Source organism: Crinia signifera, chromosome 11 (genome assembly GCF_055691185.1).
Source record: "Crinia signifera chromosome 11, ASM5569118v1, whole genome shotgun sequence".
NCBI lineage: Eukaryota > Metazoa > Chordata > Amphibia > Anura > Myobatrachidae > Crinia > Crinia signifera.
Window position 1 is genome coordinate 38,222,562 of NC_139227.1, and position 288,358 is coordinate 38,510,919.

The 288,358-nt window shown below is 47.9% G+C and overlaps 4 protein-coding genes across 6 annotated transcripts; 2 read left to right on the forward strand and 2 right to left on the reverse strand.

The window, feature by feature from the left end:
- Window positions 1–42,477: 42,477 nt before the first annotated feature.
- On the forward strand, window positions 42,478–81,747 carry LOC146045453 (uncharacterized). 2 transcript variants are annotated; one of them, XM_083164282.1, is made up of 10 exons: window positions 42,478–43,536; window positions 45,803–45,981; window positions 47,952–48,170; window positions 51,685–51,822; window positions 53,353–53,597; window positions 56,080–56,236; window positions 61,836–61,983; window positions 63,721–63,840; window positions 66,453–66,523; window positions 81,586–81,747. In XM_083164282.1, the coding sequence occupies exons 1-10, from the start codon at window positions 42,488–42,490 to the stop codon at window positions 81,672–81,674; spliced, it is 2,415 nt and encodes an 804-aa protein (XP_083020408.1). In that variant the 5' UTR covers window positions 42,478–42,487; the 3' UTR covers window positions 81,675–81,747. The 2 variants fall into 2 exon arrangements, with proteins under 2 accessions (XP_083020408.1, XP_083020409.1); XM_083164283.1 differs by lacking the exon at window positions 66,453–66,523 and having other exon boundaries at window positions 81,586–81,740.
- A 12,022-nt stretch (window positions 81,748–93,769) lies between these two features.
- LOC146046316 (fatty acyl-CoA hydrolase precursor, medium chain-like) lies at window positions 93,770–141,343 on the forward strand. Its single transcript, XM_083165572.1, has 13 exons — window positions 93,770–93,919; window positions 102,693–102,897; window positions 114,788–114,926; window positions 115,905–116,038; window positions 116,369–116,522; window positions 118,013–118,126; window positions 122,117–122,212; window positions 123,865–124,005; window positions 135,296–135,373; window positions 135,999–136,146; window positions 137,541–137,690; window positions 139,312–139,384; window positions 140,736–141,343. Exons 1-13 carry the CDS (start codon window positions 93,856–93,858, stop codon window positions 140,920–140,922), a joined length of 1,683 nt encoding a protein of 560 aa, XP_083021698.1. The 5' UTR covers window positions 93,770–93,855; the 3' UTR covers window positions 140,923–141,343.
- A 2,604-nt stretch (window positions 141,344–143,947) lies between these two features.
- LOC146045953 (pyrethroid hydrolase Ces2e-like) lies at window positions 143,948–169,802 on the reverse strand. The gene is made up of 13 exons (XM_083165106.1): window positions 169,588–169,802; window positions 162,917–163,121; window positions 162,055–162,193; window positions 161,575–161,708; window positions 159,664–159,817; window positions 157,523–157,633; window positions 156,121–156,216; window positions 154,232–154,372; window positions 154,077–154,154; window positions 148,521–148,668; window positions 147,796–147,945; window positions 145,569–145,641; window positions 143,948–144,341 (listed from the first exon to the last, which is right to left on the reverse strand). Exons 1-13 carry the CDS (start codon window positions 169,649–169,651, stop codon window positions 144,167–144,169), a joined length of 1,668 nt encoding a protein of 555 aa, XP_083021232.1. The 5' UTR covers window positions 169,652–169,802; the 3' UTR covers window positions 143,948–144,166.
- A 1,444-nt stretch (window positions 169,803–171,246) lies between these two features.
- Window positions 171,247–235,720, reverse strand: PLEKHG4 (pleckstrin homology and RhoGEF domain containing G4). 2 transcript variants are annotated; one of them, XM_083164880.1, is made up of 24 exons: window positions 235,422–235,717; window positions 216,335–216,532; window positions 214,141–215,899; window positions 210,653–210,832; window positions 210,341–210,464; window positions 210,116–210,209; window positions 208,683–208,769; window positions 206,158–206,274; window positions 205,938–206,036; window positions 205,670–205,818; window positions 203,899–204,037; window positions 203,052–203,174; window positions 202,772–202,963; window positions 186,563–187,449; window positions 184,805–185,054; window positions 184,151–184,240; window positions 183,496–183,720; window positions 183,164–183,334; window positions 181,683–181,860; window positions 180,918–181,034; window positions 180,184–180,450; window positions 179,880–180,103; window positions 178,434–178,500; window positions 171,247–171,679 (listed from the first exon to the last, which is right to left on the reverse strand). In XM_083164880.1, exons 1-23 carry the CDS (start codon window positions 235,422–235,424, stop codon window positions 178,459–178,461), a joined length of 5,715 nt encoding a protein of 1,904 aa, XP_083021006.1. In that variant the 5' UTR covers window positions 235,425–235,717; the 3' UTR covers window positions 171,247–171,679; window positions 178,434–178,458. The 2 variants fall into 2 exon arrangements, with proteins under 2 accessions (XP_083021006.1, XP_083021007.1); XM_083164881.1 differs by lacking the exon at window positions 178,434–178,500 and having other exon boundaries at window positions 235,422–235,720.
- Window positions 235,721–288,358: the final 52,638 nt, after the last annotated feature.

A 288,358-nucleotide genomic window follows, 5' to 3' on the forward strand; every position in this document is an offset into this window, starting at 1 on the left:
GACGCCAGGAAGTGTATGGAAGTAATAAGAGAGTGAGACTTAATCCGGCTTTTACTAACAGCATCGAAGAAACTGAAAAAGTGAGACCACCTCCAAAAACCTGTAGAAGAAGATGCGTCATTCACTAAGGACGAAATAAACTGGGGGAACCTGATGCGGCAGTTATTAGCTGCAGCTCAACATCAAATCCCACGTGGCGTCATAGTATAGAACTGAGCAGAAGGAAAAACTGGGGATTAGGGCTACTGGCGACACCCCAAAAACAAAAACGACACACAGCAGCCACCTCATGGGTGTGTTGGAAGAGCTGCTAAGCTATTAGTTGTTTAAAAAATGTTGACAGTTACATCCAACTCATTCATAACTTAATAACATGAAGATTTAACCCAAATAACGGTAGGTACCGTACTTCAGCTAGTAGATAAATAATATAGATATATGTTTTATAAGACATCTTTTGAAAAATGTATATTACTGGAGAGCAATGTTCCCTCTAACTTTACGAAGGCTGTGTGCAGCAAAATATATTGTAAACCAAATGAATAGATTGTTCCTATGTGCCAAAGGATACGTCTGTACAATTCACTTTCTGTGTATCCTCCTGAGAAAGGGAATGGAGTGCCTGTGGTGACGTCAGTGTCCCTCCCCTTGCGTTATATGTCTGCCCAGCGTAGACCAACACAAACGTTACGGGTCCTGAGGTTTCCCGATCACTTTAAATAAGAAAATTTCAAGAGAACAGACAGTGCTTCACTATTGTGCATTTGTTTTTCTGTGTCTTTTGGGTATTACGTTCTCAGGAGGATACACAGAAAGTGAATTGTACAGACGTATCCTTTGGCACATAGCAACAATCTATTCAGTTGGTTTATGGTATTGTATGTAAGGTGATACATTTTTCTAGAAGTGTACCCAGGCTGCCTTGCGCACAAGTTCAGTCACCACTTTTCTTTTTGATTCTGGCGAAATATATTGGCTGTGCAACTTTGGAAGGAAATTAAAATTTTTGTGCGTCACATAATTTTATAAAGGTCTAGTAAACAAAATGGTTAATTTTTAATAATTACAATAATTGGTACTTATGTATTATATGGGCTCCAATGTTAAATGCACCCCATTTTTTCATACCCCTACTATCCAACTACGCACGGAGTTGTTATTATATAGTGTGGCGAGCGTGGCGAGCCACTGTGCCCGAAGCGTGGCGAGCGCAGCGAGCCCCGCGAGGGGACGCGGTCTCATAAGAAAAACGGGAGCCCAGATATTACATAAGTACCCAATAATTAACCAACACTGTATAATGCCAAATGGAATGAGTCAAAATTCACATAATGCCAAACGGATTGAACCAAAATTCACATAATGCCACATGGATTGAGCCAAAATTCACATAATGCCACACAGCGTCTGATGTCACAGCTGGGCAGGCTGTCATGCGTGTCCCGCTGGCAATCTTGGCACCAGCAGCAGGCAGCAGCAGTGCCAACACAATCTAGGGGTTTTTTAAGCACATTACCGTATTTTTCGCTCTATAAGACGCACCTGACCATAAGACGCACCTAGTGTTAGAGGACGAAAACAGGAAAAAAAATATTCTGAACCAAATAGTGTAATGCTCGCTTCCCCCCTCCCCTTGTATTTGTATGCCCGCTCCCCCCTTCCCCTGGTACTTGTATGCCCGCTCACCCCCCCCCCTTCCCTGATACTTGTTAGCAGCTCGCAGAGCTCCGGGCAGTGGGGATCATGCAGTGCAGGGCTGTAACTAGAACTCTGTGGGCCCCCTAGCAAAATTATTAAAGGGCCCCCTCCCTCCATTATCACTACAATGCTCCTTATGATCAGGGGAAAGAGAGAGAAGAGCGAGTGCTTCATGGAAAAGGAGGGAATGCTGACAGAAAGGTGGCATCCAGTAGCTTTCTATACAGGCCAATATTCCATCACTAGGTCATTTTTTTTTTAATCCAGTTATTCTTTATATATTCCCCCCCCCCCCCCCCCCCCATACCGTCCTACATATTAAATGGCCTTATGAATTGTTGAATGTGTTTATTACTGTATATATATATATATATATATATATAGGGTTTGCATATATATATATATATATATATAAATATATATAAAAGTTGTCTATTTACTATTTATATCTTTCACATTATCTTTTTCTGTTATATAATACATTTATTGCTATTAATGAATTTCTGAGTGGCTTGTAAAATCTGTTGCTCCTAGCGCTGCCCTGACTGTGTTTTGTTTGTCTTTGTTTTGAGAGTGAGGGCTTATTCAGGTTCATTCGTTCGGTTAGGCATTCACACGTATCCGAGTGAACGAACGGCGCACCCACGTGGTGAGCGAAGACACGCCTATAAGGCAACCGCATCCGTTCAGACAGCCTAACACACAAAATGGAGTGGCGTGGTAATGCACGTACACTTCCATGTGCAGACAGAATTCACAAAGTTCGTACAGTCTTCCTGCGTGCGGACGACCGGACAGCCGACCAAACGCCCTCTGCTGGTGTTTAACACGGCCCTGCACGATTCTGTACGGAACTCATTCTCTAACCCATTAACCAATTGTATGTTATTTATTGCATACGATTAACTAAGTGTTAAAGCAATACAAGCGATAGGAAGGCACACAGAGTAGTGTAAAAGGTTAAACTTGCAAAGTATGCTTCCCGTGTGGTTGCCATGTAGGTAGTTAATTGATAAATGAGAGAAGGGGCGTGTATTATGTGCAGGTGAACGATTTCTAGCCATTGTGCATGTTGATTGCCTGACGAATGCGGGCCCGATCATGCGATTGTCGATCGGCTGGTCAACGAAGCTTGAGACTGCTCGGAGACTCGTGCGAGGCGTACACCCAGCACTTATTTTCACCACCCACATGCACGCCCCAGTTAACACCCAGTTGTGCCCACTTTTGATGCCGCGCCCTGTGATTCACCCACATTACACCCACTCTGTCCTACCGTGCATGGCTAAGTTTTCTTTGGTCGCTGTGTTACGTCCGTGCACAGTGGTGGGCGGCCGCACATGCACATATCGAACGTGCACGGTGGGATGAAAAACGCGCTCCGTCCGAATTCTTATCTGTCCGACTCAATCAGAATAAGGGCCTGAGGGATCTCACCTCTGGGTAGCAGCTGGAGTGGTAGCAACTACCTTTAGCCAGAGCCGGCCCTAGCCAATTTGATGCCCTAGGCAAAATTTTGGCTGGAACTGCTGCTAGTTCCATCTCTGATCCAGCACCCCTCTCACAGCAAAGCTTCCATTACTCAGCAGCGCACAGCAGCCAGCAACAAAACCACCATCCACTGGCGTATCCATAATGGATGCAAGGTGTGCCACAAGCTGTACACCCTGCACCCATTTCATTCTACTCACCTCATCATCAGTACGGCAGAGCAGCGGTAAAGACCAATATTCACATTACACAGCACGCAGTGACCCATAGTGACATTACACAGCACATAGTGACCCATAGTGACATTACACAGCACGTAGTGACCCATATTCATATTACAGAGGGCGTAGTGACCCATAGTCATATTACACAGCATGTAGAGACCCATATTCTCATTACAAAGCACACAGTGACCCATAGGGCGGTATTCAATTAGCCTGATTCGCCATGTTTTTATGGCGAATTTGTGCTGTTTGGCGAATTTCTGACTAAAACGGTGAATCACCCTATTCAATGAGCAGATGGCGAATACATTTCAAGGTTTTTTTCACCATGATTCACCGAGTAGCAATCGCTATCTTTTTATGGTGAAGTGGAAGGTGAACTTTTAAAATAAAGTGTTTTGTTTTTTACTTTTGGTGTCAAAAAATCAGGAATTTTATTCTGAGGAGGGGCATGCTATTTTTATTCATGTGCTGTAAGCACATGAATATATATTTAATTTAAAAAAATATATATATATTTTTTTTATAGTGAATATACGGTCCCCTGCTGGCACCCCCGGGGGGCAGCCTGTGCTGCCTGGCACCCGGGGAGCCCACCTACCCCCCACAAAGTTCTGGGGCAGGCAGAGAGACTTCCATCTCTTTGCCTGCCACTGTCCTCAGGCTCCCTGCGGCAATCGCCGCAGGAGCTCATATTCGCCAGTCAGGGGCAGCGAGCCCCTGACACGTTGAATACCGGAGCCAGCAGGCTCCGGAACGTGGCGAATGTGCAGCGAATCCTAAAAAGGATTCGCTGCACCTCGCAGGTATTCTCATTGAATACCGCCCATAGTCACATTACACATCGCATAGTGACCCATATTCATATTACACAGCGCGTAGTGACGCATATTCACACGTAGTGACCCATATTCACATTACACAGTACATAGTGACCCATATTCACATTACACAGCGCATAGTGACGCATATTCACACGTAGTGACCCATACTCACATTACACAGTACATAGTGACCCATATTCACATTACACAGCGCGTAGTGACGCATATTCATACGTAGTGACCCATATTCACATTACACAGTACATAGTGACCCATATTCACATTACACAGCGCAAAATGACGCATATTCACACGTAGTGACCCATATTCACATTACACAGTACATAGTGACCCATATTCACATTACACAGCGCGTAGTGACTAATATTCACACGTAGTGACCCATATTCGTATTACACAGCGCGTAGTGACGCATATTCACACGTAGTGACCCATATTCACATTACATAGTACATAGTGACCCATATTCACATTACACAGTACATAGTGACCCATATTCACATTACACAGCGCAAAATGACGCATATTCACACGTAGTGACCCATATTCACATTACACAGTACATAGTGACCCATATTCACATTACACAGCGCGTAGTGACTAATATTCACACGTAGTGACCCATATTCACATTACACAGCGCAAAATGACGCATATTCACACGTAGTGACCCATATTCACATTACACAGTACATAGTGACCCATATTCACATTACACAGCGCGTAGTGACTAATATTCACACGTAGTGACCCATATTCGTATTACACAGCGCGTAGTGACGCATATTCACACGTAGTGACCCATATTCACATTACACAGTACATAGTGACCCATATTCAAATTACACAGCGCGTAGTGACCCATATTCACATTACACAGTACATAGTGACCCATATTCACATTACACAGTACATAGTGACCAATATTCATATTACACAGCGCGTAGTGACTAATATTCACACGTAGTGACCCATATTCGTATTACACAGCGCGTAGAGACGCATATTCACACGTAGTGACCCATATTCACATTACACAGTACATAGTGACCCATATTCACATTACACATTGCGTAGTGACTAATATTCACACGTAGTGACCCATATTCACATTACACAGTACATAGTGACCAATATTCATATTACACAGCGCGTAGTGACTAATTCTCACACGTAGTGACCCATATTCACATCACACAGCGCATAGTGACTAATATTCACACGTAGTAACCCATATTCACATTACACAGTACATAGTGACCAATATTCGTATTACACAGCGTATAGTGACTAATATTCACACGTAGTGACCCATATTCACATTACACAGTACATAGAGACCCATATTCGTATTAGACAGCGCGTAGTGATGCGTATTCACACGTAGTGACTCATGTTCACATTACACAGCGCATAGTGACTAATATTCACACGTAGTGACCCATATTCACATTACACAGTACATAGTGACCCATATTCGTATTACACAGCGCGTAGTGATGCATATTCACACGTAGTGACCCATATTCACATTACACAGTGACCAATATTCATATTACACAGTGCATAGTGACTAATATTCACACGTAGTGACCCATATTCACATTAAACAGCGAGTACTGACCGATTCACATCAAACAGTGCATACTGACCCATATTGACATTATGCAGGGGCTGGGTGTTCGGCGGGCTGCGCTCTGCTCGCTAAGTGGCAAATGAACGCTGCTTATAGAGCGATCCTGAATCAGGCCCGCTGTTTCCCTCACTTACTAAGCTCTCACACACAGCCAACTCCCTTACAATATATACCACACACACACTTTCTCACTGGTTCCCAGTGTGAGGGGACAGGCGGCGGGGGGCTGTGCTGGGGAGGGGATGGAGGAGGCTTACCTCCGTCTCCCTCCGGCTGGCTCCCCGTTGCGGCGTCGGCGGCGAGATTGCGGCCTGGAGGAACTTGAGTCCGGGAGGATTCAGGTTCCTCCAATCAACCGCAGGTATTTCGAATGGCGCGCCTCGCGCGAGCCAATAAGCGCTCGCGGCGAGGCGGCCAATCAGCGCGGGACGCGGCGGACCAATCCGGGCTCGCCGCGTCATAGCTCCGCCTCCTCCCAGCGTCTTATATTAGACGCGGGGGAGCGGCGGAGCGCAGTTCGTCGGCGGAGAGGGAGCGAGGAAGAGCTCCTGAAGGCAGAAGAGAGAAGCAGTGGCAGAGACGGCGGCGGAGACGGCGGCAGAGACGGCGGCAGATCCAGGAGCAGCCAGCACCGCAGCAGAGGCTACCGAAGAGCCCGAAGAACAGAAGCTGAGGACCGGAGAGTGCTGCAGCAGTGGGGAGACAAAAGAGCTAACGAAGTCCCCTGCTGCAGCCTCTCCCACCGGATCGGGTAAGTGGCCCTGGCCGGCCACCACCAGCACATAGCCACCCTAGACCACCACTGTCAGGCCTCCGGCCTGTGCCTCAGTGTCAGGCCTCCGGCCTGTGCCCTAATCCCAGGCCTCCGGCCTGTGCTCTAATCCCAGGCCTCCGGCCTGTGCCCTAATCCCAGGCCCCTAGCCTGTGCCCAATCCCAGGCCTCCGGCCTGTGCCTCTGTGTCAGGCCTCCAGCCTGTGCCCTAACCCCAGGCCTCCGGCCTGTGCCTCAGTATCAGGCCTCCAGCCTGTGCCCTAACCCCAGGCCTCCTGCCTGTACGTAATCACCAGGCCTCCGACCTGTGCTCATCCCCAGGCCTACTGCCTGTGTCTCATAGGCCTGCGGCATCCATCTTAGGCCTGTCGGCCATTTTGTATATTAGCTAACTGTATAGGAAGGGAAGGGTGATCCAGCCCTCCCACACCACAGGTTTTGAACTGGGATAGACGGCTGTCTACCCAGGTATCAGGGCCTGTTCTAGGGGGTGTATTGCAGTAAGCCGGGAGCACTTTATATCACAGAGGTTAGTACCTTTCACACACACCGGTTATAGTATGATCTGCTCACGTCATTGTTTGATTGTCTTTATGTCTGCCTTGACTGTTAGTTAGAGGATATTGCTTGTTATTTGCTAGTGTAAGTTCAGCCTAGTTACTCGTGTTACGTTAGGGACAGGTTAGTCCTAGTTAGATTAGAGAAGGGTTGTAGAGAGGCTGTTTTCGTTCTCGTTCCCCAGGTGCTGGGATCCTCAAGCAAGGTGACAAGGAATTACGTAGGTGAGTTTCATCCGTGTGTGTGTTTGTCCCTGAGCGCCGGTCTGTGGCTCTCCCGTGAGAGAGTCACACCTACCACCTACGTGCGAAAGTGCGAATAGGTGAAGTTAGGGTGGCTGAGGCCTTTGGCCGATGATGACCTTCGCCTAACCGGCGAAGCTTGCAGCCACCCGCGGGTGTCCATAAGTGACCCTGTCTTACTATACAGCCCGGCTGTGGTTACAAGTATCCTTTTCCCCTCTAGTGATATTCCGGTCCTCGTTGGATACCTGAGGCGGACTCTTCGCGGAACCTTTGAGGGTTGAGGAGCTCACCTAACCGTAAGTGAATATTCACATTTGGCGTAGTCGGCAGGATGTCGGAGACAGAGGAGACTTCTCCGAAGGGGGACCGAAAGTTTAACTTCGGCTCCGCCCTCTCCAGAGTGCCCCGGTACGATGGGCGGAATATGCCGCTGGGAGATTGGAAGAAGAGACTGGAAGGGATCATCCAGATGTACCAGGTGCCGGAAGAGCTCCAGCATCAACTTGCTGTTAATGCCTTAGATGGAGAGGCCTGGCGGTCCGTCATCCTTGTCGCCGAGGATGAGCGGGGTACTTTAGACAACGTGTTTGAGATACTCGACGGAATCTATGGCAATACTTCCTCCGCCGGAAACCTGCGACAGCGATTGTTTACGCGTGTGCAGAGGGAGGACGAATCTATCCCGCAGTTTGCCAATGCCCTCCAAGAAATGCTGGGGGAAATTTGTCGTCGCGACCCGGAGTGTTTGGGCAAGCTGACCAACCCCAGCATCGTACTACGAGATCAGTTCGCACTGGGATTACGGAGCGTTCCCCTGCGGCAGATTTTGTTGGACAAGATTTCTGACAACAAAACGCTTACGTTTCACCAGACCCAAGTTGAGGCCATCGCCCGAGACCGGGATGCCAACTTCGGCCCCTACGCTATGGCCCCACAGTGTCTGACGCCTGTCTCGGCCCCAGTCGTTCGGGAGGAACCCCACCCCCTTGAATCCTGTATCAAGGATTTGAAGGAGGCCTTCTCAAAAGTCACCTTAGAAATGAGAGAAGAGATCTCCCAGTTGCGGGAGGAAGTCCATCGACAGAGGGGTCATGGAAGCGTAGAAGACCGTGCTCCCCGGCGAGTGCAAGGGGGATCACGAGGGGCCAACCCCGGCGGGGCCCGTCCTAGAGAGAACAGGGGCCCACGATGTTACAGCTGTGGCCGCTTCGGACATTTCGCCCGGGAGTGCGGGGCCGACCGGGGCCCTCCTTTAAACTAGAGTCCCTCGCGGTCACGGGACCACCCGCGGGGGAGATGGGCGGAGAGGCAGCTATAGTGGATTCAGCTGACCTAGTGGGAGAGTGTCCTGTTGTTGTGGGATGTTTTGCGGACAAGGAACAGAAATGCCTGTTGGACACCGGCTCTCAGGTGACCACCATGTCGGAGGACTGTTTCCTGGAACATTATTCCCACCTGAAGGAGGCAGTGTTTGAAAGCTGGGTTACCCTTACGGCTGCTAACAACCTTCCTATCCCAGTCGTGGGGGTGGTCTGGATGGAGATAGAGATTTGTGGCCAGAAGGTGGGGAAGAAGGGGATCCTGGTAGTTAAAGGTAAGGGGCTCAGCCATGGGCCGGTGATCGTCGGTATGAATGTATTGAAGGATCTTGATCGGATTTTGTTCCAGGAGAGTGGCCCCCAATACTGGAAGAAGCTGGGTGTCCAGCGCCCGGTGCAACAGGCATTTCAACAAGTGGGACAAATTTGCGAAACCGGAAGGTCGGAGGAGTCTATGGGAATTATCAAAACTAGTCATAGACAACAGATAGAGCTGCCTCCCCGTCAAGAGATCGTTCTTCCCCTCGAGGTAAGGACCCACCGGCGGTTGGAGGGGTTTGAAGTGATGGTGGAACCCGACGGATATTTGGGAATTGGCTCCGGCCTCATCCTGGCCCGAACCCTGGCAGTGGTAAGGGACGGCAAAGTATTGGTTCGGCTGTGCAACCTTCTGGATGAGCCCAGGAAAATTCCAGCCGGCGCCACCATAGCTACCGTGACTACTGTCCCCAGGGATAATATATGTGGGGGGCGGCCAATTTTGCTACGACCAGAGGAAAAAGAGGCATGGTCGATGGCGGTGAGTTTGGGAGAGGAGGAGTGCCCCAGTACAGATTGGAATGGTCGAGTAATTCGGGAACAGATGGATGTTTCCCTAGATGAGTGCGATGCTGCGACAGTACAGAAGCTGGAGGACATGCTGTGGGAGAGGCGGAAGGTTTTTTCCCGGCATGAGGAGGATTTTGGGTATACTGAAGACTTGCAGCATGAGATCCGCACTGGAGATAGTCTTCCCGTTCGAGAGAGGTACCGGCCAATTCCTCCCAAACTTTACCAAGAGGTGAAAACAATGTTGCGGCAGATGCTGGAGAACAAGGTGATCCGTGAGAGTAAAAGTCCGTGGGCCGCCCCCATTGTTCTTGTGCGGAAGAAAGATGGTTCCATCCGATTCTGTGTGGATTACCGTCGGTTGAATAGCTGCACCGTCCGAGATGCGTACCCATTGCCACGAATCGAGGAATCCCTAGCTGCCCTCGGGGACGCTCGGTATTTTTCCACACTAGATCTGGCCAGTGGGTACTGGCAAGTCGCCGTAGCTACGCAGGACCAAGAAAAGACTGCCTTTACGACACCGATGGGGTTGTTTGAATTTCTTCGTATGCATTTTGGACTCACCAATGCGCCGGCAACATTCCAACGGATGATGGAGAGGTGTTTGGGGGACTTGAACTTTGAAGCGCTGTTGATTTACCTGGATGACATCATTGTCTTTGCTTCTACTCTGGATGAACACCTGGTGAGGTTGGACTTGGTGCTGCAGCGCCTGGAGAAGTACGGACTTAAGCTAAAGCCCCGCAAGTGCCATCTCCTTAAAGCCAGTCTCGAGTACCTGGGTCATGTGGTGTCCAGGGATGGAGTGTGCCCCACCCCGAGTAAGATTTCGGCTGTACAAGACTGGAAAACTCCTACCACCATTACAGAGTTACGAGCCTTCTTGGGATTGGTTGGCTACTACCGTCGGTTCATCAAGGACTTTGCCAAGGTGGCCGAGCCCCTGCAGGCCCTGCTGCGAGGTGTCGCCACTACCAACAAGAAACAGGCCGTGGCCTGGGGGGCTCCCCAGGAGATGGCGTTTGCCCACCTCAAGCGAATGCTCACGGAGGCGCCGGTACTGGGCTATGCCAACTTTGAAAAGCCTTTCATTCTTTATACGGACGGCAGCCTGCAGGGACTGGGGGCCGTACTATCCCAGGAACAGGACGGCCAGGAGCGAGTGATTGCCTATGGCAGTCGGAGTTTGCGAGAGACCGAGAGGAACCCGGACAATTACAGTGCCTTCAAGTTAGAGCTACTAGCAGTAGTCTGGGCCGTGACTGAGAAATTTGCGGAGTATCTGGCGGCAGCTCACGTGGAGATCTTCACCGACCACAATCCCCTGGCCTATTTGGACACTGCCAAGCTTGGAGCGTTGGAACAACAGTGGGTAGCGCGACTGGCGAAATACAGCCACAAGATCCGCTACCGGCCAGGAAAAAGTAACGGGAATGCTGATGCTTTATCTCGGTTTCCTCAACAGATACCCCTGGTCCCGGGGGACGAGGAACATGAAGCAGTAGAGATTCCCGACTTAACCAGGATCACCTCCTCTGGGGTACAGACGCAACCCCAGGTAGAGGTGGAGACACGTTTGTACCGAAACACAGAGCGGGATTGGGCCTCGTTACAACAGGATGATCCCGGGCTACATGCCATTCGCCAATGGAAGATCAGAGGGCACTGGCCCAATCGCGAGGAGCGGAATCGACTGACCCCCTACTGCCAGAAACTCCTTCGGAGCTGGGATCGTCTAAAGATCTGCGCTGGTACGTTACGCCGCCAGGTGTACTTGGAACAAGAATTTCGCATGGTGGACCAGGTTGTAGTGCCCGAAGCATTGATACTGACCTTGGTGGTTGAGGCTCATGAGAATGGAGCCCACCTGGGGGCAGCAAAAACTTACCAGTGGGTACAACGCCTGTTCTTTGCCCCCCAGTTGCTGGCGATTGTAGAAAGAGTGTGTCGGGAGTGTCGACAGTGCGGGGTAGTGAAGCCCTCGATGCAACATCCTCCTATACAGACCATCAAGACCAGTCGCACATTGGAACTGCTGATGATTGACTACGTCCTCATTGGAGAATCTGTCAGTGGTCATCAATATGCCCTAGTCATGACGGATCACTTTACAAAGTTCACTGTGGTGGTGCCGACCCGGGATCAGACGGCGGAGTCCGCGACCAAAGCTATTGTGGAGCATTTCATTCGGCAATATGGGTGTCCTGAACGGATCCATTCAGATCAGGGTGCCTGTTTTCAAGGGAAACTCATGGAACAGCTTTGCTTGCTATATGGAGTGCAGAAGTCCCGCACCACGCCGTATCATCCCCAGGGCAATGGCGCTTGCGAACGGTTCAACCGGACGTTGCTTCAGATGTTGCGAACCTTAGAAGCAACCAAGAGACGACGATGGCCCGAACATGTGCAAGAATTAGTGTGGATTTATAACAACAGGGTACACAGCACCACGGGATTCTCGCCATTTTTCTTGATGTTTGGGCGCCCCGGACGAGATGCCCAGGAATTACATCTGTCCGAATCGGGAGCAGGGGGGGACGCCTTGCCTGGGGATTGGATCACTGAACATCAACAGAGGTTGAAAGAGGCACACGACATAGCGAGGAGACGGATAGCGGATCATGCTCACCCCCCTGTTAGTGGTCGAGGGGCGGAGCCCCTGCAGGTGGGTCAACGAGTACTTGTCCGCATGGTCCGTCCGGGGAACAAGCTGTCAGAAAGCTGGGAGGTGGTGCCATATGTGGTCCGGAGACGGTTGTCTGAGCAAGGTCCGGTTTATGAGGTAGAAAGTACGGATGGGACAGGTCGGCTGAGGATCCTCAATCGAGACAAGCTGCGTCCCTGCCCGTTTCCAGAAGACATCGAGGAGGAAGGACCTCCGGACACGCGGCCTTTGCCACCACCAGTGCCCGGGGAAGATGATCTAAGCGAAGATGGGTGGGTGCCCATTGAACTGCCTAGAGACAGCGTGGCCCCTGATGATGGAACTCCTGGTCCTGGGATTGTTCCCCCAATGAGACGTTCACAGAGGACCAACCGTGGTGTTCCCGGTCCGCAATATGCTGACCCCAACTTTGTATGGTCCAGTCCTGTATTTGTCGGGACGACAAAGGAAAAAGGGGGGGGAAATGTGAGGGGACAGGCGGCGGGGGGCTGTGCTGGGGAGGGGATGGAGGAGGCTTACCTCCGTCTCCCTCCGGCTGGCTCCCCGTTGCGGCGTCGGCGGCGAGATTGCGGCCTGGAGGAACTTGAGTCCGGGAGGATTCAGGTTCCTCCAATCAACCGCAGGTATTTCGAATGGCGCGCCTCGCGCGAGCCAATAAGCGCTCGCGGCGAGGCGGCCAATCAGCGCGGGACGCGGCGGACCAATCCGGGCTCGCCGCGTCATAGCTCCGCCTCCTCCCAGCGTCTTATATTAGACGCGGGGGAGCGGCGGAGCGCAGTTCGTCGGCGGAGAGGGAGCGAGGAAGAGCTCCTGAAGGCAGAAGAGAGAAGCAGTGGCAGAGACGGCGGCGGAGACGGCGGCAGAGACGGCGGCAGATCCAGGAGCAGCCAGCACCGCAGCAGAGGCTACCGAAGAGCCCGAAGAACAGAAGCTGAGGACCGGAGAGTGCTGCAGCAGTGGGGAGACAAAAGAGCTAACGAAGTCCCCTGCTGCAGCCTCTCCCACCGGATCGGGTAAGTGGCCCTGGCCGGCCACCACCAGCACATAGCCACCCTAGACCACCACTGTCAGGCCTCCGGCCTGTGCCTCAGTGTCAGGCCTCCGGCCTGTGCCCTAATCCCAGGCCTCCGGCCTGTGCTCTAATCCCAGGCCTCCGGCCTGTGCCCTAATCCCAGGCCCCTAGCCTGTGCCCAATCCCAGGCCTCCGGCCTGTGCCTCTGTGTCAGGCCTCCAGCCTGTGCCCTAACCCCAGGCCTCCGGCCTGTGCCTCAGTATCAGGCCTCCAGCCTGTGCCCTAACCCCAGGCCTCCTGCCTGTACGTAATCACCAGGCCTCCGACCTGTGCTCATCCCCAGGCCTACTGCCTGTGTCTCATAGGCCTGCGGCATCCATCTTAGGCCTGTCGGCCATTTTGTATATTAGCTAACTGTATAGGAAGGGAAGGGTGATCCAGCCCTCCCACACCACAGGTTTTGAACTGGGATAGACGGCTGTCTACCCAGGTATCAGGGCCTGTTCTAGGGGGTGTATTGCAGTAAGCCGGGAGCACTTTATATCACAGAGGTTAGTACCTTTCACACACACCGGTTATAGTATGATCTGCTCACATCATTGTTTGATTGTCTTTATGTCTGCCTTGACTGTTAGTTAGAGGATATTGCTTGTTATTTGCTAGTGTAAGTTCAGCCTAGTTACTCGTGTTACGTTAGGGACAGGTTAGTCCTAGTTAGATTAGAGAAGGGTTGTAGAGAGGCTGTTTTCGTTCTCGTTCCCCAGGTGCTGGGATCCTCAAGCAAGGTGACAAGGAATTACGTAGGTGAGTTTCATCCGTGTGTGTGTTTGTCCCTGAGCGCCGGTCTGTGGCTCTCCCGTGAGAGAGTCACACCTACCACCTACGTGCGAAAGTGCGAATAGGTGAAGTTAGGGTGGCTGAGGCCTTTGGCCGATGATGACCTTCGCCTAACCGGCGAAGCTTGCAGCCACCCGCGGGTGTCCATAAGTGACCCTGTCTTACTATACAGCCCGGCTGTGGTTACAAGTATCCTTTTCCCCTCTAGTGATATTCCGGTCCTCGTTGGATACCTGAGGCGGACTCTTCGCGGAACCTTTGAGGGTTGAGGAGCTCACCTAACCGTAAGTGAATATTCACACCAGTCTGTGCACACATTACATTACCTTCAGCCAAGAGACAGCATGTCAAAGAAAGATCAGTAGACAGGGCTGCAGCTGCAATAGTCCACCGTGACCCGGGCACAGCACAGGCAAAGTCAGGGGCGTTGCCTAATCGCGGACCCCCGTGGCCACGCCCATTTTTAAAACTCGTGCTGAAGGAAACCATCCAGGCCAGCGCAGGTACTGCTAGCCGGCTGGGGGCACTGACGTTGCCGGCCATTAGGAGATGCTTCTATCGTGCAGGGGGTGCCAGTCGTTAGAAGGTGCCTGTGAACACCCGTGCGCACGCCTGTCGGTCTGCTCCTGGACTTTATTACATGCAGTGGGAGGAGTGTGGTGAGTCGGGACTCGGGTGACACGTGACACCGTCTCAATGCGGCGCCTGGAGATTGACTCCGCAAAGGACCATGGGAGGAGGGGCTGCTGCTGGACATGCGCAGCAGCCCTCCGTCTTGTGAAGCGGCCCTATTTCCTTAATTGCAGATTCTGATATACAGCGCGGCAGTCCTACCGACAGCTGCAGCGCCACAATTATAAGCCAGCACCCGCTCCGGCGCTGGTGGGCGGGCTCCGGACTCTCAGTTCAGCTAAGTGCCAGTGGTGGTAGGGCTGATAAAAGGATGCCCTACTGGTCACCAATATTAAAGGAGGCAGCTGCCCCTAGGCATAGGCCAATGCCCTAGGCAATTGCCTAGTTTGCTTATGCCTAGGGCCGGCTCTGCCTTTAGTGCTCAATTTGTTCCTTTTTTCAATCCTGACAGATCCTGGCAACCAAGGGTGGGCTTTCAGTAGGGTTGCCACATCTTCCGGATTTCTGGGAATCTCCCGTTTCTGGTGGCAACCTTCCCGGAGGCTTTTCCAGTCTCTCCCGGAATCCGGGTGTCTTAAAAAGCCTCCAGTCCTACTCCCAGTCCAGCCCGTTCGTCGCCGCTGCTGCGTAGATGCCCCGACGCGCTCGCAAGATGATGTCATCATCTCGCGAGTGTCTGCTCTGCACTCACTCAGCAGGCCCGCCGAGCCCCGCGCCCGCCCGCCACTGATGTCGCCCGCTGCCGCTGATGTCGCCCGCCGCTGGTGTGCCCAGCAGTGACAGTGTGTGTGAGCTAGGTAGCATACCCTGCCCAGCCAGCCAGCCTGGAGACTGCCCAGGTATATTTTTTAAACAGCAAGCTAAACATGTTTTTTTATATATATATGTATGTATATACATATGTATACCGGAAGTGTGCAGCCGCGATGTTATAGCGGCGCTGATCGCGAGTATGTACAGGCGATCAGTGGCGGTCAGTGTTGCACAAGTGTCATTGTCCAGCAGTGTCTGGACAGTGAGTATTGGGTGCGGTGGGGTGTTTGGCCTGCATCTCCATATAGGATATCGATGCAGGACGGTCACATGGTCACCCCGATCACTGCCATTCATTGGTCAGTGTGGGTCAATACATTTTCCCAGTTTTTTGTTGTAAAATTAGGCGCCTCGGCTTATATTCAGGTCGACTTATACTCGAGTATATACGGTGTATATATATATATATCTATATATATAGATATATATCTATATATGAATCCAAATGACTGGCAATCCAGTACTGTAGCAGCGATGCAGGTGCCCCTCCAAAGAAACTGTAAATATATGTCCAGGGAACGGATGGCACTCTGCTTCAATAATAACGTAGGCGACACAAGGTCTGTGGTCAACGTTTCAGTGATCTAGTCACTTTTATCAAGACATGTCTTGAAGCAGAGTGCCATCCGTTCCCTGGACATATATATATATCTATATAGATATATATATATATATATAATGTGTTTGTGTGTGTGTGTGTAATGGCCAAAAAGCTTCTTTTAGAGACCACGCCCAGGCATTAGAGACCACGACCATTTACATAACCATGCCCACTTTCTTTGGCGCGTGCATTATGGTTGCAGAGAGGGAAATCTCCAGGAACCGATAATGAGTAAGGTGGCAACCCTAGCTTACAGGCTGACTGACAGCCAGCCCAGCAGAGCCATATTGTTATACACAGTGTCCGGGGCAGCCGAAAATGCAAAAAATAGTAAAAGCAAAATTCCTAAACTAAAATTACTGTGCGCTCTGTTGTAATGTCTGTGCGCTCCCTCGGCGAGTTGTTTGCATGCGCACAGCTTAGAGGGAACACTGCTGGAGAGGTGGTCTTGTGTGTGTGTGTGTTTATGTGTATATACAGATGATTGACAGAAAGTAGGGGTCTGGGGATGGTAACCGGACGTTTAGTGGGAGTACCAAGAAAAACTGTGCCGCAAAAAACTGTGGGAGTGTCAGGGAAAACTCAGCAAGGCCATGCTGTGGACAGCACTTGATTGGATCCAATTTCCTCCTCCAATCAGAACAATGCCCCAAAGCAGAACTCCAACTTGTGGGAGGAGCTTCAGGAAGCGTGGGGTGAAATTTCTTCAGATTATCTCAACAAAATGAACAGCTAGCATGCCAAAGGTCTGCAATACTGTAATTGCTACAAAAGGAGCATTCTTTGACGAAAGCAAAGTTTGGAAGACAAAATTATTATTTCAAATATGAATCATTATTTCTAACCTTGACTGAATGTTAATTTATTTATGAACAGTTTCTTATATAGCGCACACATATTCCGCAGCGCTTTACAGAGAATATTTGAACATTCACATCAGTCCCTGCCCCAGTGTAGCTTACAGTCTATATTCCCTACCACATGTACACACACACACAGACATTCTAGGGTTAATTTTGTTGGGAGCCAATTAACCTACCTGTATATTTTTGGATTGTGGGAAGAAACCAGAGTACCTGGAGGAAACCCGCGCAAGCATGGGGAGAACATACAAACTCTGCACAGTTAGAGCCATGGTTGGAATCGAACCAATGACCTCAGGGCTGTGAGGCAGTAATGCTAACCATTATACCATCTGCACTGCCTGTTCTGTTCATTTTGCAACTCACTTGATAAATAAAAGTCAGTTTCCATGTAAGGCACAACATTGTCTGGGTGACCCCAAACTTTTGAACTATAGTATAGATATATATATATATATATATATATACACACACACAGTATAGTACAGTATATATATATATATATATATATATATATATAGTATATATTACCCTTCCTGCAAGTTGTTTACTAGACGTGCCATTCCCGTCTCTTGTCCCAGAAATACCAGCCTTTCTGTTATGTATCCATCCTATTAATAACATTGGCAATAAAGTCCCATATTTACCGTCCAAGCCAATAACATACTGTCCAAGTGGCAATTCCAGTTCCCATTCCTGGCACTGTTAACACATCAACTGGCAACATAGACCTAATGCCAGCAGGGGTGCCGAGGGGGGGGGGGGGAGCAGGTACAGTTTACTTGGGCCTGTCAGGGGGGCACTGGTCTGGACACACAGTTTTTTTTCTTTTTATTTGGTGGCGAGTACACCGGGTCTGAGAGCGCCAAAATCAGCTGTTCAGCAGCGGCATTGGGAGTGCGGATGTGGACCGGTGTGGGGGCAGCAGCATCACAGAGGTCCTTCTGAGTGTTGTTCCACTCTCCGACTCCAGGGGTAACTTGGGAGTTTACCGTGGCTCGGTGACAAAAGGGTATTTAGGGTAGGTAGCTCCTGGGTGCCGGGAGGAACTGGGTCAGAAAGTGGCCACCTCCCGCAGGAGTAACACCCACTCCAGCCTGCCCCGCTCCCCACATTCCCACCCCAACCGCCACCAGCAGGTGCCAGTGCCATATCTCCAGCCCAACAGTCCCAGACCCATGTCCAGGGCACTGTGGGCCTTATTCTAGTTCACTCTTTCTGACAAACTCACTGTTCTTAGATGGACAAAACCATGTGCACTGCAGGTGGGGCAGATGTTACTTGTGCAGAGATAATTAGATTTAAGTAGGGTTTTACTTCAAAGTGAGATCTATATTGCAGTGTAAAAATAAAGCAGCCAGTATTTACCCTGCACAGAAAAAAATAACTCACCCAAATCTAATTCTCTCAGCCCCCTGTGTTCCAAGTTGGGTGGTTGGTTGCTCTGTGTCTGCTGCCACCCTGCATGCTGCTGGGGCTGACACCCGACTGACCCTAACCCCTGGCAGAGCATGTACTGTAACTCCACGACAACAAACATGTTAACCCCTGGCAAAGCATGTAACCCATGTAGGAGCATGTAAATTCATGGCAACGAGCATGTTAACCCCTGGTAGAGCATGTAACTCCTGGCAGAGCAGGTTAATCCCATGGCAATGAGCATGTTAATCCACTAATTTGCAATGAGCATTACGGTGTGTGGAATAACATGTAATGGGCATTATGGCATGTGGAAAAATATGTAAAAGGTATTACTGTGTATGGCATAATGTGTACTTCCCACTACGATGTGTGGCATAATATGTAATGAGCATTATGGCATGTGGTATAATATGTAATGGGTGCAGTGGCGTAGCAGATTGTGTGGGGAGCTACGTCCATGGGGGCCCCAGGAAGTTGTTGTACCAGGGCCCAGGATTTCTCTTGGCGGCCCTGGGTGCCAGTCATGGGAGTCCACATATTTTAGTATTGAACACGGGACTCAATTCATATTATCTGTTCAATTCTATGGGCTAAACACTACAAACTGAATATTTAATGAAGCAGAGTAATTAGCAGGAGTAATTAGCATGCAAAGTTATTTATTATGACCCACGAGGATGGTAGGATGAGGATTGTAATACACAGGGTTCATGCAAATGGCTGGCAGTAGACCTGTCGATCTTTGGCTGTTGTGGAACTACAGCTCCCAGCATGATTTTTAATTCCACACAATGGAAGACTGCATCAGACCAACTTAGATTCTGCGTCAGTGTATAGGGTCGACAGTCAAAAAGTCGACATGCATTCGGTCGACACAAGCAATAGGTCAACATAAAAAAACATAATAAGTGCGCAGAGTTAAGTATAAGTTTATTTGGAAAAGAAAAATGAAAAACTCAACCTTTTTTATGTCCACCTATTGCATGTATCAACCTTTCGACCATGTCAACCTAATGTACGTCGACCTTTCTCACGTGTTGACCTTTTCACTGTCGACAAATAGTCGAGTTGCGCTCGCGAGGGAGTGGAAAGGCGTTACTATCCCTCCACGTGTCGGCTCTTAGGCAAGACGCCGTTTATATCATGTTTCCACAAATTGGGACAGTAGGTGTGCAGCAGCACTTCGCAACCTCAGAACGCACAAAGGGGGTGATTCTGGCTGTGGGTCATTTAAATGCTGCCCACCGCTCGCACAAACACCCCCCCCCCCCCCTGCACGCTGATTTTCGAGGGTGAAGTCATTCAATGGTCGCCGACCATTGAGTGGTTTCTACAGCGCTCGCACATCTAAAACACCTCTCTGGTGTCTTAGAACTGTGGCATCCCTGTGCGTTAAGCGGGCGGGCAGCTGACATCCGCTGACCTCAGCTACCTGCCCCCGGCACCCGCATGGGAATGTTTGCCTTTCCCATGGGCGCATCCCCTCGCCACGACCCACACACCCAGCCCGCACTGATAGGTGCAAACAGGCCAGCGAATAAGCAATTCGCCGTGCCCGCTCGCACCAAGCAGCTGCACATGCATGTGTATACGGTCCCAAACCATCGCTACCCAACGTGAACGCGCAGTGGAGCATATGGATTAGAATCAGGGCCAAAGATGATTGACAGGAAGTAGGCGTCTGGGGGTGGTAACCAGCCGTTTAGTGGGAGTGCCAAGAAAAACGTGCCAGAAAAAACTCTGGGAGCGTCAGGGAAAACACAGCAGTACCCAAAGGTTATAGGGGCGGGTGTGTGACATCAGCAATAGGCCGGATGTGTCTGTATATCGCAGCCGCGGAGTAAGTCTCTGGCTACTCTGAGCTTGTGATGACCGGTGCCCAGTGTAAAAGTCATTAGATGGTGAGAGGCTTACGTTGGACATCAATGGTTTATGGGCACCAACATGCAAAGGATCCACGGAGACATCTGCGGCAATCCAATCCCAACTCTAAGCAGATTGGGGCTGAATGTCCCCATCCCAGAACTGCGGCACAGTCCTCTGAAACCAGGACTGTCCCACCAAAACCTGGACGGTTGGAATGTATGATCTAATCCTTTAATAGCTATTTATATACAAATCGTTCTCAGATCTAGCATCATCATATATAAATATATATATGCCTCGTATGTTACATAGGCCCCTTGTTGCTATGATGAGTTTGTTATGAGGTCCAGGCTTGCACTGTGCCTGTAAGCCGCCCGATCGTTCTCATGAGGAGCAGATCCGTTTTTGGTTTCATGTAACCTGAGGTCTCCACAAACAATTATTACTAATAGATTCCGACTTAGAGGTAACATAATCCCACTGGTGCTTGTCTGACACTATGGTGACAAGTGGTGTCTGAGCTGGCCGTAATAAAAAAGACCCAACTAAAAATTAAAAATAAAAATACATTAAAAAAATATTTATTTCAGACCATTAACTTAAGGTCCAATTCAGACCTGCTTGTGAGCAGCGGATTCGGACCCTCCTCCGATGGTGGGGGAGTGCACATGCGTATAGTCGCTCATGTGCATGTACACACCCCTGGAGTCGCAGGGCATGATTGGCAGAGGTCAGGGGGCTGGGGTCTGCCCGGTATTTTATGGGCGTGGCCATGGAAATGCCGGACGGACACCTTTGAATGCAGGCATGGCCCTGCCTACTTGGCGGGAGGGGGGGGTGGCAGGTTACAAGGGTCAATTCGTACAAGAATGGCCCATCATAAAAGTAAGTCCGGGCTTACTTTTATGTGCGAAGAGAGGTGTGACCATCGAATGTTTTTCCTTTTCGCAGCCACATGCAAGCGAGTACACATCCACTCGCATTGTGGCACGGAGATATTCGGGAGGCTGTGGGCGTGCGTTCGGGGGGGGGGGTGGCGTTTACCTGTTTGCTAGGCAGCGAATATACGCAGCCTAGCGAGCCGGTCTGAATTACCCCATAAGGCCTAGCGAGCTGGTCTGAATAACCCCATAAGTCCTAGCGAGCCGGGCTGAATTACCCCATAAGGCCTAGTGAGCCGGGCTGAATTATCCCCGTAGTCCCATGTAGAGTGTTATAGGATGCAGTCACCGGCTGTAAATTACTGATCGCAATAAATAATATAAATCTCCGGGATGGGCGCTGAACAATGTATTTATCAAACTATCTGGCCCGATTCCGCACTGATTAGGTCATAAGGATAGTCAGAGAATGCAGATTCCAATGATGATAGTGAAGAGGAGGCCTCGATCCAGGGGCCGAAACATAGAGGTCAAACATTGGATAGATTTCTATTTATATGATAACATAAAATATTTTTTGACAGCGCCCAGTAATTTGCATAAGTGTTGCTAAGGGTTATGGCTTGGATGACCTGAAATTGAGGTACTTATGTATTATCTGGGCTCCCATGTTAAATGCACCCCATTTTTTCATACCCCTACTATCCAACTACGCATGGAGTTGATTTTATATAGTGTGGCGAGCGCAGCGAGCCACCGTGCCCGAAGCGTGGCGAGCGCAGCGAGCCCCGCGAGGGGACGCGGTCTCATAAGAAAAATGGGAGCCCAGATATTACATAAGTACCGAAATTGAATTAAAAGGAAGATTTTACTCAGACGTGTGTCACAATGGGGCCTTTTACCATATCCTTGATGACATGATTAAATCTGTCAGGCTCAGCTCTGTTGATCACTGAGAGCTATTCTTGCGGCACATTGTGAGAGTGGCACGCTGTCATATATACCAGGAATATCAAGGGACCAGTTATCTGAAAGACAGAAGCCTGCAGCACAGACACAGCCGGATGATGCAGCGGGATTTACCAAAACCTGAAGTTATTTGGGAATTGGGGGGGGGGGGGGGGATTTCTGTATACAACACATAATGGGCTATTGGGAGGAGAGATGAGCAGTTGTAATTTGATTCTGGATGTTCGGATCTGAAAATTAGGCAAAATGTCATCTATCTGCCACGGGACATCCAAGACTTTCGCAAAAGACGACATTTTGTCTCGTGTTAAGTTCCAAGCTATGAAAAGTTGTCACAGCCGAAGCGCTCATCTCTGATTTGGTGGAGGACGCAGCATTGGTTGCAAAATGATGGGGAGAAGTTGCTATATAAAACGCTACCAAAAATAGTATATTTTCTCTCATTTGCAGAGTTCAAGAAGCATTCCGGTTGACATAATACATCTGCTTTACGCCAGGCACATGTCACAGACATGTATGTTCCATGTGTGGTAAGTTATTTATGTGCAACATTGGACACTATAAGTTATTCTATAGTGAACTAAAGTCATATCATTCTATGCGGTGTATTCAATGCTTACTGCAAGCTCTGACAGCGAGCAAGGCTGCCTGCTCGCTGTCACAGCTCCCACGTCAGTATTCAACTGACACCCTTGAATACGTTGTTTCCCCATCTCTCCGTTTTTGCAGCGAGGGGGAAACGGCGTATGCGGCCGCAGAAACAGCAAAACTCCCGGCTAAATGCAGCGGGCTACCTTCATTAGCCACGGGTCTCGCTGTTTGGGGGAATCCTTACTGACCTGTGAGGATTCCCCTACCGCGTTGAATAGAGTGCGCATCCGGGGGGTTAAACAGCGAGGATCGCTTGTTTTCTGAAATCCCCGTCGTTTAACCACCTCGCCGGCCGCATTGAATACACCCCTATAGCGACCTTCAGATTATAAATTAAATAAAGCTAGTTTTTATAATTTTTCTCATTATTATCCAATATTTTATATGGTGCCACAAAGGGCCTGCAGCGCCATACAGAGAGGGGTTAATAAGCTGCTACAAGGGGTGATAGGGAGAGAGGATTAGGGTGCCCTGTCGGGATGACGGTTTCGGTCTTTTGACTGCTGGCATTCTCACTGCTGAGATATTGCATGTATCTCCTTTATACACATTGCTGCACAGCGGCCATGAGACTCAAATAACCATCATGGCGGCAGATCCAAGGGTTAGTTGCTGTTTTAGGGAGGGGAGAGGATATAACGGTATAAATGAGGGAAGCGAAAAGTAAGAGAGAAGAGGGCCTTGCTCATTAGAGCTTACATTCTAAAGATTGTATTTATTTTTGAAATACTAATACAAATTAAAGTGTTCCTGTCATGGAGGCAGCCATTTTGTAGACTTAAGCAAAAATGGGGATAATACAGCCGGCTGCTTCACAAGTAGCTGGTTACATCACCGTGGCATGAGGCATTTTCACTTTGTGCCTCCTGTGTCTGTGATGTCACTAGTGAACGGATAGTCTGGATATTGGGCCTGATTCGGACCTGTTGGCATGGCTGCGAATGCGCAGGCCTGGTAATTTGCAATAGACTGGTACTTTTTTTAATTGCACAAGGCTATTGACAGGAAACCGGCGTTTGGGGGTAGTAATCTGCCATTTTCTGGCAGTGTTATGGAAACTGCAGGCGTGCCCAGGTGTTTGAGGTGAAGGCGTGTGATGTCAGTGCCAGCCCTGATCCGACAGTTTCTATGGCAGCTGCCAAGTAAGTTCTGGACTACGCACAGACTGTACTCCCACTAGGAAAATCATTTGATGTTGAGCTCCAAAAATTAGCAGCCCAACGATCGTCTGCTTTAAGTCCATTGTTTCAGCTTCTGAGAAATGTAATGGCGCCTAAAGTCCCACTAGCCCCTGCTGGCGAATACAGTATATAATATATTCAACCCTGACAGGAAAACATCCGCTACATACTGCATCTCAGCAGTGTGAACACCAGGGTCATTTCTACCCTTCATTATATGCGTTTCACTGAGTTATAGAAGCTGCTGAGGTGATTTCCGGGAAATGTTCCACGTCTGACAGCCATTATTCAAGGCAACTTTTCCCTTTGCAGCATAAAATGACACTGTCAGGGTAAAGCTGGGCGCTTAATAACCTGACAGAACCCAGCGTCAGCCATAACCGGAGTCAAGAACAGCACTGATGACAAACCTGGTGCAGTCTGAGGTGTAATTGGGATCAGCAATTTTCAGGGCAAATCGTCACATTTCCATTTAAATGAGGTATAAGGTTAGCTGACGCTCACAGAGTACTGTCTGATTAATTGCCCATACAATACTGTCTTCTATAGAAAATTGAAACAAGAATAATTTTCTAGTCACAGGTGGATTGTCTCAGCCCCACTCACACATAACACTTAACTACATTCTGGCTGCCCTTTCCGGGAGAGGGCAGCCAGCTCAGGGGGAACGGGGCCGCCGGGAGTGAAAAGGGGTGGGGCGAAGCCACATGAGTGGCTTCTTGTTTGGAGCATGGCCAGAATGACCGCGATGTTTAAGCTACGCCGCCGGCGTGCAATGCCATTTTTAAGGGATTGCACTGCGGTGGGCAGGGCTAAAACGGATCAATTCGCATCATTCGAGCCACGGACCCCACCCCAGGAGGAGCCGGGCGGCTTTCTGGGAGGGTAGCCACCCTTTCTGGGGAGGAGGACCCGATGTCTGTAAAAGAGGAGACTGTAAAAGTCGGCAACCCTGCTATGAGTAAAGCAATTGTAGGGTTACAAAGGTATTGCACTGCATTAAATTACTTGAAGGCCGACCAATTAAATACATATAGCAGTAATAGGCTTTATAACAGTCACTTTATAACCAAACAGTGCTGCACATTTATTTAAAAAATAAGTGTAATGGCCCAAGTGCTGCCCCTAGTGGAACAAGCAGGTAAGTACAGGAAGCCCCATGGGGGAAAAGGTATTATTATAACTGTCTAATCTGTATATCCAGTCACAAAGAAACGGTTCCTTTCTATAATATATACGTGTCGTCATTGCCTTAGCTTTGCCATATAAGTACAGGATTCTCTGTATACAGGGAACCCCCTACTGCAAGAAAACCTCATCTAATAATACCGGCGTCTGTGGGCGGATGGTGTATATGCTAATCCCTGTCTATCTGAATGCATGTAAAGCAGTACTTCTACAATATAAGCATGATAATGAGTTTGAGCATTGAGAACGAACATGTCCATTATTGCAATAAATGGCACTGGCGCCACCTTGTGGTGTGTGAGTAACTAGCCATATACTATACTATCATTTACATTGCAAGTGTGAGAAGAAATGCAATATTATTATTTGAGCAATTTAAACAAATAAATACTAAATTGGTAAACTAAAAAAAAATCCTCTTTTATTTTTAATTACATAATGTTTTTGGAAGTTAATTCAAATTAATTCATAGAGTACAACGTATTGTATTTGTGTAGGTGGTAAGGAGACCATCAAGTACCTGTAGGAATGACAGAAGTTATTGATACCCCTTTCACATTGCACTTTTAAACCGGTATATTGCGTTTTTTTCCCATTTTAAAACGTTTAAGGCTGCAATGTGAAAGTGCCAAAGTTGATTTACCGGTTAAAGATAACCGGTATTTCAACACGGTTAAAAAGCAGAGTCCTACACGTTTTAAAGCCGTTTTTTAGGCAGTGTGAATGGCTCTATTTCAATGGCTTGAAACGTGTCCCTTGGGGGTTAAACGGGTTGAATTTTGAATGGTATTAAATGATTTTTAAAAGGGTTTTCACCTGCAATGTGAAAGGTCTCAAGGCTCAGACCCGTTTTAAAGTCCCATTTAAGAATACCGTGTCATTACCCATTTCTGCAATGTGAAAGCAGTATGAGGCTGAGGAAGTCCCGTGTATGAGGAGACCAGAGGTCTCAGGCGGAGGCAGCAGCCACATGGACACAGGGCCCATGGCTAAGAGGATGTATGACCTGCTCTTCAAGCTGCTGCTCATTGGGGACTCGGGGATGGGTAAGACCTGCATCCTCTTCACCGATGATGCATTCAACACCACCTTCATCTCCACCATCGGTAAGAGGGGAGGGGGGGGGGGGGCACCAGGGCCTGTGTGATAGAGCAGGGTTGCCTACTTTTGAAAAATCATTTCAGGGAGTAATATAAAATACAAGGGGTGGGCCTTTCGTCACTAGGGGGTGGGCCTTGCGTTGCTAGGGGCGGGCCTTGCGCCGCCAGGGGTTCCTAAAGTATTTTAATAAGCATGTAGCCAGATTGCTAGTGGGGACAGTGCTGGGAGACCATGCAGAGGGGAGTCAGTGAAGGAGTAGTGGGGGCAGTGCTGGGAGAACAGGCAGAGGGGGAGGGCAAGGAATGAGTAGTGTAGTGGGGACAGTGCTGGGAGACCAGGCAGAGGGGAGTCAGGGAAGGAGTAGTGGGGGCAGTGCTGGGAGAACAGGCAGAGGGGGAGGGCAAGGTATGAGTAGTGTAGTGGGGACAGTGCTGGGAGACCAGGCAGAGGGGAGTCATGGGGAGGAGTAGTGGGGGCAGTGCTGGGAGAACAGGCAGAGGGGGAGGGCAAGGTATGAGTAGTGTAGTGGGGACAGTGCCGGGAGACCAGGCTGAGGGGAGTCATGGGGAGGGTAAGGAATTAGTGGGGACAGTCTAGTGCTGGGAGATTAGGCAGAGGCATGGGCTTGCTAGTAACTTTCAGCGCAGGTGGCAGCACAAAGAATCAGAGCCCACCGCCACCATTAACCCCCCCCCAGCCCCCCCCACACACACACACACACAAACACACACCCCTATAATAATTTGTAAAAGCAATGTCCAAGGCTGTTCACCCTTTTCCTTGCACCACCGGTAGTTACCCTCTGGCTCTCCCCTTCTACCTGTTATAGCTGCAGGGGTCCAAAAAGCACAGCATCGAAAAGCAAAAGTATCATCGATGGTCGATGGCCATCCCTACTGCTGGCTGCTCTGCCTGCTCCTGTCACCGGCTGCCCTATGCTTCCCCCTCACCACACTGCCTGCTCCCACCACACACAGGGTCCCTGCACTTCCCTACAAGGATCAACTGCGTCAAGAAAGTTGGGAGGTATGCTATAGGAATCTCCTTGAAACTGGTTTTCAAAAGTAGGCAAGTATCAAATATTCTGTCCATCAATAAAAAAAAAAAAACAATCTCATTGTTCTGCTGGACTGAGACTGCTACTGTGTCCTATTCTGAAGCAGTTTCATATTTCCATATATCGTACCTGGGGGTACAGTGCATAAGCTGCATTCACAGGTGCTTATTAATCCCTGTACACAAATACTAATCCCAGTCAGGTAACTGTAGGTGGTTTTCCTTTGTACAGCTGCCAAAGCACATGAATGCTCAGAGCTAGGAGTTCTTAGGAGAATAGAGGAATAGTTGTAACATTGAACAAAGCTCTGTATCACCTAGAGACTCTCCCTACTATACGGCGCAGTCACTGGACATGCTATTCCTGCCTGTCAGCCTGATGCAGAGGCTCCGAGTTTGCAGCCACTACAGCGCCCATAAGAAAGAGCCCACCTACATACCACAGCTGCTCATTTTCGCAGCCCTGCGTCCAGGTATTTGCCAACCAGTTACAGTGAAATCCCGCCAGGTGCAGGCCCGCCATTAGCTGCAAATCCATTCGCAAGCCGCTCTCCATGGAATGATTCTCCCACTGTGTGCAGTCTGTGTGTAGCCCACGACTTACTCGGTGGCTGCGATAGAACCAGAAAACATCCAATTACCACCCCCAAGCGCCGGCTTCCTGTCAGTCATCTTGGGTACAGAAATACAACAGATATAGCTGTGCACTTATAGGCCCTTATTCTGGTTCACTTGCAAAGGCAAATTCCTTCTCAAATAGACAAAACCATGTGCACTGCAGGTGGGGCAGATGTAACCCCAGTGAGTCTAAGGGCCCTAGGCTGAAAGCTGATGGTCCCCTCTTTCCATGGGTACAAGAATTTTAAAAATCGGCCCTTGGGAACCGGAGATATCTGATTTCAAAGCAGTGATCCCCATCCAAGCCTGTTAATTGATATTTCCAGTCAGATATTTCATGTTCTGTCTGACATAGTTTTTCTGAGGATATATTCCAAAAGCTGGGACTCTCCCCTTTGTAGCTTGTCTCTACTGTTCCCAAAACCAGAGATATTGGCCTTCCAGCGGCTGGTTACTTCTCTAGCTCCACACACCTGGTATGTAGTTTTATATACTTGTTGGCATATTGCTCTGCCTCCTGAACTCTGATCCCCTAGTCCACAGTGTCATTTGGTAGGTGGGATCAGGGGCGGATTGGCCATTGCAGCCACCGGGAACTTTCCCGGGAGGCCGATGCTAGTGAGGCCGAATGCAGGCAGCGTACAACACTAATATACAGGCAGGCGGCAGCCTGCTGCGGGCCGCCTGGTGGTCCAGTGTGTATTGTCCTCTGCCTCCTTTAGGAACATGGCTGACAGACTCCTGCACTGTGGATATGTCGAGTGCAGGAGGCCGGTACAGAGGGCAGAGCTGTGGGCAGCATGTATGAGCAGGGCTAGCGCTAGCTGCGCCACCCGCTCAGCAAGGAATGCAAGTGCAGGGAAGCGCTCTCCCTGCCATCATACCCCGCTGTGCGCTACTGACTGCTGCCGGCTGCCACAGTCTGTGCCTGTCAGTGCAGTGCACTCTCTGACTGACAGGCAGCAGCGGCGCCGGCCCGGCAGCAGGAGCTTCTCTCTCTCCTGTCAGAGTTATCTTCCCCGCCCCTGCTTCAGCTGTCATGCTGAAAGACAGGCAGCAGCACTGCCCTCCCTCTTCCCTCTGCTCTCCCACGTCTCCCCAGTCCCCTCCTATCAGTTACGATTCGGAAGGGAATGCTCCTTCCTTCCCCTCTCTCTCTCAATGAAGTCACATGGTGCACACAGTGGAGGAGCCCAGCAGATGAGACAAGCTGAGCCTACAGCAGTGGCAGCCAGCCACACAAAAGGGCTGGGACTCTGGTAAATTCAGGTTGTTTGTTTTATAAAAGGGGGAGTGGGGGTTTCGTGGATCGTGGAAAGAAGATGCCACAGATAGTGTACTGAGGGGGAGTAGTTGTCACAGTCTATGCTGGGGGAGTGTCACGGTAATGTGCGCTGGAAAGGCATGTGGCATATAATTATGTGCGCTGGATGGGTGGTGTATAATTATGTGCAAAGGGAGTGGTGGGATGGTGTATTATTTGCGCTGGGAAGGTGGGGAATGGCGAATAATTATGTGCAGATGTGTATTATGTGTGCACGGAAAGGGGAATGGCATATAATTATGTGCGCTAGGAAATGAGGTGGCGTATAATTATGTGCGCTGGTACTATTGTGTATAACAGGGACCGGCAACTGGCAGACCGCGGTTCATCTCCGGACCGCAAGGGATATAAAAGCAGACCGCCAGTTGCCGGTCAGAAACTTAACCTGCCTGTGTCTCTTCTACCCGCCCGTGGCCCGGCCCAATTCTAGATGACTGACACTCCGCCGCGGCGCTGGGAGGGGAAGTGTCATCATGATGTTCCCTCCTCCTGCGCCGCGTGATGGGTGTCATCATGATGTTCCCTCCTCCTGCGCCGCGTGATGGCGTGCCTCAGTTTTGGTGCAGGGCGAGGAGAGGTCCCGGCCGGCAGCACAGCACAGCCTGCCCAGTGCACGCATCGCACCCAGGAGCAGCTCGACTGTGACTGGCCACTGTCACTGTCCAAAATGTGACTGTTCGGGGCTCTATTGAATCATAATTTAAAGTAATAAGTAATGTAGACTAGTAGTAATACAATAATAGTTAGCCAAGGAGAATATGTGGGCAGTGGGTGACATACATTATGTAATTAGGATTCATACGCAGAGCAATCCCCTGGTTCGGTTGTCTTATTGCTTTTTTAATATTTTCACCAACATTAACTCCTTGGCTAACTATAATTGTATTACTAGGTTAATATGTGTAGGCGCAGCACACAAGATGGCTGATGTTAATAAGGGGAATGAGAATGACTTCCTTCTGGTGAGGGCTCCTTTTTTTCAAATACATATATATATATATATATATATATAATTATTTTTTTTTGGACCTCGAGCAACATAATTATATATATATATGCGGACTCCGTTACAAATTACTTGCCTACCCCTAGTGTATAAGTATGTGTGCTGGGGGGATGGCGTATAATGCGCACTGGGAAGGGGGTTTGGCATAATATTGTGCGCTGGAGGGGAAAGAATAGCGTAATTAATGTGCTCTTGAAGGGGGGTGGCGTATTAATGTGAGCTGGGAAGGGGAATGGCATATTAATGTGTGCTGGAGAGGGATGCAGGGTGACAGCAGAGTGCAGCAGCTACAGTATATATATACAGAGAGGGGGGTATATTATAGCTGCAATAGTGTGGTGAGTGTGGAGATACGGTTGCAGGATAGCAACCACTTGCTGGTAGGTTGAGAGTAGGGTGGCCAATCCCGGGATCGGCGGGATCCCGGGATTTGGCCCCCAAAACGCCGGGATTTCAATCCCGGGATTGGAGTTTCCAATCCCGGGATTTCGGGATTAGACTGCGCATGCGCGCAGTCTAATGCCGGGCAGCGTCTGAGCATCGCTCAGACGCTGCCCGACTTCTCCCGGCAGCACTGTGTGCAGCGTGACCTCTCAGAGTGAGATCAGGGGTCACGCTGCGCAGGCAGAGGACGCGCCCGGCATTGTAATGCCGTGCCGGACAGCGCGCCCACCCACCCGCCCAGCCCAAGCACCCACCCAGCCAGCCAGCGCGCCCACTCGCCCAGCCCAAGCGCCCACAGCCAGCGCGAAGCCAGCACGCCAGCGGCATGGACGACCCGTCCCCCCACCCGGCAACCATCAAATGTAAGTTTGTGGGGCAGTCTTTTAATTAGGAAAGCCAATCCCGGGATCCCGGGAATCCCGGGATTGAGCATTTTTCAATCCCGAATCCCGGGATTGAAAAAATGCCCCGGGATTGGCTTCCCTAGTTGAGAGTGACCATATCTGTATTTGGAGAAGGGCGCAAAATTTATAGTTTGCAGGAGGGCGCCAGATATCCTAGCACCAGCCCTGTGTAGGAGGGACGGGTAGAGGCCAGAGCAGACACCAGTAAGCAGTGCAGCCTGTGCCAATCATCACAATCTACTTCTGGCCTATGCGTGCGTTCCACCTTACTTCCCACTAGTGCTGCAGCCTTGGTGTCCATCCGGCGTCGTCGTTGAGGTAATAGCATCTGTACAGCAGGAGAAGCTTGTGGTGGTGGTGGTTTTTATTATTATTATTATTATACAAGGGGAGCAGCCTGTGGTGTACTGTTATTATACAGGGGGAGCAGCTGGTCATGTCCTGGTATTATTAAACCCCATTACTGTTGCGCAGCAAAAAAACGTCTGAAGAATTTAAACGCCCAGGCCCAGCAGTTGGAATCGCAGTCGTCAGTTGTGGCTCCTGCTCCCGCGAGTCCTGCCCCGCTCACAGCAGCAGAACTTCAAGACTACTACCACTGCCAGTCCAGTGGCATCAATTCATTGGTAAGTGAGGCCGCTTCCAGAAATTTTCCAGGGCCACTTTTAGTTCCCAATCCGCCCCTGGGTGGGATTCTCTAGTTTTTAATTCCATTAAAATATAAGAAATCTATTTCCGGGAACTGGAGATATCTGCAGTCAAGCAAGCTGTCCTCCCACCAGAAAACTGTGAATATTAAGCCCATTCCACTATACACCCTCCTCTGCGTATTAAACATCCTCTACCACCCTGGAAGTTATGTATCAGGGCCCCTTCATTCAGCCCAATGCCCCCTTCTCCCACCCCATCTCCCACCCCATGCAGTAAAGGGGTATTTAGTTAATTTTAGTGGAAATTACTGATCCAGGCCCTACATGCTGAGTGCTTGATATAATACCCCCTACCACCCGCGGGACATCAAAGCTTTCCCCACCCCTACCACTGGAGGATCGGTAGGGGCCCCAATACATTGCTATGCCCAGGGGTCTACACTGCTGTTGACGCCCCTGTATGTATGTATATATATATATATATATATATGTATGTATATGTATGTGTATAATATATATGTGTGTGTGTGTATATATATATATGTATATAGTAATGTAGAGGGACGGCGGCACTCGCAGAATAAAGACCCAAGGCAGGCTAGTTAAACCAACGTTTCTTGGCTGGTGTCGCCACTTTATCAAGGTGCCAAAGAACTTTGGCACCTTGATAAAGTGGCGACACCAGCCACGAAACGTTGGTTTAACTAGCCTGCCTTGGGTCTTTATTCTGCGAGTGCCGCCGTCCCTCTACATTACTGCCATAGGCGAATCTAGAATTATGGTAATGGGTGGTCCCAGATCTAGACACAATAGTAGGGAGACCTTTGCGCGGCATAGCCACGCGGCAAAAAGGGGGCGTGGCCTCATGGGAAGGAGGCGTGGCATCACAAAAAGGGGTGTGGTATTACACTTTAGACCATACACAGTTTAGCAAACTCCGTAATACCCATTACACATAAAGCCACACGCTGTAATGCCAATTACACATAAGGCCACACACCATAATGCCCATTACACATTGTGCCACACATCATGATGCCCATTACATACTATATAACAAACCATAATGCCCATTACATATTTCCCACATAAGTGCCCACTCCCCTCCTGGTGTCCCCTCTAGCCGAGTGGACATTTGAAATATTGTGCGCGCTGTTGTTGTGCGTGACGTCGGGGGAGCACGCCGGGCGCCGGCACCACATGATTAAAGGGGGGGGGGCGGGCTGAGGTGAAAGCGGGGAGAAGAATTGGAGCGGAAGCTGCAGGGGAGACAGTCATTGACAGCTGGGCAGAGAGCAGGGGGCTGCCCGACTGTATTCAGAGTACTGCAGGTCACGGCTGTTTGAAATAATACCGCTTTCACAACAGAAAATGCAGGTATTTACCCAGGAATATGGTCCCAGGATCATGCAGGGACATTCCCAGGCTGACCCCTTATACACCAGCCTAGTCCCTGCATTTTCTGGTGTGAGGGGGAGAGACAACCACTCCCCTCTCCCTACTCCCCTTTAACCAACCAGCTATATCTTCGGAACCAACTGACCCATTTACATGAGACCAGTATCATATTGAAGAACTTTTGAGTTGGCTTCGAATGATTTTGGTCCGTGAAACTGGGCTGTTTGGTTCCAGAGAAATCTGCCCTCAAAGAACATAAACAGCCATGAAATTCCATTTAAGAAATGAAAAAAAAAACGTTTAACCTCCATATCCCTGGAAACAATTAACCCATATGGAGCCAGCCTGATATCAGATTGAAGGCCCAGCGATTTGGGTTCGACTGAGATCAACCTCGAGCTTCAGTGATGCCGAAGGGGGATCTGGCAGCCGTTGAACTGGGTGGGGGTCGGAATTAGCGGGTCCCATGTTATCCTATAGGGAAAACGTTCCAGCTTTGCCTGGCAGTATCTCCGGTTCCCAGTGGGCTAGACACACTGGGCTGGGCTCGTTGGAAAGCCCCATCCCTCAGCTACAAAATGGGCTAATGGGTGGTCCTGTGCACCCCCGGACCACCCCCTAGATTCGCCTATGATTACTGCATTTACCTGGCTCACTGTTGTGAGTAAAGGTCTGGAAGGCACCCCACTGCTTCATCTGCTACTTTTGAATACCATCACTGCTGGGACCTATTGCCCATAGAGTGCCGCCACAGCTACACTATATATATATATATATATATATATATGGACTGCGCGGCGGCACTCGGAAAAGAAACACAGGACAGCAGGCAAATGTGGTGCCGACGTTTCAAAGCCCGCAGGCTTTTTTATCAAGGTGCTGGTGATAAAAAAGCCTGCGGGCTTTAAAACATCGGCACCACATTTGCCTGCTGTCCTGTGTTTCTTTTCCAAGTGCCGCCGCGCAGTCCATACATTCAGAGGGGACATCGTTCGCCCTTGTTTAGGAAGGCACCGGATACTACATGGTTATTCACTTTCTTTAACTGGAATGCCATCCCCAGGATTTATATATATATATATATATATATATATATATATATATATATATATATATATATATATGTAATTATTATTATTATTTATATACATTTGGTCTATCTATAATACTTTAACTGACCCGGCATGTACTGAGTCACCTAAGTGTCTATCTCCGTGCTTTGCTCCGCCCCTCTGGAAACCCCCTTCTGAAAATCCTGCGTTTGCCCCTGATTTGGGTGGGGTTTTACGTCAAAGTGAGATCTATATTGCAGTGTAAAAATAAAGCAGTCAGTATTTTCCCTGCACAGAAACAAAATAACCCACCCCATCATGTGCACACATCCCCACAGCCCACACACAATATGCAGTGATGGGGAGGCACCGGCACAGCCACATACCTCCCAACTTCTTCAGTGTATGAAGCGGGACCCTCGCAGCGTAAAAGGGGCATGACCTATGCAAACGAAGGCGGGGTATATGCAAATTATGCCCCCCCCCCGCCCCGCCGGGTCATGCCCCCTTTTCGTTCGTCCTCTGCGTTGCTGAATAGACGCTCTGCGCATGTGCACAGCGTCTATTCCTCATGCTGGGGGGACTCCCAACTACCCCCCTCCCCGCACGCGCTGCTCACAGCCTCACCCCCCTTAAATCTTTACCTTAACTGGCACAGTGCCAGTATGTGTGTGCAGGCTGGCAGAGGGATTAAGAGAGTGTCTCTCCCTCCCCGCACACGTGTCTGCTCTCTACTGTGCCGACCCCTGAATGTATGACAGGAGTCAGGCCGGCCTGGCCTGATGAAAGGGAGCAGAAGAGGACACAAGCAGGGTGCCTGCCACTGGACCAGATGAAATGCGGGTCCCAGTGGCAGAAGGGTGAACAGAAGGGAGAAGCAGCCTGCAGTGAACCTGGAAGCAGAGGTCCCCATAGGATGCAATAGTTCATTGGTCCGGCGTGTCCCCCAAAAGCCGCCTCCTTTTAAGCCCAGGTTAGTAACCACACAAACACACCCTAACTCTACCTATACACCCCCTCCCCCCCGCAAGCCTAACTCTATTTATAAAGTACAGTACACCCCCGCAAGCCTAACTACAGTTTATACACATTCCCCTCCCCACAAGCCTAATTATCTTGCAGAACACCCACCCCTACCACTGTACAGTCACCCACCTGCAGCCACTCCACATACCCCACTTCCCCAACCGCACTCACCCTCACCCCCCCAACACCCAAACCTCCTAACCCCCTCTAAGACCCCCACAACACTCTACCTGCACATAACCCTACCGCATTACCAACGCGCCCATCCGTCCCACACCACCACCGCCTCCACACCAATAAGCACTCTCCCCCACCCACCACCCACACCAATACAATATGCACACAAAACCACTGCACCCGCCCCTCCACACCCACAGGAACCCTGCATCCACTTGCACAACCACCCCTCCCACACCTCCACTACACTCCCTCCATCTACCTTCGAAAACACTGCACCTGCCCCTCCTGGCACGAATACACCAACACATGCCACACCTCCACCCCAAATTCCTTAACTCAAAGTATCCATGCACCCACCCATGGCAACACCATACCCGCCCATTCCCCACCTAAACTGCCGACGCACCTATGCCTCACCCAAACACACTACCCTTGCTACTACACCCACAGCACCAACGCAAATGCACCGCACTAATACGGTGCTCCACCACACCTAACCAACCCACACCACCCACATGGCCAACCACCCCACATACACTCCACCACACACAATATCCCCCCACCCACACACCATCCATTTCACACCCATAGCACCCTTGCACCCAACCTTCACACACCCACCACACACCTACCTACAACAACATAGCCGGTGGAGCACATGCTCCAGGCGCAGAGATGTCACCTGGCGCCGGAGCCGTGCACTCTGCCACCGGCTCCCCTGCCCTGCTCGCCGGCTCCCGTGCCCAGACACTACCCCCGCTGTGCCCGACGCTGACCGCCTCTTCTGGGGGGCTTGTGCAACCTCATCTAGCTGCCGGCTGACCAATATGCCGCTGCTGGGTGCCTCACAGTTTTGACGCCGTGCGGGTGATGTCATATCACCATCGCTGCCTGCGCATCTGAGGTGGGATGAAGAGCCGCCGGGCAGAGATACAGGCAGGTAGCGTTCCGTCAGTTGTGTTTGGAGACGGAACGCCAGCCCACCTTCCCCGCTGTGCGTGACCAAGGACTCCCCGGGAGTGACCAGTCCACTGACAGGCAGCATTTGAAATGTGCGTCTGACACCTCTGCCACCCCCCTCCCTGCACTGCAAGTAAATCCAGGCTGTGCGGACCGGAGCAATAGGAGGCAGCAAAAGGAGGAGAATGAGGAAGGAGACTGCAACATCTAGGTGAGAGTAGGGGGAATTTCACAGCTGTAGCAAGTACCTGTTACAAAAGTGCTTTATACGGTATATCCGTTCTTATTCATTTTAATCTGTTTATATTCTATTCTTTTTTTTTATCTTGTTTTATATTATTTATCATATTTTTTGTGGTTTTTTTATTTGTTGCTGCTAACATTATACTCATATACTTATTAATTACATTTCACCAATACAATACTGCTTTCTTACGGCTATATTTTCTTTTAGGTGCCCCCCTGTCATTTTTTTCCTGGATCCGCCTCTGTGTATACAGTATATATATCTACATAACTATACGGATCACTGCACTACAATGTGGTGCTGATAGTCTAGAGTTTTGTGTATGTTTTTTTTTCATGTGGGGACCAATATGTATATTTTTTAACCTGTGATGCCAAAAGGGTGAGGGTGGGGGCCTCTTTCAAGAGGATTTATATGCCCAGAGGGGGAGGGGGGTTATATGCGCAAAAGCCTGCCTACTACAAATCAGGGGGGGGCAGCGCAAAACATGCCCTTGCTCCGGGCACCGTGGCACGTAGCTACACCACTGACCAACACCACAGACGCCCATCTTCTGTAAGCACTGTTCATACCAACAAAATAACCTACACCCTCTTCAAACTCAAATGCCCATTTCATCCTAAAAATTAAACCTCTAACTATAATACCAATACAGGTACTCCTCCATATAATACAAACCAGATTTCACACAATAAAGGCGTTCACATGTTAAGGGGGCAGAGCCCCTTGCGACGGTGTGAAGAGCGCCCGTAGGGCGCGATGAATCACCTAGTATATATATATATATATATAGAGAGAGAGAGAGAGAGAAAATCATTAGATTACTGTAGGTAGTAAGCCTACATAGTCTCCATCCCTAATTTTCCAGAGTGGTCCACTCAACATAGTAGTTCAGTACCCCTGATGTTTCCCAGTAGTGACTAGTTTTTTGACATGCTGGGATTTATAGTTCAACAGCAGCTTGGCTGCGTACCTGTGGAAAAAGTGTACTTTCCTGCTGTCATGGGAGCAATCTGCACATGCTGAGTTGCTAAGTGCCAGTAGTGTCATTAATCACAGCCCTGTGCACACAGGATCACAAGCAGCACAGCCCAGTAAGGAACGTCTAATGCTCAGGGCTGCCCAGGAGTCACAGAATGAGATCCTGTGACTCTCTTCTATAAGTAACAGCACCTTGCGGAGATAACAGCTACATGCAGGTAGGAACGTGCGCAGCTTACAATACTATTTTACTCTGATTCATTAAGTAAATCAGTGCGGTTATGACTTTGTGTTCCCTCCAGCTGGGGACAGGAGCAGATAATACTGTAGAAGGGATAAGGGAGCTGGCTGTGATCAGATGGGGATGTGGCTTGTCCATCGGACAGTGGCATCTGATTGATCAGGTTCAGTAACAGTAAGAACAGTAAGAAATATGGGTGAGGGTTAGGCATTAGTACGGATGGTGTAATGGTTAGCATTACTGCCTCACAGCACTGAGGTCATGGGTTCGATTCCCACCATGGCCCCAACTGTGCGGAGTTTGTATATTCTCCCCATGCTTGCGTGGGTTTCCTCCGGGTACTCCGGTTTCCTCCCACAATACAAAAATACTAATTGGCTCCTAACAAATTAACACTAGAATTTTTCTGTGTGTGTGTGTGCATGTGGTAGGGAATATAGATTGTAAGCTCCACTGGGGCAGGAACTGATGTGAATGTTCAACTATACTCTGTAAAGCGCTGCGGAATCTGTGTGCGCTTCTTCTAGGGAGAAGGCTAAGATAGCCGAAACGCGTTGGAGGGACACCTACTGAACCCAAATTAATTCCTGCAACAGAGAGCCACTGCCAAGGACCGACATCCGTGACCGTCACAGCATCCAGCAGCCGGCGGGCGCACACGCCACAACATCAAATAAGAAGCCGAAGCGATACAGACAACATCCTGGTGTAACGGCAGCGGTGAGTATACAGGAGAAGGACAACGGGCTGCTTAGTGAGGTCTTGTAAGTGAAAGGAGCGGTCACCGCAAAGGATTCGCATAGCGTCCTGACACGGTGAGCCGCGACCCTTCAGCCAGACGGGCAGTAACGTCTGTACACTCCGTGTCCCGGTCAGCAGTGCTCCGCACTTAGCTGCCGGTACCATACGGGGTACAGACGCAGCTTAACCCATCCGGGACCCCCAGCTCCCCAATCCACCTCCGCAAGTGCCACCGCTCCCGAACACGAAAGTCATAAGGTACCTGAACATTGTGCAGAACACTGCATTCCTAGGATTATAAATAGCGGGACGCCGCTGAACCCACCTACAATACTTAAGACAATTCATTTGCATATATCAGGACAATTTCTGAGCACTCGCTACCTGAGCGGGTACACACCATGCAATTTATCTAACCAACAATCGGCATCAAATTGGTTGCACGATTCCCATTTCCATATCATGTACTGTCGGTTCATTTAACATCATTTATGCAGTGGTATTTGTCAGAAATTTTTTCAGATCATTGATTATTTATGTATATACAATTTTGTTATTATTATTACTATTTTTCTTCATTTTTTTGCATTTTTTCCATTTCCTTATATCTGTTTTTGTGTAGCATACATTACCCTTGAAGGAATACACATGCTCCAGCACTACTGACTGGACACTGTATTGAAAAGAGTTTTTGTTCTACGCATTATTAAGATATATATATATTTTTTGAAAAATAAAAAATCATTTTGTTTTAAACCCATCATTGGTAGAATCTTAGTGACAGAGCGCAGCACTAAACCAATCTCCATATGCAGGAGAGGATAAAAAAGAAGTTGTGTTTGCAGACACAATAAATACATTTAAATTAAGGTTGGACAATCATTTATTGCATAAAACCATCCAGGGGAACAACCGATAAACATGATTTAGCCCAAAGTGGAATCGAAGTAAAATATTCAAACAGTGATTTAACATTAAGACCACATCCTCTAGGGGTCCTGTGAAAGGTTAAACATGATGTACGTAAGTCTTCTTTCAACCTAAACTACTAAGTCGCATAAGGGAGATGGGGGGGGGGGGTATTCGATGTATCTCTCACTGGTAGCCCCACAATGCCTCACCTATAAAAAGTCATTGTGCTGATATTTTTGGCTGGAGTTTATGTAAGGTTGCAAATATTTTTTACTTGGATAAAACTTTCTTCTGAATGCCCCAAGTTGCCGCATAGATTTTTCTAAGTCTTTAGAATCCGACATTGTGTATCAGTGTCACCATCTGCCGACGTAGTCATTTACAGACAAGTTCTGTTGTTACTGCAGAGAGCTTTGCAATGCACGTACACTGGAGAATACAGGTATTTATCTGTGGTCCCAGTTCAAGGATTCCTGCCTCGCTTAGTGGATTCCAGCCTCGCTTGGTACATAATAGGCACTCATCCGATACATGTGCCCACAGCACGTAATATTTATATGAATAGCGCTGATCAGGAATGCTGAATGTGTCTGTTCTGCAAGGACAGAATCATCACAGAACCCTGAGGGAATCAGCGCATGTAGGTGCGTCACTCTCCAGCTCCCCATCAAGGTGTTCAGAGTTTCTGTCCATAGTGGTGATGTAACAGTGGGGTGTCAGTAAGTCTTTCTGAGCCCTGATGCCTGGGGTGTAGGAGGCTAAAACTGCTTCGCCCATAGTTACCCCCAAATTGACGGATATATAAAGGGACACTGTTTGGGAACTGTGCTTACTCCCGTCTCCAAGACTTCTCTCGCGCTGCCCCCCTGCACTGGAACAACCTCCCGCCACCCATCAGGCTTTCTGATTCCCTTACCTCCTTCAAGCGCTCCCTCAAAACCCACTTCATCCGACTAGCCTATCCCTCCTCCTCCTAACCTCTTTCGCTCCTCCTATCCTGCCTACCCTACCCCTCCGTCAGTTCCCATCCGTTCCTACTTATCCTATTCTTTTCCGTTCGTCCGCCCACCTCCTTTTAGTCTGTTAACTCTTATGAGCAGGGCCCTCCTTCCTCACTTACTCACCCTGCCTCTTTACCTCACCTGTGCTCCTGCCCTGTTCTTCCCTTCCTCTACTTCATCTTCAGTCTCCTCGACAATTTTGACACCTACTTCAGAACTGATGCTGATTTTAGTTCTACCAGCTACTGTATACGTTACCTTGTAATTTTTGTTTGTTTGCTATGTACGGCGCTGCGGACACTTTGTGGCACCTTATAAATAAACTACTACGGTACTTATGTAGTAACTGGGCTGCCGATTTCTAAATCGGGTCGGATCGGGAGATCGCATCGCATCGCATGCGACCATGCGATTCGATGCGATGCGATGCGATGACCCGATTTTTCCATAGGAATCAATGTTAAAATGGACTGAGTCCATTTTAACATGGAATTCAATGGGAAAAATGGGTCATTTTCATACCCCTACTATCCAAGTGGGCATGGAGTTGGATATAAACCTGTGGCGAGCGTAGCGAGCCACCGAGCCCGAAGCGTGGCGAGCGAAGCGAGCCCCGCGAGGGGACGAATACCGTCCCCTCGCGGGGCTCGCTTCGCTCGCCACGCTTCGGGCTCGGTGGCTCGCTACGCTCGCCACAGGTTTATATCCAACTCCATGCCCACTTGGATAGTAGGGGTATGAAAAGGACCCATTTTTCCATAGGAATCATTTTAACATTGATTCCTATGGAAAAATCGGGTCATCGCATCCGATATCGGATGCGATATCGGATGCGATGCGATGCGATATCGCATCGCATCGCATCTGATTGTATGCCTTAACTTAAGGCATACAATCAAAAAATCGGCAGCCCAGTTACTACATAAGTACCACTACTACTACTAATGCTTTATGTTGCTTGGAATCCTGACAGTTACAATACCAATAGCGGGTTCCCGCTGGTAGGTACAAGGGGTTAGGATTAAACACTACAGGGGAGGTTGCGGGAATGGAAAAGGTAAGGGTTAGTCTGCAAAGGAGGAAGATCAGGGTTGGGCTGTGGGCAGGGGCACATCAAGAGATCTGGAGGCCTGTGTGCAGTCTTTGGACCCAAATCGGACCTGCTTGCTGTGTTGCAAATGTTCGGAGCCCAGCGAGCAGGTAGCCGCCCCCAGCACTTCCCTACTCCTGTGCACGGCTGTGATCGCATGCGCAGCCATGCACACAGGGGAAACTCATTCACCATTGAATTAATGTTCCCCCTGCTCCTCAGCGCTGCAAAGGCCGTGGGAGAAGAAGGCAGCTGATGACGTCATCAGCCCTCCCTCCTGTCAGCCGGGGAACGCCTGCGTTTTCCTTGGGAACACTCGCTGCCTGCTGCCAATCAAACAGCGAACGGCATGCGAGCCCTGACATTTGAACAAAGGGCTTGCGCGTCTGCTCTGATAGCCATGCATGCGAACAAACCTGAATCAGGCCTTTATGTCTGGGCCTCTCCTGAGTTTTTCAGGTTTTTTTTTTTAACCGGCTTGTTCTTAGCTCACCATCCATGTTGGCATAGAGGGAGAGTTTAATGGTGTGACAAGTGTAGTGTAGTATAGAGGCATCAAGCATGGCTAATGAAAACAGGGTACGTCTTACATTAATTGGTGGTTCATGTCGGCATAGACCCAAAAGACCTGTGAAAACTCATGTTGACCTTTCTTTGTGTCTATTGCTTTGATGTTGACCGTTTGACCCTGTCGACCTTTACCATGTCGACCGTTTGACCCTTTTGGGGTAGACCTATTGACTGTCTATGCACTATCTAATAATCCGCACCCTCCAGCTAGAAGGTGTATACTTGCACAGTGGATAACCTGTATTAACGCTGAGTATACTGTATTGCAGATAAGAACAAATGTCATGGAAGCAATCTCTGACAGAGGATGGGATCCAGTTCACCATGCAGCGTATAAAGACCATTTTTCTGCGCTGGAACATCTCATTGAGTCTTCAGGAAAGGAGAACCTTGAGGCCAAGACAGATGACTCTGTTCAAACCACACCATTGTTGCTGGCTGTCAGAAGTGGAAGCCTGCAGATGGTGCGTTTTTTGGTCACGCATGGTGCTGACCTTACATATGTGAACCGCCACAGACAGGGAGTGATAGAGATCTCTGCTCTTCATGGTCATCTTCATCTCCTCAAATACTTTACTAGTCTTGACCATCAGGACTTAAATGTATATAAGAAACTTGTCACCCTGCTGGACTCTGACATAGACGATGAGGTCCTTGGTGCTTGCTCGGCCATTTCCCAGTTGACCAGTCCATCAAATGATGGGTTATGTTGCTATTTGGACAACCTTGTAGACAATGGACTAGTGTCTAGGTTGGTTGAAGTCCTTCGCAAGAATGTTGCTGATGATTTGAAGATACCGGCGTTAAGTTTACTGAAGTGTATTTTGGGAACAGAAAAGGCCAAAAGAAAGATAAAAGAGAACAATCAGATGGAAGTATTTGTGTCGCTGGTCTTCACTGGATCTAGACTGCTGCTGTCAGACGTGATGGACTCAATATGCCAGCTGGCTAACGAGAAAGACATTGCCGAGGAATTCTCAGCCACCCTCATACCAGCCTTTAGGAAAGTGGTTTCCTACTTAGAACAAGAGGACCAAGAGGATATTGTAAAGCCAACTTTAAAAGCCTTGGGCCTACTGGCTGCTGGATCCTCGGTATTTAAGGACGCCATTGGGAAACAATCAGGTCTTCTTGCAATTGTGGTAAAACTCTTCCAGGTTTGTCAGTCCAAGTCCTTGCTTCTTGTTTGGAGTGATGCAGTGGGAAGGATTGCGGAGGAGAACGTAAATAACCAGAATATTTTCTTGGGTGAGAACATTGGCTCATGTCTTCTTCAGATGTTAAAGTCCAAAACCAAAGAGGTCCAGATGTCTGCAGTAAAAACTCTACACAGGTAATAATGCCTCTGTGCGTGTGTGTGTGTGTACCCGTTTTTGGTTTCTTAGTAAGTAAGCTATCTCTAAAGTTCAATTGGACTGTCTTACGTACGTGACCAACTTGTTTCCTTTAAAGACCAGTTAAGCCCTAAGGAGACGTGAATCTCGCCACGTTTCTGCCACATTAGAAGGCTGCATGACATGGGCGAGTGACTCCTGCCAGTGTGTTTAATCAAGTATTTAAACTTTATTCACATTGTCTTTCATCTGTCACAATACCAGGTGCTGAATTCAGTGCACATCCCTTCTTATAACTAATGTTGGTATTAGTCTAACTAACACTCCTACAAACAAAATGTATTTTATGAGAGCTTAGACCCTACCGCTCATATACAATATGAGCACAAAATGGGCTGGACTTGTTCCCTCAATACCGAGAGTCTCAAAACATTTGAGCTGGAAGAGGGGAGGAAGAGGTAGGGACATCCAATTAGGAGGGCCTACTTTATGTTTGTACACATTGGCCAGTGTTCACACAACAGATTATTGGCAAACTATGAATGCGCAATTTTGTTGCAGAGTGATTGACAGGAAGTGGCCGTTTAGAGATGTTTAAGGGAGCTGTTTGGTGAAAACACAGGTGTGTCCTTTCTGTTTTTGGGGCATGTACTTTCTGGTGGCTGATCGTACGTGCGTCTGATCAGCTACTGCCGTGTACATATGCATAGCCGTAGACCAACTTTCTCTATAATCTGCTAATGTGTACGAAATTGCGATCGAGTTTGCGATTGCTTTTTTATTATTATTATTATTATTATTATTGACATTGGGGTTTACCTGCGGCTATCTGACCACACCCCACAGGGAAAAAATATTCAAGTAAACTGTGCGGTAACGTCCTAACTCCACGGAAACTTTGGAATCAATGGATTTTCCTGTGCGTTAAATGCAAAATCTGGATTTTTTGAAGGCTGCGAGAAAAATATCCCGTCCCTGGCAATTCCCTGAAACCCAGCAGATAATTGAAAGTGCCCCATTTTGTTTTGCAGAATTTCTTATTTTAAAATAGATGTTCTTTTTAGTGTCAGTTATGCAATATCATTTTTTATTTTATTTATTTGGCAAGGTAATTATTCCAATTTTATAGAATACAGTATCTTCAAATGTTCTTTTAATGTGTGGAAGTCTTTACATGACTAATACAAGAAGTTATTTTTGCTTATTGGGCCTTAGCGAATATGGTATTGGTAGGTTTACAAAAAAACACAGGAGTGTCCCAGTATTTTTGGGGTGGGTCTCAGATGTCAGCAATGACCACTTCCAGCCCGCCTCAGTAACAGATTAGTGGAAGCTTTAGGCCCCTTTCACATGCTCCGGCTCCTGCCGGGCGGCGAAACCCCGCACGGCCAAGAAGCCGTGCCGCACTGAGAAGTTAACAATGGAGGGGATGGCCACAGCCTGGCAGCCGTCCTTTCCAGTGGTGGGATCCGGCTGCATCCGGCCGGCTGGGCCGTGGCCGTCCCGTGTGAATGGACACTATCGTGCAGGAGCCGGAGCGTATGAAATAGCCCTTAAGGTGTGTACACACGGAGCAATATGATTGCTGGCAATATATTGCTAACAATATATTGCTCAGCAATCATATTGCTCAGTGTCCCATCACTGATGAAAATGACACACTGCCGGGAGAAGAGGCAGGGGAAGTCACTGGTCGGAGGAGCATGCTCCTCTGACCAGCAACCATTAGGGGGCTGAAAATGGGAGCGCGCACCCGGCGATTTATCACCGGTGCACACTCCAATTGCTGGCAATATGGTTGCTCGGCGACCATATTGCCAGCGATTATAGCCCATGTGTACGCACCTTTAGACCTACTCACATTTGCTCAGGTGGAAAGTACCCTTTGATGTCCCAGGATTTGCATCCAAGCTTAATTAGACCCATCTGGGCCTGTTTCACCATGGGTTGCAAAAGCAAAATCTTTCTCTAATGGGCAAAACCATGCTGCACTGCAGGTGGGGCAGATGTAACATGTGCAGAGAGAGTTAGATTTGGGTGGGTTGTGTTCAAACTAAATTGCAGTGTAACACAAAGTCAGTATTTACCCTGCACAGAAACAAAATAACTCACCAAAATGTAAATCTCTCTGCACATGAAGGTTACATCTGCCCCACCTGCAGTGCTGAATCAGGCCAATATTCGTTTCTACTAACGAGACAATGAGATTCTTTTATTTACCAAGTTAGATGCTGACGATAAAGGACCCATCTGATTGTTTCCTAGACTTGTAGATGGGAATTCTGATGCGCAGAAGAGGATTATTGAGTCAAAAAGCTTCTCTCCGCTCGTACAGCTGCTCAGGAGGAGCAAATCGCAGCTGACGCAGGAGACCATCGGCACCACACTGTGGGCTCTGGCAGGATCGGACACAGAGACACGGAGAATGGTGGCGGCCAGAATAGGTCTGTATCGGGTGACAGATTTGTGTGTAGAACATTGCTGCGCGCCAAGGGTCTGGGTGTTACATTTCTGCTCCAAGAATGGGTCATTAAGTCCAGAATTGGATTAAGAATAACGTTTAGCTTCTCTGTGGTGTCACCTGTCACGTAGTTTAAGAATTACAAACACTTAATGCTTACAATAATTGCATTGACTTATAATGTTGGCGAATGTGCATAACAGAGGAGATATATTTAAATATACACATAGTTACCTCCCCTCCTGCATTCTGCTTGAGACTCCCTGACATGGCAGCAATCTCCCTCTCTCCCTCATGAGTCTAACCAGGGCTTAAAGTGCTCCTGGAGAGGTGGTGGAACTCCGCTCCCCTAACACCGCCCCCTACCCCCATTAGGCAGAGCCGAGAACAGTGCTAGGGAATTGTGCCTTACCACCCATAAAGGGATAATGGTCCCACCATACATGGTAGCACAATCGTATACACATTACACCACATGTAGTGCCCTTGATTCATATTAAGTCACACAGTAATTCCCCTTATACACATAATGCCCACAGTTGTTCATCTTAACTTTACATTATGTACGCCGTGACAGAAGAAGAAGCCGATGGGACAGGTTTTTCTGTTGGAATTACTGTTCAGGGCTATGGTGGAGGTGGAACTCAGTTCCCCCTACCATTAGAGGTGGTGGAACTCAGTTCCACCCAGTTCCCCCTCACTTTAACCCCTGAGTCTAACAATCTCCCTCATGTCACTTAGCCCACATTACACTGTTACATTTTTTGGGGGAAAAGGAATGAGAGACAGATACATTTACATTGAATCATCAGCACCATTTCCCAGCACTTTACCAAGTATAGTAGCTCTTACTAACTGCTTTGGGGATCATCTACATTTGGATATAAGTCATTCCTCTCAGATGTAGCAGTACACACCCACGCTTCTAGGGGCCACATTCACAATCTCTCCATATATGGAACTAGATATGCCCATTGGGTGGATCATGACACGCCCCCACAATGGGGCACTGTGCAAAATTCTATTACCAACTATAATCTCCCTGAAACTAGTTTTTAAAAGTAGGCAAGTATGGTGCATATACATTGTTCTCATTGTATCATATGAGTTTATGGACTACAGGGGGGAAATAAGCTGTTCTCCAATTTAGTGATAAGTATCGGTAGAAGCCCTGATCAGAGATAATCATCCTCTCCGATATAGCTAGTAGTATTTTTACCATTTGTCGACCTTCCCACCTGTGGACCCAACGGTGTCGACCTAATGACTGTCTATCTAAGTGATGTCGACAATTCGACCGTACACCGTCCAATTAGGGTTAGGCTGCAGGGAGGGGGAAGGGAGGATTAGGAGGAGCAGGGGGAGGGTAAGTATTCTTTCCAGACACCTGTCGGGATTTTCTCATAAGGATTCTAGTCGCTTGCATCTCATCCGTCGGTCGTCCGTATGTATTCTATTAAAATATTATTCATTGTTCTTTAGTCTACTTTATTGTTCTCTAAATTTCGGAGAAACCATTAACCAAAAATCCCAATGAAGTCTGATGGCTGTTTAAAAAATGTAAATCACAGTTCCTGAAGCCAAATAGGCGCGGACAATATTACAATATCTATTCTTTAAAATAATTTAAAATAAAAAATGACTTCTTTAGGTACATAAAATATATACTTAGTAAATGCCCAGTGATCTGTATATAACACTGCGGAGGCCCTTTCCTTCGTATCTCACCAGAACCTTCCTACCAGGCAGCAATAGGCCCCTATTGGCTTCACTTCGGCTGCTTATGAGCACAAGTCTGTGCTATGTATAGAGAAGGGGGTGATGGAGAACAGGCTGCCGGTAGAAGGAGTGGCAGGGATTGGGCACCCCATATGGGCTGGCATTTCCTACACTAACATACATCCAGCAACAGCTGGCGGTTACAAACAGAAAACCAACCTATGCATTTTGCAGGTATAACTTTGCTGGTTGAGTTCCTCTCGTCCCCGTCTGATGTGCTCAATCTGATTGGAGCCAGAGGTCTGATCGTTCTAGTGCAAGGACCCTACAACCTGAGGAACGCTGTGACGTCTGACGAAGGGGCGCGCCATCTTGTACGTCTCCTGAGATCCCACCGAGAGGATGTGGTGCTGGGGGCAATCCAAGCTCTGCAGCACATCTGCCTGGCAGTCGGTATGTGGACGCCATGTAATGACACGGATCGTGCACTTATCTGTGCTGTACTAAATGCACTGACTCACTGAGGGACATTTACTGACATAGGAGTTCTATGTCAGATGGGATGTTGCTGAGGGCAACCAATCAGATACTATCCATTATCTTCTAGTAGGTGCTATTCTGATTGGTTGCCCATAGTATATAGAACTCCCATCTTAGTAAATTTCCCCCATTGTCTGATATGCACCGTACTCATAAAGTCTAACGGCGGGCAGACACACTGACCTGGCTGGGCAGCTGTGATGACAAATAGCAGCGCTGCCGCTGCGGGACGGGACGGGACGCACAGTGGCGGCTATTAGATTTTTAAAATCCCTGTCAAATGACCGGCCGTTCTGTGATTGGCTGAGAGCTCTCTCAGCCAATCACAGAACGGCCGGTCATTTGACAGGAATTTTGAAAATCTAATAGCCGCCACTGTGCGTCCCGTCCCGCAGCGCTGCTATTTGTCATCACAGCTGCCCGGCCAGGTCAGCATCACTCGCCGCCGCCCGCCCCCACTACTGCCGCCGCCCGCCCCCACTGCTCCTCACCGCCCTGCAGCTCCCCATTTGTTTTACATGTGATAAATCGCAAGCGATTTATCACATGTAAAAACTGGCTCATCAAGTGCCAAATTGTATGTGAGCCTCCCGGGGAGCTGCCGGGCGGCTCACAGGAGAATTGGGTCCGACTTGTCCTAAGGACAAGTCGGCCTAATGTATGGGGGCCTTAAGAGGTAAATTTACTAAAACACCAAAATAGGAGGGGATGTTGCTCATAGCAACCAATCAGATGTTGTCATAATTTAGGATGCAATAGAGAAATGATAGACAGAATCTGATTGGTTGCTATGGGCAACATCACCTTTTTTTTTACCCACTGAGCATGTAACGTACCAAGGCTGTTCATCCCCGGAGTCTACATATGCGCTTTTGCATGCGCAGACCCCAAGCATCAGGAACGGGGAAGAATTCGCCCTGTTTCCGAATGACTCTGAATTAGGCCCTAAGTTCCCCCTACATCTGCTTATTCCCATGTGAGAGCTTCCACTCTTATGACATAATATTCTACGTTTCAGGAGTTGTGAATCAGTAACAATCTGTGATGATAGATTCCCATTAATAACGCTGAGCTTTTGTGAAGTGTAAACAGCATCAATCACACTCACAATGTAACACAGCGATGTGTATGCAAACAATAGGACTGTGCACAAATACAGGCTGATAGCCAACGGTGTATCACACACATAGCGGGTGAAAGTGTGCTGGAAACAGGCCTGGCAGCTCTTCCTCCGTCCTAGCTAGGGCCTTATTCTGAGCTGGATGCAAGGCCGGTGACGACCCCTTCCTGCGATTATCAGCAGGCTACACAGACGTACCACCAATCACACCAATCTGCCAGATGCCCCCATATCACACCTATCTGCCAGGCTCTCCACCAATTACACCTACAGTATCTGCCAGGCTCTCCACCAATCACTCCTATCTGCTAGGCTCTCCACCAATCACACCTACATCTGCCAGGCTCTGCACCAATCACTCCTATCTGCCATGCTCTCCACCAATCACATCTATCTGCCAGGCTCTCCACCAATCACACATATCTGCCAGGCTCTCCACCAATCACATCTATCTGCCAGGCTCTCCACCAATTACATCTATCTGCCAGGCTCTCCACCAATCACATCTATCTGCCAGGCTCTCCACCAATCACATCTATCTGCCAGGCTCTCCACCAATCACACCTATCTGCCAGGCTCTCCACCAATCACACCTATCTGCTAGGCTCTCCACCAATTACATCTATCTGCCAGGCTCTCCACCAATTACACCTACAGTATCTGCCAAGCTCTCCACCAATCACTCCTATCTGCTAGGCTCTCCACCAATCACACCTACATCTGCCAGGCTCTGCACCAATCACTCCTATCTGCCATGCTCTACACCAATCACATCTATCTGCCAGGCTCTCCACCAATCACACATATCTGCCAGGCTCTCCAGCAATCGCATCTATCTGCCAGGCTCTCCACCAATTACATCTATCTGCCAGGCTCTCCACCAATCACATCTATCTGCCAGGCTCTCCACCAATCACATCTATCTGCCAGGCTCTCCACCAATCACACCTACAGTATCTGCCAGGCTCTCCACCAATTACTCCTATCTGCCAGGCTTTCCACCAATCACATCTATCTGCCAGGCTCTGAATCAATCACATCTCTCTGCCAGGCTCTCCACCAATTACATCTATCTGCCAGGCTCTCTACCAATCACACCTATCTGCCAGGCTCTCCACCAATCACACCTACAGTATCTACCAGGCTCTCCACCAATCACTCCTATCTGCCAGGCTCTCTACCAATCACTCATATCTAACCTATATAACCTGCGCTGTCCATGTACAACAAGCAACAAGAGGCGTGAGCCATAGCCGTCATAGCCTGCACTATCCAATACAATCAGCAGCAACAGGCACAGAGGCGGCAGCCACAGCCATCATAGCCTGCACTGTCCATGTACAACCAGCAACAACAGGCACAGAGGCGGCAGCCACAACAACAGACACAGAGGTGGGAGCCACCACAGTCATAGCCTGCACTGTCTAATACAATCAGCAGCAACAGGCACAGAGGTGGCACCCACAGCCGTCATAGCCTGCTCTGTCCAGTACAATCAGCAGCAACAGGCACAGAGGCAGCAGCCACAGCCATCATAGCCTGCACTGTCCATGTAAAATCAGCAACAACAGGCACAGAGGCGGCAGCCACAGCCATCATAGCCTGCCCTGCACTGTCCATGTACAACCAGCAACAACAGGCACAGAGGTGGCAGCCACAGCCGTCATAGCCTGCTCTGTCCAATACAATCAGCAACAACAGGCACAGAGGCGGCAGCCACAGCCGTCATAGCCTGCACCAGTGGCGTAAGTTCTTCCCAGTTGCCCGGAGGCAAAATTAATATTGGTGCCCCCCCCCCCCCCCACACACACACACACAAACACAGCACCTTATATAAATATATATACAATGTATATATGCATGTGTGTATGCATGTATGTATATTATGTTTAAAATAAAGAGAGCGTGACATCCAAGGGGGGAGAGTCAGCCACAAAAGCATTATCGACAGCTTTCAATTAACTGATTTAAACTTGCAGAAGAGGAGAGGTGCCCCCTTGGGAGCAGGAGCCCGGTGGCAGATGACTCCATTGTCTCCCAAAGTTCTGCCTCTGGCCTGCACTGTCCATGTAAAATCAGCAACAACAGGCACAGAGGCGGCAGCCACAGCCATCATACCCTGCACTATCCCATACATTCAGCAACAGCCGGTTACAGAGGCAGCCACAGCCGTCATAGCCTGCACTGTCCATGTACAATCAGCAACAGCCGGTTACAGAGGCAGCAGCCTCAGCCGTCATAGCCTATACAATAGCCACCACACAGCCTTCAGTGCCACATCCTCATCAAATATCTGATTTGTTTTAGGTTTCATGCCACATGCCAGAAACCAAAGCGCCGTGACTAATTCTCAGGGGCTGAAGTTCCTGGTAGCGTTAATGAGACACGCCCAGTCTGAGCGCATCCAAGTAGAGGCAGCGCTGGCAATTGCGGCATCCATTCTAGGTAGGTGTAAAGGACACAACCTTCATTTCTTACAACATCTACAAAGTTTTGTTATCCTTTGTACAAGTAATGACCTGTACCACCCAGTGCTCAATTATTCAATATGTAGTCAATTATCATGTCATCATTCAGTGTCAACACATGTCGACATGATCTGAATGTGATACTTGCCTACTGTACAGGATCCTGCAGGATTTTTTGAAGATGGACATAATTTTGACATTGTGAAAGTCGAGGGGCACAGCGTTGGCAGCCATATTAGGGTTAGGCTGCAGTTACAGTGAAGGTTAGTGTTAGGCTTGATATACACTAAGAGGTACTTGTGTAATATCTGGGCGCCCGATTTTTTCATCGCATTGCATCACATGCAATATAGTGGCATACAATTCATGCGATGCGATTTTTCATTGTAAAGAATACAATGTATACATGTAAAGTAATCCGTGTCTCCTCGCGGGGCTCGCCAGGCTTCGGGCTCGGTATAAAATCAACTCCATGCGTAGTTGGATACTGGGGGTATGAAATCACCCATGGGTGACTATACAATTAAAAATCTGGTCTTTACAATGAAAAATCGAATCGCATCGCATGCCTTAAGGAGTGGCATGCAATGATAAAATCGGGCACCCAGATAATACACAAGTACCGACTAAGATGCTATGTTCACATGCTGTCTGTCAACGTTCCCAATGTTGGCATTATGTTAATGTCAGCCTTATGGGCATAATTCAGACCTGATTGCAGGGCGCATTTGGTTTGCAAATGGACAAAACCATCTGCAGAGAGAGTAAGATTTGGGTGGGGCGTGATCAAAATCTAAATTGCAGTGTAAGAATAAAGCAGCCAGTATTTACCCTGGACAGAAACAAACTAACTCCCCCAAATCTAACTCTCTCTGCACGTTACATCTGCCCCACCTGCAGTGCAGCATGGTTTTGTCCATTTGCAAACAAAATTTGATCATAATGGGGGGGTAAATTCAGCCCCATTCTGTTGGCGGGAGGTTTGCGCATGCGTATTTTTGTGCGTATGCAAACCCCGGCACCAAATGGCTTCGGTGATTTACATGTTTCCGCCCTCCCCGCCATTCGTTGCATCCCTGTGAAAGCGCTGGGTGTTCCCCTGGGGGCGCAGATGGGCTGATGCCTTCTGGGGGGGGGGGGAGGGGGGGGGCTGCTGACATCACAGGACGTCAGCGCCTGCCCCGTCTCCGGCAATTTGCAGAAAAAATAATAGTCAGTTCAGACTGACTTATTTCTGAAGGCAGGAGTAATGCGAATGATTTCTACTGCTAGCAGCCGCATGGGTGGGCATTCAGCTGCGAGGGTGGGGTATTTCTTGGGAAGCAAACCAGAGTGGGGGGGGGGGGGGTAGACCTTTACACTTGATCATGCCTGCAGAGGGAGGGGAGTACATATTGCCCCCATGTTAGTATTTGTACTTTTATATGTGTATCTGAGTCCTCCTGTTGCATTGTGCTCGTGCGAGTTGGTTGCTGTGTTCAAGTACCATCTTCTGCACATTGAACAGGGCATAGTGGAAACCAGGAGCTGATTGCCAGAAACTCAGAATTCAGTTACGGACACCTCCTCCTCCTGCTGCGATCGTCCAATGAGGAGGTCCGTCTGACCGCTGGATCCGCCCTGGCTACCTTCGCCTTCAACAGCACAAGCCAACAAATGAAAATTACCCAAAGTGGAGGAGTGACATGGAGTGACATTGGCCCATTCCTACAATCCACCAATCAGAATCACAGGGCTCTTGCGGCCTTTCAGGTACAAGAAATGAACCCATGAATATCACTGCTGTGTTTTGTCCCAGACTCCTGATTGAACGCTGATGTTTTCAGGACTGTGGAGCTTCTCTATCTTCCATCAGTACTGAATGCGGAATGAAGAGAGAGTCAGTAAATTATATAGATTAATATACATGATGAAAGAATGTGATTGGCTGATAGGGGCAACATCACTTATTTTAATTTGAACAAGCTTTAGTAAATGTACAGTATCGCTGTGATTATTCCCACACTGACCACACACACAGCTCTGGCGGAAGACGCAGATGGATTTGGGAATATTGGTCCAGCTTTAGTAAATCAAAAAAGCAAATAATATATGTCTTTAACATTTTATATTTCTGTGCAGGGTAAATACTGTCTGCATTTACATGGCACCCACAAATGTTAGGCGGCTTTATTTTTACACTGTAATTAAGATTTCAGTTTGAGCACACCCCACCCAAATTTAACTCTGCACCTGTTACATCTGCCGCACCTGCAGTGCAGCATGGTTTTGCCCATTGGCGTGCTTTTTTGCATAGCTAACGAAGCTGAATTGGTCCCACAGGAAGCAGTACCGCCCATATTCACACCGCAAGAGCTGGGCATGTCATGACAAACAGAGGTTTAATGTGTAAAGTGCTATATATATATATATGTCACATGTGTACTAGTAGATACACGATTAAACACACACCCGGCATTTATGGCTGAAGATATGAATGTGCGTGGCCCTTTCAGTATCCACATTCTGAAAACACCAGTCACCTCTCTTATGAAGCTTAGGCCCTTTACATAGTAACAAAGGATGTGTATCCCACTGACCTATGGAAACAAACACAATATTACCGCTATAACTATCTTAGGATCAACAGGCCAGCGAGCAAAGGAGAAGGAGATTGATGGTAAATGTCATGGTCTGTTTAGCACTTGATCCATTGAGTTCATAAAACGCACAAGCCCGTGAGATTGGTTCACTTTCTATAATACTTCCTTTTTATAGGACATTGGCCATAGGCAAATGCAGAGGGGGGGGGGGGTTCCGGTTGCTTGGAAACCCCCCTCCCTAGCTCACAACATGACTACAAAGGTAATATAACATGATTACTGTTAGGGGTGCATTACTAACAGTCCATGTATGGGGTTAATTATTAATACTATGGACAGTACTGGGTTTTCCTGCCTGTGTATGATGCACATTATAGCTGGTTAGGTGCTACAGTTGTGCTTATAAGTTTACATACCCTAGCAGAATTTGTGATTTTCTGGCCATTTGTCAGAGAATATGAATGATAACTCACAAACTTTTCTTTCACTCATGCTTAGTGCTTGGGTGAAGCCATTTATTGTCAAACAACTGTGTTTACTCTTTTTAAATCATAATGACAACAGAAACTACCCAAATGACCCTGATCAGAAGTTTACATACGTTGGAGATTCTGGCCTGATAACATGCACACAAGTTGACACAAACAGGTCTGAATGGCTACTAAAGGTAACCATCCTCACCTGTGATCTGTTTGCTTGTAATCAGTGTGTGTGTATAAAAGGTCAGTAAGTTTCTGGTCTCCTAAAAGACCCTTGCATCTTTCATCCATTGCTGCACTGACGTGTCTGGATTCTGATTGGGGAAAGCAAAAGAATTGTCAATGGATCTGCAGGAAAAGGTAATTGAACTGTAAAAAACAGGAAAGGGATATAAAAAGATATCCAAGCAATTGAGATTGCCAATCAGCAGTGTTCAAACTCTAATTAAGAAGTGGAAAATGAGGGATTCTATGGAAACCAAATCACGTTGAGATAGACCAACCAAAATTTCAGCCACAACTGCCAGGAAAATTGTTTGTGTGGACATTGTTTATTTGAGTGCCGCCATCCCCCAGGACCGTATGCGTAGCAGCCTTGGTGCTGCATATTGGAGGGCACCTGATCATTTTATTACATGCTAGCATTGGAGCTGTGAGAGCCGCGATTGAAGTGCCTCCCATGGAAATAGGGTTACCACCTAGTCCCTTTAATTCCGGACACATATTAATTACACAGGTTCTGTGGCTGGCTGACTTCAAGACTCCACTTCACCTGATTTTAAACTGCCACAGAACCTGTGTAATTAACATGTGTCCGGAATTAAAGGTCCTAGGTGGTAACCCTACATGGAAAGTATATATATATATATTGCTAATGCATGCATGTCCCAGATTAATAACAGCAATGCACTGTAGAAAATATACACATGCCCCAGAGTCCTCCTGTACAGTATAGTGTAATGATAATGTAACGTATGAATAATGTATAATGCTGGTTCACAGTCGGGAACTTGACCTCTAGAGTAGGAAGTGGTGGGCCCACAAGCACTGGGGTTTTCCCTGTATCTGTGTTGGGCAGTCTGACCCTGGCCATACCTGGATTTGCCACCAACCATAAAGCACGCGACCATACTGTCATTGCCTCAGCCAGTAACAAATATATTTTTCTTGCAGCTGGTGGTGTTAGCGCCTATCATCTCAGATAAGGATCCATCCTACACCTGCGCTATTGGTATTCAGACTCTGATTGGTTTGCTGGAAACCGCGCAGTCTAATGACACACTCGGACTGGTCGCGGATTGTATAGCCAGATTAACCCACGCCAGGACAGGTAGCCCTCATCCAGTCACTGTAATAATGCTGCATTATTCATGTCTTTGTGTATATCACAAACTGAACCACTGATTACAACCATCTTAGCTGCTGTGTTTGAGGAGTTCAGGTTCAGCAACAGGAGGACATCCTGCTGTTAGTGAATACTGGGGTGATTCAGGTTGGTTTGCAAAAGCAAACTCCTTTAATGGGCAAAACCATGCTGCACTGCAGGTGGGGAAGATGTAAAATGTGCAGAGAGAGAGTTAGATTTGAGTAAGTTATTTTGTTTCTGTGCAGGGTAAATACTGTCTGCTTTATTCTTACACTTCAATTTAGATTACCGTTTGAACACACCCCACCCAAAATGTAACTCTCTCTGCACGTGTTACATCTGCCCCATCTGCAGTGCAGCGTGGTTCTGTCCATTAAAGAAGGAGTTTGCTTTTGCAAAACAACCTGAATCATCCCCACTGTGTATTTCCTATAAAGTTTTTGTAAAGTGAATTGCTTATATGGAGGTTCTTAGAGAAGCTGGGGTCCACATAACAAACCTCACAGCAGCCCATCTGTTCCTCAGACTGCCAAGTCATTCTGTAGATGAATCAATATATCAGGACTGACATGTCAAACATATAGGTGCACAACAGATTTCTTCATAATATAACAGGGAGAAAAAAAAGACAACGACTCGTAAATTCTTCCACCTGGTGGAGGTTGGATTATAAAATCCATCAGTCTAAAGACAGAGATGCAATAACTGTTCATTTTTCAACATCATTTTAATATTTTTATTATTAACTTACTTATTACCTCCATGTGGTATGCAAATCTGTCCTAAGACCCTATTAAACCCCTTTCACACCGCACATTGCGCCGGGGGGCTAGGTGAAAGCACCAAAGCTTACAACCCGGGTCGTCCAACCCAGCAATTCGACCCGGGTTTTAAGAAGGGTGAAAGCCAGGTCACCCTCTGTATAATGGGCGACCCAGGTTTAATGTGAAAGGACCCCTGGCCAGGCTGACTGGTCGGTAGGGATGAATGCGTTGGACCTGGGGCTGGTTCTTAAAATACAGGGGACCCCTAGTCATTTTCCCCCCCCATATTGTGGGAACCAGCCCCAGCCCTGGAGCGGAACCCCTATCTGGTTGGTTTCTTGATTTTTTTAATAGCAGCCCCGGCACTTTCAGCCTGGTGCTGCCCACGCTTTTTAAAAAAAAAATATTTAAATTTTTTCTATTTTTTTACACACTGCAGCCTGCACGGATCTGACTGATCTGTGCAGACGTGGGGGGTTTTGGGAAGAATTCCCAAAAAACGATATTGCGCTAGTTATTTGAGCAGCCCTGTAATGGTGGGTAGTTACTGTTGGAGGTATTTGCTGCAAGGCAAAAATTACTGGGCGCTTGAAGGGAGGGGGAGGGGAGAGGGTAAGGGAAGGAATTAATAGACTGAGAGTTTGAGTGGAAATGAGAACAGAAGATCAATAATAAATAAAAATTAACTTAAAAATAATAAGAAAAAATAGAAAAAAATAAGAAATAATAAAAATAAATCAAATAAAATTAAATTGTGCGCTTATGTTAACACTCTTAAGTGGTTATTTTGTAGGAGGCACCAGTCCAGTATATATAGCTCACTGTGCTAGTCTAGCCCTAGCATCTAACCTGATAACAGGGGAAGGCAGCGGCGTATCGCCGGTCTGTGTCTTCCGTGTGCGGCGGGCGGCTTCCGGTGACGTCACTTTCGTACGGGACTTGCGGCGTATAGCTGGGGGTGAGAAGTGGGGCACATCCAACAGGATGCTTTTTCAAGGATGGTCTGTTTTAAAAACAATTTTTTTATTTATAGGGACTTTATTGATAAAAACGGAAGTTGTAACTGACAGGTGACTTCCGTTATGGCGGCAACCTCATGGTTTGAATAATCCATTGGAAATGGGGTATTTTTGTTATTCCCACTTTTGCGCATACAAATAAAAAATAAAATAAAAAATATTAAAATAAAGGTACTTGTGTACTTTCACGGCTCCCATTGCATGCCATATGTAGTGGCATGCGATGGGATGCGATTTTTGCAGTTTTTAAGCATTTTTTTTTCCAAAAATCATATTATTTTTATTTTACTTTTATTTTATTTTATTTTTATCCTTATATTTATTTTTAATTTTCTTTAGTTATTTTGGTACTTGTGTACAATCACGGCTCCCACGATGTCCATCGCATAGTAAAAAATCGCATGTGATCGCATCGCATGCGATGCGATCGCATGCGATCTTTAACAGAAATGCATCCAAATGCATTGAAATTTGTATCACACATGTTCAATGGCCCCCAAATGTCATTTTTGAGGCTGTACCACCTCCACTATAAACGCGAACCCGAAGCGTGGCGAGCACAGCGAGGGGCGGTGGTACGCGTGCTACGACCTTTTCATACCCCCACTATCCACGTCGGCGTGGAGTCGAGAATAGAAAGTGTGGCGAGCCCGAAGCGTGGCGAGCGCAGCGGACACCTGTGAAGCCCGCGAGGGGACGCGGATACCTGTGAAGGTATCCGTGTCCCCTCGCGGGGCTCGCTGCGCTCGCCACGCTTCGGGCTTGGTGGCTCGCTGCGCTCGCCACACTTTCTATTCTCAACTCCATGCCGACGTGGATAGTGGGGGTATGAAAAGGTCGTAGGACGCGTACCGCCACCCCTCGCGGGCTCGCTGTGCTCACCATGCTTCGGGTTCGCATTGATAGTGGGGGTGGTACAGCCTCAAAAATGACATTTGGGGGCCATTGAACATGTTTGATACTAATTTCAATGCATTTGGATGCTTTTCTGTTAAAAATCGCATGCGATCACATGCGATGCGATTTTTTACTATGCGATGGACATCGTGGGAGCCGTGATTGTACACAAGTACCAAAATAACTAAAGCAAATAAAAAATAAATATAAGGATAAAAATAAAATAAAAATAATAAAAATATAAGAATTGGAAAATATTAAAAGGCAGCGTTTCTTTGCTCAGAGTGGCAAGAGATTGCTGAGGAAGGTAGATGGGGAATAGGGAAGGGCGGCTGAGTGTTTTTTTGTTTACAGGAAGACTTTTAGTTCAATGTCTATATTGAGTCCTTTTGGCTCTAGGGTGTCCAATAGGAACATCCATTTTGTTTCTGATTTTTTTTTTAAATGTGACTAGGTCTTCTCCTCTCCAGTGTGGTTTGATATTTTGTATTCCCATGAAGATAAGGCCTTTTGATCTGTGCAGACTGCCTATATCAGGGGTCTTCAACCTTTAAGACAGCGTGGGCCACCTAAAAAATCCAGTGAAGCCCGAGGGCCACTGAAATCGCCTACGGAATTTCGGACAGCCCCATAGAATCACAGCTCCCCTATAACGTCAGCACAGTCCTTCATAGATAGTTGGCACAGCCGCCCATACTCAGCACAGAACCCCCCCCCACACACACACACACACACACACACACCCTAATAGTTATCAGCAGCCAATTTGGGTTCCAGTGCAAACAGTAAAATCTGTGCCCCCCCCATATATAATTTAATATTGAATAAATTGCATGCGCCATAGCCGCACTGCCAAAAATGGGTGTGACCTAATTATAAGGGGCGTGGTCTAATTATAACGAGTGTGAACTAGCAGGAAAACAATTACCTGACACCTCTTTTGCAACCTGCATGACCAGACATTGGTTACCGCAGGAATGGTCGTTGTCCTCACACGCTTAAGTTGACTGAAGGCTGCACAATGACATATAAACAATTAAGGCCCACACAGTGAAATAGTATGCCTCACAGATCAAACCCAAACAACGAAAGGCTACTTAAATCAATATACACTGTTTATCCGTAATTCCCATTACACATTGTGCATCACACCATAGTGTCCATTAGACATTATCCACACACCGTAATACCTATTGTACATTTTGTCATACACCATAATGCCCATTACACATTATGCCGCACCGTGATGCCCATTACACATTAATCCGCACAAAATTATGCCCATTGCATATTATGCCCCACACTGATGCCCATTATGCCACAGACCATAATGCCAGCAGTACTCCTGCTTATACATATGATGCTCCAGAAGTGCCCCTCACCTAATGCCCCAGCAGTGCCCCTCACACAATGCCCCAGCAGTGCCCCTCACACACAATGCCCCAGCAGTGCCCCTCACACAATGCCCCAGCAGTGCCCCTCACACACAATGCCCCAGCAGTGCCCCTCACCTAATGCCCCAGCAGTGCCCCTCACACAATGCCCCAGCAGTGCCCCTCACACACAATGCCCCAGCAGTGCCCCTCACACAATGCCCCAGCAGTGCCCCTCACACACAATGCCCCAGCAGTGCCCCTCACACACAATGCCCCAGCAGTGCCCCTCACACACAATGCCCCAGCAGTGCCCCTCACACACAATGCCCCAGCAGTGCCCCTTACACACAATGCCCCAGCAGTGCCCCTCACACACAATGCCCCCAGTAATGCCCCACACACAATGCCCCCAGTAATGCCTGCAGCTTTGCCAGGTCCCCTGCTCCCGCCAGATGTACCGCCTCATCCTGCAGCTTTGACGGGTAACCTGCTTCCACCATCCATGCCTCCTCCTGCAGTTTCGCCGGGTCCCCTCCGCCAGCTGTGCCTCCTCCTCCTGCAGTTCCAGTGCCGGGTCCCCTGCTCCCGCCAGCTGCGTCTCCTCCTCCCGCAGCTTCGCCGGGTCCCAACTCCCCAGCTCGTGACCAGACGTGCCTCCTCCTCCCTCAGCCGCGCTGGATCCACTCCTCTGCCCTGCCTGCAGCCAATGGAAATCGGGTAGGCGGCACCCAAGGGGACTCCATTACACTGCCTCCCTCGGCAGCATTTTCTTTTACTTTAAAAAAAAAAAAATCCTGTGCATGGTGGGCAGGGGGGCCACTGAGATCAGCTCCGCGGGCCACTCGTGGCCCGCGGGCCATGGGTTGAAGACCCCTGGCCTATATGAATTCGTATACATGCGAATGAATATGACGTCGGGGATTACAAAGCAGTCGTATTTGACTGCTTTGTAAATTCCCCTCCGGAACACAAATTTGCATATGGCTAATACAGCCGTATGCAGTCGTAGTCATACGTATTAAGAATACGAAAAATCGTATTCGTATTCTTAGTAAATTTCCCCCATTGTGTCCAATAGAGGTTTGTGTTTATGCCCATATACATAGGAAACCCAATCAGAATCTATTTATTATCTTCTAGAAGGTGCTAAATAAATAAGTAGAATTTGATTGGTTGCTATGGGCAACATCCTATCTTCCACAGAACTCCCATTTTAGTAAATAATCCCCAACAGCACAAACATCAGAGCTGTGTGTTCTGTTACTGTCCTCTGATGAATCAGGTCTCTGCGTAAGCCTCTTATTACAATAACTCACAACTTGCAGGACACCAGGACTGGCACAGGTGGTTTAGGGGAGGGGAATGGAGCTTGCGACAGTATTCTCGGTTTATACCAGCTACCTTTGGGGGCCATCTAGTGGCCATAGATGGGTGGAGCAGATGCTATTATATATTATTAATGATCTCTTGTAACCACTGGCTTACATCCTCCGTCTGTTCCTCCTAGGACTCTCCGCTGCTATGGTGTCCATAGATGTGGTGAACCTGTTATGTTCGCTCCTCTCCAGCCCATCAGAACAGGTGAAAGGATCGGCTGCTATTGTATTATCTTACCTAAGCTTCAATCACCTGGCAGAGCGACAGCTGCTACAGAGGTACCTGGTGTATCTGTATTGGGGGGCTGTGTGTATTGGGGGAGCTGTGTGTATTGGGGGGCTGTGTGTGTATTGGAAGACACACTGCAGAATCAGGGCCAATGAGGCAGCCACGGGAACAGGTTCCGTAGGGGGTGGGAGCTGCAGCCCCTCCAGTTAAAATCACAACACCAGAGACACAGACAGACAGCACCAGAACTCCGGTGCATCCCCCCGTGGGCACCCCCCTCAGGAGCTCTGGTGCTGGCTGTCTGTGTCTCTGACACACTGGTAACCTCCTCTCACCAGGTTTCATGAAGCAGCAGGGCAGACACAGCAACAGCCCAACCCTGTGTGGAGGAGGTCAGCATGTAGTAGATTCCTATTGGAAGCTGCTACTGCTCATCATACTGGGAGCTGGAAACTCCTCCCCCTCTTGGGCTGCCAGTACATGGAGCGATGACAGCAATAGCTTCCAACAGGAAGCCATTCTATGCAAATCGCCAGAGCTACAGTGCTTCCATGGGCTGCTGTCTGTGCAGCCCAGAAGCAATTCTCTACATTGAGCATGCCCAGACTTCAGTGAGTCACTCAGTGTGATGCAGCTGAAGGAAGGTATGCATTGCACCAGGGAGGTGCATGGAGGTTTATTTTATTTGAATAATATTTGTGTGTAGATCTTTATTACGAGTATCATTTTTTTGTACTTTATTTAATATTAAAGTTATTAAAAGTGTGTATTTTGCTCTGTACCTGTGTTTGTGTGCTTATGAGTACAGATGGGGCCGGGCTCATCTTTGCAGGGGATGGCGATGGCGACGCCATCGCCATTCCCTGCTCCGGCGCCATCTGTGTGTCGGAAGGGGACGCGCGCGCACGAGGTGCGCGCGCGTCCCCTTCCGACGGTGCTGCCGTCCCCTTCCGACGGTCGCCCGGTGCCCACACCGGGCGCCCGCACCCCCCCACAGCCTCCTCGGGTCCCCCCAGCCCCCCTCGAGCGGGAGGCGGACAGTATTGCGTCCGCCTCGCCGGCCGGCCGCCCGGATACTGAGACGCGCGTGCGTGGGGGACGCACGCGCGTCTCAGTCAGATGGCGCGCCGTGTTGCTGGCGGATCGCCAGCAGCATGCTGCTGGCGATTCGCCAGCAAGCATAAGGCCGGCGCCGTCTGTACATCATTTATTAACAGTTAATGCACACAAACACTGGTACAGCGCATATCAAACTAATAACCTGCAAATAATTAATGACTGCTTGCAATGAGCAGTACCCAGGAAATTGCAGCCCCCCCTTAAGTCTAAGGTTAGGTCTAAACTGTAGTGGGCTAAAGGACCTCAGGGAGGAGAGGGGGTGGAGAGAGGAGGAGCAAGGTCAGAAGAAGGGTCCCAAACGGACCTTCGCGGGCTCGCTTCGCTCGCCACGCTTCGGGCATGGTTGCTCGCTCTGCTTAGCTCGCCAGATGGTTACTAAAGGCAACCAGTGGTGGTGTGGATAGTGAAGGAGCAAGCCTCCCGGCCTTGCTCCTCCCCTCTGGGCGTGGAAGGTCCTTTAGCCCACTACAATTTAAAGGCAGGAGCCGCCACTGGGTGGGACCAAATACAGGACGCATGTCCACACATGAAATCCGCCCACCTTGTGGATAACTATTGTTCTCTGTTATCAGCCATGGGGTTGAGGAGGTATTCTAAATGTAGACATACATTGAAAGTAGTATGTTAGAACTGTACATATCTGTTGTTAATGGTCGGTTTGATAAAAGGTGCAGAAAAGATCCCGACTTCATGAAGGTTTTAATTTACTACAATAAGAAGAAGAGATTGTCGCAGAGTTTCCTGGAGCGATGGAAACATATGAGAGAGCTGACTCTGCCTCCAGTCAGGTAAATCTATATATTTAAAACAGTATATAGGGGGTTATTCAGATTGCTGCGCTGCTAATTTTCAGAGGCCTGCGATCGGGTATATGCCACCTAGTCAGACTGAAGTCCCATCCCATGCGAGTCTGCAAATTGCTTAGCAATGCGTGCCGCTCCCGTCTAATGATTTCCCAGTGTGTGCAGTCTGTGCGTAGCCCAGGATGCTAACCACTTTGCCATTTGCCTCAAACTGGGTATATATACTGTATATATATATAGCAAGGGAATAATCAGACTCCTGCACCACTCTCCCAGTCCCTAGAGAACTTCTCCCTTTCCTCTGATCCCTAAGTCTGCTGTCTGGGTGCCATCTTCCCTCTCTGTCCTTCCTAAGTCACACCCTCATCGTCTCTTGCCTAGATTACTGTAATGGTGCCCATACACTTATGCGGTTGGATGTGCTGGCGGCGGCAGGGCTCGTCAGTGGCGGCAGAATTTGAAGAAACTATTTAAAACACTGGGCAGCTCTCTGATTGGCTGAAAGAGCTCTCTCAGCCAATCAGTGGCCACACATTCACAATCAGTGTTTTAAATAGTTTTTTTTTTCAAATTCTGCCGCCACTGACAAGCCCTGCCGCCGTCAGCACATCCAACCGCACAAGTGTATGGGCACCATTACAGTAATCTAGGCAAGAAACAATGAGGGTGCGACTTAGGAAGGACAGAGAGGGAAGATGGCTCCCAGACAGCAGACCTAGGGCTGCTGAGCACCATGGCAGCCGGTCCCAGCTCCACCGTCACCCGCCACCAGTGCTCCGGTCCCCTGCTCCCTTAACCGCCACCAACCGCCAAACCACATGCGATCGCTCATGCAATTCGATAAATATGTGCAGCACATAATATTTTTTGATGCGACTGGTGGGCCCGCACATCGTGTTGGCCAACCCATTATTTATGCATGCAATCCTTCAGAAATTGTAGGATTGTATGCAATATCTCCCTAGTGCAGTAGTTGCCAAACTAAACTGAGAACTGTTCTGTTCGCTGCTGAGCCACAGGAGACACGGCGCCTCAACCCCCCACCCCCATGGCGGTGCTGGAGGAGGCAAATGGACATGATCCTCTCCAGGCTACTGCACATGGGCTCGCAGAAGTGGAGGGTGTGCAGTCTCACCAGAGCCGGGAGGTAGGAGAAGGAGCTTGGTACGGGAGGAGGAGGTGGCTGCGTGCACAGTGTCAGCAACGGTAACGATGACAGAGGGAAGGTATCTTCTATGGCACCAAATTCTGTAGTGTAGTTTTATGCCACACTGATACTAAATTTGCTGATGCAGCAATGTTTATGTATACTGTACTTGTCCTCCATTGTAACTGTATCTGTGGGGGCCCCAGAGATATCAGCCTACCAGGGCCCTACATTTCTGTTGCCGGCCCAGCTGTCAACTACTGCATTGTTGCATATTGTAAACTTGGCTTGGGGTTGAGAAGATCAGATGGAGTCAAAATCCTGGTGGTCGGAATCCCGGCGGTCGAAATACAGATGCCGGAATCCCAACCGCCACAATGCCGGCAATTTCTCACTCTATGGGTGTCCACGACACCCATAGAGGTAGAATAAAATAGTGTGCCGAGCGTAGCGAGACACCGGGCCCGCTGCGTGGCGAGCGCAGCGATCCACGGCCCCCCCTTGTCGGTATTTTGGCGGTTGGGATTCCGGCGTCTGTATTTTGACCGCCGGAATTCCAACCGCTGGGATTTCTTACTGAAGCCAAGAAGATAGGACCCCAATTATATTATTGCACCTGGGCTCACCACCCAGAAGTTCCACCACTGTACGGCAGTACGGAACCCTTTGTGTACAATGGCCCCAGCTGATTGAGTAATGCGTACAGTATGAAGCACTAATCTAATATATTCTCACATTAAAGCCCTGTACACACGCTTCGATTTGCTTTTGATTCAATGTTAAGGTGCGTACACACGTACAGATTTTTCTGTCTGATCTATCTGGTGGGAACAAAAACCTTGAAATGTATGGAAGCACATGACAATCAAACATTTCCACCCAAATGCAGGAAAACATAAAAAAATATATGCTTTGATAAATTTGTTATATCAGAATGAATTAAAAAATTTGTCTGACTGATCACTGTCTGTTTTCAAGCGTTTGGGAAAATTTTTTTGATTGTCATTTGCTCCCATACATTTCCAGGTTTTTGTTCCCACCAGATAGATCAGACAGAAAAATCTGTAAGTGTGTACACACCTTTAAATTCAATTTTCTATTAGATCTGGCATTAGATCTTCCCATTCGATTTGGCATTAGATCTGTACTTTTGCATTAGATATCGAATTTGATATACATTCAAGGTACATTGTACACATTCGATTTACTAGATCGAATTCGATATTTCCTTGGCTGTACAGTAGATTTTTCTGTTCGATTTTGTGAAAACGGGAGCGCGCATCGAATCGAATGCAGATCAAAAGTGACACAAAAACCATTCGATTTTGTTTAGGATTCGATTTGATTTTGCTTCTATAAGCAAAATCGAATCGAAAATTGGGAAAAATCGATGCATGTGTACAGGGCTTTAGATAGTAAGCCTATTATAATGTCATTTTTCATGTTTTAGGCGCCCATCAATATTAATGTCAGCTGCTGGCAGTCACACGAAGAACACATCCAAGTTCCAGAGTTCTGCAGGTATTGTAACGGCCGCTGCACCATTATCATCAGTGTAGTGATATTATCTCTCCAGCCAATAGCAGTCACTTACAGATGGGTCCGCAGTACAGTTACATGCTGCTAATTGCAGCGCTGTGATTGGCCTTACATGAGAAGCACACAGCATTGCAGCAGGGTGTGTGTGTGTGTGTGTGTGTGTGTGTGTGTGTGTGTGTGTGTGTGTGTGTGTGTGTAAGGAACGTGGGCTGGGGGCCACCATGTGCTGCAGTTACACATCTGTCTATCTGGGAGTCACAAATCAAGTCTGCTCCATTATATCTGGTTGGCTATATCTTTCTGTACGTTCTCCAGGCGGGTGCATAACTTTGTCATAGGTTTCAAGGCAGGGCCAGTCCTGATTTTACAGGAGGCGTGGCATTCATTTAAACTCTGTCTCCAGTGCCAGTGCCCCAGGCCTCTGCCCATCCTCTGCCTGTTCCTGTTACTCTGACCTCTGCTATGTCTGTGCCTGCGACCCTGACTTCTGCTCTGTCTGTGCCTGTGACCCTGACCTCTGCTATATCTGTGCCTGCGACCCTGACCTCTGCTATATCTGTGCCTGCGAACCTGACCGCTGCTATATCTGTGCCTGCGACCCTGACCTCTGCTATATCTGTGCATGCGACCCTGACCTCTGCTATAGCTGTGCCTGCGAACCTGACCGCTGCTATATCTGTGCCTGCGACCCTGACCTCTGCTATATCTGTGCCTGCGACCCTGACCTCTGCTATAGCTGTGCCTGTGACCCTGACCTCTGCTATATCTGTGACCCTGACCTCTGCTATATCTGTGCCTGCGACCCTGACCTCTGCTATATCTGTGCCTGTGACCCTGACCTCTGCTATATCTGTGACCCTGACCTCTGCTATATGTGTGCCTGCGACCCTGACCACTGCTAAATCTGTGCCTGCGACCCTGACCTCTGCTATATCTGTGTCTGCGACCCTGACCGCTGCTATATCTGTACCTGTGACCCTGACCTCTGCTATATCTGTGACCCTGACCTCTGCTATATCTGTGCCTGTGACCCTGACCTCTGCTATATCTGTGCCTGTGACCCTGACCTCTGCTATAAGTGTGCCTGCGACCCTGACCTCTGCTATATCTGTGTCTGCGACCCTGACCTCTGCTATATCTGTGCCTGTGACCCTGACCTCTGCTATATCTGTGCCTGTGACCCTGACCTCTGCTATATCTGTGACCCTGACCTCTGCTATATTTGTGCCTGCGACCCTGACCTCTGCTATATCTGTGTCTGCGACCCTGACCTCTGCTATATCTGTGCCTGCGACCCTGACCTCTGCTATATCTGTGTCTGCGACCCTGACCTCTGCTATATTTGTGCCTGTGACCCTGACCTCTGCTATATCTGTGTCTGCGACCCTGACCTCTGCTATATCTGTGCCTGTGACCATGACCTCTGCTATATTTGTGACCCTGACCTCTGCTATATGTGTGCCTGCGACCCTGACCACTGCTAAATCTGTGCCTGCGACCCTGACCTCTGCTATATCTGTGCCTGTGACCATGACCTCTGCTATATCTGTGCCTGCGACCCTGACCTCTGCTATATCTGTGCCTGCGACCCTGACCTCTGCTATATCTGTGCCTGCGACCCTGACCTCTGCTATATCTGTGCCTGTGACCCTGACCTCTGCTATATCTGTGACCCTGACCTCTGCTATATGTGTGCCTGCGACCCTGACCACTGCTAAATCTGTGCCTGCGACCCTGACCTCTGCTATATCTGTGCCTGCGACCCTGACCTCTGCTATATCTGTGTCTGCGACCCTTACCGCTGCTATATCTGTACCTGTGACCCTGACCTCTGCTATATCTGTGACCCTGACCTCTGCTATATTTGTGCCTGCGACCCTGACCTCTGCTATATCTGTGCCTGTGACCCTGACCTCTGCTATATGTGTGCCTGCGACCCTGACCTCTGCTCTATCTGTGGCTGCGACCCTTACCTCTGCTATATCTGTTCCTGTTACTCTGACCTCTGCTATATCTGTGACTGCGACCCTGACCTCTGCTATATCTGTGACCCTGACCTCTGCTATATCTGTACCTGCGACCCTGACCTCTGCTATATCTGTGACCCTGACCTCTGCTCTATCTGTACCTGCGACCCTGACCTCTGCTCTATCTGTGCCTGTGCCCCTGACCTCTGCTCTATCTGTGCCTGCGACTCTGACCTCTGCTATATCTGTGCCTGCGAACCTGACCTCTGCTATGTCTGTGCCTGCGACCCTGACCTCTGCTATGTCTGTGCCTGCGACCCTGACCTTTGCTCTCTCTGTGCCTGTGACCCTGACCCCTGCTATATTTGTGCCTGCGACCCTGACCTCTGCTATATTTGTGCCTGCGACCCTGACCTCTGCTATATCTGAGCCTGTGACCCTGGCCTCTGCTATATCTGTGCCTGTGACCCTGACCTCTTCTATATCTGTGCCTGTGACCCTGACCTCTGCTCTATCTGTGCCTGCGACCCTGACCTCTGCTATATCTGTTCCTGTTACTTTGACCTCTGCTATATCTGTGACTGCGACCCTGACCTCTGCTATATCTGTGACCCTGACCTCTGCTATATCTGTACCTGCGACCCTGACCTCTGCTATATCTGTGACCCTGACCTCTGCTCTATCTGTACCTGCGACCCTGACCTCTGCTCTATCTGTGCCCCTGACCTCTGCTATATCTGTGCCTGTGCCCCTGACCTTAGCTCTATCTGTGCCTGCGACTCTGACCTCTGCTATATTTGTGCCTGCGAACCTGACCTCTGCTATGTCTGTGCCTGCGACCCTGACCTCTGCTATATCTGTGCCTGTGACCCTGACCTCTGCTATATCTGTGCCTGCGACCCTGACCGCTGCTATATCTGTGCCTGCGACCCTGACCTCTGCTATATCTGTGCCTGCGACCCTGACCTCTGCTATATCTGTGCCTGCGACCCTGACCTCTGCTATATCTGTGCCTGTGACCCTGACCTCTGCTATATCTGTGACCCTGACCTCTGCTATATGTGTGCCTCTGACCCTGACCACTGCTAAATCTGTGCCTGCGACCCTGACCTCTGCTATATCTGTGCCTGCGACCCTGACCTCTGCTATATCTGTGCCTGTGACCCTGACCTCTGCTATATCTGTGACCCTGACCTCTGCTATATGTGTGCCTGTGACCCTGACCTCTGCTATATTTGTGCCTGCGACCCTGACCTCTGCTATATCTGTGCCTGTGACCCTGACCTCTGCTATATGTGTGCCTGCGACCCTGACCTCTGCTCTATCTGTGCCTGCGACCCTGACCTCTGCTATGTCTGTGCCTGCGACTCTGACCTTTGCTCTCTCTGTGCCTGTGACCCTGACCCCTGCTATATTTGTGCCTGCGACCCTGACCTCTGCTATATTTGTGCCTGCGACCCTGACCTCTGTTATATCTGTGCCTGCGACCCTGACCTCTGCGATATTTGTGCCTGCGACCCTGACCTCTGCTATATCTGTGCCTGTGAGACCTCTGCTATATTTGTGCCTGCTACCCTGACCTCTGCTATATCTGTGCCTGCGACCCTGACCTCTGCTATATCTGTGTCTGCGACCCTGACCGCTGCTATATCTGTGCCTGCGACCCTGACCTCTGCTATATCTGTGCCTGCGACCCTGACCTCTGCTATATCTGACTGTGCCTGCGACCCTGACCTCTGCTATATCTGTGCCTGCGACCCTGACCTCTGCTATATCTGTGCCTGTGACCCTGAACTCTGCTATATCTGTGACCCTGACCTCTGCTATATGTGTGCCTGCGACCCTGACCACTGCTAAATCTGTGCCTGCGACCCTGACCTCTGCTATATCTGTGCCTGTGACCCTGAACTCTGCTATATCTGTGTCTGCAACCCTGACCGCTGCTATATCTGTACCTGTGACCCTGACCTCTGCTATATCTGTGACCCGGACCTCTGCTATATCTGTGCCTGTGACCCTGACCTCTGCTATATCTGTGACTCTGACCTCTGCTATATCTGTGACTGCGACCCTGACCTCTGCTATATCTGAGCCTGTGACCCTGGCCTCTGCTATATCTGTGCCTGTGACCCTGGCCTCTTCTATATCTGTGCCTGTGACCCTGACCTCTGCTCTATCTGTGCCTGCGACCCTGACCTCTGCTATATCTGTTCCTGTTACTTTGACCTCTGCTATATCTGTGACTGCGACCCTGACCTCTGCTATATCTGTACCTGCGACCCTGACCTCTGCTATATCTGTGACCCTGACCTCTGCTCTATCTGTACCTGCGACCCTGACCTCTGCTCTATCTGTGCCTGTGCCCCTGACCTCTGCTGTATCTGTGCCTGTGCCCCTGACCTTAGCTCTATCTGTGCCTGCGACTCTGACCTCTGCTATATCTGTGCCTGCGAACCTGACCTCTGCTATGTCTGTGCCTGCGACCCTGACCTCTGCTATATCTGTGCCTGTGACCCTGACCTCTGCTATATCTGTGCCTGCGACCCTGACCGCTGCTATATCTGTGCCTGCGACCCTGACCTCTGCTATATCTGTGCCTGCGACCCTGACCTCTGCTATATCTGTGCCTGCGACCCTGACCTCTGCTATATCTGTGCCTGTGACCCTGACCTCTGCTATATCTGTGACCCTGACCTCTGCTATATGTGTGCCTGCGACCCTGACCACTGCTAAATCTGTGCCTGCGACCCTGACCTCTGCTATATCTGTGCCTGCGACCCTGACCTCTGCTATATCTGTGTCTGCGACCCTTACCGCTGCTATATCTGTACCTGTGACCCTGACCTCTGCTATATCTGTGACCCTGACCTCTGCTATATTTGTGCCTGCGACCCTGACCTCTGCTATATCTGTGCCTGTGACCCTGACCTCTGCTATATGTGTGCCTGCGACCCTGACCTCTGCTCTATCTGTGCCTGCGACCCTTACCTCTGCTATATCTGTTCCTGTTACTCTGACCTCTGCTATATCTGTGACTGCGACCCTGACCTCTGCTATATCTGTGACCCTGACCTCTGCTATATCTGTACCTGCGACCCTGACCTCTGCTATATCTGTGACCCTGACCTCTGCTCTATCTGTACCTGCGACCCTGACCTCTGCTCTATCTGTGCCTGTGCCCCTGACCTCTGCTCTATCTGTGCCTGCGACTCTGACCTCTGCTATATCTGTGCCTGCGAACCTGACCTCTGCTATGTCTGTGCCTGCGACCCTGACCTCTGCTATGTCTGTGCCTGCGACCCTGACCTTTGCTCTCTCTGTGCCTGTGACCCTGACCCCTGCTATATTTGTGCCTGCGACCCTGACCTCTGCTATATTTGTGCCTGCGACCCTGACCTCTGTTATATCTGTGCCTGCGACCCTGACCTCTGCGATATTTGTGCCTGCGACCCTGACCTCTGCTATATCTGTGCCTGTGAGACCTCTGCTATATTTGTGCCTGCTACCCTGACCTCTGCTATATCTGTGCCTGCGACCCTGACCTCTGCTATATCTGTGTCTGCGACCCTGACCGCTGCTATTTCTGTACCTGTGACCCTGACCTCTGCTATATCTGTGACCCTGACCCCTGCTATATGTGTGCCTGTGACCCTGACCTCTGCTCTATCTGTGCCCCTGACCTCTGCTATATTTGTGCCTGCGACCCTGACCTCTGCTATATCTGTGCCTGTGACCATGACCTCTGCTATATCTGTGTCTGCAACCCTGACCGCTGCTATATCTGTACCTGTGACCCTGACCTCTGCTATATCTGTGACCCGGACCTCTGCTATATCTGTGCCTGTGACCCTGACCTTTGCTATATCTGTGACTCTGACCTCTGCTATATCTGTGACTGCGACCCTGACCTCTGCTATATCTGTGCCGGCGACTCTGACCTCTGCTATATCTGTGCCTGCGAAGCTGACCTCTGCTATGTCTGTGCCTTCGACCCTGACCTCTGCTATATCTGTGCCTGTGACCCTGACCTCTGCTATATCTGTGCCTGCGACCCTGACCGCTGCTATATCTGTGCCTGCGACCCTGACCTCTGCTATATCTGTGCCTGCGACCCTGACCTCGCTATATCTGTGCCTGCGACCCTGACCTCTGCTATATCTGTGCCTACGACCCTGACCTCTGCTATATCTGTGCCTGTGACCCTGAACTCTGCTATATCTGTGACCCTGACCTCTGCTATATGTGTGCCTGCGACCCTGACCACTGCTAAAACTGTGCCTGCGACCCTGACCTCTGCTATATCTGTGCCTGCGACCCTGACCTCTGCTATATCTGTGTCTGCGACCCTGACCGCTGCTATATCTGTACCTGTGACCCTGACCTCTGCTATATCTGTGACCCTGACCTCTGCTATATTTGTGCCTGCGACCCTGACCTCTGCTATATCTGTGCCTGTGACCCTGACCTCTGCTATATGTGTGCCTGCGACCCTGACCTCTGCTATATCTGTGTCTTAGACCCTGACCTCTGCTATATCTGTGACCCTGACCTCTGCTATATCTGTGCCTGTGACCCTGACCTCTGCTATATCTGTGACTCTGACCTCTGCTATATCTGTGACTGCGACCCTGACCTCTGCTATATCTGAGCCTCTGACCCTGACCGCTGCTATATCTGTGCCTGCGACCCTGACCTCTGCTATATCTGTGCCTGCGACCCTGACCTCTGCTATATCTGACTGTGCCTGCGACCCTGACCTCTGCTATATCTGTGCCTGCGACCCTGACCTCTGCTATATCTGTGCCTGTGACCCTGAACTCTGCTATATCTGTGACCCTGACCTCTGCTATATGTGTGCCTGCGACCCTGACCACTGCTAAATCTGTGCCTGCGACCCTGACCTCTGCTATATCTGTGCCTGCGACCCTGACCTCTGCTATATCTGTGCCTGCGACCCTGACCTCTGCTATATCTGTGTCTGCGACCCTGACCGCTGCTATATCTGTACCTGTGACCCTGACCTCTGCTATATCTGTGACCCTGACCTCTGCTATATTTGTGCCAGCGACCCTGACCTCTGCTATATCTGTGCCTGTGACACTGACCTCTGCTTTATGTGTGCCTGCGACCCTGACCTCTGCTATATCTGTGTCTGAAACCCTGACCTCTGCTATATCTGTGCCTGTGACCATGAACTCTGCTATATCTGTGTCTGCACCCCTGACCGCTGCTATATCTGTACCTGTGACCCTGACCTCTGCTATATCTGTGCCTGCGACCCTGACCTCTGCTATATCTGTGTCTGCGACCCTGACCGCTGCTATATCTGTACCTGTGACCCTGACCTCTGCTATATCTGTGACCCTGACCTCTGCTATATCTGTGACTGACCTCTGCTATATCTGTGACTGCGACCCTGACCTCTGCTATATCTGAGCCTGTGACCCTGGCCTCTGCTATATCTGTGCCTGTGACCCTGACCTCTTCTATATCTGAGCCTGTGACACTGACCTCTGCTCTATCTGTGCCTGCGACCCTGACCTCTGCTATATGTGTGCCTGTGACCCTGACCTCTGCTCTATCTGTGCCCCTGACCTCTGCTATATCTGTACCTGCGACCCTGACCTCTGCTATATCTGCGACCCTGACCTCTGCTCTATCTGTACCTGCGACCCTGACCTCTGCTCTATCTGTGCCTGTGCCCCTCACCTCTGCTATATCTGTGCCTGTGCCCCTGACCTCTGCTCTATCTGTGCCTGCGACTCTGACCTCTGCTATATCTGTGCCTGCAAACCTGACCTCTGCTATGTCTGTGCCTGCGACCCTGACCTTTGCTCTCTCTGTGCCTGTGACCCTGACCTCTGCTATATTTGTGCCTGCCACCCTGACCTCTGCTATATTTGTGCCTGCGACCCTGACCTCTGTTATATCTGTGCCTGTGACCCCGACCTCTGCTATATTTGTGCCTGCGACCCTGACCTCTGCTATATCTGTGCCTGTGACCCTGACCTCTGCTATATTTGTGCCTGCTACCCTGACCTCTGCTATATCTGTGCCTGCGACCCTGACCTCTGCTATATCTGTGTCTGCGACCCTGACCGCTGCTATATCTGTACCTGTGACCCTGACCTCTGCTATATGTGTGCCTGTGACCCTGACCTCTGCTCTATCTGTGCCCCTGACCTCTGCTATATCTGTGCCTGCGACCCTGACCTCTGCTATATCTGTGCCTGTGACCCTGACCTCTGCTATATGTGTGCCTGCGACCCTGACCTCTGCTATATCTGTGTCTGCGACCCTGACCTCTGCTATATCTGTGCCTGTGACCCTGACCTCTGCTATATCTGTGCCTGCGACCCTGACCTCTGCTATATCTGTGCCTGCGACCCTGACCTCTGCTATATCTGTGCCTGTGACCCTGACCTCTGCTATATCTGTGACCCTGACCTCTGCTATATCTGTGACTGCGACCCTGACCTCTGCTATATCTGTGCCTGTGACCCTGACCTCTGCTATATCTGTCCTGGGACCCTGACCTCTGCTATATCTGTGTCTGCGACCCTGACCGCTGCTATATCTGTACCTGTGACCCTGACCTCAGCTATATCTGTGACCCTGACCTCTGCTATATCTGTGCCTGTGACCATGACCTCTGCTATATCTGTGACTCTGACCTCTGCTATATCTGTGACTGCGACCCTGACCTCTGCTATATCTGTGCCTGTGACCCTGGCCTCTGCTATATCTGTGCCTGCGACCCTGACCTCTGCTATATCTGTGCCTGCGACCCTGACCTCTGCTATATCTGTGCCTGCGACCCTGACCTCTGCTATATCTGTGTCTGCGACCCTGACCGCTGCTATATCTGTACCTGTGACCCTGACCTCTGCTATATCTGTGACCCTGACCTCTGCTATATTTGTGCCAGCGACCCTGACCTCTGCTATATCTGTGCCTGTGACACTGACCTCTGCTTTATGTGTGCCTGCGACCCTGACCTCTGCTATATCTGTGTCTGAAACCCTGACCTCTGCTATATCTGTGCCTGTGACCATGAACTCTGCTATATCTGTGTCTGCACCCCTGACCGCTGCTATATCTGTACCTGTGACCCTGACCTCTGCTATATCTGTGCCTGCGACCCTGACCTCTGCTATATCTGTGTCTGCGACCCTGACCGCTGCTATATCTGTACCTGTGACCCTGACCTCTGCTATATCTGTGACCCTGACCTCTGCTATATCTGTGACTGACCTCTGCTATATCTGTGACTGCGACCCTGACCTCTGCTATATCTGAGCCTGTGACCCTGGCCTCTGCTATATCTGTGCCTGTGACCCTGACCTCTTCTATATCTGAGCCTGTGACACTGACCTCTGCTCTATCTGTGCCTGCGACCCTGACCTCTGCTATATGTGTGCCTGTGACCCTGACCTCTGCTCTATCTGTGCCCCTGACCTCTGCTATATCTGTACCTGCGACCCTGACCTCTGCTATATCTGCGACCCTGACCTCTGCTCTATCTGTACCTGCGACCCTGACCTCTGCTCTATCTGTGCCTGTGCCCCTCACCTCTGCTATATCTGTGCCTGTGCCCCTGACCTCTGCTCTATCTGTGCCTGCGACTCTGACCTCTGCTATATCTGTGCCTGCAAACCTGACCTCTGCTATGTCTGTGCCTGCGACCCTGACCTTTGCTCTCTCTGTGCCTGTGACCCTGACCTCTGCTATATTTGTGCCTGCCACCCTGACCTCTGCTATATTTGTGCCTGCGACCCTGACCTCTGTTATATCTGTGCCTGTGACCCCGACCTCTGCTATATTTGTGCCTGCGACCCTGACCTCTGCTATATCTGTGCCTGTGACCCTGACCTCTGCTATATTTGTGCCTGCTACCCTGACCTCTGCTATATCTGTGCCTGCGACCCTGACCTCTGCTATATCTGTGTCTGCGACCCTGACCGCTGCTATATCTGTACCTGTGACCCTGACCTCTGCTATATGTGTGCCTGTGACCCTGACCTCTGCTCTATCTGTGCCCCTGACCTCTGCTATATCTGTGCCTGCGACCCTGACCTCTGCTATATCTGTGCCTGTGACCCTGACCTCTGCTATATGTGTGCCTGCGACCCTGACCTCTGCTATATCTGTGTCTGCGACCCTGACCTCTGCTATATCTGTGCCTGTGACCCTGACCTCTGCTATATCTGTGCCTGCGACCCTGACCTCTGCTATATCTGTGCCTGCGACCCTGACCTCTGCTATATCTGTGCCTGTGACCCTGACCTCTGCTATATCTGTGACCCTGACCTCTGCTATATCTGTGACTGCGACCCTGACCTCTGCTATATCTGTGCCTGTGACCCTGACCTCTGCTATATCTGTCCTGGGACCCTGACCTCTGCTATATCTGTGTCTGCGACCCTGACCGCTGCTATATCTGTACCTGTGACCCTGACCTCAGCTATATCTGTGACCCTGACCTCTACTATATCTGTGCCTGTGACCATGACCTCTGCTATATCTGTGACTCTGACCTCTGCTATATCTGTGACTGCGACCCTGACCTCTGCTATATCTGTGCCTGTGACCCTGGCCTCTGCTATATCTGTGCCTGTGACCCTGACCTCTGCTCTATCTGTGCCTGCGACTCTGACCTCTGCTATATCTGTGCCTGCAAACCTGACCTCTGCTATGTCTGTGCCTGCGACCCTGACCTTTGCTCTCTCTGTGCCTGTGACCCTGACCTCTGCTATATTTGTGCCTGCCACCCTGACCTCTGCTATATTTGTGCCTGCCACCCTGACCTCTGTTATATCTGTGCCTGTGACCCTGACCTCTGCTATATTTGTGCCTGCGACCCCCACCTCTGCTATATCTGTGCCTGTGACCCTGACCTCTGCTATATTTGTGCCTGCTACCCTGACCTCTGCTATATCTGTGCCTGCGACCCTGACCTCTGCTATATCTGTGTCTGCGACCCTGACCGCTGCTATATCTGTACCTGTGACCCTGACCTCTGCTATATGTGTGCCTGTGACCCTGACCTCTGCTCTATCTGTGCCCCTGACCTCTGCTATATCTGTGCCTGCGACCCTGACCTCTGCTATATCTGTGCCTGTGACCCTGACCTCTGCTATATGTGTGCCTGCGACCCTGACCTCTGCTATATCTGTGTCTGCGACCCTGACCTCTGCTATATCTGTGCCTGTGACCCTGACCTCTGCTATATCTGTGCCTGCGACCCTGACCTCTGCTATATCTGTGCCTGCGACCCTGACCTCTGCTATATCTGTGCCTGTGACCCTGACCTCTGCTATATCTGTGACCCTGACCTCTGCTATATCTGTGACTGCGACCCTGACCTCTGCTATATCTGTGCCTGTGACCCTGACCTCTGCTATATCTGTCCTGCGACCCTGACCTCTGCTATATCTGTGTCTGCGACCCTGACCGCTGCTATATCTGTACCTGTGACCCTGACCTCAGCTATATCTGTGACCCTGACCTCTGCTATATCTGTGCCTGTGACCATGACCTCTGCTATATCTGTGACTCTGATCTCTGCTATATCTGTGACTGCGACCCTGACCTCTGCTATATCTGTGCCTGTGACCCTGGCCTCTGCTATATCTGTGCCTGTGACCCTGACCTCTGCTATATCTGTGCCTGTGACCCTGACCTCTGCTATATCTGTGCCTGTGACCCTGACCTCTGCTATATCTGTGCCTGTGCCCCTGACCTCTGCTATATCTGTACCTGCGACCCTGACCTCTGCTATATCTGTTCCTGTTACTCTGACCTCTGCTATATCTGTACCTGCGACCCTGACCCCTGCTATATCTGTGACTGCGACCCTGACCTCTGCTATATCTGTGACCCTGACCTCTGCTATATCTGTATCTGTGACCCTGACCTCTGCTATATCTGTGACCCTGGCCTCTGCTCTATCTGTGCCTGCGCCCCTGACCTCTGCTCTATCTGTGCCTGCGCCCCTGACCTCTGCTCTATCTGTGCCTGCGCCCCTGACCTCTGCTATATCTGTGCCTGCGACCCTGACCTCTGCTATGTCTGTGCCTGCGACCCTGACCTCTGCTATGTCTTTGCCTGCGACCCTGACCTCTGCTATATTTGTGCCTGCGACCCTGACCTCTGCTATATCTGTGCCTGCGACCCTGACATCTGCTATATCTGTGCCTGCGACCCTGACCTCTGCTATATCTGTGCCTGTGACCCTGACCTCTGCTATATCTGTGCCTGTGACCCTGACCTCTGCTATATCTGTGCCTGCGACCCTGACCTCTGCTATATCTGTGCCTGCGACCCTGACCTCTGCTATATCTGTGCCTGCGACCCTGACCTCTGCTATATCTGTGCCTGTGACCCTGACCTCTGCTATATCTGTGCCTGTGACCCTGACCTCTGCTATATCTGTGCCTGCGACCCTGACCTCTGCTATATCTGTGCCTGCGACCCTGACCTCTGCTATATCTGTGCCTGCGACCCTGACCTCTGCTATATCTGTGCCTGTGACCCTGACCTCTGCTACAGGTATATCTGTGCCTGCGACCCTGACCTCTGCTATCTCTGTGCCTGCGACCCTGACCTCTGCTATGTCTGTACCTGCGACCCTGACCTTTGCTCTGTCTGTGCCTGCGACCCTGACCTCTGCTATATTTGTGCCTGTGACCCTGACCGCTGCTATATCTGTGCCTGTGACCCTGACCTCTTCTCTATCTGTACCTGCGACCCTGACCTCTGCTATATCTGTGCCTGTGACCCTGACCTCTGCTCTATCTGTACCTGCGACCCTGACCTCTGCTATGTCTGTGCCTGCGACCCTGACCTCTGCTATGTCTTTGCCTGCGACCCTGACCTCTGCTATATTTGTGCCTGCGACCCTGACCTCTGCTATATCTGTGCCTGCGACCCTGACATCTGCTATATCTGTGCCTGCGACCCTGACCTCTGCTATATCTGTGCCTGTGACCCGGACCTCTGCTATATCTGTGCCTGTGACCCTGACCTCTGCTATATCTGTGCCTGCGACCCTGACCTCTGCTATATCTGTGCCTGCGACCCTGACCTCTGCTATATCTGTGCCTGCGACCCTGACCTCTGCTATATCTGTGCCTGCGACCCTGACCTCTGCTATATCTGTGCCTGTGACCCTGACCTCTGCTATATCTGTGCCTGCGACCCTGACCTCTGCTATATCTGTGCCTGCGACCCTGACCTCTGCTATATCTGTGCCTGCGACCCTGACCTCTGCTATATCTGTGCCTGTGACCCTGACCTCTGCTATATCTGTGCCTGCGACCCTGACCTCTGCTATCTCTGTGCCTGCGACCCTGACCTCTGCTATGTCTGTACCTGCGACCCTGACCTTTGCTCTGTCTGTGCCTGCGACCCTGACCTCTGCTATATTTGTGCCTGTGACCCTGACCGCTGCTATATCTGTGCCTGTGACCCTGACCTCTTCTCTATCTGTACCTGCGACCCTGACCTCTGCTATATCTGTGCCTGTGACCCTGACCTCTGCTCTATCTGTACCTGCGACCCTGACCTCTGCTATATCTGTGCCTGCGACCCTGACCTCTGCTATATCTGTGCCTGCGACCCTGACATCTGCTATATCTGTGCCTGCGACCCTGACCTCTGCTATATCTGTGCCTGTGACCCTGACCTCTGCTATATCTGTGCCTGCGACCCTGACCTCTGCTATATTTGTGCCTGCGACCCTGACCTCTGCTATATCTGTGCCTGTGACCCTGACCTCTGCTATATCTGTGCCTGCGACCCTGACCTCTGCTATATTTGTGCCTGCGACCCTGACCTCTGCTATATCTGTGCCTGCGACCCTGACCTCTGCTATATCTGTGCCTGCGACCCTGACCTCTGCTATATCTGTGCCTGCGACCCTGACCTCTGCTATCTCTGTGCCTGCGACCCTGACCTCTGCTATATCTGTGCCTGTGACCCTGACCTCTGCTATATCTGTGCCTGCGACCCTGACCTCTGCTATGTCTGTACCTGCGACCCTGACCTTTGCTCTGTCTGTGCCTGCGACCCTGACCTCTGCTATATTTGTGCCTGTGACCCTGACCGCTGCTATATCTGTGCCTGTGACCCTGACCTTTTCTCTATCTGTACCTGCGACCCTGACCTTTGCTCTGTCTGTGCCTGTGACCCTGACCTCTGCTATATCTGTGCCTGCGACCCTGACCTCTGCTATGTCTGTACCTGCGACCCTGACCTCTGCTATATCTGTACCTGCAACCCTGACCTCTGCTATATCTGCACATGTGCTTGTGGCCTTGATCTCGTCCGATTTAGCACCTGTGTCTGTGACTCTGATCTCTGTTTGATCTGCACCAGTGACCCTGACCTTAATTACATCTGACCTGTCTGCTGTTTGTTTACAGTGTTTACTGTTTGGAGTCCTTCAGCCCTTATGGTGTGTACACACGGGTACAATCACTTTGCGATTCTGACTATATAGTCAGAATCGCACCGGTATCGCACGCAGATCGCATGCAGATCGCAAGGGTTTTAACTCTTGCGATCCCGATGCGCGCTCCCGTATCGCACGGCAGAAAGTCTTGGCTGCCTTGACTATATAGTGCAGATCTGCACTATATAGTCAAAATTGTATGCAGATCGCCTGCATGCCGTGCAATCCGATCGCATCAGGGATCGCATCGCACGCCACATCTCAGGTGTGTACACACCATTACACTGCTGATGTAAACTTGTACATCCCAACATGACCCTCTCCAGGAGGGACACATGCTCTGTTTCTGGACTTCACTCTTGATGTATGACTGCCATCACCTGTGTTGAAATACCTTTCTCGTCAATTAACCTGTTCAATACAGGTGATGGCAATCATACATTAAGAGGAAAGCCCAGGAACAGAGCATTGTGTCCCTCCTGGAGAGGGTCATGTTGGAAGGTATGCATATAAATGTATTGCAGGTATATTGATTCTCGTCCAGGTATTTGCATTCTGCCCCTGGTGTCTTTAGGTATGACTGTATCATTTGTCACTGTCACTGACCCTTCTTCTCCTTCTAGGACGCTGTGTTGTCATTCTTCCATCTGAAGACTTCTCCGGTTATCATCCAGGGGATGCAACAAAAAGAAACCACCTGTTATCACTGTAACATTGTCCTGGTTACTACACCAGGATTGCCTACCTGACCCTCTCCATGAGGGAGAAAATGCTCTGTTCCTGGACTTCCCTGGTAATGTATGATTGCCATCACCTGTGGGGAGCTAGGTAATTGATAAGAAAGGCGTTTCACCACAGGTGATGGCAATCATACATTACCAGGGAAGGCCAAGAACAGAGCATTTTCTCCCTGAAGGAGAGGGTCAGGTAGGCAATCCTGTGCAACACAGCTGTAATGATACAATACCAGTGATCACCGGCAGCAATCACATACCAGTAACCTGCAGCACTTATCCTATAACATACCAGTGATCGCCTGCAGCACTAATCCTATAACATACCAGTGATCCCCTGCAGCGCTAATCCTATCACATACCAGTGATCCCCTGCAGCGCTAATCCTATCACATACCAGTGATCCCCTGCAGCACTAATCCTATCACATACCAGTGATCACCTGCAGCGCTAATCCCATCACATACCAGTGGTCACCTGCAGCGCTAATCCTATCACATACCAGTGATCCCCTGCAGCTAATCCCATCGCATACCAGGGATCCCCTGCAGCTAATCCTATCACATACCAGTGATCACCTGCAGCGCTAATCCTATCACATACCAGGGATCCCCTGCAGCTAATCCTATCACATACCAGTGATCGCCTGCAGCACTAATCCTGTCACAATCCAGTGGACAATATCGAACACCCTTAGGTCCATCTGTGTTGAAAGCAAGAGCGGTTATCTTGTGGCGCCCTCCAGTGTTGGCGGCTGATGTCTTCCTTTGTACTAGCCAGCAAAACTAGATTGTAAGCTCCGGTGGCCTGGATATACTGTATGTGTCTGACAAATATTCAATATGATGGGATAGGGGCTGGGGAGATGGTGTTTAATAGGAATAGAAGGGATTCAGACCTTCTCGCTAGGCTATGTGTCTTTGGAACAAAGCAAGAAAGTTATCGCCGCCCCGCTGAACAATATCGTTATCGTGCATATTGTTTACTAATGTTACATAGTGTGCGCCCAGCTTTCCTTGGCGCTTGCTGCAGGTACCAGTCAGGCACTTTATAAAAGGATATACACAGGCCTCTGGACGGATCAGGCAGACTTACAGTAGGTTGGACTTGATTAGATTCTATCATTAGCTCTGCATGTTTGGACTTTGTCCTGTCCTAGAGAACGTATGCGATTGCTTAAAGGTGCCCGTACACGCGTTGATTTTGTGTGCTGAGCTTCAAGCTCCCATGCGATTTTGGCACTTGAAGTGGATGCGATGCGATGTACTGTAATTTGCGGGTGCGATGCGATGAGATGCAATTTTAGCCACTTTTTTTTTTTTTCAAGTTAATAGGTACTAATGGACATCGCATCGCATCGCATCGCATCACATCGCATGTACTTCTGTACTGATGTGATGCAATGAAGCACAAAAAGTACTGCCTGCAGATACTGTTTGTGCTTTACAATATTGTACCTGTCGGGACGCGCATCACATCGCATCCCCGCAGGTACACGGTGCGATTATTGCACATGCGATACGTTTTGTACTGTAAAAGTACAAAACGCATGCGATAATCGCAGCCTGTATGGGCACCTTTAGAGTAAGCACTTGGATATGACGCACAGGAAACAGAAAACCACTAAGAAGCTGAAGCCTTAAGGTGCGTACACACGGGGGAGATATATTGCTTGCAATATATTGCTGAGCAATATATTGCTCAGTGTCTCCTTTTCAATAAGCGACCAGAGATGGTCGCTGTTGAAAACGAACCTCTGCTGGGGGAGCCGCAGAGGTAATTATCTGGTCGCAGGAGCAAGCTCCTGCGACCAGCGATTACAATGGGGCAGAAAACGGGAGCGCGCACCCGGAGATTTATCGCCGGGGCACACTCCCAATCACTGGCAATATGGTCGCCTGCGACCATATTCCCAGCGATTATAGCACCTATCTCCCCCGTGTGTACACAGCATTACAATAATAAAAGATTGCTGATTAAATGCTAGTTATTTATTATATATTCCTCCAGGATGTGATTATTCACCAAAATATACGTTTTGTTTTACATTGTGGGATTGTAATTAGACGTATTATAGTAAATAAAGTATTTGTTTCATGTGCTGGTCATAATTGCCACTGCTTTTTAAGATTTATTTCTATATCTTTTTTCTTTATCTTTTTTCCTCCACTATACCCTGTTCTATAAAGGCAGGCATGCGCCAAGGAATACACACACCATACTTGCCTACTTTTTAAAACTAGTTTCAGGGAGATTATAGTCGGTAGTATAATTTTGCACAGCGCCCCATTGAAGGGGCGTGTCATGCTACACCCAAGGGGTGTGTCTAATTCCATATATGGAGAGATTGTGAAAAGAGATTGGGAACGTGGCACCTAGAAGTGTGGGTGTGTACTGCTACATCTTAGAGCAGGCATTCCCAACCACGGTCCTCAAGGCACACCAACAGTACAGGTGTCACAATCCTGCCAGAACTCAGTGTGTTTGTCCTGTCTTACCTGCCTGTCAGTCTTGTTTCTCAGCCTGCTGCAGCAAGATCTGAGTATTTGCTTGTAATGAGCACCTGGGTGATTCTGATTCAGCCATTAACTCTGTGGTTACCACTTGAAAGATACAAGTTCCCTGTTGGCCTCATCCAGAGACTGTTCCAGGTGTGGCCATTCCCAATCACCCGGATGGCCAATCAGTGCTGCTCTGAGGGGTTATCCTCCCAGCCCTGCATAGACGCTTTGCTTTTGCATTGTTGTCAATAACTTGGGAGGAAGCTTCAGCTTGTGTTCCTGCTTTAGCTCTGTGGTATTCCAGTTACCCAGCATTTGTATCCTGCTTCCAAGACCCTGCGCCAGCATTTCTACACCTGTGTGTCTCCAAGTACCTGCTCCAGCATTCCTACACCTGTGTGCTTCCAAGACCCTGCACCAGTGTTCCTGCACCTGTGTGCCTCCAACACCCTGCACCAGCGTTCCTACACCTGTGTGCCTCCAAAACCCTGCACCAGCGTTCCTACACCTGTGTGCCTTCAAGACCCTGCACCAGTGTTCACCTGTTCCTGCATTACAAGTACCTGCACCAGTGTTACCCTGTACCTGTATCCAGTACCTGCTTCCTGTCCCAGCACCTGTGTTCCCGAGTCGCCTGCACCTGTGTTCCCGAGTCGCCTGCACCTGTGTTCCTGAGTCGCCTGCACCTGTGTTCCCGAGTCGCCTGCACCTGTGCTTCCAAGTTATCTGCACCTGTGTTCATCTGTGCCAGTGTTCATCCATACCTGTGCTTCCGAGTTACCTGCACCTGTGCTTCCGAGTTACCTGCACCTGTGCTTCCGAGTTTCCTGCACCTGTGCTTCCGAGTTTCCTGCACCTGTGCTTCCGAGTTTCCTGCACCTGTGCTTCCGAGTTACCTGCACCTGTGCTTCCGAGTTACCTGCACCTGTGCTTCCGAGTTACCTGCACCTGTGCTTCCAAATTACCTGCACCTGTGCTTCCGAGTTACCTGCACCTGTGCTTCCGAGTTACCTGCACCTGTGACCACTTGCACCCGCACGCTCCAGCATCTGCACCTGTGTCCACCTGTCTCTGCGTGCCTCAGTACCTGCACCCGCAACCACCTTCACCACTGCCTACAGTGCTTCCGGCACCTGCTCTTCAGTGGCCCTACTCTGTGCTTTCCAGCTCCTGTGCTCCCGTGCCTCTACTACGTGCCTCCAAGTAACTTATCAGTTCCCAGCTTTCCAAAGACTTTTACAGACTTTCTAATGTCCCCTGTACCAGTTCATTCTATGCAATAAACATTACCCATTTGTATCCACTTGCCTCCGTCCTGTTTCCATTGGGTTGTCAGCTAGCCACCAAGGTCACTCCCGGGTCCCAAATCCCCAGTCGTGTCAGTATGCAAAAGCCCCTGGACTTGGCTAGTGACTTTAAAGTGGCTATGCAAAATCTGACAGCAATACCAATGGGAACCTACCACCACTCACTTATCCAGCTGCAAGAACTTTTGGCAAAATTTTTTCCCATAATAACTACGTTACTCAGTTACACTCCTGAGGTTGTGAAGCCCATCAGCTGCAGCTCCAAAGTGAAAGGAGTCTCAGTGACAGTGCCTGTGAAATCTGAAAGGCCTCCCAACCTTCAGAGCGAAATTTCTGTCCAGGGCAAGCGGAGGTCCCAGCTTTCAGAATCTGAACGCCAAAGACGCAGGTCTCTCCATTTATGTTTCTACTGTGGTAATCCAGACCACTTCATTGAGAATTGTTCACTCCGGAAGGCCAAGAACAAAGTGATTCTGACCACATCCAGTCTTCAGCCCCAAGAGGGGGTCCGCAGTCTTCAGCCCCAAGTGGGGGTCCGCAGTCTTCAGCCCCAAGTGGGGGTCCGCAGTCTTCAGCCCCAAGAGGGGGTCCGCAGTCTTCAGCCCCAAGAGGGGGTCCGCAGTCTTCAGCCCCAAGAGGGGGTCCGCAGTCTTCAGCCCCAAGAGGGGGTCCGCAGTCCTGTGTCCACTCCGGTTCCAGCCGGTTCAAGTACCTCCATTGATGATCCGGTTCCAGCCGTCAGTCAGGAGGCTCATTCGGTTCCAGCCGATTCCGACACCTCTGGACCTCATCCGGTCCCATCCGTCAGTCCAGAGTCCACTCCGGTCCCAGCCGGTTCAAGTACCTCCATTGATGATCCGGTTCCAGCCGTCAGTCAGGAGGCTCATTCGGTTCCAGACGATTCCGACACCTCTGGACCTCATCCGGTCCCATCCGTCAGTCCAGAGACCACTCCGGTCCCAGCCGGTTCAAGTACCTCCATTGATGATCCGGTTCCAGCCGTCAGTCAGGAGGCTCATTCGGTTCCAGCCGATTCCGACACCTCTGGTTCTCATCCGGTCTTAACCGTCAGTCCAGAGTCCATGCCGGTCCCAGCCGGTTCAAGTATATTCAGTGATCATCCGTTGCCATCCATCAATCCTGAGTCCATGCCGGTCCCAGCCGATTTAAGCATCTTCAGTGATCATCCGGTCCCATCCGTCAATCCAGAGTCCCTGCCGGTCCTAGCTGGGTCAAGTACAATCGGATGTCCTCCGGTTCCAGCTGGTCCAAGTTTGTCTACTTCCAAGTCTGTACTATCCTTCAGCCCAGAGACTCTTCCAAAATTACCTGATCCTGATAATTCCAGCCTGTCTTCTATCGACTCCCACTGTGTTGAAAAAACAGTTAGTACTCTAGAGACTCTATACTTTAACACAGATTTAGCTCAGTCCTCCAAGATGGAACTCCCTGAACAAGATCAAGCTCTTCTTGACCAATATATCAAAAATTTTCGGGCTGCCAGAAAACAGGCTGGTTCACAGTCGTCACCGAAGACTCAGTCCATAGATATGGAACTAGATTATATGGCTCTGTCTCCTTCCAAAGATTCCTTCGAGTTTTCTGCTGAATATCCCACATCTTCAAGGTCTGTACCCATGAGCTTAAGAGTTGGCTGTGTTTCTCTGTCTCATCCTCAAGTGGAACCTTCTACGGTACCTTGCCCCAACAAGTCTTCAGAAACCTCAGGTCAGAGCAAGGCAGTCTTAACTCTAGACATGGATTCTGATTCCAAATATGATGAGGATTATGACTCTACCCCTTTCCTTGAAAATCCTGTTTCACCTTGCCATGTCTTACCTCTGAGAAAATTTCAGTTAGATGCTAAAGATAGCTATCCGAAAGCCCCTGGATATCGAACAAGATTTAATTTGAGTCTTAGTGGTGCCTTAGCCTCAAGGGCCCGATCTTCTCGTCTCTCAGTTCCAGTCAAAAATACTTCAGTTATCCCTGATGAATTTGATTCTACGTCTTTCTCCAGTGGTCCTCTTCGTCCAAGTCAAGTATTCCTTCAGGACGGAAGTCATCCTCATTATCGTGTCCAATGGAACGGGAATTCCGTTTACATCGACGATGGATGGTCCACCTGTTCTGATGATGAGGCAGAATTGTGACTTTTCTTCAAAGTTCCTGAAGTGTCCGGTGGCCACCCGTAAAGGGGGGGTACTGTCACAATCCTGCCAGAACTCAGTGTGTTTGTCCTGTCTTACCTGCCTGTCAGTCTTGTTTCTCAGCCTGCTGCAGCAAGATCTGAGTATTTGCTTGTAATGAGCACCTGGGTGATTCTGATTCAGCCATTAACTCTGTGGTTACCACTTGAAAGATACAAGTTCCCTGTTGGCCTCATCCAGAGACTGTTCCAGGTGTGGCCATTCCCAATCACCCGGATGGCCAATTAGTGCTGCTCTGAGGGGTTATCCTCCCAGCCCTGCATAGACGCTTTGCTTTTGCATTGTTGTCAATAACTTGGGAGGAAGCTTCAGCTTGTGTTCCTGCTTTAGCTCTGTGGTATTCCAGTTACCCAGCATTTGTATCCTGCTTCCAAGACCCTGCGCCAGCATTTCTACACCTGTGTGTCTCCAAGTACCTGCTCCAGCATTCCTACACCTGTGTGCTTCCAAGACCCTGCACCAGTGTTCCTGCACCTGTGTGCCTCCAACACCCTGCACCAGCGTTCCTACACCTGTGTGCCTCCAAAACCCTGCACCAGCGTTCCTACACCTGTGTGCCTTCAAGACCCTGCACCAGTGTTCACCTGTTCCTGCATTACAAGTACCTGCACCAGTGTTACCCTGTACCTGTATCCAGTACCTGCTTCCTGTCCCAGCACCTGTGTTCCCGAGTCGCCTGCACCTGTGTTCCCGAGTCGCCTGCACCTGTGTTCCCGAGTCGCCTGCACCTGTGTTCCTGAGTCGCCTGCACCTGTGTTCCCGAGTCGCCTGCACCTGTGCTTCCAAGTTATCTGCACCTGTGTTCATCTGTGCCAGTGTTCATCCATACCTGTGCTTCCGAGTTACCTGCACCTGTGCTTCCGAGTTACCTGCACCTGTGCTTCCGAGTTACCTGCACCTGTGCTTCCGAGTTTCCTGCACCTGTGCTTCCGAGTTTCCTGCACCTGTGCTTCCGAGTTTCCTGCACCTGTGCTTCCGAGTTACCTGCACCTGTGCTTCCGAGTTACCTGCACCTGTGCTTCCGAGTTACCTGCACCTGTGCTTCCGAGTTACCTGCACCTGTGCTTCCAAATTACCTGCACCTGTGCTTCCGAGTTACCTGCACCTGTGACCACTTGCACCCGCACGCTCCAGCATCTGCACCTGTGTCCACCTGTCTCTGCGTGCCTCAGTACCTGCACCCGCAACCACCTTCACCACTGCCTACAGTGCTTCCGGCACCTGCTCTTCAGTGGCCCTACTCTGTGCTTTCCAGCTCCTGTGCTCCCGTGCCTCTACTACGTGCCTCCAAGTAACTTATCAGTTCCCAGCTTTCCAAAGACTTTTACAGACTTTCTAATGTCCCCTGTACCAGTTCATTCTATGCAATAAACATTACCCATTTGTATCCACTTGCCTCCGTCCTGTTTCCATTGGGTTGTCAGCTAGCCACCAAGGTCACTCCCGGGTCCCAAATCCCCAGTCGTGACAACAGGTTTTAGTGATATCCAGGCTTCAGCACAGATGACTTAATTAGTACCTGAGTGATTCTGATTAATCCATCTGTGCTGAAACCTGGACATCACTAAAACCTGCACTGCTGGTGTGCCTTGAGGACCGTGGTTGGGAATGCCTGTCTTAGAGGAATCTTTTAAAATGACTTATATTCAAATGTAGATGAGCCCCAAATCAATTATTAAGAGCTACTATACTTGGTAAAGTGCTGGGAAATTGTGCTGATGATTCAATGTAAATGTATCTGTCTCATTACTTTTTCCCAAAAAAATGTAACAGTGTAATGTGGGCTAGGTAACTTGAGGGAGATTGCTAGACTAATGAGGGAGATTGCTGCTCTTTCAGGGAGTCTCCTGCAGAATGCAGGAGGGGAGGTAACTATGATGTAACAGTGTAATGTGGGCTAGGTGACATAAGGGAGATGTTTAGACTAATGAGGGAGAGAGGGAGATTGCTGCTATTTCAGGGAGTCTCCTGCAGAATGCAGGAGGGGAGGTAACTATGACACACACTGATTGTAGATAGTGAGGCACAGGCAGAGAAGGATTTTACACCAAGCAACCTAGGTGTCTGCTTAGGGCCCAGCAGGTCCCAAGGGGCCCCATAAAGATATCCTAGCCATCCAAAACGTTCCCAGAGGAGCATTACTACGTGACTACCGCATGACGTCATGACATCACATGGACCTGCTCACACTCCCAAAGTCCCTTTGATGGTCTTTGATATTTGGACACACAAATACAGGTATTAGGCCTACTTCCAACAGCGCTAGAGCCTGATACAGGATTGTACGCAATGCTAATGGTCACACAGCTGAGCATTTATTGGTAGACTGCGCATGTGCAAACGTACTCTATCGCTGCCGCCTGTAATCAGCAGCAAAAATTAGAGATGTGCAGGTTCTGATTTACTCTGATTTCAAAGCATGATCTTATTGGCTATCCCAAATCACATGACAGTTGTTGACAACTATTCTATTCTCCCTCTATGGGGGTCGTGGACCCCCACGAGGGAAAATAGCCGACGGCCGTCGGGAACCCGGACGTCGGTGTTTTAACAGTCGGGATCCCGACGTCAGGTTAATGACTGTCGGGATCCCAACTATCGGTACCCTGTCCGGCACCCGAACAGACAGATGGTTCGAAACATGTTGATTTAAGACTAGTGAATTATCTTCCAAAGGAATTACAGCAAGAGCCAGGTGAGTGTATATGTGTCAGCTGCTGTCTGTGTTAGCATTTGTATGTCAGTGTCAGCATATGTCTACATGTCTGTATCAGCATCCATCTGTCAGCATCTGTCAGTGTGTCACATTGTATCATCTTTTCAGAATCTATGTCAGCACCTGTGTGTCCACGTGTAAGCGTTTATCTGTGTGTCAGCATGTCATTGTCTCTGTTTGTCAGCATCTCTCTGTATGTCAGCAATGTCCTTGTGTCAGCTATTGCCTGTTTCAGCGTTTGTGTCAGTGTCAGCATATGTCCACATGTCTGTGTCAGCGTCCTTCTGTTAGCATCTGTCAGTGTGGCAGAATCGGTGTGTGTTAGCATCTGTGTGTCAGCATATCAGCACCTGTCTGTTTGTTAGTATGTCTGTGTGTCAGCATGCAAATGTAATTTGTCATTGTGCCAGCACTTGTTTGTCAGTGGCTGTCTGTGTGTCATTGTCAGCAACTGTCTACATGTCCATGTGTTTGTGAGCCAGTGTGTCAGCATCTGTGTATCCGTGTGTTAGCGTCCATGTGTTAATATCAGTCTGTGTGTTAGACTGTCTATCTCTCCCATCACTCTGTTCTTGCATTGTGTCTTTCCAGTTCCCTGCCTTGCTCTCCCACCTTATGGGCACTACAATGTGTTGTAATGTGAATAATGGTTACTACTATGTGGTGAAATATAAAGCAGGGGCACTATGTGTGGTGAAATGTGAATTGGGGGTACTATTTTGTGGCTAACCCTTTTATTTTCAGACCACGGAGTGGCGATTTCTCCATGCCCCCATTTCGGGGCTGTTTCGTCAGTACTGGACTCCACAATTTCTGATGGTGGCCCTGTCATCCTATATCCCCTGTCTACCACTATTCCTCCTCTCTCCTAACCACCCACCCCAAAATTTTCTATCACCCATCTCACCATATTCATCCTCTGTCTCTCTCATTTTCCAGTATTCCACCTCTCGCTTCTCCTTTCTGTCTCCTGGTTATTCCTTCTGCTTATCTCCAGCATTGCCGTCCATTTTTCTCTTTCTTCTCTTGCTTCCTTCAATGCCCTATAGGGGGGCCCTGCCTATTTTGTCAGTCCCGGGCCCCACGATTTCTGGTGGCAGCCCTGATAGTCCCTATGGCTACATGTATGTCTTGTGGTCACTTATATGGAACTACATGTAAAACACAATAGATGAACAATGACTGACACGTATCAGTGACTCTTCTTTACTAACTGCTTTGGGGCTCATCTATGTTTGTATATACATCAGTTTAAAAGATTCCCCTCAGATGTATCTGTACACACCCACGCTTCTAGGTGTCACGTTTACAATCCCTTTTCACAATCTCTCCATATATGTAACTAGACACACCCTTTGGGTGGAGCATAACACACCCTCTAAATGGGGCGCTGCGCAAAATTCTACTACCAACTACAATCTCCCTGAAACTACAGATGGAGCCAGCCTCCCTCTTGCTGGCGAATCGCCAGATTGTCTCCGCTGGCGATCCTCCAGCGGCGAGACGCTCCATCTGACTGAGACGCGTGTGCGTCTCACACGCACGCACGTCTCAGTTTCCGGGCGGCAGGGAGATGGGAACCCTGTCCGTCTCCGCTTCAGGGAGACGGACAGGGTTAGGTGGGAGAGCGGGGAGGCTGTGGGGACCCCGGGTGACTGCCGGCGGGGACCCGGGGGAAGTGCCGTCGGAAGGGCCCGCGCGCACGAGATGTCCCCTTTCGCAGATCAGATGGCGGCTGGTGGGGGATGGCTGCTGGCGATTCTTCCGCCTTCCCCTGCAAAGCTGGGACCCTCTCCATCTGTAGTTTTCAAAAGTAGACAAGTAAGGTTGAAATGCCTTTCTTATCAAATACCTACAGTAGCTCCCCACAGGTGATGGTAATCATACATTACCAGGGAAGCCCAGGAACAGAGCATTTTCTTCTTGAAGGAGAGAGTAAGGTAGGCAGCCCTGCTTTAAACTGGCCCTGGTGTTCTGTTGCAATTAAATGTTTGCCATTTGCTCACTGCGTTCTTTTCCTCCCGGTCACAGAGGCCCCGGACACTCCCGGCAGCATGTGTGCCAGGGGAGTCTGGGGCTTGGGTAAGGCTGCACACCCCTCTCTTCCCATATGTTGGGGGGAAGCATGTAGCCAGCATATGCTTTATGCTATTTAATTATGTCATAATGCTATGTAACAATAGAATAAGGTAATAGTACAATAAACATAATGCTGCTGTGACAAAAAGCCAGCCAATGGCACCCAACACTCCCCTACCACAGAACAGACCTCAACAATCCACCGCACCCGCTCCTCCAGCACCCATACTACCCTCGCACACGCCCCTACCGCAACCCCACCACCAACAGCACCCCTGGACACCCTCCCGCACCCCTAGCACCACCTCACCCACCCCTAGCACACTCGCACACACCTCTCCCACCACACACACCCACCCTGCACCTAAGCCAAAGACACCTGCAGTACCCCTGCAACTACCCCTCACCCACCCACAACACCACCACACCCGCACCACACATAGGACCCCCTGCACCCACCCCCCCCCCATGCACCCAACCCCCTGCACCCCCCACAACACCACCCCCGTTACTAATGCACCCACCCATAGCAGCCCCGCAACTGCACCTCCTCAACCCAGTCAGACCAACACCACTAATGCCCATCACCCAACCCCACTACCCACGCACCCATAACTCTCCTACAACACCACCATCGATCCCACACCCACGGCACCCCACAACTGCGTCTCACTCAACCAGTGCACCCCACACCACCCACACCCCACCTGCAAAACCACCACCCGCAGTATCCCCGCACCTGCCACTCTACCACCAACCACACCCGCAATCAACCTCCCCACGTTCACCACACCCTCGCACCAGACCCTCACCCACCCACGCCACCTGCACACCCACCAGCCACACCACCGCACCCGCCACTCTACTCGCAGCATAGCCACATATAACAACACCATACCCGCCCCCCTGTACAAACCAAATTTCACGCAATAAAGGCCTTCACGGGCTAAGGGGTCGGAGCCCCTTACGCCGGTGTGAAGAGCGCCCGTAGGCCGCGATAAATCACCTAGTATATTGTGATTTTTATATTATAGTTTACCAGTTAGGTACAGAATCCTGCGTGCCATATTTAGGATAACATTTGTTATATGCTACCTCTTATCTGTTACTTTAGACTTGTAGTAGTAACATTGGGAGGCTGCAAGTCTCACAGGCACAGGGGTGTGACTGCAAACGTAGCTGACCAATCAGGAGTCTCAGATTCCTGCTGCAATAATAATAAAATGTTAAAGTGTGTGTGTGTGTGTGAGGTGTGTTTAATGACTGATCTCGGATTAGCTGAACCTGGCACATTCTCTTTGCAGTAAGGACACTGCACAACGCAAAAACTTTTTCTGCTTTCAGCCATGGGATTTGGCTGGATCCAGGTGTTTGTCCTTGGCCTGATTACTGGGGCAATCCTCGGGACAGGTGAGAGTAACGTAACTGAGTGCATAATCGCAGAGTGCAGGATGCGGGGGATTAGCACATACTTACCTACCTGACACTCTCCATGCGAGAGAAAATGCTCTGTTCAGTGGCGTAACTAGATACATGGGCCCCATAGCAAAAGTTTGTAAGGGCCCCTATTTATCTCCTAATGCTGAAAAAATGTTTACAGCACATGATACTTTGACAGGCAAAGTGGACCCCATAGCAGCTGCACCCCCTGCACCTATGGTAGTTCCGCCCTTGGCTCTGTTCCTGTGCTTCCCTGGTAACGTATGATTGCCATCACCTGTGGGGAGCTAGGTAAAGGTGTTTCACCACAGGTGATGGCAATCATACATTACCAGGGAAGCACAGGATCAGAGCATTTTCTCCCGTATGGAGAGCGTCAGGTAGGCAAGTATGGATAGCACAGTACAGTGCATTATCTCTGGGCAGCAGAGTACTGGATGGGGAGATTAGCAGAGCAAAGTACAGTGCATGATCTCTGGGCAGCAGAGTACAGGATGGGGGGGGATTAGCAGAGCACAGTGCCGTGCATGATCGCAGAGTACAGGATTGGGGGGATTAGTAGAGCACAGTACAGTGCATGATCTCTGGGCAGCAGAGTACAGGATGAGGGGGGGATTAGCAGAGCACAGTACAGTGCATGATCTCTGTGCAGCAGAGTACAGGATGGGGGGGGATTAGCAGAGCACAGTGCCGTGCATGATCGCAGAGTACAGGATTGGGGGGATTAGTAGAGCACAGTACAGTGCATGATCTCTGGGCAGCAGAGTACAGGATGAGGGGGGGATTAGCAGAGCACAGTACAGTGCATGATCTCTGTGCAGCAGAGTACAGGATGGGGGTATTAGTGAGCACAGTACAGTGCATGATCTATGGGCAGCAGAGTATGGGATAGGGCAGATTAGCAGAGCACAGTACAGTGCATGATCTCTGGGCAGCAGAGTACAGGATGGGGGGGGGTTAGTAGAGCACAGTACAGTGCATGATCTCTGGGCAGCAGAGTGAAGGATGGGGGGGGATTAGCAGAGCACAGTACAGTGCATGATCTCTGGGCAGCAGAGTACAGGATGGGGGGGGATTAGCAGAGCACAGTGCCGTGCATGATCGCAGAGTACAGGATTGGGGGGATTAGTAGAGCACAGTACAGTGCATGATCTCTGGGCAGCAGAGTACAGGATGAGGTGGGGATTAGCAAAGCACAGTACAGTGCATGATCTCTGTGCAGCAGAGTACAGGATGGGGGTATTAGTGAGCACAGTACAGTGCATGATCCATGGGCAGCAGAGTATGGGATAGGGCAGATTAGCAGAGCACAGTACAGTGCATGATCTCTGGGCAGCAGAGTACAGGATGGGGGGATAACCAGAGCACGGTACAGTGCATGATCTCTGGGCAGCAGAGTACAGGATGGGGGGGGTTAGTAGAGCACAGTACAGTGCATGATCTCTGGGCAGCAGAGTGAAGGATGGGGGGATTAGCAGAGCACAGTACAGTGCATGATCTCTGGACAGCAGAGTACAGGATGGGGGGGGGATTAGCAGAGCACGGTACAGTGCATGATCGCAGAGTACAAGATTGGGGGGATTAGCAGAGCACAGTACAGTGCATGATCCATGGGCAGCAGAGTATTGGATGGGGGGGGATTAGCAGAGCACAGTACAGTGCATGATCCATGAGCAGCAGAGTACTGGATGGGGGGGATTAGTAGAGCACAGTACAGTGCATGATCTCTGGGCAGCAGAGTACAGGATGGGGGGGGGATTAGCAGAGCACAGTACAGTGCATGATCTCTGGGCAGTAGAGTATCGGATGGGGGGGATTAGCAGAGCACAGTACAGTGCATGATCTCTGGACAGCAGAGTACAGGATGGGGGGGATTAGCAGAGCACGGTACAGTGCATGATCGCAGAGTACAAGATTGGGGGGATTAGCAGAGCACAGTACAGTGAATGATCTCTGGGCAGCAGAGTAAAGGATGGGGGGGATTAGTAGAGCACAGTACAGTGCATGATCTCTGGGCAGCAGAGTACAGGATGGGGGGGGGATTAGCAGAGCACAGTACAGTGCATGATCTCTGGGCAGCAGAGTATAGGATGGGGGGATTAGCAGAGCACAGTACAGTGCATGATCCATGGGCAGCAGAGTACAGGATGGGGGGGAAATAGCAGAGCACATTACAGTGCATGATCTCTGGACATCAGAGTATAGGATGGGGGGGATTAGCAGAGAACAGTACAGTGCATGATCTCTGGGCAGCAGAGTACAGGATGGGGGGGGGGGTAGCAGAGCACAGTACAGTGCATGATCTCTGGGCAGCAGAGTACATGATGGGGGGGGGGGTAGTAGAGTACAGTACAGTGCATGATCTCTGGGCAGCAGAGTACAGTGCCGTGCATGATCGCAGAGTATAGGATGGGGGGATTAGCAGAGCACAGTACAGTGCATGATCTCTAGACAGCAGAGTACAGGATGGGGGGGATTAGCAGAGCACGGTACAGTGCATGATCGCAGAGTACAGGATTGGGGGGATTAGCAGTGCACAGTACAGTGCATGATCCATGGGCAGCAGAGTACTGGATGGGGGGGATTAGTAGAGCACAGTACAGTGCATGATCTCTGGACATCAGAGTATAGGATGGGGGGGGGATTAGAGCACAGTACAGTGCATGATCTCTGGGCAGCAGAGTACAGGATGGGGGGGATTAGCAGAGCACAGTACAGTGCATGATCTCTGGGCAGCAGAGTACAGGATGGGGGGATTAGCAGAGCACAGTACAGTGCATGATCCATGGGCAGCAGAGTACAGGATGGGGGGGATTAGCAGAGCACAGTACAGTGCATGATCTCTGGACATCAGAGTATAGGATGGGGGGGGGATTAGCAGAGAACAGTACAGTGCATGATCTCTGGGCAGCAGAGTACAGGATGGGGGGGGGGGTAGCAGAGCACAGTACAGTGCATGATCTCTGGGCAGCAGAGTACAGGATGGGGGGGGGGGTAGTAGAGCACAGTACAGTGCATGATCTCTGGGCAGCAGAGTACAGGATGGGGGGGATTTGCAGAGCACAGTGCCGTGCATGATCGCAGAGTATAGGATGGAGGGGATTAGCAGAGCACAGTACAGTGCATGATCTCTAGACAGCAGAGTACAGGATGGGGGGGATTAGCAGAGCACGGTACAGTGCATGATCGCAGAGTACAAGATTGGGGGGATTAGCAGTGCACAGTACAGTGCATGATCCATGGGCAGCAGAGTACTGGATGGGGGGGATTAGTAGAGCACAGTACAGTGCATGATCTCTGGACATCAGAGTATAGGATGGGGGGGGGGATTAGAGCACAGTACAGTGCATGATCTCTGGGCAGCAGAGTACAGGATGGGGGGGATTAGCAGAGCGCAGTACAGTGCATGATCTCTGGGCAGCAGAGTACGGGATGGGGGGGATTAGCAGAGCACAGTACAGTGCATGATCTCTGGGCAGCAGAGTACAGGATGGGGGGGATTAGTAGAGCACAGTACAGTGCATGATCCATGGGCAGCAGAGTACTGGATGGGGGGGATTAGTAGAGCACAGTACAGTGCATGATCTCTGGACATCTGAGTATAGGATGGGGGGGGGGATTAGAGCACAGTACAGTGCATGATCTCTGGGCAGCAGAGTACAGGATGAGGGGGGGATTAGCAGAGCACAGTACAGTGCATGATCTCTGTGCAGCAGAGTACAGGATGGGGGTATTAGTGAGCACAGTACAGTGCATGATCCATGGGCAGCAGAGTATGGGATAGGGCGGATTAGCAGAGCACAGTACAGTGCATGATCTTTGGGCAGCAGAGTACAGGATTGGGGGGATTAGTAGAGCACAGTACTGTGCATGATCTATGGGCAGCAGAGTACAGGATGAGGGGGGGATTAGCAGAGCACAGTACAGTGCATGATCTCTGTGCAGCAGAGTACAGGATGGGGGGATTAGCGAGCACAGTACAGTGCATGATCCATGGGCAGCAGAGTATGGGATAGGGCGGATTAGCAGAGCACAGTACAGTGCATGATCTTTGGGCAGCAGAGTACAGGATGGGGGGGGGGGGGGATTAGCAGAGCACAGTACAGTGCATGATCTCTGGGCAGCAGAGTACAGGATGGGGGGATAACCAGAGCACGGTACAGTGCATGATCTCTGGGCAGCAGAGTACAGGATGGGGGGGGGGTTAGTAGAGCACAGTACAGTGCATGATCTCTGGGCAGCAGAGTAAAGGATGGGGGGGATTAGCAGAGCACAGTACAGTGCATGATCTCTGGACAGTAGAGTACAGGATGGGGGGGGGGATTAGCAGAGCACGGTACAGTGCATGATCGCAGAGTACAAGATTGGGGGGATTAGCAGAGCACAGTACAGTGCATGATCCATGGGCAGCAGAGTACTGGATGGGGGGGGATTAGCAGAGCACAGTACAGTGCATGATCCATGGGCAGCAGAGTACTGGATGGGGGGGATTAGTAGAGCACAGTACAGTGCATGATCTCTGGGCAGCAGAGTACAGGATGGGGGGGGGATTAGCAGAGCACAGTACAGTGCATGATCTCTGGGCAGCAGAGTATAGGATGGGGGGATTAGCAGAGCACAGTACAGTGCATGATCTCTGGGCAGCAGAGTATAGGATGGGGGGGATTAGCAGAGCACAGTACAGTGCATGATCTCTGGACAGCAGAGTACAGGATGGGGGGATTAGCAGAGCACGGTACAGTGCATGATCGCAGAGTACAAGATTGGGGGGATTAGCAGAGCACAGTACAGTGCATGATCTCTGGGCAGCAGAGTATAGGATGGGGGGGGATTAGTAGAGCACAGTACAGTGCATGATCTCTGGGCAGCAGAGTATAGGATGGGGGGATTAGCAGAGCCCAGTACAGTGCATCATCTCTGGACATCAGAGTATAGGATGGGGGGGATTAGCAGAGAACAGTACAGTGCATGATCTCTGAGCAGCAGAGTACAGGATGGGGGGGGGGGGGGGTAGCAGAGCACAGTACAGTGCATGATCTCTGGGCAGCAGAGTACAGGATGGGGGGGGGTAGTAGAGCACAGTACAGTGCATTATCTCTGGGCAGCAGAGTACAGGATGGGGGGGATTTGCAGAGCACAGTGCCATGCATGATCGCAGAGTATAGGATGGGGGGATTAGTAGAGCACAGTACAGTGCATGATCGCAGAGTACAAGATTGGGGGGATTAGCAGAGCACAGTACAGTGCATGATCCATGGGCAGCAGAGTACTGGATGGGGGGGATTAGTAGAGCACAGTACAGTGCATGATCTCTGGACATCAGAGTATAGGATGGGGGGGGGATTAGCAGAGCACAGTACAGTGCATAATCTCTGGGCAGCAGAGTATAGGATGGGGGGGGGGTTAGTAGAGCACAGTGCAGTGCTTGATCTCTGAGCAGCGCAGAGTACAGGATGGGGGGGGGGTTAGTAGAGCACAGTACAGTGCATGATCTCGTGGGCAGCAGAGTACGGGATGGGGGGGGATTAGCGAGCACAGTACAGTGCATGATCCTTGGGGAGCAGTGTATGGGATGGGGGGGGGATTAGCAGAGCACAGTACAGTGCATGATCCATGGGCAGCAGAGTACAGGATGGAGGGGGGGGGGATTAGCAGAGCACAGTACAGTGCATGATCTCTGGGCAGCAGAGTACGGGATGTGGGGATTAGCAGAGCACAGTACAGTGCATGATCTCTGGGCAGCAGAGTACAGGATGGGGAGATTAGCAGAGCACAGTACAGTGGGCAGCAGAGTGGGCGGCTGACGTCACAGGACGCTCGTAAATAAAAGTCAGTTTCAACTGACTTTTATTTGCGAAGGCAGGAGAAATCATTCGATGGTCAGCGTGGCGACGTCTCAGGCACTCAGTAAACGGTGATATTTGCAGCTTGTGGAGCCAACCTGCATGAGGGCCTTCATTGGGTTGTAGACACAGAAACAAGTGTCTCACAGTGTACTTAAGACACAGCCTGTCACATTAATGGGAGGAATTGGCATTACACATCTACAAAGGCGCAGATGAATTAAAACAGAACTGATGAGGAGAAGCCACATCCGCGAGTTTGGAGTCCTATGCACACAGACTCAGTGGCACACAGACTCAGTGATACACACTCAGTGGCACACAGACTCAATGGCACACAGAGGTCACCCAACCGGCTGATCAGGGAGAAATGCAGTTTTCTTGCTTTTCTGGATTTTTGTTTTGCAAATACGATTCATGTTTTAAGTGTGAAAGACTCTTGGCGTGACCGAGTTGCACGTGACCAGGCGCACCTGCACGGGCTATCGCATTTGGCAGGACTGAAACCACAGTAAGAATGGTCACAATGCAGATTACGAAATTGAGTTATGATTTTGTTGATTTATGATCAAATAGTTCTCATACAAACCTGGCCGGGCACTAATCCATGTTTAATCCACAAATATTTAATGCGTGCTCATATTCCACCCTGTGAGCTCAATTCCACACAAAGCAAATGGGTTTTACTTTAGTTATTTCACATAAGAATTATAATGATTTTATTTGTATTGCGCACTTTCTCCAACAGGACTCAATGCGCCTGATCCTGCCACGCCTGTACATGCACACGCTACTGCAACATGCATCATATACACATGTCAGAGTGCACATAAGGCATCATTGCACAGGGACACGCCTGATCCCGGCATGCCTGAACATGCACACGCTACTGCAACATGCGTCATATACACATGCCAGAGTGGACACAAGGCATCACTGCACAAGGACACGTCTGATCCCGGCATGCCTGTACATGCACACGCTACTGCAGCATGCATCATATACATATGTCAGAGTGCACATAAGGCATCACTGCACAGGGACATGTCTGATCCCGTCATACCTATACATGCACACGCTACTGCAACATGCATCATATACACACGTCAGAGTACACATAAGGTATCACTGCACAGGGACACGTCTGATCCCGTCATACCTATACATGCACATGCTACTGCAACATGCATCATATACACACGTCAGAGTACACATAAGTTATCACTGCACAGGGACACGTCTGATCCCATCATGCCTGTACAAGCACACGCTACTGCAACATGCGTCATATACACACGTCAGAGTGCACATAAGGCATCACTGCACAGGGACACGTCTGATCCCGGCATACCTGTACATGCACACGCTACTGCAACATGCATCATATACATATGTCAGAGTGCACATAAGGCATCACTGCACAGGGACACGTCTGATCCCGGCATGCCTGTACATGCACACGCTACTGCAACATGCGTCATATACACACACGTCAGAGTGCACATAAGGCATCACTGCACAGGGACACGTCTGATCCCAGCATGTCTGTACATGCACACGCTACTGCAACATGCATCATATACACACACGTCAGAGTGCACATAAGGCATCACTGTACAGGGACACGTCTGATCCCAGCATGCCTGTACATGCACACGCTACTGCAACATGCGTCATATACACACGTCAAAGTGCACATAAGGCATCACTGCACAGGGACACGTCTGATCCCGGCATACCTGTACATGCACATGCTACTGCAACATGCATGATATACATATGTCAGAGTGCACATAAGGCATCACTGCACAGGGACACGTCTGATCCCGGCATGCCTGTACATGCACACGCTACTGCAACATACGTCATATACACACGTCAGAGTGCACATAAGGCATCACTGCACAGGGACACGCCTGATCCCATCATACCTATACATGCACACGCTACTGCAACATGCATCATATACATATGTCAGAGTGCACATAAGGCATCACTGCACAGGGACACGCCTGATTCAGTCATGCCTGTACATGCACACGCTACTGCAACATGCATCATATACACGTCAGAGTGCACATAAGGCATCACTGCACAGGGACTCCGCCAGAAACGGCGCCATGGCGGGCTGGATGAGAGGGGCTCCATCTCTATGTCTAGGTTGTTGCAGATTTGCACACACAGGGCCCTTATTCAGGTTGACTCGCTCAGATGCGAATTCGCATCCTTGCGAGTCACTCTAACCCCTCCTTGGAAATGGTAAGCCGCCACTCATTTACACGTGGGGTGCGTTCGCAAGGTTTGCGATTGGCTGTTTTACATGAACATCCATTGGGAACCTCCTCCATCTTTCGATGGTCGCCGACCATCGAATGATGGTGAAAGCCACCCATACATCTGCGTGTAGAAGTACAGGTAATAGTGCGGGCAGTTGACATCTGGTTATTTCAGCTGTCCGCCCCCCCGCACGTGCGTCACGGACACATTAGCAAGTGTACACCCAGTGTTTTTATGGGAACGCCCGTGAAATGCTGGGCGTTCACATATGCTAATGGCCCAGGCCGGCACCCCACACTCCTCTCCACCCCCCACTCTAGATGAAATCAGTCTCTAATTGTAACACACAAGACAATCAGCTGTGTTTGAAAAATGACAGTTAGGAGTTGATTGGCTGGTGCATTATAACATTGCACTTTATCACTGCTTTACCGGGCTTAGCACATCTGCCCCTCAGATCAGATGCCCCATGACAGGGGGTCCCCATCTTTTGTGTATTTAGAGAATGCCCATTTATGGTACAGTGGCACCACAGCTACAGGAAAGCTCCCTCTGGGTATATACATCTGACTTTCCTCTCTCCGCTATGCCTGCCGGCTGTCTGTAATTGTCTCTGTTTTCAGCACCCGAGGATGAGAGGCCGCTGGTGGGCACGCAGTATGGAAAACTACGAGGGGTGACGCTGGCGGTAAAGGAAACATCTAAAACAGTGGATGCATTTTTTGGAATCCCCTTTGCAAAGCCACCACTTGGACCATTAAGATTTGCAAATCCGGAACCTCCAGTGCCCTGGGGCGCTACCAGAGAAGCCTCCGAATACCCCCCAATGTGAGTTTGGTGCATCGTTATTATAAACCATAATGGATGGAATTAAGTTCAGTGGGGTTATTCTAGTCCATTCTTTCTGACAAAATCCTTCTTAGATGGACAAAACCATGTGCACTGCAGGTGGGGCAGGTGTTACTTGTGCAGAGAGAATTAGATTTGGGTGGGGTTTTTCTTCAAAGTGAGATCTATATTGAAGTGTAAAATAAAGCAGTCAGTATTTTCCCTGCACAGAAACAAAATAACTCACCCAAATCTAATTCTCTCTGCACATGTTACATCTGCCCCCCTGCAGTGCACATGGTTTTGTCCATCTATGAAGGATTTTGTCAGAAAGAATGAACTAGAATAAACCCCTTTGTCCCCCAGAATGTTGGTGTCATGTCCTTGTAGTGAGTTAAGGCCCCCATACACTATGCGATTTTGGGAAGATTTCATCCGATTTCGGCACTTTGGGCCGATAACCGGGTGAAATCGGCCCAAAATCGCGGGTGTGTGATATCTGATCCGCTCCGCGGTCCCCTACGCATCGGACCGGATCAGGGAGGTCGGGCGGTCAGCATGTACGATCACGTCCGACTCCCTGTATGCATATGCCTGCCCACCTGACAGGCATATGCATGCAGACAACCGGGGGAGCAGTGGGGCGGGCAGCGGGTCCCTGAGCGCTTGGCTGGCGGCGCCGGCGAGTGCTGACCTGGCCGGGGCGGTGTGACGATAACAGTCTCTCATTCAGCAGCGCTGCGGGACAGGAGTGGGACGCGCAGTGGCAGTGGCGGGTATTAGATTTTTAAAAAACCTGTCAAATGACTGGCCGTTCTCTGATTGGCTGAGCCAGTCATTTGACAGGTTTTTAAAAAATCTAATACCCGCCACTGCGCGTCCTGTCCCGCTGCTCCCACAGCGCTACTGAATTAGAGAGAGACTGTGATCATCACACCGCCCCGGCCAGGTCAGCACTCGCCGGCGCCGCCAGCCAAGTGCTCAGGGACCCGCTGCCTGCCCCACTGCTCCCCCTGATGAGGATCACCGCCGCCCCCCCTGCACCTCACCGCCCGCCCCCTGCTCCCCGACATGTGATAAATCACAAGCGATTTATCACATGTCATATTTGGCTCAAGTTCCAAAGTGTATGTGAGCCTCCCGGGGAGCTCCCGGGCGGCTCACAGGAGAATTAGGTCTGACTTGTCCTGAGGACAAGTCGGCCTAATGTATGGGGGCCTTAACTCGATTTGTGCCAATTTCACCCAAATCGGGTCAATGTGATGTCCCCTCAGGTCCGATGCGCGGCCCGGGTTGCATCAGACCTAAGTTGTCGGTCGGACCTGCATGCATGTCCCACCTTGGACCTCCCGACGGCGATGGGGAACAGGGGTCACATGCCATCCATCACAAGTTGATGGATCAGATGCGACCCTGCTGCCTGGGGCCTTCTGGTGATTGGCTGGGCATACACTGCTGTGCGAAATCACAGTAGTGTGTGCCCAGCTTTAGTCTGGTATTCTGCTGCCTATAAGTAAAATGGGTATGGGTCATTGGGTTAACCCAATTTAGGTCGACATGCATTGGGTCGACCACTGAATGTTGACACCTGAAAACTATCGACATGGGTAAGGTTGACAGGGTCAGAATGGCGACACAAGCATTAGGTCGTCAATGGGAAAGTCCACAGTCAAAAGGTCAACATGAGTTTTTCATGCTTTTTGTCACGAATGTCGACACCACACTGTAGTGATTGTAAGGGCATGAAATGCCGCCTGCCCCACATGTCGTTTAAATATAAAAAAAAAATCATGTCAACCTTTTGGCTATTAATCTACTCATTGTCAACCTAATGCTTGTGCCGACCCTGTATACCTATTTAATGTGTCAACCTCAGCCTTGTCGACCTTCAGTGGTCGACCCAATGCGTGTCAACCTTGATAGAATTGCCCATGCAGCCCTGGGTAAAATTATATGCAGGGTCTCCTAAGAGCAAAGGAAGGGGTGTGTATGCGGTGCTAGGAACCTGACCTCCCAAAAGGGGCCGGCCACACCCCTAACATTATGTTGCCACTCCCCTTCAGGGGGACACTGCATGGGTCCTAAAAGCTTGGCCAGGGCTAAATTTACTAAAGCTTCTAAAAGTGAAAAGAGGGGATGTTGCCCATAGCAACCAGATTCTATAATTAATTTTATAGGATGCAATAGAGTAATGATGGCTAGAATCTGAGTGGTTGCTATGGGCAACATCCCTACTTTTCATTTTTAGAAGCTTTAGTAAATTTACCCCACAATGTAACGAAGTCCCTTGGTACCCGGAACCAATATTTTTCATGGCAGAGGAGGGGGGGGGGGTCTTAGAATGCACACCCTATTTACATCATGCACACCCTATTTACATCATGCTGGGACACAGTGCAGCTGCACACTCCACATTATTAATCAATAATTGAGGTTCTTGTGGCACTTACACACGGGGCCTTATCACTAGATCGCTTAGAAAATGCCCCTACATTGCTGTGTGCAGGGGCCATAGTGATAGTACCAGCATATATCTCTCTACTTATAGCACCAGCATATATCTCTCTACTTATCACAAAATACAAAAGATCTCCCATCTCGACCACTCCCCCCTGCACAAGATCTGCGTCTCTCTTCTGCACGGATCACCAGCTCCCATTCACTATTACAGGACTTTCATCTGGCTGCTCCCATCCTATGGAATGCTCTTCCACGCACAGTAAAGGGCCCTACATACGCAGAGATGTGTGCCAGAGATACATAACGGGAGATTCAGCACAAGAGATTTCACTCTTGTGGCTCATTTCAGATAATGAGCCACATACAGAGAGATTTGTGTCAGAGATTCAAATTGGGAGATTCAGCATGGGAGATTTCAAATCTGTCACGACTGTCACGCCGCACATGCCATCAAACTGCACTGTGTATGTGTATACTGTGTATATATATATATATATATATATATATATACACATATATATACACACATATATATATATATACACACATATATATATATATATACACATATATATATATATATATATATATAGATATATATATATATATATATATATATATATACACATATATATACATATATATATATATATACACATATATATATATATATATATATATATATATATATATATATACACATATATATATATATATATATATATACACACATATATATATATATATACACATATATATATATATATATATATACACACATATATATATATATATATATATACACATATATATATATATATATATATATATATATATATATATACACACATATATATATATATATATATATACACACACATATATATATATATATATATATATATATATATATATATATACACATATATATATATATATATATATATATATATATACACATATATATATATATATATATATATATATATATACACATATATATATATATATATATATATATATATATACATACACATATATATATATATATATATATATATATATATATATATATATATATATACATACACATATATATATATATATATATATATATACATAGTGGAGATAGTCCCCCACCCCAGGATGGAGATAATTAAGGATATTACGTTGGTGGTATAGTGATATTCGCCCCCCAAACATTGGTGGCACAGTGGGAAAAAAATAGATATACTTTACCTACTCTGGAGTCCAGCATCGCGGCTCTGTCCCGCGGCGTCATCAGGAGGGCTGTCTCCGGCGGTGACGTCATCGGCTCGGCGGTGGTCTCCGGCGGTGCCTGTCATCGGGATCAGCGGCGGCGGTGGTGTCAGGTGCGGCGGCGGTGGTGTCAGGTGCAGCGGCGGCGGCGTTCAGCGGGGCTTCAGTCGCTCAGAACAGCCCTGCTCATCTGCCCGCAGCCACACATGCGGGAGATGAGCAGGAGCTTTCTGAGCGACTGCTCTGTATTGTACAGCCCGTCCGTTCTGAATCTTGGACAGATTCAGAACGGCGGGTGCGCGCATGTAAATCGCTGTGTGGGCTATATACACAGCGATTTACATGCATTTTCAGGCATTTTCTGAGCAATTTAGTAAAATCGCTCAGAAAATGCCTGAAAATTGTGCTGTGTGTGGGGGCCTTAAGACTCTCCACTAGCCTCCAAACTTTGAAGCGTTCCCTGAAAACTCACCTGTTCAGGCAAACCTATCATATTTAAGTTCTACACGCATAACCCTCTGAGGCACTTATGTATTATATAGCTTCCCTACTGGACTTGTAACTTGGTGGGACTGCTATGCTATTACTGGTGCCTGTCCTTAAGTTTCCCTCCTACTGTATATCCCTATAGATTGTAAGCTTGCAGCAGGGCTCTCCTACCTCCGAGTCTGTCTGTTGTTACCCAGTTTGTTTTATCACTGTCTACTATTGTAAAGTGCAATGGAATCTGCTGCTGCACTGACACATCACTGTGAGCTGGGCGTCTGTGCATGCACGGTTAGCGCTGACCCCCCCCCCGCCGTACCCCACTGACCGCACTGTCCCGGCAGCAGTGTTATCAGTAGCCCATAGGCTACAATGGGCTACCACCATCTGTGAAGTGAATGGCGGTAGCCCAGGGATGCGCTGCGCTGCTTCCCGATGTTAATATATCGGGAAGCTTCGCACCTATTGGGGATACGGCCGGCGGCGGTGCAGGAGGGATCACAGCGGGGATCGGAGATTCCTGCTGCGATCCCTCCTACATACTTTCCAGTGATACTTAATATTTTGCGGCTAACCCCTGAAAATGTTTTTTTTCGGTGATTTAACTGCAAATATTAAATTTTAATTAGAAGAAGCAGAAGCAAAGGGTAAAAAGGGTTTCAAAACGGATAGTGCTAGAAAGTATAATATAAGTGCTGAATTATTTTATTCCTATTAAAATATTCAACCTCAAAACCCTAGCGCAAAACCCTAGCGCAAAACCCTAGCACATAACACCAATGAGGTAGGCTCTACAATCTCTGCTTTCCAACTTGTAACACTTATGAAGGTGCGAAATGACTGACACAGACACAGTACGGATGAAACATTTCACGGTTTTTTATTCAAATTGGTAATTAACCCAAGGAGGGAAAGGTGCTCAGGGGACGCTGCATTCCCACTCTCTAGCTTTTCTTACCTTGGGCCATGCCCCGGAGGACGACTAAAACGCCAACGCTTGGAAACAGGCTCAGGTGTTAGTAATGGTGGCGACTACAACGCCCCAACTTATAACACAGGGCGATGAACCACCCCCATTGAATTTAAGGCACAGCCCGCACTGTGACGGTCTTACCGCCCCTCCTATGGCATGGCGAGGACACTTCAAAGAAGTGGCCAACGTCCCCCCTCGGGGGCAGGACTCAACAGCTATCCTGGCAGAGTGGGGCAATACCGCACAGTGACCACCTGTACCTCAAAATTGACCGCTGGTCGAGAGCGCCTTCCCGCCACAGCTAGGTTAAAAAATTACCACTATAGGTAATTACTGCAGAACCGCCGCCCGCCAACCCTAACAATAGACCTATGCTAAACTCAACAACAAAAATCCTACCCTAAACAATGGAACAGGTCTTGTAGAAAGACTGTCATGCCTTCGCCTGACAAATGGACACTAACTTTCCTGTAGTATCGGGGAGGACTCGAGGACTAAAGACGGGTGCAGAACGCTTGTCCCTTTCCAAGGCCGCCGGATCACGACAGCCTCTCCAATTAATGCGAGGCACAATTTCAGTCCACAAAACTCGCAACCTGGGCCAGCGACCAACCAACTTCTTAAAATCGTCTTCTACCTTTTAAGATCGGCCAATGTCGGTCACGCGGACTAAGTCATACCCACAAGGTGGGTGACCAAGACATCTGGGAGGCCCCATCTGCGCTCTTTAGCATATCCCCAGGCCAAAAGACCTTCCCAGCGAAAAAACCCTGACACCAAAACCAATGAACTGCCCGTGCCCCTAACTCTATGGGTGCCTTGGCAGCTAGCTGATGCTTTGATGTCCAGAAAACCACGAATGCCCTATGAACCAGACAGTGGCACGAGTCATGAGGGAGGGGAAGGGGCTGAAAAAGAAAACCTAACCGGTTAGCATCGTAAACGTAAACTGTAAGATAGACACAACTTAATGTTAGGACATATATAATGCACAACTTGAATTAGTACACCAAAGAACCCAAGTGAAGGTGAAAACCTTAAAAAACCTCCGGTTGACTTGAGGGGGAAGCCAATTGTAAATCAGCCCACTATCGGAGGAAAAATAAAAAAATTCCCTTCACACCCTCGATTCCGGAACGCTGGCCGTTCCAAAACCGAGTGTAAAACAAAGTTTTTCAGGTCCGCGCATACTAAACCTTATCTAAACTTATATAAGAATTATACGGGGAGGACCGCCGGCGTCCCAGCTCTTGGATGACAGCTACTGGAAGTCCTGCCGCTGCTGCGCTGGTGGCCGCCCCAACACGGAACGAATGCGTCCCGTAATTGGCGACACCCCCATCGCAGCCACACAGCGCTTAAATACCGCAGTAAAATGTAAGCGTGTCAATGGCAATGCATCAGCATGTGCCAAAAACGTTAAGACCGCACCAGCTTCTGAGGTGCATACGCCCCGGCTAGTCGCACTGGTAATCCTTTGCTCTCGGGCTTCAAGGGCACCCACTGGCCCCTGCCTAGCTGATTGGTCTTAGCACGGCGGATCTTACAAAGGACTAACCCGTCCTGGAAGACCATGTCTTCGAACCGCAGACCTGAATCAGTGGCCCTCTTACTGGCTGCCACCAGTTTGCGAATGCGAAAGGCCCCAACAACGTGAAAGCCACCTGAAATAGCTACGCTTCACCTGTGCTCTCTGCTACATCGGGTATGCAGTCTATCAATGTCCACAGCATCTGCAGATAGATAGGCTTGCGAGAGTCCACCATAACCGGCTGGTTCCGCGCCCAAGCCCTCATAGCCTTTGCGAGCACAAGGATTTGGTAGGATCTTTTTTCCCGTGTAGCCGGGGCACGGAACGAAATCCCGGCCAAGGCAGCCACCATGGCCAACTTCGACCTGCCTGCACTATATTGACCCCACACGAAAGCCAGCAAACGGTCATCGACCGACTCACTGCTACTCTCCGGGGACGTCTTAAGAGCCGCTCAATCCCGCTGAGCGGCCGTATATGGGTGGAAAGAGCCAGGGATCCCCAGGCTAACTCCCTCATGTCTGCTCTACATTCAGCCACTCAGAACATGGACAAGTGAGTCCCAGAGGCAAGGCACCCGGTGCCAACTCGCAAAATTTTGCAAAGTTGAACCGTGACAAGGCATCTGTAATGCCATTGTCCACCCCGGGAACATGCCGTGCCATGAAGTGTATTGTGTTGCGCAAACAATGCAATACCAGGTGCTGAAGCAAAAGCAAAGCCTGAGGGGATGAGGTGCGCTGGTTGTTAATGGCGTGCACCACACCCAGATTATCTCACCAAAACACTATCATCTGGTTTGCTAGCCTGGCGGTCCACAATTCCAATGCCACGATTATGGGGAAAAGTTTCACAGGAGCAGGTTGGCCGTGAACCTCAGTCAACCCATGACTGGGGCTGCGCACCATTTGCCCTGAAAGAAAGCCCCGAAACCGGTGGACCCGCAGCATCCGTAAAAAACTGAAGCCTTGCATTAGGGGATGGCTCTGAGGGCCACAGCAGCTCGTGGTTAAAGTGCACCAAAAAGGTGGACCAGACGACCAGGTCATCACGGATCTCCCGGGACAGTCTAACAGTGTGATGGGGTCCCTGACACCTGCGGTAGCCCGCTCTAATTTGCGACAAAAACCTCTACCCATGGGGATGACCTGGCATGCGAAATTGAGGGAAACTAACAGACTGGCCCTCTTCCTTTGCAAGCATCCCTAATGAGACTCAACAGCTTATGGACCTTGGCCGCCGAAAGATGGCAGCAGCCGACGGCCGTGTCTATTTCTATGCCTAGGTAAGAGATGACGCATGTGGGTCCCTTGGTTTTGTCAGCGGCAACCGGTACCCCTAGGACCCCAAATACCCGAATGGCGGAGGACAATGAGAGCAGGTGCTGCTGTCTCCTGGCCCCACAAAGAGGAAATCGTCCAGGTAGTGCGCTACACCGCGGCACCCCGTTTCATCCTGGACTCACCAATATAAAAAGGCGCTAAACCTCTCAAAGTAGGAGCAGGAGACAGAGCCTCCCATCGGCAAACATTTGTCCCAGAAAAAACACCCCCTTCCAACTGGAAACCCACAAAACGGAATGAGTTGGGGAGTCAGCTTGGCCCTGAGAGCACCCTGCCCGAAACTGCGGACTAAACATAGCACCTAATCAAATAGTTGATAGCACACGCTGCAAAGATTGTCAGGAATGGCGTAGTTAATGGAAGCACCGAGGGGGTAAGACTAGTGCTGGATTAACCGGTATTTACCCAGAGCTTTCCTAGGCACTACTCCCAAAGAGTAGTTGGGAGTATGTGTGAAACACACATATTGGGCAAGGGCTCGGAAGAGAAAGGGCCAGCCATCCTGCCCAATGCCTTGGCATGACACAGGTCCCGTCATGGGTAAGATGGAATTTTTCATCATGATCCCTCCACGCTGTACCCTTGTAAGCGAGAAAAGTCTCGTTCACCAGTAAAATATAACGCAGACCATTGGCGTGTTCCTCGGGCCTAGTGTCTAAGTAGCAGGATGCAAATATGAGGAAACCCTTAAGCCCGTGGTGGAAACTCCGGTAGGAGTTCCACCTGAGCCGGCCGCCTTCTTGACCTGATCTAACGCCATTTTCATGTCACTAGTCAACGTTAAAATGTAAACTAATTTCCCCTTAGCGATCCTGCCCCTGATCCCCATCCGGAGGCCCCTGGAGACCGCAGTATTGCTGCAGTGCAACATATCGGAGGACGGGAGAGTCACAGCCACTGGCTTTACTTTCCTAGCACGTTTGCTCCTGCCTTCCTGCTTTGCTACCACACGCGCCATTACTTTCCTAGCACGTTTGCTCCTGCCTTCCTGCTTTGCTACCACACGCGCCACCAATTTAGCAAATTCGTGCGGGAGCCTATGCGCTCCCGATTCCCTGTCACCCACAGGAATGGGAAGAAGAAGAGCAATGAGAAGTATCAACAACATCATGCTCACCAGTATCAGACGGACCAGCCGCCTCCAAGGTCCCAGCTCCCTGTGATGCTCCCGCCCCGGCCGGATCCGCTTCAGGGGCAACAGGTCCAGAAGAGTGGAGAGGTGCGGCCGAATGCGCCACTCTGGATGCCGTGTCAGTGTTCTGTGCTCCAGCCGGAGCGTTCCCCCTGGAGGTCTGCACCGTGGCAGGACTTGCTTCACTTGATACCTCAAGAGAAACAAGCACAAGTTTTATTGCGGCATTGAAACTCCGCGACCCCCCTACTGATCCTGTGCCCTGGGCCGGTGCGTGGGGCACCTAGCTGACAGGCGGAGGGCCAGCCAATGTATGGGAGCCGGCAGGGGTGGGCCCAAATGGAAATGGAGTGCCCCCAGAACTAGGATGCCAGTAGGGGTCCCAGGGTGAGGGTGTGGGAAACCAACCATGGCTATAAGTGCGACTAGGTGGACCGGCGGGGGCAGCATACGGCTGGTAAGCTTGCCCCTGCCTTGGGAAAGGATGGTACCTGAAAGTGAGGTGCAGGAGCTGACCTGGCGCCGCCGGAGCCGCCGGGAACCGGGTCCTGGCCCGTGACTGAGATGGTGGGTGGAAAGGGATCCCTAACTCCCGCCATGCGGCCAGCCCTCCCCCCACCGCCGCGTACCACTGGGAAACAATTAATTTCATGCTCGGCACACTATCGGCCCATGGGGTGGTAGGGCATGAAATACCGCCTGTCGTGCCAATATAGACAACGAGATGTAGCACCGCATCCCCTCGCATGGCTCGCTGCGCACACAGTGCTTCAGGCGCGGTGCCTAGCTATGCTCAGCACACTATTTTGTTCTCCCACCACACCCTAGTGGATGGTAGGGCATGAAATACCGCCTGTCGGCACATGGGTCAAAAAAACAGTCAAAAACCTCATGTCGACCTATTGACTGTCAACCTAGACCAATGCTTGTGTCGACCTAAAGCCATGTTGACCTAAAACCATGTCGACCTAGAACCATGTCCACCTAATGGTGTTGACCTAATGATTGTCGACCAACTAGCTGTGTTTTTTTTTTTTTTTTTACACAAAATTTCCTCAAATTCGCACATTTTCATGACTAAATCCGTGCCCTGAATTCGCAGTTGGAGCATATACTCACTGCCGCTCAGCGCTTCTTACACTGCTCACGCTTCCCGGCTCTCCTGCTCCCACTGCCGCTTCTGATGATCCTGCTGCCGCAGTTCTTCACTGCGTCTTCTGCCCACCGCTGCCTCTCCTACTCTCCTGCACGGCTCTCCTGTGCTGGCACTCCTCCCCCTGATCATCCTGATGCAGGGCTGGCCAGATCTGTTTGACTGTGTGTGTATAACGCTGGGGGGGGGTGGAGTTAAGTGTGTAACTGTAACTCCTCCCAGCGTTATGCACACAGTGATTGACAGATCTGGCTAAATATATAGGAGATACACACACACGCACATTCGGAGACCCCCCCACCCCATAAAATTCCTGCGTTTTCCCCTGGCTTGTACAGAATGGGATCATTTGGTCTACAGCAGGTTGGTAGACAGTCATTAGGTCGACACCATTAGGTCGGCAGGTCATGGGTTTAGGTCGACAGGTCATTAGGCCGACACAAGCATTAGGTTGACATGGTCTAGGTTGACATGGGGTTTTTTACTGTTTTTGTACCCAAATGTCGACATGGACACTGGTTAAAGTGCATCGAGTCCCGTCGCTGCACTCGCCATGCTTGGGGCGCGGTGCCTCACTATGCTCGGCACACTATCGGCCCAGGGGGTGGTAGGGCATGAAATACCGCCTGTCGGCACATGTCGTGCCAATATAGACAACGAGATGTAGCACCGCATCCCCTCGCATGGCTCGCTGCGCACACAGTGCTTCGGGCGCGGTGCCTAGCTACGCTCAGCACACTATTTTGTTCTCCCACCCCGCCCTAGTTTATGGTAGTGCATGAAATACCGCCTGTCTGCACATGGGTCAAAAAACAGTCAAAAACCTCATGTCGACCTATTGACTGTCAACCTAGACCAATGCTTGTGTCGACCTAAAGCCATGTCGACCTAGAACCATGTCGACCTAGAACCATGTCGACCTAGAACCATGTCCACCTAATGGTGTTGACCTAATGATTGTCGACCAACTAGCTGTAGACCAAATGACCGTATCCTGCTTGTACTTAGTGGAAAAGAAATAGTGCTAAATAAATGTTAAGGTGTGTCACCTCAAGGCAACTCAGCCACACCAACCCAAGGAAAGCCACACCCCGAATCCATCCCTAAAGGTACACACACACATGTGCAAGACTGATCCTTAGTGCAGAGCTCTCGCTACCGGTGCTATATGTAAGTCATTGGGATGCGTGCACTGAATGAGGCCCCCGCAAGGTGTTCTGATTCTAAGACACATGAACCTGTAGGCAGCCACATGGGGCATTGATAGCAAACTGCGCAAGGGCAGCTGCATGTCCTCCGCATCTTGGTCGCTTATCTGCAGCTGCTTCTGGGTGGTAACAATACAAGCAGATATGAGAGATAAAGTATCAACATATCCGCCCCTAACAGTTATTTTTCTAACACAGCCTACGATATACCAGCTAAGAGAAGATTGGCTGGTGCTTTATCTCTCTTCATGGCTTAGTAAATAGACTCATTATCTCTGTATCCGCTAGCTCTGATGTTCCGGAACCACGTTTGTTACATTATATAATTATGTTTCCCGATCCAGGTGTCTACAGCACAGAGACTCTATGGCGGAATGGGTAGCATATTATAAATCTCCATTTGAGTTGCCCCCAACTTCTGAAGACTGTCTGTACCTGAACGTCTTCACGCCAAGCGACAGAGCCAGGAGTTCGCCATTGCCGGTACGTATTGTGGTAAAGCCGGTCCCGGTCAGTTCTTACAGTCAGCCACATATCAGGGGTATGGGGACATAAATCAGGAAATTCCATTTATTGATTCCTTATTATGTAAGTGGTAGATGGGGCGTGGCTCATTGGGTCGACTGCAATTAGGTTGACAGGCAACAGGTTACCCTGACAAAGGCTGACAAAGTCAAAAGGTCAAAAGGTCAACACAAGCTTAAGGTCGACATGGGCATGGTCGACACACACACACATGGTGTCTATGTCGACATAACCAGAAACAACCCCCCCCCCACACACACACACACACACACACACAACTGCATTTGCCTATGGGTGGGCAGCGTGGTCGAAAACGTCCGGGAGCTAGTAATGGTATTTGCCAGGTGGTCTTTTGAAAAGACTGGCTGACTGGAACTCTCTCAGCAGGCTCCCATCTGATTGGCTGAGTCCAGCCAGTCTTTTCAAAATATTTTTCAAAATTCACCAGCCGCTTCCCGCTCCGTCGCCCATTACTATCTCGCAGTTGCTGCTCCGACCCCATTGCTGCACAAAGGTGTGTGCCAGCGGTGCTTCGACCCAACACATCACGGGTTCTAAAAAGCAAACACAAACATGATGTGTCCGATCTGATAAATTTAATGTACAGCCCATCCGACCTCCCTACTCCAATCCGATGCGCATGGGACCACACATCAGGTTGGAGGGGATGTGAAACACATCCGATTAGGCCCGATTCTCATCCCAAACCATCGCAATTGGCCGAAATCAGCCCAAATCGGATAAGTGTATGGGCACCTTCAGGAAGTGTAATGTAATTGTGATAATTTTTCTTGTACACCATAATAAGATCCTTTTTCATGATCAGATCTACTTTAAGCCTAGATCTGTGATACCGCTATAATACACATTATATAGGAATTGTTGCAGCTGTGTATAAAGTATACTAGTGCCCCTGTGCTCCTCTGCTTTATCCAGGTGATGGTCTTCATACACGGCGGGGGATTTGTCGCCGGATTAGCCAGCATGTATGATGGCTCTGCCCTCAGCTCCAATGAAGACGTTGTGTTTGTGGCGATCCAGTACAGAGTGGGAATCCTGGGCTTCCTGAGGTACAATGACCAACTTTTGAATGGCTCAACAATATATATATTAATGATGCTACATCGCACAGCAGACAACAGAGGCGGATCCTGAAAAAAAAACACTGGGGAAGGACTTGCCTTGGTGACACTCCCCCCCCCCCCCCCATGAATCCGCCACTGCATATGTTTGTATAGAATACCAGAGATTCTTGATAAATGGGCCCCAGAGAGGGAGTGTAAATGCTATTAATCCTTTACATTGACAACTCATAATAGGTTTCGTGGTCCTAGAAATATCTCACGTCTTCTATTTCTCTATCTGGGCTTGTAAATATACTGTTTTATTCTATGTGCCAGCACAGGGGATGGCCAACTAAATGGTAATTATGGACTACTCGACCAGGTTGCCGCCCTCCGGTGGATACAGGAAAATATTGCAGATTTCGGAGGTGACCCCCAGTCTGTCACTATATTCGGTGAATCAGCCGGTGGAGCAAGTGTCTCAGCTCACGTGAGTCCTCGCTTTAGCTATATGTATGCGGTGGCAGCAATGCAAAATTATAGTAGATTTACAACAAATATTAATGTTAAAATAATTTCTAACCTTAAAGTCAGGCAAAAAAAAAATAAGTTGAGCTCTCAAAATAGGTAATCTATTGCACATGTCATTTTGCACTTTTTCCCCACAAAATCTGGCTTATTCACACCATAATAGGATCCACAAGCAGCTTCTGCTGATTAAAATGATATGTGGCATACCTACATTCTGTGTGTAATTATGACTGTATCTGCATACCAATTTATGTTACAGTGTTTGGCAGGAAAACACTGTAGCAGAACGTTTATTTATGCAGATAAATCTGCAATCACACACACACAGAATATAGGCATGCTGTATATCATGTTAATCAGCAGAAGTTGCTTGTGCATCTTATTCCCATTGTGATCCAAATAAAACACATTTTATAGGTACTGGGTATGACCTATTTTGAGAGATCAACATATATTTTGGATTTTTAAGGTCAGAAATCATTTTCAATTGTCTGTTACAAATGTGCTGTAATTATGTACTTGCTGAATACAAGTCACCTAATAAAACCTGAACTAATTACGTCTGACTTTGTAGAGCTATTTTGTGTGAGACTTTCTAACTCGGCTCCTATCATATCCCGGCCTTCATCGATTATAATATATCGTATATTCCGGTTGGTCTGGAAAAGTCTGGCGCTTTCAGGTCTAAAATTCCTGAGAAGTTGGATTTGATTTGCATTCAGAGCATTAAAGATGTACATTGTGTGAGTTCTGAAATAAAGTCGGACATTATAATATTACACGTTTACTCCAGTAAAGGGTCAGTTGTCTGGTGGAGCCGTACTGATTAACAAGGGTTCTTGGTTCACTTCTATAGAAACAAGGCTAAAATTCACATTATTGTTAGCCAAGTGTATGTAGCATACTTGCCGACTTTTTGAAACTCCTCCCCGGGAGAAGCCCGGAGAGGAATGAAAGGGGGGCAGGAAGAGGCTTTGTTTTGGGGGCCGGGTGCGGCTGATGTCACCAAGCCCCACCCCCATGACCGGCTGCAGCATCAATTTGCAGGTCCGTGGATGGGGGGAGGGGCTGAAATGATGCAAATCGCGTCATTTTAGCCCAGCCCCCTACCCGCAGACCAGCGAAATTCATACCAGGGGCTATGGTTAAAAAGCGGGAGACTTGCCCACCTCCCCGGGGGGCCGGGAGGGGTCCCTGATTTGAGGGACCCTCCCGGCCATTCCGGGAGGGTAGGCAAGTATGGTATGTGGTGGCTAGCCACATCCTATCTGGTGGCTGACCTCTAAAACTCGGGCCCACTCTACTGCATCCCCCCAGTGGGCCCTTCATGTCCCAGTCCAACACTGCATTCTGGCAAGGGTCGTAGCTATACCAAGGTCATTGTTTCTTCCTGGCCCTCTTATCAATATCATGCGTGTGAGACATAATAATTTCTGTTTCTCCTCCTAGGTGTTATCGCCTCTATCTAAGGGCCTGTTCCACAGAGCCATCGCTGAGAGTGGGGTCATGACCATATCTGCGTTAGTGGTCAGCAAGAATGAACAGCTCCATGTCTATAGAAATGTAAGTACTCCTATCTATGTGTTATTAACAATGGAGACTTCGGGGGTTTTCAAATAGGGGAGGTACAGCAACTGCCACCAACTGCCAATCCTAACTGACTCATTGGCAGTTGGTGTTTCACCCCATTTGAATTTTTTTTACTGTGCTGCAGCCCAACCCCTGCAGCCCCCACTGTACGGTGTACTGTAAGACAATGTGAAATTCAATTAGATGCAGTAATTTACCAGGTATACCAAAAAGTCGTATACAATACCCTGGCTTTAACGTCTGGGGCAATTCAATTAGAGATCTTTTTTTTTTTTCTTACCCAGTAAATTACCCTGTTATCTGGCGATAATACATAGAATCCAGGAGAGGTACCCAGACCTAAGTTTGGGCACCTGATAGCAGGCTATTTAGAGGGGAAGTGCAGAGTGTGGTCGAATAGCCCCAGGCGGGACTCCATTATACCCCTTTTACACCAAAAACCCTGGTCCGACCCTGGTCTTTGAACACGGATGTTTCCAGAGTTGGACCCTGCTTCATACCCCATTTACACAGCAATTCGACCTGGGTCGGACCAGGGTCTGCACCATTTATACTGGACCTGGGTCAGCCCTGCCTTTCCTTGTGTAAAATGGCCTGAAGCATCACATCACCTCCCCTGCATCTCATCACCCCCCCTGAAGCATCAAATCACCTCCCCCTGCTCATCTTTACCCCCAGAAGCACCAAATCCCCCCCCCTGCACATTTTTACCCCCTGAATCACCAAATCCCCCCCCCTGCACATATTTACTCCCTGAAGCATCACATCATACCCCCACCACCCCTGAAGCATCACATCAGCCCCCCACGCCCCTTGCACATCATCTCCCCCCTGAAGCATTACATCATATCAGCACCCCACCTCAACCCAGTGTGGGGACCAGCCTCCAGGCAGCGGGATCCGGCAGTGCAGGGCAGGCGGGCAATCCAGCGTATAGGAAGTTGCCAGTGCATGGGAAGTAACCCGTGGGGTCCCTGCGGCGGATGGGAACTAGTAGCGGTAGTTCCCAGCCGCCGCAGGGACCCTCACCGGTTACTTCCCATGCGCAGAATGGACTCTGCCGCCGTCGACATCCCATACGCCGGATGGACGCCCTGCCCGCCTGCACTGCTGGACCCCGCGCTGGGGGGGGGGTGATGATGTCACCAGGATCCCGCTGCCTCCACGTCGAGTGAAACCGGCAGCCGCGGTGAGCATCCCCTCCGTCTCCCCCTCAGCAGCCTGACAGATCGCCCCCCGCCCGCCCCTCAGCAGCTGCAGACACCACTCTCCTCCCGCAGCATGCCGTGCACGGACCCGCTGCGGGTGCCTCAACCCGCAGAGGGACAATTTACACCGGGCTCTACACGGGTCCTAACCGTGTTCTACCCAGGTCAGGACCTGGGTAGAGGACCCGTGTAAATGGACACGGTTTGACCCCATTTACACCGCCGAAGATCCGGGTCTGACCCGCCGCTGACCCGGATTTTTCGGCGGTGTAAAAGGGGTATTAGCCTGCTATTCCATGGTTTGGAACAAAAAAATCATGGAATAGCAGGCTAATACCCCTTTTACACCGCCGAAAAATCCGGGTCAGCGGCGGGTCAGACCCGGATCTTCGGCGGTGTAAATGGGGTCAAACCGTGTCCATTTACACGGGTCCTCTACCCAGGTCCTGACCTGGGTAGAACACGGTTAGGACCCGTGTAGAGCCCGGTGTAAATGGTCCCGCTGCGGGTTGAGGCACCCGCAGCGGGTCCGTGCACGGCATGCTGCGGGAGGAGAGTGGTGTCTGCAGCTGCTGAGGGGCGGGCGGGGGGCGATCTGTCAGGCTGCTGAGGGGGAGACGGAGGGGATGCTCACCGCGGCTGCCGGTTTCACTCGACGTGGAGGCAGCGGGATCCTGGTGACATCATCACCCCCCCCCAGCGCGGGGTCCAGCAGTGCAGGCGGGCAGGGCGTCCATCCGGCGTATGGGATGTCGACGGCGGCAGAGTCCATTCTGCGCATGGGAAGTAACCGGTGAGGGTCCCTGCGGCGGCTGGGAACTACCGCTACTAGTTCCCATCCGCCGCAGGGACCCCACGGGTTACTTCCCATGCACTGGCAACTTCCTATACGCTGGATTGCCCGCCTGCCCTGCACTGCCGGATCCCGCTGCCTGGAGGCTGGTCCCCACACTGGGTTGAGGTGGGGTGCTGATATGATGTAATGCTTCAGGGGGGAGATGATGTGCAAGGGGCGTGGGGGGCTGATGTGATGCTTCAGGGGTGGTGGGGGTATGATGTGATGCTTCAGGGAGTAAATATGTGCAGGGGGGGGGATTTGGTGATTCAGGGGGTAAAAATGTGCAGGGGGGGGGGGTGATTTGGTGCTTCTGGGGGTAAAGATGAGCAGGGGGAGGTGATTTGATGCTTCAGGGGGGGTGATGAGATGCAGGGGAGGTGATGTGATGCTTCAGGCCATTTTGCACAAGGAAAGGCAGGGCTGACCCAGGTCCAGTATAAATGGTGCAGACCCTGGTCCGACCCAGGTCGAATTGCTGTGTAAATGGGTATGAAGCAGGGTCCAACTCTGGAAACATCCGTGTTCAAAGACCAGGGTTTTTGGTGTAAAAGGGGTATAATTGAGTCTCTCCCCCCCCCCCCCCCCCCCCCCAGCACAGGGAATAGTGGCCCTGGACTTTTCCCTAGACTATTTATTACTCCATATTCCCCACAGCGGCACCTCAACCTCAGTCTCTGCCACCCTAATGATTATGTCAGTGTCCTGTCTCCGGATGCAACCATCTTTATGTACCATGTACATTGCCCTGTACACTAAGTCATAGTTTTCATGTGTTTGCTCATTTATATATTATTAGGCGCTGCTGAACCCTTGTGGCGCCATATAAACAAATGATAATTTTATAAATCCTATTGTTTTAGTAAGTGTCCTTTTAAAAGGCTGTTGTGATAAGTTCCGGGGAAACCGACCTGGTTTTGCAATCTCAACAATCTCTGGGTGAAATTTAATAGGATGAGTGATTAAAAAAGTGAGCGATTTGGGAAGAAATCTCCAGTTTTTTAAAAGTGGCAATCATTTACACAGCAAAACCAGTTTGATTTTGCAGTGTAAATGATTGCCACTTTAAAAAAAACCTGGAGATTTCTTCCCAAATCTCTCAATTTCACCCTCTGCATATAACCTCAGGATTAATGAAATGGTACTTGTGTATTAGCCGGGCGCCAGGTACGTAGTTAATGTAGCGGCGCTGTCAAAATCAGTGTAGTGTTCCCACGGCCAGCGTAGTTAGCGCAGTCAGTCAGAGCCAGCATAGTTAGCGTAGTCAGTCAGAAGTAGCATAGTGTTCCCGCGAGCGTCCCTGTCAGAATCAGTGTAGTGTTCCCACGGCCAGCGTAGTTAGCGCAGTCAGTCAGAGCCAGCATAGTTACCGTAGTCAGTCAGAAGTACTGTAGCATAGTGTTCCCGCGAGCGTCCCTGTCAGAATCAGCGTAGTGTTCCCGCGGCCGCGTAGGCACTGTCTCTGTCAGAATGAGCATAGTGTTCCCGCTGTGATTATTACCTAAAATCCAGTTAACACATGTTGTCATTACTGTCTCAGATGTATGATATGACAGGTGTGGATGTGCTCCTGAAACTCCCCCACTATCCACGTCAGCCCGAAGCATGGCAAACGCAGCGAGGGGACACATTACGCGTCCTCCCGTCCTGTTCACTATCCACGTCGGTGTGGAGTTGATTTTAAAAAGTGTGGTGAGCGCAGCGAGCTACCGAGTCCTAAATGTGGCGAGGAGAAGCGTATTACTTCACGTGTTCCGCTTCTTCTCGCGGGGCACGCTGCGCTCGCCACGCTGACAGCGTAGCTAGCCTATGCCTGCATACTATGCTAATCGGCCGCCCGGCTAATACACAAATACCAATGAAACATTTGGCTCATGTCTTATAATGCCTTGTGTAAATAATATGTATTTGACTTCACAGTTTGTAGCCGGTTTGTCAGGCTGTGAGCCGGCCTCTGTGGGAGAGTGCCTGAAAAGGAAATCAGAGGAGGAGATTCTCTCGGTGTCAGCAGCGATGGTAAGTTTTGTCAATGTTGTATCTAGACCCTAATAATGAACACCATGTTTATAAGGGGCCTGGTCATTATAGATTGGGCCGACAGGCTTAAGGTCATCATTGCTAAAGTTGATAGTCAAAAGGTCTCTAATGTTATATTCGACATGGACATTGTCTAAGTATCCTTGTCAATGAATTATATCCACATGCGGAACCGCTGTTTCTAAGAGCCCCATTCCTTCCTGTGGGAGGTCCAAGCTTCTGAAGAGGGATCTGAGTGGATCCCTCTGCAGGCATTGCACAGCATGATCCCACTGTCATGGGGACAGCTACTTCACAGCAGCTGTCCCACCCCAATGACAAATAGTCCCTAAAGGATTGTAACTATCAGGACATCATCAAAATCATGAGAGTAGGATTAGTTATTATCTGGATCTTTAAGATGCAATGTAGATAGGAGCTGCCATGATGACTGTTCTGTTTTGCAGTAATTGCCGCTGTATTGTAGAACCTTTGTGGCTTTCTCAGTTGTCCTTTATCAGACTCAGTGATTCATCACTTTTCATTGGGTCATAGTTATCAGGCGGCTGCATTATCGCTGCACTTAGGTCAAAGTACCGCCTCTTATCACATGTGCCTCTTATCATATGTGCCCCTTGCCCCCATTACTATCTAGCAGTAGGCCGCCCTCACAGGACTTCACAGCCCGTGTTATGGAGACAAAAAGTATACAACAAGAACATTTATAGAATTTTGTTTCTCATTTTAAGGAACAGCCCTTCCCTGGTATAAATCTTATGTTCAAAAAGTGCCATATTAACCTACGGAAGTTGCCCAGGGCCCCATGATTCTGGGGGCCTTTGAGCAGGGACGGGCTGGCTGGTGGCATCATCTGCCCTGGGCAGGTACTTGGGAAACAGGCAGAGAATGCTGTTGGGCTGCTCTGATTGGGAATATAGAGTCCAGGCAGCTTTCTCTATCTGCCAATCAGCCTGCAGCCAGACAGTGAATGGCTGCCAGCGGCATGCTAATTGGTGGATGGCTGGAGCTATTCACCAATCAGAGTGAAGCATTCTCTACTTACCTCCCAGCCTGCAGCCAGACAGTGAATGGCTGACAGCATGATGATTGGTGTATTGCGGGGGCTATCCTCCAATCAGAGGGCAGCATTCTTTATCTGCTTCCCAACCTGCAGCCAGGGAGTGAATGGCTTTCATCAAATTACTCCTGAAGACAAAATGTGGTTCACTATGTATGCCTATAGCCCCATGCATATCAGGATCGCTCAGGGCGGGGTCTCCTGGGAGATATTTAGGAAAGGATCTGCACACCCACCTCAGATATAGAGCGTGTACCGCGCCTGGTTATGTCCGAAAACAAGGATGATATAAGGATATGGCTGAAAATACTAATATGCAGTGTAAAAATAAAGCTGTCTGTCATCTGCGACTGCGAGCTACATGCAAAAACGGCCAGTATTTACCCTGCACAGAAACCCTGTATTTGCTCCCCTTATATGGCAACATGCTTTAATGCTTTATTTACAAATCTGATTCTGGCCCAGAGTCCTGTACTGGAACAACCCTCTACTGCCCTCTGCTGGGGGTTGTGTGAACCTTTGAAAGCAATAGACTGTAATAATGTACAACGAATGTCGCTGTCTCCCCGCACAGGGATTCCTGCCATTGCCTGTAAGTGTGGACGGCGTCTTTTTACCCAAGCCGGCAGAAGAGATATTGGCAGGCAAGGAAAGCAATAAGGTCCCCCTTATTGTCGGCGTGAACAATAAGGAGTTTGGCTGGTTACTGCCTAAGGTAGGACATTGAGGGGGGGCACATTTGGGAAAAGCATGGAAATAACACGCTCATAAGGCGCCCAAGGGATTATATTGGTTGCCCTTTGTTGTTACCTTTACAATAATCTCCTAGAAATAATTCACGCGGACACCTTATCTAAAAATAAGACTCAGACAACCATGGCATAAGTTTAAAATGGTCAAGTTATTTATTTAGGTGGTATGACCCTTGTTAGTCTATCAAAGGGATGGCCAAGACAGCACTTGAGACCAGCACCAGTCAGAGGTGTATGTCAATGGCAGCGACTGCCTTGCTCCAATCTAACAAACACACCCCTTACGTAAGGTACAGCCTGCACCGTGACGGCTCCCCGCCCCCTCTAAGGTAAGGCGCGGACACCTCAAGGAAGTGCCCACCGTCCCCACTCATTTCGGGACTCGCCCAACGTCCTGGCAAGGGGGGGTAATACCGCACGGTGACCACCTGACACCTCACCCGACTGCTGGTCGAGAGCGCCTTCTCGCCGATTTTTAAACTAAATTAAATTTAACCGAATTGTTTGGACAGCCCGAAGGCAATGAGCACCAGAGAGAGGAAAGAAAAGAAGGGATGGGAGGGTGGGAATCCGGATTCCAAGAGGAAGTTCCTCCCCCAAGCTGGACCCTATATACCCCCCTTAAGCTACCTCCCCTCTGGGTGCTGATTGGCCCATAAGCACCACATGCTAACCTGTCTAAGAATTACACACTGCTCTGATGCTGCATGTGTATCTGCGTTTAACCCCTAAATCCCCGGGCTCTTAACTACACTCTGGCTTATGCAGCCTTCGTTTTGCCTAAGGCGCCCAAGGGATTATATTGGTTGCCCTTTGTTGTTACCTTTACAATAATCTCCTAGAAATAATTCACGCGGACACCTTATCTAAAAATAAGACTCAGACAACCATGGCATAAGTTTAAAATGGTCAAGTTATTTATTTAGGTGGTATGACCCTTGTTAGTCTATCAAAGGGATGGCCAAGACAGCACTTGAGACCAGCACCAGTCAGAGGTGTATGTCAATGGCAGCGACTGCCTCGCTCCAATCTAACAAACACACCCCTTACGTAAGGTACAGCCTGCACCGTGACGGCTCCCCGCCCCCTCTAAGGTAAGGCGCGGACACCTCAAGGAAGTGCCCACCGTCCCCGCTCATTTCAGGACTCGCCCACCGTCCTGGCAAGGGGGGGGTAATACCGCACGGTGACCACCTGACACCTCACCCGACTGCTGGTCGAGAGCGCCTTCTCGCCACTGCCAAGGCTCCCCAGACCTAACAAGGTCGCCCGGGACCAGGCCCGCCACCCCTCAACTAGACCTAATGCCTTCCTATTGCCGAGTCACGCCAGAAAAGATGTCGCCCAGGAAAATTTCCATGCCCGCGTCAGACAGGTGGACCCCGTCTGACCTATAAAGGTGGGCCGACTCCCTAACTATCGTGGGGTGCCGCACTGCCCTACCCCCCATGGCGCTCACCCTCCTGGAAACCGCGTGGTTCACCTTTCGCCTTGCCCTATCTATGGCAACTGCATTCCTGCAGCCCCGCCACTGAAGCCGGGGGACGATATCAGACCACACTAACCGCACTCCTGGCCAAAGGGCCGCAATGCGCTCCAGGTCAGCCGTTATGCTACACATGAGTGAGAGCCCTGTATTTTTAACCAGGTCGTTGCCCCCTAGATGTATAATCAATGTGTTGGGGGGACCGGAACTGCGGGCCTTGGAAACCAGCAGGCTATAAAGCCCACCCCACTGAAGTCCCCTAACCCCAAACCACTGCACTGAGTCAGCTCGTAGCAAGCCTAAAGCTCTGGAGGCCATGGGATGCCTGGCCGCCCAAAAAATATATGAGTGGCCCACTACCCAAACTCTCCCCTGATGTGATGAGGAAAGGGAAAAGGCTGAAAGAGAAAAAACCTAACGTTAACATCAATATATTATACACTGTAACACAACCAGAATACAGTAAACAGCCCAAGTGAAGGTGAAAAACTTAAAAAACCTCCGGTGAACTTTGGTGACAGCCGAATTGAATTAGTTCTATCTCGGAGGAAAAAGTAAAAAATTCACTCCACACCGTCGATTCCCGAACGCTAGCCGTTCCAGAACCGATTGTAAACTTACGTTTTTGGGCTGGCGCAACAGGCGCATTCTACAACTTATCTACTTTATTTAACTTATCTAATCTTATATATTTCCTATAAGCCGATGACTTCCACCTCCCTACCTTCTGTATGGCAGAGGGTGGAAGCCCCGCCGCTGCTGCGCATGTTGCGGCCCCTATGCGAAAGGAGTGTGTCCCATAATCCTGAGCCCTCAGGCCTATGCCGGTCAAGCACCGTCTAAACACAGCCCCGAACTGAAAACGGGTGAGGGGCACACCATCTGTGTGCACCAAAAACTGGATGGCTCCAACCGGCCTAAGAGACATGTAGTCCCTGCACAATGCTACAGGACAAATGGCTTGGTTCACACTGGATCGCAGGGTGGCCCAACTACCCTTTCCCAACTGGTCTGTTTTGGATCTCTGTATCCTGCACAGGACGTGGTCCTCATGGAGAACCACGTCCTCCGACCTAAGACCAGACTGGGCCTTCTTGCTCGCAGCTACCAGTTCCCCAATCCTGAGTGCCCCGAAAAAGGCGAATGTAAAGGCCACCTTCAGGAGCGCAGCCTCGAAAGGGTTATCAGCCACCTTATCCAGATTTGCCACTAGCTCCCCCAGCATGCGCTCATCTATAGGCCGCCGAGTGTCAGGAGGCACTGGCCGCTGCTTAGCCCAGCCCCTCAATGCCTTACTTAATACAAAAGAGGCTGTGGGATCTTGCTCCCCTCTCAGCCTGCTGTGGAAAGCTATACCCGCCAAAGCCGCCGTCATAGCCGACTTTGATCTGCCTCTTACATAATGCCCCCATACGAATGCGAGTAACCGGTCCTCGACCGACTTACCGCTAGTGTCAGGCGCAGACTGAAACTCTTCCCAATCCCTCCAGGCCGCCTCGTAAGCCCTGCGGGTTGAGGGCGCCAGTGACAGCAGTGCCAAACCCTTCATGCCGATTCTATGATCTGCCATACAAGATTTGGACACCTAAGCCCCAGGGGTGACGCTTCAGGAGCAAGCTCCCGAAACTTTGTAAACTGAAACCTAAGAATATAGAGAAAGAGAACGTGTGTCTTGTTTGTGGTGCACCAGAGAGAATTAAATAGAGTCAATAAAAATTAACCTTTAATTTGTTTATTTAAAAAAACGCGAAATATAAAACCAAAACACATAAATTGACAAACAAAGTGAAAACATAGTGCGTGTTAAAAACAGCACATGTGGGGACTTGTGTGTCTTCGATCAGTCTTTTAATTTAATTAATATGTTCCTGTTGTGTTGCGTTTATGTTAGAAACAATGTATGCTACAAGTGTGGGACAATTCCTCTTGTAACACTTGTTGCTGTTTCTGTAAACACTGTTATATCTTCATTGATTGGTAATTGTTTCAATGATTTATATGATTTATAACTCCTGCTACCTATTTGTACAAAGAATTCAATAGTTGACACTGTGTCAACACTCTGGTACCGTGGTGAAACGGAGGGTCTGTACGTAACCTCACAATAGTATAATCCCTAGATAGTAAAATACCATATACTAGGGGACTAACTGTGTCCGTTTTAAGTTAGTATAAATGGTCAAGCAATATACTGTACCCCACTATGTAATTTTGTATTATGCGTATTGAGTTGTCCGCGAGTTTATCACATGCATGAGTTTATTAATTAGCATGAAATGTCAAACAGTAAAATAGAAATAGCAATGCTACTCTTTTAATATCACAGCGTTTATAATTATATCACAGTTTGGTTTGGCTCTGCTGCACTATTATGTATGTGCAGACATTCATCAAAAGCCGCAGATCTCTAAGCCACAGGGTCTGTACGGAGACTCGCAATAGTACAATTCCTAGATAGTAAAATACTATGTACTAGGGGACTAACTGTGTCCGTTTTAAGTTTGTTTGTACTGTGTCAACACTTCCGTGTCGATGGTGCTTGTTTGACAGGTCGCTGGACTGATGCAGATACTCAGGCAATGTGGGATATACACTACGTATATATTATGCTGCCAAATTAGTATAAATGGTCAAGCAATATACTGTACCCCACTATGTAATTTTGTATTATGCGTATTGAGTTGTCCGCGAGTTTATCACATGCATGAGTTTATTAATTAGCATGAAATGTCAAACAGTAAAATAGAAATAGCAATGCTACTCTTTTAATATCACAGCGTTTATAATTATATCACAGTTTGGTTTGGCTCTGCTGCACTATTATGTATGTGCAGACATTCATCAAAAGCCGCAGATCTCTAAGCCACAGGGTCTGTACGGAGACTCGCAATAGTACAATTCCTAGATAGTAAAATACTATGTACTAGGGGACTAACTGTGTCCGTTTTAAGTTTGTTTGTACTGTGTCAACACTTCTGTGTCGATGGTGCTTGTTGACAGGTCGCTGGACTGGTGTAGATACTCAGGCAATATGGGATATACAATACGTATATATTATGCTGCCAAATTGATATAACTGGTCAGGCAATTTACTGTACCCCAATGTAGAAATTTACATTATGCGTATTGAGCTGTCCGCAAGTTTATCACATGCATGAGGTTAATAATTAGCATGATATGTCAAGCAGTAGAATTAGCAATGCTACTCTTCTCAGGTAGCGGAGTTATTAATCGTGTAACTGTGCCGTGGCTTAATGGTAAATGAGAAATGATTTGACAGCCACAAATCCGTTTGGGTTCACTTGTGTGTTCAGTCTAAGAAATCACATTTGTGTTTGCGTCTATTTATGTTAGCCCTTGTCAGGGCTGTAAAATTTATCTAATCTGACAGTCTAGACTGCGTCTGTCAGTACGCTGATACAGCAGCGTATATACGCTGTATATCCAGAATTAACACTGTGTGTAGGCACGCTAGACAGTAGCGCAGACTTACAAACTTCATACCTGTGGCTTATAGTTCTGCTATTTTGCGGGGGTGGTGAATGTCTGCGCATATATAACAAAGCAGCAGAAGCCAACCTAGAAGCACGACAATTACACAAATGGATTTGTGGCTGTCAAATCATTTCTCATTTACCATTAAGCCACGGCACAGTTACACGATTAATAACTCCGCTACCTGAGAAGAGTAGCATTGCTAATTCTACTGCTTGACATATCATGCTAATTATTAACCTCATGCATGTGATAAACTTGCGGACAGCTCAATACGCATAATGTAAATTTCTACATTGGGGTACAGTAAATTGCCTGACCAGTTATATCAATTTGGCAGCATAATATATACGAATTGTATACTCCATATTGCTTGAGTGTCTGTACTAGTCCAGCGACCTGTTAACAAGCACCATCGACACGGAAAGTGTCGACACAGTACAAACAAACAAAAAACGGACACAGCTAGCCCCCTAATATACAGTATTTTACTATTTAGGGATTGTACCATTGCGAGTCTGTGGCTTAGAGATCTGCGGCTTTGATGAATGATTGCACATACATAATAGCGCAGCAGAGCCAAACTAGAAGCACAGTAACAAGACATACTTGTGGCTGTTAAGCCATTACTCATTTCCTATTAAGCCACAGTACTGTGACAGAATCATTAACGCTGTGATATTAAAAGAGTAGCATTGCTATTTCTATTCTACTGTTTGACATTTCATGCTAATTATTAAATATATGCATGTGATAAACTCGCGGACAACTCAATACGCATAATACAAAATTACATAGTGGGGTACAGTAAATTGCTTGACCATTTATACTAATTTGGCAGCATAATATATACGTAGTGTATATCCCACATTGCCTGAGTATCTGCATCAGTCCAGCGACCTGTCAAACAAGCACCATCGACACGGAAGTGTTGACACAGTACAAACAAACTTAAAACGGACACAGTTAGTCCCCTAGTATATGGTATTTTACTATCTAGGGATTATACTATTGTGAGGTTACGTACAGACCCTCCGTTTCACCACTGTACCAGAGTGTTGACACAGTGTCAACTATTGAATTCTTTGTACAAATAGGTAGCAGGAGTTATAAATCATATAAATCATTGAAACAATTACCAATCAATGAAGATATAACAGTGTTTACAGAAACAGCAACAAGTGTTACAAGAGGAATTGTCCCACACTTGTAGCATACATTGTTTCTAACATAAACGCAACACAACAGGAACATATTAATTAAATTAAAAGACTGATCGAAGACACACAAGTCCCCACATGTGCTGTTTTTAACACGCACTATGTTTTCACTTTGTTTGTCAATTTATGTGTTTTGGTTTTATATTTCGCGTTTTTTTAAATAAACAAATTAAAGGTTAATTTTTATTGACTCTATTTAATTCTCTCTGGTGCACCACAAACAAGACACACGTTCTCTTTCTCTATATTCTCATGCATCATTTTGTGTCAGTGGTAGCACACCCCTAAGAAGTAACACAATATCAATCAATCATTTCAATAAGAGGGGGCCTTCATCCATATCAAAATACATAATTACCAATCCTGTGCGGAAGACTACCCAACTCCGTCTTTTAAACTGAAACCTAGACAGGGCGTCAGCTATAGTGTTTTCTATGCCTGGGACATGTCTAGCCCTAAAATGTATATTGTACCTCAGACAATGAATCACCAGGTAACGCAGCAACCTGAGGGCCTCAGGGGAAGCCGCCCTCTGATTGTTAATTGCGTGTACCACCCCCAAGTTGTCACACCAGAACACTATGTTCCGATTTGCCAATTCCGCTGCCCACAGCTGCACTGATACTATGATGGGGAACAGTTCCAGCAGCCAAAGATTGACCGTGAAACCCCTGTCAATCCAAGACTGTGGCCACCGTGAGACGCACCATTCCCCTTGGAAATAAGCCCCAAATCCCGTGGAGCCAGCAGCATCTGTGAAGAGCTGCAGTTCCTTGCTGGATTCGGGCTCCGTGGGCCATATAAGCTCCCTATTAAATTGCCCCAGGAATGTGGACCACACTTCCATGTCGTCTCGCATTTCCCGTGACAGCCTGACCGTGTGGTGGGGGTCCCGAACCCCCGCCGTGGCCCTCTCGAGCTTGCGGCAGAATACCCGCCCCATGGGAATGATGCGGCAAGCAAAATTAAAGGACCCCAGCAGGGACTGCAATAGTCTCAGCTGTATCCTCTTCTTCTGCAAGCACTCAATTATTAACCCTTGAAGCTTTGTCACCTTATCCTCGGGCAAGCGGCAGCAACCCGCAGCCGAGTCTATTTCTATGCCCAGGTAAGACAGGACCCTGGTGGGTCCCTCCGTCTTATCCGCAGCTATAGGGACCCCCAGATCCTCTAGCAGGGAAACCGCCCGGGACAATATATGGGCGCACGTGCCGTCGTCTCCTGGTCCCACAAAGAGAAAGTCATCCAGGTAGTGGGCTACGCCCGCACAGCCTGTACTGCTCTGTATGCACCAGTGCAGGAACGTGCTGAATTTCTCGAAGTAAGAGCAGGAGACAGAACAGCCCATCGGTAAGCCCTTGTCTATGTAACAGCCTCCATCTAGCCTAAAGCCCATGAACCTGAAGGACTTAGGGTGTAATGGGAGGAGCCTAAACGCGGATTCAATATCCAGTTTGGCCATAAGTGCTCCCTGGCCGAAACCCCGGACTATGCCCAGCACCTCGTCAAACAGCTGGTACTGCACACTACAGAACTCATCCGGGATGGCGTCGTTTATAGACGCCCCGTGGGGGTGTGACAGGTGCTGAATCAACCTGTATTTACCCAGGGTCTTCTTAGGGACCACCCCGAGAGGGGAAAAAACACATGTCAGGGAGGGGGTTCCCTTGGAAGGGGCCCGCCATCCTGCCCAGGGCCACTTCAGCCTGGACCTTCTGGCGGACCACCTCTGGAAAATCCCTGGCCGACTTGAGGTTCCTTATGCAGGAAACTCTGATTCCGTCAGGGATGGGGAGGGGAAAACCAAAACTAAACCCGTCCAATAAAAACCTAGCGTCAGCCCTGTTAGGGTACGCCATTAACCTACGGGCCAGGGCGTCTACCACAATTGGGGAAGGGGCCTTACTTTCCGCCAGTGCCGGCGTCCCCGTGATCCCCACCTTTGGCCGCTGACCTGCAGGATTTGGAGGGGTGCCCCGCCCCCCCGCAGTTACTGCAGTCGTGACGGAAGCGGCACTTGGCGCCCCTGTCACATTTGCCCTCATTGTACGCAAAGCACTTCCCTTTGCCGCCGGCTTTAGACCCGGGTTTGGCCGCAGGAAATGGCTTCCTACCCGATGTATCTGAGCTATGCTGCCCTTTGCCTATGACCTCGAGCCATATCTCCACGTGCTTGCAGCCCATGGGCATGACCCTTGACCCGGCGTGGGCGAGGCGGAACTTCTCGTCGTAGTTCCGCCACGCCTGCCCCTTATAATCCGTGTACGTCTCGTTCACAAGGAACAGGTAGCATAAGACGTTCACGTGCTCCCCAGGCCTTGTGCTCAGGTAACAAGAGGAGAATATTAAAAAGCCCTTCAGCCAATTGTGGAAGCCTTTAAAGGCCGCCTCGCTACCACTCCCCGCTTTCTTGGCTGCCTCAAAGTCTTTTTTCATGTCGACTGCCAGTGTAAAGAAGTCGACAAACTTTCCTCTTTTTATTTTGTCCTTTACACCCTTACGCAGGCCCCTGGCCATGGCGGTGTTGGTGCAATGGACCATATCGCCCGCCGTGGCAGCTACTTCAGGATCCGTCTCTTTCCTAGCCCGCTTAGTGCCACCCACTTTCTTCGCGACCGCGCGCGCAACCATTATAGCAAACTTGCGCGGGCGCTTGGGGGACCCAGACTCGTCACTACTGGCTGAGGAGTGAAAGGAAGAGGATGCACACTCTGAAGTATTGTCATTCTCACCATCTCCAGAAGCTTCGCCTTGGACCACGGGATCCGCCCGTGCTGTGGCCCCCGTCCCTGCGGAAGTGGATGCTTCTGCCCTTGACGTGGATGCAGGGGTCTCGGTCGACCTGGGGGCTGGAGCCGGGACCCTGGGTATGGCTGGAGCCGTCACCGGTGTCGGCGGTCTGGATTCCGGGACCCTCCTGGACCTTTCTGCGTCCTCTTCCTGGGACGATCCCCCGAACATGCCACTCCTGCCACCGACAGAGGATACCTCGGGAGATAAAGGTGCAGTGTTAGGACCATATCCTGAGCCCGTCACCCTCACAGACCCTCCCGCTGCTGTACCAGAGCTCCCCAGGCCCCCAGTCGCATAAACCTGGTTGACCTGTTGAGCCTGGGCATACATGTTTGGGTGCGTGTAAGCCGCCCCCTGAAAAGCCTGCTGCGGCACCCCGGGGCCCTGCTGTTGTGGTGCACCAGCACCCTGCCATGCTCCCCCGGGAAACCCTCCACCTGCCCCCGCTGTTTGGGGAAAGTACGGGAAAGGGGGCTGCTGGGACCCTGTATAGGGCCCGTATTGTGGGTTGGGCATGGGGTACCCCGGGTAACCCCCCGTATTCGGACCGGGAAAAGCCCACTGCTGTTGCTGCTGCACGGGGGGTTGCATGTATGCGTGCTGACCCGCACCAAAACCCGCGTGGCCAAACCCCTGGTGTCCCCCCTGCCCCGCCGGGGCCCCGGCGAAGCCCTGTGAGGCCGCGGGTAAAGGCTGCTGGCCTTATTGCCATTGCTGCTGCGGGGCCTGCCAACCCGGGAAGGGGGGGGCACCGCCATCCATCCGGCCGCCGACGAAAGCGTCCCCACGGCCACCGTCCCAGCCCAGGGGGATGAGAGAGCCTCTCCCCGTGGCCAGTATGTTTGTCAGGGAAGCCAGAGGGCCCTGACCCGCACCGCGCTGCCCACTTGCATTCATCCGCAGGGGGCTCCATGTGGGGCCCCCTGTTATGACCTGCAGAGGACTCCCTGGACCCTGCACTAATGGGGTGCTAGTCCTGGGGGGCACCCCCCCATCTCCCCCGCTGAGTGACACCCTCCCAGCGCTCACCCCGCTGCCTGAGGCGCGCGGGGTACCCATAGGGGTCTGTCTACCCCGCACTGGCGTTGAAACGCCAGCAGATGGCGCCAGAGCACTGTCCCCAGCAGCGCTACTCGCTGCTGGGTGCTCACCATGTGCTGCTGGCGCAGCGCGCTCCCCGCTCCCAGCAGAGCCCTGCTGAGCTGGGGAGACGCTTCCCTGCGGTGGGGACCCCTGTCCGCCAGAGGTAGAACGCGCAGGAGACGGCGCGCTCACCCGCGATGACGCGGTTGCGGCCGTCCTGCTGCCTCCCCTGCCTCCCCCGCGCGCTGGTACAGTCACCAGCGGGCGGGCTGCGTCTGCCAACCACCTAGGTGGTGGGGCAGATCTCTTGGGGCGGCCGGACATACTTGCAGCTGCGCGAGTGAAAACAGGCCTAAAAACAAGTTAAAAGGTACTTAGCTTCGCGTGCTGCACTGTGTGAAATCCGGATTCCAAGAGGAAGTTCCTCCCCCAAGCTGGACCCTATATACCCCCCTTAAGCTACCTCCCCTCTGGGTGCTGATTGGCCCATAAGCACCACATGCTAACCTGTCTAAGAATTACACACTGCTCTGATGCTGCATGTGTATCTGCGTTTAACCCCTAAATCCCCGGGCTCTTAACTACACTCTGGCTTATGCAGCCTTCGTTTTGCCTAAACATCAGCTTTGTGTGTGAAAAATCATTATTTTATTTACTTTCCATATGGAATATTTCTCGTATTGCTGGCTACCCAGGAGGAGGACATGGCTGGGGTCCCTCTCCAATCGAGGGATTTCACTCCCCTACCGCTGCATGCGAGGGGATTCGGCAGCAGAGGGGGGAGTTAGGTCAGGCGCCGTTAAGCGAACGACCGCTCCTTAGCGAGCAATCCTGAATCAGGGCCCTGGACCGTTGGTGCCTTGAGAACCGCGTTTGGGAACCTCTGCAGTATGTGAATTCTAAGGGGTAATTTAACTACAATAAGATGGGAGTTCTATTGAAGAGGTTCATTGAGTCGAGCCTATTTATGTCGACCATATCCACTATTGAAGATGGGATGTTGCCCATAGCAACAGATTCTATTATCTTCTAGAAGATGCTAAATAAATAAAAATAAATAATACTGAGTTTTTATAACAATATTGATATACATGTGTGCTATTTTGCATATTACAATATTTGTCTTTAGAATTTATTAACGTTTTTGCTATTTATTTATCCCGTATGTGCGCCCAGCTAATGAATTTGACACTAGTAACAGAGGAAATACACTGGGAATTGCTGCCATTGGCACTTGGAAGTGTTCCTATACTGGTAAGATGATCACATTTATATTACATGATATGTAATAATAATCACATTCTCATCACATGAATGTTTTATCCTATATAAAGTTCTTCTGTATCTCCTGTGCTGTGTAGGATGCGGTAGTGTCAGTGGCGTAGCTACGTTTTGGGCGCCCCCCCGCCGTTAGGTGGGTGGGCGCCCCCCCCCCTCGCCGCCCCGCCGAGCACCCCTACCCCGCCGCCCATGCAAACCCCCCCTCAATCCCCCGCAGCGCAGACTTACCTATCGCGCTGGTCCCGGCGGCTCCGTTCTTCTGCTGAGGACCACCAGAAAATGGACGCCCCCATACAGCAGACAGTTTCAGATAACTGTGTGCTATATGGGGGCGGCCATTTTGTGGTGGTCCTCAGCAGAAGAACGGAGCCGCCGGGATTAGCGCGATAGGTAAGTCTGCGCTGCGGGGGATTGAGGGGGGGGGGTTTTAACTATAGCACCGCAGCCCCCGGCGCCCCCACATGCACAGCGCCCCCCCCCCCCCGCGGTGGCGGGGGCTGCGGTGCTATAGTTACGCCCCTGGGTAGTGTGTGTACTAATTACTACATACTGTACCAGTTTGTTGTGTATTCTGTAAGTCTTTTCTCCAACTTCGCAGGGATTGGACGCCAGCGGCATTCCTCTTGTTTTGGACGAATACTTTGGCGACACAAGGAACCCGCCTGAACTTCGTGACCGGTTGCTTGATGTGTGCGGCGATGTGACATTTATTATACCTGCGCTCAAGGCTGCGAAATACCACCGAGGTACGAGGCACAGTTATGACCTCCGTGATACTCAGTAATGTTTACATGTTATTTAAACCTGTAATTTGCCGGATTCACACATGATTGCAAAAGAGCAGAAAGAGCTATACGGCAATTTATGCTTTTTTGCGAATAGAAGACCACAGATTTAGTAGCGGCTTTTGTGGGATCGGTCCAGACCACTCATAGGGAAGGCTGCAGCGGCTCCGTGTCGTCACACACACACAGCTTCTGCAACCTGAACATGCACCTGTCAGGGGATTCCACTTATCTGCTAAAGAACCAGGCTGGATGTGGTCACCGCTGCTGTCACAGAACCCACCTGAAAACACCTGGGCACACCTGCGATTTCACACACACCCAGAAAACACCATATTTTTGCCCCTAGATGCTGGCTTCCTGTCAATCATATGGGTCATTGAGTCGGGTGTGGTATAACACCCCAACATTTGGGATTCCGACAGTCATTAGCCCGACATGGGAATCCTGGCGGCGGGGACTCACACAGCGGGGGGTTGTGGACCCCCACGAGGGAGAATAGCCGCTGTCCGAGTGTCGGGCTTTTAGCAGTCAGGATTCCGACGTCGAGGTAATGACTGTCGGAATTCCGACTGCCAGTGAGTCCTCCGGCACCCATTGGGTCGACCTAATTAAGGTCGACATTCATTAAGTTGACCACTGAAGGTCAACAGGGCTTAGGTTGACAGGGTCAAAAGCATGATGCGACAATGGGAAGGTCGACATGAGTTTTTCACTTTTTTGGCCCAAATGTCGACATGGCCCACATGGACACTATATCGGATGGCATTGCATGAAATACCGCCTGTCGGCACATGTCGCCTAAAAAAAAAAGTTTAAAAACTCCTGTTGAACTTTTGACCACGACCTTCCCGTTGTCGACCCAATGATCGTGCCGATCTTTTGACCCTGTTGATCTTAGCCATGTCGACATTTTCCATATGTCGGCCTAAGCCCAGTGGCCGAAGCAATGCATATCTACCCTAATAGTGTTGAACTAGCGGCTGTATACCCTGCTATGCTTACAGATATTTATTGCTAATTGCTGCAGCAAAGCACGGCGGTGGTTACAATAAGAAGCCCATAGGTTTCTTTGGGATACCCTCATTACAGTAGCCCTGCGTGCTGGTTTTAGTTCATACAAAAATACAGCAAAAAAAACCATAACGGGGTTTTTACCGCATTTTTGCTTTAGAGCATCCCGCCCTGTGTGCGATGCAAGGACCTCGGTGGTAATGAACAGCGGCTTCTAGCAAGGTTATTGTCATCCCCGTCTTATATACAAGTGTATCTTTGTTGTTATTGCTGAAGTTCTGTGGACCATCTGCACAAACGCTGCTTCGAACCTGACGTCCGGTATTATCCTTCCCCGGTAGATTCTGGCCTGCCCGTCTTCTTGTATGAATTCCAGCACCGGCCCTCAATGTTCCATGATACAAAACCAGACTTTGTGAAAGCAGATCACACAGACGAGCTGATTTACGTGATGGGAGGCGCTTTCCTGAGGGACGGTGTGGTGTTCGCAGGTAAGTCACGCCAAGATCATTTATGTCACCCTTGATTGTCCATGAGGAGCGTCACACAGAGAATATTGTTCTATGGAGTGTGACATGCTCATATCACATAATGGTATTTAAGAGGTGAGCGGTGCACAAGCTGATTTGGGGTAGTAGGACATTGGACGGGGATTGAGTGGCTCATCCAATCATAGCATCCCAACAAAACCCTTTCATCCTCGACTGTGAATTGTCCAGCGGCTGCGGCCTGTGGGGGGTGCACCAAGCAATGTAAAGCCTACAAAGAGTTTTTTTTATATATATATATATATATATATATATATATATATATATCATTATTATTATCGTTATTATATTTATATGGCGCCAAAAGGGTTCCGCAGCACCTGACAATACATAAATGAGCAAAAATAAAATAAAACAATTATACTGTAGAACAAATTAGAGATGTGCAGGCTCTGATTTACTCTGGTCTACTCTGAATTCAAAACAGGATCTTATTGACTATCAACTGTCAACAACAGTCATGTGATTTGGGATAGCCAATAAGATCCTGCTTTGAAATCAGAGTAAATCAGAGCCTGCACATCTCTAGAACAGGACACTGAAGCAATTACTAGGATGGCAGAGGTATCTATATCACAAGAAAAGCACAGATGGTTTCCCTCCATCGATGTCAAGCATAAACCAGTAGGTTTTTTTTCTCAAAGCACATGGCCAGGACATGGAGCATATTCCCGCTCCAACACTTGGGAAACCCCGCCCCCATGCTCTGATTGACCCACAGGCCAATCAGTCAAAGAAAATGAATGACCATCATTGGGTAAAAACATTGATGGTCATCCATTGCATAGTATACCACTATCGATGGCCAGTTGCACTATTGCCATGGATGGCATTCATTGATGGCAATGATGGCCGTCCATAATAAGGAGAAAGGGCCCTGCTCGTGAGAGCTTACATTCTAAAGGGGAGGGTCAGACAGACAGCAGTGTAAGGGAATTACATGCAAAACAGTTTTTACGCCTTAAAGTACCCTATAGAAGTTGGCTGACGCACAAATGCCACAAGGAGCGTGATGGGCTTGGCTACACACAGAGATGGCATGTATGCGCTGCTGTGCTCAGCTGCCCGGCACAGAGAAAGGGACCTGGCGCAAGGTCGCTCATGCAAAGACAGGTTGCTTATACGATACCTACTGTACCACGTTCTGTCCTCAGCAGTCAAGCCAGCGTTCCAGTGAGTATTTCCCACTAATCCCTACTCCGTCCTATCCCCTAACAAGTCTTAATCAGGCCCATTGCTCCATGATCAGTCTGTGACTTGTATCCATCAGCGAGATACCAGTGAGTCTGCCGTCCGGTGTTTTAAAGGGCAATCATTTAAAAGGCAAAACCAATCTGCGAGTTGCAGGTGTATCACATTTACCCCTCTGTCTATGTCAGACATCGCCAGGGACAGTTCCCATTTACCAGGGATTCATGTTTTAGGCCCTCTATGAAACAGATCGAAAAACAGGCAGAACTATCGGTCGCTGTATTGTTTTATTGTTCATCTATTACTTCGTTAAGTCTTTTAATCTTTAGTGGAATTCTGTCCCCTAAAAACGGTCTTCTCTTTTATTTCCAAGGCGATGCCACCGATGAAGAAAAAGCCCTGAGCAGAACAATCATGAGCTATTGGGCAAACTTTGCCCGTAATGGGTAAGAGAGTAGGACTTAGGACCTTATTCTGATGTTTGTGTCTGCGCATGCCCGTTTCTGCGCATGTGCAGACACAGGGTGCGTGCGCCCACGGCGATCTTTTGGTTCGCCGGGTGCATGCACCCTACACACCGAGCAGGGGTCAGAGGAGGGTTGCCAGCCTCATTAGCATATGGTAATGCCAGTGTTCCATGGGCGTTCCCACGAGAATGCTGGACATTCCCAGGCTAATGAGGCCATAACGGACATGCAGGGGGCGGGCAGCTGACATCACCGGATGTCAGCTGCCCGCTCTGTCCGTGCACAGGGCGCCCACAGTTTAGATGGACTATATAGGTCACTCTGAACTGCGTGAACGGGAGAAATCATTCTATGGTCGGCGACCATCGAATGACTTCCCCCTGCCTCGCACGGGGGAGTACTGCGTGCGAGGGGGGCGGCACTGTGGGCAGAGGGCGGCGTCTGAAGGACTTCCAAGGCTTGAATTCCGCAGCCTTGTGAGTCAATCAGAATAAGGCCCTTAATGTTGGTATGTCGTGTGCCAGTCATGGGCAGCCTGCGCAGTGCCAGGACAGGGCACAGTAGCAAAACTGCTCATTGCTGCTGTCGTCATGTTACGTGGTGGGACTGAGATCCGGGTGGCTCTCAGACAATGTCTAGGTAGACAGTCAGTATGTCGGCACCAATAATTAGATTGACAGTGAATAGGTTGACCACTATCAGTTGACACATGAAAAAGGTTGACATGAATTAGCTAAACATGGTCAATAGGTCGACCAGGAAAGTTGGACATGAAAAAAGGATGACATGAGTTTTTCACTTTTTTTTTATTTAAAAAAGCTGTTTTTCCATACTTTACCATATGTCGGCATAAATTGAGATAATAGTGTGCCGAGCGTAGCAAGCCGTGCGAGGGGACGAAGTACACTAATACGGTATCCATGTCGACTTATGGTGACATAGACACCAAAAACCCATAAAAACTACCAACCAACCTTTTCCATGTCGACATAATGCTTGTATTGACCTTTTGACCATGTCGAACAAATGCACGTGGACATTTTCATGTGTCGACCTTTTGACTGTCGACCCTATGACCCATACCCAGCAAAAGGTTGACGCACCTAGGGCAGCTGTACATTCTACCTATCCAGCTCTTATGATTATGATAAGTTAGTAGCGTGGGAACATCTAGCTGCTGCCGACATATAGTACTGCTGACACGTTATCACTGTATCTCTTGTGTTATGTATCTTGGTCAATGCACCTTCTTCATCAGCTTTATGCACATTTGTCTATTATGCCACAAACTGGAACCAAGATTAATGGAATGTGACTTTCTTGTCTGCAGAGATCCGAATGGTCCCGTCCTGGCAGAATGGCCGCTGTACAACATAGATGAAGGCTATCTGGAACTGGACGTCACACAGAGAGCATCTAAGAGGCTGAAGGAGGACAAGTTTAAATTCTGGACCGAGATCCTTCCTGGGAAACTCCAACGGCTGTCAGAGGATAGAGAACAACACAAAGAACTGTAGATCTCTCCCCGATCCTCGTCTGTATGTTCTATCATATGGAATACACTGCTAAGGATGAGGGGACTTGTCCTAAGCACTGCAAGGATTCTGATAGGGAAAGTAAGCTAAAAGTTCCTGACTTACAGTCGCTGTCAGTCAGACCTGGTAAGGGAGGGATTTTATGATGTCATTGTGACATTAATGATTACATCATTAAGCCCCACCTCTTTGAGGGAAACCTGCAAACATTTGGAAAAGCCGTGAACTAGTGGAAATGGATAGAACATTAAAAGTGCTTTATCCCGGTAACTGTATCGCAGACAGACTCAGGGGTACTCTTGTTTGACAGAAGAGGGTCTCCTCTTAAATGCGGTGACCACTGAGATGTTATTCAACCCACATCTACCACATTCCGGCATTAATAAATACAGACATTCCCTCATTTTATGCAATACGTTGTCTATTTATTGCACAGCTGTATGCCTTCCTACACGTTTTATACGTCTCATACAAGCCTAAAGAAATATGCATTATAAGTGCATATTATATGGAAACAGGTGTATACGGGTTTAGCTGTTTTGGAAAGTTCATTAATGCAGTACCAAAAATCGATGGGTGTAACAATAATGGGTGCTGCTGCAGTGGTGCTGAGCGACTTGTAGATTGTCCCGTTCCACCAGCCTGTGTCCTGGCAGGGAAGTGGCTGCTGTAGATTTGATGTACAGAGCACAAGGGGAAGAACAAAACATTTGTGGAGCACAGTTAGCAAAAGCCTGACAATGTGAACTAGGGATACTACAGTGTGGCATAATGTGAACTGGGGACACTACAACTTGGTGTAATGTGAACTATGGTCACTGCAGTGTGGCATAATGTGAACTGGGGATAATACAACATGGCATATTGTGAAATGGAGGCACTACAGTGTGGCATAATATGAACTGAATACACTACAGTGGGGCATAATGTGAACTGGGGACCAGTGGCGTAAGTTCATCCCAGTTGCCCGGAGGCAAGATATATATTGGTGCCCCCAACACATACACACACACACATGTCTCTTATGAAATATATATCTATTTATATATGGAGAGAGAAAGAACACATATATATTTCTAAACTCAGCCACAGATGCTATTTCAATGGCTTTCAATTAATGAATTTCAATTTGCAGGAGGAGAGGTGCCCCTTTGAGAGCAGGAGCCCGGCGGCAGATTACTCCATTGCCTCCCAGAGTTCTGCCACTGCTGGGGACACTACATTGGGGCATAATGTAAACTGGGGACACTTCAAATTAGTATAATGATAACTAGGTACACTACAGTGTGGCATAATCTGAACTGGGGACACTTCAGTGTGGCATAACGTGAACTAGGGACACTACAGTGTGGCATAATGTGAACTGAGGATACTACAGTGTGGTATAATGTGCAATAGTTACACTACAGTGTGGCATAATATGAACTGAGGGCATTACAGTGTGGCATAATGTGAACTGAGGGCACTACAGTGTAGCATAATGTGAAATTGGGGCAAATGTGTGGTTTAATTTAAACGTTCTGTGATGGGGTGGCACTACATAATATAGATGGATAACAATTTGAAAAGGATTTCTGTACAATGGGCAAACATTATGAGTTCTCTCTGCTGTTCTTAGAGACCCCCAGAGAAGCATCTCATTGGGTACTTGTGTAGTTTCACGCAGGGCTGTGGAGTCGGTAGATAAATGGTCCGACTCCGACCCCGACTCCAACTCCTCATACGGCTGACCTCGACTCCGACTCCTCTGTATTAATATGCAAATGTATTTGATACATTCCTTGAAGGAAAGAAAGGCAACATACTGTACATATTATTACTACAGAAACTAGAGGCTGGGAAGCCAACAGTCTACTGTATTGAACAGTTCAAGCAAAGGACAAACACAATGTTTGTCTGCTGGTTTGCTTGCTCGTCACCGTTCAATTCACGGACACAAGGAACGATTTCTTACTGGTGACGAAATCGTTACTGGCGACGAAAAATGGTGCCTGTACATCAATATGAACCAGCGTAAGGAATGACTTAGCCAAGGTAAACAAACGACCCCGCGCATGAAACAAGATCTTCATCCGCGTAAAAAAATGTTGTGCGTATGGTGGGAGAGCTTGGTTGAATGAATTTTTCGAGGTATTGAAAACCTTATTGAACGTTGGAAATAAGTTATAAACTACAAGGGAGAATACATTTATAAGTATTGGTGCTCCGAATTGTGCGTTGCGTGCCATATAGGGAAGCACATGAAAAGCATGCTTTTTCACGGTCACTTAACGTGTTCGTTTTGCGGTTACGTGAGGCACTGCATGCATTGGTCTTTATTCTTACAGTAGAGAAGTCATTAATTATAATTTTCGGAGTCGGAGTTGGAGTCAGTGCATTGTTTGCCGACTCCGACCCCCAGGTACTCGAAATTTGCTCCGACTCCTTGACTCCGACTCCAACTCCGACTTCACAGCCCTAGTTTCACGGCACCCGATATATCGGATGTGATATTGGCCGATATATCGGATGCGATATCGGCCAATATATATCGGATGCGATCCAAGCGATTGTTCATCTGGTTGATATGAGACCCTGGGTCCATCTTAGGGTCATCTACAGACATACTATGAGAGCGGTCTTGAACTGCTGTGCTTCCTAAGACATTATCTAGCAGCCGTCCAGGATGAAGCATAATGTGTCCTGGACTTCGCCCTTTACCATTTTTCTGAGTTCTCTGAAGTCTGAAGCAATTCCGACACCCATGGAGGCCTTTTACCAATACGTACAACCTCATCATCTCTAAGATGAATTACTCAGGATCAACATTTCCTTAGATAATATATATATATATATAAATACACAGATCTATTACATGCACTTGTGGCAATAGAAGTTCATTTGAAATGCGGCAAGAGCATTTCCCTGGTACCCACCAGCAAGGGGTATTATTAGGGGCCTGATAATCCAGTCTCCAATATGCCTCCTTACAAACAGCAGCGACACCTACAGGTCATACAGGAGAAAGTCGTATATATACTTTTTTATTACTATTTTAATCATATTTAATGTTAAAAAAATGTTACAATGCAATGGGAAGCATTTAATAAGTGACTGAATTAAACAAATATTTGAATCCATAACGATTCCATATCTAATTATATGCGATGCAGGTTACCGGTGTCCCCCCAACAGCTATAGCACTTGTAGTCCCACAGCAGCGGACGAGGTCCCAGGTTGCACAAACCTACAACTCTGTGCGAACTCCTTGTTCCTCTGACATCTTAGGGAGGGTCTCTGTCCAGAATCTCAGCCTGTTCCTCTTTAGCCCCGTAGCTGCTTTCTGTTCTAGGCCAATTGCAAGGTACCCTTCATCTCTGCCATATGCCGGCCATTGTACCAGGTCAGGCCCATTGGGGTTCCTGCGGGTGGTGAGTTTATCAGCGAATGTTGCATTGTAACTAAGTATACAGTCAGTCTAGTGTCCACCTATCAAAAAAACCCTTGAAAATGTGATATAACGGATCAAAGTTTTTATATAGTGAGCTACAGCTCTGCTGTTGTGTATTACTGAAAGGAGACTAGAATTATTACAATAAATAAAACTATAGGGGAGTTATCAAAGCATGGGGAGAGATAGAATTGTGAGAGATAATGGGGATATTCTGGTTGACTCGCAAGGCTGCGTATTCGCAGCCTTGTGATTCCACCAAACCCTGCCCGGCATATGCAGGGCCGCCCACCCCCCACTCGCAGCGCGGGATTGCCCACACTGGCTGCGTAGGATGTTTAACATAAACATCCATTCGCAGACTAGAGGGAACCACTCCCATCATTCTCAGGTCACTTAGATCTGCGTGCGCCTTCGGGAGGAAGTGGGTGGGCAGCTGACATCCGGTGATGTCAGCTCCCCCCCCCCCCCGCATCATCAGGTGATTTGCATGGTTACGCTCAGTATTGTCATGGGAACGCCCATGAAATGCTGGGAATTCCCTTGGGCAAATCACCCGGCCCGCCACCGCACACCCTCCACAACCCCCACCCACAAAAAAAACTTTAAAGCTCTATTAATTATCATTTGCAACCATTACCCGGAAAACAAAACAAAAAAAAATTCCTAATAGCCACAATTAACTGCAATAAGGAATCTTTATTTTCCCCAGATGTGCCATTGATGAGTCACTGGGACATCAGCACATGTGCAAGCCGGATCCACTGGGGGGCACCAACTTCTATTTTGCCTCTGTAGTACGCATGGGCAAGGCAGACTTGCGATAATCAATTGCCATTCCCAAGGAGATTGACTAAAACCCGGCATTTGGGTTGGTAACTGACTGTTTTCTGAGAGTGTCATGGAAAACGCAGGCGTGCCAACACGTTTTAGGGGAGGTCATGTAACGTCATTTCTGGCCCCGTCCTACTGTTTCTATCGCAGCCGCAAAGTTAGTCCTGGGCTACGCACAGACTGCACACACTGGGGAAATAATTTGGTTGTGAGCGTAAGCAAGCAAGCCGTGCTAAGGCTTACACAGAGCCGGATTTCACTCTGGTGAGGTGGTCTATACCTGGTCGTAGGGCTCAGAAAATTAGCAGCCTGAATAAGGTCCAATATTAGACATAGCCCAGTGGAGAGGTTGCTGGTTCCTTACCCATATCGTGCAAAGTTAGCCCAGTATTTCATCATTGTTCTGCTTAATTCCTCTTCTTCCTCTGTGAACACACCTTGGGAGAGAAGCAGGGGTGTGAGAAGCATGAATTTGTGGAAGTCTTCATTTCATAAAGGGAATATAGGAAACAGTAAATAAATAATAACTTATTTGTATTTATTACCAGTTATATATATATATACCAGTATAGCGCACACATATTCCGCAGCGCTTTACAGAGAGAATATTTGAACATACACATCAGTCCCTGCTCCAGTGGAGCTTACAATCTATATGTCCCTACCACATTCATTCTACATACGGTACCTCCAAACTGTCCCACTTTTCGTGGGAACGTCCCTCAAGCGCACAGAGTCTGAGGGGCTGGGGACATAGGCAGCATCTCACAGAGCCGCTTGACATGCCCCCACAGCTGTGAAAAAGTGGCCTTGCAGGAATAGACCACTACCCTTGCCACTAGGCCACACAACCAACATTTCAGGCCTTTGGCATGCAAAGTGTCCCTTTTCGTCACAGTCCAATGTTGGTAGGTATGGTTCTAGGGTTAATTTTGTTAGAGGGGGAGATCTGACCTAGCAGGGGAGAGTCGGGCGCGCTACATGTGGACGACCAGCCGGGGGTGGGGGGAGCCCCGGCAGGGAGGAGAGCCAAAAGGGACCCAGCGTAAGCAGGGGAGGGGCAATCGAGTCAGTGCCCCTGTAGGCCAGGAGCCTGGCTGCAAATGACTCCATGGCCTCCCGAAGTTCCACCAATGATCCAGTAAGATAAGACATAAGGAGGAATTTGAGGCCTTTTATTGCACCTGACATTTCCTTGATAACAAAGTGATTAATGGTATGCCTCATTAAATCATATTATCTTACGTAGTGTACCACTGCCCTCTTGAGACAAAATATTATTCTGTAACTTCTAGTAATATGTATTAATATATACTTACGGTAAATATTGCACATGTGCAGAATGTGTTTCTTTGTCCCTATGCAAATACATACCCTCCAACATCTGGAGGGAAGAAATCGGTGCACATTCGGGAAGGGGGCGTGGCCAAATGGGCGTGGTCAGCGGGAAAAGGGTGTGTGGCCAAATTACCTTTCCGAATGTGTATTGGCGTCAATTAAGATCATATACCCGGGGCCCCAGGTATCATGTCAGCAGCACTCACTTGCTTTCTGTTCCCCCCGAGGCCTCCTCGTCCTTAGCCGCCCATCAGCTCAAATACTGTATCGGCGGCGCTCCTGTGCTCTGTCAGGTGTGCACTGGCTTTGCACTCCCCTGGGAACGGAGAGGAGGTGCAGCGGTTCCGAGGACAAATCGCTAAGCAAGGAGAGGATGGCCGCCCCGCTGAGTCCCCCTGCAGTGCAATCTGGGAAATGTAGTCTAGGCCACTCATACTACACAAAGAGCAGCTGGCAGTGTAACAGATGAAGACTACAATTCCCAGAGTCGCAGGAGCCACCTCAAAAATCGGTACATCCGGTACAGTTAGATTTAGCCGGTACAGACCATTAAAAAATGGTACTGTACCGGTTAAATCGGTACAGTTGGAGGGTATGCAAAAAAAGATAGGTGTGTGTGTGTGTTTGTTTGTGTGTGTGAGTGTGTGTGTGCACACGCTGTGTAGGAGTAACAGAAGAATAGCTTTTAACACAGTACATTCACTAGAATAAACGTCATGACCTTACACAAAACTCACCAATGAGGAAGGGTGTTACATTAAGGGGCAGATGTATTAAGCCTTAACCATACCTCCCAACTGTCATGATTACAGCGGGACAGTCCTGATTTTCGGGTCCTGTCCCGCTGTCCCACCCGCGGCAGGCATTGTCCCGCTGCGGGGGGTGGCAGTAGGGAGACCCCCCATTCTAATACAATAGACGCTGTGCGCATGCGCACAGCGTCTATTCTCGTATGAAAATGAGGTCGCGGCTAATTAGCATAAGCCACGCTCTCATTTGCATATGCCCCGCCCCTTTTCGGGCGTGTCCCTATTTCTTCAATAGAGAAGTTTGGAGGTATGCCTTAACAAGAGATAAATGTAAGGGAGATAAGGAGAGATAAACGTCCAGCCAATCACCTGCTAACTGCCATGTTACAGGCTGTGTTTGAAAAAAGTCAGTAAGGAGCTGATTGGCTGGACGTTTATCTCTCCTTATCACCCTTGCATTTATCTCTTGTTAAGGCTTAATACATCTGCCCCATAATGACTTACTTTTGTATACATGTTCTCCATTTGAGAATGGAGCGCCGCTCACAAAGATCAGCTCATCGCCATGGTCCGCTTTCACAAAGTGTGGCTTTGTATCATGGTATAATGAGGGCCGATGCTGGAATTCATAGAGGAACACAGGATGCCCGGCATCTAGCATATAATAAAAGGTATAAGAGATAGATAGAATATGGAGTATCAGTATAGTATATTGGGCCCCATACATCAGCAATCACAATTTATGGATTTCCAGATACAGGGATTTTTTGGCCAGATAAATGGATTTTACAATCTATCTGACTTTGCCCACACATTACAGATTTATTTCAGTGATTGGCAGATTTTTCCATCTAAAGATTGCATCTTCATATCTGGAAATTGCCCAATTGATTGCTGTTCATAATGTAAATAGATGAAGAAGACGAATTGGGAATGCCCACACATATAAAAAAGATCTACAGATAATACCAGATTATTAAACATGTTTAAAAACCTGATGAAGCAATTGATTGGTGATTTTGATTGGGATTGCCAAAAGGGGGAGCCCACATATCTAAAATTAATTGTGGCAATCATCTCCATATCTGAAAATTGTCACAATTAATTGCTGATGTATGGGGCCCTTAACACTGTAAATGTACATTTCTTCTGCCCCAGATCATCCAGTGCTGATTCTCATTTACCATAGTAACCTCCTCCCCAAGCTTATACTGAGCCTTGTTCAGTACCTCGGTGATATTTTGCAGTCTTCAGGGCTGGTATAACAACCACCAAATCACCAAACAAATCCACAAACTGGTCTCGTATTTCATGAGGGTCATTTGTGTCACCAAAGTATTCCTCCATCACCAGCGAGGTAAGGTTCAAATTAAGACGCTGCAAAATGGACAATGACATCACTCAGAACCTGCTCAGGAACCAATCAACTTCCAGTATGCAATCCACAAAAGTTAGCATACTTTTACTGGAGGTATGTGCAGGGCAGCCGAGAGGGGGGGGGTTGCGGGTACTAATTACCTGGGCCTGCTTTGATGGAGGGGCTCTGGTCCGACCCCTCCCTTCCCCCTCCGTCTCTCCCGGGCAGCAACAACTGCACACACTTCTACAGCATGTGCTGTGCTGACAGCAGGCTCAGCATGAGCGTCTCACTGACAGCGTGTCAGTGTAAGCACAGCACATGCTGTAGGTGTGTGCTGCTGCTGAGTTTAGAATTTTTAGAGTTTTCTTTTGCCGCCCTCTAAACATTTTGGGGGTGTGGCCTTGCGCAGGAGGTGGCCACACCGCCCACACTTAGGCCACTCCCCCAAAATTTTACCGTGGCCCAGCATTCCTATAGGCTGCCCTGGGTATGTGTGGTCCGGCCAACAAAAGGATGTAGTCATGGTGTCAACATTCATAATATCAACACATTGTTGACAGTTATGATGCCGACATTGTTGAAATGTCGACATTGAGAACATTCAATTTGTTCATAATGTTGACATCAAAGGATTGACAGTGTCTAGGGGGACGGGCAATAGTTTGACCCCAAAAGCAAAGGGACACGTGAATTTTTTTTGAACATTGACAAAAGGACTGACAAAGAATGATGTCAACAGGAAAAATTTGACTCTTGGAAAGGTCGACATGAGTTAAACCTTTTTGTTGTTGTTGCTGATGTTCACACCTGTCGATATGGATAACCAGTCAGTGTAGCGCATTAGGGGGAGGGGAGATTTAGGCAAGAAATCTAGTTCCGGGAACTGGAGATATCTGCAGTCAAGCAAGTTGTCCTCCCACCAGAAAATGATGAATAATAAGCCCACTCCACTATACACCGATCCTCTGCATATTAAACATCCTCTACCACCCTGTAAGTTATGTATCAGAGCCCCTTCATTCAGCCCAATGCCCCCTTCTCCCACCCCATCTCCCACCATCTGTGCAGTAAAGGGGTAATTAGTGGAAATTACTGAGCCCTACATGCTGAGCGGTTGATATGATAACCCCTACCACCCGCCATCAAAGCTTCCCCCACCCCTACCGCTGGAGGATCGGTAGGGACCCCAATACATTGCTATGCCCAGGGGTCTACACTGCTGTTATGCAATATATATATATATAATTATTATTATTTATATACATTTGGTCTATCTATAATACTTTAATTGACCCGGCATATACTGGGTCACCTAAGTGTCCATCTCCGTGCTTTGCTCCACCCCTCTCTGGAAACCCCCTTCTGAAAATCCTGCGTTTGCCCCTGAGGGGGAAGGGAGAGTTAGGCACTAGGGGAAGGGAGAATTAGGCACTAAGGGGAAGGGAGAGTTAGGGACTAGGGGGAAGGGAGAGTTAGGCAATGGGGGAAGGGAGAGTTAGGGACTAGGGGGAAGGGAGAGTTAGGCAATGGGGGAAGGGAGAGTTAGGCATTAGGGTGAGGGGTGAATAAGGCACCAGGCAGAGGGGAGATTTAGGCACTAGGGGGAGTGGAGAGTTAGGCACTATGGGGAGGTGAGAATTAAGCACTAGGTGGAGGGGAGGGTTAGGCACTAGGGAGAGGAGAGAGCTAGACACTAGGGGGAAGGGAGAGTTAGGCACTGCGGGAAAGGAGAGTTAGACACAAGGGGGAGGGGAGAGTTAGGCATTAGGGGAGGGAAGAATTAGGCACTGGGGGAAGGCAGAATTAGGCACTGGGGGAAGACAGAGTAGGGGAAGGGAGAGTTATGCACTAGTGCAGTGGTTTCCAAACTGTGCGCCGCAGCTCCCTGGGGTGCCGCAGCACTGTCACAGGGGAGCCGCGGCTGACGTGACTAATGAGGCACCCTGCTGGCAGCCAGCCACGTTTCTCAGTGGAGAGCCAGTCTGTGTATTGTGTGTGCTGGATGCGATGCGCTAAGGACAGATCAATGGGCGGGCAGATGTGAGTGTAATCAGCTGGTGGCAGGGGGGAGAGGGCTGGTTATCGGGTGAATGGAGTAGGAGGAAGGGGGGCTTGCATTCCCAGCGACAAGGGGCATCAAAAGGGACAGACAACTAGTGCCTGCCGATCTGAGGTTGCCCAAAGCAGCACGCTGAGGGAGAGCGTCAGTGTGATAGAGCACAGGTCACATGGTGATGGATTGCGGCAGTGTGATAGAGCGCAGACTATGGGCAGTATTCAATGAGCATTTTGGCGATGTGCAGCGAATCCTGTTTAGGATTCGCTGCACATTCGCCACTGCTCGCCGCATTCCGGAGCCTCGCCGGCTCCAGTACTCAACGAGTCAGGGGCTCGCTGCCCCTGACCGGCCAATTTTAACTCCCGAGGACGGGAGCCCGAGGACGGCGGCAGGCAGGGAGATGGAAGTCTCCCTACCTGCCCCAGAACGTTTGTGGGGGGGAGGTGAGCTCCCCGGGAGCCAGGCAGCACAGGCTGGCCCACGGGGGTGCCAGCAGGGGACGGGTATATTCACTACACCAGATCATGCATATGTAATGATCGGGTGCAGTGAATATATGAATATCTAATGAGCGGCTCGGCTCCCGACCCTTGCTGGCTGGTCTGTGTAAAAAACAAAAATATATATATATATATATATTTTTTATTAAATATATATTCATGTGCTTACAGCACATGAATAAAAATAGCATGCCCCTCCTCAGAATAAAATTCCTAATTTTTTGACACCAAAAAAACAAAACACTTTATTTTAAAAGTTCACATTCCACTTCACCATAAAAAGATAGCGATTGCTACTCGGTGAATCATGGCGAAAAAAACCTTGAAATGTATTCGCCATCTGGTCATTGAATAGGGTGATTCACCGTTTTAGTCAAAAAATCGCCATAAAAACATGGCGAATCAGCCTCATTGAATACCGCCCTATGTGGTGAGGGATTGCGGCAGTGTAATAGCAAGCCATGGGGTGAGAGAGCGCAGTAGTGTGATAGAGCACAGGCTGCACGGTGAGGGAGTGCGTCAGTGCGATAGAGCGCAGGCTGAGGGGTAAGGGAGAGCTTTATTGTGATAGAGCGCAGGCTGAGGGGCAGGGGTGATAGAGCACAGGTCACATGGTGAGGGAGCATGTCAGTGTAATATATAATATATAATACTGGAGGTTTCCAAGGCGCAGGAAAAACAGAAGAGCAGCTCAATATAACCAAAAAACTTGTTCAACCAAAACAAGTGAGACAATGATATACAAAAAAAGGGGGTAAGGATATATTCAAGCGCTGTCTGTGTGGATTTTCTTCATTTCTCCCGTTCTCATAGGTCGATATGCAAAATAAAGAGAAAAGAAAAAACACAATGTGTAGAGCTGTATCTTTCGTTTTCAAATATACAGGGGGAATAGAAGAGGGACGTACCACACTCACAAAAGGAGTGTGTTATTCAATTTTGTAAAGGTATCTTTTTTGGTGGTAATATAGCCTTCACCAGAACCACCCTGGTGTCCAATAGCATAAAGTTAGGCGTACGTTTTCACTCACAAAAGCAAGGTGTTACAGTACATGTAATGGTTTCTTTATAAAAGCAAGCGTACCAATAACTCACAATTGGCAGGAATTTTCAAAACACATCTGGGTTTCTTTATCTTGAAAAAATTTATTTATTGCCAAAACATAATAAAAAAGGAATCTGACCATGGGTACACTGGAGATATATTTACAGGTGGGTGATAGATGTTACATGGGACTCACGCTAGATGTACACCAGAAAACTCTCCGGATAAGTTTAAAGATGTTGGTGAGTCAAGCCTTGAAAAAGATTTGACATCGAAACGCGTTGGCTGGCTTTCTGGATTTGCACAATTGTTTTTAAAACTTTGGACCATCCTGTGTATACGCTGGACATTTAAACAGAGGTACTGGGTACTGAATATGTCAGTGTAATAGAGTGCAGGCTACACATTGAGGGATTGCGTCAGTGTTATAATACTCAGGCTGCATGGTGAGGGATTAGGTCAGTGTGATAGACAGGGCCGGATTTGCCACTCAGCCCGTGGGGCACCTATTAAGGGCGGCAAAATTAGGGTCAACAGGCCCATACCGCCGTTTGCCCGTGTCAGTGTTTGTCCGCCCCGGCAGCGGCCATGACAGAGGGAGTCACACAGTGATGATGCCGCGGAACAGCTCTGCTGAGAGCCGAGGACAATGACATGGACGCACTGTGTGAGCGCGCAGCTGCCTGAAGCCAGCCCGGGTGTGCCGTGCCTGTGTACACTGCCAATCCCGGCTTAGGGGTGCCTTGATGAAATCATGGAGACCCAAAGGGTGCCTTAAACCAAAAAAGTTAGGCACTAGTGGGAGAGGAGAGTTGGGCACTGGGGGAAGGGAGAGTTAGGCACTAGGGGAGGGGAGAGTTAGGCACTAGGGGAAGGGGAGAGTTAGGCACTATGGGGAGGGGAGAGTTAGGCACTATGGGATGGGGAGAGTTAGGCACTGGGGAAGGGAGAGTTAGGCACTGGGGGAGGGGAGAATTAGGCACTAGGGGAGGGGAGAGTTAGGCACTAAGGGGAAGAGAGAGTTAGGGACTAGGGGAAAGGGAGAGTTAGGCAATGGGGGAAGGGAGAGTTAGGCACTAGGGGATGGGGTGAATAAGGCACTAGGCAGAGGGGAGAGTTAGGCACTAGGGGGAAGGGAGAGTTATGCACTAGGGGATGGGGTGAATAAGGCACTAGGCAGAGGGGAGAGTTAGGCACTAGGGGGAAGGGAGAGTTAGGCACTAGGGGATGGGGTGAATAAGGCACTAGGCAGAGGGGAGAGTTATGCACTAGGGGGAGTGGAGAGTTAGGCACTAGGGGATAATAAGGCTACTGGAGGCAAGGGTTAGGCTATCTGAGGGGAGGGCTAGGCCACAAGAGGGCAGAGTTGAGCACTAGGGGGAGGGGAGTAAGCTACAGAAGGGGAGGGTTAGGCTATGGGAGGGAGGGTTAAGCACTAGGGGAAGGGGAGAGTTAGGCACTAAGGGGAGGGTTAGACTACTGGAGGAGGGATAGGCTATGAGAGGGGATGGTGAGAGTTAGACAATAGGGGGAGGGTTAAGATAAAAGTTAGGATAAAACTATAGGGAGGGTTAGGGTTGGGAACTAGGTGGAGGACTAGGGGTTAAAATTAATGTGACGTAAGCATCAAAGGATCCACCTTAAGGTATAATGATGTCATCATCAGACCCAGAAGACAATGCTGGAGTTGACGGATGACTGTCAACAAAATCTACCATGCCTGCAAAATCCTATAGTGCTACTTCCATGATGTGCGCATCCTATCCCCCCCACCTTCCCCTCTATAATATAATATTTTTGGATTAAAAGAGAGCCTCTTACTAGTGGAGGAAACCGGCGCAGGATTGTCACAACGCTCTCCTTATCCATCCCGTCAGCTATTCCGGTCAGATTCAAGGTCTAGAACAGACAGGATCAGTTAATTCCCCTTCTTCCCACTATAGGACCAGTAGGAAATGCACACACAAGTGTCTTACCCTTAGAAGCACCCAACCAAATTCGTGGTTATTCACCCCAACCATAAAGGGAACAGCGCTGCCTCCGTATGCCGCCATCATCTCTTCCACCGGTTTGGGTAAAACTACGCCATCCACACTGATGGGAAAGGCAGGTATCGGCTGTGTGGAAATAAATGATAGTTACCTTCACTGTGCAATAGATATATATATAATATATATATATGCAAGCTGATGGATGGCGGCATTCAGAAATAACGACACATACACATGCCAGTGTCTGCCAACGTTTCAATGTCAGAACATTTTCGTCAGGGCATTTTCGTTGCCCTGACGAAAATGTGTATGTGTCGTTATTGCTGAGTGCCGCCGTCCATCAGCTTGCATGTGTGGGAGCCATTGCTTATGGCGTCCCGTATTGGGGGAAGGTAACAGAGAAAGTACCATTTGTGTCTACCGAGTGCCAGAACTACAGACAATATATATATATATATATATATATATATATATATATATATATATATATATATATATACATACGTTCTGGTCGATGGGTACAAGGTCGACACAGACAAAAGGCCAACATGCCAAAGATCTGTCTGCATAGTTGATCTCTATGATCTACTCATTCATCTGTCTGTGTATCCTTATATCTGCCCCAGTCCACCATTGGTCATAATCCCATTATTTCCATCAATGCTATGAGTCAAAACATGAAATTCAAATAGGGGAGGCAGAGCAAGTGCCACCAACTGCCATTTCAAACTGACTCAATGGCAGTTGCATACCTCCCAACATGACCCTCTCCAGGAGGGACACAACGCTCTGTTCCTGGACTTCTCTCTTAATATCTGATTACCATCACCTGTTTTAAACAGGCTAATTGGCAAAGAAAGGCGTTTCACCACGAGTGATGGCAATCATACATTAAGGAAGAAGTCCAGAAACAGAGCAATGTGTCCCTCCTGGAGAGGGTCATGTTGGGAGGTATGCAGTTGGTGGCTCTCTTATTTGGAGCTGCCACTGCTTCCATCCATCGTAACCCATGAATATAGTTTCCCAGCGATGAGCAGCGTACTTATAATCATAGCCGGATGTATTATAATGAATGAGAACCTCTGTCATTTATTATAATACATCTTGCTGTTAGAAATATAAACCAAAATTCACCCATAAATTCTACTTATTCCCCCGAAATGGACAGAAAAAATCGGTACTCTTTACTTAGAAGGGCGCCCACGATTTTGATCGTGGGCATCGTAAGGAAAAAAAAATCGCGATTTCCCATAGGGAACAATGTTAAATGGCACAATTGACCCGATTTTCCATAGGGAACAATGTTAAATGGCCCACAGAGGCCAAATAGGCACCCTGAAGTGTGAAATGAGCCCCCCAATTGTTAACGCCACCCCACGATCAACGTCAACCCGAAGCGTGGCGAGCGCAGCGAGCCCGCGAGGGGCGGCGGTACGCGTCCTCCGACCTTTTCATACCCCCACTATCCACGTCGGCGTGGAGTTGAGAATAGAAAGTGTGGCGAGCGCAGCGAGCCACTGAGCCCGAAGCGTGGCGAGCGGACGCGGACACCTTCACAGGTATACGCGTCCCCTCGCGGGCTTCACAGGTGTCCGCGTCCCCTTGCTCGCCCTGCTTCGGGTTGACGTTGATCGTGGGGTGGCGTTAACAATTGGGGGGGCCATTTCACACTTCAGGGTGCCTATTTGGCCTCTGTGGGCCTTTTAACATTGTTCCCTATGGAAAATCGGGTCAATTGGGACATTTAACATTGTTCCCTATGGGAAATCGCGGTAATCGCGTCGGTCGCATCGCATGCGATTTTTTGGTACATGCGATGCCCGCGATAGCCGCGATGGGCACCCTTCTAGGTAAAGAGTACCAAAAAATCTTACCGTGGCCATTGATATCGCCAGAATCTCCTCTGCGGTTTTCTTCTTTAAACATTCTACCATGGTGTTGGGATGGCAGCCGGAGCTATTAGCAACCGCCTGTAGAGGGGAAATGCAGATAAGGAACTTTAGGATCCTCTGTATAAACATTCAAATAAGTAATAAAAACAATGGGGCGGATGTATTAACCCTGCTGAAGTGAGAAAGTGGAAGATAACACAGCAGCCAATCAGCTCCTGTCAATTTTAAAACCCAGCCTGCAACTTAGGGGCTGATGCATTATCCCCTTCCACTTTATGACTTCTCCAGGTTTAATACATCTGCCCCAATGTTCCAATCTTTCTTCTAGTCTAGAACAATGTTTTGTAGTCCATGGAACTGTTCAATCGGTCTTGATCTACATTTGTGGTCACTAACTATAAATGTTGGCGATGCATTTATGGTTTGCTGGCATACAACACATCATCCTAGAAAGATTATTGTTGGGATGTACAATGAAGCTTCCATTGTTCTTTCTGCTGGCAGATATCTCGGACTCACCACGGATACAGTTGCACTCACTTCTTGTCCGTTATTGTTGTATACAGTAAATATTACAATGCATTGGCATTTGCTGTTAGATTAAAGGGCATGTTAAGGACACATGCAACTAACATGCGAGACGCGTTTCACCGTCTGCTCTTTCAATCCAAGACTACTGATGGCATTTAAAGATGTTGTGGTTTAGTATAAGATAAACCATTTAAAGATGCTGTGGTTTATTGCACGATAAACCACAAAACCTGTTTTTTTTTGTTTGTTTGTTTTTTTGCTTTTGCTGTTTTAATGAAAATGTACAATTGGAAACGGGTTGATATTCAAGGGAGAATTTTTTTTTTCCCCCCATTTTTCCTTAATGAAAATGTAGCAAGAAAATTTGACAAATAATCAAATCTAATAAAAAAGCCAATCTGATTGTTCAAAAACTACTGTAGGCCATGGTTTGAAATTCCAAATCCAGTTGTGTCTACACTTTTCTAGGCATTATTTCTTCATGTCATCGGGGCATACGTGCCTACTCTTCCGTAAGAACAAGCAGTATCTACTCTCTGGGATTGTCCCGGAGAGGAGAGATTTAAAGTACCCATTTAGGCATCAGAGTTTGACTGGCCCACAGGGGTACAAAGGAAACCCCTGACAGGCCTAAATCTATAGGGGTCCACTCTCTCCCCTAAGGATAGACCATGCACTCTATATTGGATAGCCAAGCCTCTGTGAAAGCTGGCCACACCCCCTCTGGAGACTAGCCACACCTCTAAATATGGGCCCCTACTATCACATTCCCCTGATGGGCACTTTTTACCCCTGTCGGACGCTACACGTCATTGTGGTTTTAATGTGATGTTTGCAATAAAAGATTACTCACATTTTTATTAAAAACATCTTCAGATTTACTACTGACGAGGCCGGGAAGCAAGGCCACTCCGCTCTCCGCGATGATTCTGTGGAACAGACTCTTGGCTAAAGGCGATAACATCTAGAAATATAATTCATTTTGGCAGGATTAAAAGTAATAATTTGCGCACCTCTAGCGCAGGGATCCTCAAAACTCTGGGACCCCATCAGACAATAAAAATATTTACGGGACCCTTAGCAAGTTGATGCAGAAGGTCATCACATCACATATGTAGTCAGCAGACAGCACAGACATGGCAGCATTGTGGAGGCACACAGTGATGTGAGGAGTATGATATACCATAACCCATCACATCACATATGTAGTCAGCAGACAGCACATACATGGCAGCATTGTGGAGGCACACAGTGATGTGAGGAGTCTGATATAACAGACAATTCAACAGATTTTTCAGACTCTTTGAATCACTGACTGAGATTAGAGAAGTCATCAGTCTGATGGTCACCAACATGGAGTCGTGACCCCATGCTAAGCAGGTGGGGACCCACTTTGGGGTCAGGACCCACAGTTTGAGAACCGCTGCTCTAGCGCATTTACCTTAATATGCTCACATTTATAATGCCTAAACATAGATCATTGGGTACTTGTTTCCTATCTGGGCGCCCAGGTTTTCTACGTACGGCACCGTAATGAAATCGGATCGCATCGCATCGTACACATACACGATATTGAACGATGCGATGCGATGCGATCCGATTCGATTTCCCATAGGAAACAATGTGAAATGGCTCAATTTAGCCAAATTCTCATAGGAACAATAGTAAATGGGCCAAAAACACCCCTGAACATTGAAATGTCTCCCCAAAAGTAGTTGATGCCACCCCGCCATCAACGTGAACCCGAAGCGTGGCGAGCGCAGCGAGCCCGCGAGGGGCGGCGGTACGCGTCCTCCGACCTTTTCATGCCCTACTATCCACTAGGGCGTGGAGTGAGAATAGAATAGTGTGGCGAGCGCAGCGAGCCACCGAGCCCGAAGCGTGGCGAGCGCAGCGAGCCCCGCGAGGGGACGCGGATACCTTCACAGTTATACGCGTCCCCTCGCGGGCTTCCCAGGTGTCCATGGCGACGCGGACACCTGGGAAGCCCGCGAAGGGACGCGTTTACCTGTGAAGGTATCCGCGTCCCCTCGCGGGGCTCGCTGCGCTCGCCACGCTTCGGGCTCGGTGGCTCGCTGCGCTCGCCACACTATTCTATTCTCACTCCACGCCGACGTGGATAGTAGGGCATGAAAAGGTCGGAGGACGCGTACCGCCGCCCCTCGCGGGCTCGCTGCGCTCGCCACGCTTCGGGTTCACGTTCATGGCGGGGTGGCGTCAACTACTTTTGGGGGGACATTTCAATGTTCAGGGGTGTTTTTGGCCCATTTACTATTGTTCCAATGATAATTTGGCTAAATTGAGCCATTTAACATTGTTTCCTATGGGAAATCGAATCGGATCGCATCGCATCGCATCGCATCGTTCAATATCGTGTATGTGTACGATGCGATGCGATCCGATTTCTCTACGGAGAATAGCATGGTGCGCAATTAACTTAGTGGGCGCCCAGATAGGAAACAAGTACTGATCATTGTTTGTAATGAGCTCTACTTATATTAGCCTATAGTTACAGGTGAGTCCTTATACATCTTGCCTCACCTGGGAGATGCCTGATATGAGTTGACAGGTCCTATGTTAACGTTGGGCAGCTTCTATTTACCAAAATGCATCTTATTTGCATCACTATCTAAATAAGAACACACAATCAGCTTCTACGGATTAAAATGATATGTGGCATGCCTATATTTTTGGGTGACTGTGGCTGTATCTGCATGCAAAATGGTACGTTATCATTTCATATACAGATAAAACCACTTATATTTTATGATTTGGCAAATGATACACACTTTAATGGAAAAAGTAGCATGAAAAGATGCCCTGTGCTAGTAAGTCACACCACGGCATAAAATTGGTTCAGTCGACAATATGGCCGCCTCCATAGTTTCAGTTGAGAGAATGCTGGGAGATTCAGGTGAGAAGGCAGAGAGGCAGGAAGGAGACCAATGGAATGGAGAGTCTGAAGGAGAAGTGATGAACAGTGTACAGACTCACCAAAACAGAGGCACTGACTCCCCCTGCCGATTGCCCGAATATGGTGACAGACTGGGGGTCTCCTTTGAAATCCTTTATGTTTTCTTGAACCCACTGCAGAGCTGCCATTTGGTCTAACAAGCCATAGTTACCAGGTGCGGCTTCATCTCCGGTGCTGAGACAAGGGAGGGAAGACCCAGAAGTATTGGTTGGTAACATGCTCCCATACACATATTTCCTAGTGATATTCTAGTGGCACCCTTGCAATGCCCCTGTATATAGAGAACATGGTACTTGTTTCCTAGCACGGCCACAACGATTTAGATCGTTGTGGTCGTAAGATAAAAAATCGGATCGATCGCATCGCATGCGATTTGGTCGCATACGATGCGACCGATCCGACCGACCGATTTTTCACCCGATTTTTTTTTTTTTTAACCAGATTTGTTTCAATTGCCCCCCCAAATGTTACTAAGTGGGCTAGACCCCACGATAGACGTCAACCCGAAGCGTGGCGAGCGCAGCGAGCCCGCGAGGGGCGGCGGTGCGCGTCCTCCGACCTTTTCATTCCCCTACTATCCACTAGGGCGTGGAGTGAGAATAGAATAGTGTGTCGAGCGCAGCGAGCCACCGAGCCCGAAGCGTGGCGAGCGCAGTGAGCCCCGCGAGGGGACGCGTCTAACTTCACAGGTATACGCGTCCCCTCGCGGGGCTCGCTGCGCTCGCCACGCTTCGGGCTCGCCACACTATTCTATTCTCACTCCACGCCCTAGTGGATAGTAGGGGAATGAAAAGGTCGGAGGACGCGCACCGCCGCCCCTCGCGGGCTCGCTGCGCTCGCCACGCTTCGGGTTGACGTCTATCGTGGGGTCATGGCGGGCACATAAAAAATGTGAAATGGGTCATATTGGGCCATTTCACCTTTTTTATCATTTTACCCTATGTGAGATGGACTTAATCAAGTCCATCTCATCTTGTGCCATTATAATGGCACAAGACCGACGCGATCCTCCCGATTTCAATGTTAAAAGATTTTTTAACATTGAAGTCTATGGAAAAATCGGGTCAATCGGTCGGTCGCATCGCGGCCGATTTTAATTGGTCGCGACCGACCGATTGACCCGATTTCTGTCATTCAAAGTGAAAAAATTGTAAAAAATCGGCCACATCGTGAGGATCGTGTCCCTTAATTAAGAGCCACGATCACTCACGATTGTGGCCGTTCTAGGAAACAAGTACCGAGAACATTTAAATAAAAACTTATAAAAAACGATCTAAGTACCCGAGACTGAGGTACACATTATACCCTCCTCACGGGACATTGCATGATCATAATCAGTATGCCTTGTACACACACATACCTACCAGGCATTGGTGCCGATTTATGATTTTGCTGGTGGGTGCTCAAGCCAAAAATATAGGGGAGTGGCTTCATAGGGAAGGGGTGTGGCCACAAAATAATACCAGTTTATATTACGTAGTACAGTTGTCTCCAATATTCAAATTATGGTAGCAGTGCCAAATACATAAATGCCCCCACAGTACCTGTGCCGGCAATGAGGGAGGGGGAGTGCGTTGGGACGGTGGGCAGAAGGGCGGCTGCTGAGCTACTCAGTCAATGTGCGCTATGTGCACAGCACGCACAGGCTGGCCTGCCTCACATCCACCTATTACTGCGGACGGAATACACTCTTCCCTCCATCCCGGCATACTGTTCCCCAGGCGGCGGGTCCAGCGATGTGGGTGCTGCATCCACAAATTAGCAAGTTAATACAGCGGCCCTGCAGCGGGACTTGGGTCCGTGGGTGCTCATAAATTTCCGTAGGTGCTCGGGCCGTTGAGCACCCACAGAATCGGCACCTATGCTACCAGGGACATTACTGATATCACATTCATGGTTATACAGTGGTGCCGTGTGCACCTATCAGGTACCTGAGGAATCCCATTAACCCCAATCTATACTGGATAGCCACAATCACCATCCCCTCATAAGCGCTCAGGGCAGATGCCTCAAACAGAACGGAACTTCCCATCATTAATCCACCTCCGTGTATGAAGACCATCACCTGGGAACAACATGGATGAGACATCTGATCACAGATACATGAAACAGACTTGTCTATTACCAATCACTGTTGTTACCTATTTATCTATAAGTTATACAGGACCCCATAATGCTTATGGCTCACCCACATCTCTAGTACTATCATTAATATATGCCAAGTACGACCAATATAAGATGCATCTAATAGGCAAAGTCATGAGCTGGATAATGTTGACGTTTCCCATGTCACAGCGATGCTGTCAGATACTTGCCAATAACAGAGATTGTGGTAGGGGTGACTCCAGTGGGAGTGGCAGTGGGAGGAAGACATGAACCCCTGGTCTACAATACAGCAGACCAGCACTTACCGGAAGCTTTGAATTCTCTTCTCGATCCGCAGGGGTGTAGATATTGAGATAGAGACAGTCCTCTGATACTGGAGGGATCTCAAGGTCTCCCTTGAAGTGAGCTTTCATCCCTTTCAGGGCATTTGGATTTTGCAGACATCTGGGAAGGAGGTGCATGTGAAGGTCATGTTTGGCCAAAAGATTGGTGAGGTTTACAGGCCAGGTCTTATCCTATAAGCCTTTCCTCCCAACGGATTACCATCTCTCACCTCCAACTTCAAGATGCCTGCTAACACTGTCCTGCGGAACACTCTCCTATCACTCTCCCTCAATAACTAACCCTTCAAAATCACTGTATTCTATGTAGTCTCCTTGACCTCTGCCAGATTCCGTCTTCCATCCCATATCTGTGACCACTAGCATCTCCCCAAAGCCCTTGCTCCATCCTTTTTAAATTGTGGCAGGTGGGGAGTTTTACCTGTCAAACCGTAATGCAGGTGTCCTAAGGCGAGCTCAGGGAGGACAGAAACCTCCCGTGGAGCAGAAGTTAGAGGGAGCAGGGCCCTCCCTCCTGTTTCATCCTTCCCCTGTGTCCCACTATTCATATATATGTCATTGCTATACCTTTTGTTTAAACTATCTTATCTTGCATCAATACAGTGCTGCTGAAATATGTAGTGCCTTTTAAATAAGGGCTGATAATAAAAAATATTTTCAAAAACATCAGATTTGGCATATGCAAATGTAGTGTTCTGCAGTAATGACAGAAACTGATTAGAAAGTCCATCAACGTACAAAACAGGCTCATTCGGGGCCTACTGTACAGTCCAATCTACTTTCTTAAGCTTCAAGTCTGAGACAAGTGGTTGAATTGGAAACTTACATGGGAGAATGCTTGGAGGCGTCTCTTACAGAGATCCAGGGCTTAGGAGGTTCCGGCTTTTGAAACCGTAATGGGCCAACCGGTGGTTCCGCAAAGGGGACCCCATAGAAAGCATGGACAGCTGTAGATGTTTGCTTAACTATCACCGTACGTCCCTGGAGCCTCCCATACTGTGTGTCCACAAGTGGCCGGTGATCTTCTTCTCCTGTATGTGGCAAGAATTTGGCATTTCAGTCTTATTTGCTGTGATGTTTTTGTGTACGACTGATAGAACCATCGTTACCAGGGTAGGCTGGGAAATGAGAATGCATGTGGAACACAGATATTTAATTGTAGTAAAACACTTGTCAGTAAAAAGTGTCAGGAGGTTCAGCACGCAAAGAGGCTACTAATCACCCTGCACCACAGCTATTGTCATGGACGGTGTCCACAGTCTTCCACGTTCTGAAAGTATTACAGGGGTTCACTGTTTCTGATTGCACTGACAATGGCATTAGCCATTGAAGTCTATGGGCTAGATATCATACATTGGGGCAGATGTATTGAGCTTTAACAAAACATAAATGCAAGGGTGAAACAGAGAGATAAATGCCCAGCCAATCACCTGCTGTCATGTTACAGACAGCTGATTGGCTGGGCATTTATCTCTCCTTATCACCCTTGCATTTATCTCTTGTTAAGGCTTAATACATCTGCCCCAATGTACCAGGAGAGGGATTGCCTAGATCCCTCCCTGGTAAGAGACTTATGCATCCACTGTCCAAAGACAATGCATGTGCAGTAGGCCCACAGCATTAAGTAGAGTGATCCCAAATGTGATCCCTTTAGCTTACACATAATTGGGATGGGCACCTATCGGAGAGCCTGTTCCTAGGTGTGATCTTTAATATATCTTGGTACAAATTTAGTTCTTATTGCCCGAATAGCATCAGCAAGAAATTCTATTTATCAAGGTAATGGGTGATATGTAATAGGATGAGATGTTTGGTAAGGTTCCAAAATTGCATTTTTTTTGTACAAAATTGCAAATGTATTAAATGCGGTTTCAGGGGTAGAAATGGAATTCGCATGTGATTTCTGGTCATGGAAATGTGTGATTTATTACACATGGCAATGTGCATTTTTTTGGTAATAATAAAGAAAAATGGTATGGGGTCCCCCCTCCTGGGCCAAACCAGCCCCGGGCTCATTGAGCCGGTCCTGGTTCCAAAATATGGGGGGGGGGGGGGGGGGGGCGTAGGGGTCACCCATATTTCTGAAACCAGCCCCAGGCTCTTGGACTGGTCCTGGTTCCAAATACTGGTGGTCCCCCGTATTTTGGAACCAGCATCGGGGCTCCAACAGCCAGTGGTGTCATGCCACAGCAGGGGGACACGTTTTATACAAGGTTCCCCAGCCGTACCATGAGCACCGTGATCAGCCCTGGACGGAGTCTGTGGGGGAGTCAGAACCGCCTAATTGAAAGGGGGTCCCCCATCCGGTGCTGTCCCGGCCTCCCAGGGTCTCCGACTCCTCCCTATAGTACATGGGTCCTCAAACTGCGGCCCTCCAGATGTTGTGAAACTACAAATCCCAGCATGCCTTGCCACAGTTTTGCTATAAGGGAGTGTTAACACTGTGGCAAGGCATGCTGGGATTTGTAGTTTTACAACATCTGGAGGGCTGCAGTTTGAGGACCCATGCTATAGTACATGCTGTCAGTGGCGAGTGAGCAGTGGCAGAGAGAGGACAGCTCTGGAACAGGCGAGTATGTGTGTGTTATTAAAGTGTAAAAGTGGTGAGATTCAAGTTTTACAGTTCTGGGTGTTTTGCCTCATTATTTCCACATTCTTTTTTACAGGTGAACTACAAGGCCTAGCAGGCACATTAATGCTCCTCATACTGGGTCTTGTAGTTCTCCTGTAAAAAAAAATCAGATTTCTTCTATTATTTACATGCATCAGTCCGGCATTCCACCGCCCTGGGATGCAGGGGACAGCACCAGACTGCAGCCCTGGACTGGGGACCCCCCCTTTAATGGGGGGTTCTGACTCCCCCACAGACCACGCTGCTCATGGTACGGCTGAGGGACCTTGTATAAAAAGTGTCACCGGCTGTGGATGACACCGCTGGCTGTTGGAGACCGGTGCTGGTTCCAAAACACGGGGGACCCCTACGCTTTTTTGTCCCCCGTAATTTTATAACCAGAACCAGCTCAATGAGTGCAATTTTTTTGCACACAACAAAACGTGCAATTTTTTACCTCAAAATGTGTAAAATAAATCACAATTCTCATCCTATTTTGCCAAACGTGCAAATTTGCCCGTTTTATATCCAAAAATTGCAAAAGTCACAAAATCGCATCCTACTACATGTCACAATAATCCTCAAAAACTGTGAATGGGCCCCTTAATGATGTGTTTTCTTCTAATACACTAATACAGTGGTTCCCAAACTGTGCGCCGTGTCTCCCTGGGGTGCCTCGGGACACATGCAGGGGTGCCCTGGGTTGGTAATCCAGGACCAACTAAAATTATTAATGGTTAATTATTTATAAGCAAAACCAGTGCTGGTGGCTGCCAATCATAAAATGTGTACAAACAGAAGCAATTCCTGCCCTTTTCCACATAACTGACCCTAAGAATCGCATATAAATCCAATCTAATTAAAATATTTTACCTAGGGGTGCCGCGAAAAAAAATCTTATACTCTAGGGTGCCATGATTAAAAAAAGATTGGGAACCCCTGCACTAATATCTGCATTCCCAATAGTCTCCTCTATGCCGTGTTTCACGTAAATGTGTGCGTAATAGAGATATCTATATAAAGATAGATATATACAGTTAATATTTCTCTCAGTGGTGTTACTACAAATTTTGCAGCCCCCCTGCCAAAAAGCTTCTGGCGCCAAGGGTTACATACTCGTTGCCAGGGGTTACATGCTCATTAGCAGGGGTTACATGCTCATTGGCAGGGGTTAAATACTCATTGCCAAGGGTTTAGAGCTCAGTCTGCTATTTCCAGGTAAGGGATACTGTCATTTGGTCTACTGCATGTTAGTCGACAAGCATTAGGTCAACAGGTTATTAGGTCGACAGTCAAAAGGTCGACATGGGGATTTTCATTGTTTTTTGAGCCATGTGCCAACAGGCGGTATTTCATGCCCTTCCATCTACTAGGGCGTGGTGGGAGAATAAAATAGTGTGCCGAGCGCAGCGAGGCACCGTGCCCGAAGCATTGCATGTGAAGCAAGGGGATGCGGTGCATTTGAAACTGTGCCCATGTCGAGTGTGTCGAAATTCGGGTAAAAAAACAGTGAAAAGACTCATGTCGACATAATGACCTGTCGACCTATGCTTGTCGACCTAATGACATGTCGACCTAAACTCATGTCGAACTAATGCTTTTCAACCAACTTGCTGTAGACAAAACGTTCCCAACCCCCAGGTAATGTGCACATTGCACTCCCCTAACAGAGTTTTCCTATTTGTTTTTAAAGCGGCTATCATTTACATGGCAGAATCCATCTGGTTTATCAGTGTACATGATCACCGACTGAATGATTTTTACCCTGTTGGCAAATCTAAGTCAGTCTGGACTAACCTAGATTTGCGGCATCTGGGTCCGAGAACGGGGCGGGCGGCTGACATCCACTAAGCCCGGAAGGCAGGTGCCCGCCTGCATTCCAATGGGAACACCCAGCGTTTTGCTTGGCGCACCCACATGGGCGCATGGGTACACCCAGGAAATGCAGGGGGTTCGCATGCGAACGCCCCCTACCCGCCCGCTTCCCTATGTTTAAACAGCCGCCTGCGCAGAAGCCCTGCACATGTGCAGTGCGATAACATTGGTCCTTGTTGCGAATTCTCTGGGGACGGAGCCCACTAGAATGAGGGCCAAAATAGGCATTTGGTGCACTAAGCAGTCACAAGATCAGACGCATTTTATAACATTATTTAAGATGATATTTGTGACGTACATTGCCTTCCTCTCAGCACAGGTCTCTGTATGGATCATGTACTGTAGCTGACACTTTCCTTTTAAATGCTGAAGCCAGACACAGACGTGCAGATATAAGAGAACCCTGTGTGGCCCCTGCAATCAGTGCCAGGGCAAACTCCATCTCAGCGTCATTCATTAATTATTTGTTTTAGCTTTGTTTGGGTATAGTGTTTAACTATTTGTGTGGATCCTACAGCCAAAGTATCTGCACTTTTCTCTTCCTCCCACTCTACTACCTCTCCTCTTGACCCTATACCAGTGGTTCCCAAACTGTGTGCCTAGGCTCCCTGGGGTGCCTCAGGACACTTGCAGGGGTGCCTTGGGTTTGTGGACCAAGATCAATTCATATTATTTATGGTCAATGTACCAGGTAAACCAGTGCTTGTGGCTGCCAATCATAACATATGTGGACAAACAGGAGCAAATCCTGTCCCTTACCAGATAACTGTGACAAAAACACAATACACTTCATTATTTTTTTTCTTGAATTTCTCGATAAGAAGCATTTGGCCTAGGGGTGCCTTGAAAATATTTTGATGCTCTAAGATGCCGTGATTCAAATGTTTGGGAACCACTGCCCTATACCCTCACAAATAAGTATATTAACTAAAATCTGTCACCTCTCTTTCTCTACTGGTGTCTTTCCTTCATTGTTCAAACAAGCAGTTATTACTCAGATTCTGAAAAAAAAAAAATTCTGACCCAAGCTCTCTCTCAAAACTACCATCCCATATCTCAACTTCCATGCACCTCCAAACTACTTGAAAGACTTGCCTACACTCGCCTCACACACTTTCTTAACTTGCACAACTTACTGCACTGGCTTCAGTCAGGCTTTTGTGCCCAACACTCCACAGAGACAACACTGACTAAAGTTGTGAATGATCTGGTCACTGCTAAGTCTAAAGGCCACTATTCATTACTAATTCTTCTAGATCTCTCTGCTGCTTTTGACAGCGTTGACCACACACGTCTCATACAAACACTACAATCCCTAGGTCTTAAAGACACAGCCCTCTCTTGGTTCTCATCCTACTGTATCTAACCTCTCCTTTAGTGTTTGTTTCTCTTATTCTACCTCCTCTTCGCTACCTCTTTCAGTTGGAGTACCTCAGGGTTCAGTTTTAGGTCCTCTGCTTTTCTCAATCTATACCTCATCTCTTAGCAAACTAATCAGCTCTTATGGATTTCAGTATCATCTGTATGTGGATGATACTCAGCTCTACCTATCCTCCCCTGACATGTCCCTATCTATATTGAGCAGTGTCTCTGAGGGGCAGATTTATTAAGCTTGGTGAAGTGATAAAGTGTTATCACCGGCCAATCATCTCCTACCTGTCATTTTTCAAACCAAGCCTGTAACTTCACACTTAGGAGCTGATTGGCCAGTGATACAAAACAGACATTTTATCACTTCACCAAGCTTAATAAATCTGCCCCAGAATGCCTTTCTGCTGTTTCATCCGGGATGTCATCTCGCCACCTCAAATTTAATATTTCAAAAACAGAATTAATTATATTTCCGCCAATAAATTGTAGTTACCAACCTGATATCTCTATTGCTGTTGAGAATATGACAATCACTCCTACCTGTAAAGCTCGCTGCCTAGGTGTTATCCTTGACTTTGAACATTCCTTTGTACCCAACATTCAATCAGTCTGAAAATCATGCCACATGCACCTAAAAAACATATTCAAAATTCGCCCTTACCTTACACAAGACACTTCAAAAACTCTAATCCATGCTCTCATCATCTCACGCATTGATTATTGCAATAGTCTCCTTATTGGCCTTCCCCAATACAGACTCTCGCCACTACAGTCCATCATGAATGCAGCTGCGAGGCTAATCTTCTTAGCAAGGCATTCATCGTCTGCAAAGCTACTCAGTCAGTTACTTCATTAGTTACCTGTGTTCTACCATATTCAATACAAAATTCTTTTACTTACACACAAAGCCATAAACCAAACTACACCAACATACATATCTTCTCTATGCTCCTCCCAAGATCTGCGTCTCTCATCCACACTCATTACTCGCTCCCATTCCCGATTGCAGGACTTTCTTCGGGCTGCACCCACTCTGTGGAATGCACTCCCAAGCACAACAAGACTCTCCTCCAGTCTCCAAACCTATAAGCGTTCCCTGAAAACTCATCTCTTCTGGCAAGCTTATCACGTTCCAGAACCAGTCACAGAACCTTGCATTCTGGTGGAATCAATGCAATAAAGAATACAGTATCTATCCTTATGTATCAATGCCTATTTCCCTATAGATTGTAACCTTGCGAGCAGGGCCCTCCTACCTTTTGATTGTCTGTAAATACCCTGTTTGTTGTATCACTGTCTCCTTTTGTAAAGTGCAACGGAATATGCTGCGCTGTATAAGAAACTGTTAATAAATAGCAACATTGGGCCTCATTCAGATCGGATCGACGGACACATTTGTTCTTATAATGGGCAAAACCTCTCTGCACATGTTACATCTGCCCTATCTACAGTGCAGCATGGTTTTGCCCATTTTGAAGACAAATTTGTCCTTTGACCAGATCTGAATTAGGCCCATTGCCTTTAGCTGGATGTACAATGCGGGAAAGCTACACAGATCAAATACTGTAGCTGTAACCTGTTTTGTACTAAACACTAAAACATGGATAACAGAATTTACACATGCGGACAGCACACCTCACCTGCTGCAGCATGGACGGCCTGTATGGTGCAGACCAGCAGAATCCCTCTGATCAGTGACCCCATGTGTACAGGAATACACAGCACCTCTCACAGCAGAGCAATCACTTCCCAGGACAATAATGCAGAATACCCGCAGTGTCAGTATGCAAAGCACAGTGCACTGTCACTAACACTGTCTCATTGGTGGTGTGGGACAGACAGCGGGATCACCTAGGTTCACCCAGTAGCTGATATTACGTCAGGGCGTGCAGAGACCAAGGTGTTAGACTCTGGACTCCGCCTGTGCCTGGATAGAGGCATTGTAACAAGGCTGAGTGACATATACGCATGGATGTGCCAGAGAGAGTCAGCCTGATTCACAGTTGTACCCAGACCCGATGGTTTGCATATAACTCCAATTGGTACTGAGCATGTGCAAGACCTGTACTGGGCAAATGTCTTTCTCTGTCTGCAAGTATGCAATGCCCCCAAGCCGCAGCTTTAACGATGCGGCTGTTTGGGGGGAGGAATGGGGTGGCGCTGGACAGCATTACTGCAAACAGAGGGAGGGGTTACCGAGAGCAGAAACCTGAATACTGAGTAGTCCAGCAATCCAGACTGACCTGAGCATTACTGAGATGCCTGTGTCTAGGTGAGCAGCAAATCACAAAAGCTCGTAGAAGCAGAGCCAGATTTAGGGCCACATATATCAAACAATATTTGCAGCTAAATCCCAGAAAACACCCGTTTTCGGGGGTAAGCCACAAATATTAAGTATCCCCCGAATGTACCAAAGGGGGACCACATCAGGATCTCCAATCTCTGCCCCATAGGTTCCTATTGGGGATGCGAAGCTGCCCGATGTATCAACATCGGGCAGCCCAGCTTCACATCCCTGGGCTATCACCACTCTGAGATGGCGATAGCCCATTGTAGCCTATGGCCTACGGGATCGCACTGCTGCGGGGGCAGTGCGGTCACTGGGGGGGGGGGGGGGGGTGTTCAGACCCATGCACAGACCCCCCACCCCCCCAGCGCATCGCAGGGATGGGCTTCTTTGCTTGAGGTATGATACATCCCAGCGCTAATATCGCATTATGCAATGCGATCTTGGGTGGTAATATTGAACCCAGATCGCATTGTAAATGCTATAATTCATAAATGAGCCCCTAAGGGATGAGCGATATGGGAGGCTCCCCCACCTACTGCTGTGTCCATCTCCTCCATCCCACACAGTATAGCAATCAGGCATTGTACAGATATATAGGGTGTATGTGGATACAATGTATCATATGCAATCCTGTCCCGCAGGCAAGCAAATTGCATGCAACCAATTGGTGAGATACATCTCACCAGTGTATGGACACTCACCATACAACTCAGGCCCAATGTGTGACTAGTCAGAGACAGGAGCAGATAAGAGAATGGGGAAAATAATGGGCCCCAGGACTGGCTAATTACATAGAGAATAGAATATGGAGGCTGATACTTAACCCTTTTAATGCCAACATTGCTGTGAGATTATCCAAATATTCGCTATAAATGCCAGCGCCGCTCACAGCGACTGTTCAAAGGGTTTAATAAAAAGGTTTGCTTGGCAATTTTGACAGATGCCCTTGGCACACAAAGGGTTACGATTATCTACCTGCTGCTGAAGATGAGAAAAAAATACAAATGAATCAAATGAGACAAATCTGTTTTATTCAGACTTTAGCATTATCTCCAGTAAATAAATTATTTCTAGTTTGGTAACAACTATAACAAAATAAGACGCACATCAAATTCCACTTCAACATGAAAAAATGACCTTTGTTATTTAAATATCTATTTAGCAAAATGTCCTTTTTAATAAATTGTACAAACTGTGCGGCGTAACCGGTAAATGTTCAGGGAAAGGTCCCGGCGTGACGCCCTCTGCTGGGAGCTGGTGGAATAGACTATAATAAACTATATACAGGGAGAGAGGCGTATTACACACGAACAAGCCACTAACTCATCATGTCCGGGAACAGACAGTTCCTGATGGCTGGAGGCAGCAGCTGGGAATCCAGGTAGACATGTGGTGGCTACGATTCTCCACTTAAGCCTCCTGGGGTCCTGACTTGTTCATACCTAGAAAATGACAAATGAGTTACCGAGCCGTTGTAGTGTCTGGAGTACAGGGACTACGGTCTGGGAATCTGCAGTGTTTCTAGCCGTCGCTATGCCGATTTATTTCCCAGAATGCATTCTTGTGCTATGAATCCCATCTATAGTGCAAAGTGATTCACAGTAACAGATGCCATGTGGCAGTAACACTATCACTAGCAGAACATACACTTTACTCCAAATGCATTTCATTCTGCTTCTCCTCAGTCCGCCGACAATATTTATGGGGAAGTCTCAGGGTTGTTACAAGCAAAGACGCAACATGTTTAGCAGAGCGTTAGGTGTGTTTTTCCGGGATGCAGTCAGAATCCCGACGGTCAAAATCCCGAATGGGTCAAAATACAGACAAGGACAAAATCCCGACAAGGTCAAAATACCGACATATAGAATGTACAGGTGAAACAGTCAACATGACTTTCGGTCATGGGTTTTTTCAATGTTTTTTGCACTACCATCCACTAGGGCGTGGTGGGAGAATAAAATAGTGTGCCGAGCGCACCAAGCCTGAAGCATTGCGAGCGAAGCGAGGGGCTGTGGTTCACTTCCAACTGTGTCCAGGTCAACTGTGTCGACATTCGGGTCAAAAAAACAGTGAACAAATCCATGTCGACCTCGCGACCTGTCGACCGAAAGTCATGTTGACTTTTTCACCTGTACATTCTATATGTCAGGATTTTGACCCATTCGGGATTTTATACCGAATCCGTTTTTTTCCAATGCCGCCATACAGCATAATATAAGGCCTCAGTAATGAGTGTTCCCATAGAGCTTCTGAACCCTGCTTGATTGGGAACCATTGATATAACATACAAACTCAGTCCTCAAGTACCCCCAAATGTTCACGTTTTCAGGTCTCTACACAGAATCACAAGGAAATAATCAGCTTCAACTATGAATCTTTTAAAACATGTCAGTGAGTCACCTGTGCACCTGCCAGTTGACCTAGAAAATATATCAGTGAGTAATGAGTACACCTGTGCACCTGCCAGGTGACCTGGGAAATAACGTCAGTGAGTAATGAGTACACCTGTGCACCTGCCAGGTGACCTGGGAAATAACGTCAGTGAGTAATGAGTACACCTGTGCACCTGCCAGTTGTCCTAGAAAATACATCAGTGAGTAATGAGTACACCTGTGCACCTGCCAGTTGACCTGGGAAATGTGTCAGTGAGTAATGCGTACACCTGTGCACCTGCCGGGTGACCCGGGAAATAACGTCAGTGAGTAATGAGTACATCTGTGCACCTGCCGGGTGACATGGAAAATAAGGTCAGTGAGTAATGAGTACACCTGTGCACCTGCCAGGTGACCAGACCTGAGAAATAATGTCAGTCAGTAATGAGTACACCTGTGCACCTGCCGGGTGACCTGGGAAATGTGTCAGTGAGTAATGAGTACACCTGTGCACCTGCCGGGTGACCTGGGAAATGTGTCAGTGAGTAATGAGTACACCTGTGCACCTGCCGGGTGACCTGAGAAATGTGTCAGTGAGTAATGAGTACACCTGTGCACCTGCCAGGTGACCCGGGAAATAACGTCAGTGAGTAATGAGTACACCTGTGCACCTGCCGGGTGACCTGGGAAATAACGTCAGTGAGTAATGAGTACACCTGTGCACCTGCCAGATGACCAGACCTGAGAAATAACGTCAGTGAGTAATGAGTACATCTGTGCACCTGCCGGGTGACCTGGGAAATAACGTCAGTGACTAATGAGTACACCTGTGCACCTGCCGGGTGACCTGAGAAATGTGTCAGTGAGTAATGAGTACACCTGTGCACCTGCCAGGTGACCCGGGAAATAACGTCAGTGAGTAATGAGTACACCTGTGCACCTGCCGGGTGACCTGGGAAATAACGTCAGTGAGTAATGAGTACACCTGTGCACCTGCCAGATGACCAGACCTGAGAAATAACGTTAGTGAGTAATGAGTACACCTGTGCACCTGCCAGGTGACCTAGGAAATACATCAGTGAGTAATGAGTACATCTGTGCACCTGCCGGGTGACCTAGGAAATGCATCAGTAAATAATGAGCACACCTGTGCAACTGCCGGGTGACCTGGGAAATGTGGAGTGTTGGTTACTTGAGGACCGAGGTTGGGAACCACTGTCATATATTAATAACACCAGTCGAGCCCTTGGTACAGAGGTTCCAAAAAGCGGTCCTCATGGCTCTATATCAGTCCAGGTTTTAAGTATATCCATGATTGGCCACAGGTGACCTAATTAGTACCTCAGCCAATGTGATGTAACCATCTGTCCTGAGCTGTGGGTATACTTACATTGTTGGGGTGCCCTGGGGACCACGTGTGGGAACCTCTGCCTTAGTAATTCACTTAATGAAAGAATAGTGACCCCTGCTGACTGGTTATGGTATAAAAGGTCTACAGGGCCGTAGCCCAGTGATGGCTAACCGTGACACTCCAGCTGTTGTTGAACTACACTTCTCAGCATGCCCTGCATCAGTTTTACTATTTGGCCATGATAAAACTAATGCAGGGCATGCTGGGATATGTAGTTCAACAACAGCTGGAGTGTCACGGTTAGCCATCACTGGCCTAGGCCAACACTAAATGTTTGACATGGACAAGGTCGACATTAGAAAAAAGCTAGACATGGATTTGTAAATGTTTTGCCTGTAAGTTTGTGGATTTCACCACGTGGACCCCAAATCAGAGTCCCGCTTTACCTGCCACGCTTCAGACTCCCAATCAGACTCCACGCGGATGAAGTATGAAAAGTTCAAAATATTATACATATATTTTTTTAAGTGCCATGTTTATCGTTTGTGTCAACCTTTTGTCTGTTGACCTTGTCCATGTTGACCTATTTGTCGCCCTAGACACCGTCGGCCAGATACCATCCTGGCCATAGTCAGACACATCCATTTGTCACAAAGGACAAGCATGACCCAATGCAGTGTAAAGCTGAGTAGAACTCGTCACCCGGCCCACCTACCTACCACCAGTACTGACCACTAATTGGGACACAGATGGTGAAGTGATGCCACCTTGTGGAAGACTGAGATTTATCATGCAGTCCAGGATGGGGGGAGATCTGCTCCAGCCTGGCACCCAATAATTACTATACCAGAGCATCAGTTCTAGGTGTCCTTGTACTAATATGCCAAGCTCAATGGATGTTCTGTGGACCGTAGAAGGGGCATTGGGCAGTGAAGGGGTCTCAGATAGGTGCAGAAGGGGCAGTGGGCAGCAGAGGGGTCTCAGATAGGTGCAGAAGGGGCATTGGGCAGCGGAGGGGTCTCAGATAGGTGCAGAAGGGTGTCAGATATGTGTAGAAGGGGAAGTGGGCAGCGGAGGGGTCTCAGATAGGTGTAGAAGGGGCAGTGGAGGGGTCTCAGGTAGGTGCAGAAGGGGCATTGGGCAGCGGAGGGGTCTCAGATATGTGCAGAAGGGGCATTGGGCAGCGGAGGGGTCTCAGATAGGTGCAGAAGGGGCATTGGGCAGCGGAGGGGTCTCAGATGTGTGCAGAAGGGGCATTGGGCAGCGGAGGGGTCTCAGAGAGGTGCAGAAGGGGCATTGGGCAGCGGATGGGTCTCAGATATGTGCAGAAGGTGCATTGGGCAGCGGAGGGGTCTCAGAGAGGTGCAGAAGGTGCATTGGGCAGTGGTGGGGTCTCAGATATGTGCAGAAGGGGCATTGGGCAGCAGAGGGGTCTCAGATAGGTGCAGAAGGGGCATTGGGCAGCGGAGGGGTCTCAGATGTGTGCAGAAGGGGCATTGGGCAGCGGAGGGGTCTCAGAGAGGTGCAGAAGGTGCATTGGGCAGCGGAGGGGTCTCAGATAGGTGCAGAAGGGGCATTGGGCAGCGGATGGGTCTCAGATATGTGCAGAAGGTGCATTGGGCAGTGGTGGGGTCTCAGATAGGTGCAGAAGGGGCATTGGGCAGCGGAGGGGTCTCAGAGAGGTGCAGAAGGTGCATTGGGCAGTGGTGGGGTCTCAGATATGTGCAGAAGGGGCATTGGGCAGCGGAGGGGTCTCAGATATGTGCAGAAGGGGCATTGGGCAGCGGAGGGGTCTCACAGAGGTGCAGAAGGTGCATTGGGCATAGGTGGGGTCTCAGATATGTGCAGAAGGGGCATTGGGCAGCGGAGGGGTCTCAGAGAGGTGCAGAAGGTGCATTGGGCAGTGGTGGGGTCTCAGATATGTGCAGAAGGGGCATTGGGCAGCGGAGGGGCCTCAGAGAGGTGCAGAAGGTGCATTGGGCATAGGTGGGGTCTCAGATATGTGCAGAAGGTGCATTGGGCATAGGTGGGGTCTCAGATAGGTGCAGAAGGGGCAGTGGCCAGCGGAGGGGTCTTAGATATGTGCAGAAGGGGCATTGGGCATCAGAGACTGCCTGTAGAGGCACGGCTGTGCATGTATGTAATACACAGAATGGGGTAATATCATATTAGTGCTTTAGATTTTGTACATTTATATACAGATGTTCTTCCGGTACCTAGTGCCCAGACTCTCCATGTAGTGTGCAGGATTACCCCCTAGGTGACGCTATAAGGAGCAGTGAAAATATAGGCCTGATTCAGACCTGTTAGCAAGGCAGCAATTTTTGCAGATGGACAAAACCGTGCTGCACTGCAGGTGGGGCAGATGTAACAGGTGCAGAGAGTTAGATTTGTGTGTGTTATTTTGTTTCTGTGCAGGGTACATACTGACTGCTTTATTTTTAAACTACAATTTAGATTTCAGTTTGAACACATCCCACCAAAATCTCTCTCTCTCTGCACTTGTTACATCTGCCCCAACTGCAGCGCAGCATGGTTTATTCCATCTACAAAAATTGTAGCCTTACTAACCGGTCTGAATCAGACCCAATATCCCTACTAGCATGTAGTTGCTGTGTTAGCAGCATGCACACACATGTGCGGTTACATGGAAGGCAGCCTCAGATATGTGCAGAAGGGGCATTGGGCAGCGGAAGGGTCTCAGATATGTGCAGAAGGGGCATTGGGCAGCGGAGGGGTCTCAGATATGTGCAGAAGGGGCATTGGGCAGCGGAGGGGTCTCAGATATGTGCAGAAGGTGCATTGGGCAGCGGAGGGGTCTCAGATAGGTGCAGAAGGGGCATTGGGCAGCGGAGGGGTCTCAGAGAGGTGCAGAAGGTGCATTGGGCAGTGGAGGGGTCTCAGAGAGGTGCAGAAGGTGCATTGGGCAGTGGTGGGGTCTCAGATATGTGCAGAAGGGGCATTGGGCAGCGGATGGGTCTCAGATATGTGCAGAAGGTGCATTGGGCAGCGGAGGGGTCTCAGAGAGGTGCAGAAGGGGCATTGGGCTGTGGTGGGGTCTCAGATATGTGCAGAAGGGGAATTGGGCAGCGGAGGGGTCTCAGATATGTGCAGAAGGTGCATTGGGCAGTGGTGGGGTCTCAAATATGTGCAGAAAGGGGCATTGGGCAGCGGAGGGGTCTCAGATATGTGCAGAAGGGGCATTGGGCAGCGGAGGGGTCTCAGAGAGGTGCAGAAGGTGCATTGGGCAGTGGTGGGGTCTCAGATATGTGCAGAAGGGGCATTGGGCAGCGGAGGGGTCTCACAGAGGTGCAGAAGGTGCATTGGGCATAGGTGGGGTCTCAGATATGTGCAGAAGGGGCATTGGGCAGCGGAGGGGTCTCAGAGAGGTGCATTGGGCAGTGGTGGGGTCTCAGATATGTGCAGAAGGGGCATTGGGCAGCGGAGGGGTCTCAGAGAGGTGCAGAAGGTGCATTGGGCAGTGGTGGGATTTCAGATATGTACAGAAGGGGCATTGGGCAGCGGAGGGGTCTCAAAGAGGTGCAGAAGGTGCATTGGGCAGTGGTGGGGTCTCAGATATGTGCAGAAGGGGCATTGGGCAGGGGAGGGGTCTCACAGAGGTGCAGAAGGTGCATTGGGCAGCGGAGGGGTCTCAGATATGTGCAGAAGGGGGGCATTGGGCAGCGGAGGGGTCTCACAGAGGTGCAGAAGGGGCATTGGGCAGCGGAGGGGTCTCAGATAGGTGCAGAAGGGGCAGTGGGCAGCGGAGGGGTCTTCGATAGGTGCAGAAGGGGCATTGGGCAGCGGAGGGGTCTCAGATAGGTGCAGAAGGGGCAGTGGGCAGCGGAGGGGTCTTAGATAGGTGCAGGAGGGGAATTGGGCATCAGAGACTGCCTGTAGAGGCACGGCTGTGCATGTATGTAATACACAGAATGGGGTAATATCATATTAGTGCTTTAGATTTTGTACATTTATATACAGATGTTCTTCCGGAACCTAGTGCCCAGACTCTCCATGTAGTGTGCAGGATTCCCCCCTAGGTGACGCTATAAGGAGCAGTGAAAATATAGGCCTGATTCAGACCTGTTAGCAAGGCAGCAATTTTTGCAGATGGACAAAACCGTGCTGCACTGCAGGTGGGGCAGATGTAACAGGTGCAGAGAGTTAGATTTGTGTGAGTTATTTTGTTTCTGTGCAGGGTACATACTGACTGCTTTATTTTTAAACTACAATTTAGATTTCAGTTTGAACACATCCCACCAAAATCTCTCTCTCTCTGCACCTGTTACATCTGCCCCAACTGCAGCGCAGCATGGTTTATTCCATCTACAAAAATTGTAGCCTTACTAACCGGTCTGAATCAGACCCAATATCCCTACTAGCATGTAGTTGCTGTGTTAGCAGCATGCACACACATGTGCGGTTACATGGAAGGCAGCACAGATGTAACAAAAGCAGAAAAGTGACACTTACTGGAAGATGGATGTTAGGAAGAAGCTCAGACAATGGTGGAAGGACTGAGGGAAATGTGACGTGGGTTCTGGGGAGAGATGCAGTCATTAGTGAGAGGTTAAGATGTAGCACCTGCAACAAAAACCATCCAATCAGGAGGAGATCTTCACCATCACAGTGTGATCACTAGTACACAGTAACAGCCAGCAGTGCATGATCACTAGTACACACTAACAGTCAGCGGTGCTTGATCACCAGTACACACTAAGCCAGTGGTGCATGATCACCAGTACACACTAACAGCCAGCAGTGCATGATCACTAGTACACAGTAACAGCCAGCGGTGCGTGATCACCAGTACACACTAACAGCCAGCGGTGCGAGATCACCAGTACACACTAGCAGCCAGCAGTGCATGATCACTAGTATACAATAACAGCCAGCAGTGCGTGATCACCAGTACACACTAGCAGCCAGCGGTGTGTGATCACCAGTACACACTAACAGTCAGCGGTGCGTGATTACCAGTACACACTAAGCCAGTGGTGTATAATCACCAGTACACACTAACAGCCAGCGGTGCATGATCACTTGTACACAGTAACAACCAGCAGTGCATGACTAACAGCCAGCGGTGCGTGATCACCAGTACACACTAACAGCCAGCGGTGCGTGATCACCAGTACACACTAGCAGCCAGCAGTGCATGATCACTAGTACACACTAGCAGCCAGCAGTGCGTGATCCACAGTACACACTAAGCCAGTGGTGCATGATCACCAGTACACACTAACAGCCAGCTGTGCATGATCACTAGTACACACTAACAGCCAGCAGTGCGTGATCACCAGTACACACTAACAGCATACAGTGCGTGATCACTAGTACACACTAACAGCCAGCGGTGCATGATCATCAGTACACACCAACAGCCAGCAGTGCATGATCACTAGTACACACTAACAGCCAACAGTGCGTGATCACCAGTGCACACTAACAGCCAGCAGTGCATGATCACTAGTACACAGTAACAACCAGCAGTGCATGATCACTAGTACACAGTAACAGCCAGCGGTGCGTGATCACTAGTACACACTAACAGCCAGCGGTGCGTGATCACCAGTACACACTAACAGCCAGCGATGCGTGATCACTAGTACACACTAACAGCCAGTGGGGCTTATGTATCCCAGCTTTAACCAACAGCCAGCGATGCGTGATCACTAGTACACACTAACAGCCAGTGGGGCTTATGTATCCCAGCTATAACCGCCCCAGACGGGCTCAGCCACAGAACAAGGTAAAGTGCCCATTACTCTATACAGGTGCCCCAGGAGAGAGCTGGCACAGGGGCAGGCCGTCTGTACAATTTATTCTGTGCAAACCACATGTAAGACCTGGGTAGAACTGCTCCACATTATAGAATATACAATGTCGGTTTCTATCCATACATAATGACATTCTTACTGCGGAAATGTATTGGCGGTTGATGAATCTGGATTTTTCCACCACTTGGGAGATGATGCTGGAACTGTTCCTCCGCTCCGGAAAGCTGTACTGTGCTGAAGCATCGCAGGGAGACCCGGCATCTTCAGACAGGTTGTCCTGGGGAATACCGGAGACACAGCCACTGTCCGAACCACTGGATCCAGCACCGGACATGCACTGCGAGGACTCCGAGCTCTCTGTGGCTGCAAGAAGCACAGGGGGACAGGTCAGGTGGTGCACAGGAGAAGGTGCAGAACCCGCATATGCTCTCCCCCACACCTACTCATGGAAGGCTGACTGCAGCTCGTCTCGTTCTCCAACTCGTCTTCCTCCAGACAGCTGCTCGTCTCGAAGGGTCTATTGGCAGAAAGGACTCCGGGCAGAAGGGTCTGATTGACATACATGTGAAGGTTTAGGGGGCCCAGCAATGAGGCTGAGGAGGGTCCGCAAGCAGAGGGTACAGAGCTGCAAGTGATAGGGGCCTGGGTCCTTTTGTAAGGATCAGAATGATCAAATAAGGACACTGCAATAGAAGCCCTGGTCCTGGCACCTGGAAACACAAATAATAATAATAATGGGTGATCTTATTACATTACGTTTCGGCCACAAGGAGCCAATAACATCTCATCACGCTCGTCTCACTGACCGTTACTGAGGCATAAATATGGTTATATCTGCCCTATAGTGAGCCTGTATCATGGAAGATCAGAGCTTCTCCCACCCGCTCCTCTAGGCACACTGAGAGTCCAGGTTTTAAGGCTAGCCATGCATGAGCACAGAGGGTTACATCAAAATGACTACGGTACCCATTAACTCACCTGTGCTAAGGAAAGTCTTAAAACCTGGTCTGCTAGTGTGCCTTGAACCGTGGGTGTGTGCAGCATGGAGATATACAGTACTGTACATGCCTCCATATCCTCCCGCGGGGCCAGCTAGCATTGGGAATTTTGCCCCTTTAACATTGTGAACCTTTCTGTGGTTTTTGCATCGATACTCACTGCGGTATTTTTGCATTACCTCTCCCCTTCATGATGTAGTCAATAGCACGGTTGTTTATCGCTGCGTCACTCGGCTTGATGTCCAGAAACGGCTTGTTGCCAACACCCATGGAGACCATTTCCTGCATGCGGACCTCTGCCGAGGGGAAAGGAGACAGATTCTGTGTTATGGACGATACTCCGCCAATGGAAGCGCTCATATAATAGCTGGTATACGTGCACTGACCACCTATAACGCTGTGTGACACTGGAGGCCCGGATCTATGTAATCCCTACTATATTTCCAAGTACTATTGTCTTGTTTAATACATAACACTTATTTACGGATCTTATTCAGCTTCATATGCTATTTGGCAACGTTTGTGAAACGGCAAATGCGCGCGCACCCTCTTAAAATGCGGCTGCAATGCAAAAAATGCGAGTGCAGTCTAACAGCTGGGGCGCGGGAGGGAGGGAGCCAGCAATTTCTGGGTTGTTGACCTAGCGTTGCAGGGGTGGGGGCGTGGTCCAGACAGTGCAGGAATGTCAGGATTGTTTAAGGGGGTGCAGCCGCGACATCCAATGCAGCCGCCGTGATCCAAAAGATGTCATCCCTGCGGCTGGCTTTGCTGCTAGGGGGCTACCGGTGATATGCGAGCGCTCTGATACATACTTCCCGAAGCGCTCGCATATCACCGGTATGCAATTCGCAAACTGTAGTGAATTCATCGCGTGAAAGGAACCTGGTTTACGGGCGGCATTATTATAAGGGGCAGAGAAAATGGCAGTAAGGCCGATGACGTACCCTTATTTCTGGTCGCCTGCTGCCAGAGGATCTTTGCAATGTCCACAGTCCAGGCCTGCTTGATGTCAGCGTTGCCCGCCTGGAGAACGTGCGTGTCATTGGATTTGCGTCTCCTGAACCAGATTTCAAATCGCAGCCCACTGTCTCCGGAATTCTCTGTCAGGCCGATATCTGCCGTCTGTCAATCAGAGAAAGTGGTATAAGAACAGGGCCAGCTATAATGTGCCAACCTTATAAGGTATCAGTAACAGGCTGAGCGCCCAAATTAAGAACTGTGGTCTATATGTCATTAATATGATCCTTATGGTAATACACAGATGCATAAGCAGCAATACATCACGTAACATATGCCCTACTCCGTGTGCTATAATTAACACTTAATGGACTCGGGCCCTTAATTAAATACCCCACATACTGGGGAGCATCAACTTACAAGTATAGTTTTGGACATACTAACGTTCTGCATATATTTATCTATATGTGACAAATATTGGGAATATATAATAACAGTAGAGGGCCAATGGGGGGATGCGGTTACCATCTCGGCTGTTGGGATGCCGGCAGTCAAAATACTGAAGCTGGCATCCCGACTACTGGACAAAAAGCAGACATCGAAATCCCGGCTGCTGGCATCCCCACCGTAAGTATGCATGGTGGGTTAGTTTTAGGCTGGGGGGGGGGGGGGGGGGGGAGTGTTTTAGGTTTGGGCACTACTGAAGAACTTAGCGAGTGAAGAGTTAGGGATAGGCTGGGGAGGGAGGGTTAGGTTTAGGCTGCGGGGTTAGGCTGTGGGGAGGGAGGGTTAGGTTTTGGCTGTGGGTAAGTACAGTGAGGGTTAGGTTGTGGGAAAGCAGGGTTAGGCTGGGGGAAGGACGGTGAGTGTTAGGCTGCGAGGAGGGAGGGTTAGGATTAAGCTGCGGGAGGGAGGGTTAGGCTGCGGGGAGGGAGGGTTAGGATTAAGCTGCGGGAGGGTTAGGCTGCGGGGAGGGAAGTTTAGGGTTAGGCTGCGGGGAGGGAGGGTTAGGATTAAGCTGCGGGAGGGAGGGTTAGGCTGTGGGGAGGGAGGGTTAGGATTAAGCTGCGGGGAGGGAGGATTAGGGTTAGGCTGTGGGGATGGAGGGTTAGGCTGCGGGGAGGGGGATTTAGGCTGCGATGAGTGAGGGAGAGGGTTAGGCTGCGACGAGGGAGGGTTAGGCTGCGACGAGGGAAGGTTAGGCTGCGGGGAGGGAAGGTTAGGCTGCGGGGAGGGAAGGTTAGGCTGCGGGGAGGGTCAGGGTTAGGCTGCGGGAAGGGAGGGGAAGTTAGGGTTAGGCTGCAGGGAGGGAGGGGAAGTTAGGGTTAGGCTGCGGGGAGGACGGGTCAGGGTTAAGCTGCGGGGAGGGCAGGTCAGGGTTAAGCTGCAGGGACCTTCTGGGGCTATCCACCGGTGTGTGTGACACTCATACACGGGTGTGCGTGATGGTCTTAGCTGCTGAACTTACTTTAAATGAGCGTTTGTATATATAGACATCCAGCCCGCCCTCAATCCTCTTGGGCTTGCTGAATAAGATGAGATCCTCGAACAGGAAGACGTGTCTCTGGCACTTCCTGCGGCCCAACCACACTGTGAACTCGCCCTGCCTCACCAGCTGCCCTTGTTCCTTCAGATTCACCTGGTACCCAAAACACGAAGGGGGGGTGTTATCACTACTAGAAGCCTGTTGTGTGCGCACAGGGGTGGCCATAGTAACTGCACCATCCACCTCTGCCCAGGGCAGATGTAGCCCCTATGACTCCCCCTGGATTACACCCCCTTCTGCCCCCTTACACTCACATCACAGTCCCGTATGGCGTCCATGGCTAGGAGGTCATTGCCGTGACGGAGCTGGAACTTCACCATCTCTTCGGCGGCGCGCAGGTACACCAGCTCCTGTTCCTGGGCCTCGCTGCACTCCTTGATCAGGTCCTTTAGGAGCAGGGCGTACTTGCTCATACGCTGGATGGGCTTCAGCAGATACGAGGCAAGGTCCATCTTGTCTCCCAGCTGCCGCTGCTTATTCTGCCAATAAGCACAAAACCTACATTAATCATTGCGGGGCGGAAGCACAGCCTGTGTCCACTGGTTCCAGAACCGCTCACAGCAATCACATGGAGGAGAACTCCCAACATCTGGGGCCTGATTCAGAACGGTAAGCAAGGCTGCAATTTTTGAAGATGGACAAAACCATGCTGCACTGCAAATGGGGCAGATGTAACATGTGCAGAGAGTTCGATTGGGTGGGGTGTGTTCAGACTGAAATCTAAACTGTAGTGTAAGAATAAAGCAGTCAGTATTTTCCCTGCACAGAAACAAAATAGCTCCCCCAAATCTAACTCTCTCTGCACATGTTACATCTGCCCCACCTGCAGTGCAGCATGGTTTTGTCTGTCTGCAAAAATTGCAGCCTTGCAGACAGGTCCGAATCAGGTCCCTGGTGTAACTCTCTCACCTTAAAGAATATGTTCCCATGGCTGGCAAGTAACAAGTCGGACCGGGGCTTATTCTTGCTGTATAAGGCGTACATCCCAAACTGGTCTTTCTGGAGAAACAAAAGCAAAGAACGGTGGATTTCTCCAGAAGGTCTGCAGATCAGCTTCTTACTCCCACCTGCACTCACTTCTCAGGGCCTAACTGGTCGTATCTAAGGGCAACGTACAAACATCTGCTAGGAAGGCACCGTTTCCATTTATATACTGCGTTTAGCTTATCCGAAGAGAATTTATGGATTCCCACAATGAGAAATAACTACCGGACTGGATTTATTTCACCAGCAATTAGATTGGCCTTAAAATAAATCAAGTCAGGAACAAAAGCATCTTGCAATCATTGTTATCAGATCATGATTTAGGAACACGGTTGTTTAGTGCTACAATGACTTCGGGTTCTAGCCTGTGAGATGCGTCATTGGCTGCGGTCCTGGGATTTTAATGCCGCAAAAATGTAAAAGGACAAACCATGCGATTTCTGCCATTCAACTGATTGACGCTTTAAAAAGCACCAGTGTCCATGCCAACAAGACCGAGCCGCGACTGTGGGCACCTATAGGACAGGCATGTAATTGGTGGCCAGGCAGGACGCTGGGCAGAGTGTGGTGGGTACTCACATGTCGGAGAAAGCAGTGGCTGACCCGCAGGGGATGGTTACAGCAGCTCTCCAGCTCCTTCAGGAAATACTGTCTGTGAAAGTCCCTCAGTTTCTCCAGGTTACCGAAGATGATCCCCCGTTTCCCGCGGAGGTCCTGAGGGAGGTCCATGCGATCCATTTCAGGGAAATAGTTCTCACTGATGTACCAGAGGGAGCGCACGTATTCCCTCTCTGTGGTCACCATCTCATCAATGATGTGCCGGAGTTTACTACAGCGGTAAATGAGACACAGGTCAGTATAGGAAGTGATTGTACGGAAGGTTGTACAAAAGGCAGGAACGGGAACCTTTCCCATGGTTGGTTCTGAGCCCAGCATCCGCCACTTGGGTAAGGACTCTATAGATTACACTACAATAATGGATAATTCAGGAACATAAATTATAGAACCTTCCAAACATTCTAGATCTCAGCTAATTATCTTCCTTCCACTATTAAACCCCCAGTTCTACAGCAATCTGGATATATATCAAACTTTTACCAATTAATTGCTGAAATCCTACTTTTTTTACCTTTCTTTCTTTTTTTCCCCCTTTAACCAGAGCCTAGAAATACTTTGCATTTCTTTCCAGGGGTGGATCCAGGGGGGACGACAGAGTGCCCCCCCCAGATTTGCAAGGTTCAAAGCTCTTACATTGATTATGCTGTCTGCTACAGACTAGATGTATTGAGTGCCGAGCTGCTGATGAGCCTGGGCGCTCTGAGGCCCCGGGCAGTGGCTGATGTTTTGTGAGGCACGATTAATTGTTAGATCTGCCCGTTTTTTGTCATTAATCCACCTCTGTGACACAACAAAAAGTCAGATTCTGCACACAGATTTCCATAATAATATCTAGGACATAATGATGCTTTTACCTGTTTGCAGGATGTGGAAGATCTTGGCATTATTTGCCCAGATCCAAAACTTCTAGCGGGCAATGGTTACTGACTGGCTATGGGCCTGATTCAATACCATTCGTAAAGGGGCTAATTTGGCACGTATTTGCGCATGTGCAGGCCTTGGAAATGATCGGATTTGGCAAGTTTCGCACTCTCCGAGCGGTTCGCTCCACGGATGTCATCACCCACCCCCGCCTCTGCGGACACTGAAGGAAATAAAAGTCAGTTTAAACTTTTTATTTAAAACTGACTTTCATTTCCTTATTTTAGTTTACACTGACTTATTTCCGAAGGAGAGGGAAATCATTTGATGGTTGGCAACCCTCAACCAACTTCATAACTAGTGGGATTCTGACCAATAGCAGCACAACTGAGTAAGTAATCTGGGCGGCCGGATATCCAGCCTGGGCACTTCCTGCCAGGAGCGTGAGTGTGTGACGTCATCAAAGCTTCAGTCCTGCATTGTGTTGGCACCAGGAGCCGACAGCAGGGGTCGCAGATCAAAGATCTTAGATTCTGTTTCACAGAGAAGTATTTCTCTTGTCTCTGCGATGTCCGGAACATGGCCTGTGCAATACACATAGCAGGTGCTCTCCGGTTGATCCAGTCTAAAGCGTACTTTTCCTTGTATGGAGCCCAGATGAGAGTGGGTGATAGGCAGGTGCAGATGTGGCATCATAGCCCATGTAAGGAGATTATACACTGAAGGCATAGGAGCCCAGGTAACATTACATCAGGAACCGTCTCACTGAACAAACCAAATCACAGTTCCCTGACTTACTGGCCATGTAGCAGACAGCATAATATCCGATAAGAAATGATGCACCGTGTCATCTCCTACCTGCTGCGGCTCCTCCCGTCCGATGACGAGACGCTACTCCTCCGATCTCGAAGCAGTCGCTCTGCTGACCAGTCCAGGGGGGGCGGCTGACGGGGGCTGCATGGCCTGTCTGCCAGTTCTGTGCTGCTCACTTCCAGCCCTTTGATGAACACGCCAGTGTTACCCCGCCTGGCGGGCTCGCTCAGCCGCCTCTGACACCCGTGACTGCCCACATCGCTTCCAGGAACGTCAAAACTCTGTGCCTTCCTCAACAACCTTCTACCCATGGGGCGACATGGAGTTGGCGTGGAGGACCCAGAAGGCACCTGCTGGAGTAGATGAAGGGGAAGGTCCTCCCCGGGGACACTTTGTAGGGACATCTTACGTACCCTGAAAGCTGAGGATGCGATAGAGCTGGTAGATGAGCAGCAGGAACTCGCCGGGTATGGAGTCTGGTCTGGTGTATTTCCCATCTCTGGCCGGTTACAGAAGACTCTGCCCAGCCTCCGCTCCCTGCTGCACAGGGGGGATTTAGGCTCGTTTTGGAAATAAGGCACCTTACGGTCTACAGCGTCTGAATTTCTCCTTTGGGAGAGCAATCTAGGAGAGCTCTGCTCCCTGGATAATGAGCCTTTTGCCCTCAGCGCTGCCTCCAACTTCTTCTCGAAGACTTGTCTGGCCTCCTGGCACTTTGACCATGCAAACTTCCACTGCTTGGCCCCTTTCTCGCTCTTCAAATCGTAGGCAAGCTCCCTCATCTCCTCGAACTTCTTCTCCCCGATCTCCGGGTGCTGCACCTGGTACTTCTCCAGACTCTCTACAGCACCGGCGCAGAGCTCAGGGGAATTACAGTCATCAAAGCTAATGGCAGCAAGATGACGCATCCCTTCCAGAGCCCATTCATATGCCTGAAAATGCAAAGAAGGGAGTTAGAACATCAGAAAACATGTCACGCAGTCAGCCAATCATATTAGATTAAACAATACATTGCACAGACAGAACATCAGCAGCTGAGAATACCAACATCATGCACAATCATGGTATCTAGATCAGAGTAATACTGTGAGGCACTGACAGAATTCTTCATAAGTCATTTCAGGGATAGAACGGTCCAAGAATTGTGAAGCGGTAATTGTTTCATAGCACGGCCACAATCGCGGGCAATTTTTAATGGTCTACGATGCGACCAACGCGATGCCCACGATTTCCCATTGAAATGCATTGAAAAAGTCAAAATCGCGTCGGTCGCATCGTATGCGGCCCAAAAAAGCATAAGATGGTACTGACGCGATGCCCGCGATTTCCCATAGGGAACAATGTAAAATGCCTCAATTTACCCAAATCAACATAGGGAACAATGTTAAATGGGCCAGAGACTCCAAAAAACCCCCCTGACCAGTGAAATGGCCCCCCAAAAATAGTTAACGCCACCCCACGATCAACATGAACCCGAAGCGTGGCGAGCGCAGCGAGCCCGCGAGGGGTGGCGGTATGCGTCCTCCGACCTTTTCATACCCCCACTATCCACGTCGGCGTGGAGTTGAGAATAGATAGTGTGGCGAGCGCAGCGAGCCACCGAGCCCGAAGCGTGGCGAGCGCAACGCGCCCCGCGAGGGGACGCGGATACCTGTGAAGCCCGCGAAGGGACGCGTTTACCGGTGAAGGTATCCGCGTGCGCTCGCCACGCTTCGGGCTCGGTGGCTCGCCACACTATCTATTCTCAACTCCACGCCTACGTGGATAGTGGGGGTATGAAAAGGTCGGAGGACGCGTACCGCTGCGCTCGCCAGCCACGCTATCTATTCTCAACTCCACGCCGACGTGGATAGTGGGGTATGAAAAGGTCGGAGGACGCGTACCGCCGCCGCTCGCCACGCTTCGGGTTCAGGTTGATCGTGGGGTGGCGTTAACTATTTTTGGGGGGCCATTTCACTGGTCAGGGGTTTTTTGGGGGGTCTCTGGCCCATTTAACATTGTTCCCTATGTTGATTTGGTTAAATTGAGGCATTTTACATTGTTCCCTATGGGAAATCGCGGGCATCGCGTCGGTCGCATCTCATGCGATTTTTTAGCCCGCATGCGATGCGACCGACGCGATTTTTTTACCTGCGATGCCCCAGATCAAGATCGTTGTGGCCGTGCTAGGAAACAAGTACCTGTGAAGCTTAATAGACAGTGTAGAACCCTGAGTAGACATGACCAGGACCAGCAGCCAAGGCGATGATGTGACCCGGGAGCCTCAGACCCATCTAATAATACAAGATTTTTTAGTTTGGGCTCAGCCGGCCCTAGCCGGCTCCGTTCCATGACTGCTGTTTGTAGTCTTTGCCGGGTGCTGTGCGGGGTCATTCTCAGGAATCCCACCAGCACTACAGGACCTCCGTCCAGAACACTGAGTGCCTACTGTGCCAATTACAGGGTTGGGCATTGATATGCAAATATGCCAGGCTTTGATCTTTACTTAATCTGCTGGAGTATCTGCAACCCAAGCACCCCAACTATTCAGAGATCCTGGCAGACGTTCCTGTACAGACATTTACAGTATTACTGCCGCATACTCAGAGAATACAACCGTCTATGGACTCAGGTAAGTGTGCGGAGAACATAGCAAATCTTCCCAGACAGTCAGGGGATCCAACACAAGGGAGGGAAGCAGAAATATAGTAAAAGTGTGTGTGTGTGTGTGTGTGTGTGTGTGTGTGTGTGTGTGTGTGTGTGTAAGACTGAACGGGTGTGTGACAAAGCTACGAATTGTGAGCTTTTCTGACAAGCTGTGAAGTTTGATTCCCAAAAGGCATAATGTGATTCTGAGCAGAGTTAGAAATGTCCCGTTCAGTATCTTTACTCTGAGACATCCCAGTGCCATCCCCCTGATATATGTGCACAAACTGATATGTATTCATAGCGGTGCTTCCAGGAGAACAATACCGGGTGCTTTTCCTGTGGGAAACCGGAGCCTGGACTCCTGCCGTGACTTTCATATAGTCATCTTACATTCAAGGCTGCTAACGCCAGACGTCCACAGAGAGTGACGCCTGTGCCAGTCAGAGGTAACGTGTACGCCCAGAGAACAGATTTACCCCTTCCCCTGGAGTAAATAAACCACGCTGTGTAACTCAGTTACATATTCATCCCACATACAATGGCTCTTGCTACAACCACAAAAATACTACACATGTAAGGGTCCTCACTACTTCAGTTTGCAAATAGTACATATTCCCTAGTTACCCATCTGTAGTGAAACTACAAGTCCCAGGATACCCTCCCACCATCCGCTGGAGGGCCACAGGTTGACCAGGCCTGCAGACTAAAGCATAGCAATAGATATTTAACTCTAAGCAAATTGTCTTCGTACTGCTACCAACCCTTGATGTCTTCCTGTAGTGTCCTTATACTAGAACTTCTTGTTCAGCTGGAAGTCCAGAAGTCGGGAGTACATATGAACTGAACAAATTAAGAGTTCAGACTAGACCTAGAAATGTTTTCCCCCTAAATTGTTACAGAAGGGTCTGTCAGGCAATGCCATTTGCAGACAGATGTGTATAAAGTTAAATAAATATGGAAAACATGTATTACAGGGGTAAACAGCATCCAGATGCTGTGATCCTACACATCCCAGCATGCCCTGCCACAGTTTTGGCATTAGAGCATGCTGGGATATGTAGTCCCACAGCCGCTGGATTGCCACATGTTAAATACACCTGTTATTTAGACCGGAATACTCAGCGACTAGTTGGTGTGTTACATAAACAGTCACAGCAAAATGTCCACAACATCCATCAACTAATTGCAACCAGAAAAATGTTTTGCTAAGGTTCCAACACAATAACGTACTTGTATAGTTTAGAAGTGTCCAGAATTATCACAGCTTGGAGATGATACATTTGGAGAGAGATAAAGTACAAACTGTTGTAATTTTACAAACACAGCATGTAACATGGTAATTCATAGCGAACGGATTGGTCTTCTATCTCTCTCCATGTTAACCTTTGATACTTTTGGGCTCAAGTTTTATATATCTTCTAATTTCCTAAAGACAGTGGAGGGAGCCATGTTGTGGGTGGAGTCTATTTACATCCTATGACCTCATCAGGAACTAGTGACATCACTGATTCAGGAAAAAGAAAAATTCTGTATAAGGGGTTTGTCAAGGACACAAAATATTATTGTTTCACATCCGCAGGATTATAATTGTAGGAGACAAAAGCGAGCCTGTGTCCGTGATTAATAATAGTCCAGCACGCTATTCTCCACCTAATTCCAGTCATCTCTGACAGCAGCCGCTAAACACAGAGACCATTAACAGCCCGTGTCCACTCATGACCTCACTGTCCAGCTATAAATTACACATTGTCCCCGGTAACAATCGCTCACTCAGAAATGCGCCGCGTCCAATCTCTTCCCCGCACAACTGCTGGACTTCCAATGATGCACATCACAGAGTTACAGAAGCAGAGGCAGGAAGGTGCAGGGCTTAAGGATAACTTTCCTCTCCTCTAGCAATCGATGTACAGAACAATAGCTTCATTCATCAGATGTAGGAGAAAGGAGTGGTGATCGATGTATGCTATTGTCACATCTGCTCTAAGCACAGGACAGATGTATGCGCCTTCCTATTCAGCGACGGACTTAGTGGGGGGGGCAGCAGGACCTTTCTATAGGCAATGCAGAAAGAAGCTGGCAGCAGCTGCCGATTCCCTATAGCGCTAGCCAATATACAGCGACATCCCTAAGCGCTGTACAATGAAGGGGCAGCAGCGGAGGTCAAGAGAGCAGATCTATGGGGACCCATTAGACTTACATACAGCAACAAATAATGGCCAAGCAGCCAACCGGGCACACTTCTAAAGCCAGCGATCGGTCATTAAATCCTGTAAAGTACAGTTATAGAACTTTCCCAGCATGAAAGTTTGTTTTTAAACTTGAATCCTCTAAGCGTCACCTGCAATGAGGGGGCAGAGGAGATCGCCCAGTTTTTATCCCAGCAAATCAATATTTGTGCCCAGCTGTAGAAGTGGCACAAAGAATAGCTAAAGGCTTCCGCCTGCCACCTGTCCACCTTATCATCCCCGACGGCGGCGAGGACTCTGGCCATGGGACTCTTGCTTTAGTCAGCCTCACCTATAGCAACAAGTCCAGGTGTGAGGGAGTTAACGTGCACCCTGTGTTCCAGCTCAATGAGCGATGATTCAGAGATTGAGGACAGAGTGGCTGGAATTTTAATTCAGCTGAAAGGAATTAGCCAAGAGGGGTGCAGGAAAGGACAGCGGAGATCTCAGGCACTGCCAGGAACACGCACTTTATGGAATATAAAGGGGCGGTTTTGCTTTATGGGATGTGTTTAATTTTCCTGATATTATAGCACTAATAATGGGTGGCTCACACTGGTGAAGTGATAAAGTTGTGATAAAGCAGTGATAAAGTGGAAGGTGATAGAGCACCAGCCAATCAACTCCTAAATCATTTTTCAAACACTGCTGATTGGCTAGTGTGTTATCACCTTCCACTTTATCACTTTACCAGGTTTAATGCAGCTGACCCACTATGTCCTAGCTGATGTCTGATAGATAGATAGATAGATAGATAGATAGATAGATAGATAGATAGATAGATAGGATAGATTTGCCAGCTGTCTCCACGTTCGCTCTGCTTTATGTGAATGCCGTCAGGTAGAGAGGACCCATCACGTATAGGGGAGAATAGAGCTATTTTAAGCCCCAGGACACAACAAAGGCCCCTTCTTCAGCCTATGAAGGAGAACGAGTGTCCTTAGAGCAGGCCAGGACCCCTGAATGGAAGCCACAGCTGCAAACCCCACATTACCCTCTGAATACCACGCAGATTTGCCTATGAGATATCGCGGCTCGTTTATCAGTCTCCCATGTCGGCTAGGACAGAGCTGCATCTTCTTCTAAAGTTACTGCTTGGTAAAAATAAGCGCCTATTTCATCCCACTGGAGCCTTTAGTTGTTATTTCCATTGATCTTGGAATGGCAGAAGGGGGGCGCCGGTGTCACAGCCTTAAGGAATTACTAACCAGACAAGTATAATTAATAGCCCCACAGGATATACAGATATACAGATTATATATATATATATGCTGCTGTGCTCATCTCCAGATAATCAGAATAAGCATGGACATAAACAGTAGATGAGGACAAGTTATGGATCCCTGTTCCCCTGGGTCGACATATATGTGGTCGACACAAGCAAAGGCTTTAGCGTGACTATGGTTAAACCGTCAAAATATGCACATGAGGGTTTTTTTAGATTGTTTTCCTTTTTTTAAATGTTTTATAGTTTACTATCTAAGTGAACTTCGGTTGTGAATGGTAAATTGTGCCGAGCACTGTGGTAGCTCTGCAGGGTGACGCATGTGTCGACACAGATACCAAAAAAACAGTCATGTCGAACTTCACATGTGGCGATTGACAAGCATTTTATGGACTGACACCAGAGGTTCTATATATTGCAAACGAGCCAGGAAAATAACCTACCACATCCCCTCACACCTCCAGGATTGTATTACTATTACTACAGTATTTTGGTGTCAGAAGTGGGAGAAACCCAACTCCAGCTCTTTCCAGTCTCCACAGGACCTCGTAACAGGTCATATCTACTGCCAGACTTGGGGTAATTGTCACCAATTGTAAAGAAAACCTGTGGAAAGACCATTTTCCAAATAAACTGTTGACCCCAGTACGCTATTAGAACCCCAGTAAGCTACTGTACCAGTACCCTAAAAAACATTTAAAAAATAACATACAATATAAGAAGCATAGTCGAAGCTTAAAAAATGGCAACATTTCCATAGAGTTTTGTCCTTCATGTTAGATTTAGTTGCTAGGGTCCAGCATTTCCGCCCATCCAGGATCCCTCCTGCGGGTAGCTCAGATACACCTCAGAGCTCCATATTCCTGTACGAATTACAATGCAAGCGCTGGGCCGATGACTGACAGCTCTGCCGCGTATTTAATAATCCTTGACCCTAAAAACCCAGCAGCAGTCGTTCATTTGACTCCTGTCGGCGTCATGTAACTTCCAGACTAATAACAGGAGTATCTGTCAGGCTCAGGAGCTACTGATACATATGTGAAGCAGGGGATACATCCAGAAGCCAATTAGCCAAAGACCAGACATTCAGGGGTCTATGTACTACGCCTTGGACTGTGATAAAGTGTACGGTGATAAAGTACCATCCAATCAACTCCAAGCTGCCTTGTTACAGGCTGCATTTGAAAAATGTCAGGAGATGATTGGTCGGTGCTTTATCGCCATCCACTAAATCTCTCTCCAAAGCTTAGTAAATAGACCCCTTTGGTAAATGCAGAAGCTACAGTACATAACAAGTTAAGTAGAGCTAAGGGAGGCGGGACGCATAAACTATAATTGCAGAGCTGGACGCATCTGGACATGCAGCCAGCTCTGCAAGCCTAGCAACGCACCTTTGTTGTTCTGTAGAAAGGAAGCTATACTTCTACCTATATCCCTTATTAGAGGAATGGTTCTCCGTACACTAAAAATTAACTATAAGCTACTGGGAGCACACTAGAGGCATCTGGCTGTATACGGCCCCTCATACTAACAGATGGACAAGTGAATGCATCGGGGTCTCTAAAGGCTACTTGTATGCATAGAGGCCTGCTCAGTAACAGGCATGTAATTACTCCTTTCAGTGCATGCCTCTGTTTCTCTCATTAACCCCGAATAGGATTGTCCCGTCGGCCCCCCCTTCTCCTGCAAAATCCCAGCTGCAATAACACTGACCTGGGCGATCTCGGCTCTTGCTGGTAAATGTAACGCTACCAAAGTTCCTATCGCTGAATCCATTCTACGAATTTCACACAGACGCCAAACTCAAGATGAGCGCACGCAAGGAGCACAAAGAAGCGTGGCGCACCCAAACCCCTTTCAGCACGAGGGCAGCAGGAACAGTGGCACAGAACAATATTTTACACTATGCCAACATACCTGTGCTAGAGGGAAGGCAAAGACCGGCTGGCCAATGCCCAGTGAGCTTCCAGGGTGCAGAGAACAAGTGAATGAATCAATGTTCCATTTTCTTTCATAATAAATTGTTCAGAAGCCCCCCCGACCCCCTAGCCCCCCCGACCCCCTAGCCCCGCCTCCCAATACGGTGATGCATTAACCATAATGACCGGTCCCTACAACGGTGTCCCAGCACCTGCCTCTACACAACAATAGGTACCCCAGATACAAGATAAAGGAAGCAGTATTATGGAATACGGGGAAGAGGGGTCATTGTACCTGTACGTCTGCCGATCCCATTGGTGTGTCCCCAGTCTGAGCTCTGCTCCTCGCAGCCGTCTTCTCATGATCAGCAGGAGAACAGAATGACTGGCGCCCAACGCCTACCAGCACCAGCTATTCACAAGCAAATGTGAGTTAGCCGAGCAGATGGGCAGCCCCTGAACCCATTGAAAAGACTGGGGAGGGGGGATGGGCCCAGACTGAAGTGTGTGTGTCTGGGGGGAGAGAGAGGGGGGCTTCATGCCAGACAAGAGCTGGTGAAGAGCAGAAGCAGCACGTGGCTCTGACAGTATGTAGAGTGTATGTACACAGGCACTCTATGGGTTAATGGTCACTGTCATTAGGTTTGGCCCCAAAAGGTCACATCCAGGTCCAACTTCTGACCCCCAGCACTCACTCTCCGGTCTCCTGTATTATGGCATGCAACACTTTTGTGCACTTAAAGGGTTTTGTTTGCATCGGGCAAAGTGCACCTAGGAACATGCACTGCCTATAATGGCATCTGTAGGTCCATACCCGCTCTCTGCCACGTCACTGCCGGGTACATGATGGTGCTGTGCAGGGTGTACCTGGCCATTGTTACAGAGCAAAGCGAGTGTGTGTGTGTGTGGGCATATTAATATACAGTCATAAAAGCACTTGTGAAAACTGCAACGAGCCCACAGACAAAGCGCTGACGAGGGTCATTTATAGGGTGCACATGGGGAGTAGGATTCATCCATGTAAGAGCATGACAACACTCTTCTGGCCCAGCAATATCCCCCACCACCCATGAAGGGTTAATGTGAGATCAGATGCCAGGCATGGACATGTACATTCGGGGACCCTGACACAGCCTACAGATGTGCTGGTGAGTGACGCCTCCCACCGACCTGCCCTGTCCATCACATTCCAGCCCTGTGGTGCCTCCTGATGACAGCCAGCCCAGAGCCCTGGTCACCGAGGGATCCCCTGTCATCAGCTTACCAGGAGTATAGGTCCTACTGGTAGTCACACATTCCAGCTCATTTCCCAGGACAGCGCCGGTCACGCCAGGCTGCATACACCATATCAGCTCTACCATGAAGGGTGGAACCGGCTGCTACATTCCTAATGCTCAACTCTTCACTCCCCGGCTCATGTCAGCTAACACAGGCTGGAGAGCAAGTTCCTGCGGAACCAACGGTTACCAACTTAGGGAAACTCCATAACCCTATGGGGCAAGGATAGGGGGTCACCCCTGTAAGCCTGACTCCCCCCGAATATCACCAGCAGGTAGACAGATGCACATAGTAGACAGATGCACATATTTGTTCCCCTACAGCTGTTACAGAACCTGCCCAGTCCGTCACTATCCCACTGTGATAGAACTACAAGTTTCAGCACTTTCTATCAGTCTGTACACATGACAAGTGATCTGTGACCAGACATGCTGGGTTTTGTAAAGAGTTGTTCAAGCCCCAAGTTCAAATCCAAGCATATCATTATAGTCAGGGACCCCACGGCAGCGGTGTCACTACTCCTGGACCCCACATGCCAGCATTCACCCTACTCGGTGAGCCCACATCAGCGGTGTCACCACCCGGGGACCCCATGGCAGCGGTGTCGCTACCCCTGGACCCAATGGCAGCGGTGTCACTATCCCTGGACCCCACATGCCAGCATTCACCCTACTCGGGGAGCCCACATCAGCGTTGTCCCTACTCGGGGAGCCCACGTCAGCGTTGTCCCTACTCGGGGAGCCCACGTCAGCGTTGTCCCTACTCGGGGAGCCCACGTCAGCGTTGTCCTTACTCGGGGAGCCCACATCAGCTTTGTCCCTACTCGAGGAGCCCACATCAGCTTTGTCCCTACTCGAGGAGCCCACATCAGCATTGTTCCTACTCGGGGAGACAACATCAGCGTTGTCCCTACTCGGGGAGCCTACGTCAGCGTTGTCCCTACTCGGGGAGCCAACATCAGCGTTGTCCTTACTCGGGGAGCCCACATCAGCGTTGTCCCTACTCGGGGAGCCCACATCAGCGTTGTCCCTACTCGGGGAGCCTACGTCAGCGTTGTCCCTACTCGGGGAGCCAACATCAGCGTTGTCCTTACTCGGGGAGCCCACATCAGCGTTGTCCCTACTCGGGGAGCCCACATCAGCGTTGTCCCTACTCGGGGAGCCCACATCAGCGTTGTCCCTACTCGGGGAGCCCACATCAGCATTGTTCCTACTCGGGGAGCCCAGATAAGCGTTGTCCCTACTCGGGGAGCCCACATCAGCGTTGTCCCTACTCGGGGAGCCCACATCAGCGTTGTCCCTACTCGGGGAGCCCACATCAGCGTTGTCCCTACTCGGGGAGCCCACATCAGCGTTGTCCCTACTCGGGGAGCCCACATCAGCGTTGTCCCTACTCGGGGAGCCAACATCAGCGTTGTCCCTACTCGGGGAGCCAACATCAGCGTTGTCCCCACTCGGGGAGCCCACATCAGCGTTGTCCCCACTCGGGGAGCCCACATCAGCGTTGTCCCCACTCGGGGAGCCCACATCAGCGTTGTCCCTACTTGGGGAGCCCACATCAGCGTTGTCCCTACTCGGGGAGCCCATATCAGCGTTGTCCCTACTCGGGGAGACCACATCAGCGTTGTCCCTACTGGGGGAGCCCACACCAGCGTTGTCCCTACTGGGGGAGCCCACATCAGCGTTGTCCCTACTGGGGGAGCCCACATTAGCGTTGTCCCTACTCGGGGAGCCCACATCAGCGTTGTCCCTACTCGGGGAGCCCACATCAGCGTTGTCCCTACTCAGGGACCCCACATCAGCATTGTCAATACTCATGAGAAAGGTCGACATACATGGGGTTGATCGTCAAAAGGCTATAGCAGTATACAGCAGCCCTGAGATACCATGATGCACAATGCTATTTATGCAGCAATAGATTACTCCACCTGTAAGGGGAGAAATCAGAGAGGCTGAAGCTACAGCAGACACTCAGGGACAATGTTCAGGAATAAGGTTGATGTTTTTCAACTGCGGTTCCTAAAAAGTTGCGAACCACGGTGTCAGTCATGTAATGCTGCAGCAGTGTGCAACTCTGAATACCCTTACTCCGGTACTTCATATCCCAGTGACCATAGATCATGGTCTTGGAGGATGCACACAGCTGTGGTACTGTGAAACAGAGCAGAGACCATGAGAATCAATCTGCACTCGCTGCAGTTCCACCTGTGGCCACCAGGGGGCAGGGGTGAACCCCCAAGTGGGAAATCCAGGCCAAACTGTGGTTTTCCTGATTTCTCGCACACAGGCTTTGGTGCTGAAAACTTCCATCGCCATCATCACGGCCCGGTTAACGAACCGGGACAGGGGAGGATGATTTGTAGACAGGCAGATAAAAGTTGCACTAAATGAGGCACCAGCAAAATATGGCCCAGGGAGGGTTACATAGGAAAAAGAAAGCAAATCTGAGTCACAAGACTGGAACCCTGACCGCAACATCTGGAGTCATTTATTTATTACAAAAAGTGCAATATTGGAGTAAGTCCCTGCCATGTACCATGTGTATCTGGCTTACATTCTACCCTGCAGAATACCACATCATATTAGCTTTCCTCTGCGGGTAGTCCCTTAGATGTTGTTAGACTATAAATCCCAGCATGCCTCACCATCCCCTGTTGAAAACTGCTGTTTACTACAAACCAACCCCGTCCATCCGTCCCCTATAAGGATCCATTATATTGAAAACTGTAGTACTCAATTTGAAAATGACTTTTCATAGTAAAAGGCATTCCTAACAGGGGTACTCCCACCATTAGGAAATGACTGCCTTTCATACTCTGCCCACTAGATGGCTCCACTAACAACTACAATTTTTATCGATATCACCTCAACATTCAGTTGGCGTCAGGCCACAAATGGCAGTGTAATCTCCATGCTGGCTATTATAGGGGTATAGACATCTGTATTGAATCATATTTCACCCTACCTGGGCTTCCATACAGATCCACTGTAATCTATTTAACAGATTAAGTCTACCGTCTTAAACGGCCTACACACAGAGAGATTTTGCTGAGCGATTTGTCAGCACTATATGCTGAGCAATCTGTCAGGGAGTGTTCTCCGGTGAAAACACTAACCCTGAACAGCGATGTAAGTAGATTTATCCAGGATGGTGGATATTTATCACCAGGCGATAGCGACACACGGGGCCGCGCATCACTATCACTCCTACACAATTAGGGATATAGAGGCATTTTCTAAGCAGCCATCTAGTCAGATCGCTTAGAAAATGCCCTGAAATCACCCCGTGTAGCGTAGTGTTCATTCTAGCACCCGCCATCTTTGAAAACCCTTGCAGTTCCTGTTCCCTGCCTGGGGTGTCGCTGTCTGCTGTGGTTTTTCTAGCACAGGTCTGGTTTGCATATCAGTGTTGATATACAGACCACACTGCGCTAGAAGCACTACAGCAGACAGGCAGGCAAGAGGAACTGCATGGGTTTTCAAAGATGGCGGGTGCTAGAATGAACACTATAGCGGGCCCGCAATTAATATCCAGCATGCTGGATAACTCTAGTTACATTGCCGTTCAGGGTTCTCACCGGAGAACACTGTCCCTGACAGATTGCTCAGCACACAGTGCTGACACATCCCTGTGTGCTGAGCAATCTGAGTGATCGAGCAAAATCTCCCCGTGTCAAGGCCCCTTAGGAGGCTGGGGGATAAATGTATACCCCTTTCACATCGCGACAATAACTTCTAGTTTGCTCTGTGTTTACAAAGACAATTGTTAGTAAATCCTGGTGATGTATTCTTTTCTATGGAAAGTACTTGTGGTCTGTGGTGCATTGAATATCATTTGCGTGTTTTCCACATAGAATCATGGTTTTATACCCTTGTTTGGCTTCAGTAAATCCCAGAGCTTCAAAAACAGCATTCACTGGCACGGGAAAAATTGGGAATATTCAATATTATGAAACAAAAAATGACGATCATGGGTCAGAGAATGCCAAGTGCTACACGTGGAGGAAGGAATTGCGAACGGACCACGCAGATATCTGCATGTGGCGTAGAAAAATCCGGCAACTGCATACATGCCAGACATGTGGCGGGTGCTAGCCTAGTTATTAATAATGACAGAGCAGAGGGCAGGAACTTCCACATGCGTAATACCATCTGCGGGCATATACTGGCATTGACAAGAAGTTACAGTACAATTTAAGACAAGTACATGGTAAATAAGGATAGTTGCAACTATTAGGGTGGCAGAGAGATATCTCTTATATATTTGGCTACATCTGTCACTCAAAGTGTGTGAGTGCGTGTATAACAGGAGGGACACATTGCTCTGTTAACTGGACTTCTCCCTTAATTAATGATCCCCCCCCCCCCGCAATTCACGGCACCCCCGCGCCCCCCCCCCCTCCCGCGATTCGCGGCAACCCTCCCCATGGCTATGGTCGACAATGAAAAAGGTTGACATGAGATTTTGAGATTTATTTTTCATTTTTTGAATGTTCTCATATTCATTCTCATGTGTCGACATGGACACCAATGAAATGCCACACTTATGTCAACATTTACATGTGTTGACCTTTCTGTGTTGATTTTTTCTTGTGGTGATTCGCGCCCCCCCCCCACGACCCCTCCCGCGATTCACGGCACCCCCCCTGCGACCACCCCCTCCCGTGATTCGCGGCACCACCCCACCCTGTGACCCCCCCCCCTCCCGCGATTCGCCGCCAACCCCCCCTCCCAAGTTTCGTGGCAACCCCCGCGACCCACCACTCCCGCGATTCGCCGCAACCCCCGCGCCCTCCCTCCTGCGATTCGCCGCAACCCCCCTGCCCCCGCGACCCCCCCCTCCTGCAATTCGCTGCAACCCCCCCGTGCCCCCCCTCCAGCGATTCGCGGCACCCACCGTCCAACCCCCGCTACCCCCCCTCCCGCAATTCACGGCACCCCCCGCGACCCCCCCTCCCGCAATTCGCAAACCCCCCTTGCGCGATTCACGCCCCACTCCTGCGCTTTGCGGACCCCCGCCCCCTTCCGAGATTCACCGACACCCCCCCTCCCGCAATTCTGCCCCCTCCCTCGATTCACGGCACCCCCCGCGCCCCTCCCACAATTCACAGCACCCCTGCTCCCCTCTTTAGTCCCCCGTATGCCCACACACCCCTATCACTACCCAGCTTCCTGCTCTCCTGAACCATAACTTCCACCACTGGGGAGTCGCTGACGCTGTGTTGCCCACATACCCCTATCATGCCTCATAGCCCAGCCTCCTGCTCTCATGCACCCTAACTCCCACCCAGTAGGAGGAGACACTGACTCAGGGCCACCGTCCTGTACTCCTGTACTGCCACGCTGGATCCTCACCCACTGGCAGGAGCTGCACTGTGTCTCCCACCCTCCTCTTTAGTCTCCCTTATGCCCACACACCCCTATCACTACCCAGCCTCCTGTTTTCCTGTGTTGTGACCTCCGCCAGTGGGGAGCCGATGACTCAAAAACACCCTACTATACTATTGCACACACACACACACACACACACACACAAATGTCACTGTACCATCCACACTATCAATGTACATCTTACTCTGTAACTGCTTTTTAATTAAACAAAACAATACACACCCCCTTCCAAATCATATGCTCTCTATTTAACACATTTTACCTATAACTTAAGTTGCAATACAGGCATTTTTCATACAATTCTAACCATATTTCTCACAATACAAACGTTCACAAATTAAGGGGGAGCAGCCCCTTACGACGGTGTGAAGAGCGCCCGTAGGGCGCGATGAATCACCTAATATATATATATATATATATATGATTGCCATCCTCATTACAAGAAAGAACCAGCACTGGACCACAGGATGAAATGAAAAAATCTCTTTAGTGAAGCAATATTGTATAGGATTGTAGCATCATAATCCAAGCTTCCAGAAATACAATTCCAGCCACTGACACGGTTATTACACAGCTCCAAATGTGACAATTGCATGGGACCAACAGGCTTCCCCACCCTCAGGCATACACATTGAATACGTTACTGTGACCGGATCTCAGTAGCAGTCTGTCAGTAGGTCCCTTACGACGGTGTGAAGAGCGCCCGTAGGGCGCGATGAATCACCTAATATATATATATATATATATATATATATATATATATATATTTCAAGAAAAGCATGAGGAGAGAGGGCCCTGCTTGTGAGAGCTTACATTCCAAAGGGGAGGGGCAGACAGGGGTGACACAGAAGGGGCAGAAGTGTGCACAAACAGAGGTTTGGGGCAGTACGGCATCTGATTGCCGCACTGCCCCATTTATGGCTCTGTCCAAAGATTATTTTACTTTAAAGACGAGCTAAAATAATTACAGGAATCAGAGCGTGTTGCTGCTTTTCTGTTACTTTGGGACAAGCCAAGGACAGTAAAAGGCTTGTGGACATAACTTCTCCGTAAGCTTATTACAGTATATCTACAGAGAAAAAATTATGTCATTCAGACAAATGCCGTAAAAATACTTCCGGCTACAGATACGGAACTAAATAAAACTGCCGTTAATGGATAATCTGGAAGCCAAGGGAGACGTGAACACACCAAACTTCTTTCCACGTGAGTAGGTGGGTGGCCAGGCTCATTCACCGGGAATGTGGGAGCCGCAGCGGGGGAGGGAGACAAGGAGGGGGAACGTTATTGGCGCAGGTTATATGGGTGTACAATTATTAATCAGTGCTCGTTGGGAGATAAAGAACACTGTAAGAGCATTCTGTCTACATTCTGTAATAGCCAGCATTATCACACACCAGCAAGGAGTACTGGCATCAGCCCCACCCTAGGAATTCTGGGTCACTCCGTACTTGCATCTGCCTCTCTAGCAAGGATATCATTGGAGACACAGAAACATAATATAACATAGATGTTTGCAATCACACAGAGGATGAAGCCAGGTGCAGAATATTGTTGTAACGGAACAACTGATAACTCGTCCCACTGACCTTGTCGAAAAACTGATAGAGCCGGACAGTCTTCCCCAGCCTGTTCCGACACTCCTCGAGCCTCCTGGAGAAATCTCCCACCTTCTCCTTACACCGCTGTATCTTCAGCGCGCACTTCTGCACCTCAGGGGACGAGAGGTCCTGCCATTTGTCCATGGACTGTAGCATCTCCCGTCCGCGTCTGCAGTACTCCTAGAAGAGACCCAGAACGACGCATTATAAAACATACCCTTCTCCGTATATATGACCAAAATGGAGGTCATCCACGCCCGCCACTTACACATGCCACGCCGTCAAACTCCTCAAAGTGTTTCTGCGTTTGTAAAAGGATCTCCAAGGAATCCTCTAGGACGCTACACTCGCCAAGTAACCGCTCACCAACATTCTCTATCCAGCAGCTGACCTATGGGAAATAACAGAGCACGCGGAACACGGAATTATAAGACACTCTGATAAATCTGTCATACACTGAACAGAAAACAACGGTCATATAACAGTCCGGTCTCTGTAGAGTCAAGTGTCACCTAGGCAGAACCTTGTTATACGGCAATTCCATGAAACGTAACATGCGCACACAGAACGTCTGTTAGGAGGGTGGGCATATTCCCCCCTAATCTCCCAGCATTTAAGCATGTGAAACTGTGCTCAAATAAACTCCATCGGACACAACCATTTTGGGGTGAAACTCCACCCAGTATCTAGTTAAACCACACCGTTTTTTTGCCTACAATTTGCGACTCTCGCACAAAAATAAAAATAGGTGGAACGTATGGTTTTACTAGAATTTACGGTTTAAAAAAAATAATGACTGTTTATGATACTAGATTGTCTGCCTAATCTGCCTCTTCTCTCCTATTTGTAGATCATGCCACTAACCTCGGAAATTTAGTGTCCGATTCTGACCAATTTGTTATGGGCCGAATTGTGACATAAAACAGATTTGGTGACAAATTACTGAATAAGGAAATGTTGGACGCTGGTGACGGTTACACTGAAGAATCATACACACTTATAATACCGGCACCATCCAGATGTTACACAGCAGATTTGAATGAGTTACAGAACCTTTTTTCCACTGCACCACCTACTCTCACTGGCCTGTGCTCCGTTACCGACTGTGTCCTCACCTCCTGAAACCGCTCTTCAAATGCCTCAATCTCCGTCACCATCTCCAAGTCCTGAATTCGCTTGTTGGATAACCTCACCAGGCTGTGCACCCCTTCATCCACCCGGTTATACAGTTCCGCCACCATGTCCACCGCTTCCCTAACACAAGATGCAGAGGGGACACGTAGGTACATGAGGATGGATACAGGGCCGTACAATGACACATTTATGGTGAATTACTCACAATGCCTAAGGCGGAATCTGTAGAGACACTGATGCATGGGACGAACGGATCCCGAAAGCAGGACACAAACCTACTTGTTGTCCATTAAGTGGAGCCTGAATCCTGCCAGGCTCTGCCCTAAAGACGTTTAGTATTGTCTCTGGTATGTGTACAGAGTAATAACAAGCCATTACTATACCCCATGTCTAGACTGGGACCATAGTGCAATCGCTTGTGTGATGTTATGCACAAATGCAGCAGTTTGTGGGAGTGCTGGAATGTGCTTGCTGAGTTATTCCGTGTTACACACGGTGCGATTCAGGGTCACTATCTATTCCATGTGGACTATAAAGTGACGATGAATCGCGCAGTGTTAGCAGCATTCCATCCAGATTCGATCCCGATGCACAGCCCCATGGAATAGGGTTTTTCAAGCAGAAACAGACTGTGCAGGCAAGCCTAAGTTCTGCTTCGATCTGCCAGATGCAGATGCACAATACAGCATGGCTGGGGAAGGGGGAGGAGGGATGGACGGATGGCAGGGAGGGATGGCGGAGTGGGGCCCCCCTCCCCGCACCGTCCCTCCCTGCTGGGTCCCAGTGACCATCAATATCGTATCGATATCAGCAGCCGCCTCAGCGTACCGTGTACGCACACCTTAAGGTTGCACCATTTGATGGAGGTAAATCTCTGCAACTTCTGATGGGAGGAAATTAACGTTTACACCGAAATAATGTTTATTCTGAAGGCTATTATGATTATTATATCCTATATTCAGCAGTGAGCCTCCATTTACATACTCTCTCACTCTGAATACTGACGGCAGGTGCATGTATAATGGACATCAGTGCGGTTGGCATTCCCATGTGTGTTGGGGGGGCTGCAAGGAGGTGTGGAGGGTGTTAAGCGCATGGAGGTACTCTGGGCTGCAGGGATCAGCGTCACCGGCCGCCTCACATTCCCCTGCAGTAGCCGTCTGTTATACAGGAGAGGGTTTGGTGCCAGATGAAAGGGATGGACGGGAAAGACTTTCCACAATTCCAACAGCTTCAATTGAATTCCAAACATGGGACGGTTACCAGGGAGGGGGGGAATTGGAAAAACGATGACCAGGCCAAAGCGTTTCTGGCAGATAACCCCGACTTCCGCCAACACCTTCATTATCTGCTGCAGCGGCCAGATCCCAACCCAACGTTAACCCTTCCACCACCCGCTCAGATCTTTCCAATCCATTTTAGGTCTCATGTATATATAAAGTGTTTATATTCTGTTCTCACGGATATAATAATGGCTTGAGGTGGACAGTCCACTAACACAAGGTAAATAAGGGTGACCAGTAGACCAGTTAGCTGCAGTGTTGCTCTCCGTAATACAATGGAGGTCCATGGAAAGCAGAATAGGGCAAGGTCTATACTGTAACTAGTGCCAATGGGTACGAGCCCTAAGGAGGGGTCAGGAAAGCAGAAAATACCCACCTACTCAGAACCGCACAGTTCCATCTTGTACACAGCTCCATCTGAGGCACATGGAGGCATTTACATTAAGACAGAAAGGCGTCCAAAGTGTACCTGTAATCCTCCGTGAGCATCACACAGGACTCCTCCTTCCTCAGTCTGGCCAGGACAGCGCCCCCTTCTGTCTGCAGCTTCACCAGCCTCGTGTCCTCCAGGACCGCCCTCATCAACTCTCCGAACCTGTTTAGCTGCAGTCTGGCCTCCTGCAAGAGAGAAGAGACACCGGACTCTGAACAGGTCTACACATTATTCCACTGAGACCAGGGGGGACAGGTTCAGCAAGCATTCTGGTCAGTATAAAGAAGTGTACTTGTATCCTCACCTCGGCCTTCTCTGGTATGGCACTGCTGTGCATGTTATGGATAGCGTTCTGCAGAAAGATGCAGGCATCGCAGCAGCTGTCCTGCAAGTTCTCCAACTTCTGCAACACAAAAAATAGGGATTTCTGTATACAGGCCGCCCATCAGCTATTCGCTGAACGGCTGACACACTATATCCTGGGTTCTAGCATTTGGCTCACAGCAGAGCGTTACCCTGCTTACCGTTCGGAACGCCAGCCAGTCCTGGTGACAGTACGGAAACGTCCCGTACAGGGTAGGCGGGAGTTGTGAGGCCTCGATGTGTTTGTGCAGAGACTTTGTCGATGTCAGAATTTCGAACTGCAGAGAAAAATACGATCAGAGACCAAAAACACATTTCATAGGAGGCAAAGGTAAAGGTTAAACAATGGTACTGGAACACTGATAGATGCCCATTATAGCAATTATACGTTACTGTTATGGGGTCTACACATGGGGCGACTGTCCTGAGGGATATGAGAGATGCTAGATTGCTCAGCACAAAGCGATGTGAGAACACGGGTATTAGTAGATTTATCCTGCATGCTGGGTCTTAATTAATTAATTTATTTTATTTGATTTATTAACAGTTTCTTATATAGCACACACATATTCCGCAGCGCTTTACAGAGAATATTTGAACATTCACATCAGTCCCTGCCCCAGTGGAGCTTACAATCTATATTCCCTACCACATGTACACGCGCACACATAGACATTCTAGGGTTCATTTGGTGGGAGACAATTAGCCTACCAGTATATTTTTTGGGATTGTGGGAGGAAACCGGAGTACCCGGAGGAAACCCACACAAGTACGGGGAGAATATACAAACTCCGCACAGTTGGAGCCATCCGTACTGCCCTAAATTGCTATCAATATGGCTCCTACACACAGAGCAATTTAGTAGATCTAGTCAGATTGCTTAGAAAATGGTCTGAAATCACCCCATTGTACCTTATGTCATTAAGCAATAATGATTATCTGGACTATTAGCGCACAGAAGGAGGAGCGGCACTACTGGTGGTATCTCTGAGGACATCAATAATCACCTGTAACTACACAGGGCTGCAGAACATCGCGGTGCAATCAAAACAAGATTCCTATTCATGAGAATGTGATCATTAAAACATCTGAAGCAAAACACAGACAAACTCCAAATCCACTTCACAGGCGCCAGATCTTTTCTTAACAAGCACCAAGCGCCTATAAATAAAGGTTTTAGAGTCCTCTGTGTATATGAATCATCAGTTCTGGGACTTAACTTTCATGGGTCACAGGTCACAGACCAACATTGTTCTGTCTTATATTGTCCTAATGAACCAAGAACAGGATTTGTTTATCAAAGCCTCTAAATTAGCTGGTGTGGAAGCTGCAGGCTGTCAGAGGCTCGTCAGCGGACCTTTGTGGAAGGTGGACGGAGAGGAAAAGGTCAGGCTGAGAGTTATGCTAAGTCTGACCCTGGCGCTGCCCCAGGGGAGCGGACAGGGGGGACAGACGCACTTCTGTTGGGGATTCCATATGCTTTGTCATAATTAAGTCAGACATTAAGGATGGAGAGATTCGATTTCAAGACAATTAAGGAGAACCCTTACATAAACGATCCTGAGGAAAGCATCAAAGCTCATTACACTTACATCACAACAGTGTGCGTGCATGTGTGCAGGGCCGGCGCCCCCACTAGGCAGCTTTAGGCATTTGCCTAGGGCGCCGACCACTGGAGGGTGGCGGTTGGGAGCAGTCCCTCCCCCCCCCTGGATGGAGGCAAGCAACTCCCCCCCCCCCCCCCCCACTTGGCGCCCGATCCTGCATCAAACCCCCCCCCCCCCCCCAACCGAGTGTCTTGTCTGCTGCTAAAGCATCAAACCCACCCTATGCAGTTACTTGGCGGCCTGGAGCACGGTGGCCCGCGCAGTGTCACCCAGCACACACACCCCTGCCGAGTGACTTGGCTGCCGCATCAAAACCGCACCCCCCCATGGAGTGACGCGTCGGCCGCATCGAACGCCCCGTGGAGTGGGTGAGTGGTGCCTTGCACCGGCCCTGCGTGTGTGTGTGTGTACCGATATTAAACTGTGCTGCCCAAGTCCTTATACAATTGAATACTAGAACATATTGGATAACAAGTTTATCAGCTGACATCTGACAGCAGTCGTGTTCATTGTAGCACCCTGCATATTCCAAAACCCCTGCAGTTTCTCTTCTTTCCCTACCTGGGGTGCTGCTGACTGCTGTGGTGCTTCTAGCAAAGTGTGGTCTGTATTTCAGCACTGAAATGCAGACTAGACCTGTGCTACAAGCACCATTCCAGAGAGCGACACCCCAGGCAGGGAAGCGGAACTGCACCGGTTTAGAAATAGGCAGTGTACTAGAATGAATACTATGCAGACATGCCCGGACCGTTTGTGGGGTGTGACATACAGCCGCTGGGACCCAAAAAGATAACGGATGGTTTCGCAGTGAGGGGACAATGTGATTGCAAAACTGGAAGGCATGCTACTGACGGGAGTTGTAGTGTTGCGATTATTTGCAAAACTACAATCCAACCCGAATCAGGCCAAGACTGATCTCTTATAAGTGTCCATAATAATAAAAAATCTTTATAAGTAAGAGCAAAATCAAATCAAAGTGGCTTTAAAACTATAAACAGAAATGTAATGGTTACAGGATGCCGGATTAGGGAATTGGCGATGGCGTTACGCAGTGAGACCCCGGTGCGGACAGACGTTACCTGCATTCCCTGGGGCCTCTCCAGTGACAGGACGAGATCCTTCTCTGCCAGCAGTAACACCCCGTGGATACAGCTAGGCACAGCAGCCTGGAATAGGAGAACGTGGGATGGAAGAGGTTAAAACACATGGACACATGAGGATTCAGCTTTCTGTATCGTATATGCCGTCCCTGTGAGCACATCCGCTGGCCTAACCTGTAATCGATAGCGGCGTGAGAGGACAACACGGGTATTGCTTTTGTTATAAATATAAGGAGGCGACAGCATTGTAATGTCAGCAGCTGTGATAGGGGAACCTGCTTTGTGTGGGGTGGACCCAATTTGTGTAATGTGAGTGGCTTTTGTGATAGCTGGATCCTGCCTTGTTCGGTGGGAGGGCCCTGATTTGATGGGGGTGGCCTGTGTGATAGGGGGACCCTGCTTTGGTGGGGGGGGGGGGGGGGGCGTGGACTCTGATTTCAGTAATGGGGGGAGCTGGCTTGCTTGATAGGCGTACTACTGCCCCCTGCTTTCTTTGGTATTGGGATCAAAATTTTTATAAGGGGGGGGGGGGGGGCTGGCTCATGTGATAGGGGGACCCTGCTTTGTTTGGTGGGAGGACCCTGATTTGTGTAATGGGGGGGGGCTGGCTCGTGTAATAGGGGGACCCTGGTTTGTTTCCTAGGTTTCCTCTTGTGCTGGCACTACAATTGAAAACATGGGAAGAGTGTTCTTCTTGACACCTCCATAGAAATCTGATTGTACACCGCCGTGGAATGTGTTGGCGTTATATAAAGGAGGAGAGGCAACAGCAGCGAAGCTGTACTGACATTTGTATAGTGCCCCATGTGTTCCTCCCAGTTTATGTATGTGACTCTGCACCCTCTCGCCTCCAATGTGACGTGTAATAGGGCCCTCTGTGACCTTGGAGTGTTGGGCTTGGAGTGACAATGAGCGTATAAAGACTATCAGGAGGATTCATGGTGTCTGACGGGTGACCGACCTGGGGTGTAACAATATCCAGCCTTGACGTGTGCTGACGGCAGATGGGAGATACAGTGTGGTGAGTGACAGACGGAGGAGCTTTCAGTCAGATCTGCCCAGTACAGGGCACTAGGGCACCACTGCGTGGCACAGACATTTCTGCAGTAAGAACAATTAATCCGGAGCCATTTCCAACAGTTTAAGGTATATCTATATAGCGCAATAGACACACAGTACCCATCCTATATATTCCTCCAGTGACGATTGCACTTCCTAGAACATCCCATTTTTTTAGGCTTAAAGCCTCTGTATATACAACGGGTGAAGGGAACTCTCCCAATTTGGTGCCACTATCCCGAAACAATTCTCATGTCTCACTAGACAAATAATAATGACATGCTGGAGGGTTGGAAATCCGCATTGCTGCATCGCTAACCCTTCTGTACAACAAAACGCAAAGAATCACATACCTGGACTATATGAAGGGCTTTAAACAAAGCGGGCACGGGGGAGCACCTTCGTGCATCCACCAGTAGCGTCAGACCCAGCATTCTGCAATCTCTCCTGGAGAAGGGACAAGAGAATGGGACAGGACATCATGGTATGAGATTTACTAACAACGTGCAAGTGATAATATGAGCGGTGTGCACTGGTAACGCAAACCTCTCAGGTCATAAAAGTAGACGTGCGCTCACCGTACAGTGCTGTAGAAGTACAGTAAGAGACGCCCCAGTTCAGAGGCATTGCAGTGCGGGTTCAGCCAACACGTGTTCCGAGTGTTGATGATCACCAGAGAGCGGCCATTCCTGTCCCGCGTCCCTAAGCGGGGAGACAAAGTAGAATGTTGGTGAGAGAGAAAAAGACGGCTCAATACTCATAGTACGGAATGCTGAAAGAGGCAGATTAGTCCACTAGACTGTAAGCTCTGCAGGCCAATCTCTATCCTTGTGCCACTTCTGATGTATACATACAGGGTGCACACGTGTGATCTACAATAATCAGCTCACCGGGAACATACACCACCCCGCTCACTAGCACTTCCAGGTTGACATCCCTGACCCGTGTTGGGGGGGTCTGGCCTTCCCTTCTCCTGAAGGCTCCGGGGGACACCGGACATTGTTGCCATGACAGTGACTGATCCCTCTCTGGTGTCTTCTCCTGCACCTTCCCCTGTTCACTGCTCTGTCCTGTAAAGAGAGGAAGCCAAAATGTCACACTGCCAGATAGCACACGCACGCAGACACACAATAAAACATCACACACACACAAACAGGACAGTGCTATAAAAACAGCAAAACTATTACAAAAATCCTTTCTTACACCTAGTGGGCACATATGTTTATATGTATACGTGTAGAAACAGATGATTCTGCGCGGACAATGTAAGTTGAGGTCACAAGGTGCTGCACTATTTAACCTGGGGAAAGTAAATAAAACCTCGCAGCGCAGACAATGCCTTCTAGTAGGAAGATTACCATACAGCGGTCTATGTACTAAGACAGATATGGAGAGAAGTGCACATTCCAGTATATGGGGCTGATTTTATTGTAGATCAAAGCTGCAGAATGCATCCATGGGGTTTCGGCCGTGCCTCTGGATTTGGTGTTCCTGGGAGGTGCTAAACAGGTGCATGACGACATACCGCCTGAATGTGGGTTATGGGAGTGTGGAGGTGTGTCCCAGGAGAGTGGCAGGTGATTAATCACGTACTCTGATGGAGACGGTCCCCCTAGCATGGGGCCGGTGCGAATCCTGATGGCGTCTCCAATCGTCTCAACTACCAACGTACAAATTAGGTATCGGAGCCCTTGCACGGTCAAATGCACAGCGGTCTACCAGGGAAAGGGCAATACTAACAGTCACAGATGCAACAACGCCAAAGCAGTGGGCGATAGAGAATGAGCCCCTATGTGCCATCTCTCTGCCAATCACCACTGGAATGCACCCGGGCTATGCGATAGCACAAGAACATTATACGGAGATCACTCCCCCCAGCCCCCCATAATGGATAACCCCTTTGCCCTCAGTGCATCTCGTCTTCCCTGTGACGCCCATATAATACACATGGAGGATTAGGATTGTAGACATTAACAAAGAGTTCCTTTTCCTTTTTACAATAAACTCATCAGACTTTATGAATGCAGAAGAACAAAAGCTATCTACGTCGGCACATGGACTGACACACACACCAGGAATCCGGCATTTGGGTGCGGCCTCACCCACTAGGTGACACATTAAATGCCACCGCCGGCTGACCTGGCGACGCATCTCATATCTTCCATGTAACATAAATAGAATTCTTCCCTCCTACATAATCTGCCCACATCTCCGGAGCGCACAGGAAACGGAACGTATGGGAAGGACAGAGGTGATTACAGCCAGCAGGGGGAATGTGACGCTGGTTCCAGGTCACGGATAGTTAAGCCGTTGGCTCCTGACACATCCCAGCTCCAAATGACTTGTCCCACTGATATGGGGCAGGGCAGGATCACACACAGCTGGAGAGCTCTTTAGCCAACAATAAAAGCAGGCCCCTACCACTATACCCCCTGACAAGGCTGCTGAAAGATCCCCATGAATGTTCCATACCCGATGACTGGACAGGATAGCAAGCAGCACAGGTTAAAAGGCAGAAGTGTGGAATTTCCACCGTACTCAGATCACAGGCGGCTCAGGCCCCATTAGCTGTAACTGACGCGGGTGCTGGCTCCCGTGCAAGTGGAAGAACTGTGATCTTAAAAACAGATGGAGGTGCGCTTATAACAGAGCCCTAAGTGCAGTCGTACAGGCCTGGGGAACATGAGACTGTCCAGCTGGTACTTCTCAGATGGACAGCTCTACAGCAGCTGAGGAAGCGCAGGTAGCCAAAGCCTGTCGCAGTGATTATACCGGAGCAACAGAACAAGGCGTAGCGCCGATTCACTGGAAGCTGGCTGGGACAAACTGTCTCATCAGCTGTAGTTGAACTACAAGTACCTGCACAACCTGCCTTGGACGTTCTAACACAGTTGCCACCGTAAAACAAAATAAATGAAGCTGAGGCGCTGCCAGTAACACAGTTATTTTTGCTATTTTAATTCAGCGTTTGTCCTATCACTGGGGTAAATCCAAGCAATATAACAATGCTCAGGCATGACGTGGGAACTACCTCATAAGGAAAACTATCACTTCATCTATTAGCAGTTAGGGAATGACTATCCTCTGTCTCCCTCACCAGGAGAAGATCACAGCTGTCACTCAATCCATATTGAGCGCCACTCAATCCATATGGGGCATACTGTATCAATGCAAATACAGGGGTCTATATACACTTAAGGTCCCCCATACAGATGGAGCCTTGGGAGATGTCACGCTATATCGTCTGCCTGGGGCTACCGCCGATATTGTTAACGATATCGGTGGTGGAGCATATTGCCTAGTGTGTATGGGGCTTTGCAGTAGGAGCTGGTTATTATTATTAAGTTTTCCTTATAAGGCGCTACAAGTGGTTGGCAGCACCGTACATAGAGCACACATTAGAACAATACAGGGAACACTACACTTTACAGTAACTGGTTCGTTGGTACTTTATCTGTCAATTTAATCTCTTTATTCAAGGCTTAGTACATAGACCCCACAGGCACAGTTAGGAACGGATTGGCTGGTACTTTATCTCTCTCCAAGTTCTGATACATATACCCCAGGAACACAATGAATAATATGCTATAAAGGGCTAGCTATCGCATGACATCACGGTGTGACACACACTGGCCCCAGCTGCTGACCCCTCGATTGGGAGAGTCCCTGAAGAACACAATACTCGGACCGGAATCTGGCACCGGACAGGAAGTGAGCGCATGCACAGGAGAAGTCAGGAAACACATGGAGGGGATAACAACATCATTGCATAGGGGGTGAGTCTATCATTGTGACTATACAGTATATCTTGGGCTGTTTCAGAAGGCAATAAGGGTGAGACCTGAGGAGGAGGTGCATTCAGGCTCATGTATGAGCCTGGGTCCATGTTGCACTTGTGTGTGCGCCGGCATGGAAAATGTGCTGGACAAGGTATTATACTGAACTTATGGGGTGGAGATAGTAGTTTCTCCATGGGCAATGCACAATTATATCACATGGGTTCTTTATACGGAACTCCGGTGATTGATATTATAGAGTAATACTGTATCTAGACTTATTCAGCACTTGCAAGCAAGGATAAAATAATTTGATGGTGAGAGTTTCCCCCTGTTTGGCGTGCACACAGCTGTAGCCGCATACAGGGGCTGGGGATGGGAAGTCGGTGGAGAGGCGGTCCCTGCTCGCTAGGCTCCGAACACTCCCAGAACAGCGTGCACGTCTGAATCGGGCCCGATGAGACTAACCAAAGCGCTTTCACTGTAGAGAGCACTGGAATATACTGACCCTACAGCAATAATACGACTGTGCTCCCATGCCATGTACATTTCTGTATTAGAACATGTAGTTATACTGCAGGAGATGCATGCACTCTGTTTACCTGTGGAAGGCGCAGGTTCCCCTTCACCAGCGGTTTCTGTGCGATCAGAGAGAGAGTCCGTGTTTGCCGCCTGCTCCTCCTCAGTCACCTCATGCAGTGTTTCTAGAGGTAGCTGTGCGGATAGCAGAACGCTGGAGTGTTGCAGGCAGGTTGGTGACCGCTCGCCTTCCCCCCAGTAACATGGTGGATCCGGTGTAGCGGTTTCTCCGGTCTCCACACTGGGCTCAGTTGCGTCTCCATGACTAATCTCAGGGTCAGCTCCCCCAGGCTGCTCCCCACAAATGTTAGCAGAGAGCTGAAGTCCTTGTTCTGCATCTGTCGCATCTCGCTCGCTTTGGCCTCTAATATCCACAATCGGAGACAAATCCTCAGCTGCAGGCAGATCGCGGGGTTCTAGACCTATACAGTTTATATCATCTGGTATCACATCACCTGCCTTTTCCAGGGGAGTGCAGTCCGTCTCCAGAGAGTTTAGTAACAGAGGTACGGATTGGTCAGTCTCCCCAGGGTCTATCTGGTGTTCGCTAGGCACAAAAAGCCCTGGCTTAGAAGGTTCCGAGGCCTCGATGACTTCACTCTCACTGCCCGGTGTCCTGGAATGCTCTGGAACAGGTTCCTTCGTAGCATCTGTCATGCCCCAGGCATCCTCAGTGCAATCACTAAAGTGGCTTCTGTTTTCCTCCTGGAAGGTTAATGATGTGCTATAATTATCTGGCTCTGAACTTGGCTGCAAACAGCTCTGTGCGCTATTATCGGCCTCCTCTTTTGTATCAGTGTCCGATGCCTTTGGGGACACCTCGGGCAAGGCCTCGTTTTCCAGACTAAACGTTTGGTTAAAACCGTTAGTTCCTTTGTCAACAGGCAACGACGAGTGGGTTGATATCGGGGATTCGCGCCCCCCAAATTCAACGTCCACCAGATTAATAGTTTCTGGGTTTTTAGCATTATTTGTATCATAATGAGTGACACTGGCCCCCATAATAATCACCTTCTCAGAGGGCAACAAAGGGAGGCAAGGCGGAATTTCTGTGCATTTGCGGCTGCTTAAAATACTCTGGTCAGTTTGTGTTCTTTGGGTTGATTTCTGATGGCTTTTGTAGTTTAAGGCTATAGACTGAGTTAAGGATCCCAACTGAGGTCCAAAACGTGGCACTTTGATATCACGCAGTTCAACATACTCCCCTTCCATCTCGCTGGAGAAACCTGTGTGGACATCCAAATGATTAACCACTGCATCCTGACCAGGAAGGGCGGTTGGACATTCACAAACCTCTTCATCCTCTTGTTGGACCATCAAATCTCCTATGTGAGGTTCCTCTGACTTCTCAATCCCTTTGTGCGCCGCTAGCTCTGTGGCCTCACAAACTTCCGCAGGGATCTCAACTGACGGGGTTTTCTCTACAAACTCTGGATGAACGATCATATCCCAGTGTACCCTGAAGAGCTGCTCGTCAGATGTCAGGAGGCAGTTCTCCAGCGAGGGTCCAATTCGCTCGGAGTTGATAAATTCCAACCATTCCGAGGTGAAGATGGAAGTGTAGGAGGAGTCTGGGAGCACCACTTCCTCAACGTTATGTAGGTCCTCCGCAAGGCATTTTAGCACGATCCTTGGAGTCTTCCTCAGATAAGGCACCACCTGGAGGTAGAAGTCTCCAGGCTGCAGGAGTCTCCAGTTGATGGACGCCAGCTGTAGGACAATCTTGTCATGGATACAGAGAGGCCATCCAGCATGACGGAACAGCAGCCCACAGTACTGCAACTGCAAAGAGAAGGCAATAATAAGTATCTCTATAAAAGCAAAAATCTGAGTTGACTGTTCAAGGAACATCTATCTACCCATCTGTTCTGCCAAACTAATATATCCCCCCACACAGGGGCGTGACCACGGACATCCTGTAACCACGCCCCTCTATTGGCCAAGCCCCCTTTGTTTTACTGGGGCTCGACTGTCCTGGCGGTGCCCTACTTCCAGCACAGACTTATCTGTATTTCTGCAGAGGGATACAGACCAAACTGTGCTAAAGCACCACAGCAGAGAGTGACATCCCCGGCAGGAAAGGAGAACTGCACAGATTTTGAAAGGTGCAGGGTGCATGAATGAATGAATGAATGAATGAATGACTCTCCAAGTGGGATGACTATTATCACAAACTGCCCAGTAAGTAAATGATCCCCCCTTTCACAGAGAACTTACGCATGCCTCCTGCTGTAACTCCTGCAAGACTCGCTTGGCGGGGATGAGGAAGTCGATGAGGTAACTGAGGCCGTCTCCCCGGTAGGTCTTCTCCACAACATCCAAGACTTGGCACAGCAACGTGGCGGCAGTGGACTCGAAGGGATGGTAGAGGGAGGAGAGGGTCTTCTGAATGCAGTTATCCAGCGACTGGGAATCCTGTGGTGGGGAGAAAGCAAACAGCTGCTAAAAACATTTCCGTTTAAAGACCACCCTATACCCATAGGACTGCACAGCCGCTCAGGGCGAAAAGCAGTTATCCCTCTCTTAGGGAAATAACCTTGACCTTTTCTATGGACAAATTCTACCCCGGAGTGTGCATCGTATTTCTAACAGGAAACCGTCGTTCACAAAATAATCCCGTCCCCTCCGTCTGCCATTGTGCTGGGGGAGCAACTGTGAAGTCTGAGTTTTGTCGAAGAACACGGTCACCCCCGTACCCTTGTTATACCTGTGCCAGGACACCTAGGAAGATAGCGTCGCCATCAAGACACGGACGAACAGGAGTTAAGCTTCAGCTCAGCTGCTCCTGCCACAAGTCAGCCAGAGACACACAATGTAATCTCATCACACATCATCTCATTCACTTAAACAATTAAGACAATAAGGGGAAGGGGGGGGGGGGAGTGGTTTTCAAGTGACTAAATCCTTTTTAATTACCGTCATTTAGAGTCACCATGATTAGGGAAGGGGAGATAATGAATACTGAAGGCACATGTGTGAAGAGGTGAATACAGCGTGAAAATCAGGACTCGCTTTCTGCTGTTTATGATTTTCTTAGTGATAAAACAAATGAAAGTGACAAGAAGAGCCAGGGATTATTTTATGGGCAGGTATTTGTACTGTGCACAGAGATTCTGCAGCGCTTGCTACAGAGAACGCTTAGTCACTTACATTAGTCCCAGTACCACTGGCGCTTACAATTGACAGGGGGTGTGGGGGAGGGGGGTGTCACTCAATTCCCGACATTAACACCACATGCCTTTCTAGAATAGTACAACGCATCCACCTGGACATTGCACCCCAAGTATTTGCAAGACCATAATTGGCCGATATCTCTGCAGCCGAACATCCACTAGAATTGACTACCCCCATACAGCCCTATCCCATGGACACACACATGCATGCAGGGTTCATTTCTTGCCAGAAGCCAACTAACCTACCACATACCCTCCAATTGTACCTTTTCGGCCGGCCAAAATGGGCTTTGTACTAAGCTTCTGGGTCTCCAATTATCCATTGAAACTATAGGCAAGAGGGTGTGGCCACACTCACTTTACAAGTGACCATGCCCCTTCCCGAATTTGTACCAATTTCTGCCCTTCGGATGTTGGGAGTGTATGCTACCAATATGTTTTTGAAGTGTAAAAGGAATCCGGAGTAAACTCACACAAACACAGGAAAAACATACAAACTTCACACAGATAGCACTTTGGTCGGGAACTGAACTTATGACCTTAATAGCTGTAAGATAGCAATGCTAACCACCATGCTGTGAATGGGCCAAATTTTAAAGTGAAATGCTGTTAATGGGTTCGTCCCTTGGCATATAGATCCTCTAGGGCAGAGACTTAAGGTGCCCACACACTAGAACGATTTTATTGACGATTGGCCGATTTCAGATAAATCGGGCGATATATCATCCGATGTATACCAATAATCGGTCAAAATCGGCCGATATCGGTCCGATGCGCGCTCCCGTGGATCTTTTGCTAAAACTTCTGATCTTACGTGCTGCACGAAATTTAACAAAAGATCCATAGGAACACACACGGGATCTTAAGAAAAATCTTTGGTAAAGATGTGCGCTTGCCCGTAACCTTTTGTCCAGGACGGACAAAAGATTTCAAGGCTAATTTATGCGCACATCTTACGATCGCAGATCTTTCTAGTGTGTGGGCACCTTTAGGGATTCATTATTATATCTATGCCACAACGTAATATGAGTTGCACTATATAAATACACAATAAGAGTAATCAGTGGTGGCTCCAGAGAGGGGGCTGCAGCACAGTTCAAAATTCAAATTGGGGAGAAACACCAACTGCCAGTGAGTCAGTTTAGAATGGCAGTTGGTGGCAGTGGGTGTGGCTTCCCTATTTTAATTTTGAACTGGGCTTCAGCGCCTCCTCTGTAGCCTCCCCCGATAGTAATCATTTAGTCACTAGATACTTTTAAGACCCAATGTGTATATGGCAACGCAGAATATGTGGGGTCTCACTACAGAGTAACAAGGGCAATAAACAAATATGGATTTGGATTCCAAACTGATCGGCAATGATAACAATGTATCGTGCTCCACCACACTCCTAATTTACCAACGTGCTCCTCTGCCATTGATACTACGGTAAGCTGTGCAGGGTCCAGGTTTTGCTCATTCAGTAGTGGGAGAATGGTCTGGCCCAAATCCCACAGTGGTGAGAATAGGTCCACAGACCCAGCACGGAGGCCTACACAGTGGGAATTACTGGGTTAAGTAGGAAGCTGACATTTCCTGCGTCAGTATTAACAAAGGAGTCATTTAACAGGCACAATAAATTGACAGTATGACACAAGGGGCTTCCTGCAGAACGTATGTCTGCTAAACGGGACGACCATTAAACTGGTCTTTGTTTAACAAGAAGCAGGAACATTCTCCTTTATGAATGGGGAATGGACGTAATAAGCAGGGCGGACCCGAACACCAATTTCATTGGACGTGGACACAGGACCAGATAACCACAGCATGTACAGATGCCGGGCTACATATGTACTGCAAAGCGCAACAGGATTATGCTGGTGATCTAAGTAAATGTTAATAAACAATGCATTTTATATTTAGCATGCCTCGGATATTGGAGATCGCACCACTACCCCCAACATCCGACACCAGGAGATGTTGGCTCCCTCTCCGCCATCTGTCTGGGGCCTCGCTGTACACATGTCAGCTTTTGGGGTGATCAGCAGGAGATGAGGGGACAGAAAATCAGACACATCTCCGCTCTCTCTCTTTGGTGCCACTTTCTCCAATAAACTTATACAATGTGCATTGGGGCGATTCAGACCTGCAGGCCGCGGTCTGAATTCACTAGCCCAGCCAATGGTGCATGTGAAAAAAGGGGTGGGCGGGCCTGTCAGAACACAGTCATGCCCTGCATGCTCAGGGCGGCGGCTGATTTCACATGTCAGCGCCCACCCCCATTTCGGGCCTTCTCCAGGATAAAAATAAGTATAGACTAACTTTTATCAGCAAAGGGAGGAAAAATCATTGGATGGTGTTTGACCATCCGTGTGGCCGCCTGCAAGCGGATGTGTAAGTGTACATTGATTGGCAGCAAATATACGCAGCCTAGCGAGCAGCTCTGAATTGGGCCCATTATTCAGCCGAATCGCCACAAAGTGCCCGGCATTACACCCTAAAGTCATATCTTAAACGGGCTGTTAAAAGTCAACAGAAGAGTCTCCATGAAAACGTCTTTCAAGTTACTGCAATGAACTCGGTTCCAGGTGTTAAAGTAAAATAAACCTGGCATTTGTCACCCTGGCGTTGTAACCGAATTCCAGACACAAGTATAAACAAGTCGTCAGTTAATGACTGGCAATGAAAAAAGGTTCTGTCCTGGGGACTTGCCATCGAGCCGCGACAAATAAGGAGCACTCGCCTCCTATTGCATGATTAATTCCCCAGGGAATCCGAGCGCGGAACGTGTGACCGGACCGGAGATGGTCTCAGGTCATTCCAAACATATTCTCTACTAAGCAGATTTCTGCTGAAACGGCCCATTGTCCGCCGGCCCGACTGGCATTTCGTTTTGTTTTCCCTCGGACATTTAAAGTTGGTTTCCCATGAGGACGAAAATCCAGAAAAAGGCAAAGAATCCAAATACTGCAGGGGAAATCAGAGCTTACTAACCAGAAAATGGAGGCGCTGTCCTAACATGAGGCCTGATTCAGAAGGGGATGGGGTTGCAGCTGACGATTACCAATAGACCAAGGCAGAGAGGACACAGAGGGCAAACATTACAACAATATAGGGTGCACAGAACTAACATTACAGTAACTGAGATACTACAACAGAGCGCAGGTGACAACTAGCAGCACAGTTCTCAGTACACAATACAACTGAGATGTAGGGAAGCAGAGGAGGTGTCCGTGTACTACCAGGAGCAGCGCCGTACATAGGGCACACATTAGCAAATACAGGGTGCACGCAACTTAACATTACAGTAACTGAGACACTACAACACAGCGCAGGTTACAATTAGCAGCACAGTAGGTGTCCGTGTACTACCAGGAGTGGCACCGTACATAGGGCACACATTAGTACAATACAGCTGGGATGTAGGGAAGCAGAGGAGGTGTCCGTGTACTACCAGGGGCAGCGCCGTACATAGGGCACACATTAGCAAATACAGGGTGCACGCAACTTAACATTACAGTAACTGAGACACTACAACACAGCGCAGGTTACAATTAGCAGCACAGTAGGTGTCCGTGTACTACCAGGGGTGGCACCGTACATAGGGCACACATTAGTACAATACAGCTGGGATGTAGGGAAGCAGAGGAGCTGCTGTCTTTGGAAGAGATGAACAAGTTAGAAGGGTTGCCAGTATAGACAGTCGCTGTATAAGAGAGCTGTATGTGAGGTGCGAGAGAATAGGGTTGTGAGAACAGGAGGGAAGAGGGCCCTGCTCCAAGGAGCTTACAATCTAGAGAATAAATGATAAAAGACCAGGGTTTGGGGCCCCAGTCAAGTGATTTCCTGAACACCCATTAATCTAACGAACCAGAACCCGGAACCCGGATCTATAAAGCATCACTACTACCACAGGTGCCCATCTGTCTGATTGATCCACTATCTCTGATTAGCATTAGCTGCATATAGAAAGCCTGGTTGCACCAGGGGGCAGGGAAGGCTGTGTGGATAGAACGTGGCCCAGCCTTGTACAAGCAGAGAAACCACAGAGCATTGCTGGAATATGGAATGCAGAATGCTTCCTGGGCACATTAACCCACTGTAGGAAGGTTTCTATTCCCATCTCTGGGACACACCGGAGCTGGAGACACATTCTCACCACAGGATCTCCACATCAACGTGATATGTGCAAAACTAATCCTTGTAAAAACAAACTGTGAGACAATATAATCCCACTAATCAGAGACTTGGGGACCATGGACTAAACCTTCAAAAGAAGAGTTTCCCCCAGTAACCAATCAGGTTGCAGCTAACATTTACCTAGTACCGTCTACAAATTGAGAGGTAGAATCTGATATTCTGTTATCTGGGGTGGGAATGTTTTGTCACTCGGTAGCACAGACAGGGGGGAGCTCCTCTTGTCTGACCCTGAAAGCAATGTTGCTAAATCAATCCATTCCCGGTTTTCAGGCAGTGCAGGTTTGGAGGATTTACATTTCTAAACCTGGTGCATTTGCGCAGCACAACATGTGCTATATGTAATGGGCACACAGTAACGGTCATCTGCACGCACAAACAATTGAATATTGCCCGCAATTTTATACAGGAGATTGGGCGCACCCAAAAATTAATTCCCCCCTTATGGAAACAGCATAACTCAGAATCTACTGTGAAGTGACCATCAGCTTGCTAATAGGCAAATGCTGCGATCTTTGCAGGACCCCACCAGTCGCCATCGCCCACAAGGGGCATACACACAGAGCAACCCCTGCTCAATTTCTAAGTGATCTAGTCAGAGATCAGAGAGTTAGGAATGGAGCTGAAACCACCCCATTGTGTATGCCCCTTTACTCGCAGCTGAGGTGATACAGGTATATACTGTATTAGGCCTGGAGATGACATCACACACCCTCCCCTAAAACACTTGGACACTCCCTGCGTTTTTTTCCGTCATCCCTGCATTTTCCCTGACACGTCCTTTTCTCTAGCGGGCATTGCACAAGCGTACCACGGGCCCTACACATGCGCAGTGTATCGATAGGTCGTTCGCTGTGCGAATTTGCACAGCAGCGATTAGTACTGAATCGGGCTCTATGTGCGGTCAGCTGGATCGCTTCTTCAGCAGTGTAACCAGTCAGGGGTCAGTGTATGGTAATAGATTACATGATGAATGTAGCAAACACAGTATCTGGAAAGGGCATATTCCCATAAAGTCAGCCAGGACCCCGACCCAGGGGCACTGCCCACTGTGCACTTCTTCCCAGTATGAGCCCAATTTCAACAGCACCCACATACTGGCTTATGTCCCGACACTGAACAAAGCCCTGATTGTGGGTCAGAGCAGATTCCCATCCGTGCCACTCCTCCCCCCTTTTAAAATACTTCAGTGAGCAAATATCAGCCATGCCCAAAATAGATGAAATGCTAGTCATATCCTCTATACCAGGGCTGGGCAACACCGGCCCTCCAGATGTTAATGAACTACACATCCCAGGATGCTTTGCATTAGTTTTGCTATGTGGCCATGCTGAAACTGATGCAAGGTATGCTGGGATGTGTAGTTCATTAACATCTGGAGGGCCGGTGTTGCCCAGCCCTGCTCTATACGGTCACTGACAGCCCTTTCCCAGTCCGGGATACTCAGACAGACAGCCATCACCAGAGAGGGAGGAATCATGGGTATCCCAGGCAGTGGTTCAGCCTGCGGGCTCTCACCTGGGTATAGGATACATGCTGCAGTAGGGTAGTCTGTCTTGCGCATTACATAAAGTGTTATTTCTCCATTGTGCACTAGAATATAGAATACCATCTAAAGGAAGCTGGCCCTTTGGTCAGACTGTGGGACAGAATCTGGCCCTGTAACTGTAGCACTGAACTACAACTACCAGCACACCCAGACAACCAGCACAGTACTGAGACTTATGTTTCTTTCATAGTTAGCAAGTTGGGGCGCAGGTAACACCTCACAACGCCATTCCCAAGATTCCGCCATCACTATGGAGGTCTACTAGTAATGATACAGGGGAGTCCCAGGGAAATCTGACACAGGGGTCTGTGCATGAAGCAGTGATCAGAGTGGAGGGGATGCGGTCATTTGGTCTACAGCCTTATGGTCGGCACCATTGGGTCGACATGGGAAAAGGTCGACATGTGTCTAGGTCGAAAGGTCATTAGTTCGACATTGTCTAGGTCGACATGGAGTTTTTCACTGTTTTTTGAGACAACATGTGTCGACAGGCGGTATTACATGCACTACCATCCACTAGGGCGTGGTGGGAGAATAAAATAGTGTGTCCCCCCCCAAAAGCCTGTTTTTTAGATTGCGGCAGTGGAAACACATAGGTCCGCTAACTAAGTAGAATCTTCTGCTTGTGTTTCTGGGTAAATGGATCTTTATTTTTATTTTTTTTTGGGGGGGGGGGGGGGTGTAGGGGAATTGCGTAAAATAAAATGCAAAATATGATCGTGCTTAATTCCCCCTTTAGTGCTGATCATTAGCAGGTTGCACAATTGGGTATATTCAATACTTCTTGCGAGCTGTGCTGACTGCTCGCTGTCACAGTTCGCACGGTCAGTACTGATCCCCTCTGCACACACCGTTTCCACAGCGCTGGGTTTTTACAGAGATGTGGAAACGGCGCGTGCAGCCGCTAAAACAGTGAGGCTTGCGGCCCTTCATTAGCCACGTGCCTCGCTGTTTGGAGGAATCTTCGCCGTCACCTGACAGCAAGGGTTCCCCCGAACATTGAACAGGGTGAGCGGCCGGCACAGGGGGAATACAGCTCACTGCAGGAACTCACACACACAGCACTCTATTTGTGGCTGCCTACAGTCCGTAAACAAAATAAAGCGCTAATGATAATTATTTATAGATAGTGATTTCCTCAAATAGATTCCCCCAGAGCTGTGTATTTAAAGTTACTCTTCATTAATATTCCCAGGTTGCTAATACAGATCATTTGCTTTGCACCCATCTACCCAATTTACTAAGAAGTTAGAATCTTAAGAGAGATGCCGCTGAGCCTTCTAGAAGCTGCTAGATTGCTCAGAACGCTCAGCACACAGTGATGTGTCATTGCTGTGTGCTGAGCAATCTGTCAGGGCCAGTGTTCTCCGCTGAGAACACTGGCCCTGATCAGCGATTAAGTAGATTTTTCCAGCATGCTGGATATTACTTGCACACGGTGAGATGTAGGGGCGTTTTCTAAGCGATCTAGTGAGATGGCCCCGTGTGTAAGCCCCAGACAGTTCTATGCTTTTTCAACTTTTCAACTCAGGTCAAGTTGGCTTTCTGAAGCAGCTGTCTCCCACACTTCTGAGTGCTCGTAAAAGGCCAAGTTATTTTGGCTGGGGACCTTAATTTATCTGCAAACCCTCTCATTAAACATATCTCGGGAGCGCCTTCTCTAGAATTACCCCAACAGCCCCCAGGACTCTCTACCTCAGTGAGAAGGTCATTTCCTGCTCCAGAAACACCAGCTCCGATAACTCACCCTCAGTTCTTCATGTCCTCCATATTTCCACTGCAAACTGAATGCAAAAATGCGGAATAATGTCACCATCATAATAAAAAAATCAGGATTTAGGGTCTACCTCCAAATGCCGGGTTCCTGTCAGACGACCGCTTGCCACATCGTGTTTAGGATACAGATGTAGCGCCGGGACCCGCCAGAACGCCCCACTGGCGAGCGGACGCTACATCTGACTGGGACCCGCGAGCGTCCCAGTTTCCCGTCGTCAGGGGACGGGAACCATGCCCGTCTCCACTTCAGGGAGACGGGCAGGGTTGGGGGGGGGGGGACGGGACTGCGGTTGTAGGGGAACGTGGCACAGGGACCGGCGGCGAGGTGAGCTCCATTGTAAGGAAACGTGCGCGTACCCTTCCGAAGTCTGGCGCGAGGCGAATCCACCGTCAGCCCCTAAAGACTAGAGGCGCTCCATCTGTACATGCACATTTTCAGTCACTATTTCCCATTGCGCATGTGCGACGTGTATGGTGCGCATGCACAGACGGTCAATAATTTGCAAACTCTCTAAAGAGTGAGCCATACTGAGTTAGGCCCCCAAATCCCTTTTTATCAACATGCACTCTCCCCGAGCTCACACCCACGAAACTTATCATCTCTACACCACACGACTTCAGTCCACAATGACAGGTGGCTTTCATTAACTTGCACCAGTCGATGGAAGGCCCCCCAGTATCACTCACTGCGGCAATGCCCTAACATTATCAGCGAACATCCTCAACTTGTCCGAAAGTATTCTGATAGACCTCTGCTAAACTCTACACCACAACTTTGATGAATGTTACAAGTCTGTCCCAGTAACCCCCTCATCTTCGCAGATAAATTAGGGTCCTTCATTGACCGTCAGTACAAATATTGCTGGGTTTCAGCTAAATTCTGATCCTAAATGATTGCTGATGTTCGCAAGATGAATGTTATAGTATAGAAGTCCCGAAACTGCTTCAAGGACTTGGCGGATCTTCCTGGTTGGACGAACCTGCCCCTACAAACTCAGAAAGTTCGGTCTGGCTTCATGTAAAACTGTAGGTATACGGTTCACAAACCTCTCTATGAATCTTTATACAGTGCTGCCTCCTTCACAAATTAATCATTTTCAGCGATCCTTAAATAACTGAAAGGAACCAAACATTTTTGGCTCTTTTCTAGATGGCTTGGTGGGTGGTTCGGAAACACAAGCTCAATCCTCTAATATTATTATTAACATTTTCTTATACACTGTAGCTCAGCAAATTCCATACAGTTGGAAACAACAGTGATAAAACAAAACTGGGCAGTTGCAGACAGTGGCCCTTATTCAAATCTGAGCTCAGTACAAATTTGTTCTCAAAATGGGCAAAACCATGTGCACTGCAGGTGGGGCAGATGTAACATGTGCAGATCGAGTTAAATTTGAATGGGGTGTGTTGAAACTGAAATCTAACTTGCAGTGTAAAAATAATGCAGCCAGTATTTACCCTGCATACAAACAAAATAGTGTACACAAATCTAACTCTCTCTATACATGTAACATCTGCCCCACCTGCAGTGCACATGGTTTTGCCCATTTTGAGAACAAATTTGTACTGCAATCAGATCTGAATAAGGGCCAGTGACAGAGGTGGGAGGGCCCTGCTCGCAAGCTTACACTCTATAGGGAAATAGGCATTTAGACACAAGGATAGGTGTCATCTACTGTATAATGGACCACCAGATGATTGCAAAGTGTCTTGGTGGGCTGAATAATATGGTGACCCAGCAATGTTGGCCTGGGGTCAGGAGGATGGGAAAGTGACAGAGAAAATAAGGGAGGACATGCTTGGACTGGACAGTGGGGATGTGATTGGATAAGAAAGGCTTATGAATGGTACCATGCGGGTGGTTCCGGAATTTGGTAAGCTTCCCAAATAGGTGAGATTTCAGGGAACACTTGAAGGTTTGGAGCATGGGTCTTCAAACTGTGGCCCTCCAGATGTTGTGAAACTACAAATCCCAACATGCCTTGCCACAGTTTTAACACTCCCTTATAGCAAAACTGTGTCAAAGCATGCTGGGATTTGTAGTTTCACAACACAGTTTGAAGGCCACAGTTTGAAGACCCATGATTTGGAGACTAGGAGAAGGTCGACATACATTAGGTAAAGTCAACACCTTAAATAGATCGACATGGCCGGAAGGTCGACAGTCAAAAGGTCAACATGAGCTTCACATTTTTTTTGTCACAAATGTTGACACAGTTGTAGACACTGTCTAAAGTGTACCGCTGCGCTCGCCATGCTTCAGCCAGGGTAAATCCGTGCGCTTGGCACACTATTATATTCTCCCACCATGCCGTAGTGCAGGGGTGGGGAACCTTTTGGGGTCCAAGGGCCGTTTCAATTGAGGCATAATGACTCGTGGGCCATTGAAAAAGAAATTAAAAATCATCTTGTGGCAGCCGTACCACGCTCCGGCGGCTGCCGCAGTTTATGAGTCGCCGGTCTGTGTGGTCCGATGGCTGTGCAGGGAATTTGATACAGGGGAAATCTCGCGAGAGGTCAGTAGCTCTCGCGAGATTTCCCCTGTACTTGACTCACTGCACAGCCATCGGGCGGGTGGACAAGCCACAAAGACCGGCTCCGGGGGCCGTATACGGCCCGCGGGCCGGAGGCTCCCCACCGCTGCCATAGTGGATAGTAGGGTTTGAAATACAGACTGTCCCCCCCTCCCCCTGGCAGAAGAGAGCACATACAAACGTACATCATCTGACTTCCTTCACCAGCACACCCAAGAATGAAGGAATCAGATTACTGGCAAGCAATGTCTGACCAACTAACCTAATGACTAACTAATGACAGCTGCCATACAGGTTTGGTCAATTTTACATCAACGTACAGAAAGTTAATGAAGAGTTTTTGTTCACAAAGGAAAAGTAAAAAGTTTACTTTGTGCACGCTGCCAGTTATCAGTGAAAGTCTCTCCCAGAGATCATGTCACTGACAAGGATGCAGAATAAGCCGTCTTATCAGAGGCAAGGTGTGTGACAGACAGCTCCGATAACACAACAAAAGCCTGTTAAACATTACAGAGCTGTCTGAGCCCTCAGTATATATATTGCGAAAGATTACTAAAGCCAAATTAAAATGATTTTCATTTAGATATCCCCTTTCAAAAACATGTGTGGGGCAAAATACTATGAAATAAATGTTTAAAACCGAAAATGCCTATAAAAATGAATAGTTATATGCAATTTCCATGAACAACTAGTGATAATAATAGTAACGACAATCCAGATTTTTTAAAAGTTATCTGCTCTTGTCTGTGCGCTGCAAAAGCTGCAGTGTCATTGGTCAGAGCACCGGGTATGGCAGGGTTAACGCTGGGAGCACTCCGGCAGAACGAAATGCAGAGCCATCAAAACTAGGGGAGGCAGACAATGGGATGTTAGAGAACACAGATTTTCCCTTCTTCCCAGTCCCAAATCTGAAGGCTAGGTTACAGCACGCGGAGGACTGGGGAACCCAAACAGCACTCATACACGGGCCCTCTCGCCCCCGCTAGCCGCACCTCGCTTCCACTGGCGAGGATTAGCAGGAGAACATCCCAAAGTAGAAACACAGATATCCAGACGGCCCTGCCTTTCTTGGATACATCGTTTTTCGAGAGACTGTCCCTATTTTCCATAACAGACTGCGGGCACAGTCCCGCCTCTGCTCTGTATGCAATTATAAAATCATTTCCTATGCTAAATGTGTCTGGTTTATACTGTAAAAAATGAAAACAAAGTTTCATCGGGACTCGGCTTAGGGGTCATGTTCCGATGAGAGTCAGCGGTACCGGAGGCCCTGTAATTTAGCAATTAAAAAAAAAAACAGTGACCCGATGTTTACGCAAACCATAAATGCCAGCGCATATATACTTGTGGGTAGACATTGTCATAAGAACAGTTACGGTGCCCATACACTAGGGCAATATACATACAATTTGGTCACTTTTTATGTGGTTGCGGCGATGAATCGGATAAAAAGCGCCCAAAGTGCATGCATTTGACAGCAGGTCCGATGCGATGCGCATCACAGTGGAGAATGCAAGTCGTACTGCCGGTAGGAGAGATCTGTCAGACTGCAACCAAGCCATGTAGGCTAGGCTGCAATCGCATTTGATATATCGCATTCAAAAGGACTACATGCGATATATGGTATGCGGTCCTGCCACCTGGGAGGTTCCTGAACGACTTCTCTTCTCCGAGAAGATGCCTAGAGTATGGCCAGCATTGGAGGAACCAATTCCTGTTCCTTATGGGGAAATAAACATGGCGAGACACACACCGGGGTAATTAGCGGTGAAATCCATACCTATAACATACATCTAGGACCCCTCCCTTTCTCAGGTATTACTTAGGACCAGTCATAGCTGCCTGCTGTGTGCTTACGTTAAACACCCCCTTTAATCAGAGACTTCTGAAATGTCACTGGTTCTATCATGAATGAAGCCCCAGATTTCTCATAAATCTTCAAATCTGCACTTTGAAGGAGGCTCTGTCGGAGTTCTAGGACTAGAACTGTAAATCACAAACATTGCAATATACACACTAGTTCACAACTGAACAAACAACTGCCGTGTATAATACAACACATGTCACATCAATTTGCAGGTTTACTGCCAGGCCGCCTGTCTGCAAAGACACCAGACTGGATTTCAATAACAGACTTATGCAAATCCGCCATGTTTTCTCTGAATGACAGATGCGGAGACATGAATAATGGGGTTTAGTCAGATCAGCATACTTCCTGCACTACGATATCACCTCCATACACTGTTGCGGTAACATAAAACACTGGAAATGCAAGATTTATTGTGTAGCGATTCTGGTAGGATATTGTGTTTTTTGTCTGCAATTTTGCCTTCAGAATCCATGATAATATTAATAAGTGCTATTAGGAGACCCCTGGGAAACAGACGTGAGAAAATATTCTCACAAACGTTCCGCAGAGAAAAAAAAAAACGGTTTCTCCGTCAACTAGAATTCCGCTTCTGTGCAGTATGTCGTTGCACTCTGGATTTGTAAATACATTTTGCAGCATTAACGCCTGGCCGCAGAAGGGATTATAATTGCAAGTCGGCTGAAAGGCCGCAGAAATTGCAAAGTCGCCAGCAAGACGTGGAAAACTTTGTGGTTAAATGTGGAATTTCTCTCTGAATTATTAAATGCTGACACAGGGTGCGAATATGAATAATCCACCCAATCCCAAACTTGCATACAGGCCGCACAACAGTACACAGCTTTGTTGACACTCATCACATCCTGTACACTGTATAATTATCACTGCGATAATGCATTTACAAAACGACTCAAGGCAAATTTGGGGACGACGCATATTTTCCAAACTTGGGCCGTTTAATACTCTGCTTCGGCTTTCCCGTTTTAGTGCCAAATTGGAATAATTTGTTCCGAAATATTACAATTCATTGTACTTATATCCATTGCCAAATCTTGCTCTGCTTCCCAATTATTTTGTAAACCTGCAGGAGTTTCTCCAAATGAAATTTAATTGCGCTAGGCCGAAACCCCAACTGGAGTGTTGCCTTGGCAACGCGTCCAAACTGCATCCGCCCAGTCTCAGGAAATGCAAACCTGTGCTACGTACAAACTTTCCTATGAAGATAATGAGCTTTCAAGCCTATTAACTACATCAAAGTGCTGAGGAGGCGGCTGTACACATCATCATTAAAATTATCTTTATATATTTATAAGAAAAGGAAAATGCACTTTGTTGGCTGCAGGAAGACCAGATTATCAACCTTGTCCTCGACCGCCCTTAACATGCCAGGTTTTCATGGTTTCTTTATTTATGCATGGATAAGTTGAATTGAGTTGCTCCGTAATTAACACACTGAGATTTCCAGAAAGTATCTTGGCTTTGCTAAAAGCAGAAGACAGTAACTCTATGCCAGTCACGTGACTGGAGTATAATTATCTGAGGGGTTAATTTCAGGAATACCTTCTCCTATGCAAACCTAGGAACGGTGATGCAAATCCGGTAAACATGGCATGGTGTCAGACCTTGTGCTGTAATGAATTCTTATTTCTCCTCCCCAAGGACTGGGGGGGGGAATCACTATATATTTCCTCTACCTGGCTTGGATGCTCAGTTTGGATGCTCTGAACATCCAGCTTTTTGCAAGTCCGGACAAGTTACAACCTCAGCCCTCACGTCAAAAGTAGTTTTTAAAATAGCTACATATATATATTTAGGCCTGAACTCACAAATATACCGTAGCTATAAATATATACCCGTAGATGCTAGATCTACTACTGACTGGAACCGCCCAGACTGTCCGGATATGCTTGTGTATTTATATATCTTGTTTTTAATACGTTCCAAGGCACTGAGTTCTATTACAGCGTCTAAGACAATTCCGAGATTATTTACAGCAAATGTAACCTCTGGGGTTATTCACCCGTCAATGACCAGCTGCCTCAGTGAGGAACGTGCTATTCAGGTATCTGCAAAAAAAAAACTAATTTACCGTGGTCTAGGTCACCTGACTCAAGAGGAAGCCATTTTGTGTGGCGTCACTAATCATATCACAGGTAGGTACCAAGTTATCCCTTTAATACCGGCAATGAAAATACTTTATTAATCTGCTACATGCCGCCGTATTCTGAGAGCTCTTCCGATTCAGTCAGAAGTGGCGAATCAATAAAGACAGACATCTTGAAATGCAATTGTCAGCAGGTTTTCTACAAAGAACTGCCAGCCAGAGATTTCAGCAAGGGCTATGACTAGGGGGGTCATTTTGGTTGATTCGTTCACACGGGGGAGCATTTTTTTTAATCTGTGCATGCGCATAATGAATTATACGCATGTGCAGGGTCCCTGGGTGAACAGACATAGTCGCCGATCCATTCGCACGGACCGATGCGGGCCTGGGGTGGCGGAATCTGGTGTCGCCCATGGTAACGCCCAGCATGGCCATTCCCATGGGATTGCGGGCGGGAGGAGGTGTGCCTGGGGCGGGAGGCTGACGTCTTCGGCTGGAAGCCCGCAAATATAAATCAATCTCCACTGACTTATATTTGCGTGGCCTGAAGAAATAATTTTATCGTTGGCGACCATCTAATGATTTCTCCACCAGCGGGACATGCGAGGGGATGTGTCTTCGTGACACATCCCCTCGCATGGTTGGGACTCGGTAAGCTGCGAGCTTTGCAGCTTACCGAGTCAACCAGAATTAAGGCCCTAGGTGTTGTCTTAGTATAAATGATCCCCTTGGAGGTAATTCACCTGTCATCTAGTGTTGATTCTAGCACCCGCCATATTTGAAAACCCATCCAGTTCCTCTTCCCTGCCAGACCTGTGCTAGAAACACCACAGCAGACAGCGACACCTCAGGCAGGGAACAGGAACTGCATGGGTTTTCAAAGATGGCGGGTGCTAGAATGAAAACTATCTACAGATGCTGGGCTGAACCAGTATGCAGACTATTAACTGCAGAACTGCCTGACAAATATTCATGAGGCCCGGCTAAATATTCATGAGGTCCGACTAATATTCATGAGGCCCGACTAAATATTCATGAGGTCTGACTAAAAATTCACGAGGCCCAACCAATATTCACCACAAGCAGCTAAGCAGACAAAATGGCAGCCTCCACCACTGGTAAACGACAGGTGCACATTGAATGCTAATCATATAATTTATCTTGTTGACCAAATTGTACAGAGAGACCAATGCAAACACATTCTTCCCTCTCTCAGACAGACCAGCAAAGGGAAGCTGCACTTTTATACTGCTGGGAATGTAAATAAGCAGCACCTGTTTCATATTATGCCGTATTTAGAGCAGGTTGTGATGTTGCACAAGAGGGAAACCAGCTTTCGGAGGTTTCCACTGTTTACTTTTGCTCCGTAATTATATTACACGTGCTTAAATATTCTATAAATGTAATATGATCACTACAAAAGGTACAGCCTTTAGATCCCCCAACGCTGCAGACACATCCGTGAACCATGCAAATTGTTATGCCAGGAGGAGATCTTTGCACGCAACACGCACAGGGCAGAGAAACATATGAGATCATAGATCCAGGACGGGAACGACTGAAGTCTCCCAGGTCACCAGTTTCAGCTTATTCTAAGTTGGCAGCTGCCCAAAATAAATGTCTTGCTTTCTGAAGGTTTCACCAGTTCAAGTCTTTCCCACTGTGGTATAACACTGGTCTGCTCCTAGCACACTATAAGCACGTCATGCTAAAACTGCATGAGGAGAGGTGTAAGACCACCACGCTGTAAGAAGGGGGCCGTCACATACAGACTAACCGGCTACTACAAATTTAAGTATTTATTCATGCAGCAAACAATAATGTACCATGTATGCCACCGACAACTAATAGAGGTGGATATTACTAGTACCCAGAGCGGCAGGTGGCATGCCAGTATGCCCATGGTACCTTAGCACAGATAATGTGCCAGGCATGCACCTAATAACTGGAAGAAAGGTAATGTGCTTCTGGTACCTTGGCAGACAGGTGATGTGCCGGGATGCCCCTGGTACCTTGGCAGAGAGGTGATGTACAAGGTGATGCAGAGTGTACACAATATAGAATAGACAGTATGACTCCTACAATACACAACACAAGCCAGAGCCAATAATGCAAGGACATAAGAGGGACAATTGGAAGAAAAGAGGGACAGGGGGATCTGAGGTGCATGGAGAATACAGAGCGGAGGTGGGGGGGCCGAGGCACAGAGACACAGGGGGGGCGAGGCACAGAGTGTAGGGGGGGGGGTGAGGCCCAGGGGGCAGGCGAGGCACAGAGGGCAGGGGCGGCGAGGCGCAGAGCGCGCAGCTAGCCAGGCACAGAGCGCGCAGCTAGCCAGGCACAGAGCGCGCAGCTAGCCAGGCACAGAGCGCGCAGCTAGCCAGGCACAGAGCGCGCAGCTAGCCAGGCACAGAACGCGCGGCTAGCCAGGCACAGAACGCGCGGCTAGCCAGGCACAGAACGCGCGGCTAGCCAGGCACAGAACGCGCGGCTAGCCAGGCACAGAGCGCAGGGGGGGGGCGAGGCACAGAGGGCAGGGCGAGGCACAGAGGGCAGGGCGAGGCACAGAGGGCAGGGCGAGGCACAGAGCGCAGGGGGCGAGCAAGGCACAGAGCGCAGGGGGCGGGCGAGGCACAGATCGCAGGTGCTCACACTAAGCATGTAACCTCTGTGTGTTCATACAGGATGTACATACTGGGTGCAGGCAGCATACCAGTAACACATATACAGGCAGAATGTCAGTAACACACATGTATACACTGGTTGCAGGCAGCATGTCAATAACACACATGTACACACTGGGAGCATGCAGCAGGCCAGTAACATACATGTACACACTGGGTGCAGGCAGCAGGTCAGTAACACACATGTACACACTGGGAGCAGGCAGCATGTCACTGACACATGTACACACTGAGTGCTGGCAGCATGTCGGTAACACACATGTACACACTGAGTGCTGACAGCATGTCGGTAACACACATGTACACACTGAGTGCTGACAGCATGTCAGTAACACACATGTACACACAGGGCTGGCAGCATGTCAGTAACACACATGTACACACTGAGTGCTGGCAGCATGTCAGTAACACACATGTACACACAGTGCAGGCAGCATGTCAGTAACACACATGTACACACAGTGCAGGCAGCATGTCGGCAACACACATATACACACTGAGTGCTGACAGCATGTCGGTAACACACATGTACACACTGAGTGCTGACAGCATGTCGGTAACACACATGTACACACTGAGTGCTGGCAGCATGTCGCTAACACACATGTACACACTGAGTGCAGGCAGCATGCCGCTAACACACATGTACACACTGAGTGCTGGCGGCATGCCGCTAACACACATGTACACACTGAGTGCTGGCAGCATGTCGGTAACACACATGTACACACAGTGCAGGCAGCATGTCAGCAACACACATGTACACACTGAGTACTGGCAGCATGTCAGTAACATACATGTACACACAGTGCAGGCAGCATGTTGGCAACACACATGTACACACTGAGTGCTGACAGCATGTCGGCAACACACATGTACACACTGGGTGCAGGTAACAGGTCAGTAACACACTGGGTGCAGGTATCATGTCAGTAACACACTGGGTGTAGGCAGCATGTCAGTAACACACTGGGTGCAGGCAGCATGTCAGTAACACACTGGGTGCAGGCAGCATGTCAGTAACAGACATGTACACACGAAGTGCAGGCAGCATGTCAGCAACACACATGTACACACTGGGTGCAGGTAACAGGTCAGTAACACACTGGGTGCAGGTATCATGTCAGTAACACACTGGGTGCAGGTATCATGTCAGTAACACACTGGGTGCAGGTATCATGTCAGTAACACACTGGGTGCAGGTATCATGTCAGTAACACACTGGGTGTAGGCAGCATGTCAGTAACACACTGGGTGCAGGCAGCATGTCAGTAACACACTGGGTGCAGGCAGCATGTTAGTAACAGACATGAACACACGAAGTGCAGGCAGCATGTCAGTAACACACATGTACACACTGGGTGCAGGTAACATGTCAGTAACACGCAGGAGAGTGTGACACATGTAGCAGAGTATATAACATCCCGGGTGCTGTCCTTACCATGTCCTGTGCTGGCTCCGGCCTCTCACCTCCCCGCTGCCGCCGTTACTGCTGCTGCTGCTGCTGCTGCCGCTGCCATGTCCCGGGCAGCACTCTCAGTGCTACTGCTGCCTGTCCTCACTGACTGAGAACCCGGCCCCGCCCCCCGGAGCCCTGCACAGGGGGGAGTGCGACTGCCGGACTGCTGGTGTCAGCGTGCATGCAGCCTGACTGCTCCGGGCACAGTGGGGTCCTCTGGTCGCTGTCTGTCACTGCATCACTCTGCAGTACCTATACCAGAGGGGTGAGAGATGGGCAGTTTCGCCAGGTGCAGCTATGTACTTACACAGTGCCTAGTATGTCCATAAAGGAACACACCTCCCTGTAATAATGGCATTCTGTATGAGCCACACTCACTGGAATAATCATTGGAGAGGGTTCTTCGGATCCCTCCCCACCACATATTACAGCAGTGGGATTCCACATTAAGGGCTGCCTAGCAAGTAGGTAAACACAGCCACACCGAATGCATGCCTCGAATCCAAGCACTAGCATGCAAGCGATGTGTACGCTTACACATCCACTCGCCTGCGGCGACATGGAGGAAAAATCATCTGGTGGTCGCACACTATCGAATGATTTCTCCTACTGTCGGTCTGAAAAGTAAGTATATACTTTCAGATAGCCGCTATCTGCTGAAATGGGGGCAGGTGCTGAAGTTATGTGATGTCAGCCGCCCAACCCAAGCAGGCATGGACACACCTGCATACCTCCCAACTGTCCCGCTTACCGCGGGAACGTCCCGATATTCGGGGATGATCCCGCCCGGGGCCGCCATTGTCCCGCGGTGGGGGGGGGACAGTTGGGAGTCCCCCCTGCCTGCCAAGAATAGACGCTGTGCGCATGCGCACAGCGTCTATTCAGCGCCGACAAGCGTCGGAAAACTGGGGTGCGGCTGGAGGACGCGTCATCCCGCGAGGCCACGCCCCCTTTTCGGGAGCGCGCGCGGCTTTGCCACGCGAGAGTCCCAACCTCCCAACTGCAGTAGTTGGGAGGTATGCACCTGCGCTCGCAGGTGTCCACCCAGTGCTTCCATGGTCACTCACCATTTTAGTGGGCAAACTTTTACAACACTGGATGGTCTCCTGCATCCAACCCCTTCATGCCCATCATTGAAACCCAGTGTAAAACTCGCCAATGGCATTGAGGGGTAGATTTCTTAAGCTCGGTGAAGTGATAAAATCTGGCGATGCCCCATAGAAGCCAATGGGCTTCTACCGCATCCCACCGCCGCCCCGCAACGACCCCCCGCCGCCCCGCACGGACACCCGCCGCCCCGCATCGCTCCCTCACCTGTGTCCGGGCAGCACAGAGCTGTGCTGCCCGGACATGTAACCTCCTCCCTGCACTGATCCTCTTCCGGGTGCAGGGAGGAGGAGAGCCCGGCGCAGCAGCAGCGTCGGGTGTGGGAGGGAGGGGGGAGCCGCTGGGACCCGGAGACTCTCACCGCAAAGGACAGCTCTTAACGCAAGAGCTGTCCTTTGCTATAATTATCGCATATGTTACAACATATGTGATAATTATAATTGCGATGGGGGGCGGATATTCTTAGAGAATCTCCCCCCAAGACTGTAACTTCACAGGTTGGAGCTGATTGGCCGGTGATAAAAAAAACAGACACTTTATCACTTCACCGAGCTTAATAAATCTACCCCTCAATCTGGGGATTTGCCCACGCACATACTCCTGCATGCACAAACCCTCACCATCTGGACCAGGGGCGACTTGGACCTGAACAATCAGTTCTGAATCGGACCCTAAAGCTGCCTCATAGGTTAGCAAGCGCATCTGTAGCCTATGAGCCACACATTGGAATAATCACTGGAGAGGGTTCTCCAGATCCCTCTCCAGCAATGTCCGCTGTGCATGCATGGTCATGCATTGTAACTGCGTAGTGCAATTAATTCTTATGCGCTACTATCGCACCCAGATCATGTCGCAACTGTGATACTTGATACATTTCCCCCTTAATCAGAACTTATCTTAAATAAAGTCTCAGTAGCAACAGATAATCTATGGTGTAGACCAGGGCTGGGCAACACCGGCCCTCCAGATGTTAATGAACTATACATCCCAGGATGCTTTGCATTAGTTTTGCTATGTGGCCATGCTGAAACTGATGCAAGGCATCCTGGGATGTGTAGTTCATCAACATCTGGAGGGCCAGTGTTGCCCAGCCCTGGTGTAGACATGTATCTGACACAGTGGAGCAATGGGCGACTGCGCTGATTTCAGCCTCGCCAAAGCACAGCCGCAATCCGAGTGACATTAGCGTCTTGTCACCTCAGCGCTCCTAGGGGTAACATTACTAAAGGTCAAAGTGGGGATGTTTCCCATAGCAACCAGTCAGCTTCTGTCTATCATTATCTAGGATGCAGTAAAGAAATGATAACAAGTATCTGATTGGTTGCTATGGACAATATCACCACTTTTCACTTTTACAACTTTTTGTACATTTACCCCTAAGGCCCCCATACACTTGTGTGATTTTGGACCGATTTCACCCAATTGCGAGAAATCGGGTGAAATCAGCCCAAATCGCATGTGTAGGACATCCAATCTGATGTGCGGTCCCATGCATATCGGATCAGGTCCAGAGCTCGGTCCTGCTGCCCACCCTACCTCCAACACGGCCCCCTTCCCAACATGCGATGTTTCACATGAAGTCCTGCCGTCCCGGCCGGGTGGCTTAATGGGGGACGGATGGCCATACACTGCTTTGATACATCGCAGTAGTGTATGACCACCTTTAGACTGAGCGTCTGAAGCTGGGGGTGTAGCCGGGCAGTGACATCACAGCCCTTAAAACAGGTTCATCCAGAGAATTGGGGGGAATTAAGGATTCCTATTCTATTCCTATTCTATTTCATTCGTCCACCCACCTATTTTTAGTATGTTAACTCTTATGAGTAGGGTCCTCCTTCCTCACGTACTCACCCTACCTCTTTACCTCACCTGGGCTCCTGTCCTGTTCTTCCCTTCCTCTACTTCATCTTCAGTCTCCTCGACAATTTTGACACCTACTTCTGAACTGATGCTGATTTTAGTTCTACCAGCTATACCTCTATTTATACTGTATTTTTCAACACACCCTGTACGTTACCTTGTAATTTGTTTTTTGTTTGCTGTGTACGGCGCTGCGGACACTTTGCAGCGCCTTATAAATAAACGTACTACTACTACTATTGCATTGTAACCGTAATGAAACAGAGTAGCTGACTGGTTTCCAGGGGATACTGCACGCTTGTGTGGTTATTATATTACTGCCTTCATCTGACACCAAATGAAGTTATGTCCCTTAATTCTATTTATTAGCCAATTGATTTTTTGTTTACATCTCCGAATCCTATTAGTCATCCGTCTGAATAAATGACACGCCGCTCTCTCAGTAAGTCAGTTTGTCATTGAATCAGGCCCTGTGTCTGCCATAAGCTGGAGAAAGGTGGACACAGTGGTGCACTGATCGTGGCTTTAGCATACCCCGCTCTAAATACCACCCACGAAACCACCAATTCCCTACATGGCTCATACCGACAAAGGACCTTATTCAAAATAATTATCACAACTTCTCCCCAACAAACCCCCATTCATTTTTCCCTTACCTAGAAGTCAATTATAAAAATAATAATTTAGGTTTATTGACCATCCTCTGACTACAATACTCAGCTAAGGGGGGAGGGTCACAGAAATGTAATGTTATTTATATAGGAAAGGATGGGACGGGCTCATGAATTGTATCATTTGGCACTTACACAAAAATGCATTAATGACAACTTCCCGAAAGGAGAGATCCTGTGGCGATAGGGGTGATGCGGTCACTCAATATACAGCAGCCAACGTCAAGCAGGAAATATAAGCCGGCAGTAAAGATAATAAGGCAAGCCTTGACGGGCCGCTCTCCAGGAGGGGAATTATCCTGGGGTAAAAGGAACAATTACTGGGGATCCGAGTTCATTCGTAGGCAATACAGAAGCACTTGGAGCCCTTTTAGAGAATAGCTCTGTTCAAATAAATAATATTATTATGTTCTAATGCATAGGTGTTGTCATTTCATGCTTCAAATAAAACTATCATTCAACTGTATAATTGGTCCGCAGTATAATTGTTGAAGGCTACAAATTGCTGGTTTGGTTATACTGGACAGAGATATCAAGGGGCAAGTTTCAATGGGATTTCAATGGAAATTTCAGTGGAACCTGGGCATTGCACACCTCCTCTATAAAGTGATTGGCCACCTCACCGCATCATCCACCAACTGGATGCGTCATTCTGCCAGAATTCTATCCAATCCCATTGCTCGCCTAATATTTTACATTAGGGATGGTCATTAGAAAGAGCTGCAGATGCCTTTCCCATTCAATGGCAGGATTTCAGTGGTGCCACCTTCTTTCCGATGGCAGCTGCATATACCAGGAAGGAGAACCTCAGTGGCTCCTTGGTGCTTGCCCAAATTCTAACTTTTCATTGTGCATGCGCACTAGCGCTCCATTGATAGTTAAACCACGGAATTGTTACCGGACAATTTATATGCCACCGCCAGGAATTTTGCAGTCCACCAACTATTTCACGGCAACCTTGCAGTGGCCATCCCTGTTTTCACCGTGGTGACTTTAGCCTGTCGTAATCATGAACCTCAGAGTATTGAGGGTCCAAGGTGCATGCACCGTCAGTGCAAGGACAGAGATCACGGCTCACTGCGGAACAGTAACGCGGCCTGGGTCCGCGTTTGATGGCACACCTGACAACTGTAGTCTGCTGCTCACCCCTCCTCCAGGTCAATGGGATTGTTGTTTCAATATCTTATTTTCTATTTTGGAGCTTTATAATTGTCAAGAGAGGTTACCTAGGCTCACCCGCTCAGACAAACAATCTCCAGCATCGTCACCTATCAACCGATTTACACAAGAAACAAAAAGCCATTCATATCTCAGCGGCTTAATGGGCTGTTTACCTTCCACTGGCAGAAAGGTGGATTAGTGACATGGTTTCCCGGTTTCTCACAGGCTGGGCTGGCGTGCCCACAGAGTTGGCATCCTCACCAGGTCTACATCCTTTTAACCTCTTCTGCCACATAGATAGATAGATAGATAGATAGATAGATAGATAGATAGATAGATAGATAGATAGACTCACCTAGTCCTCAGGTGCTTCTTTTGAGGCATCCCTGGTCCCAATGATGCATTTCGCGGGTGCGCCCAATGCAACATTGGGATCGGGGATGCCTCTGAAGACGGATGCCGGGGGACCAGGTTAGTATGAAAAACAAAAATCTAGGTGCAGGGGGTAAAAATAAATAAATAGATAAATAAACAGGATATCCAAAAAACATACTTTTTTTTTTTTAGGTATCTGGATAAGGGTTACCCGACCTGCGTATGTATATAATCTAAATATATGTCTAGTGTTCGTGAGTCTCCGAAACACTGCCATCTGCTGGCAGAGAGTGAAACTACATCTCTTTCTCTCTCACACATGCACAAACACAGAGGCAATCACAAGGTAGCAGACTAGCTTTAGAAGCTTTTGCTTCGAACGGGCATACTGGTATATATATATATATATATATATATATATATATATATATATATATACACACACACAGACATTATTTATACATATATATATATATATATATATATATACATATACTAGTAAGCCACTCAAAGCTAATGCTTCGAAAGCTAGTCTGCTATCTTGTACAACCAGGCACAAACACTTGCCTCTGTGTTTGTGCATGTGTGAGAGAAAGAGATGTAGTTTCACTCTCTGCCAACAGGTGGCAGTGTTTCAGAGTCACACGTACACTAAACATACAGTATGTATAGATGATATACTGTATATGTGGTAAATTAGATTGTTTGGGTGCTATTCTTTTATTTTTTTATTTTATGAAAATACAGTGTATGGAAACAGTTTTGAGTAAAACTGCAGCAGGGCATGCTGGGATGTGTAGTTCAAGGACAGTTGGAGGGCCAACTGTTCCCCATCCCTGACCTAGATTATGGAGGGTGGAAATAAAATGAAGGTTTTCGGAATTTGAGTGGTGGCCTGTGACTAGTATTCTGCTAGCAGTAGACACTCAGGTCTATCACCACTGCCCCAAGACTGCAGATGTTATTGCAGACTGAAGCGTGCTCCAGGACACAGTCCCTGGAACATGTCAGACAAACCCTTGGGCCCCCCCTTAGGGGTGGGAGACATGCTAAATGTGCTGCTGTAAAATAAACAGCTCACATGTGTAGTAATCCCGGTGCTATGACTGCTGTCCCCGCGTTCTGCAGTGTCAGACAACACAACCGAACGTGGCCTGCGGAACAGCACGTCTTGTGTGTTACTTCCTGAAATGTTTAGAGGTGGCCTGCTAACTGCTATATTTATTCATGGCAATTAGAGGTGGATAATGCTGACATCATGTGTGTAGATAATAATATATGCTTTAACTAGTTCAAAGTAATCAGCGATTGGCTGAGAGAGGTCTCAGCCAATCAATGGCTTGCTAGTCATCTCTATGGGCATTTTTTTTTTTTTAAGTTGTCTGTTTCTCCCGGCTCCCGCCGCTGCCCGGCAGCCAGCGTCATGTCATCAAGTTCTCCCTGCTCACCTCCCGCTGTCACCCCACCGCAACACAGCTTCCTCCTGCCCGGGTCCCTATGTAGCCTCTCCCTGCTCGGCTCTCAATTAGCCGGCATCCCGCTGCCGTCCCCCGCACGGCTCCCTCCTCCTGCAGCTCCCCGGGGACAGCATATGATAAATCTATGCGATTTATCATATGCAAACCTTGACACATCAAGTGCCTAATCGTGTGTCCCCCTCCCGGGGAGCTGCAGGGTGAAATCAGGTCCGACTTGTCCCTAGGACAAGTCGGACTAATGTATGGGGGCCTTTAGTCAAAATGATTGACACCAGGACCTGTGAGCAGTCTATGTAAAGAAACTGAAATGGTTATCTGCTTCCCCCTTAGCAGCATATATGTGGTGGAGGTGGTGCTGAGTAGTATATGGAAGGAGCAGTATATGGTGGATGGGGGGGGGGGGGGTGCCCTGTATATATGGGGCACTATATGGGGAGGGAGGACTATGGTGGTGCAGTTTGTATATATATATATATATATATATATATATATATATATATATATATATATATATATATATAGAGGCAGTAAATGCCAAAGGGTCCAGATTCCAAGTCCCACCCAAGCCACACCCGCCATTATCAGCAAACTACGCATGGGCTGCAAGCGAATCGTCAGGTACTTCAGATAATTTCTGATTCCTGATTCATGCAGTTTAGGAACGTATAGTCCCATAGGAACAGTAAACCACAGTGCAGGTGTTTAAACGTTGCATAGGTAAATGCGGGGGGGGGGGGGGGGGGGGGGCAGAAAACCCCCTCCTCTTGGCAAGTGCCTTAACAGAAAAAGAGCTGCAACCACACCATGCAGTGTAAGGGACAGTGCGGAACTGCTGCACATGCCCAGTGTACCAGCTTCTTCTACCACATCTACTGTATGTGTGGATCTGAGCCCTCAAACATCGCAATGGACCAGAGAGCAGCTGCAAGGAGGAAGAGACAGGAGCCTTACTACGAAGTGGGAGATTTTGAGCGTAGAAAGTGCAGGTACTGTTTCTATTATGTTTGTGTATTTATTTATTATGTTTAACCATTTCCTGACCACTTATCTTATTTATATGTTTGAAAGAGCCTATACTATAGACCAGTGGTCCTCAACCTAGGTCCTCAAGTAACCCCAACAATGCACATTTTCCAGGTCATCCGGCAGGTGCACAGGTGCATGCATTATTCACTGACACATTTAAAATGATCACAGGTGGAGCTAATTATTTTACCTAATCTGTGTGGAGACTTCGAAAACGTTCACTGTTGGGGGGTCCTGAGGACCAAGGTTGAGAACCACTGCTATAGACCATCTGTACTGTTAAATATTAATATAGTATTCCATACTGTATCCAGTGTATAAAAATACCAATTTACAAGGCTGTTACCCCAGACACCCGTACTTACTACAATGAGATTTCGGATAACATTGGGAAACCCCCCTTTAAAAATCCTGCTTTTGCCACTGTGTTGTCCATAGCACAGTGGTTCCCAAACTTTTTTGAATCATGGCACCCTAAAGTATCAAAATATTTTTCAGGGCACCCCTAGGCCAAAAGTTTGTTACCAAAAAAAAATAAAAATAAAGTTGTGCTTAAATGCCATCCTTAGGTCCAGTTATATGGTGAAGAAAATTATTCACTTCTGTTTATCCACATATTTTATAATTGAAAGCCACAAGCACTGATTTTGCCTATTACATTGAACATAAATAATTTGAATTGGTTCTGGACCAACAATCTGAGGCACCCCTGCAAGTGCTCCGAGGCACCCCAGGGAGCCTAGGTGCACAGTTTGGGAACCACAGCCATAGCATCTAATCAAATTGTAACTATTATCTTCTAGAAGGTGTTAAATAAATTATAAATATAATCTGGTTGGTTGCTATGGGCACCAGCTCCACTTCTAAAAGACGTTTATTAAATATAACCCCACGAATCAACATTCTGAACTAAATATACCACACCCCTAAAATATGCCATGGGCTAACCTTTATATCCCTATACCTCATCGTCAACATTTACCTCACAGTTCAACCCTACATAAGGTGGGACTGGTAATCTGGCAGCACCCGGCGGACCCCATGTCACCCACTTGTGAGGTCGGCAGGCAGTGAAAGGTCCCCGATTTGCTGTACAAAAGCAGTGGTCCAGGCCACAACCTCTTATCTCCTGTGTGTCCCACTAGGTCAACCCCCTATATATTTACTCTCCTGTCTCAGCAGTGTATACATATAAATGAATGTGACTTGCCGGATGATTAGGAAGAGTCTGGCACTGACGTGTGACATTTTTTAGATGACCCCCAAATAGAATTCATGGCTTGTTTGTCTTCTCTTGTTCGCTAGCACAATGGAGAGAAGAGTTGTTACCCGCCTTTAAGAAGTAACCTAGGCTCATCTAGGCCATGTAAACTCTCAAGTTACAAGCTTATATGTGGAATATTATGAGCAATAGAGAAGGTCCAAGCGTTTCCCCAATATGGCACCAGATATAAGATGGTGAGATCGACTTTAGTCCTGGGAAGTTCAGGGGGGGAGGGGGGGGGCATTTTCCCTGAGAAGATCCCTGCTTTTAATCCATGATGGGGTTTTATTTTCCACAGATCCCATGAGGGAAGGCTGTGGCCTGCACACACAGCAGTGGCAGCCATTTTGTGTGTACCAGACCCATAAGACATTTCCGCCTGTCCATCGCTAGGACATGACAAGTTTTCTCAAGAATATTGACGCCACTGTTTTAAATGAGCACCCAGCAGTCCTATTCTTCAGCATTCCGAGTTCCAGAAAAATCAGAGAACTCCTATCATTGTTTCTGATAAATCCCTTGTTTTATATTCCGATCCCAACATCTGCAAACATTGGTCCGTCATTATATTTATCCAGGTGGGGCCCTGAAACAGGCTCTCAGACCGCAAACATGGCAAATAAAAGAATTCCCTATTACAGGCCCAAGCTGTGAATCTCTGTACAGGAACTCACACCAGCCCTGGAGGAATTAACTCCTTCAACCATCCTCTTTTACAGCGACTCCATACACAATGCATTGATCTCCTCATTCATGGTATATTATAGGCATGTGTCACTCGGTCTCTGTGGTGGCCGTACTGCGCCGTGTATACAGAGGGCAAACAGACATGTCGACAGGGAAAGTTAAATAAAGTTTCTGTCTGTGTGACTGACTCAGAGATTATTACGTACACCTCCAGTGTTTATCTGGGCATGTACAGATAGATCTGTGTCTGCCATGGTCGCAGTATCCCCCTAAGTCACAGAAAGACCGATATCACATAAATATTGTCCAGTTTGTACAGTAAATATTGTTTAATGTGCACGTCCGCGGGTCATTAACAATTAACAACCCCACAGCGACTGCATGTACAGGGCGGTGGGGGCGAGTGATGTTACCGACTGATATTGTGAACGATATCCATCAGTGTCTTCGGTCAAAATAGTTCTCCTGCGGCACCGGCGATATAGTTAGCTGTATCGGCAGCGATGGAAATCGTGTAGTGTGTACCCAGCATAAAATGAGGTGGCTGCTTGTGTAACCGTAGGGTTACACAGATGACCGTTGTCTACCCAGATGTGTCTTTGGATGCAGTGTCTTTGAGTGCATCACAGGGTATCTAGGTCGACAGTCGAAATGCCAAAAGGTCGACAGTCGAAAAGCCAAAAGGTCAACATACAAACAGTTGACATTGACAAAATGTCCACGTGAAATAGATCGACACATGAAATAGATCGACACATGAAAAGCTTGACGTGAGTTTTTAACTTTTTCATATTTATTACATGGACTCTGATTGGGAACGGTAAAGTGCTGTCCGGCATGTAAGGGTGTGCGCTACACTAGTTGGGGGTCCATGTCGACAGATGCTGATATTTACAACAAGAACACTAAAATTAAAACCATGTTGACCTTTTCCTTGTCAACCTTTTTTTATGTTGACATATTGACTGCCGCAAAAATGTTGACATTAATATCAAGAATATGTTATTACCTGGTATTGCTATTTTTAGCATACGCATTACACCAACATATATCATAGTGCAGTACAGTATGGAACAAGAGAATACAAATCAATACCAAATCATACATTTATACTGAAGCAAAGGAAATCTGTGACCTTTTGACCTTGTCCATATGAGCTGACAATCTAGGGGAATCTAAACAAGAGACACGTAAGATTGACAGTAGTGTCGGCAAAGCTTGAATTACATCTCCCTTTGCCACATTATCACTATAAAATGTATTTCCATGGTGGGCGAGGGTTATTTGGGGAGAGGAATTGGAGATACAGGGCGGGATGTTGAAACATCCGCTGCCCATTATCGCCGGGCATCGCATTATTAATAACGGCATATGCTGTAACATATGCGGTTATTAACGCAAGGGACAGCTCTTGTGATAAGAGCTGTCCCTTGCGATGCTGTGCCGGTGCTGGATTTCCAGGCCTGTGACCCGGGAGTCCAACTGCGCATGCGCAGAGTGCCGGAGCCTGCCGCAGGGCATGCTGGGAGGGATCCGTGACGGACCCCTCACACAGCGCTGCGGTAAGAAGCCCATAGGCTTCTGTAGGGGATCACCAGCTTTTGCTGGCGATTCCCTCCGCAGCGCTGCCACTGTGGAGGGGGGTTAGAGCATACAGAAATGCGGTAAAAACCCCGATAACAGGGTTTTTACCGCAATTCTGTGTTAGAGAATCGCCCCCCATGTCTTGCTCTTCACAATCCGGGATTAGTTATGGAGGTGACATAATCATTGTCAATCTCACAATACTCAAAAACATAATTTGCATGGATAACATCTGAAGTCCCCAAAGGAACAGACCCAGTGGGAATCGGTACATCTGTCAGAACAGACTTAGGTCTACAGTCATTAGGTCGACCCCGGAAGGTCGACTGGCCCCAAGGTCGACAGGGTTAAAGGTTGACTTGGGTCAAGGTCGACATGACTTAAGGTCGGCACACTATTTTATTCTCCCACCACGCCCTAGTGGATGGTAGGGCATGAAATACCGCCTGTCAGCACATGTCGGCTCAAAAAACAGTGAAAAACTCATGTCGACCTAATGACTGTGGACCTAGAACCATGTCGACCTTGGCCCATGTCGACCTTAAGTCATGTCGACCTTGACCCATGTTGACCTTTAACCCTGTCGATCTTGGGGCCAGTCGACCTTACAGGGTCGACCTAATGACAGTCGACCTAAGTCTCTTCTGACAGATGACCGTTTCCCCTATATAGTTACTATATTATTCATATAAGGAGAGTCTTTAGCTCAACACTGCCTCTACCGACAGAACTAGGACACTACAGGTATGATATGTTACATTACCACACAGACATTCCTGCAGGGCCAGATTGGGGACCTGGGGTACTTAAGAAAGGGGGGCCTGGAGGAAGGGGTTGTAAATAACATTGTCCGGTACTTGTGTAGTTTCACGGAAACAGTTACATAGTTAGTGTAGCGTCCCTGTCAGAATCAGCGTAGTGCTCCCGCGGGCAACGTAGTCAGTGTCCCTGTCAGAATCAGCGTAGTGTTCCCGCGGGCAGCGTAGTCAGCGTCCCTGTCAGAATCAGCGTAGTGTTCCCGCAGCCATTGGGCTACGCTAACAGGGTAGCTTAAGCTGCCGCTGTGAAACTACACAAGTAGTCAGTCAGGCGTCCCTGTTAGTATCAGCTTCGTGTCCCCACCCATTCGCGGCCAGCCGGAGCTTACGTAGTTAATGTAGTCAGTGAGCGTTACGTAGTTAGCGTAGTCAGTCTGCGCTTATTACATTGTGTGGGAACCATTGACCATTTTAACCTGCCTGACATGACAGGTGTGAATGTGTTTCTGAAACGCCCCCACTATCCACGTCTGCCCAAAGCATGGCGAGCACAGCGAGCCACGCGAGGGGATGCGTTACGTGTCCTCCCGACTTCTCCATACTCACACTATCCACCGGCGCCAGCGGAGAGGGGATCATGCAGGTGCCGGCGCTGTGTGAGAGGCACTCAGTAGGCTTGCCAGGGACGCTGGGGACAGTGCAGCTCCCATGGACAGTATGGTGACTACGCTAACTATGCAGTGCTGCCGTTGATAACACTACGCTTACTACGCTAGGCAGCCGTTGGGTTACGCAGACAACGTAGCGTAAGCTGCCGCCGTGAAACTACACAAGTACAGATTGTCCACACCTCCCAACATGACCCATTCCAGGAGGGACAACATGCTCTCTATCTGGACCTCCCTTGGAATATATGATTGGCGTCACCTGTGTTGAACTATTTAATAAAAGAATTTCAGCAACGGTGATTGCGCTAATAAATGAAGTGGAAAGTCCAGGTGTGGAGCATTTTCTACCACCTGGAATGGGTAATTCAGGGAGGTATGTATTGTGTATATTAAAGTTAAAGATACTGGAGTATATTAGATTTGAACAAATAGTTTAGACAACTACTTTATAAAGCTTTTTGTAGTGGAAGAAAGACAACTTACAGTAACTCATGGTTGCCTATCTGACCCTCTCCTTCAGGGAAAATGCTCTGTTCCTAGACTTCCCTGGTAATGTAGGATTGCCATCACCTGTGGGGAGCTAGGTAATTGATAAGAAAGGTGTTTGAACACATGTGATGATCATATATTATCAGGGAAGGCCAGGAACAGAGCATTTTCTCCCTGAAGGAGAGGGTCAGTTAGGCAACCATGACTTAAGCAGCCCATACACGTCCCGATGCGGGCATGCTAGGGTTACCACCTAGTCCCTTTAATTCCGGACACATGTTAATTACACAGGTTCTGTGGCAGTTTAAAATCAGGTGGAGAGGAGTCTTGAAGTCAGCCAGCCACAGAACCTGTGTAATTAATATGTGTCCGGAATTAAAGGGACTAGGTGGTAACCCTAGGGCATGCGTTGTGGGCTGCAATAGCACGGATCACATTGCATTGCATTGCATGCGTTGTGCATGCAATGCGATGCAATTTGATGAAACCTAAGTACAAAAAGTATGTGCAAGCACATACTTTTTGTACTGTGCGATGAGGTGCGCGGGAGCGCGCACCTCAAAGCACACATCGGCTCAGCACGCTTAGCAGCGTGTATGGGCAGCTTTAACTCTAAATACACAGAAAAAATAAACCACTGGCATAGGAATCAGGAGACTTGCCCGGCCCGGTCCACGTTCCACTAATTGGGCTTAGATATGGTAAACATACAAATTACACCCCCAAAAAAGGGAACAAATAACAGTTTTTGTGTGTCACGAATTCTCAGACCGAATTCAGACCGCATGGCCAGCATTCAGTTAAGCCACCGCCCGCTAGAGTGAAATCCCGCCTTGCAAATTAATGTGCATGCTGTGCGTATGGATGTGTATGGCTACACATCCATTTGCAGCCATGAGAATATGTCCAAAACCCATCGTAACAGGCTCACCATGGGATGATTCTTACACTGGGCACGAGTCATCGCAGGCACCGTGTAGCACAGAACTTACTCAGCGGTGCATTGAAAAATGGCATATGCAGCCTGGAGCCGATGTCACACTCCCTCCCCTAAAAAGCCCTAGTGTTTTCCCGGCCAGGGCCAGCCCAGGACCATTTAGTTTTTGGTAAGCAAACATAAATTTTAGCACCCCTCACTGTGGATATTGTGGGTGGAGCTACAATGTGGGTGGAGTATCAATTGATAAGTAAAAATAGGGACAGTGCGCGCCGCAAAAATTTAGGGTGTAGCCACATAATAGTACCAATTCACATTACACCACACAGTAGTGGTAGAGCCCCTTAGACACACTGCGCCATTAACATTGTGCCACACACTGTAATGCCCATTAAACATTGTGCCACACACCATAATGCTGATTACACATTGTGCTACACACCGTAATGCCCAATACACAGTGTGTCACACACCATGATGCCAGTTACACATTATAACACACACCATGATGCCACATAAGTGGTGGCTCCTGATTGGCTGCCAGACCGCAAGCTCTGATTGGCTCACTCAGCCAATCAGCAGTCGCCCATTGTTTTGTATGGATTTTTTTTGTATTCTCGTGCCCACGGCCCGCTGGCACACACCGAGTATCGGATGCACATACAACTTATCCTGCATTCAGCCTGTCCGACCTCTGACTCAGACTGCGCATTGGATCGGATATCCTACACATGCGATTTGGGCCGATTTCACCCATTTTCTCTGCCCGATCCGCCGGAATCGGGTGAAATCATTCCCAAATCGCATAGTGTATGGGGGGGCTATAATGCACAAAGCAGAGCCAAAATGTGTTATATTCAAGGGCAATAGAGAAAAAAATATACTGAAGTATATCAATCTCATATGAATGTGAGAGAAGCCAGTGAGTGTGAACCTGTCTATCTATTGTGTCAGTGTGGATGCGAATCGGACGAGTGCAGAACAGTATGTAAACAGGCCCGTCTCAGTGCATGGGCTTGATGGGCACTGTTGGCAGTTATGGGCGGACAAACCATATTGCCTGCTGCAGGTTGTCTGGACCCTTGATTGCCCAGGAATGCGCCCCCCTCCCTCTCAGTTGACTGGTTGACTGATGACACGCGGAAGCGGGTTAGGTGGAACGCAGACAAGCACTCCCGACCTTGTCCTTTTGCAAACAATTACTACTATTTGTAACCCCCTTAGCTAGGTGCAACCACTAATGTTGGCCCCACTAGGGGCCTATTTATCAGTAAATAATGTGGTGCTGTCAGATCTGCAAAGCTTTGCAATGTGAAGGATTCCCAAGCTTGGCCTCACAGATAACGCTATCTGAAGATGACGTTAGCCCGTTGTAGCCCTACACTTTGCACAGTTAGTCGGCAGTGGGTTCCCCCAGAATCCTCTCTGGTTATGGTCCCCACACATGTGTGGACCTATACACAGGAGTCCAGCTGCCACTCATATCTCCGGTATAATCACATACTGCAGGACAATTCCTGAAATATCCGTCTTTAAAAATGACTTACGCTCCACAGGCTATTTGTTTTTTTGGCAACAACAAACCACGCGGCCATTGTCGCTCAGGAATAGAAGAGATGCAATATGCTTCATTACAGACAATGTCAGGGATATGTACGGAACAAAGGGGCGACCTTGTGTGTCCTCTATGTTTTGTCACTAATGCCAGAGCCTCCCAGGACAATGGCTGTCTGACAACACTGATAGCAATGGTGTTATGTGACTGCGATAAGACGCTGGTTATCATACACAGGCCCATATCCTTCCCGCTGTGTTTATGTGCTGGTCCTGCAAGTCCTCCGCTGCGCTCACGTATGACAGAGATAAGGGGGGTGTCCAATTAGGTGTGGAGAAACATCTGGAGCGCTAAATGGGAGTTTTTCACAATTTTACATAGCCAGAACTTATGGGGCTGATCTTGCTTCTTGTGCCTGAGAGGTGGAATGTATACCCCCACTATATGGGCCTTATTTTGGTTCATTCTTTCTGACAAAATCCTTCTTAGATGGGCAAAACCATGTGCACTGCAGGTGGGGCAGGTGTTACTTGTGCAGAGAGAATTAGATTTGGGTGGGGTTTTACTTCAAAGTGAGATCTATATTGCAGTGTAAAAATAAAGCAGTCAGTATTTTCCCTGCACAGAAACAAAATTACTCACCCAAATCTAATTCTCTCTGCACATGTTACATCTGCCCCCCCCTGCAGTGCACATGGTTTTGTCCATCTAAGAAGGATTTTGTCAGAAAGAATGAACCAAAATAAAGCTAGGTACACATATATACAATCGTCGGGCCGTTCTTCCAATCTGGGGGCAAACGGCCGTTTGATTGTATAGGTGTGTACGCTGTCCCAATTGCTGCTGTGCGATCGATAAACGGCCAAAAACGCTCTTGGCCGTCCACGGTCGGTCGGTCGAAGGTTCTTTGCTGCTTAATATTTCATCCAAAGAGTGACTTAATCCCGAAATAGGGATGCTGTCACTTTAAGAAGCGCAGGTCTGCCCTATTATTCAACATTAATATACACAATGGTTGAAATCATTAATTTGTATTTATTAAAAAATTATTAAACATATATTATTATGAAGTGCACTTCAACATTTCAATTACATAAAATCCACATACATGACAAACAACATATAACATAGAACATAAATGGCTGGCTGGGTGTTTTTTAAGAGGCAATTTGGCAGGCTTTATGGCATAATAATAATTCTTTGTAATCCAGGGTATAGTTACCAGTCCAGGTCACAATCAGTGTTCTCCAGCAATGATTTTGTGCATGGGAATGCCTCCTGAAGCAGATGTAATTCTGTAGGTGGCACGTCACTGATCCTCCTTTACCAGTATATGAACTGGATAGCAGCTGTCCACTGTGGATGTGACTCGGCTGGGAAATTTACAGGTATATTGTGCAGCAATGGAGCTCAAAAACGCGTTTCTCCGCCTTGCATAGCTGTCGGCGGCTTCCTCAGTTTGAGCTATCAAAAGCACAGAGAGCATATTTATAGTGTGCATATTCGCGCGTCTCGCGCCCCCGCACTTCCGGGTTTGTATGCCAAGCCTCGCTTTCATTTTACTGGTATATATAGACGACGGCGGCCATCTTAGCTCCGTCTGATTCAAGCCTCGTTTTAGTAAACTGGGCTGTCATAGCCGCTTGTATGCTTGTGTCTCAAGCCTCGTTTTGGTTTTACCATACATGTATATGGATCACAGCAGCCATATTTATTTCCTGTGTTCCACGCCTCGTTCTTATATGATAGACTGTCTCATTTAGGTAAACCAGGCTATCGTAGACACTTATGTGTTTGTGTCTCAAGCCTCATTTTGATTTTCCAAAGTGTGGATGTGGATCACAGCGGCCATATTTATTTCCTGTATTCCATGCCTCATTCAGATATAATAGACTGTCCCAGCCATCTCTTCTATTTAGCAATATACTTCGAGCCACTTTTATTAAATAAAGCCATATTTTAGAATATATCTCAAGCCTCATTATCTTTGAAAGCAAACCATGGCAGATAATATTTTCAGTCATAGCCATATGATGATTTGCATTTCGTTTGTAGCCACGCCTCTTTTTCTTATAAATCGTATGTTTGGCTGATTAAGCAACACCTTGCCATTGGACATAAAACAAAAACAAACTACAGACATGACAACACTACATATAAAAAATTTTAGTATAATATAATATATTTCACATGATATATAAAAATAATATAGCATAAACCATAAAATCATGATACAACAATTTAACTAATTCATACCAGAATAAAAATTCATATATCATATATCTTTCTTTAAACCTAGGCACAAAGCAATTGTATAGTGAGGGAAGTTACTGACCTATACTCAGACCCCGTATTGTATACTAGGGGTAATCCCAGAGGGTACAAGAAATTTAGTTCATTTGTTTACTTTATTAAGGGAGATAATGAAACAACTTATGTCGCCCCTGTTATGAGTCGCAATTTTACTTTCTATTATAATATCACATTCTTTATATAGATGTACATATATATTACAATAAATATACCCCAAATGAGTGTCACAGGTTACAAATGAATATAAAATAAGATAAGCTATCATGGGTGGGAGAAATATGGGGCCAATACAACTTCCCACTTATCCCATCCCAGACAGCCTACCACAAAATGACTATATAAATTTGGCATGGAACAGAAAATTTATTATTGTTAAATTACATATACTATCATCCTAAGTTTTTTCCCCCCCCCCCTCAGAGAGTCATATACAATTCAATTCAATACTGTCGTTAAGACCGAGGGGGCTGAGAGTTCTTAGACAGAATATCCAGTATGCTTCACGCCTGCACAACTGGACATATCTGTCTCCACCCCTCGGTGTACTTTTGATATGTTCAATTGCAAACATTTTTATCCCTTTTGTATCTCCCCGTTGGCATCCAGCCATATGTCTGTAAAGGCTGTTGTTTCTGCTCATTTTGACAATATTTCGTTTATGCTCCATATAACGAATATGTAGGTTACGGATGGTGCGGCCCACATATTGTAAGCCGCATCCGCACGTAAGAATGTAAATGACATATGTTGTCTTACAATTTAGGAAACCTTTGATAGAAAAGGTTTCACCTGACACATGAGATGTAAAAGTGGTGGTTTTTCTCTCAATGAATATGCATGATGCACATGATCCTCCTATCCCTCCTCCCCCACATCTATGATAACCATCTGGTGGGGGTGGCATCCAGGTGGGATTACTGGTTTTGTCGTTAACTTTTTTCTTTTTATAGAAACTAGGAGCTAGTTTTGTTTTTAGGTTTCGTGACTTTCTGAACACAACAGCATTATTAAAATCTATTTCTTTATTAAGGATTTCATCCGATTTTAACAAGTACATATTATTCTTTACTATTTTCTTTATTTCCATAGCTTTCACATTATACTGTGTAACAAATGTAGCCTTTCTTTCTTTTGTCTGATTCTTTTTTCTATCTGACTTTGGTATTGAGTTATTTTCTTTTATTTCTAGCAGTGTTTCTCTTTTCATATTCTTAACAATGCTCAGGGACTCATCCAGCAATTTTTGGGGATACCCTTGTTCTGAGAAGGCTTGATGCAGCTCATTACTTTGGCTGTCAAATGCCACTTCTGTTGAGCAGTTCCGTCTCATTCTCATGAACTGACTCTTCGGTATATTGTTTTTCCATTTATTGTAATGGCTGCTCTTATAGTTCAGATATCTATTTTGGTCAACACTTTTAACGAATGTCTTGGTCTCGACCTTCTCACCCTCTACCGTGAGAGCAATATCCAGAAAAGTGACACCTTCTGTGTGACTATTACTGGTGAATTTTAAACCATAATCATTCCTATTTAAACTATTGGTGAACTGAGTGACTGAATCTAAATCCCCATCCCAAATAAAAAACAAATCGTCAATATATCTGCCATAGAGGACCAGGTTCTCCCCCAAGTCCCGCCCCCAGATGTTCTCCTCCTCAAATCTCCCCATAAAAAGGTTGGCGAAACTTGGGGCGAACCTGGTCCCCATGGCCGTGCCCAGTGATTGCAAATAAAATTTAGAATCAAAAGTGAAATAGTTATGTGTTAAAATAAATCTAATAGAGTGCACTATAAAGTCCACCAGGTCGTCCGATATCTCCGGATCGTTTTCCAAATACCACTTTGTAGCTATGATTCCAAGTTCGTGGTCGATGTTCGAATACAGAGCTTCTACATCACTCGTAATGAAGTGGTAGCTATCTTTCCATTTAATTTCGTTAACTTTCTGTAGAAAATGGGTCGTATCCTTAATGTACGACTGAAGCTGAAGTACATATTTTTGTAGATAATTATCAACAAAGAATGACAAATTGTTGGTCAATGAACCAATTCCGGCGATAATCGGACGACCTGGTGGACAAACCAAGGTTTTGTGGATTTTGGGGAGAAAATAAAATGTGGGTGTGATGGGATATGGAGTAGAAAGAAAACCATGGGTTTCTCTGGATATTGCTCCCACGGAGAGGCCATCATCCAACAAATGGCTGAATTCGTACATAAATTTTTTAGTTGGATCCCCATCCAATCTTACATAGTATTTTACATCCGTTAATTGTCTGAAAGCTTCATTTAAATAATCCTCAGTTTCCATCAAAACGACCCCCCCCCCTTTGTCTGCCTGTTTAATTGTTACACTGGGATCATTCAACAAGGATTTTAATGCTATTCTTTCTTTTTTAGTCAGATTGTCTTTTAAAGGTTTTTTCTCTGTTTTATTACATAAAATTCTAAACTGCTCCATAGTCACTTTATAAAAACTCTCAACAAATGGGCCCCTAAATTGCAAGGGATAAAATTCGGACTTTTTCTTGAACACCTTTTTATGGGGTCCACTTTCATTAATGTCAAAAATCGGAATCTGTGAATCCATTCCATTACTCTCTAATGCTAATGATTCTAGGATAGTCACCATTTGATTATCATCGGATTCCAAGATTTCTGGGTCTATGGTGCCTAGAGTTTTTTGTTGTTGGTTTTTCAGTGTAAAATACCGTTTTTGACTAAGATTTCTCACGAATTTGTTTAGGTCAATAAACAGCTCAAAGAGATTGGGTTTATTCGCCGGAGCGAAGTTCAGTCCCTTTTCGAGCAACCGAACTTCCTCCTCGTTCAAAACTTTCTTGGATAAATTGAAAATCCCTTTTCCCTTCACTTTCTCTTTGAACTGTTTCCTTGACTGTTTCTGTCCTCCTCGTTTTCCCCGAAATCTTCGTTTCTTGACCTTTTTATTTGTCTGTTGTGATTTTCTATCGGGTTCCTCGGATGGTTGGATCTCCGGGGGTCCCCTAAAAAATCATTCTCCCTAGAGGGTATAGGGGTACCATAATTATTGTTCTCCTGAGTGTCTCCTTTACGCGACCAATCTCTATTTTGATATGTCCTCCTGGGTATATAATTTGGACTATATAGAGGCCCCTCAGTTGTATCGTGATTGGCCAAAGGTTCGTACCTGTTCCTAATTTCAATAGTGTCCCTCCCAGTTCCCCTATGAATACTTTGGGGCTTATAATTATCATATATGGGTATCCTGTTTCTTTGTTCTTGGTTAGTCCTATGTGAGTACCTCTGGGTTTTGCCCGGTGTATACTTGTTAAAATCGGATGTACTTGTTAAAATCGGATGAAATCCTTAATAAAGAAATAGATTTTAATAATGCTGTTGTGTTCAGAAAGTCACGAAACCTAAAAACAAAACTAGCTCCTAGTTTCTATAAAAAGAAAAAAGTTAACGACAAAACCAGTAATCCCACCTGGATGCCACCCCCACCAGATGGTTATCATAGATGTGGGGGAGGAGGGATAGGAGGATCATGTGCATCATGCATATTCATTGAGAGAAAAACCACCACTTTTACATCTCATGTGTCAGGTGAAACCTTTTCTATCAAAGGTTTCCTAAATTGTAAGACAACATATGTCATTTACATTCTTACGTGCGGATGCGGCTTACAATATGTGGGCCGCACCATCCGTAACCTACATATTCGTTATATGGAGCATAAACGAAATATTGTCAAAATGAGCAGAAACAACAGCCTTTACAGACATATGGCTGGATGCCAACGGGGAGATACAAAAGGGATAAAAATGTTTGCAATTGAACATATCAAAAGTACACCGAGGGGTGGAGACAGATATGTCCAGTTGTGCAGGCGTGAAGCATACTGGATATTCTGTCTAAGAACTCTCAGCCCCCTCGGTCTTAACGACAGTATTGAATTGAATTGTATATGACTCTCTGAGGGGGGGGGGGGAAAAACTTAGGATGATAGTATATGTAATTTAACAATAATAAATTTTCTGTTCCATGCCAAATTTATATAGTCATTTTGTGGTAGGCTGTCTGGGATGGGATAAGTGGGAAGTTGTATTGGCCCCATATTTCTCCCACCCATGATAGCTTATCTTATTTTATATTCATTTGTAACCTGTGACACTCATTTGGGGTATATTTATTGTAATATATATGTACATCTATATAAAGAATGTGATATTATAATAGAAAGTAAAATTGCGACTCATAACAGGGGCGACATAAGTTGTTTCATTATCTCCCTTAATAAAGTAAACAAATGAACTAAATTTCTTGTACCCTCTGGGATTACCCCTAGTATACAATACGGGGTCTGAGTATAGGTCAGTAACTTCCCTCACTATACAATTGCTTTGTGCCTAGGTTTAAAGAAAGATATATGATATATGAATTTTTATTCTGGTATGAATTAGTTAAATTGTTGTATCATGATTTTATGGTTTATGCTATATTATTTTTATATATCATGTGAAATATATTATATTATACTAAAATTTTTTATATGTAGTGTTGTCATGTCTGTAGTTTGTTTTTGTTTTATGTCCAATGGCAAGGTGTTGCTTAATCAGCCAAACATACGATTTATAAGAAAAAGAGGCGTGGCTACAAACGAAATGCAAATCATCATATGGCTATGACTGAAAATATTATCTGCCATGGTTTGCTTTCAAAGATAATGAGGCTTGAGATATATTCTAAAATATGGCTTTATTTAATAAAAGTGGCTCGAAGTATATTGCTAAATAGAAGAGATGGCTGGGACAGTCTATTATATCTGAATGAGGCATGGAATACAGGAAATAAATATGGCCGCTGTGATCCACATCCACACTTTGGAAAATCAAAATGAGGCTTGAGACACAAACACATAAGTGTCTACGATAGCCTGGTTTACCTAAATGAGACAGTCTATCATATAAGAACGAGGCGTGGAACACAGGAAATAAATATGGCTGCTGTGATCCATATACATGTATGGTAAAACCAAAACGAGGCTTGAGACACAAGCATACAAGCGGCTATGACAGCCCAGTTTACTAAAACGAGGCTTGAATCAGACGGAGCTAAGATGGCCGCCGTCGTCTATATATACCAGTAAAATGAAAGCGAGGCTTGGCATACAAACCCGGAAGTGCGGGGGCGCGAGACGCGCGAATATGCACACTATAAATATGCTCTCTGTGCTTTTGATAGCTCAAACTGAGGAAGCCGCCGACAGCTATGCAAGGCGGAGAAACGCGTTTTTGAGCTCCATTGCTGCACAATATACCTGTAAATTTCCCAGCCGAGTCACATCCACAGTGGACAGCTGCTATCCAGTTCATATACTGGTAAAGGAGGATCAGTGACGTGCCACCTACAGAATTACATCTGCTTCAGGAGGCATTCCCATGCACAAAATCATTGCTGGAGAACACTGATTGTGACCTGGACTGGTAACTATACCCTGGATTACAAAGAATTATTATTATGCCATAAAGCCTGCCAAATTGCCTCTTAAAAAACACCCAGCCAGCCATTTATGTTCTATGTTATATGTTGTTTGTCATGTATGTGGATTTTATGTAATTGAAATGTTGAAGTGCACTTCATAATAATATATGTTTAATAATTTTTTAATAAATACAAATTAATGATTTCAACCATTGTGTATATTAATGTTGAATAATAGGGCAGACCTGCGCTTCTTAAAGTGACAGCATCCCTATTTCGGGATTAAGTCACTCTTTGTTTGTTTTTTCCATTTCTAAGAGGCTACACATCCTCTTTACTAAAGAAGCAGCAGCCTTGCCCTGTTCTTGAATTTGAGGTACAAACCACCTGATATAGTACCCCCCGCGCTCCTAGGTGCCCCTAGGGACACACTCTCTCCTTTTAATATTTCATCCGACAGGACGGCTCCATATCGGAACAAAAGTGAAGTGTGTACGCACGTTCGGTCGATATGCTTGACAGTTTGACAAAGCACGGTGGTATGCTGCATTATGAGAGACCCTGTAACCCTTTGCCTGCTGTTTTAACTAATGTGTGTTTAATGCCTCACTGCCCAACACTTTAGAGGCATCACTTTAAGACATTAATCAATGTTGAAGTTTTAATAGAGTGTGCTGGAAGCTCTTTGCAGGGCACCATAACACACTATTAAAACTTCAACATTGATTAATGTCTTAAAGTGATGCCTCTAAAGTGTTGGGCAGTGAGGCATTAAACACACATTAGTTAAAACAGCAGGCAAAGGGTTACAGGGTCTCTCATATACTTCTTCTTGCGATTGTTTGGACGGGAGTACATCGGACGTCGCAAGTAAAATTGTACGGTACTTGTGAGTTATCCGGGCTGCCGATTTTTTGATTGTATGCCTTAAGTTAAGGCATACAATCAGATGCGATGCGATATCGCATCGCATCGCATGCGACCATCGGATGCGATGACCCGATTTTTCCATAGGAATCAATGTTAAAATTGACTGAGTCCATTTTAACATGGAATTCAATGGGAAAAAGGGGTCCTTTTCATACCCCTACTATCCAAGTGGGCATGGAGTTGGATATAAACCTGTGGCGAGCGTAGCGAGCCACCGAGCCCGAAGCGTGGCGAGCGAAGCGAGGCCCGCGAGGGGACGGTATTCTGTGTCCCCTCGCGGGGCTCGCTACGCTCGCCACGCTTCGGGCTCGGTGGCTCGCTACGCTCGCCACAGGTTTATATCCAACTCCATGCCCACTTGGATAGTAGGGGTATGAAAAGGACCCCTTTTTCCCATTGAATTCCATGTTAAAATGGACTCAGTCCATTTTAACATTGATTCCTATGGAAAAATCGTGTCATCGCATCGCATCCGATGGTCGCATGCGATGCGATGCGATGTGCCCGATCCGACCCGATTTAGAAATCGGCAGCCCGGATAACTCACAAGTACCAATTGTACATATGTGTACGCGCAGAACGGTCGTATGTTTTGGACGGCCGAACGTGTATTCGGTCGATCGAACGGTCGCAAGAAAAATGAAATTGTACATATGTGTACCCAGCTTAAGGCCCTATGTGTCTGATGGATAAATCTAAGCTATAGGCCTGTCTGTGCAAATCTGAAATAAATGGTTATAATAATAATAATGGCTGGACACTTGTAGCCAGTGCCTGTGGGTGAGTCACCAGTAGGTGGCGATCTCTTTACCTACAATTATATATCATTTGGGTGTATATATTGTAAGCCCCATTAATGTTAACTTGTTGCTACATGCATTTCGGCAATGAGCTAAGGCTGAATCAGGCCCAGTGTCTAGGTCAACATCACAAGGTCGACATTGACAAAAGGTCAACACAAGCAAAAGTTTGAAATGGACATTGAAACCTGAGGATGTTGATCCCCAAGTATCGCCATGCTTCGAGCTGTACCATTCCCAAATGGAGTCTGCCTGGAAATTAAAATATGAAAAAGTTCCAAATATGTAAAAAGGTACTTGTGTATTAGCCGGGCGCCCGGTACGTAGTTAGCGTAGCGGCGCTGTCAGAATCAGCGTAGTGTTCCCACGGCCAGCGTAGTAAGCGTAGTCAGTCAGAAGTAGCGTAGCGTTCCCACGGCCAGCGTAGTAAGCGTAGTCAGTCAGCAGTAGTGTAGTGTTCCTACGGCCAGCGTAGTAAGCGTAGTCAGTCAGCAGTAGTGTAGTGTTCCCACGGCCAGCGTAGTAAGCATAGTCAGTCAGAATTAGCGTAGTGTTCCCACGGCCAGCGTAGTAAGCGTAGTCAGTCAGCAGTAGTGTAGTGTTCCTACGGCCAGCGTAGTAAGCGTAGTCAGTCAGCAGTAGTGTAGTGTTCCTACGGCCAGCGTAGTAAGCGTAGTCAGTCAGCAGTAGTGTAGTGTTCCCACGGCCAGCGTAGTAAGCGTAGTAAGCATAGTCAGTCAGAATTAGCGTAGTGTTCCCGCGGCCAGCGTAGTAAGCATAGTCAGTCAGAAGTAGCGCAGTGTTCCCGCGGCCAGCGTAGTAAGCGTAGTCAGTCAGAAGTAGTGTAGTGTTCCCACGGCCAGCGTAGTAAGCGTAGTAAGCGTAGTCAGTCAGAAGTAGTGTAGTGTTCCCACGGCCAGCGACCCCCCTCTTTGAATTTTGGACTGTGCTGGAGTCCAACCTTTGTAACTGCCACGGTCAGGGAAGTCCAGAAACAGAGCATTTTGTACCTAATGGAATGGGTCATGTTGGAGGGTATGAAGAAGCCGGCTGGATCACAGGTGGATGGAGGACGTCACTGCGTCGGACCAAACAAGCCACCTCCAACGCTGTTCGTCACTGGAACGGACTTCGTCGGGGGCGGCATCGGCGTTCGGTCTGAGGTCCTATGGTCTGCAGCTGAGCGATGGTTGTGTAGTACCCCCCATAGAGGTTGGTACTCCCTATGCTGATAAATTGTAATACTGTGTAAGACTCTTATACTGAACTGTGGGCTTTCAGCAGGGACTCTCCCATCTCTGTTCTGTCTGCACTGTGTGGAGAGAGATGCAGCTGACATTAAAGCAGCATGCAGCCATTGGGTCATGTGACTGAAGTCTATAAATAGAAGCCCCACACTGACAGTTGGGCTCAGAGGGAACCGTTGGAGCAGTGCTGTGGTGCCATCTTGAGGGAACAGATCCATACCCTCCAACATAACCCATTCCATTAGGTACAAAATGCTCTGTTCCTGGACTTCCCTGCCAGTGGCAGTTACAGATGTGAGCCTGCAGCACAGTCCAATATTCAAAAAGGGGAGCCACACCAGCTGCCATCCCAAACATCACTGAGAGTTGATGTGACCCCCCCCCCTCTTTGAATATTGGACTGTGCTGTAGGCTCACATCTGTAACTGTCACTGGCAGGGAAGTCCAGGAACAGAGCATTTTGTACCTAATGGGATGGGTCATGTTGGAGGGTATGCAGATCTGCAGGGTGTGCCAACCTGTGGTTCTCCTGTACGATGGAGCAGATAAGCAACCAGCCATTTGGTGGTGAGAACTAGTGCTGAGAGTGTGTGTCCCAGCTGCCTGTCATCTTCAGGAGCCCTCCCCAGATTGCTGTAAGCTGGGTGTGACAGAAAGTGGGGTTGAAGCCAAGTCCGGTTCCCCCTTTGCTACATAATGACAGGTAGTCCTGTATTTCCATCTACACATGTCCCAAGCTGATTATAGAGAGGGACATCATCATAGAGAGGGACAGCATCAGAGACAGCACAGACATTTTGCTGAGCAAAGTATAAACCAGACTAATTGGCAGGACACTTCTGCAAATAGCAACATTTGGAGAGTCTGACTACATTGGGCGAGATTCACCAAACACAAAAATGCCGTAAAAACCCTGTTTTTACCGCATTTCCATATGCAGCAAAGCCCCGACGCTGGGGCTTCGCTACGGGGGGTTACTCCAGTTCTATATGGTGTAACCCCATGGAAGCCTATGGGCTTCCCATCGTGTCTCCCGCTGCCCCGCGTGCCCCCTGCCGATCCGCGCTGCCCTCCCTCACCTGTGTCCGGGCAGCCTCCTGCTGTGCTGCCCGGACCAGTGATCTCCTCCTCCCTGCACAGCTTCCGAGTGCAGGGAGGAGGAAATGGAGCCGTCACACAGCGGGTAAGGGTGCAGGCAGGGAGGGGGGACCCGCTGCACATCGCCGGCCATCGCCTTGGCGTTAATAATCGCATATGTTACTGCATATGCGATTATTAACAATGCGAGTGCCGGCGATGTGCTGCGCTGGTTGTTAGAGGTCCCGCCCACTGTAACATGCAGACCCTCTACAGATGTTGGGCGGGATGTATTAAAATACATTGCCACCCTTCGCGCCCCCCCCCCCCCCCCCCCCCCCCCGCCGCGATGCCGCCGCATATGTACTAACATATGCGGCCGGCTGGCATCGCGATGCGGTGACGGAGGCCCCCCGCGATACCTGTACTCCGTCACCTCCCAGCCGGCTCCTGCATCCCTCACGCCGGGGACAGCTAAGCAAGCTGTCCCCGTCGCCTCCTCCTCCCCCCTGCAGCCGGAAGGACATCCGGCTGCGTCACTAGGGGGAGGAGAGGTTTACCTTCCGGGGTCCAGGAGGACCCTTCAGGAAGAGACAATGTACAAAAACAAGAGGGCAAGTGCAATTATATGTGCGCACCTTGTGCTAGGGTGGGTATCACCTAGGGGCGTTTCTCAGGCACCCAGAGACGTATGCAATAGAAGAAAGGTAGGTTCAACCACCACCAGCATAGGATAAATAAAATAGTACTTCCCTTCTGTGGGTATAATCCTTTCTCTGTATACACTTGTATATATCATGCGTTTCCTCTGCTCAACTTGTAATTCATTTGTACATGAAAAAAGAGCATATACAGTACATGACATAGTGTATACTGTTTAATCTATAACATGGGGATATCACATACATATAAAAACATCAAAACATCGATATACAATTTGCACACAATAAAAAATTCCAAAGTGGCTAGTGCATCAGTAAAAGAACTTGGAGGTAGTTACCAGATGGCCAGTGAACCATAAGTCAATATAGTTCAAAGTGAGCATGCAAGAATGATTCCACGATCGCCCGGGCACAATCAGGATCACACGCTGCTGCAGGATAACAGTCCCCCAGTCCAGTCCAATGCCTCTGCCCGCCGACGCGTTTCAGACTCGATCTGAGTCCTTTTTCAAGGCTTATCCTTGTGTGCATATGTCCAGTCTTTTTATGTGGTTCAAATCTCGCGGTGTTACGCGAAAACCCCGGCACTTCCGGGTTCGCGGCACCGCGATGACGTGTGTGGCGGCGTCCCCGTCATCACGCATTGATACGCGAGATCCCGTTACTTCCGGGTTCGCGTAAACGCGCTGACGTCTGTAGTTGCGTCCACGTCGCTCTGTGATGACGCTCCGAATAGCTTCCTTCATCTACGCTATTCTAGGCTTCTCCTATACCCGGTCATGTGATCACTGCCACTCTCACGTGATCGGGAGATGATGCCATTAATACATATTTGACTTCCGCCCATACAGACTGTGGGCATACGCAATTTACCTTGGATAAAAAGAAGAAATGAAGAATGGAATAAATACATAATAAAGATACTATAAAAGACATAATTTAGATCTATTTAAAACCATTTATAAAAACCATTTTAACTCGAAGTCTGAGTTAATGCCATTGGGTTTTAAAGTATTAAAATTGTAAATAGTTTGCATTTCTATCCTGGCCAGTTGGACATCTGTGTCCCTACGGCGGCAATGTCCTTCCACATATTTGATTCCCAGGAATATCTTGATTATCTTGGGGGAACTAATGGGTAACCATTTGACAAAAAGTATGCATCCATCCAATTTGGAGAGACGTCAAATAAGAACCAAGGGATTCCACAGATGTGGAAGTTGTTGCGCATGTATTAATATCAAAGGGGATAGAAAGGTGGAAAAAGTGAACATCAATGGAATGGAACACCAGATTAGGGAATTTATTACGTGCAATACCAAAAACGTGGTATATGCCATTGGGTGTACATGCAACTTATTCTACATTGGTAGAACATCGCGGCCACTTAAGATCCGATTAAGTGAGCACATCAGGAATATCAAGAAGGGAATAGAAACGCATTCCCTCCCTTTACATTTCAAAACACACCATAATAGTTCCCCCAATGAAATCAAGATATTCCTGGGAATCAAATATGTGGAAGGACATTGCCGCCGTAGGGACACAGATGTCCAACTGGCCAGGATAGAAATGCAAACTATTTACAATTTTAATACTTTAAAACCCAATGGCATTAACTCAGACTTCGAGTTAAAATGGTTTTTATAAATGGTTTTAAATAGATCTAAATTATGTCTTTTATAGTATCTTTATTATGTATTTATTCCATTCTTCATTTCTTCTTTTTATCCAAGGTAAATTGCGTATGCCCACAGTCTGTATGGGCGGAAGTCAAATATGTATTAATGGCATCATCTCCCGATCATGTGAGAGTGGCAGTGATCACATGACCGGGTATAGGAGAAGCCTAGAATAGCGTAGATGAAGGAAGCTATTCGGAGCGTCATCACAGAGCGACGCGGACGCAACTACAGACGTCAGCGCGTTTACGCGAACCCGGAAGTAACGGGATCTCGCGTATCAATGCGTGATGACGGGGACGCCGCCACACACGTCATCGCGGTGCCGCGAACCCGGAAGTGCCGGGGTTTTCGAGTAACACCGCGAGATTTGAACCACATAAAAAGACTGGACATATGCACACAAGGATAAGCCTTGAAAAAGGACTCAGATCGAGTCTGAAACGCGTCGGCGGGCAGAGGCAATGGACTGGACTGGGGGACTGTTATCCTGCAGCAGCGTGTGATCCTGATTGTGCCCGGGCGATCGTGGAATCATTCTTGCATGCTCACTTTGAACTATATTGACTTATGGTTCACTGGCCATCTGGTAACTACCTCCAAGTTCTTTTACTGATGCACTAGCCACTTTGGAATTTTTTATTGTGTGCAAATTGTATATCGATGTTTTGATGTTTTTATATGTATGTGATATCCCCATGTTATAGATTAAACAGTATACACTATGTCATGTATATGCTCTTTTTTCATGTACAAATGAATTACAAGTTGAGCAGAGGAAACGCATGATATATACAAGTGTATACAGAGAAAGGATTATACCCACAGAAGGGAAGTACTATTTTATTTATCCTATGCTGGTGGTGGTTGAACCTACCTTTCTTCTATTGGACCCTTCAGGAAGGTAAGCGAGAGGGGGGGTCGGCGAGGCGGCGGGTTTGCGTCGGCGGGCGGCGAAAAGAAGCCCATAGGCTTCTATAGGGTATCGCCACCCAAAGGTGGCGATACCCTACACTGCGATATCATTTTTGATACATTGGAAAATGCGGTAAAACCAGGGTTTTACCGCATTTTCCATTTGATACATCTCGCCCTTTAGGAGAAGCCAGCACTGAGCAATATAACAGAGAAAGTGTAATATGTGACAGGAACTTATTGAAAACTTGAGTCAGCAATCTCCAAGACTATTACTAAATTTAGAGATCTTCTGGAGCCATAATAAGTCATCTTTGCTGCTAGTTAATTGAGAAACAATAAAACGTCATCTGATATAGAGCTATGCTATATCGGAAACAGGAACCATGCCTTCAGTATTGAAAGTATAGGATCAATTTTCCAGCTTTACTAACTAAAATAAATCCGTTGTTATATAGTATAAGGATCCTGAAGGTTCCATATAAGTGCACCAACGAGGCCATTTCAATGGATAAGGTTGTTTATATGTGACTGTATTAATGTATGTAGTACAGGGGTTCCCAATCTTTTTTTAATCACGGCCCCCTAGAGTATAAGAATTTTTTTCGCGGCACCCCTAGGCCAAATTTATTTTAATTAAATTGGATTTATATGCGATTCTTAGGGTCAGTTATGTGGAAAAGGGCAGGAATTGCTTCTATTTGTACACATTTTATGATTGGAAGCCACCAGCACTGGTTTTGCTTATAAATAATTAACCATTAATAATTTGAGTTGGTCCTGGACTACCAACCCAGGGCACCCCTGCATGTGTCCCGAGGCACCCCAGGGAGCCACGGCGCACAGTTTGGGAACCACTGATGTAGTATATTGTTAAGATTTTCTTTTCTTTTGTAACTATAACCAGTACATTGTGTGAATGGTTCTGCTATGACATATATTTATTAATCGGCAAAACATGAGTGCAGAAGAGTAATGGGCTAACAATCACAATTTATGGATTTTCAGATATTGGGATATTTTGGCCAGATAAATGGATTTTACAATCGATCCGACTTTGCCCACAGATTTTTTCAGTGATCGGCAGATTTTTCCCATCTAAAAATTGCATCTTCATATCTGGAAATTGCCCCAATCGATTGTCATTTCAGCTGTTCATAATGTAAATAGATGAAGAAGACGAATTGGGAATGCCCACACATATAAAAAAGATCTGCAGATAATACCAGATTATTAAACATGTTTAAAAACCTGATTAAGCAATCGATTGGCGATTTTGATTGGGATTGCCAAAAGGGGGAGCCCACACATCTAAAATTAATTGTGGCAATCATCTCCATATCTGAAAATTGTCACAATTAATTGCTGATGTATGGGGCCCTTAACCCGAAAGTTCTTTCAGTGGTAACGATACACACAGATGAGTTCCAGCTTAATAAATCCTACTTTATAGTTCTGTTGTGTATATATTTGAGTACCTGTCAATCGGATAATTGGAAACATTTCCTGAGATTATATACCTAATATTGCTGGGTGTTACATGTGCTTAGTGTGAGCAGCGCCACCCAGCAGAGTGTTCATTGTAGCAGCGGCGCTATGCTCCTCCCCGTCACCTGGCTGGCTAGACTCACTGCTTTTACATCCACCGACCGTGCGGCCTAACCAACTGACTTAGGAGCCAGAAGCTGGGCAGAAGACACCATGGTGCTGCAGCAGCCTGTGGCCAGCAGAGGGCAGAAGGCAGTGCTGTAAGTACAGAGTCATCCGCCACCATGGCAAGAGTAAAGGTGGCCATACACACGCAGATTAATCTGCAGATCTGTCTGGTTGGAACAAAACCTGGTTATGGATGAGAGTAAATGACAGTTGACCATTTGCTTGGCAATGCTGGAAACCTGACTGTCACTCATCCATAACCATGTTTTTGTTCCAACCAGCCAGATCTGAAGATAAATCTTACTAGTGTATGGGCACCTTTAGCACCTTGCCACCTTGACATTTCTATTGGAGTGAGGGGTTGGCGGTTTGGGGACAGTCACATAGCTCTAACTATTGTACATCAAAAAAGACATTATATTACATTATACTGTTTGGCATAATGTAGAAGGGGCATTACTTTGTGCCATCATATGTAAGTGGTATTACTGTGTGGCACAATGTCTAATGAACATTACTGTTAGCCATAATGTGTAAGGGGCTTTACCGCATGGGGAGGGGGCCACCAACATTTATCTTGCTTCTCTGCCATTGGAATTAACTTAAGCCACTGGTTTGGCATTATGTGTAATGGGCATTACTGTGCATGGCATTATGTGTAATGGCCATTATGGTGTGTGGCATTATGTGTAATGGCCATTATGGTGTGTGGCATTGTGTAATGGCCATTATGGTGTGTGGCATTGTGTAATGGGCATTACAGTGTAAATTTAGCAGCGCGCCTACGGTGCACTCTGTCCCTATTGCTAATGTATGGGGGAAATGATTCATTCCGAAGTTCATTTACATAAATAAGTCACCTATTTACTTTGCATTGCCGTCCAGTAGGCGCTGATAGACATGCCCGGTAGGCGGGAATGGACACGCGAAAAAAGAGTGTGTGTGCGTGGTACGCAACCAACAGCAGCTGACACGGGATTGTCAGACCCCAAAAAGTATAGAAAGACAAAAAGAGGAATGTATCAGTGCTGGCTATGCCAATAATTTGATACAGACGGTTCTCAAAAAGATATAACAATTTTAATACGTATAAAAACACAAATTACGTACAATAATCACAATAATAATATAGAATGTGAATCATTAGACTCTAGGTCCAATAATAATGTTTAAAATATATATCACCGGGATATTATAAGCTGAGTGGCAGGTCGTATGCTGACAATGAGTATTTGTCAGCATGAGTACATTGGAAACTTTGTACCTGTCTTGAAAAAAGGTCCTCCGGGGTTGAAACGTTGACTATGTGATGTGATCTTCTATGAATAAATAGCATTTTTTACCTGCTGTGGTGGTGAGTGCCCTCTCTGGTCTTAAAAACCCGGATAAGTTGCTATATTTGGAATTGACTTCCTTGGGGAGCACCCCATTGTTATATTACCTGGATAAGTGTGCAAAACTTTGGACCAATATAAATATATATATATATATATATATATATATATGAACAAAGAAACTCGATTGAGCGCAAGAAAGTTCCAATATTGATACTTGTAAAGGATGAGGAGAAGAAATGTCCGTGGAACTACAAGTCCCAGAGTCCCAATCCACCGATCTCAGGTGTTTTTTTGGTTGTTGCACTTAGGTAATGGTCACCCAGCAGCTCCGTTACAGCCCCTCAAGGCACCTGTATCCACCAGGTAGGTTTGTCTAAAGAAATAGAAACAACGGGCGCTTCATAGTGCAGATAGTTTAAAAAGTAGATCTTCTTTTATTTGACAACGGACAATATAAACGAAATGAATAACGTTACCAGAGTAGGCGGTCTCAAAGTTACCGCAATAGTTGAGCATATGAAAAACCAAATAACGCTCGGCGTCCGGTACACAGGAGAGGTTACACTCCTTGCGACTCCAGCTGGTCTGATCCGACGCTGAGCCACGCCCCTACGCGTTTCGTCACGTGGACTTCGTCAGAGGGCTGGCCCAGCGTCGGTCAGAATCCTCTAATGTAGCCGGGCTGCTGTCAATCACAGCTAATCCCTGACATCGTCTCAGCTGAGAAGTTTGGACATCCAACAAGCTGTAGGCGTATTACATGTCTGCATATACATATATTGCGTGCATTATGGCAACGATTTAAAACCAAGTTTTAAAGCATGTAAAATCAATAGCATATACATATATTACATAAAAAGTATTATCCCATACAAAAATATTTTAAAATGACAGAAGCATTTACATGGTCATCACTCCATAATCACGGAGTTAAATGACAACGCTTCTCTTAAAGCAATATTACAGCACATATATAGTGATCACAGTTTCTTTCAGAAAAAATATAAATACACATAAACCAGAGAAATTCATGTAAATTATTAAAAAAAGGGGGATAAGGAAATTTTTTGAAGAATAGTGGGGTATTAAAAAGGAAAGAATTATTCAAAATTAATACGCATTACTAAAAATTATATCAGAGCCAATGCAGAACATCCAAGCACAAAAGGTATACATCAGCAACAAGAAGCTTCACTAATGGAAGTATTTAGAGGGTACACTTATCGGGATTACATCATATAATTAGCATTACTTTTCATCCCAAAAAAGAAGCAATATCTATTCCCTCATTCAACCCCTCAGGGTGAAGTGTATTTAGATTATAAATCCAATAGGATTCTCTTTTACGGAGTAACTTTTCAAGATTTCCTCCCCTCACATCCACTTTCACTTGTTCTAAGCCCATAAAGCGCATTCCATCTGGTTTGCTGTTTTGACAGGTAAGAAAATGTCGTGGGACACTATGGTTACTGATTTTATTTTTAATGTTACGATAATGTTCGAGGATACGAATTTTTAGCATCCTCTTAGTCTGTCCCACGTATCTCTTACCACACGGGCAGAGCAACAAATACACTACATGGGTTGTAGTGCAATTAATCAGCCCCTTTATTTCACACACCTTACCATTCCTATCGGTAACTGTTTTTTTACCTTTTAACCCATGTGGGCACATCTTACATTTAGTACAGCAATAAAAACCTTTCAAAGGGGGCATATTCGAAAAAAGACTTAATGTTCTTTGTTCAGGTTTCTCTGCAGGTAACAAGCTTGGGGATAACTTGCCTTTGAGAGTATTGGCTCTTTTAAAAATAACCTCTGGACGTTCCCCTATGACGCCTTGCAAAAGGGGATCCATTTTAAGGATTGTCCAATGTTTATTTAAAATTGTTTTAATTACAGTACTTTGTGCATTGAATTGTGTGACAAATGGACAAAAAACAGCTCTTTTCTCCTTATTTTCAGGTTTTTTATAGATAATGAGTTTTTTTCTTTCTAATTTTCTGCATTTGTCTCTAGCAGATAAAATAAGATTCAGGGGGTACCCTTTTTCTAAGAACCTGTTTATATATGTTTCAGCCTGTATGTCGAAGACCTCTAGGTTACTACAATTGCGCCTCAAGCGCAGTAGTTGCGAATATGGCAGATTTATTTTCCAATTTTCCGCATGACAGCTTGTAAATTCTAAATAATTATTGCTGTCAACTTCTTTGAAAAAGGTACACGTTTTTACAGATCCTGAAAAATCTTCTGCCGCCAGAGTCAAATCCAGATATTCAATGGTGTTTTTGTTGAACTTGAATGTGAAGCTTAAATTATAATGGTTCTCATGTATATACTTCACAAACTCTACAAACTGTAATTCTGTACCAGACCACACTATGATGACGTCATCAATATAACGTTTAAACATAGACAGAAATTGCAGAAAGGGGTTTTTTTCACTGTAAATAAGTTCTTCTTCCCATTCGCCTAAGTATAGATTTGCGAACCCCGGGGCACAAATCGTGCCCATAGCCGTCCCGCAGCACTGTATGTAATAGAGCCCCAGGAATGTAAAGTAATTGTGTTCGAGTACAAACTTTAGACATTCTACAATAAAGTCGGCTTTTCTTCTAGGGATGGCAGCATCACGATAAAGGACTGCCAAAATACAGTTTAACCCCTTTTCATGCGGTATGGACGTATATAAAGAATTAATATCTACAGTGGCCCAACTGTTCGTATCTTTCCATTTCAGGTCTTCTACCCACTGTAGTACTGACATCGAGTCTTTAACATAAGATTTCAGTTTAGGTACATACTTGTTCAAATACACATCCACATACTCCGATAATTTCGAAGTCAAAGAATCAATCCCTGATACAATTGGGCGGCCAGGGGGCGCGGTCTGGTTCTTATGAATCTTCGGGAGGTGATAAATGGTGGCTACCCTGGGGTGATCATTGCTGAGATAGTCAAATTCATTCTGATCAATATGGCCATCTCTTCTTCCCCTTAGTAAGAGAGCCTGGAGATCCAATTGAAACTCCGAGGAAGGATCTTTCTCCAATAGTCTATATGACACTGGGTCATTTAAGAGTCTCAACATCTCAGCAATATAATCATCCCTATTCATAATCACCAGACCGCCCCCCTTATCCGCTTGCTTTATAACCACATTTTTGTTATCAACAATTTCTTTAAGGGCATTGCTTTCTTGTCTGGTTAAATTTTTATTGTTAAATCTCAATTTATCATTTATCTCATCAAATTCTTTTTTCACCAGTTGAAAAAATAAGTCAATATTAGGCCCTTTTGACTCTAAGGGATAGAACGTGCTCTGTTTTTTAAGACCAGTTGAACCTTCTGGTATTTGAATAACGGTGTCATTTATTTCATTATCTTTATTTGCTTTTATGAAGTGTCGCTTTAATGTCAATCTGCGTATATATAGATTTAGATCCACAAATAATGAAAATTTATTCACAGACATCGATGGGGCAAATGACAGTCCCTTCTGTAACAGGTCTATTTGATGTTTATTTAAGCTCATATTTGATAGATTGAAAATTCCTTTAACGGGTACTAATTCATTGCCCGACGTTTGAAGATGGGTGGTTTTTCCCCTCCCTCTCTTCCCCCGTCGTCGCGACTTCTCTTTCCCCAACGCTGTGGGGAGAATGTTTCTTTTATGCTGTATTTGTCTCTCTGTCGTTGTTCTAAAAAATGGGGTTCTGGTTGTCTTTTTTCACTTTGTCTATTTTCCATCTGTTGTAAAGGTAAATACCTATTTTGGAGTGTAGGTGAGTTCTGCGCTTCTCCTGATCTATTAGGGGCTGAATTGGCTCTCCATGTTTTATTTTTTACCACTGTTGCCCAACTGGCTTGTGGTTCTTGGTTTAAACGGGGGGTGGGTTCCTGGATTTTAACATCCCATCTATTACCCCATTTTTTTGGCTGATTAAACCTAGATTTTTGAAAGTTAGTGGTATTATTTCGATTTGTACTATTGCGATTACTTGATCTAACTTTATGCCAGGTTCTTACCTGGTTATTTAAATAATCTTCCTTGTCCCTTTTGAATTTTTTTACTTTTAGTTGGATTATGTTTGATTCTAAATCGGGAAGTTTACTATCCATATAAGTTTTAAACTCCTGCACCTCTGCGCTATTTTTCTGATCTAATTTTTGTTCTAGGCTGAGTAATTGTACTTCTATCTCTTTGAGATTATTCTTTTTTTCCAGCACAATGAGTCGCATTAAATTGAGGGACGCTTCCTCTAATATTTTGTACCATTCTTTGGTGAATTTTTCGTTGGTTTGGCCAAAGGACGGGTCTTTAGCAAGTCTTAGACCTCTAGGAACCCTAGAGCTAGAAATATAATTTTCTAAGGTTTCCACGTCCCACCACGTTCTCATTTCCTTGATTAACAAATGTTCTATTTCCTCATACACATCATTATCATCACTAACGGGGTTAGTCATCAAAACCTCCTCCGTCCCAGTATCAGAAAAAACATTATTACGTTGCTGTGAGCGTTTTTCTCGTATATCAGCAAACCTGGACATTATTTATAATTAGTGAGAACTCTGCAGCTACAATCACAAATGGACAAATGTAATAGAAACAAAGAAACTCGATTGAGCGCAAGAAAGTTCCAATATTGATACTTGTAAAGGATGAGGAGAAGAAATGTCCGTGGAACTACAAGTCCCAGAGTCCCAATCCACCGATCTCAGGTGTTTTTTTGGTTGTTGCACTTAGGTAATGGTCACCCAGCAGCTCCGTTACAGCCCCTCAAGGCACCTGTATCCACCAGGTAGGTTTGTCTAAAGAAATAGAAACAACGGGCGCTTCATAGTGCAGATAGTTTAAAAAGTAGATCTTCTTTTATTTGACAACGGACAATATAAACGAAATGAATAACGTTACCAGAGTAGGCGGTCTCAAAGTTACCGCAATAGTTGAGCATATGAAAAACCAAATAACGCTCGGCGTCCGGTACACAGGAGAGGTTACACTCCTTGCGACTCCAGCTGGTCTGATCCGACGCTGAGCCACGCCCCTACGCGTTTCGTCACGTGGACTTCGTCAGAGGGCTGGCCCAGCGTCGGTCAGAATCCTCTAATGTAGCCGGGCTGCTGTCAATCACAGCTAATCCCTGACATCGTCTCAGCTGAGAAGTTTGGACATCCAACAAGCTGTAGGCGTATTACATGTCTGCATATACATATATTGCGTGCATTATGGCAACGATTTAAAACCAAGTTTTAAAGCATGTAAAATCAATAGCATATACATATATTACATAAAAAGTATTATCCCATACAAAAATATTTTAAAATGACAGAAGCATTTACATGGTCATCACTCCATAATCACGGAGTTAAATGACAACGCTTCTCTTAAAGCAATATTACAGCACATATATAGTGATCACAGTTTCTTTCAGAAAAAATATAAATACACATAAACCAGAGAAATTCATGTAAATTATTAAAAAAAGGGGGATAAGGAAATTTTTTGAAGAATAGTGGGGTATTAAAAAGGAAAGAATTATACGCAGATTGACATTAAAGCGACACTTCATAAAAGCAAATAAAGATAATGAAATAAATGACACCGTTATTCAAATACCAGAAGGTTCAACTGGTCTTAAAAAACAGAGCACGTTCTATCCCTTAGAGTCAAAAGGGCCTAATATTGACTTATTTTTTCAACTGGTGAAAAAAGAATTTGATGAGATAAATGATAAATTGAGATTTAACAATAAAAATTTAACCAGACAAGAAAGCAATGCCCTTAAAGAAATTGTTGATAACAAAAATGTGGTTATAAAGCAAGCGGATAAGGGGGGCGGTCTGGTGATTATGAATAGGGATGATTATATTGCTGAGATGTTGAGACTCTTAAATGACCCAGTGTCATATAGACTATTGGAGAAAGATCCTTCCTCGGAGTTTCAATTGGATCTCCAGGCTCTCTTACTAAGGGGAAGAAGAGATGGCCATATTGATCAGAATGAATTTGACTATCTCAGCAATGATCACCCCAGGGTAGCCACCATTTATCACCTCCCGAAGATTCATAAGAACCAGACCGCGCCCCCTGGCCGCCCAATTGTATCAGGGATTGATTCTTTGACTTCGAAATTATCGGAGTATGTGGATGTGTATTTGAACAAGTATGTACCTAAACTGAAATCTTATGTTAAAGACTCGATGTCAGTACTACAGTGGGTAGAAGACCTGAAATGGAAAGATACGAACAGTTGGGCCACTGTAGATATTAATTCTTTATATACGTCCATACCGCATGAAAAGGGGTTAAACTGTATTTTGGCAGTCCTTTATCGTGATGCTGCCATCCCTAGAAGAAAAGCCGACTTTATTGTAGAATGTCTAAAGTTTGTACTCGAACACAATTACTTTACATTCCTGGGGCTCTATTACATACAGTGCTGCGGGACGGCTATGGGCACGATTTGTGCCCCGGGGTTCGCAAATCTATACTTAGGCGAATGGGAAGAAGAACTTATTTACAGTGAAAAAAACCCCTTTCTGCAATTTCTGTCTATGTTTAAACGTTATATTGATGACGTCATCATAGTGTGGTCTGGTACAGAATTACAGTTTGTAGAGTTTGTGAAGTATATACATGAGAACCATTATAATTTAAGCTTCACATTCAAGTTCAACAAAAACACCATTGAATATCTGGATTTGACTCTGGCGGCAGAAGATTTTTCAGGATCTGTAAAAACGTGTACCTTTTTCAAAGAAGTTGACAGCAATAATTATTTAGAATTTACAAGCTGTCATGCGGAAAATTGGAAAATAAATCTGCCATATTCGCAACTACTGCGCTTGAGGCGCAATTGTAGTAACCTAGAGGTCTTCGACATACAGGCTGAAACATATATAAACAGGTTCTTAGAAAAAGGGTACCCCCTGAATCTTATTTTATCTGCTAGAGACAAATGCAGAAAATTAGAAAGAAAAAAACTCATTATCTATAAAAAACCTGAAAATAAGGAGAAAAGAGCTGTTTTTTGTCCATTTGTCACACAATTCAATGCACAAAGTACTGTAATTAAAACAATTTTAAATAAACATTGGACAATCCTTAAAATGGATCCCCTTTTGCAAGGCGTCATAGGGGAACGTCCAGAGGTTATTTTTAAAAGAGCCAATACTCTCAAAGGCAAGTTATCCCCAAGCTTGTTACCTGCAGAGAAACCTGAACAAAGAACATTAAGTCTTTTTTCGAATATGCCCCCTTTGAAAGGTTTTTATTGCTGTACTAAATGTAAGATGTGCCCACATGGGTTAAAAGGTAAAAAAACAGTTACCGATAGGAATGGTAAGGTGTGTGAAATAAAGGGGCTGATTAATTGCACTACAACCCATGTAGTGTATTTGTTGCTCTGCCCGTGTGGTAAGAGATACGTGGGACAGACTAAGAGGATGCTAAAAATTCGTATCCTCGAACATGATCGTAACATTAAAAATAAAATCAGTAACCATAGTGTCCCACGACATTTTCTTACCTGTCAAAACAGCAAACCAGATGGAATGCGCTTTATGGGCTTAGAACAAGTGAAAGTGGATGTGAGGGGAGGAAATCTTGAAAAGTTACTCCGTAAAAGAGAATCCTATTGGATTTATAATCTAAATACACTTCACCCTGAGGGGTTGAATGAGGGAATAGATATTGCTTCTTTTTTGGGATGAAAAGTAATGCTAATTATATGATGTAATCCCGATAAGTGTACCCTCTAAATACTTCCATTAGTGAAGCTTCTTGTTGCTGATGTATACCTTTTGTGCTTGGATGTTCTGCATTGGCTCTGATATAATTTTTAGTAATGCGTATTAATTTTGAATAATTCTTTCCTTTTTAATACCCCACTATTCTTCAAAAAATTTCCTTATCCCCCTTTTTTTAATAATTTACATGAATTTCTCTGGTTTATGTGTATTTATATTTTTTCTGAAAGAAACTGTGATCACTATATATGTGCTGTAATATTGCTTTAAGAGAAGCGTTGTCATTTAACTCCGTGATTATGGAGTGATGACCATGTAAATGCTTCTGTCATTTTAAAATATTTTTGTATGGGATAATACTTTTTATGTAATATATGTATATGCTATTGATTTTACATGCTTTAAAACTTGGTTTTAAATCGTTGCCATAATGCACGCAATATATGTATATGCAGACATGTAATACGCCTACAGCTTGTTGGATGTCCAAACTTCTCAGCTGAGACGATGTCAGGGATTAGCTGTGATTGACAGCAGCCCGGCTACATTAGAGGATTCTGACCGACGCTGGGCCAGCCCTCTGACGAAGTCCACGTGACGAAACGCGTAGGGGCGTGGCTCAGCGTCGGATCAGACCAGCTGGAGTCGCAAGGAGTGTAACCTCTCCTGTGTACCGGACGCCGAGCGTTATTTGGTTTTTCATATGCTCAACTATTGCGGTAACTTTGAGACCGCCTACTCTGGTAACGTTATTCATTTCGTTTATATTGTCCGTTGTCAAATAAAAGAAGATCTACTTTTTAAACTATCTGCACTATGAAGCGCCCGTTGTTTCTATTTCTTTAGATATATATATATATATATATATATATATATATATATATATATACACACACATGAGTAATCTACTTCAGGACATCCATGGCGTGTTGCTGTTGCTATAAGTATTGCCACAAGTATTGCCTTGTAATATGGATTCATTTTACCTGATTGCATGGATTGTCCAAACACTTTTGTTTGTATGGATTTCTTACTATATGATATAAAAATACTGTTTTTTCTACAAGAGGAGCTGAATGTGCTGGCTTCTGATTTATTGCCTTATACACACAGACACACACACACAATCCAATAATAAATGTGCAGATAACCAAATTAATGGTACAAACACCCCGTATTCGTGGGTGTAAAGTCCTCAGTCCAGTGAAGTAGAGATAATAAAGTTCTTCCAAATAAAAGTGTTTATTTCATCTTTCAGCCAGTAGATACAGGCAATGCTAATTTGTGTCCGTACTACTGCATTGACTGTATCTACTTTGCCTGTTGATGACATCCTGGCAAATAATGTAATGTATATTTGATTGATTGATCCAATACACTGTTTTACCAAATCCGTGGAGTGCCATCTGCTATGTTCATCTAGAACTGTGGTAAATATTTATGATATTGCAGCAAGGTATAATGTGAATTTTGGCTTATTCTGTGTGGCATAATGTTAATTTTGTGCCTAATGCATTGGGAAGGGAATATTTTGCATAGAGTGAGATGCTGGTAGATTACCAGGAAATATGTGTACAGAGGGCCTCATTCAGATGTGATCGCAGTGCAAATTTGTTCTCAAAATGGGTTAAACCATGTGCACTGCAGGGGGGGGGGGAGGGGCAGATGTAACATGTATAGATAGAGTTAGATTTGTGTGAGTTATTTGGTTTCTGTGCAGGGTAAATACTGGCTGCATTATTATTACACTGGCATTAACATTTCAGTTCCCACACACCCCACCCAAATTGAACTCTCTGCACATGTTACAGCTGCCACACCTGCAGTGCACATAGTTGTGCCCATTTTGAGAACACATTTGTACTGCAATCAGATCTTTAAAAGTTCAAAACGCACGCGATAATTGCAGCGTGTATGGGCACCTTAAGGGCCATAGAGAAGATTCCGGGTTACAAATGTCACCCCTGCGGTAGGATACTGTTTTTATAGGGGATGTGTTGTAGAGGTGAGGGCAATTCTGTAGGCAACTGGGGATGAAGGCTGACTTTTTCAGTCTTTTGTAAATTTTTTGTGCTAATCTTGATTTTAATTTAAAATATGAAAAATGAGTTCCATAAAGAAAAGAAAGGTAGACAGTGAATGCAGATAATTCAACAAAGAATGGAGTCCTAACTATTTCTTTTACCTTGTGGGTGAAAAAGCTGTGTGCTTAATCTGTAAGGAATCTGTGGCAGTATTCAAAGAATATATTTAAATCGACATTTTGAGACAAAACATGCTTTAAAGTGTAAAGCGGAGAAAGCCAATGAGATGGTTGCTCGAATGCAAAAAAATTTCCCTAAATTATCATCTGCACAGGATGGAATTACTAGAGTGAGCTATATAAAAGCACACAAAATCGCCAAAAACAGTAATACCATTCAATGAATGTATAAAGGAATGTATGGTTGACGCTGCTGCAATATTGCGCCCTGGCAAGAAAAAACTGTTTGAGAACCTTAGCTTGTCACGGCGAACTGTTGTGAGGCGCATCGAGGACATATCCGAGAATACTGAAGTGCAATTTAAAAAAAAAAAAAAAAAAAGTCAACAAGATGTCATTTTTTGCATTATAAAATGAAAGTTATGATTTGCATTATGAAAGATATGACGATAAAATTTGTGATTTCAAAGACACAGCCCAGTTGATGATTTTCATTCGAGGTATCAATGAAACATTTGACATTAAAGAAGAATTGGCATCAATGCAGCCCATGAAAGATACAACAACTAGAGATGTGCGGCGGCCACTTTTTCGGATTTTGGTTTTGGATCTGGATCTCCCTTCGTGTTTTGGATCTGGATTGGTTTTGGCAAAACCACCCTTGTGGGTTTTGGTTTTGGATCTGGATTTTTATGAAAAAATGCTAAAAATGGCTAAAATAACAGAATTTGGGCCTGTTTTTGCCCCTAAAGTATTATTAACCTCAATAACATTAGTTTCCACTCATTTCTAGTCAATTTTGATCACTTCACAGCTTACAAAATTGTTTTCATTTACTGTAGTTGGGCCAAAAGGGTATACCGAGGTAGCTGGATGACTAAGCTAAGCGACAGCAGTCGGCATCACATACATGTGGACCTTACACTTCCAACCTGGCAGAGCGGCACTGCAGGGGCAGACAGGGTGGCAGTTTTATAAACTATCCCAAAAAAAGAGAAATGCTCCAAACAGCAAATACAAAGAGGTATCGGCCTTGTCATGACTGGTGGTAGCAGCTTCAGCACTCCCACTATTTCCTCCTCCATCATCCTCCAAAAATGTGTTTTTATTTTATTTATTACTTTTATTTATTTTTCTTACTTTACACTGGACACAGCCTGTCACACTGGACACAGCCCCTTGGACACTGGACACTGCCCCTGGACACAGCCCCTGGACACTGCCCATGGACACTGGAAACAGCCTGTCACCCTGGACACAGCCCCTGTACACTGGCCACTGCAGCCCCTGTACACTGGACACAGCCTGTCACACTGGACACAGCCCCTTGGACATTGGACACTGCCCCTGGACACAGCCCCTGGACACTAGACACAGCCTGTCACCCTAGACACAGCCTCTGGACACAGCTCCTGTACACTGGACACAGCCGTCACACTGGACACAGCCCCTGGACAATGGACACAGCCGTCACACTGGACACAGCCTCTGGACACCGCCCCTGGACACAGCTCCTGTACACTGGACAATGGATATATGTCACGCTGGACACTGGATATATGCCGTCACACAATGGTTAGATGTCACACTGGCCACTGGATTTATGTCGTCACACTGGACACAGGATATATGTCGTCACACTGGACACAGGATATATGTCGTCACACTGGAGACTGGATATATGTTGTCACACTGGACACAGGATATATGTCGTCACACTGGACACAGGATATGTCGTCAGTCGTCACACAGGACACAGGATATATGTCGTGAGTGACTCGTGACACTGGACAATGGATAAGATATAGGCCGTCACACTGGACACAGCCCCTTAATGCTGCCCCTGTACACAGTGTACTACTCAGCAGCACTGCAGCCCCTGCGTGTGAGCACTGCAGCACTGAGTTAGTTAGTTAAATCACAAAGAAAACACAGGGTTCAGGGCTAAATAAAATAAATCACAACACAGGGCTTAGGGCTAAATAAATCACATCAGGGCACAGGCCACAGGACAGCCCCTGGACAGTGGACACTGCAGCCCCTGCGTGTGAGCACTGCAGCACCTAGTTAGTTAAATCACACTACAGGGCTCAGGCCTATAAACAGTCACTGACTCAAGTCTACAACACAGGGCAGTGAGGGCAGGTCACGGAGCACAGCACAGCACGGAGCACATGGCACGGAGCACAGCACAGGGCAGTGAGGGCAGGTCACGGAGCACAGCACAGAGCACATGGCACGGAGCACAGCACAGGGCAGTGAGGGCACAGGTCAGGTCACAGAGCACATGGCACAGAGCACAGCACGGAGCACACGGAGCTTCCCAACCACCCTCTTACCTCTCCAAGATTGGAGTGAAGATGGCGGGGCGCGCGTGCGTCTTTTATAAGATCCCGCTCCCGCGAGAATCCGACAGCGCGATGATGACGTTCGGCCTCGTTATTGGTCCGGAATTCAGGCGGAAACACCCGAGCCGGCTCGGATCTGGCCCGGATCCCTGATATTCGGATCTGTCGGATCTCGGGGATCCGGACCCGCTCATCTCTAACAACAACTGGAAAGGATTTCTTGCAGGCTGTAAATCAGTGTATGTACAAAATTGGAGTGGATTGGAAAAAATTGGCTGGTGTGACAACAAATGGAAGCCCCAATCTAACAAGAAAAAATGTTGAATTGCTAAAAAGAATTCAAGACCAAGTCACAGAAAAGAATCCAGAACAGAAAATTGTCTTTCTACATTACATTATACATCAAGAGGCCCTTTGTAAAAGCATTTTAAAATTAAGCAATGTTGTAGACACTGTTACAAAAGTGGTCAACACTATTCGTGCAAGAGGAATAAATCAATTTACATCACAAAATCGGAAAATATTTATCATTGGTCTCCAGGGCAGGCATCAGGGGGGGTCAAGGGGGACACCTGTACCGGGCCCCAAGCTTGTGAGGGGCCCCAAAGTTCTGACGGGCTGTAAGCATAGCTGCGTCAGTGCCTAGAAATGGTTTATAAAGGCACCCACCTGGATTCCTGTAAGGGTACTTACCCAGACACCCCTCCAGTATTAGTGAATATTAATTGTGTCTTTTGTAATAATAAAAACACATTCAATAAGCGGTATACAAAAAATGTTCTGCTCAAGGGGGCGTTGTTAGGGGGCCCCAGAGATATCAGTGTACCAGGCCCCAAGATTTATGTTGCTAGCCCTGTTGGTCTCATCACCTTCCAGATTTGATGCCGATGACCAGGGCCGGACTGGCCATCTGGCAGTTCTGGCAAATGCCAGAAGTGCCGATGGACTTGTGGGCCGATTTTCTGTAGAACATTGCTGCAGTAATCAGGCTCCTGAGTCCGCCCTGCTGCCGCCCTCCCTGTCCATCAATGTGGCCACCGTGTAATTTGCATATTGACGTCATGACACAGCGTGCAGCCCTGAGCCCACCCCGCTGCCTCCGGTATGCACTGCCCAGCCCCTCATTACCAATTTCATGTCATGACACCGCAGCGCCATGATGCGGCGGCCACTACTGAGCCCCCCCCACTGCCCACCCCACTGCCTTGTGAGCCCCCCTGCTGTCCACCCCACTGCCTCCTGAGCCCACCCCGCTGCCTCCAGGTAATGCAACAGGCCACGGCTGTGGCCAGAGGGAGAGAAGGAACTCCAGACATCCAGGGGACATTGGATCCCAATGGGATCATCCAGTCCATACTGCAGAGTTCCAGTGCCAGTGGTGCCTCAGTGCAAGCCAAGATAGTAAGTGTCCTGCTCTTGTTTTTTTGTCTATGACTGACTACTAGTCCTTATTCTTATACCCCTTGTCTTACCCTACCCTAGGCTATGAACCTCTGACGTATCTCTCGCATATTGTGTAATGGACATAACTGTATGCAGCATATTGAGTAAATAGGCATTACGGTGTGCAGCATTTGTGTAAAGGGTCATTACGGTGTGCGCTTAATGTGTAATGGGCATTACGGTGTGCGGCATAATGTGTAATGGGCATTATGATGTGTGGCATAATGTGTAATGGGCATAATGGTGTGTTCCATAATGTGTAATGGGCAGTGTAATGCCTCTTTTTTGTGATGCCATGCCCCCTATTAATGAGACCATGCCCCTTTACACCGCGCAAGGGTCCCGTCTGCTAGAGGTGGGCCTGTGTGCTCGAAATGCCAGGGCCGATTTCTGTTCCCAGTCCCGCCCTGCCGATGACGCTCCTTGTGATCTCCAACTTGAATTTATTGACCTGAGATGTGATGCTTTGCTTAAAGAGCAATTCAAATCAGATCCTCTTCCCCCGTTTTATGCCTCTCCCAATGGAAAAAACTGTCCAAAGATAAAGACTCATGTACGGAAGATGCTTGTCCTATTTGGGTCAAACTACATATGCGGACAGGCATTTCCAGTGATGAAATTTAACAAGTCAAAACACAGTTCTTTCATGAATGATGACCACCTTGCAGATGTGCTCCGTATTGCAACAACAGAGATGTTCCCCTTCTCATCCTCCATTCCGGATCCTTTTACTCCGACATAGACATTTACTGATTTTTTCATAATCAGTGTTAATTTTATTATTCGGTGTTTTGTAACATGTTTATTAAAAATATTTGTGATAAAAATATTACAGCATTCTTTGTGATGCATATTGCATATACAAGATATTTTGTGTGCGGCCGTCGAATATTTACTGGAAGTGTTAAGCGGCCCCCCAGCCAAAATTGCCCATCCCTGCCCTATATTGTTATTAAACTTTATGATAAGGCACAGAAATCATTACATTCAGTGGAAGAAACCAGGCAGGGTGATGCTGATGATGTCACAAACAGCCTTTGTGATGTCACAGCAGGAGTGAATGAAAAGGCCCTGCTTGGGACAGGACAATCACTCACTGGATGAGAGTGAGCGGTGTTGGTAGCTTTGTAGCTGTATACACGTGTTTTCTCATTGCTTTAAATTCAAGTTAATTCTTGGAACATTTACAGAAAATGTGGCGTCGCTGTATAAACGCATTTTCTAATTTCTTTAAATTCAAGGTTACTCCTAAACCGGTTACTACTAAACGGGTTACTCCTAAACGGGTTACTCCTAAACCGGTTACTACTAAACCTCCACAGAAAATGTGGCTGCCTCATTTTGGGCTGACACAACAAGACAGACGTAAGATTCTGCAGGGCCGCCGTATGACTTTCAGCGCTGTTGAAGCTGCTCAGCAAATACTGCGCCAGCAATTTGATGTACAGGGACTGCAACCTATTAAGAAAGGTGCGTATGGCTCCTTTGATGCCGTCTCTGGGCTTGCAGTACAGTTACACCCAAATACAGATATCCGCCACTGCTTTATGTCTTGTTTTCGGAATGGACGGATAGAAGTTGCAGACAGTGCTACATGGCGGCTTACCCCCATGGCTAGCAGACAACTGAAAGATCTCTATGGGGCTGTCGTTCCAAAGGACATCCTGAAAAACATCAAACTCCTGGATGTGGAGAAACAGGACCCATACTCATTTGATTGTGGAGTATTTGCTATAGCGAATGCTGTGGAGTTCCTCTTCACCGGAGACATGCCCATCTGCCGATACAACCGTCCATTAATGAGGCCACATCTCATACAGTGCCTGGAGGATGGAGAGTTCACACCTTTTCCAAAAATCGGGAAAAGAAGACGCCAAGAAGAGTATGGAAGTAATAAGCGATTTAGACTCAATCCGGCTTTTACTAACAGCATCGAAGAAACTGAAAAAGTGAGACCACCTCCAAAAACCTGTAGAAGAAGATGCGTCACTCAGTAAGGTCATAATAAAGGAGGTAACGTGATGTGGCAGTTATTAGCTGAAGCTCCACATTAAATCTCACGTGGTGTCATATTATAGAACTGAGCTGAAGGAAAAACTGGGGATTAGGGCTACTGGCGACACCCCAAAAACAAAAACGACACACGGCAGCCACCTCATGGGTGTGTTGGAAGAGCTGCTAAGCTGCTAATTATTATTTCAATGTTGTCAGTTACATCAAACTCATTGATAACTTAATAACATGAAGCGATAAACCCTGGGTACTTTAGCTAGTAACCAAATAATAAATTATATTAACATAGGATGCTAGTCGCCACCTGTGACCTTATCATTTTCAGCGAGGTGCTGACAGGTAATTATCTCATGTGCATATATATATATATATATAGCAAAAGAAGAATTGGCGGCACTCAGAGGTCTTTTCAAATAAGTGTATTTGAGCAGAAAAGGCTTAACGTTTCGGAGCTGCGCTCCTTTTCCAAAAGCGTGTGGTGAGACAGAGACAGAGACAGAGACTGTTCTTTTGCTGTTCATGTTATGAGAAGGCACCGGGGCAGCTGCAAAAGGGACCGGAGAGTGCCAGGCCGCAACCCCACAAGGTATATATATATATATATATATATATATATACACACATACACACACATGTGTAACACTGTGTGTGTATATATATATATATATATATATATATATATATATATATAATACACTAAACATCTACACTTTCCTAATTTTGGGGTGCCCTATGGCTTGTGACCACATTGTTTAAACAGAAATTGTAGGGGCTCTGCACTCACTAAATTAACTAATATTAATAACCAGTGGAGATTTGGTTCATGAATTGATCAATGCATTTAAGTCTGCAGCCCCCTTCACAGGACAGCCCCCTTCAAACATTAATGTGATAGCTATGTGTATTGTAGCCATTTTTAGCAATAGTGTTAGGACCTGCAGAAAAGTGTGGTCCCGTGCTGGGGGCTGCAGGCTTAATGCATTGATCAATTCATGAACCAAATCTCCACTATTTATTAATATCAGTTAATTTAGTGTGCACAGAGCCCCTACAATCTCTCTCTCTCTCTCTCTCTCTCTCTCTCTCTATATATATATATATATATACACACACACACACACACACACACATATCTATAATTTATAGATGTGAGTGAGTGTGTATGTATGTGTGTGTATATATATATATATATATATATATATATAAAAGACAAAAGCCAATAATCCACTCGCGCTATACAGACTAAAGAACCTTTTAAGGTTGGCTGCCTTACCACAATGTCCCCAGAGGGTTAGGAGACAATTACAACAATAATAACACCCACTTATGGTATGGCGCTTATTAAAAACGGAAAACAGTCCATAAATATGTAGATCCAATGTCAAGTGAAGTCAACAACGTGTATTCATCCAGAACTTGTTTATTAATCTTCAAGTTGTTACTGGAAACATGTTATACATACCAACGCGTTTCGTCAGTCAAGACTTCATCAGGGGAAACAATGTATAAGTCTTCAACGAGTAAATTATGTATGCCAGATGCTTCTGGACAAAAGGTTGATGTCTCCTATTGTTTATTAGGAGGTGATCCAATATCGTGTGTGGTGAATTATTTTGTGTAGTAGTCGATGTGCATTCGATCATATGTAGATGCAATACCAATAAAGAATTAGGGACTGCTTATCCTCCCCCGTAGTTCTATCCCAAATGGGACCAATGGGAATGATGTGGTGATCACTCTCTCACTCTGATGTCTTTCTCCAACTGGGGAAGACAACTGCCATTTGGGATAGAACTATGGCAGATTTAGCAGCACCCCATAAATTATACAGCACACTTGGCTCACCCCTGGACTGATATGGCACACTTGGCAGCACCCCTTGAATTATACAGCAGACTTGGCTCACCCCTGGAATTATACGACACACTTAGCATCACCCCTGGACTGATACAGCACACTTAGCAGCACCCCAGGAATTATACAGAAGACTTGGCAGCAACCCATGAATTATATGACACATTTGGCTCACCCCAGGAATTATGCGTCAAACATGCGGGCATCCCTGACCTGATACAGCCCACATGGAATTATACAGCACAGATGGCAGCACCCCTGGACTGATACGGCACACATGGAATTATACGGCAGACATGGCAACATTTCTACAGTAAAAAAAAAGAAAAACTTTTATTCTTTTAGCTAAAAAAAAAAAGAGCAGCACAACTGGAATAATACAGCAGACTTTACTAACACCACTTGAATTATACGGCACTCTTGGCTCACCCCTGGACTAATACAGCACATTTAACAGCCCTTGTAGAGAAAAATAAAAACACCTTTTTTTTATTTTCCTTTTAAAAAAGGACAGCTCCTCTGGTCTGATACAGGACACATGGGGGCAGTGGCGTAACTCCCGGAGGCAATGGAGACATTTGCCGCCGGGCGTTAGCCATCAGGGGGGGCACAGAGAGCACTAACCCCGGCCACCGCAGCAAGAAACCCCGGACCCCCCACCCCCGCGCCACGCGACTACTGCAGCTGCCACTCAGATCAGATGCTGTGTCTGATCCGCGCCGCTGCCCTCCCTACCCTATCGCAGTAGCGCACACTCTGACAGCTCACGTCAGGTGCCTACTGCAGAGCTAGTCTGGACAGCTGAGCGACGACTCAGCTGTCCAATGATGTATGAAACTGCAGCCTGCGGCACCCTGATTGGTTGGTGCGCAGGCTGCCCGGAGGAAGAAGGCAGGAAGGATCCCTCAAGCACGGATCCCGCTTATAACAGTTAGACTTGCTGACTTTTGTTTTAGGCTATGCATTATCTATATATGTGTATACATACACATATGTGTGTATATATATATATATATATATATATATATATACACACACACACACATATGTGTGTGTATATATATGCCAAAATTTCCCATCCCTGCCCTATATTGTTATTAAACTTTATGATAAGGCACAGAAATCATTACATTCAGTGGAAGAAACCAGGCAGGGTGATGCTGATGATGTCACAAACAGCCTTTGTGATGTCACAGCAGGAGTGAATGAAAAGGCCCTGCTTGGGACAGGACAATCACTCATTGGATGAGAGTGAGCGGTGTTGGTAGCTTTGTAGCTGTATACACGTGTTTTCTCATTGCTTTAAATTCAAGTTAATTCTTGGAACATTTACAGAAAATGTGGCGTCGCTGTATAAACGCATTTTCTAATTTCTTTAAATTCAAGGTTACTCCTAAACCGGTTACTACTAAACGGGTTACTCCTAAACCGGTTACTACTAAACCTCCACAGAAAATGTGGCTGCCTCATTTTGGGCTGACACAACAAGACAGACGTAAGATTCTGCAGGGCCGCCGTATGACTTTCAGCGCTGTTGAAGCTGCTCAGCAAATACTGCGCCAGCAATTTGATGTACAGGGACTGCAACCTATTAAGAA

Coding starts and splice junctions, on each gene's coding strand:
- LOC146045453 (XM_083164282.1), top strand. CDS start 42,488: ATGGAAGCAATCTCTGACAGAGGATGGGATCCAGTTCACCATGCAGCG. Junction 48,171..51,684: donor GCACATCTGCCTGGCAGTCG/GTATGTGGACGC, acceptor GATTTGTTTTAG/GTTTCATGCCACATGCCAGA. Junction 53,598..56,079: donor GGGCTCTTGCGGCCTTTCAG/GTACAAGAAATG, acceptor TTTTTCTTGCAG/CTGGTGGTGTTAGCGCCTAT.
- LOC146046316 (XM_083165572.1), top strand. CDS start 93,856: ATGGGATTTGGCTGGATCCAGGTGTTTGTCCTTGGCCTGATTACTGGG. Junction 116,039..116,368: donor GGAATCCTGGGCTTCCTGAG/GTACAATGACCA, acceptor TCTATGTGCCAG/CACAGGGGATGGCCAACTAA. Junction 137,691..139,311: donor GGACGGTGTGGTGTTCGCAG/GTAAGTCACGCC, acceptor TTTATTTCCAAG/GCGATGCCACCGATGAAGAA.
- LOC146045953 (XM_083165106.1), bottom strand. CDS start 169,651: ATGGGGTCACTGATCAGAGGGATTCTGCTGGTCTGCACCATACAGGCC. Junction 148,669..154,076: donor TGCGCCGGTTTCCTCCACTA/GTAAGAGGCTCT, acceptor TCCATTTTGCAG/CGTCTTAATTTGAACCTTAC. Junction 144,342..145,568: donor GCTAACTTTGCACGATATGG/GTAAGGAACCAG, acceptor CACCACCCGCAG/GAACCCCAATGGGCCTGACC.
- PLEKHG4 (XM_083164880.1), bottom strand. Junction 205,819..205,937: donor CCATACCAGAGAAGGCCGAG/GTGAGGATACAA, acceptor TCTCTCTTGCAG/GAGGCCAGACTGCAGCTAAA. Junction 187,450..202,771: donor TCTATCAGTTTTTCGACAAG/GTCAGTGGGACG, acceptor TTGCATTTTCAG/GCATATGAATGGGCTCTGGA.